At 27.3% G+C, this 288,358-nt stretch overlaps 20 protein-coding genes across 20 annotated transcripts in view; 10 read left to right on the top strand and 10 right to left on the bottom strand.

Moving 5' to 3' along the window:
• The window catches only part of LOC145836788 (general transcription factor 3C polypeptide 3-like), a 14,665-nt gene extending 3,574 nt beyond the window's left edge, over positions 1-11,091 (top strand). The window contains exons 3-12 of the mRNA XM_082944561.1: positions 2,159-2,278; positions 4,799-5,082; positions 5,167-5,285; positions 6,322-6,403; positions 7,124-7,306; positions 8,673-8,854; positions 9,163-9,304; positions 9,712-9,819; positions 10,246-10,374; positions 10,840-11,091. Of these exons, the coding sequence (XP_082800687.1) occupies positions 2,159-2,278; positions 4,799-5,082; positions 5,167-5,285; positions 6,322-6,403; positions 7,124-7,306; positions 8,673-8,854; positions 9,163-9,304; positions 9,712-9,819; positions 10,246-10,374; positions 10,840-11,091 (1,601 nt within the window). The remainder of the gene's footprint in view (positions 1-2,158; positions 2,279-4,798; positions 5,083-5,166; positions 5,286-6,321; positions 6,404-7,123; positions 7,307-8,672; positions 8,855-9,162; positions 9,305-9,711; positions 9,820-10,245; positions 10,375-10,839) is intronic.
• Positions 11,092-12,533: 1,442 nt separating this feature from the next.
• LOC145836787 (uncharacterized) lies at positions 12,534-13,205 on the bottom strand. Its single transcript, XM_082944560.1, has one exon. It carries the CDS (start codon positions 13,203-13,205, stop codon positions 12,534-12,536), a length of 672 nt encoding a protein of 223 aa, XP_082800686.1.
• Positions 13,206-14,726: 1,521 nt separating this feature from the next.
• LOC145836786 (general transcription factor 3C polypeptide 3-like) lies at positions 14,727-24,035 on the top strand. The gene is made up of 11 exons (XM_082944558.1): positions 14,727-14,790; positions 15,412-15,603; positions 17,736-18,019; positions 18,105-18,223; positions 19,258-19,333; positions 20,054-20,236; positions 21,603-21,784; positions 22,093-22,234; positions 22,642-22,749; positions 23,176-23,304; positions 23,784-24,035. The coding sequence occupies exons 1-11, from the start codon at positions 14,727-14,729 to the stop codon at positions 24,033-24,035; spliced, it is 1,731 nt and encodes a 576-aa protein (XP_082800684.1).
• A 1,443-nt stretch (positions 24,036-25,478) lies between these two features.
• On the bottom strand, positions 25,479-26,150 carry LOC145836785 (uncharacterized). The gene has a single exon (XM_082944557.1). It carries the CDS (start codon positions 26,148-26,150, stop codon positions 25,479-25,481), a length of 672 nt encoding a protein of 223 aa, XP_082800683.1.
• An 18,476-nt stretch (positions 26,151-44,626) lies between these two features.
• LOC145836784 (general transcription factor 3C polypeptide 3-like) lies at positions 44,627-56,012 on the top strand. Its single transcript, XM_082944556.1, has 14 exons — positions 44,627-44,678; positions 45,330-45,471; positions 48,026-48,173; positions 48,506-48,575; positions 48,963-49,136; positions 49,937-50,220; positions 50,305-50,423; positions 51,249-51,324; positions 52,037-52,195; positions 53,617-53,798; positions 54,105-54,246; positions 54,656-54,763; positions 55,187-55,315; positions 55,761-56,012. The coding sequence occupies exons 1-14, from the start codon at positions 44,627-44,629 to the stop codon at positions 56,010-56,012; spliced, it is 2,037 nt and encodes a 678-aa protein (XP_082800682.1).
• A 1,442-nt stretch (positions 56,013-57,454) lies between these two features.
• Positions 57,455-58,126, bottom strand: LOC145836782 (uncharacterized). Its single transcript, XM_082944555.1, has one exon. It carries the CDS (start codon positions 58,124-58,126, stop codon positions 57,455-57,457), a length of 672 nt encoding a protein of 223 aa, XP_082800681.1.
• A 4,886-nt stretch (positions 58,127-63,012) lies between these two features.
• On the top strand, positions 63,013-88,320 carry LOC145836781 (general transcription factor 3C polypeptide 3-like). Its single transcript, XM_082944554.1, has 10 exons — positions 63,013-63,193; positions 81,984-82,267; positions 82,352-82,470; positions 83,583-83,658; positions 84,376-84,534; positions 85,934-86,115; positions 86,420-86,561; positions 86,972-87,079; positions 87,494-87,622; positions 88,069-88,320. The coding sequence occupies exons 1-10, from the start codon at positions 63,013-63,015 to the stop codon at positions 88,318-88,320; spliced, it is 1,632 nt and encodes a 543-aa protein (XP_082800680.1).
• A 1,438-nt stretch (positions 88,321-89,758) lies between these two features.
• Positions 89,759-90,430, bottom strand: LOC145836780 (uncharacterized). The gene has a single exon (XM_082944553.1). The coding sequence runs from the start codon at positions 90,428-90,430 to the stop codon at positions 89,759-89,761; it is 672 nt and encodes a 223-aa protein (XP_082800679.1).
• Positions 90,431-112,076: 21,646 nt separating this feature from the next.
• Positions 112,077-121,082, top strand: LOC145836779 (general transcription factor 3C polypeptide 3-like). The gene is made up of 11 exons (XM_082944552.1): positions 112,077-112,207; positions 112,584-112,672; positions 114,724-115,007; positions 115,092-115,210; positions 116,337-116,412; positions 117,129-117,287; positions 118,687-118,868; positions 119,175-119,316; positions 119,726-119,833; positions 120,259-120,387; positions 120,831-121,082. Exons 1-11 carry the CDS (start codon positions 112,077-112,079, stop codon positions 121,080-121,082), a joined length of 1,671 nt encoding a protein of 556 aa, XP_082800678.1.
• A 1,485-nt stretch (positions 121,083-122,567) lies between these two features.
• Positions 122,568-123,187, bottom strand: LOC145836778 (uncharacterized). The gene is made up of 2 exons (XM_082944551.1): positions 122,718-123,187; positions 122,568-122,592 (listed from the first exon to the last, which is right to left on the bottom strand). Exons 1-2 carry the CDS (start codon positions 123,185-123,187, stop codon positions 122,568-122,570), a joined length of 495 nt encoding a protein of 164 aa, XP_082800677.1.
• A 17,577-nt stretch (positions 123,188-140,764) lies between these two features.
• Positions 140,765-149,694, top strand: LOC145836777 (general transcription factor 3C polypeptide 3-like). The gene is made up of 10 exons (XM_082944550.1): positions 140,765-140,864; positions 143,476-143,759; positions 143,843-143,961; positions 144,995-145,070; positions 145,787-145,945; positions 147,306-147,487; positions 147,792-147,933; positions 148,345-148,452; positions 148,879-149,007; positions 149,443-149,694. The coding sequence occupies exons 1-10, from the start codon at positions 140,765-140,767 to the stop codon at positions 149,692-149,694; spliced, it is 1,551 nt and encodes a 516-aa protein (XP_082800676.1).
• A 1,484-nt stretch (positions 149,695-151,178) lies between these two features.
• Positions 151,179-152,262, bottom strand: LOC145836776 (kelch-like protein 40). The gene is made up of 2 exons (XM_082944549.1): positions 151,328-152,262; positions 151,179-151,203 (listed from the first exon to the last, which is right to left on the bottom strand). Exons 1-2 carry the CDS (start codon positions 152,260-152,262, stop codon positions 151,179-151,181), a joined length of 960 nt encoding a protein of 319 aa, XP_082800675.1.
• An 8,617-nt stretch (positions 152,263-160,879) lies between these two features.
• LOC145836775 (general transcription factor 3C polypeptide 3-like) lies at positions 160,880-183,268 on the top strand. The gene is made up of 12 exons (XM_082944547.1): positions 160,880-161,060; positions 175,017-175,158; positions 176,885-176,895; positions 177,646-177,929; positions 178,014-178,132; positions 179,163-179,238; positions 179,954-180,136; positions 180,884-181,065; positions 181,367-181,508; positions 181,919-182,026; positions 182,453-182,581; positions 183,017-183,268. The coding sequence occupies exons 1-12, from the start codon at positions 160,880-160,882 to the stop codon at positions 183,266-183,268; spliced, it is 1,809 nt and encodes a 602-aa protein (XP_082800673.1).
• A 1,484-nt stretch (positions 183,269-184,752) lies between these two features.
• LOC145836774 (kelch-like protein 40) lies at positions 184,753-185,836 on the bottom strand. The gene is made up of 2 exons (XM_082944546.1): positions 184,902-185,836; positions 184,753-184,777 (listed from the first exon to the last, which is right to left on the bottom strand). Exons 1-2 carry the CDS (start codon positions 185,834-185,836, stop codon positions 184,753-184,755), a joined length of 960 nt encoding a protein of 319 aa, XP_082800672.1.
• Positions 185,837-194,458: 8,622 nt separating this feature from the next.
• LOC145836773 (general transcription factor 3C polypeptide 3-like) lies at positions 194,459-216,848 on the top strand. Its single transcript, XM_082944545.1, has 12 exons — positions 194,459-194,639; positions 208,596-208,737; positions 210,464-210,474; positions 211,226-211,509; positions 211,594-211,712; positions 212,743-212,818; positions 213,534-213,716; positions 214,464-214,645; positions 214,947-215,088; positions 215,499-215,606; positions 216,033-216,161; positions 216,597-216,848. Exons 1-12 carry the CDS (start codon positions 194,459-194,461, stop codon positions 216,846-216,848), a joined length of 1,809 nt encoding a protein of 602 aa, XP_082800671.1.
• Positions 216,849-218,332: 1,484 nt separating this feature from the next.
• Positions 218,333-219,416, bottom strand: LOC145836771 (kelch-like protein 40). Its single transcript, XM_082944544.1, has 2 exons — positions 218,482-219,416; positions 218,333-218,357 (listed from the first exon to the last, which is right to left on the bottom strand). The coding sequence occupies exons 1-2, from the start codon at positions 219,414-219,416 to the stop codon at positions 218,333-218,335; spliced, it is 960 nt and encodes a 319-aa protein (XP_082800670.1).
• Positions 219,417-228,037: 8,621 nt separating this feature from the next.
• Positions 228,038-250,427, top strand: LOC145836770 (general transcription factor 3C polypeptide 3-like). The gene is made up of 12 exons (XM_082944543.1): positions 228,038-228,218; positions 242,175-242,316; positions 244,043-244,053; positions 244,805-245,088; positions 245,173-245,291; positions 246,322-246,397; positions 247,113-247,295; positions 248,043-248,224; positions 248,526-248,667; positions 249,078-249,185; positions 249,612-249,740; positions 250,176-250,427. Exons 1-12 carry the CDS (start codon positions 228,038-228,040, stop codon positions 250,425-250,427), a joined length of 1,809 nt encoding a protein of 602 aa, XP_082800669.1.
• A 1,484-nt stretch (positions 250,428-251,911) lies between these two features.
• Positions 251,912-252,995, bottom strand: LOC145836769 (kelch-like protein 40). The gene is made up of 2 exons (XM_082944542.1): positions 252,061-252,995; positions 251,912-251,936 (listed from the first exon to the last, which is right to left on the bottom strand). Exons 1-2 carry the CDS (start codon positions 252,993-252,995, stop codon positions 251,912-251,914), a joined length of 960 nt encoding a protein of 319 aa, XP_082800668.1.
• Positions 252,996-261,616: 8,621 nt separating this feature from the next.
• LOC145836768 (general transcription factor 3C polypeptide 3-like) lies at positions 261,617-284,005 on the top strand. Its single transcript, XM_082944541.1, has 12 exons — positions 261,617-261,797; positions 275,754-275,895; positions 277,622-277,632; positions 278,383-278,666; positions 278,751-278,869; positions 279,900-279,975; positions 280,691-280,873; positions 281,621-281,802; positions 282,104-282,245; positions 282,656-282,763; positions 283,190-283,318; positions 283,754-284,005. Exons 1-12 carry the CDS (start codon positions 261,617-261,619, stop codon positions 284,003-284,005), a joined length of 1,809 nt encoding a protein of 602 aa, XP_082800667.1.
• A 1,484-nt stretch (positions 284,006-285,489) lies between these two features.
• LOC145836767 (kelch-like protein 40) lies at positions 285,490-286,573 on the bottom strand. The gene is made up of 2 exons (XM_082944540.1): positions 285,639-286,573; positions 285,490-285,514 (listed from the first exon to the last, which is right to left on the bottom strand). The coding sequence occupies exons 1-2, from the start codon at positions 286,571-286,573 to the stop codon at positions 285,490-285,492; spliced, it is 960 nt and encodes a 319-aa protein (XP_082800666.1).
• Positions 286,574-288,358: the final 1,785 nt, after the last annotated feature.

The raw sequence follows: 288,358 nt of genomic DNA, 5'->3' as shown, positions 1-288,358 counted from the left end.
TTGATGATTTTTTTTTGCATTAAGTAACTGCATTCAAGCCAATTGATCTTGTCTGAACATGCCATACTTGTAAGTATAAAAACTTATCACAATTTTTATGAATAAAGATATATGGTTCTGTGATGAACTAGAAGATTAAATAAAGAAATTTTTTCAAAGGTATTGCATGAGAAAAATAATATAAATTATCAACATAAACTTTCAAGACTGTTGAATGCCAAACTAGGTCAAATGCTTTCTCAAACTTACTCACACATGGTAGAAATATAAGAGTTTTAGAAGATAAAATGAGCAACAATCATCAAGTTTTATCTTCAAAAATATTGACAATCAAATAGAGTTTGCTTAAGTGTTGTACAAAGCTCACATAAACAGTATAAAAAAGAAAAAAAAGTTTTAGAGTTACTTTACACCTACAGCATCTAATGTGTTTTTACTACAAGTGCTTTTCTCAAAAGAATATTCATTGAAAAAAATATTTTGCAAAGTACTATTTTATTGTGATGTCACATTAAAATGTAAGACTTTAGAGAATTCATAAAAACTACAAATTGAAACACTATCTTAGCATGGCAGGGTTGTTTTTAGCTTTTTCGAACATAAAATGCTTTTTATTTTACATAATGTTAAACCTTAAACTTTTTTTTTTTGTAAAAAATAATTTGTTTTTATTCCATTGTTGTTATTCATTCTTTTTAAAGTTTTTCTTAGTTTCTACCTTTTTTACTACATTGGCGATAACTGGTTAACATATTGTTTGATATTTAAGCAACAGTAATTCATTAAGCTCATATAAACTAAATTGACAACTTTATAAAGACATATAAATTAAGCGTTTAACTCTTAATTTTACAAAATTGTTTTCTTTTTGTTTTAAATATGTTTATTACTTAACAATTTGTACAAGATTTATTTTATTTACCTTTATCTCATCAGGTAATAGCATTAAATTTTACTTTTGCAAAATCATTTTAGTTATTATTTAATTTGAATCGTTTTGCCATATTTGCCAAAACTATACAGTTTTTGTAGTCATTGGTATAACAACTTTTTGAAGCAGGTAGAAAATAAAAAAACCATTTTGTGCATAGTGAGTGAATGCTAAATAAAGACACACTTATCAAAATATTCATGAATGAGTTTGAAAAATAACTAATAATAATAATAATAATAATAATAATAATAATAATAATAATAATAGTTAATAATAATAAACTTCTAAAAGTATCAGTAATTTGCAACAATGTTAAGTGTTAATACAAAATGATACATTTTTTGATTTATTTTGCAATGTTCTTTATTTTTTTGTAAAGTTTTTATTTTACAATCATTAATTTAATGTTTAATGCCATACAACATTAACTTGCCCATAATAAATCATAACTTTTTAATATCTCATTAATTTGTTCTAATGCTAATTGAATAATTATTTAAAGGTTTTTTAAACACTTAAAGCTAAATGAACTATTTCATCAAGTATCCTGTTGACATGCAAACCACATCACCTAAACTTTTGAAGGTAAGTAAATATACCCAAAAATTTATTTTTTACAATATTTTTTCTAATTAAAATCACTAGCCAGCTATGCTTTTCAATATTCCAAAAATCATTATTTTACAGACAAAGTTTGTATATTTAGGGTGGTTATGATGTCATATTACATGAAAAGCAGTTAATATGTCTTTTAATCTATATCAATAAGTATAAGCTTTCATTTAAGATATAAATTATAAGTCTAGGACATGTATAAGTGATTTTATTACTGTTCAAGATGAAAAATACGTGATTTTTAGGGTTTAAACTAGTTTTTTGGCCGGCATACCTTTTTTTTGCAATTTTTTATAAGATTCTTCCTAATAAAGCAAATACACATTTTTGATAATTTAAGGTATTTATTTGTTAGAGGTACACTTAGAAATATTGTATTAAAAACTGTATGCATTTGATTTTAATAACAAAATTTGACAGTTTTGGTGGTCAGTATTCAGAGAAAAATACTGTACAGATATATGTATAAAAAAGTTTTTTTTTTAATTTCATCATTGTAGTCTTAAAAAAGCTAACATATACAAATACTAATGTATATAGTAAATGTTTTACTAATGCAATTTAAGAATAGTTAGTAAACTTATCTAATAAGTTTAAATTAATAAGAAGGTGAAGAACAAATGAATGTTTCACAAGCAGAGGAGCCACACTCAACAGAAGTCAGCCTGGAGTTGAAGCCTGTCAGCTCAACATACACTTATGCTGAACAGCAAGAATACAGCCAGATGTGTTCTGTTTTCTATGAAAACAAGTTGGTTTTGTTTTATCAAATAAATCTAATCATTGTTTTTCTGTATCATAGTTGGTTTGCACAAATACTACATTTTTGTCTAAGAAAGTTTTGTACTGTTGTAATAAGGGTGGAAAACTTTTTTAGTTATTAGAACAAATTTACTTAAAAAATTCTCTCTTTGGCTAGACTTTTTAAAAAGCAGTTTTAGTGGGCTATGTAGTTTTGAAAATTTTTACAACCACAAAGAAAAAAAAATGTTTGAAACTAATTGTTTAAATAACTGGTTCATTAAAAGCAACTGTGTACTAAAAATAAATTAAAAATACATTGTATAGTTTTTGTTAGTAAGAACTGAATTTTATTTGTTTTCTGCAAAGCCAAAAAAGTACTTCACAGCCACAGATTTCTGTTTGCGGGCAGATTTGGTCTACACGTCATACGTTTCCCATCCCTGCTCAATACTATTGTTTTTGAACTTTTCAAAGTTTTATGAATTATTACAAGAATATGAAATATTCTTAACTTACACAATAAGCTTAAGGGCATAGGGGGGTCCTCCTTGATTTATACAAGTTGATCTTATTTTATAGAGTTTTATCCGAGCTATCACACATTTTTAATTTAACAGTTTGAAAAAATTCAAAGTATTTTTAAAAATATGAGCAGTCAAAGTCAGTGACATCAATAGGTTTCTAATGAAAGGCGCAAACTAAAAACACAAAAAAAGACCATTTCACTTAAAATCTATCTCCTCCTTCATTTTTAAAGCAATGTTCTTCAAATTTTCTAAACAAGTGTATTATTAAATTTTAAAAAGATTGAAATTTTTTTAAATTTGAAAAATAAAATATTTAAAAAAAAAAAAAAACCACCTATTTTTTTTGTTTTATTCTTATCTAAAGTTATTTTTTTAATATTTTAAAAACTCCAACTTTCAATTTTTTTAAACTACAAAAGGAACGTTTCCTGAAAATTTATGGTCTCTATCGCAAAAAATGAAGGAGAAGATACGTTTTTAGTGATGTTTTAAATTTCCAAGAAAATTGACTTAGAAAAACTTTCAATTTTTCATTTGTATTGGAAACTTTTTATGAAAATTAGAATATCTCAAAAGTTAAAAAAAAAATTTTTACTTCTATAAAAACTGGCTTGTTGTTTGTACTTTAAGCTTTCATATAAGGTCCAATGTTATTTTTGTAAAAAAAAATGTCGGACACCCCTATGCCCTTAACTTATTAGCAAAAAAAAACCTTAAAGTAGATAGAGATGTTAAAAAATTATTAATAATGTTGTTATATATATATAGTTCTTTTTACAGTTTAGTTTAGAACCTTGACTTTCTACCTACAAATTTTCAAAGAAAAATTCCAAAAACTTAATTTTTACTTTTTCATGTTATGAGTCCACTGTTTGATATTATAAAAATTTATTTTAATTTTGAGATGTTTTATTTTTTGTAAAAAATTATAGAATTTTGAGATGTTTTATTTTTTGTAAAAAGTTTCAAATTTTTCATTGTCAATTTTCTCAGAATTTTTAAAATCACAAAATATCTATCTTTTTTTATTTCATTTGTAAAATTTAAGACTCAAAATTTTTTAGGAATAGTTCCTATTATAGTTTTAAGACTTTGAATGTTGAAATTTTTAAAATATTAAAAATATTTTTTTTTTAATGAAAATATTTTTGTATTTAAAAAATATTTAAATATTGATAATGGACTTTCTGTAAAAAAGTAGAATGTATTTTAAGGAGAAGATAGATTTTTAGTGAAATAGTCTTTTTTTTTTTGCGTTATTGGTTTGCTCTTTCTTTAAGGAACTTACTGAGCTCACCAACTTCGCTGGCTTTTATCTCAAAATTTACTTTGAATTTTTTATGTGGCCAATTTGAAATTAAAAATAGTGCTATTTAAAATTAAGCAAAAAAAAAAACTAGTTGTTAATATTGTATACATAATTATATATAAAGGTAAAAAAATACCTGCAAAGTTAAGATTTTTTTTAATTTTATTGTAAACTAATATACTAAAAGATATGAGGGTTAAGTTATGTCTTTTTTAAGGTTACCAAAAGACCTCGAATCCAGGAAAAATTTGTAATTTGAAAATTCAAGGTAAAAAAAAAATGAAAAATCCTTGAATTAGAGTAATTTTGAAAAAAACCTGGTATTTTGAGTAAAAATCACTAAAAATACCTGAAAAGTATGGTATTTTAAACAACTTTTAAATGTCAAGTAGTAAAGTTTTAATTGCAAATAAATAATCTATCTTATAAATAAACATTTTTGTCATCTTCAAATTTTTTTTAATAAAAAAACAAATTTAAAGAAGCTTTTAGAAATCTTTTCAATGTTGTTATACTATTAGGCACAGTTTTTTACCTTAAACTTAATTTAAAATCTGAAAATAGACCGTAAAACGTCTAATTTTAGAAACCTGGAAGAAATTTTGAAAACCTGGAGAAAACTTGCCAAAATCATTTGGCAACCCTGCTTAACAAGTTCCTGACAAACAGCGGACGTGCAGATAAGTGTTTGCGTGGCGTGCTTCGAAGCGGGCCAGTACGCCGAATCGTTGCGGTTGATCGAGGAATTGGAAGTGCACCACTTCGCGCACTTTTCCACCAGCAAGGAGCTGTTCAAGCTGAAGGGCATGTCGCTGCTGAAGCTCAACGACTACAAGAGCGCCAAGGAGAATTTTTTCAAGTGCCTGCAGATATCGGCGGAGGACTCGGTCGACATCAGGCTGGAGCTGGCCGCCATCTTGCTCGACACCGGGGAATACCGCGTCGCCATCGAGGTGTTTTGCTTGTTTAATTAGTCTGCTTTTGTTTGAAAGTTTTTAAGATTTTGTAAAGTGTCTAATTTTTTGATAATACTTTAGACACTAGATGGAGCCGAGAAAGAGGAGAATGAAAATGAAATTTCACCCAAAGACCAGATGAGGCTGCTGAATTGCAGGTTCCAAGTTTTCAAAAAGTGGGGCCAGCATCCCAATAAAAAGTTTGTTATTTGTTGAATGTTAAGTTGGCGCGTTTGTTTTTATGTTTAAGAAGACAAGCTGTGCCGTTTCGAGTTACCAGAACACTTTTATCAGCTTAAATAGAATTTCAGAGTTCATCAATTAATCGTTAGCTATTTAAAGTTCAATAGTATTTTTTTTATAATGAAACCCTAATTTGAAGTCTAATGTTTTCCTTACGTTCTGTTTAGCTTTAGCAAAGTTAAAAATTATTAATAAATATGTATAATAAAATCTAGATGAGGAAAAGATAATTTTAAGAAGATTACTTATGTACTTAAAACAGTATTTGGAGCTGTTTTTTTATTCGATAAAAGCCAAATCTTTTGATACGAAAGCAGAGATTAATATTAATAATACAAAAAAAACTAATGTTCGGTTTGTTTACTGTAGTTTCATCAGAACAATAACAAAGTTAGCATTTTTTTTAAGGATCAAAACAATACACATTACGACGTTTCAAATAAATTGGAATAGTTTTAGTTGGCTAATGCATTAGCCAACTGAAGTTATTTAAATTTATTTGAAACGTCATAATGTGAAATTTTTTGATTCTTTAAAAAAGGTTTATTTTAACTCTGTTCTGATGAAACGCTTAATGTGTAGAAACTATAGAAAAAAAACCGAACATTAGTTGTTTTGTAATTGTATTATTAATACTTTTTACAGTAGATTATTTTATTGTGGTTAAATTATTAAGTTAAAATGTTTTCAAAAATGTTTTTTTTCGTAGAATGTTTTTCTTAATAATAAAAATTGCACCGAAGTTTTATAACCAATTATGAAAACATAGAGTTTTAATACATATATTATTAGAAACACTGCTTTAAAGCAAATTTTAAATTAAAGAAATATTTTGCTCAATTATAAGTGCTTAAACCAATTCACAAAATTAGGATACGATAGATCACTAATACCAACTGATAGACTATTTTTTTTTTAAAGTTACTGGAAGTAAAAAAAATGTTTATTAATTCTTAACTAACTTATACCCTTAATGCTAATAAACATGATTAGTCACAGAAAGAAGCTAGCAGTTGCAGCGGATGTTGTATTGATTATGCTCGCCAACAGACTGAAAAGTACTTTCAAAACTGAGGTTAATTTCAGTTAGTACTTTTTCTGCTTAGTACAGACAGTTTTCTTGTTTTCCAATAAATATAAAAGTACTTTGTTTGGTTATTTTCGTATCAGAGTTGTTAAAAAACCTGACATTTGACAATTTTGTAAAAAAAACCTGGAGTTTGAGAAATCTGGGAAAAGCCTGGAAAATCTGGAATTTTGAACAAATATCATTAAAAAATCTGGAATTTTAAAGAAACTTAACATGCAAAGAAATTAAATTTCGATTATATATCAAAAATCTATCATATAGAAAAAGAAAATAATAATAAAGTGCTTTTTTAACATATTTTAAGTAGATTTACAGTGTCTTTTTAATGTTGTTATACATTCTAAGTCAGTTGTTTACCTTAAATTTACTTTCAAACCAAAAGAAACCAAAATATTGTTATTTAAAATATCTGGAATAAGTTTAGAAAACCTAGAAAATTTTGTCAAAAAAACCTTTGACGACCATATTGAATGCAAGTTTTATTTTTTTATCTGTTAAATTTTTCTTAAAAAAATTACTTATTTTATCTTCTACATATCATGCTGATTCTTCATTTCTCACTTTACTTTGTGTAAACAAAAAATATATTATTTACAAGGTCTTTACCGAATTATCAAACTTTAATTTTCTCATACTGTCTGGGCACTTAACAACTTTTAAAATAAGTACAAATAAACTGATTCAACGTGAAAGCATGATTTTCAGCTGTCAATAGTGAAGCGAAGTAGGAAAACAACCAACCCGTTCGCAGGCGAGATCAAAGTGACTTGCAAGAGGGCGGGCAAGCAGAGGATTGACGAGGAATTGTACCTGAAAGCCGACTGGCAGGTCTTCAAGCAGAGGCAGTGGATCGACTTTTACAAAGTTTGTTTTGATAAAGTTTCACCGGTATGTTTTAGAACGCTGGTGTATTTGAAACTCTTTTAGTTTTGCTTTTGACACTAGAAAGCGAGTTTGAAATATGAGTCTAATTTTTTTATTTAAAAATGGTTTAGTTGTACAATGCTTATTCACTTATCCGGACGCTCACTTATACGGAAAATTCAGTCGAGAAGAAAATAAATAAAAACATTCAGTAGCTATACATACTACTTTTTAAGCTTTGATGATGTAAAAGATTTAAAATGATTTTATAAGGTCTGCAATTTATTACATGATTATGACGTAATAATACTAGTAAAGCTTAGGTTCAATTTTGTTTAAAACTAGTTTAATTATTAGAAACCTTTATATGTAAAGTAAATCAGTTTTAAAAAATAATGTTTTTAATTTTTATTTTTTAGAAAATTAATATATTAAAGTTTTTATATGTTTGGTTTTTAATTTAAACTATCAAAAGTTCTTAATTGAACCAATTTATATTTAAGATAAATTCATAATTTTTTTTTATTAATAAAAAGTTTTATAAGTTTGACATACTCAACATACAAGGTTTCAGAAATAGACAAGTTACAAAAATAAAAAAAAAACACGAGTTGCAATAAGCTTTGAAAATAAACTAGAAGTTTGTAAAAAGATAGAAAAACAATGTTTTAGAGTCTTTTATAATAAAGCATTTTAGCATAGGCGAGTCGACTTTTCACGACATTTTGAAAAGTAAAGTGTAAAAAATTTCAAGCAGTAAAAGAAGAGCTGAGCTATTATTATTTATTTTACATTGCATAAATTACAGCAGTTATATTATTTTATAAAACACTTTATTTTGTACTTATCTTGAAAAATGCTTATCCGGATACCTTTACAGAATTGCCCAACATGTCCGGACAAGTCAATGAGCACTGTATTATTAAAAACTTATTCAAGTTGAAAGTTATAACACATTCAGGTTAGTATTAAATTATAAGTAATTTTCTTCTATAAATGTTTTTGGCTAAATTAAGGTTTGCTTCTACGGAAATGAAAAGGGATAGTTTTAGAACATAATATTTTGTTGTTTTATGACAGTATAAACACTCCATATTTACTAAAAACTGATTCAAAGTGTATGCAAAAATTTAAAAAGTATATCAATTCTTTTTTAACGAAAACATCAGCGAAAGTCTACAGAGCTTAAGCCTGGACCTTTGTATGCTGTGAGATAAGCTCAAGTTTAATATAAGGTTAAATCATACCAAAAAAAAATCTTTCTTAAATACAAACAGTTTATAACTTAATATTCCAAAGTATTTTAATATTTTTGCTGCATATTATTTCTTTAGTACAAAAACTTTTACGAGCTAAGACTCCACCAATATAATCAACGTTATCAATCAAGGAGTTGCTGAACCTGCTCAACACGTGCAAAAGATACAAGGAGGCCTGTTTGATAAGCGACCACGTTATGAAGGAGAAAAACTTCTTTTCGCGCGCGCAAATTTCAAGAAGCAAGCTGGAAGTTATTTCGTTCAGGTTCAGCCTGTTGAGCGGGTGGTACTATTACGCCTTCAAAATACTCAAGTTTGTTTGAATCAAGTTATTTGTGTTGTTTACAGATAAAATGAATACTTTGCTGCATTTTTATTAACTTTTAATTTTACAAACATAAATAAACTTATCAAGCAGTATTTTCAGCTAATTTTGGATTTTAGTATATATCTTTTTAAAATATAAACTGTATTAAAACTTTTAGTGCTTTTATAAATGGCATCCAAAATAAAGACTGTGTTTTTTTTTATAAATATAAGTTTGAAATTCTAACCTCATTTATACAAACACTGTCTTACTGTACATTGTTTCCATACAAACCTGTTGCATATCAATTGAAGGAAGGTGATCTTGTCGAAGAAGGAGGATCAGTCATCGGTGCAGAACCACGTGTGGAACATATTCAATCAGGTGGTCACCAGGATGTCTCACAGTCAGAAGGTTCTCAAAAACACTCACAGGTTTCTCCACAGAATCATGGTGGTCAGTATTGTGTCAAAAAAATTTGCAGAAAAGTATTATTAATTGCAAGGCAGAAAATTTTGTGTTTAAGGTTTTTTATCTAAGATAATAAATACGTGTTTATTGAATACTGTCTATATCCCAGTATTGGTTATCTATGACTTTACTCCAATAGTAATTGTTTTTACAACAATAATGCGCTGCATATTAAGTAAAATTATGTTGACCTTTTTTGTTTTGTGCTAATGTAAAGTATTATTTTAATGACTAGTTAAGTTTACCATTTTTTATTGCAGAGTAAATTAAAGTTTTTCGCAATGATGAAAAGTTATTTTTGTGTTATTTTCAAAATTAATTACTAGCAAAACAAAGTGATTAATCTGTTTTCTTTTTAAAAGCATTCACGAAAAGCAAGTATACAATTACAGGTACAAGATAAGAAAGTTTACCCGCTTCAAAGCATGTTCGCTCATGGAGATATTGCATCTAATAACTTCAGACCTGCACTTAATTATTACATCGAACTACTAGAAGAAGTTTGACAATTTTTTGTAGATGTATCTGTAATTTATTGGTTTTTGAGAATTTTTAGTTATCAAAAACAGAACAGTACAAAATAAAACTTCACTAATATATTTTATTAAAAACCAAGTAAAGTTTTAAAAAGTAATTATAAGCAAACTAAACGTAATTAACAATTTTAATCCCTTTCTGAGAAAAACCAAAAGTATATAGTTTTTTAAGCTCGTTATTTTACTTATATCCAAAATTCATAAATCTTTGAAACTTTTATAGTATCTTTGTGTAATGTATTAAAAAAGTGAATGTGTAAATTAAAGTAAGACTTTTACAGTTAAAAAATGTCTTTAGATTCATTTAGAAAATGTACGTAGATTTTTTAAACCAACTTTCGTCAGTGCTAACGAATAAACTTATCTGATAAATAACAAGAATACTTGCAGGAGCAAGAAAATCCGGAACTGCATTTGATAGTGGGAATTTGCTACTGCCACATACTCACGCAGAAAACTTGCGGTAACAAGCACACTTATGTCGCGCAAGCCTTCGCACTCCTTGCCAAGTATTGCCAGGTTTGATTATATTGAAAGATTGTTTAACACGTTGAAGATCCTCAATGGTAATGTTTAGTTTTCTTGCTAGAATATTTGTTTTGATAAAGTCTAAAAGCTGACGTTTTTGAAGTTAATGAAACAAAGTTGTTTGTAATATTTAATTGTTAGGTTAACTATTAAAGATTATTAAAAGCTATATAAAGGTTTTTCGTAATTCAGTTTTTAACCCGCACTTATTTCAATCGGATATAAATACCGGCAAACATAAATCTAACTTCGTGCATTAAATAACAATAAACATATAAAATAACTTAATAAATAACTTAAAATTTTATAAAAAATTTTAGTCAGCTTCTGTTTGAATGAGTACACAAAATATCCTTCTTTCAAGTAATGATGTTATTTAATATAAACTGAAAAGGCCAGTTGGCATGATATTTCAAATAAAACTTGAACAAACCTGTATAATGCTTGAAATGGCAGCTGCGGAACAACAAGCAGGAGTCGCTGTACAACATCGGGCGCGCCCTCCACCAGATCGGGCTGAACCACTTTGCGGTGCACATGTACGAGGACGCGTTGAAGTGCGGACCACCTGCCAATGTGGTCGACGCGGTGTGCGAGGACAGCTTCGACCTCCGGCACGAGATCGCCTTCAACCTCAGCTTGATGTACCGGCAGTCGGGCAACCACACGATGGCCAACTACGTGCTGTTCAAACACAACGTCGTTTGATGCTGCACGTCTCAATTTCAATTGACCGTTTTAGTTTCGCTGCTTATGCCTTTTTAGTAAACTTTTGTAGAATTCTATTCCTACTTTTATCAAGGACGTTTGAAAAATTTTGTTGTTAAGCACAAACCTTCAGTTATTTTAGATTTTTTTCTTTCGATAAGCTTGCAGAAGAGCTCTTAAGATTTCTACTCTTTTTTTTTTTAATGTGTTGATTTTAAAAGTTAATTACTACATTGTAAGTTTCGTTTGGAAAATTGAAGTTTTAGGAAATTATATCTTTGTGCTACCTAGTTTTTTTTTATAATACTAAAAATTTAAACTGATAAAAATGTGTGAAGTAAAAACATTTGTATTTTTCCTTCGTTTGCTGTCTCAAACAATAAAACTAATTACAAACCAGTAATGATTTAAAATAATGAGTAACTCTTCTTTATGCTATTTGTACTTCTAGAAATAAGACACTATTTTTTACATTATTGCATAAAATGTAGGTTTTTATAACATATAATCAATTACAAGCCTTAAACACATTATAATTAAAATTTGTAAAGTTTTGTATTATAAAGTTTGAAACTTTATCTTGTTAGTTTTTTTAAATTTTATTTTATCAATCTGCTATCAAAAATATGAATGTTTTTGTATAATAGTTTAGTAAGAGCCTTTTTAAAAAGTTACAAGTTTGTAGGGTATTTTTGGTTCTTAAGTGAGTTTGAACTTGTTTGCGATATTTAAGTTGACTTGAATGATTCAATTTATAAATGTTCTAAATTGATTTCTACTACAAAATGTACCTTATAATTTATCATGTTTTTATGCAAAATTCAATTGTTAGTCATATTAAACTTCTTTATTGCATACAGCTTTGTACTACTCTGATCTAAACGAATATGATAAAAATATTTTGCTATGAATCGTCCGTAGTTAGTCAGTCGAAAAAAAAAGACGATTACGAAAATAAAGGTTAAAAAAGCTCGTAACGATTATCACCTAAGTGTTTTAGAATCTCTATTTATAAAAACATGTAAACCTAATTTGTGTAAGCAACAATACGTTTATAAATCTAATCTTTATAAGTTGTTATAGATTTTATTTGAATTTTGTCGCTTATTTTTATTTTATTTTTAATGTTGCTTATCTTAGTTAAATTACTGATAAACTGTTTTGTATATGCATTTATGAATTGTGAATGTTTAATTAATTTTTGCTCAATTATGCTAATTAGTGTTATTTGATTTTTCTGATGTAACCTCTAACTATTTATATACTCAAAATTTAATCTTAAAATTAGTTGCTAACTAAAGTAATTGAAAAGCATTAGCCGAAATCGATTTTACTTGTTTGTTGCTTTAATAAAGATGTTTTTGAATGAATTTTGTCTTAGATTTCTGTACAATTTATACAACTATTTGGCACTTAACTAATCAATTAATACTTCAAATTTATTAACAAAATGGTACAACTGTACAGGAAAAACATTGAACATTTTTGGTAATTTCACACAGTTCCTCCGACCACTCGTCTTTATCAACATCATAAACAACCAAACTAGGTTCAGTAAAACGAAACACAAAAATTTTACTGCCAAATGAAACAGCTTTACTCATTCGTCTAAATTTTAGATTCGGTTCTTTTAAGGCAACAAACTTGTTACAAACGCTGTCAAAGACCTCGCAAAAATCGTGTTCGCAGATGACGTAATACTTGCTTCTCACCGCAACTGCGCTGTGCCTGCTTTTGCTTTCCATCATGCTGGGCATCGGCGACCAAGTGTCGGTGATGACGTCATACGACTCAACCGTTTCCGAGTAATTTTCATCTTCTTCATCTTCCCCGCCGCAAACCACGATTCTTCCTTGGAAAACGGCGCACGCCGCATGCTGGCGCGCTTCGCTCATCTCCGTGACTCCCTTCCAAGCGCGGCTTGTTGCATCAAACTTCAAGCAGGAGTCGGTCACGTACCATCGGTAACTGCCGCCTAGTAAATATATTTCGTTCATGAAAGCGCAGCAGCAAAATGAACTTCGTCCTCCGTTGTCGTCTATTTGTGAAACTTTCTCCCAAGTATTCGTTTTTGCAATGTATTTTTCGATGGTAGTTTTGTCTTCCTTAAACATGTAGTTACCTGCTGCTATTGCATAAATTTCTTCTTTCAAACAAACCACTCGGTTAAAATTTGCTTTTTGTTTCTTTGGAGTAATAAATTTCACATTTTCTATTGTTTTGTGAAACACTTTGTTTGAGTTTTTTAAATGTTCATCTAAAACTGTTTATCAACATAAACTTTCAAGACTGTTGAATGCCAAACTAGGTCAAATGCTTTCTCAAACTTACTCACACAATGTAGAAATATAAGAGTTTTAGAAGATAAAATGAGCAACAATCATCAAGTTTTATCTTCAAAAATATTGACAATCAAATAGAGTTTGCTTAAGTGTTGTACAAAGCTCACATAAACAGTATAAAAAAGAAAAAAAGTTTTAGAGTTACTTTACACCTACAGCATCTAATGTGTTTTTACTACAAGTGCTTTTCTCAAAAGAATATTCATTGAAAAAAATATTTTGCAAACTTCTATGTTATTGTGATGTCACATTAAAATGTAAGACTTTAGAGAATTCATAAAAACTACAAATTGAAACACTATCTTAGCATGGCAGGGTGGTTTTTAGCTTTTTCGAACATAAAATGCTTTTTATTTTACATAAAGTTAAAACTTAAACTTCTTTTTTTGTAAAAACTAAACTGTTTTAATTTCATTCTTATTATACATTCTTTTTAAAGGTTTTCGTAGTTTCTACCTTTTTTACTACATTGGCGATAACTGGTTTAACATATTGTTTAATATTTAAGCTACAGCAATTCATTAAGCTCATATAAATTACATTGAAAACTTTATAAAGACATATAAACTAAGCTTTTAACTCTTAATTTTACAAAATTGTTTTCTTTTTGTTTTAAATATGTTTATTACTTAACAATTTGTACAAGATTTATTTTATTTACCTTTATCTCATCAGGTAATAGCATTAAATTTAACTTTTGCAAAATCATTTTAGTTATTATTTAATTTGAATCGTTTTGCCATATTTGCTAAAACTATACAGTTTTTGTAGTCATTGGTATAACAACTTTTTGAAGCAGGTAGAAAATAAAAAAACCATTTTGTACATAGTGAGTGAATGCTAAATAAAGACACACTTATCAAAATATTCATGAATGAGTTTGAAAAATAACTACTTTTATATTGCCACAAAGTCCATATGTTACAAGACAAACAAAACTCTGTAGAGTATTTTTGAAACAAAGTTCAAGTATACTAAACAATTTAATTCTTTTTATAATAGATTCTCACTCACACAACTATAACTTGTGTGTACACAGATTTTTATGCAAAAACTTCTAAAAGTATCAGTCATTTGCAACAATGTTAAGTGTTAATGCTAAATGATACAATTTTTGTTTTATTTTGCAATGTTATTTTTTTGTAAAGTCTTTACTTTGCAATCATTAATTTAATGTTCAATGCTATACAACATTATCTTGCCTATAATAAATCATAACTTTTTAATATCTCATTAATTTGTTGTGTGCTAATAAAATAAATATTCAAGGGTTTTTTAAACACTTAAAGCTAAATGAACTACAACATCAAATATCCCGTTGACATGCACACCACATCACCTAAACTTTTAAAGGTAAGTAAATAACCTGAAATTTTTGTTTTACATTATTTTTTCGTATTAAAATCACTGACCAGCTATGCTTTTCAATATTCCAAAAATCATTATTTTACAGACAAAGTTTGTGTATTTAGGGTGATTATGATGTCATATTACATGAAAAGAAGTTAATACGTCTTAAGACCAAATCAATAAGTATAAGTCTAGGACATGTATAAGTGATTTTATTACTGTTTAAGATGAAAAATATGTGATTTTGGGGTAACTAATTTTTTGGCCGGCATACCTTTTGTTTGCAATTATTTTTTAGATTCTTCTTAATAAAGCAAATACACATTTTTGATCATTTAAAGTATTTATATATTAGAGGTACACTTAGAACTATTTTTTCCAAAACTGCATGCACTTGGTTTAAATAACAAAATTTGACAGTTTTGGTGGTCAGTATTCAGAGAAAAATACTGTACAGAAATTCTCTACTACAGTTTAAATATTTAGAAAAAAACATTTTTTTGTATTTGATCATTGTTGTTTTAATAAAACAATATACACAAATACTAATGTATATAGTAAATGTTTTACTAATGCAATTTAAGAATAGTTAGTAAACTTATCTAATAAATTTAATATCAATAAGAAGGTGAAGAACAAATAAATGTTTCACAAGCAGAGGAGCCACACTCAACAGAAGTCAGCCTGGAATTGAAGCCTGTCAGCTCCACATACACTTATGCTGAGCAGCAAGAATACAACCAGATGTGTTCTACTTCCTATGAAAACAAGTTGGTTTTGTTTTGTCAAATATATCTTATCATTGCATTTATGTATCATAGTTGGTTTGCACAAATACTATATTTTTGTCTACGAAAGTTGAAAACACTTTTTGTACTGTTGTAATAAGGGTGGAAAACTTTTTTAGTTGGTAGGACAAATTTAATTGATAAATTCTATCTTTGGCTAGACTTTTTTAAAAGCAGTTTTAGTGGGCTATGTAGTTTTGAATATTTTTACAACCACAAATAAAAAAAATGTTTGAAACTAATTATTTAAATTACTGGTTCATTAAAAGCAATTGTGTACTAAAAATAAATTAAAAACACATTGTATAGTTTTTGTTAGTAAGAGCTAAATTTTATTTGTTTTCTGCAAAGCTAAAAAAACACTTCACAGCCACATATTTCTGTTTGCTGGCAGATTTGGTCTACAGGTCATACATTTCCCATCCCTACTCAATACTATTGTTTTTGAACTTTTCGAAGTTTTATGAATTATTACTAGTATATGAAGTATTCTTAACTCACACAATAAGCTTAAGGGCATAGGGGGTCAACTTTGATTTTTACTAGTTGATCTTATTTTATAGAGTTTTATCTGAGCTATCAGACATTTTTATCAGTTTGAAAAAATTCAAAGTATTTTCTGAGATATGAGCAGTCAAAAACAGTGACCTCAATAGGTTTCTAATGAAAGGTGCAAACTAAAAACACAAAAAAAGACCATTTCACTAAAAATCTATCTCCTCCTTCATTTTCAAAGCAATCTTCTTCAAACTTTCTAAGAAAGTGTATTATTAAATTTTAAAAAGATAGAATGCAGGAATTTTTTTTATTTTGAAAAATTAAATTCTTATTATAAAAAAACCACCTATTTTTTTGTTTTTTTATCTAAAGTTTTTATTTTTTAATATTTTAAAAATTTAACCTTTCAATTTTTTAAACTATAAAAAAAACGTTTCCTGAAAATTTAAGGTATGTATCTCAAAAATAAAAGAGAAGATAGGTTTATAGTGATGTTTTAAATTTGCAAGAAAATTGACCTAGAAAAACATGCAGTCCATACATTTGTATCCAAAACTTTTTATAAAAATTACAGTATCTCAATAGTTTAATAATGTTTTTTAATTTAATAAAAACTGGCTTGTAGTTTGTACTTTAAGCTTTCATATAAGATCCAATGTTATTTTTAGTAGAAAAAAAATTTCGGACACCCTATGCCCAAAACATATTAGCAAAAATAAAAAAACTTCAAGTAGATAGATTTGTTAAAAAAAATATTAATAATGTTGTTATATATGTAGTTCCTTTTACAGTTTAACTTACAACCTTGACTTTCTACCTACAAATTTCCAAAGAAAAATTCCAAAAACTTAATTTTTACGTTTTCATGTTATGAGTCCACTGTTTAGTATTATAAAAATTTATTTTAATTTTGAGATGTTTTATTTTTTGTAAAAAATTACAAATTTTTCATTGACAATTTTCTCAGAATTGTAAAAATCACAAAATATCTATCTTTTTTTATTTCATTTGTAAAATTTAAAACAATATTTTTAACTTAAAGTGACAATGTTAAAGAATGGTTTCATTAATGAGTATTTACTAATTTTCAAAAAATATTTTTCTTTGGCTCACATAAATAATTTTTGCTATAGATATGTTTTTTTTTTACGCTATTTTAATGCTATTTAAAATCAAGCAAAAAAAAATAGTTGTTAATATTCTATACATAATTATATAAATAAAGTTAAAAAACCTGGAGTTTTGAACAAACGTCACTAAAAATACCTGAAAAAAACTGGAATTTTAAACAACTTTTAAATGTTAAGTAGTAAAGTTTTGATTTGCAACAAAAAATCTATCTTATAAATAAATATTTTTGTCATCTTCAAATTTTTTAAAATAGAAAACACATTTAAAGAAGCTTTAAGATATCTTTTCAATGTTGTTATACTATTAACACAGATTTTTTACCTAAAACTTAATTTTAAACTGAAAATAGACCGTAAAACGTCTAATTTAGAAACCTGGAAGAAATTTCGAAAACCTGGAGAAAATTTGCCAAAAACATTTGGCAAACCTACTTTTTGTTTTTCTTAACAAGTATTTTTCTAAATTAAGCAATTATCTTTATAGTACTGGCACCAAACAAAAAAAAATCAACAAACTCTAACATCCTGACAAACAGCGGACGTGCAGATAAGTGTTTGCGTGGCGTGCTTCGAAGCGGGCCAGTACGCCGAATCGTTGCGGTTAATCGAGGAATTGGAAGTCCACCACTTCGCGCATTTTTCCACCAGCAAGGAGCTGTTCAAGCTGAAGGGCATGTCGCTGCTGAAGCTCAACGACTACAAGAGCGCCAAGGAGAATTTTTTCAAGTGCCTGCAGATATCGGCGGAGGACTCGGTCGACATCAGGCTGGAGCTGGCCGCCATCTTGCTCGACACCGGGGAATACCGCGTCGCCATCGAGGTGTTTTGGTTGTTTAATTAGTCTGCTTTTGTTTGAAAGTTTTTAAGATTTTGTAAAGTGTCTAATTTTTTGATAATACTTTAAGACACTAGATGGAGCCGAGAAAGGGGAGAATGAAAATGAAATTTCACCGAAAGACCAGATGAGGCTGCTGAATTGCAGGTTCCAAGTTTTCAAAAAGTGGGGCCAGCATCCTAATAAAAAGTTTGTTATTTGTTGAATGTTAAGTTAGCGCGTTTGTTTTTATGTTTAAGAAGTCAAGCTGTGCCGTTTCGAGTTACCAGAACACTTTTATCAGCTTAAAAAGAATTTCAGAATCGTTAGCTATTTAAAGTTCAATAGTATTTTTTTATAATGAAACCCTAATTTGAAGTCTGATTTTTCCTTACGTTCTGTTTAGCTTTAGCAAAGTTAAAAATTATTAATAAATATGTATAATAAAATCTAGATGAGGAAAAGATAATTTTAAGAAGATTACTTATGTACTTAAAACAGTATTTGGAGCTGTTTTTTTATTCGATAAAAGCCAAATCTTTTGATACGAAAGCAGAGATTACTATTAATAATACAAAAAAAAAACTAATGTTCGGTTTGTTTACTGTAGTTTCATCAGAACAATAACAAAGTTAGCATATTTTTTAAAGGATCAAAAAAATACACATTACGACGTTTCAAATAAAATGGAATAGTTTTAGTTGGCTAATGCATTAGCCAACTGAAGTTATTTAAATTTATTTGAAACGTCATAATGTGAAATTTTTTTATTTTTAAAAAAGGTTTATTTTAACTCTGTTACTGTTCTGATGAAACGCTTAATGTGTAGAAACTATAGAAAAAAAACCGAACATTAGTTGTTTTGTAATTGTATTATTAATACTTTTTACAGTAGATTATTTTATTGTGGTTAAATTATTAAGTTAAAATGTTTTCAAAAATGTTTTTTTTTGTAGAATGTTTTTCTTAATAATAAAAATTGCACCGAAGTTTTATAACCAATTATGAAAACATAGAGTTTTAATACATATATTATTAGAAACACTGCTTTAAAGCAAATTTTAAATTAAAGAAATATTTTGCTCAATTATAAGTGCTTAAACCGATTCACAAAATTAGGATACGGTAGATCACTAATACCAACTGATAGACTATTTTTTTTAAAGTTACTGGAAGTAAAAAAAATGTTTATTAATTCTTAACTAACTTATACCCTTAATGCTAATAAACATGATTAATCACAGAAAGAAGCTAGCAGCTGCAGCGGATGTTGTATTGATTATGCTCGCCAACAGACTGAAAAGTACTTTCAAAACTGAGGTTAATTTCAGTTAGTACTTTTTCTGCTTAGTACAGACAGTTTTCTTGTTTTCCAATAAATATAAAAGTACTTTGTTTGGTTATTTTCGTATCAGAGTTGTTAAAAAACCTGACATTTGACAATTTTGTAAAAAAAACCTGGAGTTTGAGAAATCTGGGAAAAGCCTGGAAAATCTGGAATTTTGAACAAATATCATTAAAAAATCTGGAATTTTAAAGAAACTTAACATGCAAAGAAATTAAATTTCGATTATATATCAAAAATCTATCATATAGAAAAAGAAAATAATAATAAAGTGCTTTTTTAACATATTTTAAGTAGATTTACAGTGTCTTTTTAATGTTGTTATACATTCTAAGTCAGTTGTTTACTTTAAATTTACTTTCAAACCAAAAGAAACCAAAATATTGTTATTTAAAATATCTGGAATAAGTTTAGAAAACCTAGAAAATTTTGTCAAAAAAACCTTTGACGACCATATTGAATGCAAGTTTTATTTTTTTATCTGTTAAATTTTTCTTAAAAAAATTACTTATTTTATCTTCTACATATCATGCTGATTCTTCATTTCTCACTTTACTTTGTGTAAACAAAAAATATATTATTTACAAGGTCTTTACCGAATTATCAAACTTTAATTTTCTCATACTGTCTGGGCACTTAACAACTTTTAAAATAAGTACAAATAAACTGATTCAACGTGAAAGCATGATTTTCAGCTGTCAATAGTGAAGCGAAGTAGGAAAACAACCAACCCGTTCGCAGGCGAGATCAAAGTGACTTGCAAGAGGGCGGGCAAGCAGAGGATTGACGAGGAATTGTACCTGAAAGCCGACTGGCAGGTCTTCAAGCAGAGGCAGTGGATCGACTTTTACAAAGTTTGTTTTGATAAAGTTTCACCGGTATGTTTTAGAACGCTGGTGTATTTGAAACTCTTTTAGTTTTGCTTTTGACACTAGAAAGCGAGTTTGAAATATGAGTCTAATTTTTTTATTTAAAAATGGTTTAGTTGTACAATGCTTATTCACTTATCCGGACGCTCACTTATACGGAAAATTCAGTCGAGAAGAAAATAAATAAAAACATTCAGTAGCTATACATACTACTTTTTAAGCTTTGATGATGTAAAAGATTTAAAATGATTTTATAAGGTCTGCAATTTATTACATGATTATGACGTAATAATACTAGTAAAGCTTAGGTTCAATTTTGTTTAAAACTAGTTTAATTATTAGAAACCTTTATATGTAAAGTAAATCAGTTTTAAAAAATAATGTTTTTAATTTTTATTTTTTAGAAAATTAATATATTAAAGTTTTTATATGTTTGGTTTTTAATTTAAACTATCAAAAGTTCTTAATTGAACCAATTTATATTTAAGATAAATTCATAATTTTTTTTTATTAATAAAAAGTTTTATAAGTTTGACATACTCAACATACAAGGTTTCAGAAATAGACAAGTTACAAAAATAAAAAAAAAACACGAGTTGCAATAAGCTTTGAAAATAAACTAGAAGTTTGTAAAAAGATAGAAAAACAATGTTTTAGAGTCTTTTATAATAAAGCATTTTAGCATAGGCGAGTCGACTTTTCACGACATTTTGAAAAGTAAAGTGTAAAAAATTTCAAGCAGTAAAAGAAGAGCTGAGCTATTATTATTTATTTTACATTGCATAAATTACAGCAGTTATATTATTTTATAAAACACTTTATTTTGTACTTATCTTGAAAAATGCTTATCCGGATACCTTTACAGAATTGCCCAACATGTCCGGACAAGTCAATGAGCACTGTATTATTAAAAACTTATTCAAGTTGAAAGTTATAACACATTCAGGTTAGTATTAAATTATAAGTAATTTTCTTCTATAAATGTTTTTGGCTAAATTAAGGTTTGCTTCTACGGAAATGAAAAGGGATAGTTTTAGAACATAATATTTTGTTGTTTTATGACAGTATAAACACTCCATATTTACTAAAAACTGATTCAAAGTGTATGCAAAAATTTAAAAAGTATATCAATTCTTTTTTAACGAAAACATCAGCGAAAGTCTACAGAGCTTAAGCCTGGACCTTTGTATGCTGTGAGATAAGCTCAAGTTTAATATAAGGTTAAATCATACCAAAAAAAAAACTTTCTTAAATACAAACAGTTTATAACTTAATATTCCAAAGTATTTTAATATTTTTGCTGCATATTATTTCTTTAGTACAAAAACTTTTACGAGCTAAGACTCCACCAATATAATCAAGCTTATCAATCAAGGAGTTGCTGAACCTGCTCAACACGTGCAAAAGATACAAGGAGGCCTGTTTGATAAGCGACCACGTTATGAAGGAGAAAAACTTCTTTTCGCGCGCGCAAATTTCAAGAAGCAAGCTGGAAGTTATTTCGTTCAGGTTCAGCCTGTTGAGCGGGTGGTACTATTACGCCTTCAAAATACTCAAGTTTGTTTGAATCAAGTTATTTGTGTTGTTTACAGATAAAATGAATACTTTGCTGCATTTTTATTAACTTTTAATTTTACAAACATAAATAAACTTATCAAGCAGTATTTTCAGCTAATTTTGGATTTTAGTATATATCTTTTTAAAATATAAACTGTATTAAAACTTTTAGTGCTTTTATAAATGGCATCCAAAATAAAGACTGTGTTTTTTTTTATAAATATAAGTTTGAAATTCTAACCTCATTTATACAAACACTGTCTTACTGTACATTGTTTCCATACAAACCTGTTGCATATCAATTGAAGGAAGGTGATCTTGTCGAAGAAGGAGGATCAGTCATCGGTGCAGAACCACGTGTGGAACATATTCAATCAGGTGGTCACCAGGATGTCTCACAGTCAGAAGGTTCTCAAAAACACTCACAGGTTTCTCCACAGAATCATGGTGGTCAGTATTGTGTCAAAAAAATTTGCAGAAAAGTATTATTAATTGCAAGGCAGAAAATTTTGTGTTTAAGGTTTTTTATCTAAGATAATAAATACGTGTTTATTGAATACTGTCTATATCCCAGTATTGGTTATCTATGACTTTACTCCAATAGTAATTGTTTTTACAACAATAATGCGCTGCATATTAAGTAAAATTATGTTGACCTTTTTTGTTTTGTGCTAATGTAAAGTATTATTTTAATGACTAGTTAAGTTTACCATTTTTTATTGCAGAGTAAATTAAAGTTTTTCGCAATGATGAAAAGTTATTTTTGTGTTATTTTCAAAATTAATTACTAGCAAAACAAAGTGATTAATCTGTTTTCTTTTTAAAAGCATTCACGAAAAGCAAGTATACAATTACAGGTACAAGATAAGAAAGTTTACCCGCTTCAAAGCATGTTCGCTCATGGAGATATTGCATCTAATAACTTCAGACCTGCACTTAATTATTACATCGAACTACTAGAAGAAGTTTGACAATTTTTTGTAGATGTATCTGTAATTTATTGGTTTTTGAGAATTTTTAGTTATCAAAAACAGAACAGTACAAAATAAAACTTCACTAATATATTTTATTAAAAACCAAGTAAAGTTTTAAAAAGTAATTATAAGCAAACTAAACGTAATTAACAATTTTAATCCCTTTCTGAGAAAAACCAAAAGTATATAGTTTTTTAAGCTCGTTATTTTACTTATATCCAAAATTCATAAATCTTTGAAACTTTTATAGTATCTTTGTGTAATGTATTAAAAAAGTGAATGTGTAAATTAAAGTAAGACTTTTACAGTTAAAAAATGTCTTTAGATTCATTTAGAAAATGTACGTAGATTTTTTAAACCAACTTTCGTCAGTGCTAACGAATAAACTTATCTGATAAATAACAAGATTACTTGCAGGAGCAAGAAAATCCGGAACTGCATTTGATAGTGGGAATTTGCTACTGCCACATACTCACGCAGAAAACTTGCGGTAACAAGCACACTTATGTCGCGCAAGCCTTCGCACTCCTTGCCAAGTATTGCCAGGTTTGATTATTTTGAAAGATTGTTTTTTACGTTGAAGATCCTCAATGGTAATGTTTAGTTTTCTTGCTAAAATATTTGTTTTGATAAAGTCTAAAAGCTGACGTTTTTGAAATTAATGAAACAAAGTTGTTTGTAATATTTCATTGTTAGGTTAACTATTAAAGATTATTAAAAGCTATATAAAGGTTTTTCGTAATTCAGTTTTTAACCCGCACTTATTTCATTCGGATATAAACAAACATAAATCTAACTTCGTGCATTAAATAACAATAAACATATAAAATAACTTAATAAATAACTTAAAATTTTATAAAAAATCATGAGTCAGATTCTGTTTGAATAAGTAACAAAAAATCCTTCTTTCAAGATGATGTTATTTAATATTTTCAATGATGTTATTTAATATAAACTGAAAAGGCCAGTTGGCATGATATTTGAAATAAAACTTGAACAAACGTGTATAATGTTTGAAATGGCAGCTGCGGAACAACAAGCAGGAGTCGCTGTACAACATCGGGCGCGCCCTCCACCAGATCGGGCTGAACCACTTTGCGGTGCACATGTACGAGGACGCGTTGAAGTGCGGACCACCTGCCAATGTGGTCGACGCGGTGTGCGAGGACAGCTTCGACCTCCGGCACGAGATCGCCTTCAACCTCAGCTTGATGTACCGGCAGTCGGGCAACCACACGATGGCCAACTACGTGCTGTTCAAACACAACGTCGTTTGATTCGGCACGTCTCAATTTCAATTGACCGTTTTAGTTTCGCTGCTTATGCCTTTTTAGTAAATTTTTGTAGAATTTTGTTCCTACTTTTATCAAGGACGTTTGAAAAATTTTGTTATTAAGCACAAACCTTCAATTATTTTAGATTTTTTTCTTTCGATAAGCTTGCAGAAGAGCTCTTAAGGTTTCTACTCTTTTTTTTATAATTGTGTTGATTTTAAAAATTATCTACTTTATTGGAAGTTTCGTTTAGAAAATTGAAGTTTTAGGAAATTGTAATTTTGTGCTACCTAGTTTTTTTATACTAAAAATTTAAACTGATAAAAATGTGTGAAGTAAAAACATTTTTTTTTTCCTTCGTTTGCTGTCTCAAACAATAAAACTAATTACAAACCAGTAATGATTTAAAATAATGAGTAACTCTTCTTTATGCTATTTGTACTTCTAGAAATAAGACACTATTTTTTACATTATTGCATAAAATGTAGGTTTTTATAACATATAATCAATTACAAGCCTTAAACACATTATAATTAAAATTTTTAAAGTTTTGTATTATAAAGTTTGAAACTTTATCTTGTTAGTTTTTTTAACTTTTAAATTTTATTTTATCAATCTGCTATCAAAAATATGAATGTTTTTGTATAATAGTTTAGTAAGAGCCTTTTTAAAAAGTTACAAGTTTGTAGGGTATTTTTGGTTCTTAAGTGAGTTTGAACTTGTTTGCGATATTTATGTCGACTTGAATGATTCAATTTATAAGTGTTCTAAATTGATTTCTACTACAAAATGTACCTTATAATTTATCATGTTTTTATGCAAAATTAAATTATTAGTCATATTAAACTTCTTTATTGCATACAGCTTTGTACTACTCTGATCTAAACGAATATGATAAAAACATTTTGCTATGAATCGTCCGTTGTTAGTCAGTCGAAAAAAAAAGACGATTACGAAAATAAAGAGTAAAAAAGCTCGTAACGATTATCACCTAAGTGTTTTAGAATCTCTATTTATAAAAACATGTAAACCTAATTTGTGTAAGCAACAATACGTTTATAAATCTAATCTTTATAAGTTGTTATAGATTTTATTTGAATTTTGTCGCTTATTTTTATTTTATTTTTAATGTTGCTTATCTTAGTTAAATTACTGATAAACTGTTTTGTATATGCATTTATGAATTGTGAATGTTTAGTTAATTTTTGCTCAATTATGCTAATTAGTGTTAATTGATTTTTCTGATGTAACCTCTAACTATTTATATACTCAAAATTTAATCTTAAAATTAGTTGCTAACTAAAGTAATTGAAAAGCGTTAGCCGAAATCGATTTTACTTGTTTGTTGCTTCAATAAAGATGTTTTTGAATGAATTTTGTCTTAGATTTCTGTACAATTTATACAATTATTTGGCACTTAGCTAATCAATTAATACTTCAAATTTATTAACAAAATGGCACAACTGTACAGGAAAAGCATTGAACATTTTTGGTAATTTCACACAGTTCCTCCGACCACTCGTCTTTATCAACATCATAAACAACCAAACTAGGTTGAGTAAAACGAAACACAAAAATTTTACTGCCAAATGAAACAGCTCTACTCATTCGTCTAAACTTTAGATTCGGTTCTTTTAAGGCAACAAACTTGTTACAAACGCTGTCAAAGACCTCGCAAAAATCGTGTTCGCAGATGACGTAATACTTGCTTCTCACCGCAACTGCGCTGTGCCTGCTTTTGCTTTCCATCATGCTGGGCATCGGCGACCAAGTGTCGGTGATGACGTCATACGACTCAACCGTTTCCGAGTAATTTTCTTCTTCGTCATCTTCCCCGCCGCAAACCACGATTCTTCCTTGGAAAACGGCGCACGCCGCATGCTGGCGCGCTTCGCTCATCTCCGTGACTCCCTTCCAAGCGCGGCTTGTTGCATCAAACTTCAAGCAAGAGTCAGTCACGTACCATCGGTAACAGCCGCCTAGTAAATATATTTCGTTCATGAAAGCGCAGCAGCAAAATGAACTTCGTCCTCCGTTGTCGTCTATTTGTGAAACTTTCTCCCAAGTATTCGTTTTTGCAATGTATTTTTCAATGGTAGTTTTGTCTTCCTTAAACATGTAGTTACCTGCTGCTATTGCATAAATTTCTCCTTTCAAACAAACCACTCGGTTAAAACTCGGTCCGTTGTTAGTCAGTTAGAAATTTTTAAGTAACGCAATTTAAAAAAACTTGTATTATTTAAGCAAGCAAATAAAATTAGATATTTTTACTTTTCTCTACTTTTTCGAGTGCAATCAAATATCTTGGTATGTTTTCATTTGCAACGAACTCATCTTAATTATTCAAACCATCGATCTTCTTTACTATGAGTTGTCCGTTGTCAGTCTGTCGAAAAAAAAAAGACGAATACGAAAATAAACAGTAATAAAGCTGCATACTAAATTTAAGAATAGTAAAAATTTCAATATGATACTAGTTTTACCTGTTCTGACTTAAACTTAAAAACTACAGCCGCATTTAACTATAAGTTTTTAAGTTAATTTTTCGAATGTTTTTCTAACTGTCATTTTTTAAGTATGCAAATAGTAAATATACTACTAATTATTATTGGCAGCATTTTAGTTACAAAACGTTTTCCAGATAATTTCCTTTTTTCTGTAAAACTAAAAGACTATTTTAATCTGCAGATAAATCAATTTTAGAAGTACAATTTTCATTTTGACTTTGAAAGAAAACAGTAAACTTTTAAATAAAAATACGGAAGACAGCTTAGTGTTTTGTGAACAGTTCTCCATGGTATTAACATAGATGAGCATAAATAATATGTTTTGATCTGAAAAGTTATTAACAATGTAAACATTTAACTAAAAACAAAGCTTTTTATTATTGGCTTAGTATTTTATAGCTAATAAATAATTATAAGAAATCTTCTGATGTATTGAGTCCTTACCAAAAAGTTAGTTAGATGTGAATTTTATAAAAATTTAAAATGCAGCAAAGAGATAACTAAAGGTTATCGGTTTAAAAAAAAAAGTTCCAAGTCGCAAGCGGATCCATAGTTTCTTAGCTTAAAATTATTTTTTTAAAATGTTAAACTTAAAACTAATTTCAAAACGTTTTTGAATAATTTCAAGAAGAGAAAAAAAATGAAGCTAAAAATTTGTAAAACTAAATTATTTGTGCAAAGTACATTTTTTCAGCTATACAAAAGTAGTAACTAATAACTTTTTTTTTAAACAAGTACAAAAATTAAATCGTAACTAATAAATATTTTGTATCTCTAAAACTTTAGATATTTGCACTTGTGAAATAATTTGTAGAATTAGCTATTGGTATTAAACTAAAAAATTACACTTATGACATAGAGAGGTACTTAAACGTAGCACTTATTTGTCTGTATTCTATAACCAAATAGTTTGTTGATAGCTTTTAGCAGTAAAAAAATGTTTGAGTAACGAGTTTTAGCTTATAAAATAGACGGTTTGTAATAGGTTATTAATTTATTCTCGAGATTTGTTCTTACTTGTAAGTTGGTAATAAAACTTATCTTGTCGTTAAAATTACATTTAATATTATTCCAGACAACTTTAATGAGATACATTGTAGATGAAACTTTTTCGAAAACTATTCCACTATATAGTATTATTGAATACTTATAATTAAACCCTTATATACTGTAATAAACCTTTTAATAACTACTTAAAACAGTTAAAATTTTAGACCGAAATGATTATACTAAAACGTGTGCTCAAAATTATTTTCAAAGTATTAAACATATGTTTTACAAAAATTTTACGAATGTTTAATATGTCTCTAATAAAACTTATTACTTAACAAATATAAAAATTTAATTTTAATGTTTTGATCGACCTTATAAACCATTACTTCGACAGTTTAAATTCGTTTCATCTCTATTTCGAACATTTTAACAAAACTGCTGTGCAAAAGATTTATAGCTAACTGGTATGTTTTAAACTCGTGCAGTCAAACGAGAGAAAGTGCCTGAAGATTTACCAATAACACTATTGATTTCTGTTTTCAATGTTTTTAGCTACATTTGAGCCAAGTTGTACGTAGTTATTTTGGGAACGGGTCTAAATTGCACGAAGGGTCAAACTGTGACTAGTGGACTCTATCTCACAACCTCCCGCTTACAGAACAGCTTAATAATTGCTGAATTACACATCGATTTTAAATTGATCCTCAACGCTAGTATATAATGTTAATATAATATTATATGCTTCGATTTTTATAAAACAAATAAAGAGATCTTAACTACTAGAAGAGAAATAATGTATTTGTTCTTTCAAGATTATATTATGCAAACTATGTTTCGGTCAAAAACCTCGTCAGCGCTTAAATAATAAATCTTATGTAAACAGAATAATTCAATAATACATTAAAAAAAAACTTTAATTTAAAGTAAATTAATTTAAAAATAACTATATTATAAATGGTTATTATACTTTTCATTTCAAATATACTTACTTAATATAAACTGTTAATAAAATGTTAAACTTACTTAATGTTTAACTTAATATAAATAACAATTGTTTGTCTAACACAACATTTTTACGTTATTATAAAAATGTGCTCATAGCAATTTGAATGAATCTTTTTTGTAATTTAATTTAATTTCAAGTATACATTTTATGATGCTTGATTGTTGAGCTTCTCGTAATTCGTTTAACTTAAGGTCTAAATTGAATTTTATATTAATAATGATTAGTATGTTTTAAAAAAAATAATGCTTGGTGCAATTTGGATGAATCTCGTTTGTAATTTAATTTAAACTTCAAGTATATTTTGTGATACTTGATTATGAGGTTTCTCGTAAATTGTTTAACTTGAGGTCAAAATTAAACTTTATATTCATAATGATTAGTATAATTTTATTGATAAAATATAATAATAAACGTGTGCTCAAAATTATATTCAAAGTATTAAACATATGTTTTACAAAAATTTTACGAAAGTTTAATATGTCTCTAAAAAATTTTACTACCTAACAAGTATCAAAGTTTGATTTTAATGTTTTGATCGACATAATAAACCATTACTTTGACAGTTTAAGTTCGTTTTATCTGTATTTCTAACATTTTAACAAAACTTCTGTGCAAAAGATTTATAGCTAACTGGTATGTTTTAAACTAGTGCAGTCAAACGAGAGAAAGTGCCTGAAGATTTACCAATAACACTATTGATTTCTGTTTCAAATGTTTTTAGCTACATTTGAGCCAAGTTGTACGTAGTTATTTTGGGAACGGGTCTAAATTGCACGAAGGGTCAAACTGTGACTAGTGGACTCTATTTCACAACCTCCCGCTTACAGAACAGCTTAATAATTGCTGAATTACACATCAATTTTAAATTGATCCTCAACGCTAGTATATAATGTTAATATAATATTATATGCTTCGATTTTTACAAAAAAACAAAGAGATCTTAATTAATAGAAGAGAAATAATGTATCTGTTCTTTCAAGATTATATTATGCAAACTATGTTTCGGTCAAAAACCTCGTCAGCGCTTAAATAATAAATCTTTTTCAAACATAATACTTCAATAAAACGTTAACAAAAAACTTTAATTTAAAATAAATCAATTTAAAGATAACTATACTATAAATGGTTACTATACTTTTCATTTCAAATATACTTACAAAGAAACAATTGTTTGTCTAACACAATACTTTTACGTGATTTACGTTATTATAAAAATGTGCTCATAGCAATTTGAATGAATCTCGTTTGTAATTTAATTTAAAGTATATTTTGTAATACTTGATTATGTTGATATGATGATTATTAATTATGATGAAATTGTTATCAATAAAATAATGCCTGGTGTAATTCGAGTGCAATTCGAATGAATCTAGTTTGTAATTTAGTTTAAATTTAAAGTATATTTTTTGATACTTGATTATGTGGTATCTCGTTAATTGTCTAACTTGAGGTCAAAATTAAACTTCATATTTTTAATGGTTAATATATTTTTATTAAAAAATGTGCTTAAAGCAATTTGGATGAATCTTGTTTGTAATTTAATTTAAATTTCAAGTATATTTTGTGATACTTGATTATGTGGTATCTCGTAAAATGTTTAACTTGAGGTCAAAATTAAACTTTATATTTATAATGATTATATATTTTTAAAAAAATGTGGTTAAAGTAATTTTAATGAATCTCGTTTGTAATTTAATTTGAATTTCAAGTATATACTTGTGATGTTTTATTGTTTCAGCTTCTCGTAATTCGTTTAAGTTGAGATCTAAATTAAACTTTATACTTATAATGATTAGTATATTTCTATCAAGAAATTGTGGTTAAAAACAGTTTAAATGAATCTCGTTTGTAATTTAATTTAAATTTCAAGTTTTTTTTGTTATGCTTGATTGTTGAGCTTCTCGTAATTGATTTTACTTGAAGTCTAAATTAACTTTATATTTGTAATGATTAGTATATTTTTATTAAAAAAAATTTGGTTAAAGTAATTTTAATGAATCTTGTTTGTAATTTAATTTAAACTTCAAGTATATTTTGTGATACTTGATAATGGAGTATCTCGTAAATTGTTTAACTTTTTAAATTGTAAATTTGTAAATTGAACTTTATATTCATAATGATTAGTATATTTATCATGCGGAACTTGATCATGCGGAACTGTTATTTAATCGAGGTGTACATAGGCAGCCGAGCGAATGAAATAGCAAGTTTTACCGACTTCATGTCAAGAAGAAAGCAGCTTCACGTCACTTAGCGCTTTGAGCGTAAGCCGCCATTTTGGAAATCTAGCTGATCCCCGTCAAAACCTCTCTTGACGCTTTGAGCATAAGCTGCCATCTTGGAAAATCTAGATGATCTCCGCCAAAACCTCTCTTGACGCTTTGAGCATAAGCTGCCATCTTGGAAAATCTACATGATTTAAACATTTACAAAACATTTACTTTGTACTTTACTTCATAACTTCGAAGTTTTTATACTTTGTTCTATACACATTTTGTATACCTACTTCAGCAACGTCGATTTGAGTTGTTAACGTGCCATACTCATAAGTTTACGCATACTGTAGCAGACAAGCTATCCTCCAGCAACAAATTTCAGTTTGGGTCAATTTCAACATTGAACTCTACGTATAAGCCCACACATTCGATGGCATAAACTTATTGCACCTATCTTTCTCTTCTTAATTTCAATATTGTATCTTTTTTAGCTCTTCAGCCGGTGTCAACGAGGAAGTATAAGTCCCTACGTTCTGAACCAGTAAACTGTACGAGCAGCCATTTGTTACAGCAACTGGAATCGCGAACTGCAAGAAGCCTTCTATAGTAGTGAACATTTCTTTATGTGTTTTTTTTATTTTATTGTATAATAAAGCATATAGATACTTGTTAGTCTATATTTAAACTAAACTTATAAGTAAAATGAAGAGGCTATTAGCTCTTAAACCCTCTCGCACACGGTCGCAGACCGAGGTAGCAACTACAGATATAAGATGGCCCCGAAGCTATTGCGAATCTGGCTTCTGTCGAAACTGCCGAACCTCTTACAGTGGTGTTTTCAAATAAAGCCAGAGACCCAAGTAGCCCGGAGTACATCAAGGTCAGTTGATACATATGCCTAAAAGAAAAAAAGCAAATCAATACACTGAATACACTCCGAGACCACTAGTTGAATTTGATAAAATTTGTTAAACTACAATACTTATTTACAATATTTCCATCTTTACATGATCTTTATCATTATAACAAAGTTGTTTTATTGTTTATAACCTTATTTTTGTAACAGCTTAAAGAATATCAATATAAAAAATAGTTAATCTCTATCAAAAATCGTGCTTTCAAAAAAGCGGACTTGAACACTTATAATATTAAAAACTAAAATTTTAAACAAAAATAAACTAAATAATGATTTAAAATAAGAATTAAAACAAATAGAAAACACGGTCAGCCTCTTAAAGTATATCTTAATCATTTAAAAACTTTTAGTATAAGTGAGCTATTGATATAATAATATTTTTAACTATAATTCATAGTTTAACAGCTAAAGTTATAGTTAGCTTGAATATAAAAAAAATGTACTAGTTAGTTACTCATAAAAACTATCGTTTAAAACTTATAAGTGACTCTTAACCTTATAAAAACTAATAGGAGTATATTAGGTTAACATAATCAATAAAAACAGAAACTGTTGAATTACAAACTCATCAGGTGTAGTACAATTGCAGTTATTGAAAACTGAATGGCTGTTAGACTGTTCACATTGTTTCACGATGTTCTAAAATTCGTAAGAACTAGCTCTCCCTATCGGAAATAAGTACAATTTTGCTAAACGAAAAAAAAAATTCAACAACAAAAAAAGTTACTTTTAACTATCTTGACAAAAATAAATAGAAATACAACTCGACTATTATTTTTAGGCAACATAGGCAACAAACCAAAACTTTCAAGTTGAAGCTTTAAAGCGTAGTTGCCAGAATTTAATCATCTAAAACCAAACGTATTCGAAGTTAGTACAAAATCAATTTTTAAAAATATGGCAACCTTACTTAACAGTACTTGTTTTATCTAAATGAGGTTTTTATTAACTGTCGTATTTAGTAGTTTGTAGCACAGTTGTCAGGCTATACATATGTCAAGTATTTCTCCAAATGTTCGAAAACTTATAAGTTTTTTAGTATTAATACAAGCTAGATACTATTAATACTAGTATACTATCAATCATAATATCATTTCTAATTATTACGTCACTCTACTTAGTATTCTATATTTTCCTAATTTTGTATACTGGACACAGTTTACAAGAAATTCTCTTTTTTTGGATTTGTTACAAAAATTGCATAAAAACGTGGTACATAAAATGAATTCAAATAAAGATCTAATTTTAATGATAAAATAATCATTTTATAAGCACTGAAAATAAAACTAAGAGCAAGTTTTTAAACATTAGTTAAGATAAAAAGTTATGGTCCATTGGCAATTGTTACTAATATCCACAACACATTGTAAAAACTATATCGAGGGTGTTGAATATGAACCTCAATCAGTAATCAAAGAGTTATTAAATATTCTACGTATTTTTGAAAGATGTAAAAAAGTAACAGTTAGCATATATACAAAAATAAGTTACTCAGCTGATTAAAGAAATTCAATTAGCAAAAGCAGAGTAAAGTGAAATCTAAACGGCTACAAAATCCCTTAAATAGTGTACTTAAATTTGTTATATTTTAGGCAACAAATTAATGCAAATAACACAAAATAAAAATCGTTTTAGACATTGAATTTTAACAGGCGACGATAGAACGTACAAACAAGATTAATTCAAGAAACCCATAGCAACAACATAAAACAACAATGTCACTCTGAATTAGTTCCATAGTATCGTTGAACTTGATTTAGAGTATAATATCAGGATTATTTACTACAAATATGCATAGTTTGTAATAAATATCCAGCTTATAATACTAAAAACCACAGTGTGAATATGAAACTTTGTATTTTAAATATTTGCTCATTATATGATGGCAGTAATTAACTGTATTAAAAACTTGAATTAATTTAAGAACAAAAATCTTTAGAAAGCACAACAAACTAATTATTGATGTCAATATTTAATGAGGTTGAAAACATAAAAATCTCAGAAATTGTTAAATTAAAACTTAAATCGTCGGAAAGACTAGTAAAAGCTAAACAAAGACAAAAACTGAAAATTTACTTTATTTTATTTATACTTGGACGGAGTATACTACAAAAAAAAAATTAAACTACATTAACGAACTAGACTTTATAAACAAACGCTATCAATTCGAGAGGAACTGCAGAAAAGTTATAAAATAATCTTCGAAAAAATGATCAAGTTTTAGTTTTTTTCAGGTAAGTCATAAGCAAAGCATGTTTATTAAACCATGTGGTTTTGTAAACTAAAACTTATCCAATGGGTTACGACCCCATAAGATTTGCAAAAACAATTGTGTTGTTTACAATGAATGCTACAACGTAAATAGTTACAGAAATATAAAAACAAGAACTAATGAAAGTTTGAATTTTACTTTGGTAAGAAATAGTCAGAAATGTTAAAAGAAGATCGGCGATAAAAACATATTACTACGTAGATTCATTACTTTAAAAGGTAAGTAGTATTACGGCTAAGCAAGCAAAAATAAGATATAAAGTTTGAAGAAAATATACACGCATTAAAAACATATGAATATGAGGATACTAAATGTTTTCAAGCTAATTGAAAGTAAATCTATGCCATTTAGACAATACAGTTATCTTACATACAAAATAAAAACTTTGTTTAAATGGTACTACAAAAACTATTGTTAACCAATTATTTAGTTGGCATAATTGTTGTTGGTTAAAATGACATTTTTATCAATTTGTTATTTTTATTTGGGTAGGAACACTTTTATAGTGTAAATACATATTCAATTTTACAAAGACCATAAAACTAGACTTTAAAAATCATAGAAACGAATTATTAACATTTTACTTAAACAGACAGGTTATCCATTGATTTTAGAGTAAAATAAATATATTTTATTGCAAAACATTGGAAACAATAACAAAAACCAGCGCAACAAAATGATGATAAATGATAAAATCATAAGATTTATTTGTAGTTCGAGTATTAGATTTGTAAGGTAATATAACATGAATATAAATGTCTAAGTAAGAAAAATGTGTGTATCAAATTGTAATATTAGGAATACTAAACAATGAATAAGTGTATAATTTGTTAATGAAGTCTGACATTTAAAAATAACAATATAACTAATAGTTGAAAACCGTAAATATTTATATACAAGAGTTTAATTAAGATAAATATTACCTATTACTACTTATAATCTTAATGTAATTAGTGCTGCTAATGTTTGTATCATGTATATACTTCGGCAATAAAGCATTTCATACCTAAACATTATATAAAACATATTATGCATGTATAACAAGTAAGAAATAGTAAGTTAATCTAAAGGAAACTACCTTAATATGACGTAATAATCTGCAAGCTCAAAAAAATAAAAATTTATCATGGTGCTTATTAACAAAATTCGAGAACTTTATGTGGAAAAAAGCAGAAAAAGAAAAGTTTGCATAATTAATGCAAGTGATTTGTAAAATTCTCCAATTTTATATGGAAAAAATTAAGACGAAATTAATTCATGTAGTAGTATAAATTAAAAACAAGTTGCTCATGAGTAATTTATATCTGTTATCTTTTATACAACATTAGAGTGAAATTAGTATGTTATATCTTAACTTGTAGTGGAAATTAAGTTTATTTGCACTTAGGAAGTTTGAGCACATTTACTCGTACTTCCAAGTCATAACTAATTTGGTTAATTGCAAACATAAAAAAAAGACTTGGGTAAAATACTTAAAAGTTGAACAATAATAATTGACTAAAATACTTGACCGCTACCAAAGTAAGTTTAAAAGCATCTCAAACTTAACATAACTATCAAATTACAGGTTTTTTTGCGTAGAGATATACTTGGTATTAAGCATCATACAAATAACGAAGCTCATAACTAAAATTAGTTGATGAGGAGTACTTTAGATTGTTATTAAAAAACGTAAATACTATAAACGAGATAATTATCACTCACAATTACATTTACTACAAAGCATAAAACTTAAACCTAAACTTTAAGATTGTTAACAATATATCTACATTAGTTTAAGTTGGTTAGAAAACATAACAAAAACACACCTTAAACTTAATATACAAACCAAACAAATAAGAAGTAAAGGGTTAAAAGTTTAGGGTACATACATAAAGCCCATAAGCATACCTTACTTTAAATGCGTACTTAACAGTTTTGAGAAACTCTATAATTTCTACACAGATAAAACAAATTGTCTTTATTGTTTTAAAGTATGAAAATGCCAAACAAGCAGAAGACTTATAATTAGTTTTCATAAAATTAGAATAGTAAATCCAACAAACGCTCATTAAAAGCATACAAAACTGAGAAGACTTATTTGAACCGTGAAACTAGACTGAAAAACTGACAAAGCTTTAAATAAGTATTGTTTATGAAATAAGGTTAAAAAATTATAAAAACCAGCACAACAAGATGATAACTAATAATAAAACACTAATAACTGACTGCAGTTTGAAGATTATTAGTAGAGAATAATAACAAGTTTTCACTAAATAAGAATACTTGCTAATGATAACAATTAATAACAAAATTAACAAAATCTTATGAAAAACAGTATATATTTTAAAGAGTGGCCAAATTTTATGAGTACGATTTACTATGAAGGAGAATAATTTAACTATATGAAAATTTTTAGCTCAGTTTCTATTTAAAGACAATTAAAGTTACAAACTATGTATTTAGTTTGATGTTAACTACAGCTGAAAAATTTAGTATTACTAAGAAAATATATTGAGTTAATAAGAGTGTATCCTATTTAAGTTTTAAAACAATAGGAAGCTGGACCCTGTAACAATAAAATAAGTAGAGATAGTCAAAATTTACTTAACCAAGAAAGCTTTCAAATTGATTTCAAAATCCACACGTGTGAAGAAACAAAATGTTTGTAAAAAAACGTAAAATAATCGCCACAGAGCTTAATCAAAAAACTTAATTGAGTAACATAAAGATCAAGTGTTTAATTTAGTCGAAAAAGTAAAAGCATAAATATAATAAATTTATATTTTAATGAGATTTTAAAGCAATTTGTTTATATTTAGTATTTTGCAGCATAAACAACCTATTAAACAAGGCAACTCAACAGATTAAACCTGAAGAATAAAACAAAACCTTATAAATAAAAGCTTTAAGCTTATTGTGTTAAAGGACGTATACTTTAGAAAGAAGAATAAACACAAATGCTGAAAGTTCAAGTACTTAATTACTGTACGGTTAACAACAAGCTATAATGTTAAGTTTAATATTAACAAAGTGATCAAGCCTGGTACAGTTAATCGTAATCAGCAATGAGTAGAATATTAAATATTTAATTACATGAAAAAGTTAGTTTTACAATACATCTTACTTTGTTGTATATATAAATGTTGTGCGTGGATATCTCTATCAGTCTTAGTATAATACTACTAATAAGTTTCAAGTACAATATAATTTACTTTTTAATTAAAACTGAATGAGAGCGCTAAAAACTTAGAATACAATCAATCAAATGAAGTCGTGATTTTAACTTTTTTAACTTAAGTAATTAACAAATAAAAACAAATAGCTTTAAACGTTAGAATATGATCAAACTTGACTAATTCAAGAGATATCATTCAAAAGGTTTTTTAAACCAACTGTTAAACATGTTAACAGTCTAAATAAACTAAATATTAAATGAAGAAAACTGCGTGATGTACAATCAAAATAGTAAAAACACAATACTAGCCATAAAATATAAGACATACACGATTTTTATTCAAGTTTTAACTTTATAAATCATGCTACCGGTCGAGCGAAGGCTAAAAAATATTTTCAAAATTTACTTCATTTGAAAGAAAACTATATTTTTAAATATTTAAGTTTACTTTACTTATTTTAGACTTAATAATCACAAATATTATATAGTTTTATATATTAAGTCGGATTTAATATTAAGTATTTTACCTATTATTAACTATTATCTGTAAAAAATATTTCATTTTAATGAAAACTTGTATACACCTACTTTACTCTATGCTTCTATTCTTTTATTACAGTAATTATATTTTTACAGAACCCAGTTGAAGTGTGTTGATTCGTTAACACACAGAAACATATGTTAGTACAATAAAGGAAGATTACTGTACAATTTGTTTAAATTTTTAAATAGATCAATTGTTAAAGAATAGATATGTTTTGATATTGAATTATAGTCAAAATTGACTGAAATTACCGTACATGGGAGATAATTCTAGAGTTTTTCATTAAAATATGCTTAATTTAATAACAATATAAGATAATATTTTCTACTTTGGGTTATGTCAACTTCTAAACCAATACTTGTCTAATGAAAATGACTTTAAGTAAAATTTTACAAGCAAAAGTAAAGAAATGTATTTAAACTACGGTAAAATAACCATATTTGAGTATATTTTAAGCTTTACCTTTTACCCACTAATTTTAAATTTAGAATAGTCGTAGAATCGAGAATACCAGTTAAGTATAAACTATAAAATTTTAACCTAGCTGATTACACTTTAATTATAAGTTTACTTTAGGCATGTTTACTGTAAAAAATTAAATTGTAATGTATCATAAATGTTAGCACAACTGTGTTTGTATAGTTCTTTAGTAAGGGCAAGCTATACAACAAATTAGTTAGTACTTCAGTCAGAAAGCATGTTTAATCTTAAAACTAACTTTATTGCAGTACTTAAGTAAGTACTTCGACCAATAGGATGAAGCTCAAATTTAGGGCTTTTACCTACTTTAAACGGGTTATCTGAACAATTAAACAAGAAAATTCATAAAATACTTTTGAATTCCACACTTGTGAAGAAAAAATAAAGTTTGTAAAACAACGTAAAAGAATCGCCACGTAGCTTACTCAGAAAATAAAAATGTATGACCTAATGTTAAACTTGGCTAAAGAAGAAAGTAAAAATATAAAGAATAAAATAAAGTGATACTTCGCAAGCATAAACAACCAATAAATAACAAACAAGGTAATTACAACAGACTAAAACATAAAAACGAAAAATTAAAGCAAATTGTGTGAATATTTTACAAAGAAAAATATACACAAAGGTTGATCAATGTAACCTCGGAAGTGTGAAGTACAAGTAAACAATAATTTGTTTTTTTGATCTAATTAAATGACGAGTAAGAATATCATTCATGAAAAAAAAAACTAGCAGGGCTTGGTACAATCGATGTTACTCTGCCATTATTAGAAAATTGCTAAATCTAATTGCTAAATGGCACTACAAAAATTACTTTCAAAGGTAACAATATAAGACCTCAAAACTAAAATAGCTTCTGGATTGAATATTTACAATATAATAATAATATTTAAGCTTTTAAAAAATAGCTATTTTTAGTTTAAGATGCACTCAGTTTAAAAAAGTCACGTATAACGCTTGCATACCTAAATAAAATTGATATAGATCATGAAACTTAACTTAATAACTCAAAAAGCTTTTAAATAGGAAGTATATTTTAACTGTAATCATTACTTGAAGGTTAAATAAGTATTGTTTGAGACAAAGAGTTGAAATAATCATACAAACCAGCACAACAAGATGATGATTGATAATAACTGACTGTAGTGGGCTAGAAGTAGAATTAAGTTACGAAACAACAAAATAGACATGTAACAACATTTTAAACTCACAAACAAACGCTTTTAGTTTTAGAGAAACCAGAGAGAACATTTTTTAAACAAACTTTAATTAACTTTAAAACAATACGAACAAAATAATGAACTACCAACTAAAAGAAAAATTGGATCTAATTTCAATATTGTTAGAATAAGGTATATTTAATCACGAATATAAAATAATTGACACCTAATCCAACAATTTTTTTCCAATCTAAACCATAACTTAAAAATAATTTCAAACAAATTTAGTTGAAAAATAACTAAAGATAATTACCTCAAAAGAAGAATTAGTTGGCGTAACGGTATTTGTTCTAATTTATTAAAAGTACAGAGCTGGTAACTGCCATTATGTATATAGTTAAACGCAGCAATAAAAAAATATTTGAGAGTTGATTGCCATTAATATTTAAATCTATTAGTTTAATTTGATACACTTTATGCAATACTTTTTATGTACATATAATTAGTGTTATTTATGTCTGTATTAATTAATGTATAAGCTTTAATTAGCTTAAAAATATAGAGCAATTTAAAACAAAACTTAATAATCTACAATCCAATACATAGTATGCATATACTATAGTGTTATTAAAAATTACTAAGTTTATACTGTATGAAACTACCGGGTTATGACGTAATAATTGTATGTAAGTAAACGTTGAAAATATCACAAAATTAATAGAAGATTGTGGACAAAAACAGTAATTTGTTGGTGTCTAGTTTAAATGATGACCCAAACTTATTTATACAAATTAAGACGTAAATGTTAACTTATGTAAATGGGAAATGTAAAACTTTAGAGCGCTGTTTCTATCTAAATTACATAAATCTCCTACATACAATGTTGCAAAGATTTCTATTTTTCATACACTGGAGAGTGAAGTTAGTCTGTGATATCTTATAACTTCTAGTTAAGTTAAAGGAAAGTTTAGTTATGACTTATAAGTACTAGCACACTTACTCGTACATCAAAGTCATAACTAAAAGTGGTGCCGACCAGCAGAGTAACCGGGCCTAAAGGACAAGAATTAAAAAAAAACTAAGGGCAGGCCGGAGAGATGACAGGTGCGAAGCACCGTGTCATCGACCGGCCGTAGCCCTTTGTTTTTTTTTAATTCTTGTCCGCTACCTTTAAACTTACTAATCAAACTCATCAATACAAAACCACTCAGTCAATAACTAAAAAGTTATAACTGATATTACCGTCAGGCCTTTAATGGTTATACATCAATAAGTTAGATCACATAAGCTCAAGGTTAGTAAAAGATAACAGATAAAGACCGTACAAATACAACGCAATAACGTATATTTGTTTGGCAGTTACGCTACTCACGGTCTATTTGACAGAAAAAGAGGGCCTTCAAGAAAAAAGGCCGTAAAGAAAAAGAGAAAAGGAAAAGATGAAAAATTTTTCGCCGGCAGAGCCGGCGAAATGCCTTAAAAAATAAATTTAAATAATCCCCATCAAAAAATCTCATCACATTTTCGGTTTGGGGGAATCCCCATTTTTGAAAAAATGGGTGGGGGGCCTGAAAAATTTAGTGCGTACTTTAAGCGGGTGCGTACCTTATTTTAGAAAACCTATTTAATTAATGCAAATAATGTGTTATTAAAAATTTAGTGCGTACCTTATGCGGGTGCGTAGTACTTAAAGAAAATCTTTACTTATAACAGAGAAAGTGTTATTAAAAACTAGTGCGTAATACTTAGAATGCGTACCTTATAGATGCCTTTATTTTGTTAAAACTACATGTTTAAGTTAGGGTTAAAACCCAAAAACAAATGAATACAGATACTACATCATCCTGGTTAAGTACCTAATGTTTTACATATACATGGAAAACAGTTCATCAACCTCATAGATAGGTGTACTTTTTAATTACAGAAAATAAAGCAAATATAAAAAGAAAGAAACTACAGACCTTTTAAATGTGTACATTGACAAATCTATTTATATGATTGAACTGTTTTTTATGTATATATTTAAACAATAGTCAGTTAACTTGCTTATGTAAACTGATTTTACTTAGATAACCTTTTATAAACAGCATAAAACTTAAATTAATCAAAAATAAAAAACAACTTGAGATTCATCTAAACAGTTAAAATTACTTTGATTCAAGTAGTAACTATATTTTTGTCAAATAAAACTTTAAAATTGTAAAAAATTGTTTATATTCTTGTTAACTTCAGTTTTATACTGTTCCTACTAAAGGATATCACTTTACTTGACATGTAACTTATTAAGCTAAAGTTTATCCATGATAGTTAAATTGGTCTCATTGTAAAGTAATTATTTAGCAATCTAATAAATACAAAGGTTTGCGCTGTTACTACCATCACTACTTATTAACTAGTATACTTTATATATTCACTAATAGACTTTGAATGCTTACTTAATTGCTTTGTTTAATCACTGATCCCAGACAACTTTTTGTGTGTTTCTTAAAGTGTGCATACAAATTAAAGGTGTTTGATGTTTTGAACTTATCATTTCAATACATTGTTACAAACTAAAACAGTTAAACCATACTACTTTGTGTCAATAACATATGTTTATTAGCCTGTAGTTCATTTCAAAGTTTGTCAAATACTTGCATCATTTGAAATCTTTATGGCTGTATATTTATACTATTACCAAAATTGAGTCTTTACATTTGTCATATATATAAAAAACAACACAGCAAGTTGTTGATAAATGCTTATTAGTGCAAACATATGAACAAAAGAAATTATTGATAGATGAAAGAAGTTAGTGATAGAAGAAGAGAAAAATTAAACAAAGGTGAGAATAAACCTCATACAAATATGCACTAACAACTTTTAAGTTTTGCTTGCTGTGAATTGCTTTGTAAATATATGAGTGTAAAATTAAAATTTTGGAACATTTTGTTTACTAGCAAACCTATTCCTGATATGGTTTAACTGTTTTCTTTTGTAAAAAAATTTAATAAATAAATAAAACTTTATAACAATTAAAACAGTTTTGAAACTAATGATATTTTTGTTTTATAATTACTCTTCCTACTTATCTTTTATGCACACTTTAAGTAACTCTTATTACAAATCATTAATTTATAAATATATAAACTACATTAATACAATCAGAACTAACCAACTTAATTTTTATGTTGTAAATAAACTTCTACACTTAGATTAGCTTGCTGTCTCTTTGGGCTTCATTCATGAATAAAAAACTTCTTTATACAAGCATATAAAGTTTAGCACAAACGTTGCTACTTTTAAGTGATTTTATTTATTTTTGAGTCTTATTTAAGTTTTCTCTTAATTTAAGATAGCCTAGTAATGTTAGGAGAATGAAGCCCAACAAAACAAATATATGTTTATAAACCAAAGATACAACTCTATGAATAGCTAATATGAATTTGTGCAAAACTTAATTAACATCTAAAGCTTAATGTTATTCAAGCATGAGAACTCAAAAAATTTAATAGTAACAAAAGGACTCAAAAATTAATAAATAGAAAATCTAAAACTTTAAGACAAAATATCAAGATTTATTGTAAATATCCAAAAAACCTTAACTTTGTTACTGAATATTCAACTAGTATTTCTGGTAACCCTTGCAAAAATACTAAGTTTTGCACAAATTAAAACAATCTAATTAACTATTAAACAAACTAACCTCAACAGCTGCTGTAGTAGGTACTCATCTATAATCAGAATCCAAAAAAGTGTGATCCATTGCCTAATCTTAAGATGTAGGAGAAAGCCAAAGTTACAACTTATAAAGACCTTTGAAAAAAGCTAGGAGTTTAAAAATTTTACAGAGGTTCAAAAGATTTTTCATAAGAATTCTTTAGAATTTTTCTCTACTCATTTCTTTTTACAATGATGTTTCAAAGATTTCAAAGACTGAGATGCAAGTTTTTAAAGCCTCTTGATGATTTTTTGCATCAAGTAAGTGCATTCAAGCCAATTGATCTTGTCTGTACATGCCATACTTGTAAGTATAAAAACTTATCACACTTTTTATGAATAAAGATATATGATTCTGTGATGAACTAGAAGATTAAATAAAGAATTTCTTCAAAGGTACTGCATGAGAAAAATAATATAAATTATCAACATAAACTTTCAAGACTGTTGAATGCCAAACTAGGTCAAATGCTTTCTTAAACTTACTCACACAATGTAGAAATATAAGAGTTTTAGAAGATAAAATGAGCAACAATCATCAAGTTTTATCTTCAAAAATATTGACAATCAAATAGAGTTTGCTTAAGTATTGTACAAAGCTCACATAAACAGTATAAAAAAGAAAAAAAAAAGAGTTACTTTACACCTACAGCATCTAAGGTGTTTTTACTACAAGTGCTTTTCTCAAAAGAATATTCATTGAAAAAAATATTTTGCAAAGTACTATTTTATTGTGATGTCACATTAAAATGTAAGACTTTAGAGAATTCATAAAAACTACGAATTGAAACACTATCTTAGCATGGCAGGGTCGTTTTTAGCTTTTTTGAACATAAAATGCTTTTTACTTTACATAATGTTAAACCTTAAACTTTTTGTTTTGTAAAAAATAAACTGTTTTAATTTCATTCTTATTATTCATTCTTTTTAAAGTTTTTTGTAGTTTCTACCTTTTTTACTACATTGGCGATTACTGGTTTAACATATTGTTTAATATTTAACCTACAGTAATTCATTAAGCTCGTATAAACTACATTGACAACTTTAAAAGTAAATATAAATTAAGCTTTTAACTCTTAATTTTACAAAATTGTTTTCTTTTTGTTTTAAATATGTTCATTACTTAACAATTTGTACAAGATTTATTTATTTACCTTTATCTCATCAGGTAATAGCATTAAATTTAACTTTTGCAAAATCATTTTAGTTATTATTTAATTTGAATCGTTTTGCCAAAACTATACAGTTTTTGTAGTCATTGGTATAAGCAGGTAGAAAATAAAAAAACCATTTTGTGCATAGTGAGTGAATGCTAAATAAAGACACACTTATCAAAATATTCATGAATGAGTTTGAAAAATAACTAATAATAATAATAGTTAATAATAATAAACTTCTAAAAGTATCAGTCATTTGCAACAATGTTAAGTGTTAATGCAAAATGATACAATTTTTGTTTTATTTTGCAATGTTCTTTATTTTTTTGTAAAGTCTTTATTTTGCAATCACTAATTTAATGTTTAATGCAATACAACATTAACTTGCCCATAATAAATCATAACTTTTTAATATCTCATTAATTTGTTCTAATGCTAATTGAATATTTATTTAAGGGTTTTTTAAACACTTAAAGCTAAATGAACTATGTCATCAAGTATGCCGTTGACATGCACACCACATCACCTAACTTTCGAAGGTAAGTAAATATACCCAAAAATTTATTTTTTACAATATTTTTTCTAATAAAATCACTGACCAGCTATGCTTTTCAATATTTCAAAAATCATTATTTTACAGACAAAGAATTATATTTAGGGTGATTATGATGTCATATTACATCAAAAGCAGTTAATATATCTTTAAGTCTATATCAATAAGTATAAGTTTTCATTAAGATATAAATTATAAGTATAGAACACGTATAAGTGATTTTATTACTGTTTAAGATGAAAAATATGTGATTTTTGGGGTAACTAATTTTTTGGCCGGCATACCTTTTGTTTGCAATTATTTTTTAGATTCTTCTTAATAAAGCAAATACACATTTTTGATAATTTAAAGTATTTATATATTAGAGGTACACTTAGAACTATTGTTTCAAAAACTGCATGCACTTGGTTTTAATAACAAAATTTGACAGTTTTGGTGGTCAGTATTCAGAGAAAAATACTGTACAGAAATTCTCTACTACAGTTTAAATATTTAGAAAAAACATTTTTTTATATTTGATCATTGTTGTTTTAATAAAACAATATACACAAATACTAATGTATATAGTAAATGTTTTACTAATGCAATTTAAGAATAGTTAGTAAACTTATCTAATAAATTTAATATCAATAAGAAGGTGAAGAACAAATGGATGTTTCACAAGCAGAGGAGCCACACTCAACAGAAGTCAGCCTGGAATTGAAGCCTGTCAGCTCCACATACACTTATGCTGAGCAGCAAGAATACAACCAGATGTGTTCTACTTCCTATGAAAACAAGTTGGTTTTGTTTTGTCAAATAAATATTATCATTGTTTTTATGTATCATAGTTGGTTTGCACAAATACTACATTTTTGTCTAAGAAAGTTTTGTACTGTTGTAATAAGGGTGGAAAACTTTTTTAGTTATTAGAACAAATTTACTTAAAAAATTCTCTCTTTGGCTAGACTTTTTAAAAAGCAGTTTTAGTGGGCTATGTAGTTTTGAATATTTTTACAACCACAAAGAAAAAAAAATGTTTGAAACTAATTGTTTAAATTACTGGTTCATTAAAAACAACTGTGTACTAAAAATAAATTAAAAGAAAATTGTATAGTTATTGTTAGTAAGAGCTTAATTTTATTTGTTTTCTGCAAAGCTAAAAATACTTCACAGCCACAGATTTCTGTTTGCTAACAGATTCGGTCTGCAGGTCATACATTTCCCATCCTTACTTGATACTATTGTTTTTCAACTTTTCGAAGTTTTATGAATTATTACAAGAATATGAAATATTCTTAACTTACACAATAAGCTTAAGGGCATAGGGGGGTCCTACTTGATTTTTACAAGTTGATCTTATTTTATAGAGTTTTATCCGAGCTATCAGACATTTTTAACAGTTTGAAAAAATTTAAAGTATTTTTTGAGATATGAGCAGTCCAAAGTCAGTGACCTTAATAGGTTTCTAATGAAAGGCGCAAACTAAAAACACAAAAAAAGACCATTTCACTTAAAATCTATCTCCTCCTTCATTTTTAAAGCAATCTTCTTCAGTTTTCTAAGAAAGTGTATTATTAAATTTTGAAAAAATTTACAAATTTTTTTAATTTTGAAAAATAAAATTTTTATAAAAAAAAACCAACTATATTTTTTTGTTTTTTTATCTAAAGTTTTTTTTTTTTAATATTTTAAAAATAACCAACTTTCAATTTTTTTAAACTATAAAAGGAACGTTTCCTGAAAATTTAAGGTCTCTATCTCAAAAATTGAAGGAGAAGATAGGTTTTTAGTGATGTTTAAAATTCAGGGAAAATTGACCTAGAAAAACTTGAGGTCCATACATTTGTATCCGAAACTTTTTATAAAAATTAGAATATCTCAAAAGTTAAATAATATTTTTTAATTCTATAAAAACTGGCTTGCAGTTTTTACTTTTAGCTTTCATATAAGATCCAATGTTATTTTTAGTAAAAAAATGAAATGTAGGACCCCCCTATGCCCTTAAACTTATTAGCAAAAAAAAAACCTTAAAGTAGATAGATTTGTTAAAAAAATATTAATAATGTTGTTATATATATAGTTCTTTTAACAGTTTAGTTTAGAACCTTGACTTTCTACCTACAAATTTTCAAGGAAAAATTCCAAAAACTTAATTTTTACTTTTTCATGTAATGCGTCCACTGCTTAGTATTATAAAAATTTATTAGAATTTGAGATGTTTTATTTTTTGTAAAAAATTACAAATTTTTCATTGTCAATTTTCTCAGAATTGTAAAAATCACAAAATATCTATCTTATTTATAAAATTGTAAAATTTAAGGCTCAAATTTTCTTAGGAATAGTTCCTTAAGAGTTTTAAGACTTTGAATGTTGAAATTTTTTAAATGTTAAAATATTTTTTTTAAATAAAAATATTCTTGTATTAAAAGTATTTAAATATTGATAATGGACTTTCTGTAAAAAAGTAGAATGTATTTTAAGGAGAAGATAGATTTTTAGTGAAATAGTCTTTTTTTTTTTTGCGTTATTGGTTTGCTCTTTGTTTAAGGAACTTACTGAGCTCACCAACTTCGCTTGCTTTTAACTCAAAATTTACTTTGAATTTTTTAAGTGGCCAAAAATATCTGATAGCTGAGATAGAGCTCTACTAAAAACATCAACTTGTAAAAATCAAGGTGGACCCCGCTATTGCCTTATTAAACTTATTAATTGTTTTCATAATTGCTGTATTAGCTAAAATAAAAGAAAAACACCAATAGTTTGTTAATTTCAACACAATTTTAAAACAAATAAGAAAATGTATTATTATTTTGTTTTATTTTAAAATACATATGCACTGGCTACACAGTACAAGTGCATATTTTGTTTGTTTCTCTATTTATCTGTTTTGGCTTGGTGAGGGGATTATACTTCATCACAGTTGTAGGTGTTATACAATGTTTCAACGAAAAAAGTATAAACTTTATGGTGATTAAATTTTTCAAAAACTTACAACTAAAAAAATGAAGCATAGTATTAAAGTAGGTGTTATGGTAAATTCAGCTCAGTTCCAACCCTCGCTCAATTCCCACCCGATCAAATCTGAGAACCGCTTTCCGACCAAGGGTGAGGGTTAGGGGTAACAGTTATAGTATAAAATAGATACATAATGAATAAAAAACAAAATAAATAAGAATTAATAGATTTTGGGTGGGAATTGTGCGCGGGTGGAAATTATAAGTATACTGGTAAATTCAGTTTAATCCCATTTTAAATTGGTATCTTTTTATTTTTAGCTTAAACATTTTACTTCAATTTAATATTTATAACAATTTAGTTATTAGAAAAAAAGGAAACTGTTTTGTATTGCAGAAAGGCTTTCCAAGAAGGTTACTATGAAGTGGCGATAAACCTGTTGAAGAAAGCGATGCGCTTTCATAAAAGGTGTTTCGATGAGGAGAAGCTACATCATTTGTGTGAACTGTGCGTAGAATGCAATAAATGGAAAGACGTTTTGAAGGTTTTGTTTAAAACTTAAACAACTTTTGATTGTAAGGTACGTAAAAATACTCTTTAAAATTAGTTACAAGATTTTTAACTTAAAGTGACATTGTTAAAGAATGGTTTCATTAATGAATATTTACTAGTTTTCTAAAAGTATTTTTCTTTGGCTCACATAAATAATTTTTGCTATAGATATGTTTTTTTTTTAACTTTTCATCTACCTTAAATTTGAAGAAAATAGGTCTGTGTTTTTAACTTAGTCATAATAATTACTTTTCAGATTAGTTGCTTTTGATTCATATGTTATTTAAATCTGAACGTTCCAAAAAAAAAAAAGATACTTTTCAGGTTTTGGAGTTCATGGAAAAGATTAAACTTTTTTATTTAGCAGAAGATCAAACTACTGAATTATCTGAAGGTATATACCAAACTAACTATTTTCCAGTTAAAAGTTTTTAACAACATTTATATATTTGAAGTTAGAAATTAAAAACACTTTTTTATTTTAGTAAAAACTTTACTAGTCAAATCAGTAGTTATTCATAAAATTAAGTGCTTGCTGCTAACAAAGTTTATACATAATATTGTAAACTACCAAATAAATTTTCACCAATAAACTTCTTTGGTCTCTTCTTATTTCAAGTTGAAATCAACACCGGCTTTAATACCGAAAAAGCACATTGATATTTTATACATAACAACAAACAAATATTTTTAAAAAACAAAATCAAGTTGACTTTTTACATTTCAATTGTTATTCAGATCAAAAGCAGAACGCTGCATTATAAAAAAAAAACTTTCACAGGTGAAGCGAATAAAGTGCGAAGGAACGACGTTGAGAACATTCGCAGAATCGACATCCTTCCCATCCCGATCGACCTGAAGTCGAAAGCGGTGCAAGCCGCCATTCACTGCAATCTCACGCATTTGGTGCAGAACGACATTGAGAGCATAATCAAGCTGGACTCTGCGTTCGTAGGTTCGTTGTACGAGTGTTTGTAAGGATTTTTTTTGCACTGTGTTTCTTAAGATAAACGTCACGTAGTTTTAATCTTTAAAGGAAAAAAAAACGCAGTTAGACAAATTTTTCAGTGCTTTTTAAAATCAAGCAAAAAAAAACTAGTTGTTAATATTGTATACATAATTTTATAAATAGAGGTAGAAAAATACCTGCAAGGTTAAGATTATTTTGTTGCAGTAAACTAATATATTAAAAGTTATGAGGGTTAAGTTATGTCTTTTTTAAGGTTACCAAAAAACATCGAATCCGGGAAAAAATTGTAATTTGACAATTCAAGGTAAAAAAAAAACTGGAAAAACCTGGTCTTAGAGTAATTTTGAAAAAAAACCTGGAATTTTGAGCAAAAATCACTAAAAAAACCTGGAAAGAACTGGAATTTTAAACAACTTTTAAAAGTCAAGTAGTAAAGTTTTAATTGTAAATAAATAATCTATCTTATAAATAAACATTTTTGTCATCTTCAAATTTTTTTTAATAAAAAACAAATTTAAAAAAGCTTTTAGATATATTTTCAATGTTGTTATACTATTAGGCACAGTTTTTTACCTTAAGCTTAGTTTTAAACTGAAAATAGACCGTAAAACGTCTAATTTTAGAAACCTGGAAGAAATTTCGAAAACCTGGAGAAAATTTGCCAAAATCATTTGGCAACCCTGCTTTTTGTTTTTCTTAACAAGTATTTTTCTAAATTAAGCAATTGTTTTATAATACTGGCACCAAACAAAAAAATCAACAAACTCTAACATCCTGACAAACAGCGGACGTGCAGATAAGTGTTTGCGTGGCGTGCTTCGAAGCGGGCCAGTACGTCGAATCGTTGCGGTTGATCGAGGAACTGGAAGTGCACCACTTCGCGCACTTTTCCAACAGCAAGGAGCTGTTCAAGCTGAAGGGCATGTCGCTGCTGAAGCTCAACGACTACAAGAGCGCCAAGGAGAATTTTTTCAAGTGCCTGCAGATATCGGCGGAGGACTCGGTCGACATCAGGCTGGAGCTGGCCGCCATCTTGCTCGACACCGGGGAATACCGCGTCGCCATCGAGGTGTTTTGGTTGTTTAATTAGCCTGCTTTTGTTTGAAAGTTTTTAAGATTTTGTAAAGTGTATAATTTTTTGATAATACTTTAGACACTAGATGGAGCCGAGAAAGGGGAGAATGAAAATGAAATTTCACCGAAAGACCAGATGAGGCTGCTGAATTGCAGGTTCCAAGTTTTCAAAAAGTGGGGCCAGCATCCCAATAAAAAGTTTGTTATTTGTTGAATGTTAAGTTAGCTCGTTTCTTTTTTTGTTTAAGAAGACAAGCTGTGCCGTTTCGAGTTACCAGAACACTTTTATCAGCTTAAATAGAATTTCAGAATCGTTAGCTATTTAAAGTTCAATAGTATTTTTTTATAATGAAACCCTGATTTGAAGTCTAATTTTTTCCTTACGTTCTGTTTAGCTTTAGCAAAGTTAAAAATTATTAATAAGTTTGTATAATAAAATCTAGATGAGGAAAAGATAATTTTAAGAAGATTACTTATGTACTTAAAACAGTATTTGGAGCTGTTTTTTTATTCGATAAAAGCCAAATCTTTTGATACGAAAGCAGAGATTAATATTAATAATACAAAAAAAAAACTAATGTTCGGTTTGTTTACTGTAGTTTCATAAGAACAATAACAAAGTTAGCATATTTTTTTTTAAGGATCAAAAAAATACACATTATGACGTTTCAAATAAATTGGAATAGTTTTAGTTGGCTAATGTTAGAAATAACTGTCTTCACAACCAAAATATGTATTTTAAAAGAACAAATAAGTTTGTACAGAAGTTGTTTATCACCAATTATGAAAACATGGAGTTTTAATACATATATTGTTAGAAACACTGCTTTAAAGCAAATTTTAAATTGAAGAAATATTTTGCTCAATTATAAGTGCTTAAACCGATTCACAAAATTAGGATACGATAGATAACTAATACCAACTGATAGACTATTTTTTTTTTAAAGTCACTGGAAGTAAAAAATGTTTATTAATTCTTAACTAACTTATATCCTTAATGCTAATAAACATGATTAATCACAGAAAGAAGCTAGCAGCTGCAGCGGATGTTGTATTGATTATGCTCGCCAACAGACTGAAAAGTACTTTCAAAACCGAGGTTAATTTCAATTAGTACTTTTTCTGATTAGTACAGACAGTTTTCTTGTTTTCCAATAAATATAAAAGTACTTTGTTTGGTTATTTTCGTATCAGAGTTGTTAAAAAACCTGACATTTGACAATTTTGTAAAAAAATCTGGAATTTGAGAAATCTGGGAAAAGCCTGGAAAATCTGGAATTTCGAACAAAATCACTAAAAAATATGGAATTTTAAAGAAACTTTACATGTAAAGAAATGAAATTTCGATTATATATCAAAAATCTATAATATAGAAAAAGAAAATAATAATAAAGTGCTTTTTTATCATATTTAAAGTAGATTTACAGTGTCTTTTCAATGTTGTTATACATTCTAAGTCAGTTGTTTACCTTAAATTTACTTTTAAACCAAAAGAAACCAAAATATTGTTATTTAAAATATCTGGAATAAATTTAGAAAACCTAGAAAATTTTGTCAAAAAAACCTTTGACGACCTTGAATGCAAGTATTTTTTTTTTCTGTTAAATTTGTTCTTTAAAAAAATTACTTATTTTATTCTTCTACATATTATGCTGATTCCTCATTTCTCACTTTACATTGTGTAAACAAAAAATATATTATTTACAAGGTCTTTACCGAAATATCAAACTTTGATTTTCTCATACTGTCTGGGCACTTAATAACTTTTAAAATAAATACAAATAAACTGGTTCAACGTTCAAATTTTTCAGCTGTCAATAGTGAAGCGAAGTAGGAAAACAACCAACCCGTTCGCAGGCGAGATCAAAGTGACTTGCAAGAGGGCGGGCAAGCAGAGGATTGACGAGGAATTGTACCTGAAAGCCGACTGGCAGGTCTTCAAGCAGAGGCAGTGGATCGACTTTTACAAGGTTTGTTTTGATAAAGTTTCACTGGTATGTTTAAGAACGCTGGTGTATTTGAAACTCTTTTAGTTTTGCTTTTGACACATGAATGCGAGTTTGAAATATGAGTCTAATTTTTTAATTGAAATAGTTTAGTTGTACAATGCTTATTCACTTATCCGGACGCTCACTTATATGGAAAAATTCAGTCGAGAAGAAAATAAATAAAAACATTCAGTATTAAACACAAACATTTTTGTGTAATACATACTAATGTTCAAGCTTTGATGCTGTGAAAAATTTTTTTAATGATTTTATAAGTTCTGCAGTTTAATACACAAATGTGACGTAATAATACTAGTAAAGCTTAAGTTCAATTTTGTTCAAAACTAGTTAAGTTATTAGAAACCTTTATATGTAAAGTAAATCAGTTTTAAAAAAATTAAAGAATAATGTTTTTAATTTTAATTTTTTAGTAAACTGATATATTAAAGTTTTTTATGTTTGGTTTTTAATTCAAACTATCAAAAGTTCTTAATTGAAACAATTTTTATTTAAGATAGATGCATATTTTTTTTTCTAATTTTTAATTTAATTAAAAAGTTCTATAAGTTTGACATACTCAACATACAAGGTTTCAGAAATAGACAAGTTACAAAAATAAAAATTAACACGAGTTGCAATAAGCTTTGAAAATAAACTAGAAGTTTGTAAAAAGATAGAAAAACAATGTTTTAGAGTCTTTTATAATAAAGCATTTTAGCATATGCGAGTCGACTTTTCACGACATTTTGAAAAGTAAAGTGTAAAAAATTTAAAGCAGAAAAAGAAGAGCTGAGCTATTATAATTTATTTTACATTACATAAATTACAGCAGTTATATTATTTTATAAAAACACTATATTTTGTACTTATCTGGAAAAATGCTTATCCGGATACCTTTACAGAATTGCCCAACATGTCCGGATAAGTCAATAAGCACTGTATTATTAAAAACTTATTCAAGTTAAAAATTATACCACATTCAGGAGTATTAAATTATAATTAACTTTCTTCTATAAATGTTCTTAGCTGTGTTAATGTTGACTTCTAAGTAAATGATAAGGGATAGTTTTAGAACATAATCTTTTGTTGTTATATGACAGTATAAACACTCCATATTTATTAAAAACTGATTCAATGTTCATAAAAAATTTAAAAAGTATATCAATTCTTTTTTAACGAAAACATCAGCGAAAGTCTATAGAGCTTAAGCCTGGACATTCGTATACCGTGAGATAAGTTTAACATAAGGTTAAATCATACCAAAAAAAAATCTTTCTTAAATACAAATAGTTTATATCTTAATATTCTAAAGTATTTTAATATTTTTGCTGCATATTATTTCTTTAGTACAAAAACTTTTACGAGCTAAGACTCCACCAATATAATCGACCTTATCAATCAAGGAGTTGCTGAACCTGCTCAACACGTGCAAAAGATACAAGGAGGCCTGTTTGATAAGCGACCACGTTATGAAGGAGAAAAACTTCTTTTCGCGCGCGAAAATTTCAAGAAGCAAGCTGGAAGTTATTTTGTTCAGGTTCAGCCTGTTGAGCGGGTGGTACTATTACGCCTTCAAAATACTCAAGTTTGTTTGAATTAAATTATTTGTGTTGTTTATTGATAAAATGAATACTTTGCTGCATTTTTATTAACTTTTAATTTTACAAACATAAGTAAACTTATCAAGCAGTATTTTCAGCTAATTTTAGATTTTAGTTTAAATTTTTTAAATTATAAACTGTATTAAAACTTTTAGTGCTTTTATAAATGGCATCCAAAATAAAGACTGCGTTTTTTTTATAAATATAAGTTTAAAATTCTAACCTCATTTGTACAAACACTGTCTTACTGTACATTGTTTCCATACAAACCTGTTGTATATCAATTGAAGGAAGGTGATCTTATCGAAGAAGGAGGACCAGTCGTCGGTGCAGAACCACGTGTGGAACATATTCAATCAGGTGGTCACCAGGATGTCTCACAGTCAGAAGGTTCTCAAAAACACTCACAGGTTTCTCCACAGAATCATGGTGGTCAGTATTGTGTCAAAAAAATTTGCACAAAAGTATTATTAATTGCAAGGCAGAAAATTTTGCGTTTAAGTTTTTTTTATCTAAGATAACAAATACGTGTTTATTGAATACTGTCTATACCCCAGTATTGGTTATCTATTATTTTATTCCAATAGTAATTGTTTTTGCAACAATAATGCGCTTTATAGTAAGTAAACTTATGTTGACCTTTTTTGTTTTGTGCTAATGTAAAGTATTATTTTAATGACTAGTTAAGTTTACCACTTTTTAATTGCAGAGTAAATTAAAGTTTTTCGCAATAATGATAAGTTATTTTTGTGTTATTTTCAAAGTTAATTACTAGCAAAACAAAGTGGTTAATCTGTTTTCTTTTTAAAAGCATTCACGAAAAGCAAGTATACAATTACAGGTACAAGATAAGAAAGTTTACCCGCTTCAAAGCATGTTCGCTCATGGAGATATTGCATCTAATAACTTCAGACCTGCACTTAATTATTACATCGAACTACTAGAAGAAGTTTGACAATTTTTTGTAGATGTATCTGTACTTTATTGGTTTTTGAAAATTTTTAGTTATTAAAAACAGAATAGTACAAAATAAAACTCACTAATATATTTTATTAAAAACCAAGTAAAGTTTTAAAAAGTACTTATAAGCAAATTAAACGTTATTAACAATTTTAATCCCTTTCTGAGAAAAACCAAAAGTGTATAGTTTTTTAAGCTCGTTTTGTTACTTATATCCAAAATTCATAAATTTTTGAAACTCTTGTAGTATCTTTGTGTAATGTATTAAAGAAGTGAATGTGTAAGTTAAAGTAAGACTTTTACAGTTAAAAAATGTTTTAGATTCATTTAAAAAACATACGTAGCTTTTTAAACCAACTTTGGTCAGTGCTATCGAATAAACTTATCTGATAAATAACAAGAATACTTGCAGGAGCAAGAAAATCCGGAACTGCATTTGATAGTGGGAATTTGCTACTGCCACATACTCACGCAGAAAACTTGCGGTAACAAGCACACTTATGTCGCGCAAGCCTTCGCACTCCTTGCCAAGTATTGCCAGGTTTGATTATTTTGATAGATTGTTTATTACGTTGAAGATCCTCAATGGTAATGTTTAGTTTTCTTGCTAGAATAGTTGTTTTGATAAAGTCTAAAAGCTGACGTTTTTTAAATTAATGAAACAAATTTGTTTGTAATATTTCATTGTTAGGTTAACTATTAAAGATTAATAAAAGCTATATAAAGGTTTTGTAAGTACAGTTTTTAACCCGCACTTATTTCATTCGGATATAAATACCCGCAAACATAAATCTAACTTCGTGCATTAAATAACTATAAAAGCTACTTAAAATTTAAAAATATTCATGAGTCAGCTTCTGTTTGAATAAGTAAACAAAATATCCTTCGTTCAAGTAATGATGTTATTTAATATAAACTGAAAAGGCCAGTTGGCATGATATTTGAAATAAAACTTGAACAAACGTGTATAATGTTTGAAATGGCAGCTGCGGAACAACAAGCAGGAGTCGCTGTACAACATCGGGCGCGCCCTCCACCAGATCGGGCTGAACCACTTTGCGGTGCACATGTACGAGGAAGCGTTGAAGTGCGGACCACCTGCCACTGTGGTCGACGCGGTGTGCGAGGACAGCTTCGACCTCCGGCACGAGATCGCCTTCAACCTCAGCTTGATGTACCGGCAGTCGGGCAACCACACGATGGCCAACTACGTGCTGTTCAAACACAACGTCGTTTGATGCTGCACGTCTCAATTTCAATTGACCGTTTTAGTTTTGCTGCTTATGCCTTTTTAGTAAATTTTTGTAGAATTTTATTCCTACTTTTATCAAGGACGTTTGAAAAATTTTCTTATTAAGCACAAACCTTCAGTTATTTTAGATTTTTTTCCTTCGATAAGCTTGCAGAAGAGCTCTTAAGATTTTCACTCTTTTTTATAATTGCATTGATTTTTAAAATTATTTACTTACTGGAAGTTTTGTTTAGAAAATTGAAGTTTTAGGAAATTATAATTTTGTGCTACCTAGTTTTTTTTATACTAAAAATTTAAACTGATAAAAATGTGTGAAGTAAAAACATTTGTATTTTTCCTTCGTTTGCTGTCTCAAACAATAAAACTAATTACAAACCAGTAATGATTTAAAATAATGAGTAACTCTTCTTTATGCTATTTGTACTTCTAGAAATAAGACACTATTTTTTACATTATTGCATAAAATATAGGTTTTTATAACATATAATCAATTACAAGCCTTAAACACATTATAATTAAATTTTTAAAGTTTTGTATTATAAAGTTTGAAACTTTATCTTGTTAGTTTTTTTAACTTTTAAATTTTATTTTATCAATCTGCTATCAAAAATATGAATGTTTTTGTATAATAGTTTAGTAAGAGCCTTTTTAAAAAGTTACAAGTTTGTAGGGTAATTTTGGTTCTTAAGTGAGTTTGAACTTGTTTGCGATATTTAAGTTAACTTGAATGATTCAATTTATAAATGTTCTAAATTGATTTCTACTACAAAATGTACCTTATAATTTATCATGTTTTTATGCAAAATTAAATTGTTAGTCATATTAAACTTCTTTATTGCATACAGCTTTGTACTACTCTGATCTAAACGAATATGATAAAAATATTTTGGTATGAATCGTCCGTAGTTAGTCAGTCGAAAAAAAAAAGACGATTACGAAAATAAAGAATAAAAAAGCTCGTAACGATTATCACCTAAGTGTTTTAGAATCTCTATTTATAAAAACATGTAAACCTAATTTGTGTAAGCAACAATACGTTTATAAATCTAATCTTTATAAGTTGTTATAGATTTTATTTGAATTTTGTCGCTTATTTTTATTTTATTTTTAATGTTGCTTATCTTAGTTAAATTACTGATAAACTGTTTTGTATATGCATTTATGAATTGTGAATGTTTAATTAATTTTTGCTCAATTATGCTAATTAGTGTTAATTGATTTTTCTGATGTAACCTCTAACTATTTATATACTCAAAATTTAATCTTAAAATTAGTTGCTAACTAAAGTAATTGAAAAGCGTTAGCCGAAATCGATTTTACTTGTTTGTTGCTTTAATAAAGATGTTTTTGAATGAATTTTGTCTTAGATTTCTGTACAGTTTATACAATTATTTGGCACTTAGCTAAACATTTAATACTTCAAATTTATTAACAAAATGGTACAACTGTACAGGAAAAACATTGAACATTTTTGGTAATTTCACACAGTTCCTCCGACCACTCGTTTTTATCAACATCATAAACAACCAAACTAGGTTGAGTAAAACGAAACAAAAAAAATTTACTGCCAAATGAAACAGCTTCACTCATTCGTCTAAACTTTAGATTCGGTTCTTTTAAGGCAACAAACTTGTTACAAACGCTGTCAAAGACCTCGCAAAAATCGTGTTCGCAGATGACGTAATACTTGCTTCTCACCGCAACTGCGCTGTGCCTGCTTTTGCTTTCCATCATGCTGGGCATCGGCGACCAAGTGTCGGTGATGACGTCATACGACTCAACCGTTTCCGAGTAATTTTCATCTTCTTTATCTTCTCCGCCGCAAACCACGATTCTTCCTTGGAAAACGGCGCACGCCGCATGCTGGCGCGCTTCGCTCATCTCCGTGACTCCCTTCCAAGCGCGGCTTGTTGCATCAAACTTCAAGCAGGAGTCAGTCACGTACCATCGGTAACGGCCGCCTAGTAAATATATTTCGTTCATGAAAGCGCAGCAGCAAAATGAACTTCGTCCTCCGTTGTCGTCTATTTGTGAAACTTTCTCCCAAGTATTCGTTTTCGCAATGTATTTTTCAATGGTAGTTTTGTCTTCCTTAAACATGTAGTTACCTGCTGCTATTGCATAAATTTCTCCTTTCAAACAAACCACTCGGTTAAAATTTGCTTTTTGTTTCTTTGGAGTAATAAATTTCACATTTTCTATTGTTTTGTGAAACACTTTGTTTGAGTTTTTTAAATGTTCATCCAAAACACCACAAATAACTATATCAAAATCATGTTGGTCGCAATATCTATGGGTGTAGCAGTTGTTTACCAACTTTTTTGAAAATTCTCTTTGTTATCCATAACTGCATTGAACAGTGCACCATGTTCTTTAGTTTTAGAAAAGTATGAAGATTTATCGAAAACGTGTTTCAATGTGCGATCGGGCAAAAGATGAAACCGAACCTTTAAAAAAAGATGTTTTGCATGCTTGCTCCTTTTTTGTGTATTGTAGCTAGTCCAGCTATCTATAGCATTGAAAACTTCTAACTCTGAAGTAATTTTTAACCCAGAACTACCCATTATTCTTGCAATCAAAATGTCTTCTATTTCTAAAAAGTTTTTAGTTTCAGCAACCACTACAAAACAACGTTCAATGAAGCTGAACGTTTTTTTAAACAGAACGTTTAGATTGTAAATGTATGACATCTGGCAGTATGTGGATACGTTTTGAACAGTTAAACTATCTTCGATTTTTCTGCTTAGTTTTGGTACGTTTGTTAGTAGAAAAAGTTTATTTAGTTTAAAAGCCGATACAAACATTGCTTCTTTAGATTTTTTCCGACCTAAAAATGTTTTAAAAGCATTAGTTAACACCTTTTATTCTCAAACCTTAACTTTAATTTCCTATATACTTGTTATTTATGAAGCAACTAAAAAAAAATATTCAAAGCGTTTAAAACAAATTGTGTTTTTTTCTAAAAATCCGGAGGTAACTTGGTTTAATAGCAAATCTGAAGTTGACAAAATAATCATAAGGTTCATAAATATGAAATCCGAAATGCATATTTTAAAACGAAAAACAAACCTGTTTCACAAACTTTTATCCTATTTTTGTTTTCATTTATCTTTCGAGCATTGTTTTTGCATGCTTTAACTAAACTAAAGCTTTTTCTACGATTTTTTGATAATTTAAAACTCATTTTAAGTTAAACCTGCCTAAATAAAAATAAATTATTTCTTTAACATTAAAATAAACATTTGATCTATGTATCCATAATAACTTTAACAGTAAAAAAAATTTGTCATAACATGTTTTACTTGTTTTATGGAACGAGTTATAAATGTGTTTTGTTTTTGAGTGTAATAAAATTATTTAACTTAAATATGGAACTTGAAAAATAAAATTTAAATTAAAAAAGTAAGTTTTATGCAAAATCTTAACACAGTTTCAACTGTAGTTTTAGAGTAACTTCATGACTATCTAGTAAGAAAGTAGTATTAAGTTAAAAGATTGACATCAACTTTAGTTTAATAACCAATTAAATACACACATCTAACTGAATTATGTTAAATATTTTAAACTGTTATATGCTTAAACTTCAACGGCAAAGTATATATGATATTCAAAAAAACAAAACAACGCAATATATACTTAAATAAGTTTTTTTTTAAATATTTTTTTATAGATTGTATAAAAAAGTATTATTTTTTAGCTTTTAGTCCACTTTCAGTGTAGTTAAGCCAATAGTTGGTTTTTCTAAACTGTTTTAGTTGTACTTTATAAGATAAATTTTGTTTTAAACTTTAGACTAAATTTATTTATTGAAAGACTTTACTTTGATAAAACAATAACAAGTAGCACATCAAAAGAGAAATCATAAATAGTAAAAATAAATCTGTATCGTTGAAAATAACCATAATCAAGATAATACGAATGAACATGGAAGTTTTAATATTCTAATTTCATTGTTAAGTTTTCAACTTCTAATCAAAATAATAAAGATTTTAGAAGTATTAACTTAGAAAGTATAGAGTATTTTTTAATCGTAGTTAGTTTATTTTATCTTCTTGCAAACCTACAAATTAGAAAATTGAGCTAGCTTAAGAACAAATTCTTATTCAATTAACGTGGCTAAAAATCAATTGAATTATTGTGATGTCATTGCTTCATCATTCATACAAATACTGCAATAAATTTTCTCGCTAGCTTCTTTTAATATAAAGTTGTCAAATTTTTCAATTCATATCTAAATAGCTTTAGTTTGATGATCTTTTTTTTTTGTCAACAAATTGTTAATTGCTAAAATGTGTTCGTCGTAAGTGAATATAAGTATGAATTGATTATGTCCTACTTCGAATATAGTTGGTAGTGAGTTTAAATAAACATCAGTTATTATTTCTTTTTTCCAAGTTGTTAATGCTGTGATCCGATTTCTTACAGTGTTTTGTCGACACACTAATTGCAGATTTTTCTGTAAAATTCTTCGACGTCTTTTTGTGTTTTGTGAAATAATAGTCTTTGTTTATTATGCTTTTTCTTATATTGTAAAGATGAGTGCTTGTTCTTTGACAACTGTTATTTATTTTTTAGTTATTTTATTGCTTTTCAAATTTTGCAGTAGATTTTATTGTAAATTGATAAGTGTTTAGCAGCTAGAAATAAAAGTTATATAACATTTTTATTCAAGTTTCTAAAAGTTTCAAGATGAACTACAAAATCTTTTACTTAACGTTAATTTTATACTTTAAAAATTATTTTAAACGTTTTAACTCTACTTAAAAGTCATTAATTTTTTTTTTTGCAGAAAAACTTATCAATGGACTTAACTGCTTTCGCAAAATTTTTACTTCTTACCTAATTGAAGTGTATTCAATCTTAAATGCTGATAATAGTAAATATTAAAACAATTATGACCATATAATTATAGGATTTTGTCTCTGTCCTGTCTATATTACAACTTTAAGAAACTTTTTAATATAATTATAACATGTATAAACATGTAGTGTTAACAATCCATTAAAAAACTGTAAAATCAAGTTGTTAATAATCAGTACTGACGTTGACTCCGACTTTATTTAAAAGTTCTAGTTGTTATAATCATATATTCTAAATAGGAGAAAATAATTATAACAGTTACCACAAATAAATTGCGTTAAATGTAAAAAACATCGTAAACATTTTTAAAAATCTGTATTACTAACGTACGGCTCAGTTTAAGAGACAAATATAGTACTGCAGTAAGTTTAAACAAGTTAAAAAAAGGGAAATTATTTGTTAACTGTGAATTAAATCAATATCGAATAAAAATTTGATTAGTCGTTAAATGTACAAGTTCTAAAATAACATAAAATAAGTTTTACATGAAAAGGTATGAAAAAGTTTTTCTAACATTAATCTGAGCAGTTGAAATTTATACTAGTTCGGTGTAGTATATTTAAAAGTATATAAAAAAAGTAAAAAAGGTGCTTAAAGCAATTTGGATGAATCTCGTTTGTAGTTTAATTTGATTTTTAGTTTTATTTTGTGATACTTGATTGTTGAGCTTCTCGTAATTCGTTTAACTTGAAATCTAAATAAAACATTATATTCATAATGATTAGTATATTGTTATCAAAAAAATAATGCCTGGTGCAATTTGAATGAATCTCGTTTGTAATTTAATTTAAATTTCAAGTATATATTTTGCGATACTTTATTATGTGGTATCTCGTAAATTGTTTAACTTGAGGTCAAAATTAAACTTTATTTTTATAATAATTATATATTTAAAAAAAAAGTGGTTAAAGTAATTTCAATGAATCTCGTTTGTAATTTAATTAAAATTTCAAGTATATATTTTGTGATGTTTGATTGTTTCAGCTTCTCGTAATTCGTTTAACTTGAGATCTAAATTAAACTTTATACTTATAATGATTAGTATATTTCTATCAAGAAATTTTGCTTAAAACAATTTGAATGAATCTCATTTGTAATCTAATTTAAATTTCAAGTTTTTTTTGTGATGCTTGATTGTTTCAGCTTCTTCTAATTGAATTAACTTGAGGTCTAAATAAAACTTTATATTTGTAATTATTAGTATATTTTTATTAAAAAAAATTTGGTCAAAGTAATTTTAATAAATCTCGTTTGTAATTTAATTTAAATTTCAAGTATATTTTGTGATACTTGATTATGGGGTATCTCGTAAATTGTTTAACTTGAGGTAAATTAAACTTTATATTCATAATGATTAGTATATTTATCATGCTGAGCTTGATCATGCGGAACTGTTATTTAATCGAGGTGTACATAAGCAGCCGAGCGAATGAAATAGCAAGTTTTACCGACTTCATGTCAAGAAGAAAGCAGCTTCACGTCACTTAGCGCTTTGAGCATAAGCCGCCATTTTGGAAATCTAGCTGATCCCCGTCAAAACCTCTCTTGACGCTTTGAGCATAAGCTCATCTACCATCTTAAAAAATCTAGATGATCTCCGCCAAAACCTTCTTATTCTAGTATTTGCTTTTTTAAAACATTTACTTTGTACTTGAGTTCATAACTTCGTAGTTTTTATACCTTCTTCTATACACATTTTGTATACCTACTTTAGCAACGTCGATTTGAGTTGTTAACGTGCCATACTCATAAGTTTACGCATACTGTAGCAGACAAACTGTCCTCCAGCAAAAAATTCCAGCTTGGGTCAATTTGAACATTGAACTCTACGTATAAGCCCACACATTCGGTGGCATAAACTTATTGCATCTATCTTTCTCTTCTTAATTTCAGTATTGTATCTTTTCATCTCGCGCGCTCTTCAGCCGGTGTCAACGAGGAAGTATAAGTCCCTACGTTCTGAACCAGTAAACTGTACGAGCAACCATTTGTTAAGCAACTGGAATTGTGAACTGCAAGAAGCCTTCTATAGTAGTAAACATTTCTTAATGTGTTTTTTTATTTTATTGTATAATAAAGCATAAAGATACTTCTTAGTCTATATTTCAACTAATCTTATAAGTAAAATGAAGAGGCTATTAGCTCTTAAACCCTCTCGCACTCGGTCGCAAACAGAGGTAGCAACTACAGATAAAGATGGCCCCGAAGCTTTTGCGAATCTGGCTCCTGTCGAAACTGCCGAACCTCTTACAGTGGTGTTTTCAAATAAAGCCAGAGACCCAAGTAGCCCGGAGTACATTAAGCTCAGTTGATACATATGCCTAAAAGAAAAAAAGCAAATCAATATACTGAATACACTCCGAGATCACGAGCTGAATTTGATAAAATTTGTTAAACTACAATATTTATTTACAATATTTCAATCTTTACATGATTTTTATCATTATAACAAAGTTGTTTTATTGTTTATAACCTTATTTTTGTAACAGCTCACAGAATATCAATATAAAAAACAGTTAATCTCTATCAAAAATCGTGCTTTCAAAAAGCGGACTTGAACACTTATAATATTAAAAACAAAAATTTCAAACAAAAATAAACTAAATATTGATTTAAAATAAGAGTTAAAACAAATAGAAAACAGGGTCAGCCTCTTAAAGTATATTTTAATCATTTAAAAACTGTTAGTATGAGTCAGCTATTGATATAGTAATATTTTTAAACTATAATTCATAGTTTAACAGCTTAAGTTATAGTTAGCTTGAATATAAAAAAAATGTACTAGTTACTTACTCATAAAAACTATCGTTTAAAACTTATAAGTGACTCTTAACCTTATAAAAACTAATACGAGTATATTAGGTAAACATAATCAATAAAAACAGAAACTGTTGAACTACAAACTCATCAGGTGTAGTACAATTGCAGTTATTGAAAACTGAATGGCTGTTAGACTGTTCACATTGTTTCACGATGTTCTAAAATTCGTAAGAACTAGCTCTCTCTATCGGAAATAAGTACAATTTTGCTAAAGGTTTAAACGAAAAAAAGTTTCAACAACAAAAAAGTAACTTTTAACTATCTTGACAAAAATAAATAGAAATACAACTCGACTATTATTTTTAGGCAACATAGGCAACAAACCAAAACTTTCAAGTTGAAGCTTTAAAGCGTAGTTGCCAGAATTTAATCATTTAAAACCAAACGTATTCGAAATTAGTACAAAATCAATTTTTAAAAATATGGCAACCTTACTTAACAGTACTTGTTTTATCTAAATGAGGTTTTTATTAACTGTCGTATTTAGTAGTTTGTAGCACAGTTGTCAGGCTATACATATGTCAAGTATTTCTCCAAATGATTGAAAACTTATAAGTTTTTTTAGTATTAATACAAGCTAGATACTATTAATACTAGTATACTATCAATCATAATATCATTTCTAATTATTACGTCACCTTACTTAGTATTCTATATTTTCCTAATTTTGTATACTGGACACAGTTTACAAGAAATTCTCTTTTTTGGATTTGTTAAAAAAATTGCATAAGAACGTGGTACATAAAATGAATTCAAATAAAGATCTAAGTTTAACTTTAATGATAAAATAATCATTTTATAAGCACTGAAATTAAAACTAAGAGCAAGTTTTTAAACATTAGTTAGGATAAAAAGTTATGGTCCATTGGCAATTGTTACTAATATCCACAACACATTGTAAAAACTATATCGAGCGTGTTGAATATGAACCTCAATCAGTAATCAAAGAGTTATTAAAATATTCTACGTATTTTTGAAAGATGTAAAAAAGTAACAGTTAGCATATATACAAAAATAAGTTACTCAGCTGATTAAAGAAATTCAATTAAACTTTTTAGCAAAAGCAGAGTAAAGTGAAATCTAAACGGCTACAAAATCCCTTAAATATTGTATTTAAACTTGTTATATTTTAGGCAAAAAACTAATGCAAATTACACAGAATAAAAATTGTTTTAGACATGGAATTCTAACAGGCGACGATACAACGTACAAATAAGATTAATTCAAGAAACCTTTAGCAACAACGTAAAACAACAATGTCACATAAAATTAGTTCCATAGTATTGTTGAACTTGATTTAGAGTATAATATCAGGACTATTTACTACAAATATACATAATTTGTAATAAATATCCAGCTTATAATACTAGAAACCATAGTTTGAATATGAAACTTTGTATTTTAAATATATGCTCATTATATGATGGCAGTAATTAAGTGTTTTAAAAACTTATAGTTTTAATTAATTTAAGAACATAAATCTTTAGATTGCACAACAAACTAATTACTGATTTATCACAGATATGATTTCAATATTTAACGAGATTGAAAACATAAAAATCTCAGAAGTTTTCAAACTAAAACTTAAGAGTATCTAAAATCATGAACTGGTACAAAAACTGGTTTGTAATCAGTCAGCCTGTTATAAAGTATATTGTAATTATTAAAAACTGTTAGCTTAATAATTAAAGTCAGCTGTTGATGTAATTATAATTCTTAATTTAAAAACTTTTTATATCAGCTAAAGTTATAGATAGCTTAAATAAAGAAAAATGTAATAGTTACTTACTCATAAAAACTATCGTTTAAAACTTATAAGTGACTCTTAACCTTATAAAAACTAATATGAATATATAAATAAAAATTAATATGAACAGAGGCTGTTGAATTACAAACTCATCAGGTGTAGTACAACTGCAGTTGTAGAAAAATGAATGGTTGTTGGACTATTCACATTGTTTCACGGTGTTCTAAAACTCGTAAGAACTAGTTTTGCTATAGGTTCAAACGAAAAAAGTTTCAACAAAAACGAAAGTAAATTTAACTTTCTTGACAAAAACAACTCGACTATTATTTTTATATAAAGCTTTATAAAGGCAACAAGTCAAAACTTATGAAGTTTTAAAGTGTAGTTGCCAGAAATTAATCATCTGAAACCAAACATACAAAATCATTTTTTTAAATATGGCAACCTTACTTAACAGTACTTGTTTTCATCTTAATAAGGTTTTTATTAACTTTCGTATTTAATTAGCTTGTAGCACAGTTGTCAGGCTATGCATATGTAATAATTACTACAAATGTTGGAAAACTTAAAAGTTTTTTTAGTATTAATACTAGTATACTATCAATCATAATATCAATAATGTAATTATTACGTCACTCTATTTAATATTCTATATTTTCTCAATTTTCTATACTGGACACGGTTTACAAGAAATTAAACATTTTTTGACACTATGATAAATTCTTTCAAACAAAATAAATAAGACTCAATTTTCAGTACAAAATATATTTCATGCTTCTTTCGTCAGTTGTATACTAAGCAATAAAAATAAAATTTCAAATCTAGCTTATATAATGAAAATGCAATAAACGTAATTAATAATAAAGCAAAAAGTAATTAACAACCCATAAGTACAATGCAACTAAAAAGAAATACAAGAAATTCTCTTTTTTGGATTTGTTAAAAAAGTGGTACATACAATGAATTCAAATAAGGATCTAAGTTTAATTTTTATGATAAAATAATCGCTTTATAAGCACTGAAAAAAAAACTAAGAGCAAGTTTATAAACATTAGTTTAAAGAAACTTTTCTGATAAACAAAAAAAGATAAAAAATTATGGTCCATTGTTACTGATATCCACAATACATTGTAAAAATTAAATCGAGCGTATTGAATATGAACCTCAATCAATAATCAAAAATTTATTAAAATTTTCTACGTACTTTTGAAAGGTGTAAAAAAGCAACAGTTTGCATAAATACAACGTTTATACTGACTTTTAAAAGCTACTCAGCTGATGTTCAATTAAATTATTAAGCAAAAACAAAGCGAAATCAAACGGCTACAATAGGCCTTAAATAGTGTACTTAAATTTGTTATATTTTAGGCAACAAACTAATGCAAATAACACAAAATAAAAATTGTTTTAGACATTGAATTTTAACAGGCGACGATAGAACGTACAAACAAGATTAATTCAAGAAACCCATAGCAACAACATAAAACAACAATGTCACTCTGAATTAGTTCCATAGTATCGTTGAACTTGATTTAGAGTATAATATCAGGATTATTTACTACAAATATGCATAGTTTGTAATAAATATCCAGCTTATAATACTAAAAACCACAGTGTGAATATGATGAAATATGTGAAACTTTGTATTTTAAATGTTTGCTCATTATATGATGGCAGTAATTAACTGTATTATAAACTTAAATTAATTTAAGAACAAAAATCTTTAGAAAGCACAACAAACTAATTATTGATGTCAATATTTAATGAGGTTGAAAACCTAAAAATCTCAGAAATTGTTAATTTAAAACTTAAATCGTCGGAAAGACTAGTAAAAGCTAAACAAAGACAAAACTGAAAATTTACTTTATTTTATTTATACTTGGACAGAAAGTAGAGTTTAACTACAAAAAACAAAATTAAACTACATTAACGAACTAGACTTTATAAACAAACGCTATCAATTCGAGAGGAACTGCAGAAAAGTTATATAATAATCTTCGAAATTATCACTCAAAAAATGGTTAGTTTTAGTTTTTTTAAGGTAAGTCATAAGCAAAACATGTTTATTAAACCATGTGGTTTTGTAAACTAAAACTTATCCAATGGGACCCCATAAGATTTGCAAAGATAATTGTGTTGTTTACAATGAATGCTACAACGTAAATAGTTACAGAAATGTAAAAACAAGAACTAATGAAAGTTTGAATTTTACTTTGGTAAGAAATAGTCAGAAATGTTAAAAGAAGATCGGCGATAAAAACATATTACTACGTAGAAAAAATGTCTTCATTACTTTAAAATGTAAGTAGTATTACGGCTAAGCAAGCAAAAATAAGATATAAAGTTTGAAGAAAATATACACGCATTAAAAACATATGAATATGAGGATACTAAATGTTTTCAAGCTAATTGAAAGTAAATCTATGCCATTTAGACAATACAGTTATCTTACATACAAAATAAAACCTTTGTTTAAATGGTACTACAAAAACTATTGTTAACCAATTATTTAGTTGGCATAATTGTTGTTGGTTAAAATGACATTTTTATCTATTTGTTATTTTTATTTGGGTAGGAACACTTTTATAGTGTAAATACATATTCAATTTTACAAAGACCATAAAACTAAACTTTAAAAATCATAGAAACGAATTATTAACATTTTACTTAAACAGACAGGTTATCCATTGATTTTAGAGTAAAATAAATATATTTAATTGCAAAACATTAGAAACAATAACAAAAACCAGCGCAACAAAATGATGATAAATGATAAAATCATAAGATTTATTTGTAGTTCGAGTATTAGTTTTGTAAGGTAATATAACATGAATATAAAAAAATGTGTGTACCAAATTGTAATATTCGGAATACTAAACAAATAATAAGTGTATAATTTGTTAATGAAGTCTGAAATTTAAAAATAACAATATAACTAATAGTTGAAAACCGTAAATATTTATATACAAGAGTTTAACAAAGATAAATATTACCCATTACTACTTATAATCTTAATGTAATTAGTGCTGCTAATGTTTGTATCATGTAAATACTTCGCCAATAAAGCATTTCATACCTAAACATTATCTAAAACAAGTAAGAAATAGTAAGTTTATCTAAAGGAAACTACCTTAATATGACGTAATAATCTGCAAGCTCAAAAAAATAAAAATTTATCATGGTCTTTTGTTGCTTATTAACAAAATTCAAGAACTTAATGTGGAAAAAAGCAGAAAAATAAAACTTCGCATAATTAATGCAAGTGATTTGTAAAATTCTTTAATTTTATATGGAAAAAAATGAGACGAAATTAATTTATGTAGTAGTAGTAGCATAAATTAAAAACAAGTCGCTCATGAGTAATTTATATCTGTTATCTTTCATACAACATTAGAGTGAAATTAGTCTGTTATATCTTAACTTGTAGTGGAAATTAAGTTTAGTTGCACTTAGGAAGTTTGAGCACATTTACTCGTACTTCCAAGTCATAACTTATTTGGTTAATTGCAAACATAAAAAAAAAACTTAGGTAAAATACTTAAAAGTTGAATAAGAATAATTGACTAAAATACTTGAACGCTACCAAAGTAAGTTTAAAAGCATCTCAAACTTAACATAATTATCAAATTACAGGTTTTTTTGCGTAGAGACATACTTGGTGTTAAGCATCATACAAATAACGAAGCTCATAACTAAAAGTAGTTGATACGGAGTACTTTAGATTGTTATTAAAAAACATAAATACTATAAACGAGATAAAATCACTCACAATTACAATAAACTACTACAAAGCATAAAACTTAAACTTTAAGATTGTTAACAATATATCTACATTAGTTTAAGTTGGTTGAAAACCATAACAAAAACACACCTTTAACTTAACCATATAAACCAAACAAATAAGAAGTAAAGGGTTAAAAGTTTAGGGTACATACATAAAGCCCATAAGCATACCTTACTTTAAATGCGTACTTAACAGTTTTGAGAAACTCTATAATTTCTACACAGATAAAACAAGTTGTCTTTATTGTTTTAAAGTATGAAAATGCAAAACAAGCAGAAGACTTATAATTAGTTTTCATAAATTTAGAATAGTAAATCAAACAGACGCTCATTAAAAGCATACAAAACTGAGAAGACTTATTTGAACCGTGAAACTAGACTGAAAAACTGACAAAGCTTTAAATAAGTATTGTTAATGAAATAAGATTAAAAAATTATAAAAACCAGCACAACAAGATGATAACTAATAATAAAACACTAATAACTGACTGTAGTTCGAAGACTATTAGTAGAGAATAATAACAATTTTTCACTAAATAAGAATACTTACTAATGATAACAAATAATAAAAAAATTAACAAAATCTTATGATATTATTATTATATTATTAACATATTTTAAAGAGTGTTAATGAGTACCAAATTTGAGTACGAATTACTATGAAGGAGAATAATATAACTATATGGAAAATTTTACCTCAGTTTCTATTTAAAGACAATTAAATTTACAAACTATGTATTTAGTTTGATGTTAACTACAACTGAAAGATTTAGTATTACTAAGAAAATATATTGAGTTAATAAGAGTGCAGTGTATCCTATTTAAGTTTTAAAACAATAGGAAGCTGGACCCTGTAACATTAAAATAAGTAGGGATGGTCAAAATTTACTTAACCAAGAAAGCTTTCAAATTGATTTCAAAATCCACACGTGTGAAGAAACAAAATGTTTGTAAAAAAACGTAAAATAATCACCACGGATCTTAATCAAAAAACTTAATTGAGTAACATAAAGATCAAGTGTTTAATTAAGTCGAAAAAGTAAAAGCATAAATATAATAAATTTATATTTTAATGAGATTTTAAAGCAATTTATTTATATTTTAGTATTTTGCAGCATAAACAACCTATTAAACAAGGCAACTCAACAGATTAAACCTGAAGAATAAAACAAAACCTTATAAATAAAAGCTTTAAGCTTATTGTGTTAAAGGACGTATACTTTAGAAAGAAGAATAAACACAAATGCTGAAAGTTCAAATACTTAATTACTGTACGATTAACAACAAGCTATAATGTTAAGTTTAATATTAACAAAGTGATCAAGCCTGGTACAGTTAATCGTAATCAGCAATGAGTAGAATATTAAATATTTAATTACATGAAAAAGTTAGTTTTACAATACATCTTACTTAGTTGTATATATAAATGTTGTGCGTGGATATCTCTATTAGTCTTAGTATAATACTACTAATAAGTTTCAAGTACAATATAATTTACTTTTTAATTAAAACTGAATGAGAGCGCTAAAAACTTAGAATACAATCAATCAAATGAAGTCGTGATTTTAACTTTTTTAACTTAAGTAATTACCAAATAAAAACAAATAGCTTTGAACGTTAGAATATGATCAAACTTGACTAATTCAAGAGATATCATTCAAAAGGTTTTTTAAACCAACTGTTAAACATGTTAACCGTCTAAATAAAATAAATCTTAAATGAAGAAAACTGCGTGATATACAATCAAAATAGTAAAAACACAATACTAGCCATAAAATATAAGACATATACGATTTTTATTCAAGTTTTAACTTTATAAATCGTGCTACCGGTCGAGCGAAGGCTAAAAAATATTTTCAAAATTTACTTCATTTGAAAGAAAACAATATTTTAAAATATTTAAGTTTACTTTACTTATTTTAGACTTGATAATCACAAATATTATATAGTTTTATATATTAAGTCAGACTTAATATTAAGTATTTTACCTATTATTAACTATTATCTGTAAAAAATATTTCATTTTAATGAAAACTTGTATACACCTACTTTACTCTATGCTTCTATTCTTTTATTACAGTAATTATATTTTACAGAACCCAGTTGAAGTGTGTTGATTCGTTAACACACAGAAACATATGTTGGTACAACAAAGGAAGATTACTGTACAATTTGTTTAAATTTTTAAATAGATCAATTGTTAAAGAATAGATATGTTTTGATATTGAATTATAGTCAAAATTGACTGAAATTACCGTACATGGGAGATAATTCTAGAGTCTTTCATTAAAATATGCTTAATTTAATAACAATATAAGATAATATTTTCTACTTTTGGGTTATGTCAACTTCTAAACCAATACTTGTCTAATGAAAATGACTTTAAGTAAAACTTTACAAGCAAAAATAAAGAAATGTATTTAAACTACGGTAAAATGACCATATTTGAGTATATTTTAAGCTTTACCTTTTACACACTAATTTTAAATTTAGAATAGTCGTAGAATCGAGAATACCAGTTATAAGTTTTTAATTATAAGTTTACTTTAGGCATGTTTACTGTAAAAAATTAAAATGTAATGTATCATAAATGTTAGCACAACTGTGTTTGTATAGTTCTTTAGTAAGGGCAAGCTATACAACAAATTAGTTAGTACTTCAGTCAGAAAGCATGTTTAATCTTAAAACTAACTTTATTGCAGTACTTAAGTAAGTACTTCGACCAATAGGATGAAGCTCAAATTTAGGGCTTTTACCTACTTTAAACGGGTTATCTGAACAATTAAACAAGAAAATTCATAAAATACTTTTGAATTCCACACTTGTGAAGAAAAAATAAAGTTTGTAAAACAACGTAAAAGAATCGCCACGTAGCTTACTCAGAAAATAAAAATGTGTGACCTAATGTTAAACTTGGCTAAAGAAGAAAGTAAAAATATAAAGAATAAAAAAATAAGAACTTAAAGTGATACTTCGCAAGCATAAACAACCAATAAATAACAAACAAGGTAACTACAACAGACTAAAACATAAAAACGAAAAATTAAAGCAAATGGTGTGAATATTTTACAAAGAAAAATATACACAAAGGTTGATCAATGTAACCTCGGAAGTGTGAAGTACAAGTAAACAATAATTTGTTTTTTGATCTAATTAAATGACGAGTAAGAATATCATTCATGAAAAAAAAAACTAGCAGGGCTTGGTACAATCGATGTTACTCTGCCATTATTAGAAAATTGCTAAATCTAATTGCTAAATGGCACTACAAAAATTACTTTCAAAGGTAACAAAATAAGACCTCAAAACTAAAATAGCTTCTGGATTGAATATTTACAATATAATAATAATATTTAAGCTTTTAAAAAATAGCTATTTTTAGTTTAAGATGCACTCAGTTTAAAAAAGTCACGTATAACGCTTGCATACCTAAATAAAATTGAAATAGATCATGAAACTTAACTTAATAACTCAAAAAGCTTTTAAATAGGAAGTATATTTTAACTGTAATCATTACTTGAAGGTTAAATAAGTATTGTTTGAGACAAAGAGTTGAAATAATCATACAAACCAGCACAACAAGATGATGATTGATAATAACTGACTGTAGTGGGCTAGAAGTAGAATTAAGTTACGAAACAACAAAATAGACATGTAACAACGTTTTAAACTCACAAACAAACGCTTTTAGTTTTAGAGAAACCAGAGAGAACATTTTTCAAACAAACTTTTAATTAACTTTACAACAATACGAACAAAATAATGAACTACCAACTAAAAGAAAAATTGGATCTAATTTTAATATTGTTAGAATAAGGTATATTTAATCACGAATATAAAATAATTGACACCTAGTCCAACAATTTTTTTTCCAATCTAAACCATAACTTAAAATAATTTCAAACAAATTTAGTTGAAAAATAACTAAAGATAATTACCTCAAAAGAAGAATGAGTTGGCGTAACGGTATTTGTTCTAATTTATCAAAAGTACAGAGCTGGTAACTGCCATTATGTGTATAGTTAAACGCAGCAATAAAAAAATATTTGAGAGTTGATTGCCATTAATATTTAAATCTATTAGTTTAATTTGATACACTTTATGCAATACTTTTTATGTACATATAATTAGTGTTATTTATGTCTGTATTAATTAATGTATAAGCTTTACTTAGCTCAAAAATATAGAGCAATTTAAAACAAAACTTAATAAACTACAATCCAATACATATTATGCATATACTATAGTGTTATTAAAAATTACTAAGTTTATACTGTATGAAACTACCGGGTTATGACGTAATAATTGTATGTAGGTAAACGTTGAAAATATCACAAAATTAATAGAAGATTGTGGACAAAAACAGTAATTTGTTGGTGTCTAGTTTAAATGATGACCCAAACTTATTTATACAAGTTAAGACGTAAATGTTAACTTATGTAAATGGGAAATGTAAAACTTTAGAGCTTTGTTTCTATCTAAATTACATAAATCTCCTACATACAATGATTGCAAAGATTTCTATTTTTCATACACTGGAGAGTGAAATTAGTCTGTGATATCTTATAACTTTTAGTTAAGTTAAAGTAAAGTTTAGTTATGACTTAGAAGTACTAGCACACTTACTCGTACATCAAAGTCATAACTAAAGGTGGTGCCGACCAGCAGAGTGACCGGGCCTAAAGGACAAGAATTAAAAAAAAACTAAGGGCAGGCCGGAGAGATGACAGGTGCGAAGCACCGTGTCATCGACCGGCCGTAGCCCTTTGTTTTTTTTTTAATTCTTGTCCGCTACCTTAAACTTACTTTTCAAACTCATAAACATAAAACCACTCAGTCAATAACTAAAAAATTATAACTGATATTACCGTCAGGCCTTTAATGGTTTCACATCAATAAGTTAGATCACATAAGCTCAAGGTTAGTAAAAGATAACAGATAAAGACCGTACAAATACAACGCAATAACGTATATTTGTTTGGCAGTTACGCTACTCACGGTCCATTTGACAGAAAAAGGTGGCCTTCAAGAAAAAAGGCCGTGCAGAAAAAGAGAAAAGGAAAAATGTGAAAAATTTTTCGCCGGCGAAATGCCTTAAAAAAATTATTTTAAATAATCTTCATCAAAAATTCCCATTACATTTTCGGTTTGGGGGAATCCCCATTTTTTAAAAAATGGGTGGGGGCCCGAAAAATTTAGTGCGTACCTTATTTTAGATAACCTGTTTAACTAATGCAAATAATGTTTTACTAAAAATTTAGTGCGTACCTTATGCAGGTGCGTAATACTTAAAGAAAATCTTTGCTTATAACAGAGAAAGTGTTATTAAAAAACTAGTGCGTAATACTTTGAATGCGTACCTTATAGATGCCTTTATTTTGTTAAAACTACATGTTTAAGTTAAGGTTAAAACCCAAAAACAAATGAATACAGATACTACATCATCCTGGTTAAGTACCTAATGTTTTACATATACATGGAAAACAGTTCATCAACCTCATAGATAGGTGTACTTTTTAATGACAGAAAATAAAGCAAATATAAAAAGAAAGAAACTACAGACCTTTTAAATGTGTACATTGACAAATCTATTTATATGATTGAACTGTTTTCTATGTATATATTTAAACAATAGTCAGTTAACTTGCTTATGTAAACTGATTTTACTTAGATAACTTTTTATAAACAGCATAAAACTTAAATTAATCAAAAATAAAAAACAACTTGAGATTCATATAAACAGTTAAAATTACTTTGATTCAAGTAGTAACTATATTTTTGTCAAATAAAACTTTAAAATTGTAAAAAATTGTTTATATTCTTGTTAACTTCAGTTTTATACTGTTCCTACTAAAGGATATAACTTTACTTGTCATGTAACTTATTAAGCTAAAGTTTATCCATGATAGTTAAATTGGTCTTATTGTAAAATAATTTTTTAGCAATCTAATTAATACAAAGGTTTGCGCTGTTACTACCATCACTACTTATTAACTTATATACTTTAATTTACTTTATATAATCACTAATAGACTTTGAATGCTTACTTAATTGCTTTGTTTAATCACTGATCTCAGACAACTTTTTGTGTGTTTCTTAAAGTGTGCATACAAATTAAAGGTGTTTGATGTTTTGAACTTATCATTTAAATACATTGTTACAAACTAAAACAGTTAAACCATACTACTTTGTGTCAATAACATGTGTTTATTAGCCTGTAGTTCATTTCAAAGTTTGTCAAATACTTGCATCATTTGAAATCTTTATGGCTGTATATTTATACTATTACCAAAATTGAGTCTTTACATTTGTCATATACATAAAAAACAATACAGCAAGTTGTTGATAAATGCTTATTAGTGCAAACATATGAACAAAAGAAATTATTGATAGATAAAAGAACAGATAGAAGTTAGTGATAGAAGAAGAGAAAAATTAAACAAAGGTGAGAATAAACCTCATACAAATATGCACTAACAACTTTTAAATTTTGCTTGCTGTGAATTGCTTTGTAAATATATGAGTGTAAACTTAAAATTTTGGAACATTTTGTTTACTAGCAAACCTATTCCTGATATGGTTTAACTGTTTTCTTTTGTAAAAAAAGTGAATAAATAAATAAAGCTTTATAACAATTAAAACAGTTTTGAAACTAATGACATTTTTGTTTTATAATTACTCTTCCTACTTATATTTTATGCACACTTTAAGTAACTCTTATTACAAATCATTAACTTATAAATATAATGTTGTAAATAAACTTCTACACTTAGATTAGCTTGCTGTCTCTTTGGGCTTCATTCATGAATAAAAACTTCTTTATACAAGCATATCAAGCTTAGCACAAATGTTGCTACTTTTAAGTGATTTTATTTATTCTTATTTAAGTTTTCTCTTAATTTAAGATAGCCTAGTAATGTTAGGAGAATGAAGCCCAACAAAACAAATATATGTTTATAAACCAAGGTTACAACTCTATGAATAGCTTATATGAATTTGTGCAAAACTTAATTAACATCTAAAGCTTAATGTTATTCAAGCATGAGAACTCAAAAAATTTAATAGTAACAGAAGGACTCAACAATTAATAAATAGAAAATCTAAAACTTTAAGACAGAATATCAAGATTTATTGTAAATATCCAAAAAACCTTACTGAATATTCAACTAGTTTACTGGTAACCCTAGCAAAAAATACTAAGTTTTGCACAAATAAAAACAATCTAATTAACTATTAAACAAACTAACCTCAACAGCTGCTGTAGTAGGTACTCATCTTTAATCAGATTCCAAAAAAGGGTGATCCATTGTCTAATCTTAAGATGTAGGAGAAAGCCAAAGTTACAACTTATAAAGACCTTTGAAAAAAGCTAGGAGTTTAAAAATTTTACAGAGGTTCAAAAGATTTTTCATAAATTTCTCTGCTCAGTTCACTTTACAATGATGTTTCAAAGATTTCAAAGACTGAGATGCAAGTTTTTAAAGCCTCTTGATGATTTTTTTTTTCGCATCATTTAAGTGCATTCAAACTAATTGATCTTGTCTGAACATGTCATGCTTGTAGTATAAAAACTTGTCATAATTTTTATGAATAAAGATATATGCATTCTGTGATGAATTAGAAGATAAAATAAAGATTTTTTCAAAGGTTTTGCATGAGAAAAATAATAAAGATTATCAATTTAAATTTTAAAGACTGTTGGTTGCCAAACTAGGTCAAATGCCTTCTTAAAATTACTCACACAACATAGAAATATAAGAATTCTTTTGAATTTTTCACTACTTATTTCACTTTATAATGATGTTTCAAAGATTTCAGAGACTGATATGCAAGTTTTTAAAGCCTCTTGATGATTTTTTTTTGCATCAAGTAAGTGCATTCAAGCCAATTGATCTTGTCTGAACCTGCCATACTTTTAAGTATAAAAACTTATCACACTTTTTATTATTAAAGATATATGATTCTGTGATGAACTAGAAGATTAGATAAAGAACTTTTTCAAAGGTATTGCATGAGAAAAATAATATAAATTATCAACATAAACTTTCAAGACTGTTGACTGCCAAACTAGGTCAAATGCTTTCTTACACTTACTCACACAATGTAGAAATATAAGAGTTTTAGAAGATAAAATGAGCAACAATCATCAAGTTTTATATTCAAAAATATTGACAATCAAATAGAGTTTGCTTAAGTATTGTGCAAGGCTCACATAAACAGTATAAAAAAGAAAAAAAAAAGTTTTAGAGTTACTTTACACCTACAGCACCTAAGGTGTTTTTACTACAAGTGCTTTTCTCAAAAGAATATTCATTGAAAAAAATATTTTGCAAAGTACTATTTTATTGTGATGTCACATTAAAATGTAAGACTTTAGAGAATTCATAAAAACTACAAATTGAAACACTATCTTAGCATGGCAGGGTCGTTTTTAGCTTTTTCGAACATAAAATGCTTTTTACTTTACATAATGTTAAACCTTAAACTTTTTGTTTTGTAAAAAATAAACTGTTTTAATTTCATTCTTATTATTCATTCTTTTTAAAGTTTTTTGTAGTTTCTACCTTTTTTACTACATTGGAGATTACTGGTTTAACATATTGTTTAATATTTAACCTACAGTAATTCATTAAGCTCGTATAAACTACATTGACAACTTTAAAAGTAAATATAAATTAAGCTTTTAACTCTTAATTTTACAAAATTGTTTTCTTTTTGTTTTAAATATGTTTATTACCTAACAATTTGTACAAGATTTATTTTTTTACCTTTATCTCATCAGGTAATAGCAATAAATTTAATTTTTGCAAAATCATTTTAGTTATTATTTAATTTGAATCGTTTTGCCATATTTGCCAAAACTATACAGTTTTTGTAGTCATTGGTATAACAACTTTTTGAAGCAGGTAGAAAATAAAAAAACCATTTTGTGCATAGTGAGTGAATGCTAAATAAAGACACACTTATCAAAATATTCATGAATGAGTTTGAAAAATAACTACTTTTATATTGCCACAAAGTCCATATGTTACAAGACAAACAAAACTCTGTAGAGTATTTTTGAAACAAAGTTCAAGTAAACTAAACAATTTAATTCTTTTTATAAAGATTCTCACTCACACAACTGTAACTTGTGTGTACACAGATTTTTATGCAAAAACTTCTAAAAGTATCAGTCATTTGCAACAATGTTAAGTGTTAATGCTAAATGATACAACTTTTGTTTTATTTTGCAATGTTATTTATTTGTAAAGTCTTTACTTTGCAATCATTAATTTAATGTTCAATGCTATACAACATTATCTTGCCTATAATAAATCATAACTTTTTAATATCTCATTAATTTGTTGTGTGCTAATTAAATAAATAAATATTCAAGGGTTTTTTAAACACTTAAAGCTAAATGAACTACAACATCAAATATCCCGTTGACATGCACACCACATCACCTAAACTTTTAAAGGTAAGTAAATAACCTGAAATTTTTGTTTTACATTATTTTTTCTTATTAAAATCACTGACCAGCTATGCTTTTCAATATTCCAAAAATCATTATTTTACAGACAAAGTTTGTGTATTTAGGGTGATTATGATGTCATATTACATGAAAAGAAGTTAATACGTCTTAAGACCAAATCAATAAGTATAAGTCTAGGACATGTATAAGTGATTTTATTACTGTTTAAGATGAAAAATATGTGATTTTGGGGTAACTAATTTTTTGGCCGGCATACCTTTTGTTTGCAATTATTTTTTAGATTCTTCTTAATAAAGCAAATACACATTTTTGATAATTTAAAGTATTTATATATTAGAGGTACACTTAGAACTATTGTTTCAAAACCTGCATGCACTTGGTTTTAATAACAAAATTTGACAGTTTTGGTGGTCAGTATTCAGAGAAAAATACTGTACAGAAATTCTCTACTACAGTTTAAATATTTAGAAAAAACATCTTTTTATATTTGATCATTGTTGTTTTAATAAAACAATATACACAAATACTAATGTATATAGTAAATGTTTTACTAATGCAATTTAAGAATAGTTAGTAAACTCATCTAATAAATTTAATATCAATAAGAAGGTGAAGAACAAATGGATGTTTCACAAGCAGAGGAGCCACACTCAACAGAAGTCAGCCTGGAATTGAAGCCTGTCAGCTCCACATACACTTATGCTGAGCAGCAAGAATACAACTAGATGTGTTCTACTTCCTATGAAAACAAGTTGGTTTTGTTTTGTCAAATAAATATTATCATTGTTTTTATGTATCATAGTTGGTTTGCACAAATACTACATTTTTGTCTAAGAAAGTTTTGTACTGTTGTAATAAGGGTGGAAAACTTTTTTAGTTATTAGAACAAATTTTCTTTAAAAATTCTCTCTTTGGCTAGACTGTTTAAAAAGCAGTTTTAGTGGGCTATGTAGTTTTGAATATTTTTACAACCACAAAGAAAAAAAAATGTTTGAAACTAATTGTTTAAATTACTGGTTCATTAAAAACAACTGTGTACTAAAAATAAATTAAAAGAAAATTGTATAGTTATTGTTAGTAAGAGCTTAATTTTATTTGTTTTCTGCAAAGCTAAAAATACTTCACAGCCACAGATTTCTGTTTGCTGGCAGATTTGGTCTACAGGTCATACATTTCCCATCCCTACTTGATACTATTGTTTTTCAACTTTTCGAAGTTTTATGAATTATTACTAGAATATAAAGTATTCTTAACTTACACAATAAGCTTAAGGGCATAGGGGGGTCCTCCTTGATTTTTACAAGTTGATCTTATTTTATAGAGTTTTATCCGAGCTATCAGACATTTTTAACAGTTTGAAAAAATTCAAAGTATTTTTAAAAATATGAGCAGTCAAAGTCAGTGACATCAATAGGTTTCTAATGAAAGGCGCAAACTAAAAACACAAAAAAAGACCATTTCACTTAAAATCTATCTCCTCCTTCATTTTTAAAGCAATGTTCTTCAAATTTTCTAAAAAAGTGTATTATTAAATTTTAAAAAGATTGAAATATTTTTAATTTTGAAAAATAAATTTTTTATTATAAATAAAACCACCTATTTTTTTTTGTTTTATTCTTATCTAAAGTTATTTTTTTAATATTTTAAAAACTCCAACTTTCAATTTTTTTAAACTACAAAAGGAACGTTTCCTGAAAATTTATGGTCTCTATCGCAAAAAATGAAGGAGAAGATACGTTTTTAGTGATGTTTTAAATTTCCAAGAATATTGACTTAGAAAAACTTTCAATTTTTCATTTGTATTGGAAACTTTTTATGAAAATTAGAATATCTCAAAAGTTAAATAAATTTTTTTAATTCTATAAAAACTGGCTTGTTGTTTGTACTTTAAGCTTTCATATAAGGTCCAATGTTATTTTTGTAAAAAAAAATGTCGGACACCCCTATGCCCTTAACTTATTAGCGAAAAAAAACCTTAAAGTAGATAGAGATGTTAAAAAATATTAATAATGTTGTTATATATATATAGTTCTTTTTACAGTTTAGTTTAGAACCTTGACTTTCTACCTACAAATTTTCAAAGAAAAATTCCAAAAACTTAATTTTTACTTTTTCATGTTATGAGTCCACTGTTTGATATTATAAAAATTTATTTTAATTTTGAGATGTTTTATTTTTTGTAAAAAATTATAGAATTTTGAGATGTTTTATTTTTGTAAAAATTATAGAATTTTGAGATGTTTTATTTTTTGTAAAAAGTTACAAATTTTTCATTGTCAATTTTCTCAGAATTTTTAAAATCACAAAATATCTATCTTTTTTTATTTCATTTGTAAAATTTAAGACTCAAAATTTTTTAGGAATAGTTCCTATTATAGTTTTAAGACTTTGAATGTTGAAATTTTTAAAATATTAAAAATATTTTTTTTTTATGAAAATATTTTTGTATTTAAAAAATATTTAAATATTGATAATGGACTTTCTGTAAAAAAGTAGAATGTATTTTAAGGAGAAGATAGATTTTTAGTGAAATAGTCTTTTTATTTTGCGTTATTGGTTTGCTCTTTCTTTAAGGAACTTACTGAGCTCACCAACTTCGCTGGCTTTTATCTCAAAATTTACTTTGAATTTTTTATGTGGCCTATTTGAAATTAAAAATAGTGCTATTTAAAATTAAGCAAAAAAAAAAACTAGTTGTTAATATTGTAAACATAATTATATATATAAAGGTAAAAAAATACCTGCAAAGTTAAGATTTTTTAATTTTATTGTAAACTAATATACTAAAAGATATGAGGGTTAAGTTATGTCTTTTTTAAGGTTACCAAAAAACCTCGAATCCAGGAAAAATTTGTAATTTGAAAATTCAAGGTAAAAAAAATGAAAAATCCTTGAATTAGAGTAATTTTGAAAAAAACCTGGTGTTTTGAGTAAAAATCACTAAAAATACCTGAAAAGTATGGTATTTTAAACAACTTTTTAATGTCAAGTAGTAAAGTTTTAATTGCAAATAAATAATCTATCTTATAAATAAACATTTTTGTCATCTTCAAATTTTTTTTAATAAAAAAACAAATTTAAAGAAGCTTTTAGAAATCTTTTCAATGTTGTTATACTATTAGGCACAGTTTTTTACGTTGAACTTAATTTAAAACTGAAAATAGACCGTAAAACGTCTAATCTTAGAAATCTGGAAGAAATTTCGAAAACCTGGAAAAAACTTGCCAAAATCATTTGGCAACCCTGCTTAACAAGTTCCTGACAAACAGCGGACGTGCAGATAAGTGTTTGCGTGGCGTGCTTCGAAGCGGGCCAGTACGCCGAATCGTTGCGGTTGATCGAGGAATTGGAAGTCCATCACTTCGCGCACTTTTCCACCAGTAAGGAGCTGTTCAAGCTGAAGGGCATGTCGCTGCTGAAGCTCAACGACTACAAGAGCGCCAAGGAGAATTTTTTCAAGTGCCTGCAGATATCGGCGGAGGACTCGGTCGACATCAGGCTGGAGCTGGCCGCCATCTTGCTCGACACCGGGGAATACCGCGTCGCCATCGAGGTGTTTTGGTTGTTTAATCAGTCTGCTTTTGTTTGAAAGTTTTTAAGATTTTGTAAAGTGTCTAATTTTTTGATAATACTTTAGACACTAGATGGAGCCGAGAAAGGGGAGAATGAAAATGAAATTTCACCGAAAGACCAGATGAGGCTGCTGAATTGCAGGTTCCAAGTTTTCAAAAAGTGGGGCCAGCATCCCAATAAAAAGTTTGTTATTTGTTGAATGTTAAGTGAGCGCGTTTGTTTTTATGTTTAAGAAGACAAGCTGTGCCGTTTCGAGTTACCAGAACACTTTTATCAGCTTAAATAGAATTTCAGAGTTCATCAATTAATCGTTAGCTATTTAAAGTTCAATAGTATTTTTTTTTATTATGAAACCCTAATTTGAAGTTTAGTTCTGTTTAGCTTTAGCAAAGTTAAAAATTATTAGTAAGTTTGTATAATAAAATCTAGATGAGGAAAAGATAATTTTAAGAAGATTACTTATGTACTTAAAACAGTATTTGGAGATGTTTTTTTATTCGATAAAAGCCAAGTCTTTTGATACGAAAGCAGAGATTAATATTAATAATACAAAAAAAAACTAATGTTCGGCTTGTTTACTGTAGTTTCATCAGAACAATAACAAAGTTAGCAATTTTTTTAGGATCACAAAAATACACATTATGACGTTTCAAATAAATTGGAATAGTTTTAGTTGGCTAATGTTAAAAATAACTGTCTTCACAACCAAAATATGTATTTTAAAAGAACAAATAAGTTTGTACAGAAGTTGTTTATAACATTAACCAAATGAAATTATTTAAATTTATTTGAAACGTCATAATGTGAACTTTTTTGATTTTTAAAAAAAGGTTTATGTTAACTCTGTTATTGTTCTGATGAAACGCTAAATGTGTAGAAACTATAGAAAAAAAACCGAACATTAGTTGTTTTGTAATTGTATTATTAATACTTTTTACAGAAGATTATTTTATTGTGGTTAAATTATTAAGTTAAAATGTTTTCAAAAATGTGTATTTTTTGTAGATTATTTTTCTTAATAATAAAAATTGCACCGAAGTTTTATAACAAATTATGAAAACATGGAGTTTTAACACATATATGGTTAGAAACACTGCTTTAAAGCAAATTTTAAATTAAAGAAATATTTTGCTCAATCATAAGTGCTTAAACCGATTCACAAAATTAGGATACGATAGATCACTAATATTCCAACTGATAGACTATTTTTAAAAAAAGTCACTGGAAGTAAAAAAATGTTTATTAATTTTTAACTAATTTATAACCTTAATGCTAATAAACATGATTAATCACAGAAAGAAGCTAGCAGCTGCAGCGGATGTTGTATTGATTATGCTTGCCAACAGACTGAAAAGTACTTTCAAAACTGAGGTTAATTTCAGTTAGTACTTTTTCTGCTTAGTACAGACAGTTTTCTTGTTTTCCAATAAATATAAAAGTACTTTGTTTGGTTATTTTCGTATTGGAGTTATCAAAAAACCTGGCTTTTGACAATTTTGTAAAAAAACGTGAAATTTGAGAAAACTGGGAAAAGCCTGGAAAATGTGAAATTTCGAACAAAAATCACTAAAAAACCTGGAATTTTAAAGAAACTTTACATGTAAAGAAATAGAATTTCGATTATATATCAATAATCTATCATATAAAAAAAGAAAATAATAATAAATTTTTTTTAACATATTTAAAGTAGAATTACAGTGTCTTTTCAATGTTGTTATACATTCTAAATCAGTTTTTTACCTTAAATTTACTTTTAAACCAAAAGAAACCAAAATATTGTTATTTAAAAAACCTGGAATAAGTTTAAAAAACCTGGAAAATTTTGTCAAAAACCTTTGGCGACCTTAATGAATGCAAGTTTTATTTTTTATCTGTTAAATTTGTTTTTAAAAAAATTACTTATTTTATTTTTCTACATATCATGCTGATTCTTCATTTCTTACTTTACATTGTGTGAACAAAAAATATATTATTTACAAGGTCTTTACCGAATTATCAAACTTTAATTTTCTCATACTGTCTGGGTACTTGATAAATTTTAAAATAAATACAAATAAACTGGTTCAACGTGAAAGCATGAATTTTCAGCTGTCAATAGTGAAGCGAAGTAGGAAAACAACCAACCCGTTCGCAGGCGAGATCAAAGTGACTTGCAAGAGGGCGGGCAAGCAGAGGATTGACGAGGAATTGTACCTGAAAGCCGACTGGCATGTCTTCAAGCAGAGGCAGTGGATCGACTTTTACAAGGTTTGTTTTGATACTGTTTTACTGGTATGTTTTAGAACGCTGGTGTATTTGAAACTCTTTTAGTTTTGCTTTTGACACTTGAAAACGAGTTTGAAGTATGAGTCTAATTTTTTAATTGAAAAATAGTTTAGTTGTACAATGCTTATTCACTTATCCGGACGCTCACTTATACGGAAAATTTCAGCCGAGAAAAAACTTAATAAATAATTCAGTATTAAACACAAACATTTTCGTGTAATACATACTAATGTTTAAGCTTTGATGCTGTGAAAAATTTTTAAGTGATTTTATAAGTTCTGCAATTTATTACATAATTATGACGTAATAATACTAGTAAAGCTTACGTTCAATTTGTTTAAAACTAGTTTAGTTAGTAGAAACATTTATATGTAAAGTAAATCAATTTTAAAAAACATTGTTTCTAATTTTAATTTTTTAGAAAATTAATATTTAAAAGTTTTTTTATTTTTGGTTTTTAATTCAAACTTTCAAAAGTTCTTAATTGAAACAATATTTATTAAGATGAGTTGCATAATTTTTTTTTATTATCAAAAAGTTATAAGTTTGACATACTCAACATACAAGGTTTCAGAAACAGACAAGTTACAAAAATAAAAAATAACACGAGTTGCAATAAGCTTTGAAAATAAACTAGAAGTTTGTAAAAAGATGGAAAAACAATGGTTTAAAGTCTTTTATAATAGAGCATTTTAGCATGGGCGAGTCGACTTTTCACGATATTTTGAAAAGTAAAGTGTAAGAAATTTAAAGCAGAAAAAGAAGAGCTGAGTTATTATTATTTATTTTACATTGCATAAATTACAGCAGTTATATTATTTTATAAAAACACTATATTTTGTACTTATCTGGAAAAATGCTTATCCGGATACCTTTACAGAATTGCCCAACATGTCCGGATAAGTCAATAAGCACTGTATTATTAAATACTTATTTAAGTTGAAAATTATAACACATTCAGGTTAGTATTAAATTATAAGTAACTTTCTTCTATAAATGTTTTTGGCTAAGTTAAGGTTTGCTTCTACGGAAATGATAAGGGATAGTTTTAGAACATAATCTTTTGTTGTTTTATGTCAGTATAAACACTCCATATTTACTAAAAACTGATTCAAAGTTTATACAAAAGTTTGAAAAGTATATCAATTCTTTTTAACGAAAACATCAGCGAAAGTCTACAGAGTTTAAGCCTGGACCTTCGTATGCCGTGAGATAAGTTTAACATAAGGTTAAATCATACAAAAAAAAACGTTCTTAATTACAAATAGTTTATAACTTAATATTCCAAAGTACTTTAATATTTTTGCTGCATATTATTTCTTTAGTAAAAAAACTTTTGCGAGCTAAGACTCCACCAATATAATCAACCTTATCAATCAAGGAGTTGCTGAACCTGCTCAACACGTGCAAAAGATACAAGGAGGCCTGTTTGATAAGCGACCACGTTATGAAGGAGAAAAACTTCTTTTCGCGCGCGAAAATTTCAAGAAGCAAGCTGGAAGTTATTTTGTTCAGGTTCAGCCTGTTGAGCGGGTGGTACTATTACGCCTTCAAAATACTCAAGTTTGTTTGAATCAAGTTATTTGTGTTGTTTATTGATATAATGAATACTTTGCTGCACTTTTATTAATTTTTAATTTTAAAAACATAAATAAACTTATCAAGCAGTGTTTTCAGCTAATTTTGGATTTTAGTATATGTTTTTTAAATTATAAACTGTATTAAAACTTTTAGTGCTTTTATAAATGGCATCTAAAATAAAGACTGTGTTTTTTATAAATACAAGTTTAAAATTCTAACCTCATTTATACAAACACTGTCTTACTGTACATTGTTTCCATACAAACCTGTTGTATATCAATTGAAGGAAGGTGATCTTATCGAAGAAGGAGGACCAGTCATCGGTGCAGAACCACGTGTGGAACATATTCAATCAGGTGGTCACCAGGATGTCCCACAGTCAGAAGGTTCTCAAAAACACTCACAGGTTTCTCCACAGAATCATGGTGGTCAGTATTGTGTCAAAAAAATTTGCAGAAAAGTATTATTAATTGCAAGGCAGAAATTTTTGCGTTTAAGGTTTTTTTTTATCTAAGATAATAAATACATGTTTATTGAATACTGTCTATATCCCAGTATTGGTTATCTATTATTTTATTCCAATAGTTATTGTTTTTACAACAATAATGCGCTTTATAGTAAGTAAACTTATGTTGACCTTATTTGTTTTGTGCTAATGTAAAGTATTATTTTAATGACTAGTTAAGTTAACCACTTTTTAATTGCAGAGTAAATTAAAGTTTTTCGCAATAATGATAAGTTATTTTGTGTTATTTTCAAAGTTAATTACTAGCAAAACAAAGTGGTTAATCTGTTTTCTTTTTAAAAGCATTCACGAAAAGCAAGTATACAATTACAGGTACAAGATAAGAAAGTTCACCCGCTTCAAAGCATGTTTGCTCATGGAGATATTGCATCTAATAACTTCAGACCTGCACTTAATTATTACATCGAACTACTAGAAGAAGTTTGACAATTTTTTGTAGATGTATCTGTACTTTATTGGTTTTTGAAAATTTTTAGTTATCAAAAACAGAATAGTACATGATAAAACTTCACTAATTTATTTTATTAAAAACCAAGTAAAGTTTTGAAAAGTAATTATAAGCAAATTAAACGTTATTATCAATTTAATCCCTTTCTGAGAAAAACCAAAAGTATATAGTTTTTTAAGCTCGTTCTGTTACTTATATCCAAAATTCATAAATTTTTGAAACTCTTATAGTATCTTTGTGTAATGTATTAAAGAAGTGAATGTGTAAGTTTTTACATTTAAAAAATGTCTTTAGTTTCATTTAGAAAATGTACGTAGGTTTTTTAAACCAACTTTCGTCAGTGCTATCGAATAAACTTATCGGATAAATAACAAGATTACTTGCAGGAGCAAGAAAATGCGGAACTGCATTTGATAGTGGGAATTTGCTACTGCCACATACTCACGCAGAAAACTTGCGGTAACAAGCACACTTATGTCGCGCAAGCCTTCGCACTCCTTGCCAAGTATTGCCAGGTTTGATTATTTTGACAGATTGTTTATTACGTTGAAGATCCTCAATGGTAATGTTTAGTTTACTTGCTAGAATATTTGTTTTGATAAAGTCTAAAAGCTGACGTTTTTGAAATTAATGAAACAAAGCTATTTGTAATATTTCATTGTTAGGTTAGTTAATAAAGATTAATAAAAGCTATATAAAGGTTTTTTGTAAGTACAGTTTTAACCCTGCACTTATTTCATTCGGATATAAATATCCGCAAACATAAATCTAACTTCGTGCATTAAATAACAATAAAAGCTACTCAATATTTATAAAAACTCATGAGTCAGCTTCTGTTTGAATGAGTAACAAAATATCCTTCTTTCAAGTAATGATGTTATTTAATATAAACTGAAAAGGCCGGTTGGCATGATATTTGAAATAAAACTTGAACAAACTTGTATAATGTTTGAAATGGCAGCTGCGGAACAACAAGCAGGAGTCGCTGTACAACATCGGGCGCGCCCTCCACCAGATCGGGCTGAACCACTTTGCGGTGCACATGTACGAGGACGCGTTGAAGTGCGGACCACCTGCCAATGTGGTCGACGCGGTGTGCGAGGACAGCTTCGACCTCCGGCACGAGATCGCCTTCAACCTCAGCTTGATGTACCGGCAGTCGGGCAACCACACGATGGCCAACTACGTGCTGTTCAAACACAACGTCGTTTGATGCTGCACGTCTCAATTTCAATTGACGGTTTTAGTTTCGCTGCTTATGCCTTTTTAGTAAATTTTTGTAGAATTCTATTCCTACTTTTATCAAGGACGTTTGAAAAATTTTCTTATTAAGCACAAACCTTCAGTTATTTTAGATTTTTTCCTTCGATAAGCGTGCATAATATTTCTTAAGATTTTTACTTTTTTATAATTGTGTTGATGTTCCAAAATATTTACTTTATTAAAAGTTTCGTTTAGAAAATTGAAGTTTTAGGAAATTATAATTTTGTGCTACCTAGTTTTTTTTATAATACTAAAAATTTAAACTGATAAAAATGTATGGAGTAAAAACATTTGTATTTTTCCTTCGTTTGCTGTCTCAAACAATAAAACTAATTATAAACCAGTAATGATTTAAAATAATGAGTAACTCTTCTTTATGCTATTTATACTTCTAGAAATAAGACACTATTTTTTACATTATTGCATAAAATGTAGGTTTTTATACCATATAAGATTTTACGAGCCTTAAACACATTATAATAAATTTTTTAAAAGTTTTGTATTATAAAGTTTGAAACTTTATCTTGTTAGTTTTTTTTTTAATTTTATTTTATCAATCTGCTATCAAAAATATGAATGTTTTTGTATAATAGTTTAGTAAGAGCCTTTTAAAAAAGTTACAAGTTTGTAGGGTATTTTTTGTTTTTAAGTGAGTTTAAACTTGTTTTCGATCTTTAAGTTAACTTGAATGATTCAATTTATAAGTGTTCTAAATTGATTTCTACTACAAAATGTACCTTATAATTTATCATGTTTTTATGCAAAATTAAATTATTAGTCATATTAAACTTCTTTATTGCATACAGCTCTGTACTACTCTGATCTAAACGAATATGATAAAAACATTTTGCTATGAATCGTCCGTTGTTAGTCAGTCGAAAAAAAAAGACGATTACGAAAATAAAGAGTAAAAAAGCTCGTAACGATTATCACCTAAGTGTTTTAGAATCTCTATTTATAAAAACATGTAAACCTAATTTGTGTAAGCAACAATACGTTTATAAATCTAATCTTTATAAGTTGTTATAGATTTTATTTGAATTTTGTCGCTTATTTTTATTTTATTTTTAATGTTGCTTATCTTAGTTAAATTACTGATAAACTGTTTTGTATATGCATTTATGAATTGTGAATGTTTAATTAATTTTTGCTCAATTATGCTAATTATTGTTAATTGATTTTTCTGATGTAACCTCTAACTATTTATATACTCAAAATTTAATCTTAAAATTAGTTGCTAACTAAAGTAATTGAAAAGCGTTAGCCGAAATCGATTTTACTTGTTTGTTGCTTTAATAAAGATGTTTTTGAATGAATTTTGTCTTAGATTTCTGTACAATTTATACAATTATTTTGCACTTAGCTAATCAATTAATACTTCAAATTTATTAACAAAATGGTACAACTGTACAGGAAAAACATTGAACATTTTTGGTAATTTCACACAGTTCCTCCGACCACTCGTCTTTATCAACATCATAAACAACCAAACTAGGTTGAGTAAAACGAAACACAAAAATTTTACTGCCAAATGAAACAGCTTTACTCACTCGTCTAAATTTTAGATTCGGTTCTTTTAAGGCAACAAACTTGTTACAAACGCTGTCAAAGACCTCGCAAAAATCGTGTTCGCAGATGACGTAATACTTGCTTCTCACCGCAACTGCGCTGTGCCTGCTTTTGCTTTCCATCATGCTGGGCATCGGCGACCAAGTGTCGGTGATGACGTCATACGACTCAACCGTTTCCGAGTAATTTTCTTCTTCGTCATCTTCCCCGCCGCAAACCACGATTCTTCCTTGGAAAACGGCGCACGCCGCATGCTGGCGCGCTTCGCTCATCTCCGTGACTCCCTTCCAAGCGCGGCTTGTTGCGTCAAACTTCAAGCAGGAGTCGGTCACGTACCATCGGTAACGGCCGCCTAGTAAATATATTTCGTTCATGAACGCGCAGCAGCAAAATGAACTTCGTCCTCCGTTGTCGTCTATTTGTGAAACTTTCTCCCAAGTATTCGTTTTCGCAATGTATTTTTCAATGGTAGTTTTGTCTTCCTTAAACATGTAGTTACCTGCTGCTATTGCATAAATTTCTCCTTTCAAACAAACCACTCGGTTAAAACTCGGTCCGTTGTTAGTCAGTTAGAAATTTTTAAGTAACGCAATTTAAAAAAAACTTGTATTATTTAAGCAAGCGAATAAAATTAGATATTTTTACTTTTCTCTACTCTTTCAAGTGCAATCAAATATCTTGGTATGTTTTCATCTGCAACGAACTCATCTTAATTATTCAAACCATCGATCTTCTTTACCATGAATCGTCCGTTGTCAGTCTGTCGAAAAAAAAAAGACGAATACGAAAATAAACAGTAATAAAGCTGCATACTAAATTTAAGAATAGTAAAAATTCAACCTGATACTAGTTTTACATGTTCTGTCTCAAACTCAAAAACTACAACCGCCTTTCACTAAAAGTTTTTTATTTAATTTTTTGAATGTTTTTCTAACTGTCATTTTTTAAGTATGCAAATAGTAAATATACTACTAATTATCATTGGCAGCATTTTAGTTACAAAACGTTTTCCAGATAATTTCCTTTTTTCTGTAAAACTAAAAGACTATTTTAATCTGCAGATAAATCAATTTTAGAAGTACAATTTTGACTTTGAAAGAAAACAGTAAATTTTTAAATAAAAATACGGAAGACAGCTTAGTGTTTTGTGAACAGTTCTCCATGGTATTAACATAGATGAGCATAAATAATATGTTTTGATCTGAAAAGTTATTAACAATGTAAACATTTAATTAAAAACAAAGCTTTTTATTATTGGCTTAGTATTTTATAGCTAATAAATAGTTATAAGAAATCTTCTGATCTATTGAGTCCTTACCAAAAAGTTAGTTAGGTGTGAATTTTATAAAAATTTAAAATGCAGCAAAGAGATAACTAAAGGTTATCGGTTTAAAAAAAAAAGTTCCAAGTCGCAAGCGGATCCATAGTTTCTTAGCTTAAAGTTTTTTTTTTAAATGTTAAACTTAAAACTAATTTCAAAACGTTTTTGAATAATTTTAAGAAGAGAAAAAAAAATTAAGCTAAAAATTTGTAAAACTAAATTATTTGTGCAAAGTACACTTTTTCAGCTATACCAAAGTAGTAACTAATAACTTTTTTTTTAAACAAGTACAAAAATTAAATCGTAACTAATAAACATTTTGTATCTCTAAAACTTTAGATATTTGCACTTGTGAAATAATTTGTAGAATTAGCTATTGGTATTAAACTAAAAAATTACACTTATGACATAGAGAGGTACTTAAACGTAGCACTTATTTGTCTGTATTCTATAACCAAATAGTTTGTTGATAGCTTTTAGCAGTAAAAAAATGTTTGAGTAACGAGTTTTAGCTTATAAAATAGACGGTTTGTAATAGGTTATTAATTTATTCTCGAGATTTGTTCTTACTTGTAAGTTGATAATAAAACTTATCTTGTCGTTAAAACTACATTTAATATTATTCCAGACAACTTCAATGAGATACATTGTAGATGAAACTTTTTCGAAAACTATTCCACTATATAGTATTATTGAATACTTATAATTAAACCCTTATATACTGTAATAAACCTTTTAATAACTGCTTAAAACAGTTAAAATTTTAGACCGAAATGACTATATTAAAACGTGTGCTCAAAATTATTTTCGAAGTTTTAAACATATGTTTTACAAAAATTTTACGAATGTTTAATATGTCTTTAAAAAAACTTATTACTTAAAGAATATAAAAATTTAATTCTAATGTTTTCATCGACCTTATAAACCATTACTTCGACAGTTTAAATTCGTTTCATCTCTATTTCGAACATTTTAACAAAACTAAGTTAGTGCAAAATATTTATAGCTAACTGGTATGTTTTAAACTCGTGCAGTCAAACGAGAGAAAGTGCCTGAAGATTTACCAATAACACTATTGATTTCTGTTTCCAATGTTTTTAGTTACATTTGAGCCAAGTTGTACGTAGTTATTTTGGGAACGGGTCTAAATTGCACGAAGGGTCAAACTGTGAATAGTGGACTCTATCTCACAACCTCCCGCTCACAGAACAGCTTAACAATCGCTGAATTACACATCAATTTTAAATTGATCCTCAAAGCTAGTATATAATGTTAATATAATATTAAATGCTTCGATTTTTACAAAACAAATAAAGAGATCTTGATTACTAGAAGAGAAAAAATGTATTTGTTCTTTCAAGATTATAATATGCAAACTATGTTTCGGTCAAAAACCTCGTCAGCGCTTAAATAAAAAATCTTATTTAAACATAATAATTCAATAATACGTTAAAAAAAACTTTATTTAGAGTAAATTAATTTAAAAATAACTATATTATAAATAACTATATTATAACTATATATAATTATTGTACTTTTCATTTCAAATATACTTACAAAGTAACAATTGTTTGTCTAACACAACACTTTTACGTTATTATAAAAATGTGTTCAAAGCAATTTGAATGAATCTCGTTTGTAATTTAATTTAAATTTCAATTTTTTTTTTGTGATACTTGATTGTCGAGCTTCTCGTAATTCATTTAACTTGAGGTCAAAATTAAACTATATATTTATAATGATTAGTATGTTTTTATCAAAAAAATGATGCTTGGTACAATTTGAATGAGTTTGAATGAATGAACTTGATTATGGGGTATCTCGTAATTCGTTTAACTTGAGGTAAATTAAATTTTATATTCACAATGGTTAGTATATTTTTATTAAAAAAATACAATAAGAAACGTGTGCTCAAAATTATATTCAAAGTATTAAGCACATGTTTTACAAAAATTTTACGAAAGTTTATAATGTCTTTAAAAAATTTTACTTCCTAACAAGTATCAAACTTTGATTTTAATGTTTTGATCGACCTAATAAACCATTACTTTGACAGTTTAAGTTCGTTTTATCTGTATTTTGAACATTTTAACAAAACTGCTGTGCAAAAGATTTATAGTTAACTGGTATGTTTTAAACTCGTGCAGTAAAACGAGAGAAAGTGCCTGAAGATTTACCAATAACACTATTGATTTCTGTTTCCAATGTTTTTAGTTACATTAGAGCCAAGTTGTACGTAGTTAATTTGGGAACGGGTCTAAATTGCACGAAGGGTCAAACTGTGACTAGTGGACTCGATATCACAACCTCCCGCTTACAGAACAGCTTAATAATTGCTGAATTACACATCAGTTTTAAATTGATCCTCAACGCTAGTATATAATGTTATTATAATATTATATGCTTCGATTTTTACAAAACAAATAAAGAGATCTTAACTAATAGAAGAAAAATAATGTATTTGTTCTTTCAAGATTTTATTATGCAAACTATGTTTCGGTCAAAAACCTCGTCAGCGCTTAAATAATAAATCTTATTCAATAATAAACGGAATAATTCAATAATACGTTAAAAAAAAACTTTAATTAAAAATAAATCAATTTAAAGATAACTATGCTATAAATGGTTATTATGCTTTTCATTTCAAATATACTTACAACGAAACAATTGTTTGTCTAACACAATACTTTTACGTGATTTACGTTATTATAAAAATGTGCTCATAGCAATTTGAATTAATCTCGTTTGTAATTTAATTTGTATTTTAGTTATGTTTTGTGATACTTGAATGTTGAGCTTCTCGTAATTCGTTTAAATTGAGGTCTAAATTAACATTATATTCATAATGATTAGTATACTGTTATCAAAAAAATAATGCCTGGTGTAATTCGAATGAATCTCGTTTGTAATTTAATTTAAATTTCAAGTATATATTTTGTGATACTTGATTATGTGGTATCTCGTAAATTGTCTAACTTGAGGTCAAAATTAAACTTCATATTTATAATAGTTAGTATATTTTTATTAAAAAATGTGCTTAAAGCAATTTGGATGAATCTCGTTTGTAATTTAATTTAAATTTCAATTATATTTTGTGATACTTGATTATGTGGTATCTCGTAAATTGTTTAACTTGAGGTCAAAATTAAACTTTTTATTTATAATGATTATTTATTTAAAAAAAATGTGGTTAAAGTAATTTTAATGAATCTCGTTTGTAATTTAATTCAAATTTTAAGTATATATTTTGTGATGTTTGATTGTTTCAGCTTCTCGTAATTCGTTTAACTTGAGATCTAAATTGAACTTTATACTTATAATGATTAGTACATTTCTATCAAGAAATTGTGCTTAAAACAATTTGAATGAATCTCGTTTGTAATTTAATTTAAATTTCAAGTTTTTTTTGAGATGCTTGATTGTTTCAGCTTCTCGTAATTGAATTAACTTGAGGTCTAAATTAAACTTTATATTTGTAATTATTAGTATATTTTTATTTAAAAAATTTGGTTAAAGTAATTTTAATGAATCTCGTTTGTAATTTAATTTAAATTTCAAGTATATTTTGTGATACTTGATAATGGGGTATCTCGTAAATTGTTTAACTTGAGGTAGATTAAACTTTATATTCATAATGATTAGTATATTTATCATGCGCAACTGTTATTTAATCGAGGTGTAAATAAGCAGCCGAGCGAATGAAATAGCAAGTTTTACCGATTTCATGTCAAGAAGAAAGCAGCTTTACGTCACTTAGCGCTTTGAGCGTAAGCCGCCATTTTGGAAATCTAGCTGATCCCCGTCAAAACCTCTCTTGACGCTTTGAGCATAAGCTGCCATCTGGGAAAATCTATATGATCTCCGCCAAAACCTTCTTATTCAAGTATTTGCTTTTTTAAAACATTTACTTTGCACTTTACTTCATAACTTCGTAGTTTTTATACCTTCTTCTATACACATTTTGTATACCTACTTTAGCAACGTCGATTTGAGTTGTTAACGTGCCATACTCATAAGTTTACGCATAATGTAGCAGACAAACTGTCCTCCAGCAACAAATTCCAGTTTGGGTCAATTTGAACATTGAACTCTACGTATAAGCCCACACATTCGGTGGCATAAATTTATTGCATCTATCTTTCTCTTCTTAATTTCAGTATTGTATCTTTTCATCTCGCGCGCTCTTCAGCCGGTGTCAACGAGGAAGTATAAGTCCCTACGTTCTGAACCAGTAAACTGTACGAGCAACCATTTGTTACAGCAAAACTAGAATCGCGAACTGCAAAAAGCCTTCTAAAGTAGTACACATTTCTTAATGTGCCTTTTATTTTGTTTTATAATAAAGCATATAGATACTTGTTGGTCTATATTTAAACTAATCTTATAAGTAAAATGAAGAAGCTATTAGCTCTTAAACCCTCTCGCATTCGGTCGCAGACAGAGGTAGCAACTAAAGATAAAGATGGCCCGATGCTATTGCGAATCTGGCTCCTGTCGAAACTGCCGAACCTCTTACAGAGGTGGTTTCAAATAAAGCTAGAGACCCAAGTAGCCCGGAGTACATCAAGCTCAGTTGATACATGTGCCTAAAAGAAAAAAGCAAATCAATATACTGAATATACTCCGAGATCACGAGTTGAATTTGATAACATTTGTTAAACTACAATATTTGTTTACAATATTTCAACCTTTACATGATCTTTATCATAGTAACAAAGTTGTTTTATTGTTTATAATCTTATTTTTATAATAGCTCACAGAATATCAATTTAAAAAAAACAGTTAATTTCTATCAAAAATCGTGCCGGTGTGCGGACTAGAACACTTATAATATTGTAAACTTTAATTTTATACAAATACAAACTAAATACTGATTTAAAATAAGAATTAAAACAAATGGAAAACAGGGTCAGCCTCTTAAAGTATATTTTAATCATTTAAAAACTGTTAGTATAAGTCAGCTATTGATGTAATAATATTTTTAACTACAATTCATAGTTTTACAGCTAAAGTTATAATTAGCTTGAATATAAAAAAATGTACTAGTTAGTTACTCATAAAAACTATCGTTTAAAACTTATAATAAACTCTTAACCTTATAAAAACTAATAGGAGTATATTAGGTAAACATAATTAATAAAAACAGAAACTGTTGAATTACATACTCATCAGGTGTAGTACAATTGCAGTTATTGAAAACTGAATGGCTGTTAGACTGTTCACATTGTTTCACGATGTTCTAAAATTCGTAAGAATTAGCTTTCCCTATCGGAAATAAGTACAATTTTGCTAAAGGTTTAAACGAAAAAAAGTTTCAACAACAAAGAAAGTAACTTTTAACTATCTTGACAAAAATAAATAGAAATACAACTTGACTATTATTTTTAGGCAACATAGGCAACAAACCAAAACTTTTAAGTTGAAGCTTTAAAGCGTAGTTGCCAGAACTTAATCGTCTAAAACCAAACGTATTCAAAAAACGTACAAAATCAGTTTTTTAAAAATATGGCAACCTTACTTAACAGTACTTGTTTTCATCTTAATAAGGTTTTTATTAACTGTCGTATTTTAATAGTTTGCAGCACAGTTGTCAGGCTTTACATATGTCAAGTATTTCTACAAATGTTGGAAAACTTATAAGTTTTTTCAGTATTAATACCAGCTAGATACTATTATACTATTAATACTAGTAGTAATACATACTAGTATACTATCAATCATAATATCAATATTTTAATTATTAAGTCACTCTACTTAATATTCTATATTTTCTTAATTTTGTATACAGGACACGGTTACTTGTACTTGTAGAATTAACTTGATATGTTTATAAGAGGACAATTATATTAATTCGTTTTAAGTTGTGATTTATTCTATCATATATTTAAAATTTATAGGTTGAAATAACTTTTATCTAAATCCTTAAGTCTTTTTTTTTAAATCAAGAACTTTTTATATATATATAATAACCTAGGTCAGTAGCACAACAAATATAAATATTTTTAATAACAGATAATTTGAAAAGGAGGTTATGAACCATTTGGCTGATCGCATTTCTAGTTGAATAAACTGTACAACCGGAGTCGCAATATCTAACACCCAAAAGTTACGAGAAACATGAGCTTAAAAAACAAAGACTTTTTTTGACGCAAAAAAGTTACGAGCAACAAGAGCCGGCATACTTAAACCCGATAAACTCCAATCAAAATCCGTATTTACAACCGAATGACTACGACTATGTTTGTGATGAGCAACCACAAAACTATATTTACGAAGACTGTGACTGATTTGTTAGAGAAACTTCTTAAATAAAACTGCAATTTTTTTTGTTGAAGCTTTTAAGCGTTGTTGTCAGGTTTTAATCAGATTAAAGCCAAATGTATTTAAAACACGTGCAAATTCAATTTTTTGTAATCTAGCAACTTTACTTAACACTACTTGTTCTTTTTCTAACTGATGTTTTCGTCAACTTGCTATATTGTAGCACAGTTGTCAGACTGGATATCAAGGTTTTTTACAGATGATGGAAAACTTTAAGTTTAAACTTTTACTAGTAATACGAATACTATCATACCATTATCAATGTTTTTATTATTACGTCTTTATCGTTGAAACTTCGATGTTTTCAAAATTTTGTAGAGTAAAAGTGGACTGGACAGGAAAATTTTGATTATTGGATTTATTAAAAAATCGCATAAAAAATGGGTGAATTTCACATTTAGAATGATAAATCAAAATTATTGTTTAATAAGCACTGAAAATAAAATTTAGAGCAAGTTTAAAAAATTTAGTGTATAGTCAAAAATGTAGATAAAAAGTTATGGTCGAATATACAAAACATTGTAAAAAATATATCAAATATATTCAAAATGAACTGTAAGTAGTAATCAAAAATTAATTGAGATACTACATGTATTTGAAAGATGTGAAAAAGTGACAGTTTACATAAATTCAACGGTTAAACTAAGTTTTAAAGTTACTCAGCTAATGCAAGTAATTTAACAAAAACAAAGTAAAATCTAAGGGCTAGAAAAGTCTTAAAATGAATGTTTGAACTTGCTTTAATTTAGGCAAGAGACTAGTTCTAAGTGTTTTTAATAACACAAAATAAAAACTTACAATGTTTTAGACATGGAGTTTGAACAGGCGACGATACAGCGAACAAACAAGATTAATTCAAGGAAACATAAAACAACAACGTCACTCTGAATTATTTCATGTAATTGTTGAACTTGATTTAGAGTATGACAGCCGGATTATTTACTACAAATATGTATAACTTGTAGTCAATATCCAGAAAGTAATACTAAAAACCACGATACAAAAAAACGATTTATACAGGGTTACCAAAATTTTGAAAATTTCTTCCAGGTTTTTTTATTAACAAGAGTTTTTGCTCATTTTTAGTACAAATTAAAATTAAGGCTGAATAACTGTTTTAACTAGTAAAACAACGCACTATAAAGAAAATTTAAATAAATAATTTTTGAAATGATATATAATTTTTTTTTATACGAATCGTATTTGATAAAATTTTCAATACTTAACATAAAAAAGTCCTTATATATTTTAAAACTTTCAGATTTTTACAGGTTTTTTAATGATTTTAGTTCAAAATTCTAGGTTTTTCAAGAGTTTTTTAACCCAAATTGTCAAATTCCAGGTTTTCAAGTCTTTTTGCAACCCTGTTTATATACTACTTTGGAACTTTAAAAGAATTTTGCTTATTATACAATTGTAGTAATTAACGAAGTTGCTTAAAAATTAAACTACTAAAAAACTTTAGAAAGAAAATAAATGAATTGCTGGTTTATCACAGAGATTATTTCAATATTTATTGAAAAACCTTAGAAGTTGCTAAAATTAAACTTGAAAGAAATATACTCAGTAAGTAGGAAATAAAAAACATAAAACAATGGACTGGTACAGAAAAGATTAAAAAATTGTTTTAACAGCTGAAAAAAGGAATACAAAGTGTTCAAGCTTGATTTTCAATATATATACGAAAACTAACAAGATATAACTAACAAAAAAAAAGTTTCACATTATATAACAAAGCAAACCCTAAGGAAGATATAAGGATAAAAATTGCGGACAAATTGATATTTTACAATAAGGCCTGAATATCTAATAAAAATAAAAAAACTAAAGTTAAGCTAGCTATTTTTAGATTAATAGATATCAAATAAAAATGATATATACCATGAAAGTGGACTGAATAAGTCATAAAGATTTTAAACAGGAAGTGTATTTGAACTGCGTTCATTTCGTGAAGGTAAAATAAGTATTGTTTAAGAGATAAGGTTGAAACAATCATACAAACCAACACAACATGATGATGATTGATAATAAAATACTAATAATGAATGTAGCGGGATAGAAGTAGAACTAACTAACGAAACAACAAAATAGAAATAAATTACCGTTTTTGACTTATAAACAAACGCTATTAATTTTAGAGAAACAATAAAAAATATTTTTCAAACAAAGTTTTAATTAATTTTACAGTAATACGAACAAAATAATGAACTACCAACTAAAATACAAAATTGGATCTAATTTCAATATTGTTAGAAGAAGGTATGTTTAAATACGAATATGACATAATTCACAACTAATCTCACAGTTATGTTCTACTCTAAACCAATACCCTTTAAAAAATAAATTATTTGAGATATTAAAATTATTGTTGAAATATAACTAAATATAACAACCTCAAAATAAGAATTAGTTGGCGTAATGGCTTATAAATTTTAAGTAAAACAAACAACACGTAGTATGTCTAATTGTAATTAATCTAAAATAGTGACATGAACAACTTATAAATGATAAACAAACCGTCTACAAGATATTTGCTATTTATGAGACTTATTAAATACCATAAAATAATTTAACTATTATAATTACAATAAATATTGATAAACTAAACTACGATGCAAAACTTTTGTGTTACTTATAGAATAATACCAAGGTTGTCTACAATGAAACTTAATCAATCATAATAAAACACCAAGGATATATACTATAAAACATTAAGCTTTACTTTTAGTTTAAACCTATCTGTTAAAATAAATGATAAAACTCTGATTAGTATTCAGTTAGCTTTGGGCTGTTAGTAGAATTAAAAACGAAATAACATTAACTCTCAATAACAAACGCTATTAGTTCAGATTGAACAAAATTTTAAATAACTCGACAGTCATAAGAAATCATAAAAATATGAAAATTGATACATTTTAATGTCGATAAGAGTGAAACATATATTTTATTTAACCCAAGAGTTTTATTCACTTATAAATCAATAATTATCCTACCTTTAACAACCCTTAAAGATTTTCAAAGCATACAACATATATTTTAGTTATAAGTATATATAATTACATTTAGTCTTTACTTAACCTTGGGCAAGAAGTAGAACTAAATTAAGAAACAAAAAAACATAATATAACAACAAACTAGACTTATACACAAACAATATTAATTAAAAAGAACCCGTAGATTCATTTAAAATAAACCTTAAAATAACTTTACTGTAACAACAACAAAACGATGTTAATTAAATATATAAAACTGGATCAGACTTTAGTCTTGTTAAGGTGAAATAAATCACGAGTAAAACATACTTTTCAACCCGGGAACAACTTTTAAACCAAAATTTATCGAAGTATAATTTAATGTAGTAAGAAATTTAAAGTATAATAACAAACTAGACTTACAAATAAACATTAGAATAAGTTCATAAGAAACCATACAAACATTTTTTTGCACAAACTTTAAAAAATTCTATAGTAACATCAATGAAACATTAACTAAAATATGATATATTTTTTATGAGTGGAAATAAATCATTAGTAAAAGACATTTTTGAACTAATTCCAGGTTTTGTTAAACTATAAGCCAGTACTTAGCGAATGGAAAACGGCCCAATAACAATAGAAAAAACTACATTGTCAACAATGAATGCTACAGCGAAGTGGTTACATTTGGAAAACATATAAAAACAAGAACTAAGAAATATTTGCCTAACTCCATTGAGTTTTATATTGGTGATAAACAGAAGAAGTATGAATATTTAGAACCATTAAGAAAAGATGGGAAACAAAACATAATATTTAGTTAACTTTTTTAGTTATGGAAACATGTATGAAAGTTTGAGGCATTGTTAAACCAAACAGTTTAGATTTTATAAGACTTAAAAAGTAATACTTATATTTATTTTTTTCAACTTTATTGACATATTTGCCAAAAGTACAACTTAGACAAGACCATTACGTATGATAGACAAAAAAAAACTTAGCTTTAAATGGAGTTATCAAAATTACTTTTAACAATAACTAAACAAGACTCCAAAACTTATAAATAGTTTTTGAACTGGCCTTAAATTGTTCGATTATAACAAAAACATAAGTTAAGCTAGCTATTGTTTAGTTTTTAAATTTAGAGGCACATTTAATTTTTGGTTGTAGAAGACATGATAAACTTTAAAGGACGTGAAACTAAGACTAAAAAAATCACAAAGCCGTTATATAAGAAGTATATTCGAACTGTAATTATTATCTTTAAGTTTAAGTTAAATAAATGTTGTTTAAAGAATAAAATTGGAAATAATCATATAAACAAGATGATAATTAATGATTAAATACTAAGAACTTTTTTTAAATCAGTATACTTTGAAAATTATAGGAGAATATGAGAAAATATACAGATGTATACATTAGATTGATTTAAAAGAAACCATAGTTAAACAAAACTTTAATTAATATTACAGTAATACGAACAAAAAAATGTACTACCAACTAAGAATAGGAAACTAGATATGATTTTAATCTCGTTGAGAATAAGTGTATGTAATCACGAATGTACAAAATTACATGAACAAAACTGTTTAATTAAGAAACACTGCTCTATCAAATTAAATTGGTAGGAAAACAAACAACAATAATTGTTTAATATCGAAATTAATTTAAATAAATCAAGATTTATGATCAGGGTTGTCACAGGATTTTTTCTAGGTTTTACACGTTTATTGGTCTATATTTCTTTAAAAGTTAAGTTTAAGGTAAAATACTGTGTTAAACAGTAACACAACATTACTGTGAAGCTACTTTAAATGTATTTTAAAATACAAAAATAATGATGACAAAAAGTATTTATACATTTGATAGATTATTCGCGTCGAACCAAGATTTTACTACTTAACATGCAAAAATTGTTTAAAATTCCAAGATTTATTCAAAATTTCACAAATTCAAGGTTTTTTGGCAACCCTGAATGATCTAAATTTTACAATAAACACAAAAAGTAATTATTAGCATCAAAAAAGTATTGGGTATCACAATGAAAGTTTTTGATTAATTGATATGGAGAATAATCAATTCAATTGTTTATTAACAAAACAATGTTTCACTAGTTTGAACTAAAGCAAACGAGATCAGGCAATAAAATATTACTATTTGATTACCATATATGTTTTAATACAAGAATTTTATTTAAAAAACATGTTATTAATTATTTATTATACATGTATACTTCGCTAATAAAGTACAAAACATTTTAAAACTAAAAAACATCTGACACTTACTATGTGTCCACAACTTGTGGTAATGTAAAATTCTAATTTATAAATAATGAGACTATACAAAATTATGACGCAATAATTATGAATATATAAAAATACCGAAATTTCATGAAAAAGACAGTAATTTGTTTGTTAGATTTTTAAAAATGGCCACGTTTTATGAGTACAAACTAAGGTGTAACTATACATTTTTATGAAGGAGACCAAAATAGCTATATGGAAAAGTTTAGCTCAGTGTCTATTTAAGTAACAATTAAAGGTTCCAACGATACATTATGCTTAATAATAATAACGACTACAGTGAACAACTTAAATATTTTGTGGCTTAGATATCGGTTGCACAAAACTAGAAAAAAAAAATGAGCAACTTGTACGGGCTTTATCTCTTTTAAACAACGTCAGAGTAAAATTAGTCCAATAAATCATTAGTCTTTACTTAACTTCGTTCTACATATACAATTACGAAACAACAAAACTAAAATATAGTTACGAACTAGACCTATATGTAAACAATAGAATTACTTTAAGAGAAACCAAAGATTTTTTTTAAACAGCCATTAGAAGAAAACAATTAAACATAATTTAAATTATGACAATGAATCCAATTTCAACTTTGTTGAACTTTTGTAAAACAAATCATTAGTTGAAACTATGTCCCAATTTATCCCAGAGCTTTGTTATTTTTTAAACCAATACTTATATAACGGAAAACGTTCACATAAAGTCTAATTATAGTAAATTATCTTGCTTACCATGAATGCTGACGTTTTATTACTTTTAACGGAACATTTAGTTAATTCTAATGTATTTCATATTAGTGACAACCAGAAGACTTATCAATAGTAGAGAAGCTAATAAAAGGTTGACGATAAAAAAAATATTAAGTTAATATTATAAGAATATATACTCATATATATATTAGCAACGAACTTACATTTTTACTAAAACTATAATGCATAAAATTTAGTTGAATAAATATATATTTTTCCATTTAAACTTAGTTTCAGTTGGTAAGACTTATACCATATAACACATAAATTAACTGATGGATGTATTAAAATTAAAATATCATTAGGCAGAATTACATAAGGCTCAGAAGTGTACCTCAGTTTTAAGATACCCTATCATATTTTTAGATAGATAAAATAAAATTTCTTCACTATTTTTAAATATAAAAATGCCAAACAAGCACAACAATTAGAACTTTTTTATTAATAAACTTTTAAGTATAAAATAATCAATTCATCTTCAAAATTATATAAAAAACTAAGGAGACTTATACATATCGTAAAACTAGACTGAAAAACTCTCATAGCTTTAAAGGAAGTATACTCGAACTGTAATTGTAATGTAAGAGTTAAAGTTTAAAAAAAATAATTAAAATATAAAGAAATAAGGTTGAAAAGAATCATACAAATTAGCGCAACAATGATAAAATACTAAAAGCTGATTGTAGTTTGAAAATTAGTTTATTTTATAAACAGTAAGAAAATCTACACACATCAAAGTTTGTATTTAAGAAATACTTTATATTCAAACTGAAACAGTGTCAAAAAAAAACAAAGTTTATGTAGAAAAACAAAAAGATTGAAGAATGAACTAACAAATCATTAACAATGAATCAATTGATTAATTTGATAGCTAAAACTAAACTTGTGATCGTACTGAAATACATAAAGCCCAGAGGCGTACCTTACTTTAAATGCGTAACTTACATTATTACACAGATAAAATAAAATTTCTTTATTATTTTAAAATATAAAAATTCCAAACAAGCACGAAATTTATATCTAGTTTTTATAAATAAAAAATAAATTAAACAGATGCTCATTAAAAGTATACAAAACTAAGAAGACTTATACAAATCGTGAAACTAGAATGAACTTTGAACAAGTATTGTTTGAGACATAAGGTTTAAATGTCCATAAAAACAAGCACAAAAACATGATAGTTAATAACAAAACACTAATAACTGACTGTAGATCGAAGATTAGTATATTTTGAAAATATTAAGAGAATATTGTCTTTTATTGGTGATAAACAAAATATTAAGAGCTTAGCAGTAAGAAATGCTATGAAGAGATTGGCAATAGTAGAACATTCAATTAACAATCTTAATTGTGGAAATACTAAATGTTTTATGTAAATTTATTTTAGGTTTTTTAAAAACAAGTTTTTTGGTCCAATCTTAGTTGGTCCTTAAAAGTTAAATCTAAGTAAAATAATATGTCTTTAATTGCATAACAACATTGTGAAGATACTGTAAAGCTACTCCTAGTGTGTTATATAACGAAATTATATTTTGGTAATACAAAAATTCGTATTAAAAATTAATGTTTTTATTAATTTTGGTTCGAAACTCAGGGTTTTTCCAGGATTCTAGGTTCCAGAAAATAGACAATATCGCTCTGTACAGGGGCAACAATCAATAATAAAGTGAGGAACCGAAAAAGTAAATGTATAATCAACAGTAAGGAGTTTTTTGTTACTTGTGCCAAGTGGACATTTAAAAAATTAGTTTGTGAAACCTAGGAACTTAGAGCTTAATAAAAATTTAATCATAAAATTAGAATCGCAGCTACTTTAACATACTTAAACTAATCAAAGTATATAAGAATCAACCCTATTAAATTTAATATCGAAAAAGCGAGTTTAATCTGGAATATGACTTTGTTTATTGAATTAGTTAAGAAAGTAGTTTGACAGAAAGGGTCATGACTTTGAATGAATAAGGTATACGAAGCGTCAAGTTTATTTATGACTTACAAAAAACAAACATATAACAAAAATAATGCAGTATCCCGACATGAAATATGACATGCTTAATTCAACCGAGAACTAACCTGAGAGTACTAACTATAAAAACCAAGTAAGTTAGCAAACAAGTTAAAATATATCAAAAATAAAAGAACATTAGTCATTACTTTCCACATAAAAAATTGTTAAACAAAATATGTTTTTTTAAAGACTCAATAATTTAAAGAACCACTGATTGTATGTATTAAATACAATTAACGTAGCTATAGAAAACGTAAACATAAACTGTATTTGTTTAACAATAGTAAATATTGTTACGAAATGAACGGTTTAGTTAACAAATTAAAAACAAATACATAAAAACAAATCTAATATGACTAAAACCTGAAATATTTATTGGTAATACGTTAAGGTCTATAGTTAGTATGTAAAGTAACTTTTATTTACTTAAACTTATAAAAAATATTAGATATTTACATTATTAAATTTAGTACATACACAATTAAGCTGTTACTTGTTAAAACTAAATGATTTTTAGATAGAAAGTTTTGTCTTTACGTTTACCATTGCTACTTAAGGATTTTTAACTACTTGCAAAAATAGTTTTTAAAAATAAGTTGCATATATTTATACGATAAATATTATACATAACTACTACTAGAATAGTTATCAATATATTTATAATCAATGAAACTACCGGATTATGACGCAAGAATGTAGTAAAATAAAAAAGTTCAAGGATTTAATGTGGAAAAAAGCAGAAAACGAAAGGTTTGTACAATTGAAGCAAATGATTTGTAAATTTACCTAATCTTATGTGGACAAGTTAAGACGTAAATTTTTAGTAGAAGTATTTAAAACAAGTGGCTCATGAGTAATTTACATCTGTTGTCTTTCATACAACTAAAGAGTGAAATTAGTCTGTTATATCTAATAACTTATAGTGAAAATAAAGTTTAGTTATGACTTAGAAGTACTAGCACGTTAACTCGTACATCCAAGTCATAACTCAAAGGGGTGCCGACCAGCATAGTGGCCGGGCCTAAAGGACAAGAATTAAAAAAAAACTAAGGGCAGGCCGGAGAGATGACAGGTGCGAAGGTTTTTTTTAATTCTTGTCCGCTACCCTAAACTTACTTTTCAAACTCACCAATATAAAACCACTCAGTCAATAACTAAAAAATTATAACCGATATTACCGTCAGGCCTTTAATGGTTTCACATCAATGAATTAGATCACATAAGCTCAAGGTTAGTAAAAGATAAAAGATAAAGACCGTACAAATATAACGCATAAACGTATATTTGTTTGGCAGTTACGCTACTTACGGTCTATTTGACAGAAAAAGAGGGCCTTCAAGAAAAAAGGCCGTAAAGAAAAAGAGAAAAGGAAAAGATGAAAAATTTTTCGCCGGCGGAGCCGGCGAAATGCCTTCAAAAATAAATTTAAATAATCTCCATCAAAAAATCCCATCACATTTTCGGTTTGGGGGAATCCCCATTTTTGAAAAAATGGGTGGGGGACCTGAAAAATTTTGTGCGTACCTTATTTTAGAAAACCTGTTTAATTAATGCAGATAATGTGTAATTAAAAATTTAGTGCGTACCTTATGCGGGTGCGTACCTTATTTTAGAAAACCTATTTAATTAATGCAAATAATGTGTTATTAAAAATTTAGTGCGTACCTTATGCGGGTGCGTAGTACTTAAAGAAAATCTTTACTTATAACAGAGAAAGTGTTATTAAAAAACTAGTGCGTAATACTTAGAATGCGTACCTTATAGATGCCTTTATTTTGTTAAAACTACATGTTTAAGTTAGGGTTAAAACCCAAAAACAAATGAATACAGATACTACATCATCCTGGTTAAGTACCTAATGTTTTACATATACATGGAAAACAGTTCATCAACCTCATAGATAGGTGTACTTTTTAATGACAGAAAATAAAGCAAATATAAAAAGAAAGAAACTACAGACCTTTTAAATGTGTACATTGACAAATCTACTTATATGATTGAACTGTTTTCTATGCATATATTTAAACAATAGTCAGTTAAATTGCTTATTTAAATTGATTTTACTTAGATAACCTTTTAAAAACAGTATAAAACTTAAATTAATCAAAAATTAAAAACCACTTGAGATTCATCTAAACAGTTAAAATTACTTTGATTCAAGTAGTAACTATATTTTTGTCAAATGAAACTTTAAAATTGTAAAAAATTGTTTATGTCCTTGTTAACTTCAGTTTTATATAAGGATATCACTTTACTTGTCATGTAACTTATTAAGCTAAAGTTTATCCATGATAGTTAAATTGGTCTCATTGTAAAGTAATTATTTAGCAATCTAATAAATACAAAGGTTTGCGCTGTTACTACCATCACTACTTATTAACTAGTGTACTTTAATTTACTTTATATATTCACTAATAGACTTTGAATGCTTACTTAATTGCTTTGTTTAATCACTGATCCCAGACAACTTTTTGTGTGTTTCTTAAAGTGTGCATACAAATTAAAGGTGTTTGATGTTTTGAACTTATCACTTCAATACATTGTTACAAACTAAAACAGTTAAACCATACTACTTTGTGTCAATAACATATGTTTATTAGCCTGTAGTTCATTTCAAAGTTTGTCAAATACTTGCATCATTTGAAATCTTTATGGCTGTATATTTATACTATTACCTAAATTGAGTCTTTACATTTGTCATATACATAAAAAACAATACAGCAAGTTGTTGATAAATGCTTATTAGTGCAAACATATGAACAAAAGAAATTATTGATAGATAAAAGAACAGAAAGAAGTTAGTGATAGAAGAAGAGAAAAATTAAACAAAGGTGAGAATAAACCTCATACAAATACACACTAATAACCTTTAATTTTTGCTTGCTGTGAAGTGCTTTGTAAATATATGAGTGTAAACTTAAAACTTTGGAACATTTTGTTTTTTAGCAAACCTAATCCTGATATGGTTTAACTGTTTTCTTTTGTTAAAAAAAATGAATAAATAAAACTTTATAACAATTAAAACAGTTTTGAAACTAATGACATTTTTGTTTTATAACTACTCTTCCTACTTGTCTATATGCACACTTTAAGTAACTCTTATTACAAATCATTAATTTATAGATATATAAACTACATTAACACAATCAGAACTAACCAACTTAATTTTTATGTTGTAAATAAACTTCTACACTTAGATTAGCTTGCTGTCTCTTTGGGCTTCATTCATGAATAAAAAACTTCTTTATACAAGCATATAAAGTTTAGCACAAATGTTGCTACTTTTAAGTGATTTTATTTATTTTTGAGTCTTATTTAAGTTTTCTCTTAATTTAAATAGCCTAGTAATGTTAGGAGAATGAAGCCCAACAAAACAAATATATGTTTATAAACCAAGGATACAACTCTATGAATAGCTAATATGAATTTGTGCAAAACTTAATTAACATCTAAAGCTTAATGTTATTCAAGCATGAAAACTCAAAAAATTTAAAAGTAACAAAAGGACTCAACAATTAATAAATAGAAAATCTAAAACTTTAAGACAAAATATCAAGATTTATTGTAAATATCCAAAAAACCTTAACTTTGTTACTGAATATTCAACTAGTATTACTGGTAACCCTTGCAATAAATACTAAGTTTTGCACAAATTAAAACAATCTAATTAACTATATTAAACAAACTAACCTCAACAGCTGCTGTAGTAGGTACTCATCTTTAATCAGAATCCAAAAAAGTGTGATCCATTGCCTAATCTTAAGATGTAGGAGAAAGCCAAAGTTACAACTTATAAAGACCTTTGAAAATGCTAGAAGATTAAAAATTTTACAGAGGCTCAAAAGATTTTTCATAAGAATTCTTTTGAATTTTTCTCTGCTCAGTTCACTTTACAATGATGTTTGAAAGATTTCAAAGACTGAGATGCAAGTTTTTAAAGCCTCTTGATGGTTTTTTTGATGCATCATGTAAGTGCATTCAAACTAATTGATCTTGTCTGAACATGTCATGCTTGTAGTATAAAAACTTGTCACACCTTTTATGAATAAAGATATATGCATTGTGTGATGAATTAGAAGATAAAACAATGATTTTTTCAAAGGTTTTGCATGAGAAAAATAATATAGATTATCAGCATAAATTTCAAGACTGTTGGTTGCCAAACTAGGTCAAATACCTTCTTAAAATTACTCACAAAATATAGAAATATAACAATTATTTTGAATTTTTCTTTACTTATTTCACTTTATAATGATGTTTCAAAGATTTTAAAGACTGATATGCAAGTTTTTAAAGCCTCTTGATGATTTTTTGCATCAAGTAAGTGCATTCAAGCCAATTGATCTTGTCTGTACATGCCATACTTGTAAGTATAAAAACTTATCACACTTTTATGAAAAAAGATATATGATTCTTTAATGAACTAGAAGATTAAATAAAGAATTTCTTCAAAGGTATTGCATGAGAATAATAATATAAATTATCAACATAAACTTTCAAGACTGTTGAATGCCAAACTAGGTCAAATGCTTTCTTAAACTTACTCACACAATGTAGAAATATAAGAGTTTTAGAAGATAAAATGAGCAACAATCATCAAGTTTTATCTTCAAAAATATTGAAAATCAAATAGAGTTTGCTTAAGTATTGTACAAAGCTCACATAAACAGTAAAAAAAAGAAAAAAAAAGAGAGTTACTTTACACCTACAGCATCTAAGGTGTTTTTACTACAAGTGCTTTTCTCAAAAGAATATTCATTGAAAAAAATATTTTGCAAAGTACTATTTTATTGTGATGTCACATTAAAATGTAAGACTTTAGAGAATTCATAAAAACTACAAATTGAAACACTATCTTAGCATGGCAGGGTTGTTTTTAGCTTTTTCGAACATAAAATGCTTTTTATTTTACATAATGTTAAACCTTAAATTTTTTTTTGTAAAAAATAAACTGTTTTAATTTCATTCTTATTCTTCATTCTATTTTAAAGTTTTTCGTAGTTTCTACCTTTTTTACTACATTGGCGATAACTGGTTTAACATATTGTTTAATATTTAAGCTACAGTAATTCATTAAGCTCATATAAATTACATTGACAACTTTATAAAGACATATAAATTAAGCGTTTAACTCTTAATTTTACAAAATTGTTTTCTTTTTGTTTTAAATATGTTTATTACTTAACAATTTGTACAAGATTTATTTTATTTACCTTTATCTCATCAGGTAATAGCATTAAATTTAACTTTTGCAAAATCATTTTAGTTATTATTTAATTTGAATCGTTTTGCCATATTTGCCAAAACTATACAATTTTTGTAGTCATTGGTATAAGCAGGTAGAAAATAAAAAAACCATTTTGTGCATAGTGAGTGAATGCTAAATAAAGACACACTTATCAAAATATTCATGAATGAGTTTGAAAAATAACTAATAATAATAATAATAATAATAATAATAATAATAATAATAATAATAATAGTTAATAATAATAAACTTCTAAAAGTATCAGTAATTTGCAACAATGTTAAGTGTTAATACAAAATGATACATTTTTTGTTTTATTTTGCAATGTTCTTTATTTTTTTTGTAAAGTTTTTATTTTGCAATCATTAATTTAATGTTTAATGCCATACAACATTAACTTGCCTATAATAAATCATAACTTTTTAACATCTCATTAATTTGTTCTAATGCTAATTGAATAATTATTTAAGGGTTATTTAAACACTTAAAGCTAAATGAACTTTGTCATCAAATATCCCATTGACATGCACACCACCTAAACTTTTGAAGGTAAGTAAATATACCCAAAAATTTATTTTTTACAATATTTTTTCTAATTAAAATCACTAACCAGCTATGCTTTTCAATATTCCAAAAATCATTATTTTACAGACAAAGTTTGTATATTTAAGGTGGTTATGATGTCATAACACATCAAAAGCAGTTAATATGTCTTTTAATCTATATCAATAAGTATAAGCTTTCATTTAAGATATAAATTATATGTCTAGAACATGTATAAGTGATTTTATTACTGTTTAAGATGAAAAATATGTGATTTTGGGGTAACTAATTTTTTGGCCGGCATACCTTTTGTTTGCAATTATTTTTTAGATTCTTCTTAATAAAGCAAATACACATTTTTGATAATTTAAAGTATTTATATATTAGAGGTACACTTAGAACTATTGTTTCAAAAACTGCATGCACTTGGTTTTAATAACAAAATTTGACAGTTTTGGTGGTCAGTATTCAGAGAAAAATACTGTACAGAAATTCTCTACTACAGTTTAAATATTTAGAAAAAACATTTTTTTATATTTGATCATTGTTGTTTTAATAAAACAATATACACAAATACTAATGTATATAGTAAATGTTTTACTAATGCAATTTAAGAATAGTTAGTAAACTTATCTAATAAATTAATATCAATAAGAAGGTGAAGAACAAATGGATGTTTCACAAGCAGAGGAGCCACACTCAACAGAAGTCAGCCTGGAATTGAAGCCTGTCAGCTCCACATACACTTATGCTGTGCAGCAAGAATACAACCAGATGTGTTCTACTTCCTATGAAAACAAGTTGGTTTTGTTTTGTCAAATAAATATTATCATTGTTTTTATGTATCATAGTTGGTTTGCACAAATACTACATTTTTGTCTAAGAAAGTTTTGTACTGTTGTAATAAGGGTGGAAAACTTTTTTAGTTATTAGAACAAATTTACTTAAAAAATTCTCTCTTTGGCTAGACTTTTTAAAAAGCAGTTTTAGTGGGCTATGTAGTTTTGAATATTTTTACAACCACAAAGAAAAAAAAATGTTTGAAACTAATTGTTTAAATTACTGGTTCATTAAAAACAACTGTGTACTAAAAATAAATTAAAAGAAAATTGTATAGTTATTGTTAGTAAGAGCTTAATTTTATTTGTTTTCTGCAAAGCTAAAAATACTTCACAGCCACATATTTCTGTTTGCTAACAGATTTGTTCTACAGGTCATACATTTCCCATCCCTACTTGATACTATTGTTTTTCAACTTTTTCGAAGTTTTATGAATTATTACAAGAATATGAAATATTCTTAACTTATACAATAAGCTTAAGGGCATAGGGGGGTCCTCCTTGATTTTTACAAGTTGATCTTATTTTATAGAGTTTTATCCGAGCTATCAGACATTTTTAATTTAACAGTTTGAAAAAATTCAAAGTATTTTAAAAAATAAGAGCAGTCAAATTCAGTGACATCAATAGGTTTCTAATGAAAGGCGCAAACTAAAAACACAAAAAAAGACCATTTCACTTAAAATCTATCTCCTCCTTCATTTTTAAAGCAATGTTCTTCAAATTTTCTAAAAAAGTGTATTATTAAATTTTAAAAAGATTTTTAATTTTGAAATATAAAATTTTTATTAAAAAAAAAAACCACCTATTTTTTTCTGTTTTATTCTTATCTAAAGTTATTTTTTTAATATTTTAAAAACTCCAACTTTAAATTTTTTTAAACTACAAAAGGAACGTTTCCTGAAAATTTATGGTCTCTATCGCAAAAAATGAAGGAGAAGATACGTTTTTAGTGATGTTTTAAATTTCCAAGAAAATTGACTTAGAAAAACTTTCAATTTTTCATTTGTATTGGAAACTTTTTATGAAAATTAGAATATCACAAAAGTTAAATAATTTTTTTTAATTCTATAAAAACTGGCTTGTTGTTTGTACTTTAAGCTTTCATATAAGGTCCAATGTTATTTTTGTAAAAAAAAATGTCGGACACCCCTATGCCCTTAACTTATTAGCGAAAAAAAACCTTAAAGTAGATAGAGATGTTAAAAAAATGTTAGTAATGTTGTTATATATATATAGTTCTTTTTACAGTTTAGTTTAAAACCTTGACTTTCTACCTACAAATTTTCAAAGAAAAATTCCAAAAACTTAATTTTTACTTTTTCATGTTATGAGTCCACTGTTTGATATTATAAAAATTTATTTTAATTTTGAGATGTTTTATTTTTTGTAAAAAGTTATAGAATTTTGAGATGTTTTATTTTTTGTAAAAAATTATAGAATTTTGAGATGTTTTATTTTTTGTAAAAAGTTACAAATTTTTCATTGTCAATTTTCTCAGAATTTTTAAAATCACAAAATATCTATCTTTTTTTATTTCATTTGTAAAATTTAAGACTCAAAATTTTTTAGGAATAGTTCCTATTATAGTTTTAAGACTTTGAATGTTGAAATTTTTAAAATATTAAAAATATTTTTTTTTAATGAAAATATTTTTGTATTTAAAAAATATTTAAATATTGATAATGGACTTTCTGTAAAAAAGTAGAATGTATTTTAAGGAGAAGATAGATTTTTAGTGAAACAGTCTTTTTTTTTTGCGTTATTGGTTTGCTCTTTCTTTAAGGAACTTACTGAGCTCACCAACTTTGTTGGCTTTTATCTCAAAATTTACTTTGAATTTTTTATGTGGCCTATTTAAAATTAAAAATAGTGCTATTTAAAATTAAGCAAAAAAAAAAACTAGTTGTTAATATTGTATACATAATTATATATATAAAGGTAAAAAAATACCTGCAAAGTTAAGATTTTTTAGTTTAACTAATATACTAAAAGATATGAGGGTTAAGTTATGTCTTTTTTAAGGTTACCAAAAAACCTCGAATCCAGGAAAAATTTGTAATTTGAAAATTCAAGGTAAAAAAAAAAAGAAAAATCCTTGAATTAGAGTAATTTTGAAAAAAACCTGGTATTTTGAGTAAAAATCACTAAAAATACCTGAAAAGTATGGTATTTTAAACAACTTTTAAATGTCAAGTAGTAAAGTTTTAATTGCAAATAAATAATCTATCTTATAAATAAACATTTTTGTCATCTTCAAATTTTTTTTAATAAAAAAACAAATTTAAAGAAGCTTTTAGAAATCTTTTCAATGTTGTTATACTATTAGGCACAGTTTTTTACCTTAAACTTAATTTAAAAACTGAAAATAGACCGTAAAACGTCTAATTTTAGAAACCTGGAAGAAATTTTGAAAACCTGAAGAAAACTTGCCAAAATCATTTGGCAACCCTGCTTAACAAGTTCCTGACAAACAGCGGACGTGCAGATAAGTGTTTGCGTGGCGTGCTTCGAAGCGGGCCAGTACGTCGAATCGTTGCGGTTGATCGAGGAATTGGAAGTGCACCACTTCGCGCATTTTTCCACCAGCAAGGAGCTGTTCAAGCTGAAGGGCATGTCGCTGCTGAAGCTCAACGACTACAAGAGCGCCAAGGAGAATTTTTTCAAGTGCCTGCAGATATCGGCGGAGGACTCGGTCGACATCAGGCTGGAGCTGGCCGCCATCTTGCTCGACACCGGGGAATACCGCGTCGCCATCGAGGTGTTTTGCTTGTTTAATTAGTCTGCTTTTGTTTGAAAGTTTTCAAGATTTTGTAAAGTGTCTAATTTTTTGATAATACTTTAGACACTAGATGGAGCCGAGAAAGAGGAGAATGAAAATGAAATTTCACCGAAAGACCAGATGAGGCTGCTGAATTGCAGGTTCCAAGTTTTCAAAAAGTGGGGCCAGCATCCCAATAAAAAGTTTGTTATTTGTTGAATGTTAAGTTAGCGCGCTTGTTTTTATGTTTAAGAAGACAAGCTGTGCCGTTTCGAGCTACAAGAACACTTTTATCAGCTTAAATAGAATTTCAGAATTCATCAATTAATCGTTAGCTATTTAAAGTTCAATAGTATTTTTTTTATAATGAAACCCTAATTTGAAGTCTAATGTTTTCCTTACGTTCTGTTTAGCTTTAGCAAAGTTAAAAATTATTAATAAGTTTGTATAATAAAATCTAGATGAGGAAAAGATAGTTTTAAGAAGATTACTTATGTACTTAAAACAGTATTTGGAGCTGTTTTTTTATTCGATAAATGCCAAATCTTTTGATACGAAAGCAGAGATTAATATTAATAATACAAAAAAAAAATTAATGTTTGGTTTGTTTACTGTAGTTTCATCAAAACAATAAAAAGGTTAGCATCTTTTTTTTAAGGATCAAAAAAATACACATTATGACGTTTCAAATGAATTGGAATAGTTTTAGTTGGCTAATGTTGAAAATAACTGTCTTTGACAACCAAAATAAGTATTTTAAAAGAACAAATAAGTTTGTACAGAAGTTGTTTATAACATTAGCCAAATGAAGTTGTTTAAAATTATTTGAAACGTCATAATGTGAACTTTTTTGATTTTTAAAAAAAGGTTTATGTTAACTCTGTTATTGTTCTGATGAAACGCTTAATGTGTAGAAACTATAGAAAAAAAACCAAACATTAGTTGTTTTGTAATTGTATTATTAATACTTTTTACAGTAGATTATTTTATTGTGGTTAAATTATTAAGTTAAAATGTTTTCAAAAATGTGTATTTTTTGTAGATTATTTTTCTTAATAATAAAAATTGCACCGAAGTTTTATAACCAATTATGAAAACATGGAGTTTTAACACATATATTGTTAGAAACACTGCTTTAAAGCAAATTTTAAATTAAAGAAATATTTTGCTCGATTATAAGTGCTTAAACCGATTCACAAAATTAGGATACGATAGATCACTAATACCAACTGTTAGACTATTTAAAAAAAAGTCACTGGAAATAAAAAAATGTTTATTAATTCTTAACTAACTTATACCCTTAATGCTAATAAACATGATTAATCACAGAAAGAAGCTAGCAGCTGCAGCGGATGTTGTATTGATTATGTTCGCCAACAGACTGAAAAGTACTTTCAAAACTGAGGTTAATTTCAGTTAGTACTTTTTCTGCTTAGTACAGACAGTTTTCTTGTTTTCCAATAAATATAAAAGTACTTTGTTTGGTTATTTTCGTATCGGAGTTGTTAAAAAACATGACATTTGACAATTTTGTAAGAAAAAACCTGGAATTTGAGAAATCTGGGAAAAGCCTGGAAAATCTGGAATTTCGAACAAAAATCACTAAAAAATCTGGAATTTTAAAGAAACTTTACATGTAAAGAAATGAAATTTCGATTATATATCAAACATCTATCATATAGAAAAAGAAAATAATAATAAATTTTTTCAACATATATTAAGTAGATTTACAGTGTCTTTTCAATGTTGATATACATTCTAAATCAGTTTTTTACCTTAAATTTACTTTTATACCAAAAGAAACCAAAATATTGCTATTTAAAAAACCTGGAATAAGTTTAGAAAACGTGGAAAATTTTGTCTAAAAATCTTTGACGACCTTACTGAATGCAAGTTTTATTTTTTTTATCTGTTAATTCTGTTCTTAAAAAAATTACTTATTTTATTCTTCTACATATTATGCTGATTCTTCATTTCTCACTTTACATTGTGTAAACAAAAAATATATTATTTACAAGGTTTTTACCGAAATATCAAACTTTAATTTTCTCATACTGTCTGGGCACTTAATAACTTTTGAAATAGATACAAATAAACTGGTTCAACGTTCAAATTTTTCAGCTGTCAATAGTGAAGCGAAGTAGGAAAACAACCAACCCGTTCGCAGGCGAGATCAAAGTGACTTGCAAGAGGGCGGGCAAGCAGAGGATTGACGAGGAATTGTACCTGAAAGCCGACTGGCAGGTCTTCAAGCAGAGGCAGTGGATCGACTTTTACAAGGTTTGTTTTGATAAAGTTTCATTGGTGTGTTTTAGAACGCTAGTGTATTTGAAACTCTTTTAGTTTTGCTTTTGACACTTGAAAGCGAGTTTGAAATATGAGTCTATTTTTTTAATTGAAAAATAGTTTAGTTGTACAATGCTTATTCACTTATCCGGACGCTCACTTATATTGAAAATTTCAGTCAAGAAGAAAATAAATAAATAAATTCAGTATTAAACACAAACATTTTTGTGTAATACATACTGATTTTTAAACTTTGATGCTGTGGAAAAGTTTTAAATGATTTTATAAGTTCTGCAATTTAATACATAACTATGACGTAATAATACTAGTAAAGCTTAAGTTCAATTTTGTTCAAAACTAGTTTAGTTATTAGAAACCTTTATACGTAAAGTAAATCAGTGTTAAAAAATAGTGTTTTTAATTTTAGTTTTTTAGAAAATTAATATATAAAGTTTTTTTATGTTTGGTCTTTAATTCAAACTATCAAAAGTTCTTAATTGAAACAATATTTATTTAAGATGAGGTGCATAATTTTTTTTTTATTTTCAAAAAGTTAAAAGTTTGACATACTCAACATACAAGGTTTCAGAAATAGACAAGTTACAAAAATAAAAAGAACACGAGTTGCAATAAGCTTTAAAAATAAACTAGAAGTTTGTAAAAAGATGGGAAACAATGTTTTAAAGTCTTTTATAATAGAGCATTTTAGCATGGGCGAGTCGACTTTTCACGACATTTTGAAAAGTAAAGTGTAAGAAATTTAAAGCAGAAAAAGAAGAGCTGAGCTATTATTATCTATTTTACATTACATAAATTACAGCAGTTATGTTATTTTACAAAAACAATATTTTGTACTTATCTGGAAAAATGCTTATCCGTATACCTTTACAGAATTGCCAAACATGCCCGGATAAGTCAATAAGCACTGTATTATTAAAAACTTATTTAAGTTGAAAATTATAACACATTCCGGTTAGTATTAAATTATAAGTAACTTTCTTCTATAAATGTTTTTGGCTAAGTTAAGGTTTGCTTCTTCGGAAATGATAAGGAATAGTTTTAGAACATAACCTTTTGTTATTTTATGACAGTATAAACACTCCATATTTACTAAAAACTTATTCAAAGTTTATACAAAAATTTAAAAGTATATCAATTCTTTCTTAACAAAAACATCAGCGAAAGTCTACAGAGCTTAAGCCTGGACCTTCGTATGCCGTGAGATAAGTTTAACATAAGGTTAAATCATACCAAAAAAAAATCTTTCTTAAATACAAATAGTTTATAACTTAATATTCCAAAGTATTTTAATTTTTTGCTGCATATTATTTCTTTAGTACAAAAAATTTTACGAGCTAAGACTCCACCAATATAATCAACCTTATCAATCAAGGAGTTGCTGAACCTGCTCAACACGTGCAAAAGATACAAGGAGGCCTGTTTGATAAGCGACCACGTTATGAAGGAGAAAAACTTCTTTTCGCGCGCGAAAATTTCAAGAAGCAAGCTGGAAGTTATTTTGTTCAGATTCAGCCTGTTGAGCGGGTGGTACTATTACGCCTACAAAATACTCAAGTTTGTTTGAATCAAGTTATTTGTGTTGTTTATTGATATAATGAATACTTTGCGGCATTTTTATTAACTTTTAATTTTACAAACATAAATAAACTTATCAAGCAGTATTTTCAGCTAATTTTTGATTTTAATATATATTTTTTAGATTATAAACTGTATTAAAACTTTTTTTGCTTTTATATATGGTATCCAAAATAAAGACTGTGTTTTTTTTATAAATATAAGTTTAAAATTCTAACCTCATTTATACAGACACTGTCTTACTGTGCATTGTTTCCATACAAACCTGTTGTATATCAATTGAAGGAAGGTGATCTTATCGAAGAAGGAGGACCAGTCATCGGTGCAGAACCACGTGTGGAACATATTCAATCAGGTGGTCACCAGGATGTCTCACAGTCAGAAGGTTCTCAAAAACACTCACAGGTTTCTCCACAGAATCATGGTGGTCAGTATTGTGTCAAAAAAATTTGCAGAAAAGTATTATTAATTGCAAGGCAGAAAATTTTGCGTTTAAAGTTTTTTTAACTAAGATAAAAAACACCTGTTTATTGAATACTGTCTATATCCCAGTATTGGTTATCTATTATTTTATTCCAATAGTTATTGTTTTTACAACAATAATGCGCTGCATATTAAGTAAACTTATGTTGACCTTTTTTGTTTTGTGCTAATGTAAAGCATTATTTTAATGACTAGTTAAGTTTACCACTTTTTAATTGCAGAGTAAATTAAAGTTTTTCGCAATAATGATAAGTTATTTTTGTGTTATTTTCAAAGTTAGTTACTAGCAAAACAAAGTGGTTAATCTGTTTTCTTTTTAAAAGCATTCACGAAAAGCAAGTGTACAATTACAGGTACAAGATAAGAAAGTTTACCCGCTTCAAAGCATGTTCGCTCATGGAGATATTGCATCTAATAACTTCAGACCTGCACTTAATTATTACATCGAACTACTAGAAGAAGTTTGACAATTTTTTGTAGATGTATCTGTACTTTATTGGTTTTTGAAAAACTTTAGTTATTAAAAATAGAATAGTACATAATAAAACTTCACTAATATATTTTATTAAAAACCAAGTAAAGTTTTAAAAAGTAATTATAAGCAAACTAAACGTTATTAACAATTTCAATCCCTTTCTGAGAAAAACCAAAAGTATATAGTTTTTAAAGCTCGTTCTGTTACTTATATCCAAAATTCATAAATTTTTGAAACTCTTATAGTATCTTTTGTAATGTTTTAAAGAAGTGAATGTGTAAGTTAAAGTAAGACTTTTAGAGTTAAAAAATGTCTTTAGATTCATTCAAAAAATGTACGTAGCTTTTTTAAACCAACTTTGGTCAGTGCTAACGAATAAACTTATCTGATAAATAACAAGAATACTTGCAGGAGCAAGAAAATCCGGAACTGCATTTGATAGTGGGAATTTGCTACTGCCACATACTCACGCAGAAAACTTGCGGTAACAAGCATACTTATGTCGCGCAAGCCTTCGCACTCCTTGCCAAGTATTGCCAGGTTTGATTATTTTGAAAGATTGTTTATTACGTTGAAGATCCTCTATGGTAATGTTTAGTTTTTTTGCTAGAATATTTGTTTTGATAAAGTCTAAAAGCTGACGTTTTTGAAATTAATGAAATAAAGTTGTTTGTAATATTTCATTGTTAGGTTAACTATTAAAGATTATTAAAAGCTATATAAAGGTTTTTCGTAATTCAGTTTTTAACCCGCACTTATTTCATTCGGATATAAACAAACATAAATCTAACTTCGTGCATTAAATAACAATAAACATATAAAATAACTTAAAATTTTATAAAAAATCATGAGTCAGCTTCTGTTTGAATGAGTAACAAAATATCCTTCGTTCAAGTAATGATGTTATTTAATATAAACTGAAAAGGCCAGTTGGCATGATATTTCAAATAAAACTTGAACAAACCTGTATAATGTTATGGCAGCTGCGGAACAACAAGCAGGAGTCGCTGTACAACATCGGGCGCGCCCTCCACCAGATCGGGCTGAACCACTTTGCGGTGCACATGTACGAGGACGCGTTGAAGTGCGGACCACCTGCCAATGTGGTCGACGCGGTGTGCGAGGACAGCTTCGACCTCCGGCACGAGATCGCCTTCAACCTCAGCTTGATGTACCGGCAGTCGGGCAACCACACGATGGCCAACTACGTGCTGTTCAAACACAACGTCGTTTGATGCTGCACGTCTCAATTTCAATTGACCGTTTTAGTTTTGCTGCTTATGCCTTTTTAGTAAATTTTTGTTGAACTTTATTCCTACTTTTATCAGAGCCGTTTGAAAAATTTTGTTGTTAAGCACAAACCTTCAGTTATTTTAGATTTTTTTCCTTCGATAAGCTTGCAGAAGAGCTCTTAAGATTTTCACTCTTTTTTATAGATGTGTTGATTTTCAAAATTATTTTTTTTATTGGAAGTTTCGTTTAGAAAATTGAAGTTTTAGGAAATTGTAATTTTGTGCTACCTAGTTTTTTTTATACTAAAAATTTAAACTGATAAAAATGTGTGAAGTAAAACCATTTGTATTTTTCCTTCGTTTGCTGTCTCAAACAATAAAAGTAATTATAAACCAGTAATGATTTAAAATAATGAGTAACTCTTCTTTATGCTATTTGTACTTCTAGAAATAAGACACTATTTTTATAAATTATTGCATAAAATGTAGGTTTTTATGCCATATAAGCATTTACAAGCCTTGAACACATTATAATTAAAATTTTTAAAGTTTTGTATTATAAATTTTGAAACTTTATCTTCTTAGTTTTTTTTTTATTTTATCAATCTGCTATCAAAAATATGAATCTTTTTGTATAATAGTTTAGTAAGAGCCTTTTTAAAAAGTTACAAGTTTGTAGGGTATTTTTGGTTCTTAAGTGAGTTTGAACTTGTTTGCGATATTTAAGTTGACTTGAATGATTCAATTTATAAATGTTCTAAATTGATTTCTACTACAAAATGTATCTTATGATTTATCATGTTTTTATGCAAAATTAAATTATTAGTCATATTAAACTTCTTTATTGCATACAGCTTTGTACTACTCTGATCTAAACGAATATGATAAAAACATTTTGCTATGAATCGTCCGTTGTTAGTCAGTCGAAAAAAAAAGACGATTACGAAAATAAAGAGTAAAAAAGCTCGTAACGATTATCACCTAAGTGTTTTAGAATCTCTATTTATAAAAACATGTAAACCTAATTTGTGTAAGCAACAATACGTTTATAAATCTAACCTTTATAAGTTGTTATAGATTTTATTTGAATTTTGTCGCTTATTTTTATTTTATTTTTAATGTTGCTTATCTTAGTTAAATTACTGATAAACTGTTTTGTATATGCATTTATGAATTGTGAATGTTTAATTAATTTTTGCTCAATTATGCTAATTAGTCTTAATTGATTTTTCTGATGTAACCTCTAACTATTTATATACTCAAAATTTAATCTTAAAATTAGTTGCTAACTAAAGTAATTGAAAAGCGTTAGCCGAAATCGATTTTACTTGTTTGTTGCTTTAATAAAGATGTTTTTGAATGAATTTTGTCTTAGATTTCTGTACAATTTATACAATTATTTGGCACTTAGCTACTCAATTAATACTTCAAATTTATTAACAAAATGGTACAACTGTACAGGAAAAGCATTGAACATTTTTGGTAATTTCACACAGTTCCTCCGACCACTCGTCTTTATCAACATCATAAACAACCAAACTAGGTTAAGTAAAACGAAACACAAAAATTTTACTGCCAAATGAAACAGCTCTACTCATTCGTCTAAACTTTAGATTCGGTTCTTTTAAGGCAACAAACTTGTTACAAACGCTGTCAAAGACCTCGCAAAAATCGTGTTCGCAGATGACGTAATACTTGCTTCTCACCGCAACTGCGCTGTGCCTGCTTTTGCTTTCCATCATGCTGGGCATCGGCGACCAAGTGTCGGTGATGACGTCATACGACTCAACCGTTTCCGAGTAATTTTCTTCTTCGTCATCTTCCCCGCCGCAAACCACGATTCTTCCTTGGAAAACGGCGCACGCCGCATGCTGGCGCGCTTCGCTCATCTCCGTGACTCCCTTCCAAGCGCGGCTTGTTGCGTCAAACTTCAAGCAGGAGTCGGTCACGTACCATCGGTAACAGCCGCCTAGTAAATATATTTCGTTCATGAAAGCGCAGCAGCAAAATGAACTTCGTCCTCCGTTGTCGTCTATTTGTGAAACTTTCTCCCAAGTATTCGTTTTTGCAATGTATTTTTCGATGGTAGTTTTGTCTTCCTTAAACATGTAGTTACCTGCTGCTATTGCATAAATTTCTCCTTTCAAACAAACCACTCGGTTAAAATTTGGTCCGTTGTTAGTCAGTTAGAAATTTTTAAGTAACGCAATTTAAAAAAAACTTGTATTATTTAAGCAACAAATAAAATTAGATATTTTTACTTTTCTCTACTCTTTCGAGTGCAATCAAATATCTTGTTATGTTTTCATTTGCAACGAACTCATCTTAATTATTCAAACCATCGATCTTCTTTACTATGAATTGTCCGTTGTCAGTCTGTCGAAAAAAAAAAAAGACGAATACGAAAATAAACAGTAATAAAGCTGCATACTAAATTTAAGAATAGTAAACATTTCAATATGATATTAGTTTTACCTGTTCTGTCTTAAACTTAAAAACTACAGCCGCATTTAATTATAAGTTTTTAAGTTAATTTTTTGAATGTTTTTCTAACTGTCATTTTTCAAGTATGCAAATAGTAAATATACTACTAATTATTATTGGCAGCATTTTAGTTACAAAACGTTTTCCAGATAATTTCCTTTTTTCTGTAAAACTAAAAGACTATTTTAATCTGCAGATAAATCAATTTTAGAAGTACAATTTTCATTTTGACTTTGAAAGAAAACAGTAAATTTTTTAATAAAAATACGGAAGACAGCTTAGTGTTTTGTGAACAGTTCTACATGGTATTAACATAGATGAGCATAAATAAAATGTTTTGATCTGAAAAGTTATTAACAATGTAAACATTTAATTAAAAACAAAGCTTTTTATTATTGGCTTAGTATTTTATAGCTAATAAATAATTATAAGAAATCTTCTGATGTATTGAGTCCTTACCAAAAAGTTAGTTAGATGTGAACTTTATAAAAATTTAAAATGCAGCAAAGAGATAACTAAAGGTTATCGGTTTAAAAAAAAAGTTCCAAGTCGCAAGCGGATCCATAGTTTCTTAGCTTAAAATTAATTTTTAAAAATGTTAAACTTAAAACTAATTTCAAAACGTTTTTGAATAATTTCAAGAAGAGAAAAAAAAATTAAGCTAAAAATTTGTAAAACTAAATTATTTGTGCAAAGTACATTTTTTCAGCTATACAAAAGTAGTAACTAATAACTTTTTTTTTAAACAAGTACAAAAATTAAATCGTAACTAATAAATATTTTGTATCTCTAAAACTTTAGATATTTGCACTTGTGAAATAATTTATAGAATTAGCTATTGGTATTAAACTAAAAAAATTACACTTATGTTATAGAGAGGTACTTAAACGTAGCACTTATTTGTCAGTATTCTATAACCAAATACTTTAGTTAGTTGATTGGTCAAATTAAAACTTAATTTGATAGCTTTTAGCAATAAAAAAATGTTTGAGTAACGAGTTTTAGCTTATAAAATAGACGGTTTGTAAAAGGTTATTAATTTATTCTCGAGATTTGTTCTTAGTTGTAAGTTGATAGTTAAACACATCTTGTCGTTAAAATTACATTAAATATTATTCAAGACAAATTAAATGAGATACATTATAGATAAAACTTTTTCGAAAATTATTCTACTATATAGTAGTATTGAACACTAATAATTAAACCCTTATATACTGTAATAAACCTTTTAATAACTACTTAAAACAGTTAAAATTTTAGACCGAAATGATTATACTAAAATATGTGCTCAAAATTAATTTTAAAGTATTAAACGTATGTTTTACAAAAATTTTACGAAAGTTTATAATGTCTCTATAAAAACATATTACCTAACAAATATCAAAATTTAATATTAATGCTTTGATCGACCTTATAAATAATTACTTTGACAGTTTAAGTTCGTTTAATTTGTACTTCGAACATTTTAACAAAACTGCTGTGCAAAAGATTTATAGCTAACTGGTATGTTTTAAACTAGTGCAGTTAAACGAGAGAAAGTATCTGAAGATTTACCAATAACACTATTGATTTCTGTTTCCAATGTTTTTAGCTACATTTGAGCCAAGTTGAACGTAGTTATTTTGGGAACGGGTCTAAATTGCACGAAGGGTCAAACTGTGACTAGTGGACTCTATCTCACAACCTCCCGCTCACAGAACAGCTTAACAATCGCTGAATTACGCATCGATTTTAAATTGATCCTCAACGCTAGTATATAATGTTAATATAATATTATATGCTTCGATTTTTATAAAACAAATAAAGAGATCTTAACTACTAGAAGAGAAATAATGTATTTGTTCTTTCAAGATTATATCATGCAAACTATGTTTCGGTCAAAAACCTCGTCAGCGCTTAAATAATAAATCTTATTCAAACATAAATCTTCAATAATACGTTAACAAAAAACTTTAATTTAAAGTAAATTAATTTAAAAATAACTATATTATAAATGGTTATTGTACTTTTCATTTCAAATATACTTACAAAGAAACTATTGTTTGTCTAACACAATACTTTCACGTGATTTACGTTATTATAAAAATGTGCTCATAGCAATTTGAATGAATCTCGTTTGTAATTTAATTTGAATTTTAGTTATACTTTGTGATACTTGATTGTTGAGCTTCTCGTAATTCGTTTAACTTAAGGTCTAAATTAAACATTATATTCATAATGATTAGTATACTGTTATCAAAAAAATAATGCCTGGTGCAATTTGAATGAATCTCGTTTGTAATTTAATTTAAATTTCAAGTATATTTTGTGATACTTGATTATGGGGTATCTTGTAAATTGTTTAACTTGAGGTAAATTAAACTTTATATTCATAATGATTAGTATATTTATCATGCGAAACTTGATCATGCGGAACTGTTATTTAATCGAGGTGTACATAAGCAGCCGAGCGAATGAAATAGCAAGTTTTACCGACTTCATGTCAAGAAGAAAGCAGCTTCACGTCACTTAGCGCTTTGAGCGTAAGCCGCCATTTTGGAAATCTAGCTGATCCCCGTCAAAACCTCTCTTGACGCTTTGAGCATAAGCTACCATCTTAAAAAATCTAGATGATCTCCGCCAAAACCTTCTTATTCAAGTATTTGCTTTTTTAAAACATTTACTTTGTACTTTACTTCATAACTTCGTAGTTTTTATACTTTGTTCTATACACATTTTGTATACCTACTTTAGCAACGTCGATTTGAGTTGTTAACGTGCCATACTCATAAGTTTACGCATACTGTAGCAGACATACTCCAGCAACAAATTCCAGTTTGGGTCAATTTGAACATTGAACTCTACGTATAAGCCCACACATTCGGTGGCATAAACTTATTGCATCTATCTTTCTCTTCTTAACTTCAATATTGTATCTTTTCATCTCGCGCGCTCTTCAGCCGGTGTCAACGAGGAATTATAAGTCCCTACGTTCTGAACCAGTAAACTGTACGAGCAACCATTTGTTACAGCACAACTAGAATCGCGAACTGCAAGAAGCCTTAGAAAGTAGTAAACACTTCTTAATGTGCCTTTTATTTTGTTGTATAATAAAGCATATAAATACTTGTTAGTCTATATTTAAACTAATCTTATAAGTAAAATGAAGAGGCTATTAGCTCTTAAACCCTCTCGCACTCGGTCGCAGACAGAGGTAGCAACTAAAGATAAAGATGGGCCTGAAGCTATTGCGAATCTGGCTCCTGTCGAAACTGCCGAATCTCTTTCAGATGTGGTTTCAAATAAAGCTAGAGACCTAAGTAGCCCGGAGTACATCAAGCTCAGTTGATACATAAGCCCAAAAGAAAAAAGCAAATCAATATACTGAATATACTCCGAGATCACGAGTTGAATTTGATAACATTTGTTAAACTACAATATTGTTTACAATATTTCAATCTTTACATGATCTTTATCATAGTAACAAAGTTGTTTTATTGTTTATTATCTTATTTTTATAATAGCTCACAGAATATCAATTTAAAAAAACAGTTAATCTCTATCAAAAATCGTGCCGGTGTGCGGACTTGAACACTTATAATATTGAGAACTTTAATTATGAACAAATATAAACTAAATACTGATTTAAAATAAGAATTAAAACAAATGGAAAACAGGGTCAGCCTCTTAAAGTATATTTTAATCATTTAAAAACTGTTAGTATAAGTCAGCTATTGATATAATAATATTTTTAACTATAATTCATAGTTTAACAGCTAAAGTTATAGTTAGCTTGAATATAAAAAAAAATGTACTAGTTAGTTACTCATAAAAACTATCGTTTAAAACTTATAAGTGACTCTTAACCTTATAAAACTAATAGGAGTATATTAGGTTAACATAATCAATAAAAACAGAAGCTGTTGAATTACAAACTCATCAGGTGTAGTACAATTGCAGTTATTAAAAACTGAATGGCTGTTAGACTGTTCACATAGTTTCACAATGTTCTAAAATTCGTAAGAACTAGCTCTCCCTATCGGAAATAAGTACAATTTTGCTAAAGGTTTAAACGAAAAAAAGTTTCAGCAACAAAAAAAGTAACTTTTAACTAACTTGACAAAAATAAATAGATATACAACTCGACTATTATTTTTAGGCAACATAGGCAACAAACCAAAACTTTCAAGTTGAAGCTTTAAAGCGTAGTTGCCAGAATTCAATCATCTAAAACCAAACGTATTCGAAATTAGTACAAAATCAATTTTTAAAAATATGGCAACCTTACTTAACAGTACTTGTTTTATCTAAATGAGGTTTTTATTATCTGTCGTATTTAGTAAAATGTAGCACAGTTGTCAGGCTATACATATGTCAAGTATTTCTTCAAATGTTGGAAAACTTATAAGTTTTTTTAGTATTAATACAAGCTAGATACTATTAAAACTAGTATACTATCAATCATGATGTCATTTCTAATTATTACGTCACTCTACTTAGTATTCTATATTTTCCTAATTTTGTATACTGGACACAGTTTACAAGAAATTCTCTTTTTTGGATTTGATAAAAAAATTGCATAAGAACGTGGTACATAAAATGAATTCAAATAAAGATCTAAGATTAATTTTAATGATAAAATAATCATTTTATAAGCAGTGAAAATAAAACTAAGACCAAGTTTTTAAACATTAGTTAAGATAAAAAGTTATGGTCCATTGGCAATTGTTACTAATATCCACAACACATTGTAAAAACTATATCGAGCGTGTTGAATATGAACCTCAATCAGTAATCAAAGAGTTATTAAAATATTCTACGTATTTTTGAAAGATGTAAAAAAGTAACTGTTAGCATATATACAAAAATAAGTTACTCAGCTGATTAAAGAAATTCAATTAATCTTTTTAGCAAAAGCAAAGTAAAGTGAAATCTAAACGGCTACAAAATCTCTAAATAGTTTATTTAAACTTGTTATATTTTAGGCAAAAAACTAATGCAAATTACATAGAATAAAAATTGTTTTAGACATGGAATTCTAACAGGCGACGATACAACGTACAAATAAGATTAATTCAAGAAACCTTTAGCAACAACGTAAAACAACAATGTCACAAAAAATTAGTTCCATAGTATTGTTGAACTTGATTTAGAGTATAATATCAGGATTATTTACTACAAATATACATAATTTGTAATAAATATCCAGCTTATAATACTAGAAACCACAGTTTGAATATGAAACTTAGTATTTTAAATATTTGCTCATTATATGATGGCAGTAATTAAGTGTATTAAAAACTTATAGTTTAAATCAATTTAAGAACAAAAATCTTTAGAAAGCACAACAAACTAAATACTGATTTATCACAGATATGAATTCAATATCTAACGATATTGAAAACATAAAAATCTCAGAAGTTATCAAATTAAAACTTAAAGTATCTAAAATCATGAACTGGTACAAAAAAGATTATAAAATGGCTTTAAGATGCACAAAAAAATGCACACTCAAGCTTAATTTACAACGTATATTCGACAACAAATAAGATACGGTTAACACAAGAAATAAAGTTTTCAAAAACATACAATAGAACCTGAGAAAGATATAAAAATAGTGTTCAATGCAAACAAAAATAAAACAAAGGTAAGAACAAAACTTGTAACTGCACAAATAAAAATTAATTTTTTAAGAAATAAGTATGTCATTTATGTATCAAAATAAAAATACATGACTAACAAATTTATCCCTTAAATAGTGTATTTAAATTTGTTATATTTTAGGCAACAAACTAATGCAAATAACACAAAATAAAAATTGTTTTAGACATTGAATTTTAACAGGCGACGATAGAACGTGCAAACAAGATTAATTCAAGAAACCCATAGCAACAACATAAAACAACAATGTCACTCTGAATTACTTCCATAGTATCGTTGAACTTGATTAAGAGTATAGTATCGGGATTATTTACTACAGATATGCACAGTTTGTAATAAATATCCAGCTTATAATACTAAAAACCACAGTATGAATATTAAACTTTGTATTTTAAATATTTGCTCATTATATGATGGCAGTAATTAACTGTATTAAAAACTTAAATTAATTTAAGAACAAAAATTTTTAGAAAGCACAACAAACTAATTACTGATTTCAATATTCAACGAGATTGAAAATCTAAAAATCTCAGAAATTGTTAAATTAAAACTTAAATCATCGGAAAGACTAGTAAAAGCTAAACAACGACAAAAACTGAAAATTTACTTTATTTTATTCAATTTATACTTGGACAGAGAGTAGAATTTAACTACAAAAAACAAAATTAAACTACATTAACGAACTAGACTTTATAAACAAACGCTATCAATTCGAGAGGAACTGCAGAAAAGTTATAAAATAATCTTCGAAATTATCACTCAAAAATGATCAAGTTTTAGTTTTTTTAAGGTAAGTCATAAGCAAAACATGTTTATTAAACCATGTGGTTTTGTAAACTAAAACTTATCCAATGGGTTACGACCCCATAAGATTTGCAAAAATAATTGTGTTGTTTACAATGAATGCTACAACGTAAATAGTTACAGAAATATAAAAATAAGAACTAATGAAAGTTAGAATTTTATTTTGGTAAGAAATAGTCAGAAATTTTAAAAGAAGATCGGCGATAAAAACATACGTAGAAAAAATGTCTTCATTACTTTAAAATGTAAGCAGTATTACGGCTAAGCAAGCAAAAATAAGATATAAAGTTTGAAGAAAATATACACGCATCAAAAACATATGAATATGAGGATACTAAATGTTTTCAAGCTAATTGAAAGTAAGTCTATGCCATTTAGACAATACAGTTATCTTACATACAAAAAAAAACTTTGTTTAAATGGTACTACAAAAACTATTGTTTAGTTGGCATAATTGTTGTTGGTTAAAATGAAATTTTTATCAATTTGTTATTCTTATTTGGGTAGGAACACTTTTATAGTGTAAATATATATTCAACTTTACAAAGACCATAAAACTAGACTTTAAAAATCATAGTAAGGAATTATTAACATTTTACTTAAACAGACAGGTTATCCATTGATTTTAGAGTAAAATAAATATATTTTAATGCAAAACATTGGATACAATAACAAAAACCAGCACAACAAAATGATGATAAATGATAAAATCATAAGATTTATTTGTAGTTCGAGTATTAGTTTTGTAAGGTAATATAACATGAATATAAAAAAATGTGTGTACCAAATTGTAATATTAGGAATACTAAACAATTAATAAGTGTATAATTTGTTAAAGAAGTCTGAAATTTAAAAATAACAATATAACTAATAGTTGAAAACCGTAAATATTTATATACAAGAGTTTAACAAAGATAAATATTACCCATTACTACTTATAATCTTAATGTAATTAGTGCTGCTAATGTTTGTATCATGTATGTACTTCGCCAATAAAGCATTTCATACCTAAACATTATCTAAAACAAGTAAGAAATAGTAAGTTTATCTAAAGGAAACTACCTTAATATGACGTAATAATCTGCAAGCTCAAAAAAATAAAAATTCATCATGGTCTTTTGTTGCTTATTAACAAAATTCAAGAACTTAATGTGGAAAAAAGCAGAAAAAGAAAACTTCGCATAATTAATGCAAGTGATTTGTAAAATTCTTTAATTTTATATGGAAAAAAATGAGACGAAATTAATTCATGTAGTAGTAGTAGCATAAATTAAAAACAAGTCGTTCATGAGTAATTTATATCTGTTATCTTTCATACAATATTAGAGTGAAATTAGTCTGTTATATCTTAACTTGTAGTGGAAATTAAGTTTAGTTGCACTTAGGAAGTTTGAGCACATTTACTCGTACTTCCAAGTCATAACTTATTTGGTTAATTGCAAACATAAAAAAAAGACTTAGGTAAAATACTTAAAAGTTGAATAATAATAATTGACTAAAATACTTTACCGCTACCAAAGTAAGTTTAAAAGCATCTCAAACTTAACATAATTTTCAAATTACAGGTTTTTTTGCGTAGAGACATACTTGGTGTTAAGCATCATACAAATAACGAAGCTCATAACTAAAAGTAGTTGACACGGAGTACTTTAGATTGTTATTAAAAAACATAAATACTATAAACGAGATAAAATCACTCACAATTACAATAAACTACAACAAAGCATAAAACTTAAACTTTAAGATTGTTAACAATATATCTACATTAGTTTAAGTTGGTTGAAAACCATAACAAAAACACACCTTAAACTTAACATATAAACCAAACAAATAAGAAGTAAAGGGTTAAAAGTTTAGGGTACATACATAAAGCCCATAAGCATACCTTACTTTAAATGCGTACTTAACAGTCTTGAGAAACTCTATAATTTCTACACAGATAAAACAAGTTGTCTTTATTGTTTTAAAGTATGAAAATGCAAAACAAGCAGAAGACTTATAATTAGTTTTCATAAATTTAGAATAGTAAATCAAACAGACGCTCATTAAAAGCATACAAAACTGAGAAGACTTATTTGAACCGTGAAACTAGACTGAAAAACTGACAAAGCTTTAAATAAGTATTGTTAATGAAATAAGGTTAAAAAATTATAAAAACCAGCACAACAAGATGATAACTAATAATAAAACACTAATAACTGACTGTAGTTCGAAGATTATTAATAGAGAATAATAACAATTTTTCACTAAATAAGAATACTTACTAATGATAACAAATAATAAAAAAATTAACAAAATCTTATGAAAAACAGTACATATTTTAAAGAGTGTTAATGAGTACCAAATTTGAGTACGAATTACTATGAAGGAGAATAATATAACTATATGGAAAATTTTAGCTCAGTTTCTATTTAAAGACAATTAAATTTACAAACTATGTATTTAGTTTGATGTTAACTACAGCTGAAAAATTTAGTATTACTAAGAAAATATATTGAGTTAATAAGAGTGCAGTGTATCCTATTTAAGTTTTAAAACAATAGGAAGCTGGACCCTGTAACATTAAAATAAGTAGAGATGGTCAAAATTTACTTAACCAAGAAAGCTTTCAAATTGATTTCAAAATCCACACGTGTGAAGAAACAAAATGTTTGTAAAAAAACGTAAAATAATCGCCACGGATCTTAATCAAAAAACTTAATTGAATAACATAAAGATCAAGTGTTTAATTAAGTCGAAAAAGTAAAGGCATAAATATAATAAATTTATATTTTAATGAGATTTTAAAGCAATTTATTTATATTTTAGTATTTTGCAGCATAAACAACCTATCAAACAAGGCAACTCAACAGATTAAACCTGAAGAATAAAACAAAACGTTATAAATAAAAGCATTAAGCTTATTGTGTTAAAGGACGTATACTTTAGAAAGAAGAATAAACACAAATGCTAAAAATTCAAATACTTAATTACTGTACGATTAACAACAAGCTATAATGTTAAGTTTAATAATAACAAAGTGATCAAGCCTGGTACAGTTGATCGTAATCAGTAATGAGTAGAATATTAAATATTTAATTAAATGAAAAAGTTAGTTTTACAATACATCTTACTTTGTTGTATATATAAATGTTGTGCGTGGATATCTCTATCAGTCTTAGTATAATACTACTAATAAGTTTCAAGTACAATATAATTTACTTTTTAATTAAAACTGAATGAGAGCGCTAAAAACTTAGAATACAATCAATCAAATGAAGTCGTGATTTTAACTTAAGTAAAATACAAATAAAACCAAATAGCTTTAAACGTTAGATTATGATCAAACTTGACTAATTCAAGAGATATCATTCAAAAGGTTTTTTAAATCAACTGTTAAACATGTTAATCGTCTAAATAAACTAAATCTTAAATGAAGAAAACTGCGTGATATACAAACAAAATAGTAAAAACACAATACTAGCCATAAAATATAAGACATATACGATTTTAATTCAAGTTTTAACTTTATAAATCATGCTACCGGTCGAGCGAAGGCTAAAACATTTATTCAAAATTTACTTCATTTGAAAGAAAACTATATTTTTAAATATTTTAGTTTACTTTACTTATTTTAGACTTAATAATCACAAATATTATATAGTTTTATATATTAAGTCGGATTTAATATTAAGTATTTTACCTATTATTCACTATTATCTGTAGAAAATATTTCATTTTAATGAAAACTTGTATACACCTACTTTACTCTATGCTTCTATTCTTTTATTACAGTAATTATATTTTTACAGAACCCAGTTGAAGTGTGTTGATTCGCACACAGAAACATATGTTGGTACAATAAAGGAAGATTACTGTACAATCTGTTTTTATTTTTAAATAGATCAATTGTTAAAGATATTTAATTATAGTCAAAATTGACTGAAATTACCGTACATGGGAGATAATTCTAGAGTCTTTTATTAAAATATACTTAATTTAATAACAATATAAGATAATATTTTCTACTTTTGGGTTATGTCAACTTCTAAACCAATACTTGTCTAATGAAAATGACTTCAAGCAAAATTTTACAAGCGAAAAAAAAGAAATGTATTTAAACTACGGTAACATGACCATATTTGAGTATATTTTAAGCTTTACCTTTTACGCACTAATTTTAAATTTAGAATAGTCGTAGAATCGAGAATACCAGTATAAACTATAAAATTTTAACTTAGCTGATTACGCTTGAAACATAAGTTTACTTTAGGCATGTTTACTGTAAAAAATTAACATTGTAATGTATCATAAATGTTAGCACAACTGTGTTTGTATAGTTCTTTAGTAAGGGCAAGCTATACAACAAATTAGTTAGTACTTCAGTCAGAAAGCATGTTTAATCTTAAAACTAACTTTATTGCAGTACTTAAGTAAGTACTTCGACCAATAGGATGTAGCTCAAATTTAGGGCTTGTACCTACTTTAAACGGGTTATCTGAACAATTAAAAAAAAAATTTCATAAAATACTTTTGAATTTCACACTTGTGAAGAAAAAATAAAGTTTGTAAAACAACGTAAAAGAATCGCCACGTAGCTTACTCAGAAAATAAAAATGTATGACCTAATGTTAAACTTGGCTAAAGAAGAAAATAAAAATATAAAGAATAAAATAAAAAAATAATAAATAAATAAAAATAATACTTCGCAAGCATAAACAACCAATAAATAACAAACAAGGTAACTACAACAGACTAAAACATAAAAACGAAAAATTAAAGCAAATTGTGTGAATATTTTACAAAGAAAAATATACACAAAGGTTGATCAACGTAACCTCGGAAGTGTGAAGTACAAGTAAACAATAATTTGTTTTTTTGATCTAACTAAAGGACGAGTAAGAATATCATTCATTAAAAAAAAAAACTAGTAGGGCTTGGTACAATTGATGTTACTCTGCCATTATTAGAAAGTTTTTTGCTTTAAAAGGTAGTTTATAAATATAACTTGCATATATTAGCAAAAACCTAATGAATTGATAAAAATGAGAATACCGGACTATGACGCAACACTATGGTAAATATAAAAAATTAAAGGGTTTAATGTGGAAAAAGCAGAAAAAGAAAAGCTCGTAGAATTGATGCAAATTATTAGTAAAATTCACTCACTTTATGTGGACAGTTTGAGAAGAAAATGTTTATGTAAAAGTAGCATAAATTAAAAACAAGTCGCTCATGGGCAATTTATATCTGTTATCTTTCAAACAACGTTAGAGTGAAATTAGTTGTTATAACTTAACTTTGAGTTAAGTGAGAGTTGAGTTATGACTTAAAAGTACTAGCACACATACTCGTACATCAAAGTCATAACTAAAAGGGGTGCCGACCAGCAGAGTAACGAGGCCTAAAGGACAAGAATTAAAAATTCTTAATTCTTGTCCGCTACCCTAAACTTACTTTTCAAACTCATAAACATAAAACCACTCAGTCAATAACTAAAAAATTATAACCGATATTACCGTCAGGCCTTTAATGGTTTCACATCAATGAATTAGATCACATAAGCTCAAGGTTAGTAAAAGATAACAGATAAAGACCGTACAAATACAACGCATATTTGTTTGACAGTTACGCTACTCACGGTCCATTTGACAGAAAAAGGTGGCCTTCAAGAAAAAAGGCCGTGAAGAAAAAGAGAAAAGGAAAAATGTGAAAAATTTTTCGCCGGCGGAGCCGGCGAAATGCCTTCAAAAATAAATTTAAATTATCTCCATCAAAAAATCTCATCACATTTTCGGTTTGGGGGAATCCCCATTTTTGAAAATATGGGTGGGGGGGCCTGAAAAATTTAGTGCGTACCTTATTTTAGAAAACCTATTTAACTAATGCAAATAATGTGTTATTAAAAATTTAGTGCGTACTTTTAGCGGGTGCGTACCTTATTTTAGAAAACCTATTTAATTAATGCAAATAATGTGTTATTTAAAAATTTAGTGCGTACCTTATAGATGCCTTTATTTTGTTAAAACTACATGTTAAAGTTAGGGTTAAAACCCAAAAACAAATGAATACAGATACTACATCATCCTGGTTAAGTACCTAATGTTTTACATATACATGGAAAACAGTTCATCAACCTCATAGATAGGTGTACTTTTTAATGACAGAAAATAAAGCAAATATAAAAAGAAAGAAACTACAGACCTTTTAAATGTGTACATTGACAAATCTATTTATATGATTGAACTGTTTTCTATGTATATATTTAAACAATAGTCAGTTAACTTGCTTATGTAAATTGATTTTACTTAGATAACCTTTTATAAATTAATCAAAAATAAAAAACAACTTGAGATTCATCTAAACAGTTAAAATTACTTTGATTCAAGTAGTAACTATATTTTTGTCAAATAAAACTTTAAAATTGTAAAAAATTGTTTATATTCTTGTTAACTTCAGTTTTATACTGTTCCTACTAAAGGATATCACTTTAATTGTCATGTAACTTATTAAGCTAAAGTTTATCCATGATAGTTAAATTGGTCTCATTGTAAGTAATTATTTAGCAATCTAATAAATACAAAGGTTTGCGCTGTTACTACCATCACTACTTATTAACTAGTATACTTTAATTTACTTTATATATTCACTAATAGACTTTGAATGCTTACTTAATTGCTTTGTTTAATTACTGATCCCAGACAACTTATTGTGTGTTTCTTAAAGTGTGCATACAAATTAAAGGTGTTTGATGTTTTCAACTTATCATTTCAATACATTGTTACAAACTAAAACAGTTAAACCATACTACTTTGTGTCAATAACATATGTTTATTAGCCTGTAGTTCATTTCAAAGTTTGTCAAATACTTGCATCATTTGAAATCTTTATGGCTGTATATTTATACTATTACCAAAATTGAGTCTTTACATCTGTCATATACATAAAAAACAACACAGCAAGTTGTTGATAAATGCTTATTAGTGCAAACATATGAACAAAAGAAATTATTGATAGATAAAAGAACAGAAAGAAGTTAGTGATAGAAGAAGAGAAAAATTAAACAAAGGTGAGAATAAACCTCATACAAATACACACTAATAACCTTTAAATTTTGCTTGCTGTGAAGTGCTTTGTAAATATATGAGTGTAAACTTAAAAATTTAGAACATTTTGTTTATAGCAAACCTAATCCTGATAAGGTTTAACTGTTTCTTTTGTAAAAAAATGAATAAATAAAACTTTTTAACAATTAAAACAGTTTTGAAACTAATGACATTTTTGTTTTATAATTACTCTTTCTATTCACTTTCTATAATCTTTTATGCACACTTTAAGTAACTCTTATTACAAATCACTAATTTATAAATATATAAACTACATTAATACAATCAGAACTAACCAACTTAATTTTTATGTTGTAAACAAACTTCTACACTTAGATTAGCTTGCTGTCTCTTTGGGCTTCATTCATGAATAAAAAACTTCTTTATACAAGCATATAAAGTTTAGCTTAAATGTTGCTACTTTTAAGTGATTTTATTTATTTTGAGTCTTAATTAAGTTTTCTCTTAATTTAAGATAGCCTAGTAATGTTAGGAGAATGAAGCCCAACAAAACAAATATATGTTTATAAACCAAGGATACAACTCTATGAATAGCTAATATGAATTTGTGCAAAACTTATTTAACATCTAAAGCTTAATGTTATTCAAGCATGAGAACTCAAAAAATTTAATAGTAACAAAAGGACTCAACAATTAACAAATAGAAAATCTAAAACTTTAAGACAAAATATCAAGATTTATTGTAAATATCCAAAAAACCTTAACTTTGTTACTGAATATTCAACTAGTATTTCTGGTAACCCTTGCAAAAATACTAAGTTTTGCACAAATTAAAACAATCTAATTAACTATTAAACAAACTAACCTCAACAGCTGCTGTAGTAGGCACTCATCTTTAATCAGAATCCAAAAAAGTGTGATCCATTGCCTAATCTTAAGATGTAGGAGAAAGCCAAAGTTACAACTTATAAAGACCTTTGAAAAAAGCTAGGAGTTTAAAAATTTTACAGAGGTTCAAAAGATTTTTCATAAGAATTCTTTTGAATTTTTCTCTGCTCAGTTCACTTTACAATGATGTTTCAAAGATTTCAAAGACTGAGATGCAAGTTTTTAAAGCCTCTTGATGGTTTTTTTTTGCATCATGTAAGTGCCTTCAAGTTAATTGATCTTGTCTGAACATGCCATACTTCTAAGTATAAAAACTTATCACACTTTTTATGAATAAAGATATATGATTCTGTGATGAACTAGAAGATTAAATAGAGAACTTTTTCAAAGGTATTGCATGAGAAAAATAATATAAATTATCAACATAAATTTCAAGACTGTTGGTTGCCAAACTAGGTCAAATACCTTCTTAAAATTACTCACAAAATATAGAAATATAACAATTATTTTGAATTTTTCTCTACTTATTTCACTTTATAATGATGTTTCAAAGCTTTCAGAGACTGATATGCAAGTTTTTAAAGCCTCTTGATGATTTTTTGCATCAAGTAAGTGCATTCAAGCCAATTGATCTTGTCTGTACATGCCATACTTGTAAGTATAAAAACTTATCACACTTTTTATGAATAAAGATATATGATTCTGTGATGAACTAGAGATTAAATAAAGAATTTCTTCAAAGGTATTGCATGAGAAAAATAATATAAATTATCAACATAAACTTTCAAGACTGTTGAATGCCAAACTAGGTCAAATGCTTTCTTAAACTTACTCACACAATGTAGAAATATAAGAGTTTTAGAAGATAAAATGAGCAACAATCATCAAGTTTTATCTTCAAAAATATTGACAATCAAATAGAGTTTGCTTAAGTATTGTACAAAGCTCACATAAACAGTTTAAAAAAAAAAAAAAAGAGTTACTTTACACCTACAGCATCTAAGGTGTTTTTACTACAAGTGCTTTTCTCAAAAGAATATTCATTGAAAAAAATATTTTGCAAAGTACTATTTTATTGTGATGTCACATTAAAATGTAAGACTTTAGAGAATTCATAAAAACTACAAATTGAAACACTATCTTAGCATGGCAGGGTGGTTTTTAGCTTTTTCGAACATAAAATTCTTTTTATTTACATAATGTTAAACCTTGAACTTTTTTTTTGTAAAAAATAATTTGTTTTAATTCCATTGTTGTTATTCATTCTTTATAAAGTTTTTCGTAGTTTCTACCTTTTTTACTACATTGGCGATAACTGGTTTAACATATTGTTTAATATTTAAGCTAAAGTAATTCATTAAGCTCATATAAATTACATTGACAACTTTATAAAGACATATAAATTAAGCGTTTAACTCTTAATTTTACAAAATTGTTTTCTTTTTGTTTTAAACATGTTTATTACTTAACAATTTGTACAAGATTTATTTTATTTACCTTTATCTCATCAGGTAATAGCATTAAATTTAACTTTTGCAAAATCATTTTAGTTATTATTTAATTTGAATCGTTTTGCCATATTTGCCAAAACTATACAGTTTTTGTAGTCATTGGTATTACAACTTTTTGAAGCAGGTAGAAAATAAAAAAACCATTTTGTGCATAGTGAGTGAATGCTAAATAAAGACACACTTATCAAAATATTCATGAATGAGTTTGAAAAATAACTACTTTTATATTGCCACAAAGTCCATATGTTACAAGACAAACAAAACTCTGTAGAGTGTTTTTGAAACAAAGTTCAAGTATACTAAACAATTTAATTCTTTTTATAATAGATTCTCACTCACACAACTATAACTTGTGTGTACACAGATTTTTATGCAAAAACTTCTAAAAGTATCAGTCATTTGCAACAATGTTAAGTGTTAATGCTAAATGATACAATTTTTGTTTTATTTTGCAATGTTATTTATTTGTAAAGTCTTTACTTTGCAATCATTAATTTAATGTTCAATGCTATACAACATTATCTTGCCTATAATAAATCATAACTTTTTAATATCTCATTAATTTGTTGTGTGCTAATTAAATAAATATTCAAGGGTTTTTTAAACACTTAAAGCTAAATGAACTACAACATCAAATATCCCGTTGACATGCACACCACATCACCTAAACTTTTAAAGGTAAGTAAATAACCTGAAATTTTTGTTTTACATTATTTTTTCTTATTAAAATCACTGACCAGCTATGCTTTTCAATATTCCAAAAATCATTATTTTACAGACAACGTTTGTGTATTTAGGGTGATTATGATGTCATATTACATGAAAAGAAGTTAATACGTCTTAAGACCAAATCAATAAGTATAAGTCTAGGACATGTATAAGTGATTTTATTACTGTTTAAGATGAAAAATATGTGATTTTGGGGTAACTAATTTTTTGGCCGGCATACCTTTTGTTTGCAATTATTTTTTAGATTCTTCTTAATAAAGCAAATACACATTTTTGATAATTTAAAGTATTTATATATTAGAGGTACACTTAGAACTATTGTTTCAAAAACTGCATGCACTTGGTTTTAATAACAAAATTTGACAGTTTTGGTGGTCAGTATTCAGAGAAAAATACTGTACAGAAATTCTCTACTACAGTTTAAATATTTAGAAAAAACATCTTTTTATATTTGATCATTGTTGTTTTAATAAAACAATATACACAAATACTAATGTATATAGTAAATGTTTTACTAATGCAATTTAAGAATAGTTAGTAAACTTATCTAATAAATTAATATCAATAAGAAGGTGAAGAACAAATGGATGCAGAGGAGCCACACTCAACAGAAGTCAGCCTGGAATTGAAGCCTGTCAGCTCCACATACACTTATGCTGAGCAGCAAGAATACAACCAGATGTGTTCTACTTCCTATGAAAACAAGTTGGTTTTGTTTTGTCAAATAAATATTATCATTGTTTTTATGTATCATAGTTGGTTTGCACAAATTCTACATTTTTGTCTAAGAAAGTTTTGTACTGTTGTAATAAGGGTGGAAAACTTTTTTAGTTATTAGAACAAATTTACTTAAAAAATTCTCTCTTTGGCTAGACTTTTTAAAAAGCAGTTTTAGTGGGCTATGTAGTTTTGAATATTTTTACAACCACAAAGAAAAAAAAATGTTTGAAACTAATTGTTTAAATTACTGGTTCATTAAAAACAACTGTGTACTAAAAATAAATTAAAAGAAAATTGTATAGTTATTGTTAGTAAGAGCTTAATTTTATTTGTTTTCTGCAAAGCTAAAAATACTTCACAGCCACATATTTCTGTTTGCTAACAGATTTGGTCTACAGGTCATAAATTTCCCATCCCTACTTGACACTATTGTTTTTCAACTTTTCGAAGTTTTATGAATTATTACAAGAATATGAAATATTCTTAACTTACACAATAAGCTTAAGGGCATAGGGGGGTCCTCCTTGATTTTTACAAGTTGATCTTATTTTATAGAGTTTTATCCGAGCTATTAGACATTTTTAATTTAACAGTTTGAAAAAATTCAAAGTATTTTTAAAAATATGAGCAGTCAAAGTCAGTGACATCAATAGGTTTCTAATGAAAGGCACAAACTAAAAACACAAAAAAAGACCATTTCACTTAAAATCTATCTCCTCCTTCATTTTTAAAGCAATGTTCTTCAAATTTTCTAAAAAAGTGTATTATTAAATTTTAAAAAGATTGAAATTTTTTTAATTTTGAAAAATAAAATTTTTATTAAAAAAAAAACCACCTATTTTTTTTTTGTTTTATTCTTATCTAAAGTTATTTTTTTAATATTTAAAAAACTCCAACTTTCAATTTTTTTAAACTACAAAAGGAACGTTTCCTGAAAATTTATGGTCTCTATCGCAAAAAATGAAGGAGAAGATACGTTTTTAGTGATGTTTTAAATTTCCAAGAAAATTGACTTAGAAAAACTTTCAATTTTTCATTTGTATCGGAAACTTTTTATGAAAATTAGAATATCTCAAAAGTTAAATAAATTTTTTTAATTCTATAAAAACTGGCTTGTTGTTTGTACTTTAAGCTTTCATATAAGGTCAAATGTTATTTTTGTAAAAAAAAATGTCGGACACCCCTATGCCCTTAACTTATTAGCGAAAAAAAAAACCTTAAAGTAGATAGAGATGTTAAAAAAATATTAATAATGTTGTTATATATATATAGTTCTTTTTACAGTTTAGTTTAGAACCTTGACTTTCTACCTACAAATTTTCAAAGAAAAATTCCAAAAACTTAATTTTTACTTTTTCATGTTATGAGTCCACTGTTTGATATTATAAAAATTTATTTTAATTTTAAGATGTTTTATTTTTTGTAAAAAATTATAGAATTTTGAGATGTTTTATTTTTTGTAAAAAATTATAGAATTTTGAGATGTTTTATTTTTTGTTAAAAGTTACAAATTTTTCATTGTCAATTTTCTCAGAATTTTTAAAATCACAAAATATCTATCTTTTTTTATTTCATTTGTAAAATTTAAGACTCAAAATTTTTTAGGAATAGTTCCTATTATAGTTTTAAGACTTTGAATGTTAAAAATTTTAAAATATTAAAAATATTTTTTTTAATGAAAATATTTTTGTATTTAAAAAATATTTAAATATTGATAATGGACTTTCTGTAAAAAAGTAGAATGTATTTTAAGGAGAAGATAGATTTTTAGTGAAATAGTCTTTTTTTTTTTGCGTTATTGGTTTGCTCTTTCTTTAAGGAACTTACTGAGCTCACCAACTTCGCTGGCTTTTATCTCAAAATTTACTTTGAATTTTTTATGTGGCCTATTTGAAATTAAAAATAGTGCTATTTAAAATTAAGCAAAAAAAAAACTAGTTGTTAATATTGTATACATAATTATATATATAAAGTTATAAAAATACCTGCAATGTTAAGACTGTTTTATTTTGCAGTAAACTAATATATTTAAAGTTATGAGGGTTAAGTTATGTCTTTTTTAAGGTTACCAAAAAACCTCGAATCCAGGAAAAATTTGTAATTTGAAAATTCAAAGTAAAAAAAAAATGAAAAATCCTTGAATTAAAGTAATTTTAAAAAAAACCTGGTATTTAGAGTAAAAATCACTAAAAATACCTGAAAAGTATGGTATTTTAAACAACTTTTAAATGTCAAGTAGTAAAGTTTTAATTGCAAATAAATAATCTATCTTATAAATAAACATTTTTGTCATCTTCAAAATTTTTTAATAAAAAAACAAATTTAAAGAAGCTTTTAGAAATCTTTTCAATGTTGTTATACTATTAGGCACAGTTTTTTACCTTAAACTTAATTTTAAACCGAAAATAGACCGTAAAACGTCTAATTTTAGAAACCTGGAGAAAACTTGCTAAAATCATTTAGCAACTCTGCTTTTTGTTTTTCGTAACAAGTATTTTTCGAAATTAAGCAATTTACTTTATAATACTGGCACCAAACAAATAAATCAACAAACTCTAACATGCTGACAAACAGCGGATGTGCAGATAAGTGTTTGCGTGGCGTGCTTCGAAGCGGGCCAGTACGTCGAATCGTTGCGGTTGATCGAGGAATTGGAAGTCCACCACTTCGCGCACTTTTCCACCAGCAAGGAGCTGTTCAAGCTGAAGGGCATGTCGCTGCTGAAGCTCAACGACTACAAGAGCGCCAAGGAGAATTTTTTCAAGTGCCTGCAGATATCGGCGGAGGACTCGGTCGACATCAGGCTGGAGCTGGCCGCCATCTTGCTCGACACCGGGGAATACCGCGTCGCCATCGAGGTGTTTTGGTTGTTTAATTAGTCTGCTTTTGTTTGAAAGTTTTTAGATTTTGTAAAGTGTCTAATTTTTTGATAATACTTTAGACACTAGATGGAGCCGAGAAAGAGGAGAATGAAAATGAAATTTCACCGAAAGACCAGATGAGGCTGCTGAATTGCAGGTTCCAAGTTTTCAAAAAGTGGGGCCAGCATCCCAATAAAAAGTTTGTTATTTGTTGAATGTTAAGTTAGCGCGTTTGTTTTTATGTTTAAGAAGTCAAGCTGTGCCGTTTCGAGTTACCAGAACACTTTTATCAGCTTAAATAGAATTTCAGAATCGTTAGCTATTCAAAGTTCAATAGTATTTTTTTATAATGAAACCCTAATTTGAAGTCTAATTTTTTCCTTACGTTCTGTTTAGCTTTAGCAAAGTTAAAAATTACTAATAAATATGTATAATAAAATCTAGATGAGGAAAAGATAATTTTAAGAAGATTACTTATGTACTTAAAACAGTATTTGGAGCTGTTTTTTTATTCGATAGCCAAATTTTTTGATACGAAAGTAGAGATTAATATTAATAATACAAAAAAAAACTAATGTTCGGTTTGTTTACTGTAGTTTCATCAGAACAATAACAAAGTTAGCATATTTTTTTAAGGATCAAAGAAATACACATTATGACGTTTCAAATAAATTGGAATAGTTTTAGTTGGCTAATGCATTAGCCAACCAAAGTTATTTAAATTTATTTGAAACGACATAATGTGAAATTTTTTGATTCTTTAAAAAAGGTTTATTTTAACTCTGTTACTGTTCTGATGAAACGCTTAATGTGTAGAAACTATAGAAAAAAAACCGAACATTAGTTGTTTTGTAATTGTATAATTAATACTTTTTACAGTAGATTATTTTATTGTGGTTAAATTATTAAGTTAAAATGTTTTCAAAAATGTTTTTTTTTGTAGAATGTTTTTCTTAATAATAAAAATTGCACCGAAGTTTTATAACCAATTATGAAAACATAGAGTTTTAATACATATATTATTAGAAACACTGCTTTAAAGAAAATTTTAAATTAAAGAAATATTTTGCTCAATTATAAGTGCTTAAACCAATTCACAAAATTAGGATACGATAGATCACTAATACCAACTGATAGACTATTTATTTTTAAAGTTACTGGAAGTAAAAAAAATGTTTATTAAATCTTAACTAACTTATACCCTTAATGCTCATAAACATGATTAATCACAGAAAGAAGCTAGCAGCTGCAGCGGATGTTGTATTGATTATGCTCGCCAACAGACTGAAAACTACTTTCAAAACTGAGGTTAATTTCAGTTAGTACTTTTTCTGCTTAGTACAGACAGTTTTCTTGTTTTCCAATAAATATAAAAGTACTTTGTTTGGTTATTTTCGTATCAGAGTTGTTAAAAAACCTGACATTTGACAATTTTGTAAAAAAATCCTGGAGTTTGAGAAATCTGGGAAAAGCCTGGAAAATCTGGAATTTCGAACAAAAATCATTAAAAAATCTGGAATTTTAAAAAAACTTAACATGCAAAGAAATTAAATTTCGATTATATATCAAAAATCTATCATATAGAAAAAGAAAATATTAATAAAGTGCTTTTTTAACATATTTTAAGTAGATTTACAGTGTCTTTTCAATGTTGTTATACATTTTAAATCAGTTGTTTACCTTAAATTTACTTTCAAACCAAAAGAAACCAAAATATTGTTATTTAAAATATCTGCAATAAGTTTAGAAAACCTAGAAAATTTTGTCAAAAAAACCTTTGACGACCATATTGAATGCAAGTTTTATTTTTTTATCTGTTAAATTTTTCTTAAAAAAATTACTTATTTTATCTTCTACATATCATGCTGATTCTTCATTTCTCACTTTACTTTGTGTAAACAAAAAATATATTATTTACAAGGTCTTTACCGAATTATCAAACTTTAATTTTCTCATACTGTCTGGGTACTTGATAACTTTTAAAATAAGTACAAATAAACTGGTTCAACGTTCAAATTTTTCAGCTGTCAATAGTGAAGCGAAGTAGGAAAACAACCAACCCGTTCGCAGGCGAGATCAAAGTGACTTGCAAGAGGGCGGGCAAGCAGAGGATTGACGAGGAATTGTACCTGAAAGCCGACTGGCAGGTCTTCAAGCAGAGGCAGTGGATCGACTTTTACAAGGTTTGTTTTGATAAAGTTTCATTGGTATGTTTTAGAACGCTAGTGTATTTGAAATTCTTTTAGTTTTGCTTTTGATACTTAAAAGCGAATTTGAAATATGAGTCTAATTTTTAATTTAAAAATAGTTTAGTTGTACAATGCTTATTCACTTATACGGAAAATTTCAGTCGATAAGAAAATAAATAAATAAATTCAGTATTAAACACAAACATTTTTGTGTAATACATACTAATGTTTAAGCTTTGATGCTGTGAAAAATTTTTAAGTGATTTTATAAGTTCTGCAATTTATTACATAATTATGATGTAATAATACTAGTAAAGCATACGTACAATTTTATTTAAAACTAGTTTAGTTATTAGAAACCTTTATATGTAAAGTAAATCAGTTTTAAAAAATAATGTTTTTAATTTTTTACAAAATTAATATATAAAAGTTTTTTTATGTTTGGTTTTTAATTCAAACTATCAAAAGTTCTTAATTGAAACAATATTTATTTAAGATGAGGTACATAATTTTTTTTTTATTATTAAAAAAGTTTTAAGTTTGACATACTCAACATACAAGGTTTCAGAAATAGACAAGTTACAAAAACAAAAAGAACACGAGTTGCAATAAGCTTTAAAAATAAACTAGAAGTTTGTAAAAAGATGGAAAAACAATGTTTAAAGTCTTTTATAATAAAGCATTTTAGCATGGGCGAGTCGACTTTTCACGACATTTTGAAAAGTAAAGTGTAAGGAATTTAAAGCAGAAAAAGGAAGAAAATGGCTGAGTTATTATTATTTACTTTACATTGCATAAATTACAGCAGTTATATTATTTTATAAAAACACTATATTTTGTACTTGTCTGGAAAAATGCTTATCCGGATAAGTCAATAAGCACTGTATTATTAAAAACTTATTTAAGTTGAAAATTATAACACATTCAGGTTAGTATTAAATTATAAGTAACTTTCTTCTATAAATGTTTTTGGATAAGTTAATGTTTGCTTCTACGGAAATGATAAGGGATAGTTTTAGAACATAATCTTTTGTTGTTTTATGTCAGTATAAACACTCCATATTTACTAAAAACTGATTCAAAGTTTATACAAAAGTTTGAAAAGTATATCAATTCTTTTTTAACGAAAACATCAGCGAAAGTCTACAGAGCTTAAGCCTGGACCTTCGTATGCCGTGAGATAAGCTAAGTTTAACATAAGGTTAAATCATACCAAAAAAATCTTTCTTAAATACAAATAGTTTGTAACTTAATATTCCAAAGTGTTTTAATATTTTTGCTGCATATTATTTCTTTAGTACAAAAAATTTTACGAGCTAAGACTCTACCAATATAATCAACCTTATCAATCAAGGAGTTGCTGAACCTGCTCAACACGTGCAAAAGATACAAGGAGGCCTGTTTGATAAGCGACCACGTTATGAAGGAGAAAAACTTCTTTTCGCGCGCGAAAATTTCAAGAAGCAAGCTGGAAGTTATTTTGTTCAGGTTCAGCCTGTTGAGCGGGTGGTACTATTACGCCTTCAAAATACTCAAGTTTGTTTGAATCAAGTTATTTGTGTTGTTTATTGATATAATGAATACTTTGCTGTATTTTTATTAAATTTTAATTTTACAAACATAAATAAACTTATCAAGCAGTTTTTTTAGCTAATTTTGGATTTTAGTATATATTTTTTAAATTAAAAACTGTATTAAAACTTTTAGTGCTTTTATAAATGGCATCCAAAATAAAGACTGTGTTTTTTATAAATAAAAGTTTAAAATTCTAACATCATTTATACAAACACTGTCTTACTGTGCATTGTTTCCATACAAACCTGTTGTATATCAAATGAAGGAAGGTGATCTTATCGAAGAAGGAGGACCAGTCGTCGGTGCAGAACCACGTGTGGAACATATTCAATCAGGTGGTCACCAGGATGTCTCACAGTCAGAAGGTTCTCAAAAACACTCACAGGTTTCTCCACAGAATCATGGTGGTCAGTATTGTGTCAAAAAATTTTGCAGAAAAGTATTATTAATTGCAAGGCAGAAAATTTTGCGTTTAAGGTTTTTTTCATCTAAGATAATAAATACGTGTTTATTGAATACTGTCTATATCCCAGTATTGGTTATCTATTATTTCATTCCAATAATTATTGTTTTTACAACAATAATGCGCTTTATAGTAAGTAAACTTATGTTGACGTTTTTTTGTTTTGTGCTAATGTAAAGTATTATTTTAATGACTAATTAAGTTTACCACTTTTTAATTGCTGAGTAAATTAAAGTTTTTCGCAATAATGATAAGTTATTTTTGTGTTATTTCGAAAGTTAATTACTAGCAAAACAAAGTGGTTAATCTGTTTTCTTTTTAAAAGCATTCACGAAAAGAAAGTATACAATTACAGGTACAAGATAAGAAAGTTTACCCGCTTCAAAGCATGTTCGCTCATGGAGATATTGCATCTAATAACTTCAGACCTGCACTTAATTATTACATCGAACTACTAGAAGAAGTTTGACAATTTTTGGTAGATGTATCTGTACTTTAATTGTTTTTGAAAATTTTTAGTTATTAAAAACAGAATAGTACATAATAAAACTTCACTTATATATTTTATTAAAAACCAAGTAAAGTTTTAAAAAGTAATTATAAGCAAACTAAACGTTATTAACAATTTCAATCCCTTTCTGAGAAAAACCAAAAGTATATAGTTTTTTAAGCTCGTTCTGTTACTTATATCCAAAATTCATAAATTTTTGAAACTCTTATAGTATCTTTTTGTAATGTTTTAAAGAAGTGAATGTGTAAGTTAAAGTAAGACTTTTAGAGTTAAAAAATGTCTTTAGATTCATTCAAAAAATGTACGTAGCTTTTTTAAACCAACTTTGGTCAGTGCTAACGAATAAACTTATCGGATAAATAACAAGAATACTTGCAGGAGCAAGAAAATCCGGAACTGCATTTGATAGTGGGAATTTGCTACTGCCACATACTCACGCAGAAAACTTGCGGTAACAAGCACACTTATGTCGCGCAAGCCTTCGCACTCCTTGCCAAGTATTGCCAGGTTTGATTATTTTGATAGACTGTTTATTACGTTGAAGATCCTCAATGGTAATGTTTAGTTTTCTTGCTAGAATATTTGTTTTGATAAAGTCTAAAAGCTGACGTTTTTGAAATTAATGAAACAAAGTTGTTTGTAATATTTCATTGATAGGTTAACTATTAAAGATTAATAAAAGCTATATAAAGGTTTTTTGTAAGTACAGTTTTAACCCGCACTTATTTCATTCGGATATAAATACCCGCAAACATAATTTTAACTTTGTGCATTCAATAACAATAAAAGCTACTTAAAATTTTTGAAAGTTCATGAGTCAGCTTCTGTTTGATAAGTAAACAAAATATCCTTCTTTCAGTAATGATGTTATTTAATATAAACTGAAAAGGCTGATATTTCAAATAAAACTTGAACAAACCTGTATAATGTTTGAAATGGCAGCTGCGGAACAACAAGCAGGAGTCGCTGTACAACATCGGGCGCGCCCTCCACCAGATCGGGCTGAACCACTTTGCGGTGCACATTTACGAGGACGCGTTGAAGTGCGGACCACCTGCCACTGTGGTCGACGCGGTGTGCGAGGACAGCTTCGACCTCCGGCACGAGATCGCCTTCAACCTCAGCTTGATGTACCGGCAGTCGGGCAACCACACGATGGCCAACTACGTGCTGTTCAAACACAACGTCGTTTGATGCTGCACGTCTCAATTTCAATTGACCGTTTTAGTTTGTTTTGCTGCTTATGCCTTTTTAGTAAATTTTTGTAGAATTTTATTCCTACTTTTATCAAGGACGTTTGAAAAATTTTCTTATTAAGCACAAACCTTCAGTTATTTTAGATTTTTTCCTTCGATAAGCTTGCAGAAGAGCTCTTAAGATTTTCACTCTTTTTTATAATTGTGTTGATTTTAAAAGTTATTTACTATATTGTAAGTTTCGTTTAGAAAATTGAAGTTTTAGGAAGTTATAATTTTGTGATACCTAGATTTTTTATAATACTAAAAATTTAAACTGATAAAAATGTATAAAGTAAAAACATTTGTATTTTTCCTTCGTTTGCTGTCTCAAACAATAAAACTAATTATAAACCAGTAATGATTTCAAATAATGACTAACTTTTTTTTATGCTATTTATACATCTAGAAATAAGACACTTTTTTTTACATTATTGCATAAAATGTAGGTTTTTATAACATATAATCAATTACAAGCCTTAAAAACATTATAATTAAAATTTTTAAAGTTTTGTATTATAAAGTTTGAAACTTTATCTTGTTAGTTTTTTTAACTTTTAAATTTTATTTTATCAATCTGCTATCAAAAATATGAATGTTTTTGTATAATTTTTAAAAAGTTACAAGTTTGTAGGGTATTTTTGGTTCTTAAGTGAGTTTGAACTTGTTTGCGATATTTAAGTTGACTTGAATGATTCAATTTATAAGTGTTCTAAATTGATTTCTACTACAAAATGTACCTTATGATTTATCATGTTTTTATGCAAAATTAAATTATTAGTCATATTAAACTTCTTTATTGCATACAGCTTTGTACTACTCTGATCTAAACGAATATGATAAAAACATTTTGCTATGAATCGTCCGTTGTTAGTCAATCGAAAAAAAAAGACGATTACGAAAATAAAGAGTAAAAAAGCTCGTAACGATTATCACCTAAGTGTTTTAGAATCTCTATTTATAAAAACATGTAAACCTAATTTGTGTAAGCAACAATACGTTTATAAATCTAATCTTTATAAGTTGTTATAGATTTTATTTGAATTTTGTCGCTTATTTTTATTTTATTTTTAATGTTGCTTATCTTAGTTAAATTACTGATAAACTGTTTTGTATATGCATTTATGAATTGTGAATGTTTAATTAATTTTTGCTCAATTATGCTAATTAGTGTTAATTGATTTTTCTGATGTAACCTCTAACTATTTATATACTCAAAATTTAATCTTAAAATTAGTTGCTAACTAAAGTAATTGAAAAGCGTTAGCCGAAATCGATTTTACTTGTTTGTTGCTTTAATAAAGATGTTTTTGAATGAATTTTGTCTTAGATTTCTGTACAATTTATACAATTATTTGGCACTTAGCTAATCAATTAATACTTCAAATTTATTAACAAAATGGTACAACTGTACAGGAAAAACATTGAACATTTTTGGTAATTTCACACAGTTCCTCCGACCACTCGTCTTTATCAACATCATAAACACCAAACTAGGTTGAGTAAAACGAAACACAAAAATTTTACTGCCAATTGAAACAGCCTTACTCATTCGTCTAAATTTTAGATTCGGTTCTTTTAAGGCAACAAACTTGTTACAAACGCTGTCAAAGACCTCGCAAAAATCGTGTTCGCAGATGACGTAATACTTGCTTCTCACCGCAACTGCGCTGTGCCTGCTTTTGCTTTCCATCATGCTGGGCATCGGCGACCAAGTGTCGGTGATGACGTCATACGACTCGACCGTTTCCGAGTAATTTTCTTCTTCGTCATCTTCCCCGCCGCAAACCACGATTCTTCCTTGGAAAACGGCGCACGCCGCATGCTGGCGCGCTTCGCTCATCTCCGTGACTCCCTTCCAAGCGCGGCTTGTTGCATCAAACTTCAAGCAGGAGTCGGTCACGTACCATCGGTAACGGCCGCCTAGTAAATATATTTCGTTCATGAAAGCGCAGCAGCAAAATGAACTTCGTCCTCCGTTGTCGTCTATTTGTGAAACTTTCTCCCAAGTATTCGTTTTTGCAATGTATTTTTCGATGGTAGTTTTGTCTTCCTTAAACATGTAGTTACCTGCTGCTATTGCATAAATTTCTCCTTTCAAACAAACCACTCGGTTAAAATTTGCTTTTTGTTTCTTTGGAGTAATAAATTTCACATTTTCTATTGTTTTGTGAAACACTTTGTTTGAGTTTTTTAAATGTTCATCTAAAACACCACAAATAACTATATCAAAATCATGTTGGTCGCAATATCTATGGGTGTAGCAGTTGTTTAGCAACTTTTTTGGAAAATTCTCTTTGTTATCCAAAACTGCATTGAACAGTGCACCATGTTCTTTAGTTTTAGAAAAGTATGAAGATTTATCAATAACGTGTTTCAATGTGCGATCGGGCAAAAGATGAAACCGAACCTTTAAAAAAAGATGTTTTGCATGCTTGCTCCTTTTTTGTGTATTGTAGCTAGTCCAGCTATCTATAGCATTGAAAACTTCTAATTCTGAAGTAATTTTTAACCCAGAACTACCCATTATTCTTGCAATCAAAATGTCTTCTATTTCTAAAAAGTTTTTAGTTTCAGCAACCCCTACAAAACAACGTTCAATGAAGCTGAACGTTTTTTTAAATAGAACGTTTAGATTGTAAATGTGTGACATCTGGCAGTATGTGGATACGTTTTGAACAGTTAAATTATCTTCAATTTTTCTGCTTAGTTTTGGTACGTTTGTTAGTAGAAAAAGTTTATTTAGTTTGAAAGCCGAGACAAACATTGCTTCTTTAGATTTTTTCCGACCTAAAAGTGTTTTAAAAGTATTAGTTAACATCTTTTATTTTCAAACCTTAACTTAAATTTCCTATATACTTGTTATTTATGAAGCAATTAAAAAATATATTTAAAGCGTTTAAATAAATTGTGTTTTTTCTAAAAATCCTGAGGTAACTTGGTTTAATAGCAAATCTGAAGTTGACAAAATAATCATAAGGTTTATAAATAAATACTTCCGAAATACATATTTTAAAACAAAAAATTAAACCTGTTTCAAAAACTTTTATCTTATTTTTGTTTTCATTTATCTTTCGAGCATTGTTTTTGCATGCTTTAACTAAACTAAAGCTTTTTCTACGATTTTTTGATAATTTAAAACTCATTTTAAGTTAAACCTGCCTAAAAAAAATTAATTATTTTTTTAACATTAAAATAAAAATAAACATCTGATCTATGTATCCATAATAACTTTAACAGTAAAAATAAATTTGTCATAACATTTTTTACTTGTTTTATGGATCGAGTTATAAATGTGTTTTTTTTTTGAGTGTAATAAAATTATTTTATTTAAATATGGAATTTAAAACATAAAATTTAAATTAAAAAGGTAAGTTTTATGCAAAATCTTAATACAGTTTCAACTGTAGTTTTAGAGTAACTTCATGACTAACTAGTAAGAAAGTAATATTAAGTTAAAAGATTGACATCAATTTTAGTTTAAAAACCAATTAAATACACACATCTTACTGAATTATGTCAAATATTTTAGGCTGTAATATGCTTAAACTTCAACGGCAGAAATATATATGACATTCAAAAAGAACAAAACAACGCAATATATACTTAAATAATTTTTTTTGAAATAATTTTCCAAAGAATATATAAAAAAATATTATTTTTTAGCTTTTAGTCCACTTTCAGTGTAGTTAAGCCAATAGTTGGTTTTTCTAAACTGTTTTAGTTCTACTTTATAAGTTAAATTATATTTTAAATTTTAAACTAAATTTATTTATTGAAAGACTTTACTTTGATAATACAATGACAAGTAGCACATCAAAGGAGAAATCATAAATAGTAAAAATAAATCTGTATCGTTGAAAATAACCATAATCAAGATAATACGAATGAACATGGAAGTTTTAATATTCTGTTTATGATTTAAGAAAATAAGTCAGTGTAAAAAAAATAATTTATGATTTATACCTAAAAATTAAAGCTGGCGTTGAGTATTTTGTTTGAAATAAAAAATAAATCAAATTGAACTTTATTTAAGGTTTTTAGTGTTTAATACACACACATTAAACTTACGTCCTGCACATTACAAAAAATATGTTCAGTTATAAACACTATCAAGGTAAAAAATTCAACTGGTAAGTAAAGTGAGTATTTATTATGAAACATAAGTATATGTTATATTGTTCCATATTTATTATTCCTTTAATTCTATTCTATGAATATTTAATTAAAAATAAAACTCATTAAAACTAGAATTACAAGCAAATAATTGGTTAACAACATCTTATTTTTTTCCATTGAAAAAAAGGTATAAGCTTGCTAGCCTACAGTAACCCTCTGTTAAATATTTAAATCACTTTGATGAATAAGTATTTTGAATTAGCAACCATGAATAAAAAATTGTGTAAACCATTTAATACAAACGCGTGCCGATATGACATGCTAGTTGGTTTGTTTTTAGTTTATAAATTTGTTCTTATAACTGAATTAATTCATTAGTTCAGTTGAGTGGAATTTATGTCTGAACGGAGCATTAGTATTGCTTCTATTGTTAAGTATTATTATATTGTTAAGTTCTATTGTTAAGTTCTACCACTCGGCCATCGCTGCTTGTCAGTTAACTTGATTTGAAATATATATTCTTATGAGAAAGGAGTATAAAGTTGGAAACTGTGCTTGGGTCAGAACGAAGCGTGTTCATTTAATCGGAGGACTTTCTGTTTGTAAAGTATTATTTATACTATAATTTCAGTGTTAGAGATGTAACTTTAGAGATTTGTTCACGCTATTATGTTGGTTTAAGGTTCAAATTAACATTGAAAGTAAAAACAAATTTGTAACAGAGTTTTTTATTAAAAACTAAAGAGACACATGCGCTGGGATATTTTAACCATTAATCTAATAGACAAATAAGTATACAATATTATAAAATAAAGAAGGTTATCTATGTGATATTTTTGTATTTTTTATAAAGTATCTTAGTATTAATATGCATGATTTTCACTTTTAAAAATTAAAACTTACTTTTTCAGTACTACCTTAAGCTATAGATTTTATTTTTAGGTAAAATAAATATTGATTTAGACCGTCGTTTGATTGTTATTAGATGAAGTTTTATAGTTTGATAATAATATTTTGTTTTAATTATAATCATTCGTATAAGCCAGCTCAAAGCTCAACTAAGACAAATTCCTAAAGAAAATAGGCAAGTAAATATACTTGATATACTCTGAAATCACGAGTTTAATTCGTTAAACTACAAAACATCTTCCCCGCCGCAAACTACGATTCTTCCTTGGAAAACGGCGCACGCCGCATGCTGGCGCGCTTCGCTCATCTCCGTGACTCCCTTCCAAGCGCGGCTTGTTGCATCAAACTTCAAGCAGGAGTCGGTCACGTACCATCGGTAACGGCCGCCTAGTAAATATATTTCGTTCATGAAAGCGCAGCAGCAAAATGAACTTCGTCCTCCGTTGTCGTCTATTTGTGAAACTTTCTCCCAAGTATTCGTTTTTGCAATGTATTTTTCAATGGTAGTTTTGTCTTCCTTAAACATGTAGTTACCTGCTGCTATTGCATAAATTTCTCCTTTCAAACAAACCACTCGGTTAAAATTTGCTTTTTGTTTCTTTGGAGTAATAAATTTCACATTTTCTATTGTTTTGTGAAACACTTTGTTTGAGTTTTTTAATATTTCATCCAAAACACCACAAATAACTATATCAAAATCATGTTGGTCGCAATATCTATGGGTGTAGCAGTTGTTTAGCAACTTTTTTGGAAAATTCTCTTTGTTACCCATAACTGCATTGAACAGTGCACCATGTTCTTTAGTTTTAGAAAAGTATGAAGATTTATCAATAACGTGTTTCAACGTGCGATCGGGCAAAAGATGAAACCGAACCTTTAAAAAAAGATGTTTTGCATGCTTGCTCCTTTTTTGTGTATTGTAGCTAGTCCAGCTATCTATAGCATTGAAAACTTCTAATTCTGAAGTAATTTTTAATCCAGAACTACCCATTATTCTTGCAATCAAAATGTCTTCTATTTCTAAAAAGTTTTTAGTTTCAGCAACCACTACAAAACAACGTTCAATGAAGCTGAACGTTTTTTTAAATAGAACGTTTAGATTGTAAATGTATGACATCTGGCAGTGGATACGTTTTGAACAGTTAAATTATCTTCGATTTTTCTGCTTAGTTTTGGTACGTTTGTTAGTAGAAAAAGTTTATTTAGTTTAAAAGCCGTTACAAACACTGCTTCTTTAGATTTTTTCCGACCTAAAAATGTTTTAAAAGTATTAGTTAACACCTTTTATTCTCAAACCTTAACTTTAATTTCCTTAACTTAAATAACCTTAACTTTTAAGTGAGTTTGAACTTGTTTTCGATCTTTAAGTTAACTTCAATTCTAGAACTAGAATGATTCAATTTATAAATGTTCTAAACTGATTTCTACTACAAAATGTATCTTATAATTTATCATGTTTTTATGCAAAATTAATTTGTTAGTCATATTAAACTTCTTTATTGCATACAGCTTTGTACTACTCTGATCTAAACGAATATGATAAAAATATTTTGGTATGAATCGTCCGTAGTTAGTCAGTCGAAAAAAAAAGACGATTACGAAAATAAAGAGTAAAAAAGATGCATATTAAATTAAGAATAGTAAAAATTTCAATCTGATACTAGTTTTACCTGTTATGTCTTAAACTCAAAAACTACAGCCGCCTTTCACTAAAAGTTTTTTATTTAATTTTTTGAATGTTTTTCTAACTGTCATTTTTTAAATATGCAAATAGTAAATATACTACTAATTATTATTGGCAGCAGTTTAGTTACAAAACGTTTTCAGATAATTTCCTTTTTTCTGTAAAACTAAAAGACTATTTTAATCTTCAGATAAATCAATTTTAAAATTACAATTTTCATTTTGACTTTGAAAGAAAACAGTATATTTCTAAATAAAAATACGGAAGACAGTTTAGTGTTTTGTGAACGGTTTTCCATGGTATTAACATGGATGAGCATATAAAAAATATGTGTTGATCTGAAAAGTTATTAACAATATAAACATTTGATTAAAAACAAAGCTTTTTATTATTGGCTTAGTATTTTATAGCTGAAAAATAAATAAAAGAAATCTTCTGATGTATTTAGTGCTTACCAAAAAACTAGTTAGATGTGAGTTTGATAAAAATTAAAAATGCAGCAAAGAGATAACTAAAGGTTATCGGTTAAAAAAAAAAGTTCCAAATCGCAAGCGGATCCATAGTTTATTAGCTTAAAATTATTTTTTTTAAATGTTAAACTTAAAACTAATTTCAAAACGTTTTTAAATAATTTTAAGAAGAGAAAAAAAAAATTAAGCTAAAAGTTTGTAAAACTAAATTATTTGTGCAAAGTACATTTTTTCTGCTATACAAGAGTAGTAACTAATAAACTTTTTTTAAATAAGTACAAAAATTAAATCGTAACTAATAAATATTTTGTATCTCTAAAACTTTAGATATTTGCACTTGTGAAATAATTTGTAGAATTAGCTATTGGTATTAAACTAAAATATTACACTTATGACATAGAGAGGTACTTAAACGTAACACTTATTTGTCTGTATTCTATAACCAAATACTTTAGTTAGTTGATTGGTCAAATTAAAACTTAATTTGGTAGCTTTTAGCAATAAAATGTTTGAGTAACGAGTTTTAGCTTATAAAATAGACGGTTTGTAATAGGTTATTAATTTATTCTCGAGATTTTTTCTTAGTTGTAAGTTGACAGTTAAACACATCTTGTCGTTAAAATTACAGTTAATATTATTCCAGACAACTTTAATGAGATACATTATAGATGAAACTTTTTCGAAAACTATTCTACTATATAGTATTATTGAAAACTTATAATTAAACCCTTATATACTGTAATAAACCTTTTAATAACTACTTTAAACAGTTAAAATTTTAGACCGAAATGATTACATTAAAACGTGTGCTCAAAATTATTTTTAAAGTTTTAAACATATGTTTTACAAAAATTTTACGAAAGTTTGATATGTCTCTAAAAAAACTTTTTACTTAACAAAACATTTAATTTTAATGTTTTCATCCACCTTAAAAACCATTACTTCGACAGTTTAAATTCGTTTCATCTCTATTTCGAACATTTTAACAAAACTAAGTTAGTGCAAAAGATTTATAGCCAACTGGTATGTTTTAAACTAGTGCAGTTAAACGAGAGAAAGTGCCTGAAGATTTACCAATAACACTATTGATTTCTGTTTACAATGTTTTTAGCTACATTTGAGCCAAGTTGTACGTAGTTATTTTGGAAACGGGTCTAAATTGCACGAAGGGTCAAACTGTGACTAGTGGACTCGATCTCACAACCTCCCGCTTACAGAACAGCTTAATAATTGCTGAATTACACATCGATTTTAAATCGATCCTCAACGCTAGTATATAATGTTAATATAACATTACATGCTTCAATTTTTACAAAACAAATAAAGAGATCTTAATTATTAGAAGAGAAATAATGTATTTGTTCTTTCAAGATTATATTATGCAAACTATGTTTCGGTCAAAAACCTCGTCAGCGCTTAAATAATAAATCTTATTCAAACATAATAATTCAATCATACGTTAAAAAAAAACTTTATTTAGAGTAAATTAATTTAAAAATAACTATATTATAAATGGTTATTGTACTTTTCATTTCAAATATACTTACAAAAAAACAATTGTTTGTCTAACACAACACTTTTACGTTATTATAAAAATGTGTTCAAAGCAATTTGAATCAATCTTGTTTGTAATTTAATTGAAATTTCAAGTTTTTTTTTGTGATGCTTGATTGTCGAGCTTCTCGTAATTCGTTTAACTTGAGATCTAAATTGAACTTTATACTTATAATGATTAGTATATTTCTATCAAGAAATTGTGCTTAAAACAATTTGAATGAATCTCGTTTGTAATCTAATTTAAACTTCAAGTTTTTTTTGTGATGCTTGATTGTTTCAGCTTCTCGTAATTGAATTAACTTGAGGTCTAAATAAAACTTTATATTTGTAATTATTAGTATATTTTTATTAGTATATTTTTATTAAAAAAAATTTGCTTAAAGTAATTTTAATGAATCTCGTTTGTAATTTAATTTAAATTTCAAGTTTATTTGTGATACTTGATAATGGGGTATCTTGTAAATTGTTTAACTTGAGGTAAATTAAACTTTATATTTATAATGGTTAGTAAATTTTTATCAAAAAAATATAATAATAAACGTGTGCTTAAAATTATTTTCAAAGTAATAAATATATGTTTTACAAAAGTTTTACGAGTGTTTTATATGTCTCTAAAAAATTTTATTACCTAAAAAATATCAAATTTGATTTTAATGTTTTGATCGACCTTATAAACCATTACTTTGACAGTTTAAGTTCGTTTTATATGAATTTCGAACATTTTAACAAAACTGCTGTGCAAAAGATTTATAGCTAACTGGTATGTTTTAAACTAGTGCAGTTAAACGAGAGAAAGTGTCTGAAGATTTACCAATAACACTATTGATTTCTATTTTCAATGTTTTTAGTTACATTTAAGCCAAGTTGTACGTAGTTATTTTGGGAACGGGTCTAAATTGCACGAAGGGTCAAACTGTGAATAGTGGACTCTATCTCACAACCTCCCGCTCACAGAACAGCTTAATAATTGCTGAATTACACATCAATTTTAAATTGATCCTCAACGCTAGTATATAATGTTAATATAATATTATATGCTTCGATTTTTATAAAACAAATAAAGAGATCTTAACTACTAGAAGAGAAATAATGTATTTGTTCTTTCAAGATTATATCATGCAAACTATGTTTTGGTCAAAAACCTCGTCAGCGCTTAAATAATAAATCTTATTCAAACATAAATCTTCAATAATACGTTAACAAAAAACTTTAATTTAAAGTAAGTTAATTTAAAAATAACTATATTATAAATGGTTATTGTACTTTTCATTTCAAATATACTTACAAAAAAACTATTGTTTGTCTAACACAATACTTTCACGTGATTTACGTTATTATAAAAATGTGCTCATAGCAATTTGAATGAATCTCGTTTGTAATTTAATTTGAATTTTAGTTATACTTTGTGATACTTGATTGTTGAGCTTCTCGTAATTCGTTTAACTTAAGGTCTAAATTAAACATTATATTCATAATGATTAGTATACTGTTATCAAAAAAATAATGCCTGGTGCAATTTGAATGAATCTCGTTTGTAATTTAATTTAAATTTCAAGTATATTTTGTGATACTTGATTATGGGGTATTTCGTAAATTGTTTAACTTGAGGTAAATTAAACTTTATATTCATAATGATTAGTATATTTATCATGTGGAACTTGATCATGAGGAATCAGTTATTTAATCGAGGTGTACATAAGCAGCCGAGCGAATGAAATAGCAAGTTTTACCGACTTCATGTCAAGAAGAAAGCAGCTTCACGTCACTTAGCGCTTTGAGCGTAAGCCGCCATTTTGGAAATCTAGCTGATCCTCGTCAAAACCTCTCTTGACGCTTTGAGCATAAGCTGCCATCTTGGAAAATCTAGATGATCTCCGCCAAAACCTTCTTATTCAAGTATTTTATTTTTTAAAACATTTACTTTGTACTTTACTTCATAACTTCGTAGTTTTTATACCTTGTTCTATACACATTTTGTATTCCTACTTTAGCAACGTCGATTTGAGTTGTTAACGTGCCATACTCATAAGTTTACTCATACTGTAGCAGACAAACTGTCCTCCAGCAACAAATTCCAGTTTGGGTCAATTTGAACATTGAACTCTACGTATAAGCCCACACATTCGGTGGCATAAACTTATTGCATCTATCTTTCTCTTCTTAATTTCAATATTGTATCTTTTCATCTCGCGCGCTCTTCAGCCGGTGTCAACGAGGAAGTATAAGTCCCTACGTTCTGAACCAGTAAACTGTACGAGCAACCATTTGTTACAGCACAACTAGAATCGCGAACTGCAAGAAGCCTTAGAAAGTAGTAAACACTTCTTAATGTGCCTTTTATTTTGTTGTATAATAAAGCATATAGATACTTGTTAGTCTATATTTAAACTAATCTTATAAGTAAAATGAAGAGGCTATTAGCTCTTAAACCCTCTCGCACTCGGTCGCAGACAGAGGTAGCAACTAAAGATAAAGATGGGCCCGAAGCTATTGCGAGTCTGGCTCCTGTCGAAACTGCCGAATCTCTTTCAGAGGTGGTTTCAAATAAAGCTAGAGACCTAAGTAGCCTGGAGTACATCAAGCTCAGTTGATACATAAGCCCAAAAGAAAAAAGCAAATCAATATACTGAATATACTCCGAGATCACGAGTTGAATTTGATAACATTTGTTAAACTACAATATTGTTTACAATATTTCAATCTTTACATGATCTTTATCATAGTAACAAAGTTGTTTTATTGTTTATTATCTTATTTTTATAATAGCTCACAGAATATCAATTTAAAAAAACAGTTAATCTCTACCAAAAATCGTGCCGGTGTGCGGACTTGAACACTTATAATATTGAAAACTTTAATTATGAACAAATATAAACTAAATACTGATTTAAAATAAGAATTAAAACAAATGGAAAACAGGGTCAGCCTCTTAAAGTATATTTTAATCATTTAAAAACTGTTAGTATAAGTCAGCTATTGATATAATAATATTTTTAACTATAATTCATAGTTTAACAGCTAAAGTTATAGTTAGCTTGAATATAAAATGTACTAGTTAGTTACTCATAAAAACTATCGTTTAAAACTTATAAGTGACTCTTAACCTTATAAAACTAATAGGAGTATATTAGGTTAACATAATCAATAAAAACAGAAGCTGTTGAATTACAAACTCATCAGGTGTAGTACAATTGCAGTTATTAAAAACTGAATGGCTGTTAGACTGTTCACATTGTTTCACAATGTTCTAAAATTCGTAAGAACTAGCTCTCCCTATCGGAAATAAGTATAATTTTGCTAAAGGTTTAAACGAAAAAAGGTTTCAACAAAAAAAGTAACTTTTAACTATCTTGACAAAAATAAATAGATATTCAACTCGACTATTATTTTTAGGCAACATAGGCAACAAACCAAAACTTTCAAGTTGAAGCTTTAAAGCGTAGTTGCCAGAATTCAATCATCTAAAACCAAACGTATTCGAAATTAGTACAAAATCAATTTTTAAAAATATGGCAACCTTACTTAACAGTACTTGTTTTATCTAAATGAGGTTTTTATTAACTGTCGTATTTAGTAAAATGTAGCACAGTTGTCAGGCTATACATATGTCAAGTATTTCTCCAAATGTTGGAAAACTTATAAGTTTTTTTAGTATTAATACAAGCTAGATACTATTAAAACTAGTATACTATCAATCATGATGTCATTTCTAATTATTACGTCACTCTACTTAGTATTCTATATTTTCCTAATTTTGTATACTGGACACAGTTTACAAGAAATTCTCTTTTTTGGATTTGTTAAAAAAATTGCATAAGAACGTGGTACATAAAATGAATTCAAATAAAGATCTAAGATTAATTTTAATGATAAAATAATCATTTTATAAGCAGTGAAAATAAAACTAAGACCAAGTTTTTAAACATTAGTTAAGATAAAAAGTTATGGTCCATTGGCAATTGTTACTAATATCCACAACACATTGTAAAAACTATATCGAGCGTGTTGAATATAAACCTCAATCAGTAATCAAAGAATTATTAAATATTCTACGTATTTTTGAAAGATGTAAAAAAGTGACAGTTAGCATATATACAAAAAAAAAGTTACTCAGCTGATTATAGTAATTCAATTAAACTTTTTAGCAAAAGCAAAGTAAAGTGAAATCTAAACGGCTACAAAAACCCTAAAATAGTGTATTTAAACTTGTTATATTTTAGGCAAAAAACTAATGCAAATTACACAAAATAAAAATTGTTTTAGACATGGAATTCTAACAGGCGACGATACAACGTACAAATAAGATTAATTCAAGAAACCTTTAGCAACAACGTAAAACAACAATGTCACTCTGAATTAGTTCCATAGTATTGTTGAACTTGATTTGGAGTATAATATCAGGATTATTTACTACAAATATACATAATTTGTAATAAATATCCAGTTTATAATACTAGAAACCACAGTTTGAATATGAAACTTTGTATTTTAAATACTTGCTCATTATATGATGGCAGTAATTAAGTGTTTTAAAAACTTATAGTTTAAATTAATTTAAGAACAAAAATCTTTAGAAAGCACAACAAACTAATTACTGATTTATCACAGATATGATTTCAATATTTAACGAGATTGAAAACATAAAAATCTCAGAAGTTGTCAAATTAAAGCTTAAGAGTATCTAAAATCAAAAAGTACAAAAAAGATTATAAAATGGCTTTAAGATGTACAAAAAAATAACTCAAGCTTAATTTACAACGTATATTCGACAACAAATGAGATATGGTTAATACAAGAAATAAAGTTTTCAAAAACATACAATAGAACCTGAGAAAGATATAAAAATAATGTTGAATGCAAACAAAAATAAAACAAAGGTAAGAACAAAACTTGTAACTGCACAAATAAAAATTATTGTTTTAAGAAATAAATATGTCATTTATGTATCAAAATAAAAATACATGACCAACAAATTTATTGTGTGAAACAAAATCAACATAGTATGGCAACACAATAAAGCAACCCAGAAAACAAAACTATCAAAAGTACGTTCACGCAAGTAAGAAAAGGAAATTAGTGGTGAAAATAGAAAAATCAACCAAAAAAGCAGGCAAAGAAAGCTAACTATGTTTTAAGGTAAACTTAAATAAGAAAACTACATAAACAAAAGGAGTTTATAGGCTTATGGCGACACCAAACATAATTCTTATTACAAATTAGAAAAACTTAAAAGTACATGGGAATAAACTTTGGTATTACTTTTTCTGTATATTACTGTTGTTGTTATACAACTTGGGTTTTTAGTGTTTTTTTTTGAACAAACGTAACTTATTTCAAATATTTTGTTTAGTAATTTTACATTATAGACAAATATCTGAACAGTTAATTAAAATATCATAAAAAAATAGCAACTCTACCATTCACTTTTGAACAAGAGAGTTTTAGTTTTTAAATCAGCAATAAAGTAAGGGATTTCACTGTTAAAAACGGCGTTAGCTTCTAGAAACTCGAGTAAAAATAAAACTAAACTTTGAAATAATATTTTTACCAATAAAGAAACAGTTAGAATCAAAAACTATATATAATTATATTTTAAGCCAAGGAGTTTGCTTGGCGTGACATGATGTGATTTAAGCTATTTTTCCTAACTTTAAGGATACAAAAAATTAATCTGAACAAAATTAACAACATATAAAAGTAAGCCAGACTACAAAACTTTGAAAAGTACGTAAAAAACAAAATTAAAGCTGAAAAATGCATAGTACTTAATCAGAAAAAAGTCTAAAAAAGGTAGAGAAAGCTTCAAACTATATTTAAACTACAACTTAACTGTAGTTGAACAGATAAAAAGTTAACAAAATAGGTGATTTGATGGGCTTATGCCGAAACCAAACAAAATTCTTATTACAAATTGAAAACTTTTGTACTACATTTTCTGTACATCACTGTTGATGTCTTACAATTTTGTTATTTAGTGCACTTACGTTTTTTTTAATGTTTTAAGTTTTATAGTCTGGATTGAAATCTGAACACCGAGAGATTTTAACAATTTATTAAGAAGAACAAATCAAAATGTTAAGAAAAAAAAAATATTAACTCTACTTTTCATTATTAAACTTTGCTGAAGTTTAAGATTTTAAAATAGCAATACAATAAGGTTATGTTTTTTAAAAACGACGGTTATTCTAATATTCTACTTACAGGAGTTTGGCGTGACATATACACATTAATTAAAAATAAGGTTTAACAAACTATGTTTCAGTACTTATAAGATAACTGCAAATTTAGAAAAGTACCTCAGTTAAGAAAACAAATTTAAACGAATAAAAATACTCTAATATTTCAGAAATTCAATTTATCTTCAATATAAAAGTTAAACTAAGTTTTTAAGCAAAATTAAGAAAATGCAAAACAAACTTGATAAATTAAGTATGACAACTCATTAGAGGAATTAAGTTAAGATTCCTATAACCTGTAAACCATTAACAGTATCATAAAAATGAGTAACTATAATAAAATAACATGTTCAGTTTGATGAAGAAAGTAAAGTTAATATTATAAAAGCCTCATAACTGAAAAAAAGGCTTAAACACTTTTACAGGCTTAAAAAAGTTCAAAATATCATAATAGGAGTATAATTCGTCGTACTAAAGAATATCAGACACATTTACAAATAAATACTAAATATGAAATCATCAAACAAATAAACAGTAAGGTACTCCAAAGAAAATTACAATAAGTGTTTAAATAACTAAACAAGTTTTAAGATCTAAGTTAAAACTCAGTTAAAAACCCTATAACTATACTTATAAACATGAAGTAAGAAATACAGGTGTAAGAAAATATGATATAACAACACCAATTAAATTTTGTAAAGCTTTAGGTTATTAAATGATTAACTAAAATTCAAACTAGTTATATTTTGCGATTTTGTGGTTAAGATAAAAAAAAATATTCTGTTTCTCAACAAAAAATATGTGTATACAAAAAAATAGTACGACTTTGAGACATAAGTTAGATACATCAGAAAATTAGCAAAAAGTTGTGCAGCTTTAAACTGTTATTCTTATTTAAAAAGAAACCATCCAACAACCTTATTTAATAGTATAACACGCTGTTTGCAATGCAAAAAAATTTCACAGTAATAAGAACAAAACAATGAAACTACAACCCAAAATATAAAAACGAATCAAATTTCAGTGTTGTTTAGATACAATAAACCATTAGTCTTTACTTAACTTTTCTAACAGTATAATTAAATTACGTAACAACAAACTAAAACTATAACAACGAACCAAACCTATACTTCAAGAGAAACATTTTTCTAAACAATTTCACAGCTATAAGAAGAAAACAAAGTAATCTTATCTAAACTATAAGAATGAATCAAATTTTAACTTTGTTGAGAGGAAGGTAAAACAAATCATTAGTTGATACAATGTTTAAACTTAGCCCAGAACTTCATTTTAGAACGAGAAATAAAGAACATTTAGTTAATTGGTAAAACAAGAATGCTTATCAATAGTCAGAGAATTAAATAAGAAACAGCATTAAATCTCAAAAACAAATGCTTTTAGTTCAGGTTAAACAAAAGTTTAACAAGTTTTACGGCTATAATAAATAATATGTTAACGAAAATTACAAATTTTGATGTCATTAAAAGTGAAATGTATAATTTATTCAAAGAGTTTTATTCATTTATAAATCAATATTTATCCTACCTTTAACAACCATATAAGATTTCCAAGACATATAAAAAACATTTTAAATAAAAGTATATAAATTATTTTCAGTCTTTACTTAATCTTGGGCAAGAAGCAGAACTAAACAACGAAATAAAAAAGTACGATAATAAGCTAGACTTATAAATAAACATCATTAACTAAAGAGAACCCGTAGAGTAGTTTTTAAATAAACTTTAGAATTATTTTACAGAACAACAACGAAGTGTTAACTAAAAACATATTACTGGATCTAACTTTAGTTTGTTAAGGTAAAAAAAATCATGGGTAAAACATAGTACAGGAATCACTTTTAAACTAATTTTTTTTTAAGTACAATTAAATCAATAAATAAAAAAAAATTATAAATATAAAGAATTATAGAGACAAGTTTAACTGAATAAAGGTGGACAATAATATTGTGCAATTAAACAATTACTGGTTAATTATTGCTATTGAAATAGTATTTGAATTTGACAAAAAATCAAAAAGCTTTAACTTTAATATCTTGTACGCTACTTACGAAAAGCTAAGAAATATACTGTATAAAAAAAATTTTGGTTTTGAGGGCCGCAGTTTGTCGACCCCTTCTATACAGTATAGAGCAATCTAAAGCAAAAGAACATGAAACATTATCTAAAATGTACTTTAGACATAAGATTTAAACAATCATACTAACCAACACAACAAGATGATAATTAATAAGAAATTAATAATAATTTACTGTAGTTCGAAGATTAGTTCATTTTAAAAATATTAAGGGAATGTAATAAAATACAGCTATATCAAATACAGATAAATAATGCTGCACCAAATCAAAATACTAATAACAAAATGTGAACCAATAAGTTTTATTTTTATACCTACAACTAAACTGATGATCTACATTTAAAGACCGAGATGAAAAATATTATTTGTCGATACATAGTTAGGTTGTATTAATGTAAAGACGACTTGTTGTTTAAAGCAATAAATTATTTTAGTTAAGAGTTAGTTACGGTATACATCTACATGCAGGAGTATAGCAGAGAAATTTAGTGAAGTGTCCTAACTGTAGAGATAAATATAAAATTAGTTAAACAGGTTTTATAAGGCCGAATTTAAATACATTAAAATTCCCAAAGAATTTGACATAGTTTAATTCAAAATACAATTTTGATGACAAGAATTAAGTTGACCTATATTTAAACTAGTATATGAAAAAAAAGATAATAAAGAATGTAAGGCAGAAGTAAGGCATTTCTACAGTTAAGAGACAAATTTTACCATTCATTTTACATAGACAAAAAGTCTTCACTATTTAAAAATATCAACAGTTTTTAGGTTTATCGAAATGTTTATTTGAGTTGCAATTACTACTTGATAGAAACAAGAAAATATTTCTAAATGTATAAACTATTTAAAATTTAAAGTTAATCGTTTGCTAATAAAGATCCTATCGAAACAAGTTCACTGGAAAATATAATAAAAATAAATTCAACCAGTACTACTTCTTTATTTTCTTTTAACATTTCACAGAAACAAGTATTAGTTTAATAAATAAAGAGTACTGTTTAAATATTATTAAATGTACAAACATAATAAACATGTTTGTGTTAGGTTGAATGTAGGTAGTTAAAGACCGAAATTAAAGACCTAGGTAAGCACTGCTGGTTGGTCATAGTGCGTACCTAGTTGGCAGGTTACCTTGAAATGAACAGCTTAATCTTAAACATTTAAAGTTAAATGTAAATAGTTTAAAACATAACATTAGAAATAATCATATAAAACAGCGGAACAAGATGATAATTATAGATCAAATATTAAAAGTTGATAGTTATTTTGATTAGAGCTTATTATTATGATATATATGATTATTATTATTAGAAACTGAATGTGTATCTAATTCCTAAATGGCACTACAAAAATTACTTTCAAAGGTAACAAAATAAGACCTCAAAACTAAAATAGCTTCTGGATTGAATATTTACAATATAATAATAATATTCAAGCTTTTAAAAAATAGCTATTTTTAGTTTAAGATGCACTCAGTTTAAAAAAGTCACGTGTAACGCTTGCATACCTAAATAAAATTGATATAGATCATGAAACTAACTTAATAACTCAAAAAGCTTTTAAATAGGAAGTATATTTTAACTGTAATCATTACTTGAAGATTAAATAAGTATTGTTTGAGACAAAGAGTTGAAATAATCATACAAACCAGCACAACAAGATGATGATTGATAATAATTGACTGTAGTGGGCTAGAAGTAGAATTAAGTTACGAAACAACAAAATAGACATGTAACAACGTTTTAAACTCACAAACAAACGCTTTTAGTTTTAGAGAAACCAGAGAGAACATTTTTTAAACAAACTTTTAATTAACTTTACAACAATACGAACAAAATAATGAACTACCAACTAAAAGAAAAATTGGATCTAATTTCAATATTGTTAGAATAAGGTATATTTAATCACGAATATAAAACAATTGACACCTAATCCAACAATTTTTTTCCAATCTAAACCATAACTTAAAAATAATTTCAAACAATTTTAGTTGAAAAATAACTAAAGATAATTACCTCAAAAGAAGAATTAGTTGGCGTAACGGTATTTGTTCTAATTTATTAAAAGTACAGAGCTGGTAACTGCCATTATGTATATAGTTAAACGCAGCAATAAAAAAAAAATTGAGAGTTGATTGCCATTAATATTTAAATCTATTAGTTTAATTTGATACACTTTATGCAATATTTTTTATGTCTGTATTAATTAATGTATAAGCTTTACTTAGCTTAAAAATATAGAGCAATTTAAAACAAAACTTAATAATCTACAATCCAATACATAGTATGCATATATTATAGTGTTATTAAAAATTACTAAGTTTATACTGTATGAAACTACCGGGTTATGACGTAATAATTGTGTGTAAGTAAACGTTGAAAATATCACAAAATTAATAGAAGATTGTGGACAAAAACAGTAATTTGTTGGTGTCTAGTTTAAATGATGACCCAAACTTATTTATACAAACTAAGACGTAAATGGGAAATGTAAAACTTTAGAGCACTGTTTCTATCTAAATTACATAAATCTCCTACATACAATGATTGCAAAGATTTCTATTTTTCATACACTGGAGAGTGAAATTAGTCTGTGATATCTTATAACTTCTAGTTAAGTTAAAGTTTAGTTATGACTTAGAAGTACTAGCACACTTACTCGTACATCAAAGTCATAACTAAAGGTGGTGCCGACCAGCAGAGTAACCGGGCCTAAAGGACAAGAATTAAAAAAAAACAAAGGGCTACGGCCGGTCGATGACACGGTGCTTCGCACCTGTCATCTCTCCGGCCTGCCCTTAGTCTTGTCCGCTACCTTAAACTTAACTTTCAAACTCATAAACATAAAACCACTCAGTCATAATTGAAAAACTATAACTGATATTACCGTCAGGCCTTTAATGGTTTCACATCAATGAATTAGATCACATAAGCTCAAGGTTAGTAAAAGATAACAGATAAAGACCGTACAAATACAACGCATAAACGTATATTCGTTTGGCAGTTACGCTACTCACGGTCTATTTGACAGAAAAAGAGGGCCTTCAAGAAAAAAGGCCGTAAAGAAAAAGAGAAAAGGAAAAGATGAAAAATTTTTCGCCGGCGAAATGCCTTAAAAAATAAATTTAAATAATCTCCATCAAAAAATCTCATCACATTTTCGGTTTGGGGAAATCCCCATTTTTGAAAATATGGGTGGGGGCCTGAAAAATTTAGTGCGTACCTTATTTTAGAAAACCTATTTAATTAATGCAAATAATGTGTTATTAAAAATTTAGTGCGTACTTTTAGCGGGTGCGTACATTATTTTAGAAAACCTATTTAATTAATGCAAATAATGTGTTATTAAAAATTTAGTGCGTACTTTTAGCGGGTGCGTACATTATTTTAGAAAACCTATTTAATTAATGCAAATAATGTGTTATTGAAAATTTAGTGCGTACCTTATGCGGGTGCGTAGTACTTAAAGAAAATCTTTACTTATAACAGAGAAAGTGTTATTAAAAAACTAGTGCGTAATACTTAGAATGCGTACCTTATAGATGCCTTTATTTTGTTAAAACTACATGTTTAAGTTAGGGTTAAAACCCAAAAACAAATGAATACAGATACTACATCATCCTGGTTAAGTACCTAATGTTTTACATATACATGGAAAACAGTTCATCAACCTCATAGATAGGTGTACTTTTTAATTACAGAAAATAAAGCAAATAAAAAAAGAAAAAAACTACAGACCTTTTAAATGTGTACATTGACAAATCTATTTATATGATTGAACTGTATTCTATGTATACATTTAAACAATAGTCAGTTAACTTGCTTATGTAAATTTATTTTACTTAGATAACCTTTTAAAAACAGTATAAAACTTAAATTAATCAAAAATAAAAAACCACTTGAGATTCATCTAAACAGTTAAAATTACTTTGATTCAAGTAGTAACTATATTTTTGTCAAATAAAACTTTAAAATTGTAAAAAATAGTTTATGTTCTTGTTAACTTCAGTTTTATACTGTTCCTACTATAGGATATCACTTTACTTGTCATGTAACTTATTAAGCTAAAGTTTATCCATGATAGTTAAATTGGTCTCATTGTAAAGTAATTATTTAGCAATCTAATAATTACAAAGGTTTGCGCTGTTACTACCATCACTACTTACTAACTAGTATACTTTAATTTACTTTATATATTCACTAATAGACTTTGAATGCTTACTTAATTGCTTTGTTTAATCACTGATCTCAGACAACTTTTTGTGTGTTTCTTAAAATGTGCATACAAATTAAAGGTGTTTGATGCTTTGAACTTATCATTTCAATACATTGTTACAAACTAAAACAGTTAAACCATACTACTTTGTGTCAATAACATATGTTTATTAGCCTGTAGTTCATTTCAAAGTTTGTCAAATACTTGCATCATTTGAAATCTTTATGGCTGTATATTTATACTATTACCAAAATTGAGTCTTTACATTTGTCATATACATAAAAAACAATACAGCAAGTTGTTGATAAATGCTTATTAGTGCAAACATATGAACAAAAGAAATTATTGATAGATAAAAGAACAGAAAGAAGTTAGTGATAGAAGAAGAGAAAAATTAAAAAAAAGTGAGAATAAACCTCATACAAATTTACACTAACAAATTTTAAATTTTGCTTGCTGTGAATTGCTTTGTAAATATATGAGTGTAAACTTAAAACTTTGGAACATTTTGTTTTTTAGCAAACCTAATCCTGATATGGTTTAACTGTTTTCTTTTGTAAAAAAAATGAATAAATAAAGCTTTATAACAATTAAAACAGCTTTGAAACTAATGACATTTTTGTTTTATAACTACTCTTCCTACTTATCTTTTATGCACACTTTAAGTAACTCTTATTACAAATCATTAATTTATAAATGTATAAACTACATTAATACAATCAGAACTAAACAACTTAATTTTTATGTTGTAAATAAACTTCTACACTTAGATTAGCTTGCTGTCTCTTTGGGCTTCATTCATGAACAAAAAACTTCTTCATACAAGCATATAAAGTTTAGCACAAATGTTGCTACTTTTAAGTGATTTTATTTATTCTTTTTTAAGTTTTCTCTTAATTTAAGATAGCCTAGTAATGTTAGGAGAATGAAGCCCAACAAAACAAATATATGTTTATAAACCAAGGATACAACTCTATGAATAGCTAATATGAATTTGTGCAAAACTTAATTAACATCTAAAGCTTAATGTTATTCAAGCATGAGAACTCAAAAAATTTAATAGTATTAAAAGGACTCAACAATTGATAAATAGAAAATCTAAAACTTTAAGACAGAATATCAAGATTTATTGTAAATATCCAAAAAACCTTGACTTTGTTACTGATTATTCAACTACTATAACTGGTAACCCTAGCAAAAATACTAAGTTTTGCACAAATTAAAACAATCTAATTAACTATAAAACAAACTAACCTCAACAGCTGCTGTAGTAGGTACTCATCTTTAATCAGATTCCAAAAAGTGTGATCCATTGCCTAATCTTAAGATGTAGGAGAAAGCCAAAGTTACAACTTATAAAGACCTTTGAAAAAAGCTAGAAGATTAAAAATTTTACAGAGGTTCAAAAGATTTTTCATAAGAATTCTTTTGAATTTCTCTGCTCAGTTCACTTTACAATGATGTTTCAAAGATTTCAAAGACTGAGATGCAAGTTTTTGAAGCCTCTTGATGATTTTTTTTAAATGCATCATGTAAGTGCATTCAAGCCAATTGATCTTGTCTGAACATGTCATGCTTGTAGTATAAACACTTGTCACAATTTTTATGAATAAAGATATATGCATTCTGTGATGAATTAAAAGATAAAATAAAGATTTTTTCAAAGGTTTTGCATGAGAAAAATAATATAGATTATCAACATAAATTTCAAGACTGTTGGTTGCCAAACTATTATTTTGAATTTTTCTCTACTTATTTCACTTTATAATGATGTTTCAAAGATTTTAAAGACTGATATGCAAGTTTTTAAAGCCTCTTGATGATTTTTTGCATCAAGTAAGTGCATTCAAGCCAATTGATCTTGTCTGTACATGCCATACTTGTAAGTATAAAAACTTATCACACTTTTTATTATTAAAGATATATGATTCTGTGATGAACTAGAAGATTAAATAAAGAATTTCTTCAAAGGTATTGCATGAGAAAAACAATATAAATTATCAACATAAACTTTCAAGACTGTTGAATGCCAAACTAGGTCAAATGCGTTCTTAAACTTACTCACACAATGTAGAAATATAAGAGTTTTAGAAGATAAAATGAGCAACAATCATCAAGTTTTATCTTCAAAAATATTGACAATCAAATAGAGTTTGCTTAAGTATTGTACAAAGCTCACATAAACAGTATAAAAAAGAAAAAAAAAAGAGTTACTTTACACCTACAGCATCTAAGGTGTTTTTACTACAAGTGCTTTTCTCAAAAGAATATTCATTGAAAAAAATATTTTGCAAAGTACTATTTTATTGTGATGTCACATTAAAATGTAAGACTTTAGAGAATTCATAAAAACTACAAATTGAAACACTATCTTAGCATGGCAGGGTTGTTTTTAGCTTTTTCGAACATAAAATGCTTTTTATTTTACATAATGTTAAACCTTAAACTTTTTTTTTTTGTAAAAAATAAACTGTTTTAATTTCATTCTTATTATTCATTCTTTTTAAAGTTTTTCGTAGTTTCTACCTTTTTTACTACATTGGCGATAACTGGTTTAACATATTGTTTAATATTTAAGCTACAGTAATTCATTAAGCTCATATAAATTACATTGACAACTTTATAAAGACATATAAAATAAGCGTTCAACTCTTAATTTTACGAAATTGTTTTCTTTTTGTTTTAAATATGTTTATTACTTAACAATTTGTACAAGATTTATTTTATTTACCTTTATCTCATCAGGTAATAGCATTAAATTTAACTTTTGCAAAATCATTTTAGTTATTATTTAATTTGAATCGTTTTGCCATATTTGCCAAAACTATACAGTTTTTGTAGTCATTGGTATAACAACTTTTTGAAGCAGGTAGAAAATAAAAAAAACCATTTTGTGCATAGTGAGTGAATGCTAAATAAAGACACACTTATCAAAATATTCATGAATGAGTTTGAAAAATAACTACTTTTATATTGCCACAAAGTCCATATGTTACAAGACAAACAAAACTCTGTAGAGTATTTTTGAAACAAAGTTCAAGTATACTAAAAAATTTAATTCTTTTTATAATAGATTCTCACTCACACAACTATAACTTGTGTGTACACAGATTTTTATGCAAAAACTTCTACAAGTATCAGTCATTTGCAACAATGTTAAGTGTTAATGCTAAATGATACAATTTTTGTTTTATTTTGCAATGTTATTTATTTGTAAAGTCTTTACTTTGCAATCATTAATTTAATGTTCAATGCTATACAACATTATCTTGCCTATAATAAATCATAACTTTTTAATATCTCATTAATTTGTTGTGTGCTAATTAAATAAATATTCAAGGGTTTTTTAAACACTTAAAGCTAAATGAACTACAACATCAAATATCCCGTTGACATGCACACCACATCACCTAAACTTTTAAAGGTAAGTAAATAACCTGAAATTTTTGTTTTACATTATTTTTTCTTATTAAAATCACTGACCAGCTATGCTTTTCAATATTCCAAAAATCATTATTTTACAGACAAAGTTTGTGTATTTAGGGTGATTATGATGTCATATTACATGAAAAGAAGTCTCAAAAACGTCTTAAGACCAAATCAATAAGTATAAGTCTAGGACATGTATAAGTGATTTTATTACTGTTTAAGATGAAAAATATGTGATTTTGGGGTAACTAATTTTTTGGCCGGCATACCTTTTGTTTGCAATTATTTTTTAGATTCTTCTTAATAAAGCAAATACACATTTTTGATAATTTAAAGTATTTATATATTAGAGGTACACTTAGAACTATTGTTTCAAAAACTGCATGCACTTGGTTTTAATAACAAAATTTGACAGTTTTGGTGGTCAGTATTCAGAGAAAAATACTGTACAGAAATTCTCTACTACAGTTTAAATATTTAGAAAAAACATTTTTTTATATTTGATCATTGTTGTTTTAATAAAACAATATACACAAATACTAATGTATAAAGTAAATGTTTTACTAATGCAATTTAAGAATAGTTAGTAAACTTATCTAATAAATTTAATATCAATAAGAAGGTGAAGAACAAATGGATGTTTCACAAGCAGAGGAGCCACACTCAACAGAAGTCAGCCTGGAATTGAAGCCTGTCAGCTCCACATACACTTATGCTGAGCAGCAAGAATACAACCAGATGTGTTCTACTTCCTATGAAAACAAGTTGGTTTTGTTTTGTCAAATAAATATTATCATTGTTTTTATGTATCATAGTTGGTTTGCACAAATACTACATTTTTGTCTAAGAAAGTTTTGTACTGTTGTAATAAGGGTGGAAAACTTTTTTAGTTATTAGAACAAATTTACTTAAAAAATTCTCTCTTTGGCTAGACTTTTTAAAAAGCAGTTTTAGTGGGCTATGTAGTTTTGAATATTTTTACAACCACAAAGAAAAAAAAATGTTTGAAACTAATTGTTTAAATTACTGGTTCATTAAAAACAACTGTGTACTAAAAATAAATTAAAAGAAAATTGTATAGTTATTGTTAGTAAGAGCTTAATTTTATTTGTTTTCTGCAAAGCTAAAAATACTTCACAGCCACATATTTCTGTTTGCTAACAGATTTGGTCTACAGGTCATACATTTCCCATCCCTACTTGATACTATTGTTTTTCAACTTTTCGAAGTTTTATGAATTATTACAAGAATATGAAATATTCTTAACTTACACAATAAGCTTAAGGGCATAGGGGGGTCCTCCTTGATTTTTACAAGTTGATCTTATTTTATAGAGTTTTATACGAGCTATCAGACATTTTTAATTTAACAGTTTGAAAAAATTCATAGTATTTTTAAAAACATGAGCAGTCAAAGTCAGTGACATCAATAGGTTTCTAATGAAAGGCCCAAACTAAAAACACAAAAAAAGACCATTTCACTTAAAATCTATCTCCTCCTTCATTTTTAAAGCAATGTTCTTCAAATTTTCTAAAAAAGTGTATTATTAAATTTTAAAAAGATTGAAATTTTTTTAATTTTGAAAAATAAAATTTTTATTAAAAAAAAAACCACCTATTTTTTTTTGTTTTATTCTTATCTAAAGTTATTTTTTTAATATTTAAAAACTCCAACTTTCAATTTTTTTAAACTACAAAAGGAACGTTTCCTGAAAATTTAAGGTCTCTATCGCAAAAAATGAAGGAGAAGATACGTTTTTAGTGATGTTTTAAATTTCCAAGAAAATTGACTTAGAAAAACTTTCAATTTTTCATTTGTATTGGAAACTTTTTATGAAAATTAGAATATCTCAAAAGTTAAATAAATTTTTTTAATTCTATAAAAACTGGCTTGTTGTTTGTACTTTAAGCTTTCATATAAGGTCCAATGTTATTTTTGTAAAAAAAAAATGTCGGACACCCCTATGCCCTTAACTTATTATCGAAAAAAAACCTTAAAGTAGATAGAGATGTTAAAAAAATATTAATAATGTTGTTATATATATATAGTTCTTTTTACAGTTTAGTTTAGAACCTTGACTTTCTACCTACAAATTTTCAAAGAAAAATTCCAAAAACTTAATTTTTACTTTTTCATGTTATGAGTCCACTGTTTGATATTATAAAAATTTATTTTAATTTTGAGATGTTTTATTTTTTGTAAAAAATTATAGAATTTTGAGATGTTTTATTTTTTGTAAAAAGTTACAAATTTTTCATTGTCAATTTTCTCAGAATTTTTAAAATCACAAAATATCTATCTTTTTTTATTTCATTTGTAAAATTTAAGACTCAAAATTTTTTAGGAATAGTTCCTAATATAGTTTTAAGACTTTGAATGTTGAAATTTTTAAAATATTATAAATATTTTTTTTTTAATGAAAATATTTTTGTATTTAAAAAATATTTAAATATTGATAATGGACTTTCTGTAAAATAGAATGTATTTTAGGGAGAAGATAGGTTTTTAGTGAAATAATCTTTTTTTTTGCGTTATTTGTTTGCTCTTTCTTTAAGGAACTTACTGAGCTCACCAACTTCGCTGGCTTTTATCTCAAAATTTACTTTGAATTTTTTATGTGGCCTATTTGAAATTAAAAATAGTGCTATTTAAAATTAGGCAAAAAAAAAAACTAGTTGTTAATATTGTATACATAATTATATATATAAAGGTAAAAAAATACCTGCAAAGTTAAGATTTTTTAATTTTATTGTAAACTAATATACTAAAAGATATGAGGGTTAAGTTATGTCTTTTTTAAGGTTACCAAAAAACCTCGAATCCAGGAAAAATTTGTAATTTGAAAATTCAAGGTAAAAAAAAAAGAAAAATCCTGAATTAGAGTAATTTTGAAAAAAACCTGGTATTTTGAGTAAAAATCACTAAAAATACCTGAAAAGTATGGTATTTTAAACAACTTTTAAATGTCAAGTAGTAAAGTTTTAATTGCAAATAAATAATCTATCTTATAAATAAACATTTTTGTCATCTTCAAATTTTTTTTAATAAAAAAACAAATTTATAGAAGCTTTTAGAAATCTTTTCAATGTTGTTATACTATTAGGCACAGTTTTTTACCTTAAACTTAATTTAAAAACTGAAAATAGACCGTAAAACGTCTAATTTTAGAAACCTGGAAGAAATTTTGAAAACCTGGAGAAAACTTGCCAAAATCCTTTGGCAACCCTGCTTAACAAGTTCCTGACAAACAGCGGACGTGCAGATAAGTGTTTGCGTGGCGTGCTTCGAAGCGGGCCAGTACGTCGAATCGTTGCGGTTGATCGAGGAATTGGAAGTCCACCACTTCGCGCACTTTTCCACCAGCAAAGAGCTGTTCAAGTTGAAGGGCATGTTGCTGCTGAAGCTCAACGACTACAAGAGCGCCAAGGAGAATTTTTTCAAGTGCCTGCAGATATCGGCGGAGGACTCGGTCGACATCAGGCTGGAGCTGGCCGCCATCTTGCTCGACACCGGGGAATACCGCGTCGCCATCGAGGTGTTTTGGTTGTTTAATTAGTCTGCTTTTGTTTGAAACTTTTTGAGATTTTGTGAAGTGTCTAATTTTTTGATAATACTTTAGACACTAGATGGAGCTGAGAAAGAGGAGAATGAAAATGAAATTTCACCGAAAGACCAGATGAGGCTGCTGAATTGCAGGTTCAAAGTTTTCAAAAAGTGGGGCCAGCATCCCAATAAAAAGTTTGTTATTTGTTGAATGTTAAGTTAGCGCGTTTGTTTTTATGTTTAAGAAGTCAAGCTGTGCCGTTTCGAGTTACCAGAACACTTTTATCAGCTTAAATAGAATTTAAGAATCGTTAGCTAAAATTAAATAGTATTTTTTTATAATGAAACCCTAATTTGAAGTCTGATTTTTTCCTTACGTTCTGTTTAGCTTTAGCAAAGTTAAAAATTATTAATAAATATGTATAATAAAATCTAGATGAGGAAAAGATAATTTTAAGAAGATTACTTATGTACTTAAAACAGTATTTGGAGCTGTTTTTTTATTCGATAAAAGCCAAATCTTTTGATACGAAAGCAGAGATTAATATTAATAATAAAAAAAAAACTAATGTTCGGTTTGTTTACTGTAGTTTCATCAGAACAATAACAAAGTTAGCATATTTTTTTAAGGATCAAAAAAATACACATTACGACGTTTCAAATAAATTGGAATAGTTTTAGTTGGCTAATGCATTAGCCAACTGAAGTTATTTAAATTTATTTGAAACGTTATAATGTGAAATTTTTTGATTCTTTAAAAAAGGTTTATTTTAACTCTGTTACTGTTCTGATGAAACGCTTAATGTGTAGAAACTATAGAAAAAAACCGAACATTAGTTGTTTTGTAATTGTATTATTAATACTTTTTACAGTAGATTATTTTATTGTGGTTAAATTATTAAGTTAAAATGTTTTCAAAAATGTTTTTTTTTGTAGAATGTTTTTCTTGATAATAAAAATTGCACCGAAGTTTTATAACCAATTATGAAAACCTAGAGTTTTAATACATATATTATTAGAAACACTGCTTTAAAGCAAATTTTAAATTAAAGAAATATTTTGCTCAATTATAAGTGCTTAAACCAATTCACAAAATTAGGATACGATAGATCACTAATACCAACTGATAGACTATTTTTTTTTAAAGTTACTGGAAGTAAAAAAAATGTTTATTAATTCTTAACTAACTTATACCCTTAATGCTAATAAACATGATTAATCACAGAAAGAAGCTAGCAGCTGCAGCGGATGTTGTATTGATTATGCTCGCCAACAGACTGAAAAGTACTTTCAAAACTGAGGTTAATTTCAGTTAGCACTTTTTCTGCTTAGTACAGACAGTTTTCTTGTTTTCCAATAAATATAAAAGTACTTTGTTTGGTTATTTTCGTATCAGAGTTGTTAAAAAACCTGACATTTGACAATTTTGTAAAAAAAAACCTGGAGTTTGAGAAATCTGGGAAAAGCCTGGAAAATCTGGAATTTTGAACAAAAATCATTAAAAAATCTGGAATTTTAAAGAAACTTAACATGCAAAGAAATTAAATTTCGATTATATTTCAAAAATCTATCATATAGTAAAAGAAAATAATAATAAAGTGCTTTTTTAACATATTTTAAGTAGATTTACAGTGTCTTTTCAATGTTGTTATACATTCTAAGTCAGTTGTTTACCTTAAATTTACTTTCAAACCAAAAGAAACCAAAATATTGTTATTTAAAATATCTGGAATAAGTTTAGAAAACCTAGAAAATTTTGTCAGAAAAACCTTTGACGACCATATTGAATGCAACTTTTATTTTTTATCTGTTAAATTTTTCTTAAAAAAATTACTTATTTTATCTTCTAAATATCATGCTGATTCTTCATTTCTCACTTTACTTTGTGTAAACAAAAATATATTATTTACAAGGTCTTTACCGAATTATCAAACTTTAATTTTCTCATACTGTCTGGGCACTTAATAACTTTTAAAATAAATACAAATTAACTGGTTCAACGTTCAAATTTTTCAGCTGTCAATAGTGAAGCGAAGTAGGAAAACAACCAACCCGTTCGCAGGCGAGATCAAAGTGACTTGCAAGAGGGCGGGCAAGCAGAGGATTGACGAGGAATTGTACCTGAAAGCCGACTGGCAGGTCTTCAAGCAGAGGCAGTGGATCGACTTTTACAAGGTTTGTTTTGATACTGTTTCACAGGTATGTTTTAGAACGCTAGTGTATTTGAAACTCTTTTAGTTTTGCTTTTGACACTTGTAAGCGAGTTTGAAATATGAGTGTAATTTTTTAATTGAAAAATAGTTTAGTTGTACAATGCTTATTCACTTATCCGGACGCTCAATTATACGGAAAATTTCAGTCAAGAAGAAAACTTTTTAAAAATCAGTATTAAACACAAACATTTTTGTGTAATACATACTAATGTTTGAGCTTTGATGCTGTGAAAATTTTTTAAGTGATTTTATAAGTTCTGCAATTTATTACAATAAGTTATTAATACTAGTAAAGCTTACGTTCAATTTTTTTAAAACTATTTTAGTTATTAGAAACCTTTATATGTAAAATAAAAAAGTTATAAAAAACAATGTTTTTAATTTTTTTGAAAATTATATATAAAAGTTTTTTTATGTTTGGTTTTTAATTCAAACTATCAAAAGTTCTTAATTGAAACAATTTTTATTTAAGATAGATGCATAATTTTTTTTTTATTATTAAAAAGTTAAAAGTTTGACAAAGTTAAAAGCTTAAGCCTGGACCTTCGTATGCCGTGAGATAAGCTCAACTTTAACATAAGGTTAAATCATACCAAAAAAATCCATTTTAATACAAATAGTTTACAACTTAAGATTCCAAACTATTTTAATATTTTTGCTGCATATTATTTCTTTAGTACAAAAAATTTTACGACCTAAGACTCCACCAATATAATCAACCTTATCAATCAAGGAGTTGCTGAACCTGCTCAACACGTGCAAAAGATACAAGGAGGCCTGTTTGATAAGCGACCACGTTATGAAGGAGAAAAACTTCTTTTCGCGCGCGAAAATTTCAAGAAGCAAGCTGGAAGTTATTTTGTTCAGGTTCAGCCTGTTGAGCGGGTGGTACTATTACGCCTACAAAATACTCAAGTTTGTTTGAATCAAGTTATTTGTTTTGTTGATATAATGAATACTTTGCTGCATTTTTATTAAATTTTAATTTTACAAACATAAATAAACTTATCAAGCAGTATTTTCAGCTAATTTTGGATTTTAGTATACATTTTTAAATTAAAAACTGTATTAAAACTTTTAGTGCTTTTATAAATGGCATCCGAAATAAAGACTGTTTTTTTTTTATAAATATAAGTTTAAAATTCTAACATCATTTATACAAACACTGTCTTACTGTACATTGTTTCCATACAAACCTGTTGTATATCAATTGAAGGAAGGTGATCTTGTCGAAGAAGGAGGACCAGTCGTCGGTGCAGAACCACGTGTGGAATATATTCAATCAGGTGGTCACCAGGATGTCTCACAGTCAGAAGGTTCTCAAAAACACTCACAGGTTTCTCCACAGAATCATGGCGGTCAGTATTGTGTCAAAAAAATTCGCAGAAAAGTATTATTAATTGCAAGGCAGAAAATTTTGCGTTTAAGGTTTTTTTTATCTAAGATAATAAATACGTGTTTATTGAATACTGTCTATATCCCAGTATTGGTTATCTATTATTTTATTCCAATAGTTATTGTTTTTACAACAATAATGCGCTTTATAGTAAGTAAACTTATGTTGACGTTTTTTGTTTTGTGCTAATGTAAAGTATTATTTTAATGACTGGTTATGTTTACCACTTTTTAATTGCAGAGTAAGTTAAAGTTTTTCGCAATAATGATAAGTTGTTTTAGTGTTATTTTCAAATTTAATTACTAGCAAAACAAAGTGGTTAATCTGTTTTCTTTTTAAAAGCATTCACGAAAAGCAAGTATACAATTACAGGTACAAGATAAGAAAGTTTACCCGCTTCAAAGCATGTTCGCTCATGGAGATATTGCATCTAATAACTTCAGACCTGCACTTAATTATTACATCGAACTACTAGAAGAAGTTTGTCAGTTTTTTGTGGATGTATCTGTACTTTATTTGTTTTTCATAATTTTTAGTTATCAAAAACAGAATAGTACATAATAAAAGTTCACTAATATATTTTATTAAAAACCAAGTAAAGTTTCAAAAAGTAATTATAAGCAAACTAAACGTTATTAACAATTTTAATCCTTTTCTGAGAAAAACTAAAAGTATATAGTTTTTTAAACTCGTTCTTTTACTTATATCTAAAATTCATAAATTTTTGAAACTCTTATAGTATCTTTGTGTAATGTATTAAAGAAGTGAATGTGTAAGTTAAAGTAATACTTTTACAGTTTAAAAATGTCTTTAGATTCATTTAGAAAACGTACGTAGCTTTTTTAAACCAACTTTCGTCGTTGCTATCGAATAAACTTATCGGATAAATAACAAGAATACTTGCAGGAGCAAGAAAATCCGGAACTGCATTTGATAGTGGGAATTTGCTACTGCCACATACTCACGCAGAAAACTTGCGGTAACAAGCACACTTATGTCGCGCAAGCCTTCGCACTCCTTGCCAAGTATTGCCAGGTTTGATTATTTTGATAGACTGTTTATTACGTTGAAGATCCTCAATGGTAATGTTTAGTTTTCTTGCTAGAATATTTGTTTTGATAAAGTCTAAAAGCTGACGTTTTTGAAATTAATGAAACAAAGTTGTTTGTAATATTTCATTGATAGGTTAACTATTAAAGATTAATAAAAGCTATATAAAGGTTTTTTGTAAGTACAGTTTTAACCCGCACTTATTTCATTCGGATATAAATACCCGCAAACATAATTTTAACTTTGTGCATTCAATAACAATAAAAGCTACTTAAAATTTTTGAAAGTTCATGAGTCAGCTTCTGTTTGATAAGTAAACAAAATATCCTTCTTTCAGTAATGATGTTATTTAATATAAACTGAAAAGGCTGATATTTCAAATAAAACTTGAACAAACCTGTATAATGTTTGAAATGGCAGCTGCGGAACAACAAGCAGGAGTCGCTGTACAACATCGGGCGCGCCCTCCACCAGATCGGGCTGAACCACTTTGCGGTGCACATTTACGAGGACGCGTTGAAGTGCGGACCACCTGCCACTGTGGTCGACGCGGTGTGCGAGGACAGCTTCGACCTCCGGCACGAGATCGCCTTCAACCTCAGCTTGATGTACCGGCAGTCGGGCAACCACACGATGGCCAACTACGTGCTGTTCAAACACAACGTCGTTTGATGCTGCACGTCTCAATTTCAATTGACGGTTTTAGTTTGTTTTGCTGCTTATGCCTTTTTAGTAAATTTTTGTAGAATTTTATTCCTACTTTTATCAAGGACGTTTGAAAAATTTTCTTATTAAGCACAAACCTTCAGTTATTTTAGATTTTTTCCTTCGATAAGCTTGCAGAAGAGCTCTTAAGATTTTCACTCTTTTTTATAATTGTGTTGATTTTAAAAGTTATTTACTATATTGTAAGTTTCGTTTAGAAAATTGAAGTTTTAGGAAGTTATAATTTTGTGATACCTAGATTTTTTATAATACTAAAAATTTAAACTGATAAAAATGTATAAAGTAAAAACATTTGTATTTTTCCTTCGTTTGCTGTCTCAAACAATAAAACTAATTATAAACCAGTAATGATTTCAAATAATGACTAACTTTTTTTTATGCTATTTATACATCTAGAAATAAGACACTTTTTTTTACATTATTGCATAAAATGTAGGTTTTTATAACATATAATCAATTACAAGCCTTAAAAACATTATAATTAAAATTTTTAAAGTTTTGTATTATAAAGTTTGAAACTTTATCTTGTTAGTTTTTTTAACTTTTAAATTTTATTTTATCAATCTGCTATCAAAAATATGAATGTTTTTGTATAATTTTTAAAAAGTTACAAGTTTGTAGGGTATTTTTGGTTCTTAAGTGAGTTTGAACTTGTTTGCGATATTTAAGTTGACTTGAATGATTCAATTTATAAGTGTTCTAAATTGATTTCTACTACAAAATGTACCTTATGATTTATCATGTTTTTATGCAAAATTAAATTATTAGTCATATTAAACTTCTTTATTGCATACAGCTTTGTACTACTCTGATCTAAACGAATATGATAAAAACATTTTGCTATGAATCGTCCGTTGTTAGTCAATCGAAAAAAAAAGACGATTACGAAAATAAAGAGTAAAAAAGCTCGTAACGATTATCACCTAAGTGTTTTAGAATCTCTATTTATAAAAACATGTAAACCTAATTTGTGTAAGCAACAATACGTTTATAAATCTAATCTTTATAAGTTGTTATAGATTTTATTTGAATTTTGTCGCTTATTTTTATTTTATTTTTAATGTTGCTTATCTTAGTTAAATTACTGATAAACTGTTTTGTATATGCATTTATGAATTGTGAATGTTTAATTAATTTTTGCTCAATTATGCTAATTAGTGTTAATTGATTTTTCTGATGTAACCTCTAACTATTTATATACTCAAAATTTAATCTTAAAATTAGTTGCTAACTAAAGTAATTGAAAAGCGTTAGCCGAAATCGATTTTACTTGTTTGTTGCTTTAATAAAGATGTTTTTGAATGAATTTTGTCTTAGATTTCTGTACAATTTATACAATTATTTGGCACTTAGCTAATCAATTAATACTTCAAATTTATTAACAAAATGGTACAACTGTACAGGAAAAACATTGAACATTTTTGGTAATTTCACACAGTTCCTCCGACCACTCGTCTTTATCAACATCATAAACACCAAACTAGGTTGAGTAAAACGAAACACAAAAATTTTACTGCCAATTGAAACAGCCTTACTCATTCGTCTAAATTTTAGATTCGGTTCTTTTAAGGCAACAAACTTGTTACAAACGCTGTCAAAGACCTCGCAAAAATCGTGTTCGCAGATGACGTAATACTTGCTTCTCACCGCAACTGCGCTGTGCCTGCTTTTGCTTTCCATCATGCTGGGCATCGGCGACCAAGTGTCGGTGATGACGTCATACGACTCGACCGTTTCCGAGTAATTTTCTTCTTCGTCATCTTCCCCGCCGCAAACCACGATTCTTCCTTGGAAAACGGCGCACGCCGCATGCTGGCGCGCTTCGCTCATCTCCGTGACTCCCTTCCAAGCGCGGCTTGTTGCATCAAACTTCAAGCAGGAGTCGGTCACGTACCATCGGTAACGGCCGCCTAGTAAATATATTTCGTTCATGAAAGCGCAGCAGCAAAATGAACTTCGTCCTCCGTTGTCGTCTATTTGTGAAACTTTCTCCCAAGTATTCGTTTTTGCAATGTATTTTTCGATGGTAGTTTTGTCTTCCTTAAACATGTAGTTACCTGCTGCTATTGCATAAATTTCTCCTTTCAAACAAACCACTCGGTTAAAATTTGCTTTTTGTTTCTTTGGAGTAATAAATTTCACATTTTCTATTGTTTTGTGAAACACTTTGTTTGAGTTTTTTAAATGTTCATCTAAAACACCACAAATAACTATATCAAAATCATGTTGGTCGCAATATCTATGGGTGTAGCAGTTGTTTAGCAACTTTTTTGGAAAATTCTCTTTGTTATCCAAAACTGCATTGAACAGTGCACCATGTTCTTTAGTTTTAGAAAAGTATGAAGATTTATCAATAACGTGTTTCAATGTGCGATCGGGCAAAAGATGAAACCGAACCTTTAAAAAAAGATGTTTTGCATGCTTGCTCCTTTTTTGTGTATTGTAGCTAGTCCAGCTATCTATAGCATTGAAAACTTCTAATTCTGAAGTAATTTTTAACCCAGAACTACCCATTATTCTTGCAATCAAAATGTCTTCTATTTCTAAAAAGTTTTTAGTTTCAGCAACCCCTACAAAACAACGTTCAATGAAGCTGAACGTTTTTTTAAATAGAACGTTTAGATTGTAAATGTGTGACATCTGGCAGTATGTGGATACGTTTTGAACAGTTAAATTATCTTCAATTTTTCTGCTTAGTTTTGGTACGTTTGTTAGTAGAAAAAGTTTATTTAGTTTGAAAGCCGAGACAAACATTGCTTCTTTAGATTTTTTCCGACCTAAAAGTGTTTTAAAAGTATTAGTTAACATCTTTTATTTTCAAACCTTAACTTAAATTTCCTATATACTTGTTATTTATGAAGCAATTAAAAAATATATTTAAAGCGTTTAAATAAATTGTGTTTTTTCTAAAAATCCTGAGGTAACTTGGTTTAATAGCAAATCTGAAGTTGACAAAATAATCATAAGGTTTATAAATAAATACTTCCGAAATACATATTTTAAAACAAAAAATTAAACCTGTTTCAAAAACTTTTATCTTATTTTTGTTTTCATTTATCTTTCGAGCATTGTTTTTGCATGCTTTAACTAAACTAAAGCTTTTTCTACGATTTTTTGATAATTTAAAACTCATTTTAAGTTAAACCTGCCTAAAAAAAATTAATTATTTTTTTAACATTAAAATAAAAATAAACATCTGATCTATGTATCCATAATAACTTTAACAGTAAAAATAAATTTGTCATAACATTTTTTACTTGTTTTATGGATCGAGTTATAAATGTGTTTTTTTTTTGAGTGTAATAAAATTATTTTATTTAAATATGGAATTTAAAACATAAAATTTAAATTAAAAAGGTAAGTTTTATGCAAAATCTTAATACAGTTTCAACTGTAGTTTTAGAGTAACTTCATGACTAACTAGTAAGAAAGTAATATTAAGTTAAAAGATTGACATCAATTTTAGTTTAAAAACCAATTAAATACACACATCTTACTGAATTATGTCAAATATTTTAGGCTGTAATATGCTTAAACTTCAACGGCAGAAATATATATGACATTCAAAAAGAACAAAACAACGCAATATATACTTAAATAATTTTTTTTGAAATAATTTTCCAAAGAATATATAAAAAAATATTATTTTTTAGCTTTTAGTCCACTTTCAGTGTAGTTAAGCCAATAGTTGGTTTTTCTAAACTGTTTTAGTTCTACTTTATAAGTTAAATTATATTTTAAATTTTAAACTAAATTTATTTATTGAAAGACTTTACTTTGATAATACAATGACAAGTAGCACATCAAAGGAGAAATCATAAATAGTAAAAATAAATCTGTATCGTTGAAAATAACCATAATCAAGATAATACGAATGAACATGGAAGTTTTAATATTCTGTTTATGATTTAAGAAAATAAGTCAGTGTAAAAAAAATAATTTATGATTTATACCTAAAAATTAAAGCTGGCGTTGAGTATTTTGTTTGAAATAAAAAATAAATCAAATTGAACTTTATTTAAGGTTTTTAGTGTTTAATACACACACATTAAACTTACGTCCTGCACATTACAAAAAATATGTTCAGTTATAAACACTATCAAGGTAAAAAATTCAACTGGTAAGTAAAGTGAGTATTTATTATGAAACATAAGTATATGTTATATTGTTCCATATTTATTATTCCTTTAATTCTATTCTATGAATATTTAATTAAAAATAAAACTCATTAAAACTAGAATTACAAGCAAATAATTGGTTAACAACATCTTATTTTTTTCCATTGAAAAAAAGGTATAAGCTTGCTAGCCTACAGTAACCCTCTGTTAAATATTTAAATCACTTTGATGAATAAGTATTTTGAATTAGCAACCATGAATAAAAAATTGTGTAAACCATTTAATACAAACGCGTGCCGATATGACATGCTAGTTGGTTTGTTTTTAGTTTATAAATTTGTTCTTATAACTGAATTAATTCATTAGTTCAGTTGAGTGGAATTTATGTCTGAACGGAGCATTAGTATTGCTTCTATTGTTAAGTATTATTATATTGTTAAGTTCTATTGTTAAGTTCTACCACTCGGCCATCGCTGCTTGTCAGTTAACTTGATTTGAAATATATATTCTTATGAGAAAGGAGTATAAAGTTGGAAACTGTGCTTGGGTCAGAACGAAGCGTGTTCATTTAATCGGAGGACTTTCTGTTTGTAAAGTATTATTTATACTATAATTTCAGTGTTAGAGATGTAACTTTAGAGATTTGTTCACGCTATTATGTTGGTTTAAGGTTCAAATTAACATTGAAAGTAAAAACAAATTTGTAACAGAGTTTTTTATTAAAAACTAAAGAGACACATGCGCTGGGATATTTTAACCATTAATCTAATAGACAAATAAGTATACAATATTATAAAATAAAGAAGGTTATCTATGTGATATTTTTGTATTTTTTATAAAGTATCTTAGTATTAATATGCATGATTTTCACTTTTAAAAATTAAAACTTACTTTTTCAGTACTACCTTAAGCTATAGATTTTATTTTTAGGTAAAATAAATATTGATTTAGACCGTCGTTTGATTGTTATTAGATGAAGTTTTATAGTTTGATAATAATATTTTGTTTTAATTATAATCATTCGTATAAGCCAGCTCAAAGCTCAACTAAGACAAATTCCTAAAGAAAATAGGCAAGTAAATATACTTGATATACTCTGAAATCACGAGTTTAATTCGTTAAACTACAAAAACATCTTCCCCGCCGCAAACTACGATTCTTCCTTGGAAAACGGCGCACGCCGCATGCTGGCGCGCTTCGCTCATCTCCGTGACTCCCTTCCAAGCGCGGCTTGTTGCATCAAACTTCAAGCAGGAGTCGGTCACGTACCATCGGTAACGGCCGCCTAGTAAATATATTTCGTTCATGAAAGCGCAGCAGCAAAATGAACGTCGTCCTCCGTTGTCGTCTATTTGTGAAACTTTCTCCCAAGTATTCGTTTTTGCAATGTATTTTTCAATGGTAGTTTTGTCTTCCTTAAACATGTAGTTACCTGCTGCTATTGCATAAATTTCTCCTTTCAAACAAACCACTCGGTTAAAATTTGCTTTTTGTTTCTTTGGAGTAATAAATTTCACATTTTCTATTGTTTTGTGAAACACTTTGTTTGAGTTTTTTAATATTTCATCCAAAACACCACAAATAACTATATCAAAATCATGTTGGTCGCAATATCTATGGGTGTAGCAGTTGTTTAGCAACTTTTTTGGAAAATTCTCTTTGTTACCCATAACTGCATTGAACAGTGCACCATGTTCTTTAGTTTTAGAAAAGTATGAAGATTTATCAATAACGTGTTTCAACGTGCGATCGGGCAAAAGATGAAACCGAACCTTTAAAAAAAGATGTTTTGCATGCTTGCTCCTTTTTTGTGTATTGTAGCTAGTCCAGCTATCTATAGCATTGAAAACTTCTAATTCTGAAGTAATTTTTAATCCAGAACTACCCATTATTCTTGCAATCAAAATGTCTTCTATTTCTAAAAAGTTTTTAGTTTCAGCAACCACTACAAAACAACGTTCAATGAAGCTGAACGTTTTTTTAAATAGAACGTTTAGATTGTAAATGTATGACATCTGGCAGTATGTGGATACGTTTTGAACAGTTAAATTATCTTCGATTTTTCTGCTTAGTTTTGGTACGTTTGTTAGTAGAAAAAGTTTATTTAGTTTAAAAGCCGTTACAAACACTGCTTCTTTAGATTTTTTCCGACCTAAAAATGTTTTAAAAGTATTAGTTAACACCTTTTATTCTCAAACCTTAACTTTAATTTCCTTAACTTAAATAACCTTAACTTTTAAGTGAGTTTGAACTTGTTTTCGATCTTTAAGTTAACTTCAATTCTAGAACTAGAATGATTCAATTTATAAATGTTCTAAACTGATTTCTACTACAAAATGTATCTTATAATTTATCATGTTTTTATGCAAAATTAATTTGTTAGTCATATTAAACTTCTTTATTGCATACAGCTTTGTACTACTCTGATCTAAACGAATATGATAAAAATATTTTGGTATGAATCGTCCGTAGTTAGTCAGTCGAAAAAAAAAGACGATTACGAAAATAAAGAGTAAAAAAGATGCATATTAAATTAAGAATAGTAAAAATTTCAATCTGATACTAGTTTTACCTGTTATGTCTTAAACTCAAAAACTACAGCCGCCTTTCACTAAAAGTTTTTTATTTAATTTTTTGAATGTTTTTCTAACTGTCATTTTTTAAATATGCAAATAGTAAATATACTACTAATTATTATTGGCAGCAGTTTAGTTACAAAACGTTTTCAGATAATTTCCTTTTTTCTGTAAAACTAAAAGACTATTTTAATCTTCAGATAAATCAATTTTAAAATTACAATTTTCATTTTGACTTTGAAAGAAAACAGTATATTTCTAAATAAAAATACGGAAGACAGTTTAGTGTTTTGTGAACGGTTTTCCATGGTATTAACATGGATGAGCATATAAAAAATATGTGTTGATCTGAAAAGTTATTAACAATATAAACATTTGATTAAAAACAAAGCTTTTTATTATTGGCTTAGTATTTTATAGCTGAAAAATAAATAAAAGAAATCTTCTGATGTATTTAGTGCTTACCAAAAAACTAGTTAGATGTGAGTTTGATAAAAATTAAAAATGCAGCAAAGAGATAACTAAAGGTTATCGGTTAAAAAAAAAAGTTCCAAATCGCAAGCGGATCCATAGTTTATTAGCTTAAAATTATTTTTTTTAAATGTTAAACTTAAAACTAATTTCAAAACGTTTTTAAATAATTTTAAGAAGAGAAAAAAAAAATTAAGCTAAAAGTTTGTAAAACTAAATTATTTGTGCAAAGTACATTTTTTCTGCTATACAAGAGTAGTAACTAATAAACTTTTTTTAAATAAGTACAAAAATTAAATCGTAACTAATAAATATTTTGTATCTCTAAAACTTTAGATATTTGCACTTGTGAAATAATTTGTAGAATTAGCTATTGGTATTAAACTAAAATATTACACTTATGACATAGAGAGGTACTTAAACGTAACACTTATTTGTCTGTATTCTATAACCAAATACTTTAGTTAGTTGATTGGTCAAATTAAAACTTAATTTGGTAGCTTTTAGCAATAAAATGTTTGAGTAACGAGTTTTAGCTTATAAAATAGACGGTTTGTAATAGGTTATTAATTTATTCTCGAGATTTTTTCTTAGTTGTAAGTTGACAGTTAAACACATCTTGTCGTTAAAATTACAGTTAATATTATTCCAGACAACTTTAATGAGATACATTATAGATGAAACTTTTTCGAAAACTATTCTACTATATAGTATTATTGAAAACTTATAATTAAACCCTTATATACTGTAATAAACCTTTTAATAACTACTTTAAACAGTTAAAATTTTAGACCGAAATGATTACATTAAAACGTGTGCTCAAAATTATTTTTAAAGTTTTAAACATATGTTTTACAAAAATTTTACGAAAGTTTGATATGTCTCTAAAAAAACTTTTTACTTAACAAAACATTTAATTTTAATGTTTTCATCCACCTTAAAAACCATTACTTCGACAGTTTAAATTCGTTTCATCTCTATTTCGAACATTTTAACAAAACTAAGTTAGTGCAAAAGATTTATAGCCAACTGGTATGTTTTAAACTAGTGCAGTTAAACGAGAGAAAGTGCCTGAAGATTTACCAATAACACTATTGATTTCTGTTTACAATGTTTTTAGCTACATTTGAGCCAAGTTGTACGTAGTTATTTTGGAAACGGGTCTAAATTGCACGAAGGGTCAAACTGTGACTAGTGGACTCGATCTCACAACCTCCCGCTTACAGAACAGCTTAATAATTGCTGAATTACACATCGATTTTAAATCGATCCTCAACGCTAGTATATAATGTTAATATAACATTACATGCTTCAATTTTTACAAAACAAATAAAGAGATCTTAATTATTAGAAGAGAAATAATGTATTTGTTCTTTCAAGATTATATTATGCAAACTATGTTTCGGTCAAAAACCTCGTCAGCGCTTAAATAATAAATCTTATTCAAACATAATAATTCAATCATACGTTAAAAAAAAACTTTATTTAGAGTAAATTAATTTAAAAATAACTATATTATAAATGGTTATTGTACTTTTCATTTCAAATATACTTACAAAAAAACAATTGTTTGTCTAACACAACACTTTTACGTTATTATAAAAATGTGTTCAAAGCAATTTGAATCAATCTTGTTTGTAATTTAATTGAAATTTCAAGTTTTTTTTTGTGATGCTTGATTGTCGAGCTTCTCGTAATTCGTTTAACTTGAGATCTAAATTGAACTTTATACTTATAATGATTAGTATATTTCTATCAAGAAATTGTGCTTAAAACAATTTGAATGAATCTCGTTTGTAATCTAATTTAAACTTCAAGTTTTTTTTGTGATGCTTGATTGTTTCAGCTTCTCGTAATTGAATTAACTTGAGGTCTAAATAAAACTTTATATTTGTAATTATTAGTATATTTTTATTAGTATATTTTTATTAAAAAAAATTTGCTTAAAGTAATTTTAATGAATCTCGTTTGTAATTTAATTTAAATTTCAAGTTTATTTGTGATACTTGATAATGGGGTATCTTGTAAATTGTTTAACTTGAGGTAAATTAAACTTTATATTTATAATGGTTAGTAAATTTTTATCAAAAAAATATAATAATAAACGTGTGCTTAAAATTATTTTCAAAGTAATAAATATATGTTTTACAAAAGTTTTACGAGTGTTTTATATGTCTCTAAAAAATTTTATTACCTAAAAAATATCAAATTTGATTTTAATGTTTTGATCGACCTTATAAACCATTACTTTGACAGTTTAAGTTCGTTTTATATGAATTTCGAACATTTTAACAAAACTGCTGTGCAAAAGATTTATAGCTAACTGGTATGTTTTAAACTAGTGCAGTTAAACGAGAGAAAGTGTCTGAAGATTTACCAATAACACTATTGATTTCTATTTTCAATGTTTTTAGTTACATTTAAGCCAAGTTGTACGTAGTTATTTTGGGAACGGGTCTAAATTGCACGAAGGGTCAAACTGTGAATAGTGGACTCTATCTCACAACCTCCCGCTCACAGAACAGCTTAATAATTGCTGAATTACACATCAATTTTAAATTGATCCTCAACGCTAGTATATAATGTTAATATAATATTATATGCTTCGATTTTTATAAAACAAATAAAGAGATCTTAACTACTAGAAGAGAAATAATGTATTTGTTCTTTCAAGATTATATCATGCAAACTATGTTTTGGTCAAAAACCTCGTCAGCGCTTAAATAATAAATCTTATTCAAACATAAATCTTCAATAATACGTTAACAAAAAACTTTAATTTAAAGTAAGTTAATTTAAAAATAACTATATTATAAATGGTTATTGTACTTTTCATTTCAAATATACTTACAAAAAAACTATTGTTTGTCTAACACAATACTTTCACGTGATTTACGTTATTATAAAAATGTGCTCATAGCAATTTGAATGAATCTCGTTTGTAATTTAATTTGAATTTTAGTTATACTTTGTGATACTTGATTGTTGAGCTTCTCGTAATTCGTTTAACTTAAGGTCTAAATTAAACATTATATTCATAATGATTAGTATACTGTTATCAAAAAAATAATGCCTGGTGCAATTTGAATGAATCTCGTTTGTAATTTAATTTAAATTTCAAGTATATTTTGTGATACTTGATTATGGGGTATTTCGTAAATTGTTTAACTTGAGGTAAATTAAACTTTATATTCATAATGATTAGTATATTTATCATGTGGAACTTGATCATGAGGAATCAGTTATTTAATCGAGGTGTACATAAGCAGCCGAGCGAATGAAATAGCAAGTTTTACCGACTTCATGTCAAGAAGAAAGCAGCTTCACGTCACTTAGCGCTTTGAGCGTAAGCCGCCATTTTGGAAATCTAGCTGATCCTCGTCAAAACCTCTCTTGACGCTTTGAGCATAAGCTGCCATCTTGGAAAATCTAGATGATCTCCGCCAAAACCTTCTTATTCAAGTATTTTATTTTTTAAAACATTTACTTTGTACTTTACTTCATAACTTCGTAGTTTTTATACCTTGTTCTATACACATTTTGTATTCCTACTTTAGCAACGTCGATTTGAGTTGTTAACGTGCCATACTCATAAGTTTACTCATACTGTAGCAGACAAACTGTCCTCCAGCAACAAATTCCAGTTTGGGTCAATTTGAACATTGAACTCTACGTATAAGCCCACACATTCGGTGGCATAAACTTATTGCATCTATCTTTCTCTTCTTAATTTCAATATTGTATCTTTTCATCTCGCGCGCTCTTCAGCCGGTGTCAACGAGGAAGTATAAGTCCCTACGTTCTGAACCAGTAAACTGTACGAGCAACCATTTGTTACAGCACAACTAGAATCGCGAACTGCAAGAAGCCTTAGAAAGTAGTAAACACTTCTTAATGTGCCTTTTATTTTGTTGTATAATAAAGCATATAGATACTTGTTAGTCTATATTTAAACTAATCTTATAAGTAAAATGAAGAGGCTATTAGCTCTTAAACCCTCTCGCACTCGGTCGCAGACAGAGGTAGCAACTAAAGATAAAGATGGGCCCGAAGCTATTGCGAGTCTGGCTCCTGTCGAAACTGCCGAATCTCTTTCAGAGGTGGTTTCAAATAAAGCTAGAGACCTAAGTAGCCTGGAGTACATCAAGCTCAGTTGATACATAAGCCCAAAAGAAAAAAGCAAATCAATATACTGAATATACTCCGAGATCACGAGTTGAATTTGATAACATTTGTTAAACTACAATATTGTTTACAATATTTCAATCTTTACATGATCTTTATCATAGTAACAAAGTTGTTTTATTGTTTATTATCTTATTTTTATAATAGCTCACAGAATATCAATTTAAAAAAACAGTTAATCTCTACCAAAAATCGTGCCGGTGTGCGGACTTGAACACTTATAATATTGAAAACTTTAATTATGAACAAATATAAACTAAATACTGATTTAAAATAAGAATTAAAACAAATGGAAAACAGGGTCAGCCTCTTAAAGTATATTTTAATCATTTAAAAACTGTTAGTATAAGTCAGCTATTGATATAATAATATTTTTAACTATAATTCATAGTTTAACAGCTAAAGTTATAGTTAGCTTGAATATAAAATGTACTAGTTAGTTACTCATAAAAACTATCGTTTAAAACTTATAAGTGACTCTTAACCTTATAAAACTAATAGGAGTATATTAGGTTAACATAATCAATAAAAACAGAAGCTGTTGAATTACAAACTCATCAGGTGTAGTACAATTGCAGTTATTAAAAACTGAATGGCTGTTAGACTGTTCACATTGTTTCACAATGTTCTAAAATTCGTAAGAACTAGCTCTCCCTATCGGAAATAAGTATAATTTTGCTAAAGGTTTAAACGAAAAAAGGTTTCAACAAAAAAAGTAACTTTTAACTATCTTGACAAAAATAAATAGATATTCAACTCGACTATTATTTTTAGGCAACATAGGCAACAAACCAAAACTTTCAAGTTGAAGCTTTAAAGCGTAGTTGCCAGAATTCAATCATCTAAAACCAAACGTATTCGAAATTAGTACAAAATCAATTTTTAAAAATATGGCAACCTTACTTAACAGTACTTGTTTTATCTAAATGAGGTTTTTATTAACTGTCGTATTTAGTAAAATGTAGCACAGTTGTCAGGCTATACATATGTCAAGTATTTCTCCAAATGTTGGAAAACTTATAAGTTTTTTTAGTATTAATACAAGCTAGATACTATTAAAACTAGTATACTATCAATCATGATGTCATTTCTAATTATTACGTCACTCTACTTAGTATTCTATATTTTCCTAATTTTGTATACTGGACACAGTTTACAAGAAATTCTCTTTTTTGGATTTGTTAAAAAAATTGCATAAGAACGTGGTACATAAAATGAATTCAAATAAAGATCTAAGATTAATTTTAATGATAAAATAATCATTTTATAAGCAGTGAAAATAAAACTAAGACCAAGTTTTTAAACATTAGTTAAGATAAAAAGTTATGGTCCATTGGCAATTGTTACTAATATCCACAACACATTGTAAAAACTATATCGAGCGTGTTGAATATAAACCTCAATCAGTAATCAAAGAATTATTAAATATTCTACGTATTTTTGAAAGATGTAAAAAAGTGACAGTTAGCATATATACAAAAAAAAAGTTACTCAGCTGATTATAGTAATTCAATTAAACTTTTTAGCAAAAGCAAAGTAAAGTGAAATCTAAACGGCTACAAAAACCCTAAAATAGTGTATTTAAACTTGTTATATTTTAGGCAAAAAACTAATGCAAATTACACAAAATAAAAATTGTTTTAGACATGGAATTCTAACAGGCGACGATACAACGTACAAATAAGATTAATTCAAGAAACCTTTAGCAACAACGTAAAACAACAATGTCACTCTGAATTAGTTCCATAGTATTGTTGAACTTGATTTGGAGTATAATATCAGGATTATTTACTACAAATATACATAATTTGTAATAAATATCCAGTTTATAATACTAGAAACCACAGTTTGAATATGAAACTTTGTATTTTAAATACTTGCTCATTATATGATGGCAGTAATTAAGTGTTTTAAAAACTTATAGTTTAAATTAATTTAAGAACAAAAATCTTTAGAAAGCACAACAAACTAATTACTGATTTATCACAGATATGATTTCAATATTTAACGAGATTGAAAACATAAAAATCTCAGAAGTTGTCAAATTAAAGCTTAAGAGTATCTAAAATCAAAAAGTACAAAAAAGATTATAAAATGGCTTTAAGATGTACAAAAAAATAACTCAAGCTTAATTTACAACGTATATTCGACAACAAATGAGATATGGTTAATACAAGAAATAAAGTTTTCAAAAACATACAATAGAACCTGAGAAAGATATAAAAATAATGTTGAATGCAAACAAAAATAAAACAAAGGTAAGAACAAAACTTGTAACTGCACAAATAAAAATTATTGTTTTAAGAAATAAATATGTCATTTATGTATCAAAATAAAAATACATGACCAACAAATTTATTGTGTGAAACAAAATCAACATAGTATGGCAACACAATAAAGCAACCCAGAAAACAAAACTATCAAAAGTACGTTCACGCAAGTAAGAAAAGGAAATTAGTGGTGAAAATAGAAAAATCAACCAAAAAAGCAGGCAAAGAAAGCTAACTATGTTTTAAGGTAAACTTAAATAAGAAAACTACATAAACAAAAGGAGTTTATAGGCTTATGGCGACACCAAACATAATTCTTATTACAAATTAGAAAAACTTAAAAGTACATGGGAATAAACTTTGGTATTACTTTTTCTGTATATTACTGTTGTTGTTATACAACTTGGGTTTTTAGTGTTTTTTTTTGAACAAACGTAACTTATTTCAAATATTTTGTTTAGTAATTTTACATTATAGACAAATATCTGAACAGTTAATTAAAATATCATAAAAAAATAGCAACTCTACCATTCACTTTTGAACAAGAGAGTTTTAGTTTTTAAATCAGCAATAAAGTAAGGGATTTCACTGTTAAAAACGGCGTTAGCTTCTAGAAACTCGAGTAAAAATAAAACTAAACTTTGAAATAATATTTTTACCAATAAAGAAACAGTTAGAATCAAAAACTATATATAATTATATTTTAAGCCAAGGAGTTTGCTTGGCGTGACATGATGTGATTTAAGCTATTTTTCCTAACTTTAAGGATACAAAAAATTAATCTGAACAAAATTAACAACATATAAAAGTAAGCCAGACTACAAAACTTTGAAAAGTACGTAAAAAACAAAATTAAAGCTGAAAAATGCATAGTACTTAATCAGAAAAAAGTCTAAAAAAGGTAGAGAAAGCTTCAAACTATATTTAAACTACAACTTAACTGTAGTTGAACAGATAAAAAGTTAACAAAATAGGTGATTTGATGGGCTTATGCCGAAACCAAACAAAATTCTTATTACAAATTGAAAACTTTTGTACTACATTTTCTGTACATCACTGTTGATGTCTTACAATTTTGTTATTTAGTGCACTTACGTTTTTTTTAATGTTTTAAGTTTTATAGTCTGGATTGAAATCTGAACACCGAGAGATTTTAACAATTTATTAAGAAGAACAAATCAAAATGTTAAGAAAAAAAAAATATTAACTCTACTTTTCATTATTAAACTTTGCTGAAGTTTAAGATTTTAAAATAGCAATACAATAAGGTTATGTTTTTTAAAAACGACGGTTATTCTAATATTCTACTTACAGGAGTTTGGCGTGACATATACACATTAATTAAAAATAAGGTTTAACAAACTATGTTTCAGTACTTATAAGATAACTGCAAATTTAGAAAAGTACCTCAGTTAAGAAAACAAATTTAAACGAATAAAAATACTCTAATATTTCAGAAATTCAATTTATCTTCAATATAAAAGTTAAACTAAGTTTTTAAGCAAAATTAAGAAAATGCAAAACAAACTTGATAAATTAAGTATGACAACTCATTAGAGGAATTAAGTTAAGATTCCTATAACCTGTAAACCATTAACAGTATCATAAAAATGAGTAACTATAATAAAATAACATGTTCAGTTTGATGAAGAAAGTAAAGTTAATATTATAAAAGCCTCATAACTGAAAAAAAGGCTTAAACACTTTTACAGGCTTAAAAAAGTTCAAAATATCATAATAGGAGTATAATTCGTCGTACTAAAGAATATCAGACACATTTACAAATAAATACTAAATATGAAATCATCAAACAAATAAACAGTAAGGTACTCCAAAGAAAATTACAATAAGTGTTTAAATAACTAAACAAGTTTTAAGATCTAAGTTAAAACTCAGTTAAAAACCCTATAACTATACTTATAAACATGAAGTAAGAAATACAGGTGTAAGAAAATATGATATAACAACACCAATTAAATTTTGTAAAGCTTTAGGTTATTAAATGATTAACTAAAATTCAAACTAGTTATATTTTGCGATTTTGTGGTTAAGATAAAAAAAAATATTCTGTTTCTCAACAAAAAATATGTGTATACAAAAAAATAGTACGACTTTGAGACATAAGTTAGATACATCAGAAAATTAGCAAAAAGTTGTGCAGCTTTAAACTGTTATTCTTATTTAAAAAGAAACCATCCAACAACCTTATTTAATAGTATAACACGCTGTTTGCAATGCAAAAAAATTTCACAGTAATAAGAACAAAACAATGAAACTACAACCCAAAATATAAAAACGAATCAAATTTCAGTGTTGTTTAGATACAATAAACCATTAGTCTTTACTTAACTTTTCTAAAAGTATAATTAAATTACGTAACAACAAACTAAAACTATAACAACGAACCAAACCTATACTTCAAGAGAAACATTTTTCTAAACAATTTCACAGCTATAAGAAGAAAACAAAGTAATCTTATCTAAACTATAAGAATGAATCAAATTTTAACTTTGTTGAGAGGAAGGTAAAACAAATCATTAGTTGATACAATGTTTAAACTTAGCCCAGAACTTCATTTTAGAACGAGAAATAAAGAACATTTAGTTAATTGGTAAAACAAGAATGCTTATCAATAGTCAGAGAATTAAATAAGAAACAGCATTAAATCTCAAAAACAAATGCTTTTAGTTCAGGTTAAACAAAAGTTTAACAAGTTTTACGGCTATAATAAATAATATGTTAACGAAAATTACAAATTTTGATGTCATTAAAAGTGAAATGTATAATTTATTCAAAGAGTTTTATTCATTTATAAATCAATATTTATCCTACCTTTAACAACCATATAAGATTTCCAAGACATATAAAAAACATTTTAAATAAAAGTATATAAATTATTTTCAGTCTTTACTTAATCTTGGGCAAGAAGCAGAACTAAACAACGAAATAAAAAAGTACGATAATAAGCTAGACTTATAAATAAACATCATTAACTAAAGAGAACCCGTAGAGTAGTTTTTAAATAAACTTTAGAATTATTTTACAGAACAACAACGAAGTGTTAACTAAAAACATATTACTGGATCTAACTTTAGTTTGTTAAGGTAAAAAAAATCATGGGTAAAACATAGTACAGGAATCACTTTTAAACTAATTTTTTTTTAAGTACAATTAAATCAAGAAATAAAAAAAAATTATAAATATAAAGAATTATAGAGACAAGTTTAACTGAATAAAGGTGGACAATAATATTGTGCAATTAAACAATTACTGGTTAATTATTGCTATTGAAATAGTATTTGAATTTGACAAAAAATCAAAAAGCTTTAACTTTAATATCTTGTACGCTACTTACGAAAAGCTAAGAAATATACTGTATAAAAAAAATTTTGGTTTTGAGGGCCGCAGTTTGTCGACCCCTTCTATACAGTATAGAGCAATCTAAAGCAAAAGAACATGAAACATTATCTAAAATGTACTTTAGACATAAGATTTAAACAATCATACTAACCAACACAACAAGATGATAATTAATAAGAAATTAATAATAATTTACTGTAGTTCGAAGATTAGTTCATTTTAAAAATATTAAGGGAATGTAATAAAATACAGCTATATCAAATACAGATAAATAATGCTGCACCAAATCAAAATACTAATAACAAAATGTGAACCAATAAGTTTTATTTTTATACCTACAACTAAACTGATGATCTACATTTAAAGACCGAGATGAAAAATATTATTTGTCGATACATAGTTAGGTTGTATTAATGTAAAGACGACTTGTTGTTTAAAGCAATAAATTATTTTAGTTAAGAGTTAGTTACGGTATACATCTACATGCAGGAGTATAGCAGAGAAATTTAGTGAAGTGTCCTAACTGTAGAGATAAATATAAAATTAGTTAAACAGGTTTTATAAGGCCGAATTTAAATACATTAAAATTCCCAAAGAATTTGACATAGTTTAATTCAAAATACAATTTTGATGACAAGAATTAAGTTGACCTATATTTAAACTAGTATATGAAAAAAAAGATAATAAAGAATGTAAGGCAGAAGTAAGGCATTTCTACAGTTAAGAGACAAATTTTACCATTCATTTTACATAGACAAAAAGTCTTCACTATTTAAAAATATCAACAGTTTTTAGGTTTATCGAAATGTTTATTTGAGTTGCAATTACTACTTGATAGAAACAAGAAAATATTTCTAAATGTATAAACTATTTAAAATTTAAAGTTAATCGTTTGCTAATAAAGATCCTATCGAAACAAGTTCACTGGAAAATATAATAAAAATAAATTCAACCAGTACTACTTCTTTATTTTCTTTTAACATTTCACAGAAACAAGTATTAGTTTAATAAATAAAGAGTACTGTTTAAATATTATTAAATGTACAAACATAATAAACATGTTTGTGTTAGGTTGAATGTAGGTAGTTAAAGACCGAAATTAAAGACCTAGGTAAGCACTGCTGGTTGGTCATAGTGCGTACCTAGTTGGCAGGTTACCTTGAAATGAACAGCTTAATCTTAAACATTTAAAGTTAAATGTAAATAGTTTAAAACATAACATTAGAAATAATCATATAAAACAGCGGAACAAGATGATAATTATAGATCAAATATTAAAAGTTGATAGTTATTTTGATTAGAGCTTATTATTATGATATATATGATTATTATTATTAGAAACTGAATGTGTATCTAATTCCTAAATGGCACTACAAAAATTACTTTCAAAGGTAACAAAATAAGACCTCAAAACTAAAATAGCTTCTGGATTGAATATTTACAATATAATAATAATATTCAAGCTTTTAAAAAATAGCTATTTTTAGTTTAAGATGCACTCAGTTTAAAAAAGTCACGTGTAACGCTTGCATACCTAAATAAAATTGATATAGATCATGAAACTAACTTAATAACTCAAAAAGCTTTTAAATAGGAAGTATATTTTAACTGTAATCATTACTTGAAGATTAAATAAGTATTGTTTGAGACAAAGAGTTGAAATAATCATACAAACCAGCACAACAAGATGATGATTGATAATAATTGACTGTAGTGGGCTAGAAGTAGAATTAAGTTACGAAACAACAAAATAGACATGTAACAACGTTTTAAACTCACAAACAAACGCTTTTAGTTTTAGAGAAACCAGAGAGAACATTTTTTAAACAAACTTTTAATTAACTTTACAACAATACGAACAAAATAATGAACTACCAACTAAAAGAAAAATTGGATCTAATTTCAATATTGTTAGAATAAGGTATATTTAATCACGAATATAAAACAATTGACACCTAATCCAACAATTTTTTTCCAATCTAAACCATAACTTAAAAATAATTTCAAACAATTTTAGTTGAAAAATAACTAAAGATAATTACCTCAAAAGAAGAATTAGTTGGCGTAACGGTATTTGTTCTAATTTATTAAAAGTACAGAGCTGGTAACTGCCATTATGTATATAGTTAAACGCAGCAATAAAAAAAAAATTGAGAGTTGATTGCCATTAATATTTAAATCTATTAGTTTAATTTGATACACTTTATGCAATATTTTTTATGTCTGTATTAATTAATGTATAAGCTTTACTTAGCTTAAAAATATAGAGCAATTTAAAACAAAACTTAATAATCTACAATCCAATACATAGTATGCATATATTATAGTGTTATTAAAAATTACTAAGTTTATACTGTATGAAACTACCGGGTTATGACGTAATAATTGTGTGTAAGTAAACGTTGAAAATATCACAAAATTAATAGAAGATTGTGGACAAAAACAGTAATTTGTTGGTGTCTAGTTTAAATGATGACCCAAACTTATTTATACAAACTAAGACGTAAATGGGAAATGTAAAACTTTAGAGCACTGTTTCTATCTAAATTACATAAATCTCCTACATACAATGATTGCAAAGATTTCTATTTTTCATACACTGGAGAGTGAAATTAGTCTGTGATATCTTATAACTTCTAGTTAAGTTAAAGTTTAGTTATGACTTAGAAGTACTAGCACACTTACTCGTACATCAAAGTCATAACTAAAGGTGGTGCCGACCAGCAGAGTAACCGGGCCTAAAGGACAAGAATTAAAAAAAAACAAAGGGCTACGGCCGGTCGATGACACGGTGCTTCGCACCTGTCATCTCTCCGGCCTGCCCTTAGTCTTGTCCGCTACCTTAAACTTAACTTTCAAACTCATAAACATAAAACCACTCAGTCATAATTGAAAAACTATAACTGATATTACCGTCAGGCCTTTAATGGTTTCACATCAATGAATTAGATCACATAAGCTCAAGGTTAGTAAAAGATAACAGATAAAGACCGTACAAATACAACGCATAAACGTATATTCGTTTGGCAGTTACGCTACTCACGGTCTATTTGACAGAAAAAGAGGGCCTTCAAGAAAAAAGGCCGTAAAGAAAAAGAGAAAAGGAAAAGATGAAAAATTTTTCGCCGGCGAAATGCCTTAAAAAATAAATTTAAATAATCTCCATCAAAAAATCTCATCACATTTTCGGTTTGGGGAAATCCCCATTTTTGAAAATATGGGTGGGGGCCTGAAAAATTTAGTGCGTACCTTATTTTAGAAAACCTATTTAATTAATGCAAATAATGTGTTATTAAAAATTTAGTGCGTACTTTTAGCGGGTGCGTACATTATTTTAGAAAACCTATTTAATTAATGCAAATAATGTGTTATTAAAAATTTAGTGCGTACTTTTAGCGGGTGCGTACATTATTTTAGAAAACCTATTTAATTAATGCAAATAATGTGTTATTGAAAATTTAGTGCGTACCTTATGCGGGTGCGTAGTACTTAAAGAAAATCTTTACTTATAACAGAGAAAGTGTTATTAAAAAACTAGTGCGTAATACTTAGAATGCGTACCTTATAGATGCCTTTATTTTGTTAAAACTACATGTTTAAGTTAGGGTTAAAACCCAAAAACAAATGAATACAGATACTACATCATCCTGGTTAAGTACCTAATGTTTTACATATACATGGAAAACAGTTCATCAACCTCATAGATAGGTGTACTTTTTAATTACAGAAAATAAAGCAAATAAAAAAAGAAAAAAACTACAGACCTTTTAAATGTGTACATTGACAAATCTATTTATATGATTGAACTGTATTCTATGTATACATTTAAACAATAGTCAGTTAACTTGCTTATGTAAATTTATTTTACTTAGATAACCTTTTAAAAACAGTATAAAACTTAAATTAATCAAAAATAAAAAACCACTTGAGATTCATCTAAACAGTTAAAATTACTTTGATTCAAGTAGTAACTATATTTTTGTCAAATAAAACTTTAAAATTGTAAAAAATAGTTTATGTTCTTGTTAACTTCAGTTTTATACTGTTCCTACTATAGGATATCACTTTACTTGTCATGTAACTTATTAAGCTAAAGTTTATCCATGATAGTTAAATTGGTCTCATTGTAAAGTAATTATTTAGCAATCTAATAATTACAAAGGTTTGCGCTGTTACTACCATCACTACTTACTAACTAGTATACTTTAATTTACTTTATATATTCACTAATAGACTTTGAATGCTTACTTAATTGCTTTGTTTAATCACTGATCTCAGACAACTTTTTGTGTGTTTCTTAAAATGTGCATACAAATTAAAGGTGTTTGATGCTTTGAACTTATCATTTCAATACATTGTTACAAACTAAAACAGTTAAACCATACTACTTTGTGTCAATAACATATGTTTATTAGCCTGTAGTTCATTTCAAAGTTTGTCAAATACTTGCATCATTTGAAATCTTTATGGCTGTATATTTATACTATTACCAAAATTGAGTCTTTACATTTGTCATATACATAAAAAACAATACAGCAAGTTGTTGATAAATGCTTATTAGTGCAAACATATGAACAAAAGAAATTATTGATAGATAAAAGAACAGAAAGAAGTTAGTGATAGAAGAAGAGAAAAATTAAAAAAAAGTGAGAATAAACCTCATACAAATTTACACTAACAAATTTTAAATTTTGCTTGCTGTGAATTGCTTTGTAAATATATGAGTGTAAACTTAAAACTTTGGAACATTTTGTTTTTTAGCAAACCTAATCCTGATATGGTTTAACTGTTTTCTTTTGTAAAAAAAATGAATAAATAAAGCTTTATAACAATTAAAACAGCTTTGAAACTAATGACATTTTTGTTTTATAACTACTCTTCCTACTTATCTTTTATGCACACTTTAAGTAACTCTTATTACAAATCATTAATTTATAAATGTATAAACTACATTAATACAATCAGAACTAAACAACTTAATTTTTATGTTGTAAATAAACTTCTACACTTAGATTAGCTTGCTGTCTCTTTGGGCTTCATTCATGAACAAAAAACTTCTTCATACAAGCATATAAAGTTTAGCACAAATGTTGCTACTTTTAAGTGATTTTATTTATTCTTTTTTAAGTTTTCTCTTAATTTAAGATAGCCTAGTAATGTTAGGAGAATGAAGCCCAACAAAACAAATATATGTTTATAAACCAAGGATACAACTCTATGAATAGCTAATATGAATTTGTGCAAAACTTAATTAACATCTAAAGCTTAATGTTATTCAAGCATGAGAACTCAAAAAATTTAATAGTATTAAAAGGACTCAACAATTGATAAATAGAAAATCTAAAACTTTAAGACAGAATATCAAGATTTATTGTAAATATCCAAAAAACCTTGACTTTGTTACTGATTATTCAACTACTATAACTGGTAACCCTAGCAAAAATACTAAGTTTTGCACAAATTAAAACAATCTAATTAACTATAAAACAAACTAACCTCAACAGCTGCTGTAGTAGGTACTCATCTTTAATCAGATTCCAAAAAGTGTGATCCATTGCCTAATCTTAAGATGTAGGAGAAAGCCAAAGTTACAACTTATAAAGACCTTTGAAAAAAGCTAGAAGATTAAAAATTTTACAGAGGTTCAAAAGATTTTTCATAAGAATTCTTTTGAATTTCTCTGCTCAGTTCACTTTACAATGATGTTTCAAAGATTTCAAAGACTGAGATGCAAGTTTTTGAAGCCTCTTGATGATTTTTTTTAAATGCATCATGTAAGTGCATTCAAACCAATTGATCTTGTCTGAACATGTCATGCTTGTAGTATAAACACTTGTCACAATTTTTATGAATAAAGATATATGCATTCTGTGATGAATTAAAAGATAAAATAAAGATTTTTTCAAAGGTTTTGCATGAGAAAAATAATATAGATTATCAACATAAATTTCAAGACTGTTGGTTGCCAAACTATTATTTTGAATTTTTCTCTACTTATTTCACTTTATAATGATGTTTCAAAGATTTTAAAGACTGATATGCAAGTTTTTAAAGCCTCTTGATGATTTTTTGCATCAAGTAAGTGCATTCAAGCCAATTGATCTTGTCTGTACATGCCATACTTGTAAGTATAAAAACTTATCACACTTTTTATTATTAAAGATATATGATTCTGTGATGAACTAGAAGATTAAATAAAGAATTTCTTCAAAGGTATTGCATGAGAAAAACAATATAAATTATCAACATAAACTTTCAAGACTGTTGAATGCCAAACTAGGTCAAATGCGTTCTTAAACTTACTCACACAATGTAGAAATATAAGAGTTTTAGAAGATAAAATGAGCAACAATCATCAAGTTTTATCTTCAAAAATATTGACAATCAAATAGAGTTTGCTTAAGTATTGTACAAAGCTCACATAAACAGTATAAAAAAGAAAAAAAAAAGAGTTACTTTACACCTACAGCATCTAAGGTGTTTTTACTACAAGTGCTTTTCTCAAAAGAATATTCATTGAAAAAAATATTTTGCAAAGTACTATTTTATTGTGATGTCACATTAAAATGTAAGACTTTAGAGAATTCATAAAAACTACAAATTGAAACACTATCTTAGCATGGCAGGGTTGTTTTTAGCTTTTTCGAACATAAAATGCTTTTTATTTTACATAATGTTAAACCTTAAACTTTTTTTTTTTGTAAAAAATAAACTGTTTTAATTTCATTCTTATTATTCATTCTTTTTAAAGTTTTTCGTAGTTTCTACCTTTTTTACTACATTGGCGATAACTGGTTTAACATATTGTTTAATATTTAAGCTACAGTAATTCATTAAGCTCATATAAATTACATTGACAACTTTATAAAGACATATAAAATAAGCGTTCAACTCTTAATTTTACGAAATTGTTTTCTTTTTGTTTTAAATATGTTTATTACTTAACAATTTGTACAAGATTTATTTTATTTACCTTTATCTCATCAGGTAATAGCATTAAATTTAACTTTTGCAAAATCATTTTAGTTATTATTTAATTTGAATCGTTTTGCCATATTTGCCAAAACTATACAGTTTTTGTAGTCATTGGTATAACAACTTTTTGAAGCAGGTAGAAAATAAAAAAAACCATTTTGTGCATAGTGAGTGAATGCTAAATAAAGACACACTTATCAAAATATTCATGAATGAGTTTGAAAAATAACTACTTTTATATTGCCACAAAGTCCATATGTTACAAGACAAACAAAACTCTGTAGAGTATTTTTGAAACAAAGTTCAAGTATACTAAAAAATTTAATTCTTTTTATAATAGATTCTCACTCACACAACTATAACTTGTGTGTACACAGATTTTTATGCAAAAACTTCTAAAAGTATCAGTCATTTGCAACAATGTTAAGTGTTAATGCTAAATGATACAATTTTTGTTTTATTTTGCAATGTTATTTATTTGTAAAGTCTTTACTTTGCAATCATTAATTTAATGTTCAATGCTATACAACATTATCTTGCCTATAATAAATCATAACTTTTTAATATCTCATTAATTTGTTGTGTGCTAATTAAATAAATATTCAAGGGTTTTTTAAACACTTAAAGCTAAATGAACTACAACATCAAATATCCCGTTGACATGCACACCACATCACCTAAACTTTTAAAGGTAAGTAAATAACCTGAAATTTTTGTTTTACATTATTTTTTCTTATTAAAATCACTGACCAGCTATGCTTTTCAATATTCCAAAAATCATTATTTTACAGACAAAGTTTGTGTATTTAGGGTGATTATGATGTCATATTACATGAAAAGAAGTCTCAAAAACGTCTTAAGACCAAATCAATAAGTATAAGTCTAGGACATGTATAAGTGATTTTATTACTGTTTAAGATGAAAAATATGTGATTTTGGGGTAACTAATTTTTTGGCCGGCATACCTTTTGTTTGCAATTATTTTTTAGATTCTTCTTAATAAAGCAAATACACATTTTTGATAATTTAAAGTATTTATATATTAGAGGTACACTTAGAACTATTGTTTCAAAAACTGCATGCACTTGGTTTTAATAACAAAATTTGACAGTTTTGGTGGTCAGTATTCAGAGAAAAATACTGTACAGAAATTCTCTACTACAGTTTAAATATTTAGAAAAAACATTTTTTTATATTTGATCATTGTTGTTTTAATAAAACAATATACACAAATACTAATGTATAAAGTAAATGTTTTACTAATGCAATTTAAGAATAGTTAGTAAACTTATCTAATAAATTTAATATCAATAAGAAGGTGAAGAACAAATGGATGTTTCACAAGCAGAGGAGCCACACTCAACAGAAGTCAGCCTGGAATTGAAGCCTGTCAGCTCCACATACACTTATGCTGAGCAGCAAGAATACAACCAGATGTGTTCTACTTCCTATGAAAACAAGTTGGTTTTGTTTTGTCAAATAAATATTATCATTGTTTTTATGTATCATAGTTGGTTTGCACAAATACTACATTTTTGTCTAAGAAAGTTTTGTACTGTTGTAATAAGGGTGGAAAACTTTTTTAGTTATTAGAACAAATTTACTTAAAAAATTCTCTCTTTGGCTAGACTTTTTAAAAAGCAGTTTTAGTGGGCTATGTAGTTTTGAATATTTTTACAACCACAAAGAAAAAAAAATGTTTGAAACTAATTGTTTAAATTACTGGTTCATTAAAAACAACTGTGTACTAAAAATAAATTAAAAGAAAATTGTATAGTTATTGTTAGTAAGAGCTTAATTTTATTTGTTTTCTGCAAAGCTAAAAATACTTCACAGCCACATATTTCTGTTTGCTAACAGATTTGGTCTACAGGTCATACATTTCCCATCCCTACTTGATACTATTGTTTTTCAACTTTTCGAAGTTTTATGAATTATTACAAGAATATGAAATATTCTTAACTTACACAATAAGCTTAAGGGCATAGGGGGGTCCTCCTTGATTTTTACAAGTTGATCTTATTTTATAGAGTTTTATCCGAGCTATCAGACATTTTTAATTTAACAGTTTGAAAAAATTCATAGTATTTTTAAAAACATGAGCAGTCAAAGTCAGTGACATCAATAGGTTTCTAATGAAAGGCCCAAACTAAAAACACAAAAAAAGACCATTTCACTTAAAATCTATCTCCTCCTTCATTTTTAAAGCAATGTTCTTCAAATTTTCTAAAAAAGTGTATTATTAAATTTTAAAAAGATTGAAGTTTTTTTAATTTTGAAAAATAAAATTTTTATTAAAAAAAAAACCACCTATTTTTTTTTGTTTTATTCTTATCTAAAGTTATTTTTTTAATATTTAAAAACTCCAACTTTCAATTTTTTTAAACTACAAAAGGAACGTTTCCTGAAAATTTAAGGTCTCTATCGCAAAAAATGAAGGAGAAGATACGTTTTTAGTGATGTTTTAAATTTCCAAGAAAATTGACTTAGAAAAACTTTCAATTTTTCATTTGTATTGGAAACTTTTTATGAAAATTAGAATATCTCAAAAGTTAAATAATTTTTTTTAATTCTATAAAAACTGGCTTGTTGTTTGTACTTTAAGCTTTCATATAAGGTCCAATGTTATTTTTGTAAAAAAAAAATGTCGGACACCCCTATGCCCTTAACTTATTAGCGAAAAAAAACCTTAAAGTAGATAGAGATGTTAAAAAAATATTAATAATGTTGTTATATATATATAGTTCTTTTTACAGTTTAGTTTAGAACCTTGACTTTCTACCTACAAATTTTCAAAGAAAAATTCCAAAAACTTAATTTTTACTTTTTCATGTGATGAGTCCACTGTTTGATATTATAAAAATTTATTTTAATTTTGAGATGTTTTATTTTTTGTAAAAAATTATAGAATTTTGAGATGTTTTATTTTTTGTAAAAAGTTACAAATTTTTCATTGTCAATTTTCTCAGAATTTTTAAAATCACAAAATATCTATCTTTTTTTATTTCATTTGTAAAATTTAAGACTCAAAATTTTTTAGGAATAGTTCCTAATATAGTTTTAAGACTTTGAATGTTGAAATTTTTAAAATATTATAAATATTTTTTTTTTAATGAAAATATTTTTGTATTTAAAAAATATTTAAATATTGATAATGGACTTTCTGTAAAATAGAATGTATTTTAGGGAGAAGATAGGTTTTTAGTGAAATAATCTTTTTTTTTGCGTTATTTGTTTGCTCTTTCTTTAAGGAACTTACTGAGCTCACCAACTTCGCTGGCTTTTATCTCAAAATTTACTTTGAATTTTTTATGTGGCCTATTTGAAATTAAAAATAGTGCTATTTAAAATTAAGCAAAAAAAAAAACTAGTTGTTAATATTGTATACATAATTATATATATAAAGGTAAAAAAATACCTGCAAAGTTAAGATTTTTTAATTTTATTGTAAACTAATATACTAAAAGATATGAGGGTTAAGTTATGTCTTTTTTAAGGTTACCAAAAAACCTCGAATCCAGGAAAAATTTGTAATTTGAAAATTCAAGGTAAAAAAAAAAGAAAAATCCTGAATTAGAGTAATTTTGAAAAAAAACCTGGTATTTTGAGTAAAAATCACTAAAAATACCTGAAAAGTATGGTATTTTAAACAACTTTTAAATGTCAAGTAGTAAAGTTTTAATTGCAAATAAATAATCTATCTTATAAATAAACATTTTTGTCATCTTCAAATTTTTTTTAATAAAAAAACAAATTTATAGAAGCTTTTAGAAATCTTTTCAATGTTGTTATACTATTAGGCACAGTTTTTTACCTTAAACTTAATTTAAAAACTGAAAATAGACCGTAAAACGTCTAATTTTAGAAACCTGGAAGAAATTTTGAAAACCTGGAGAAAACTTGCCAAAATCCTTTGGCAACCCTGCTTAACAAGTTCCTGACAAACAGCGGACGTGCAGATAAGTGTTTGCGTGGCGTGCTTCGAAGCGGGCCAGTACGTCGAATCGTTGCGGTTGATCGAGGAATTGGAAGTCCACCACTTCGCGCACTTTTCCACCAGCAAAGAGCTGTTCAAGTTGAAGGGCATGTTGCTGCTGAAGCTCAACGACTACAAGAGCGCCAAGGAGAATTTTTTCAAGTGCCTGCAGATATCGGCGGAGGACTCGGTCGACATCAGGCTGGAGCTGGCCGCCATCTTGCTCGACACCGGGGAATACCGCGTCGCCATCGAGGTGTTTTGGTTGTTTAATTAGTCTGCTTTTGTTTGAAACTTTTTGAGATTTTGTGAAGTGTCTAATTTTTTGATAATACTTTAGACACTAGATGGAGCTGAGAAAGAGGAGAATGAAAATGAAATTTCACCGAAAGACCAGATGAGGCTGCTGAATTGCAGGTTCAAAGTTTTCAAAAAGTGGGGCCAGCATCCCAATAAAAAGTTTGTTATTTGTTGAATGTTAAGTTAGCGCGTTTGTTTTTATGTTTAAGAAGTCAAGCTGTGCCGTTTCGAGTTACCAGAACACTTTTATCAGCTTAAATAGAATTTAAGAATCGTTAGCTAAAATTAAATAGTATTTTTTTATAATGAAACCCTAATTTGAAGTCTGATTTTTTCCTTACGTTCTGTTTAGCTTTAGCAAAGTTAAAAATTATTAATAAATATGTATAATAAAATCTAGATGAGGAAAAGATAATTTTAAGAAGATTACTTATGTACTTAAAACAGTATTTGGAGCTGTTTTTTTATTCGATAAAAGCCAAATCTTTTGATACGAAAGCAGAGATTAATATTAATAATAAAAAAAAAACTAATGTTCGGTTTGTTTACTGTAGTTTCATCAGAACAATAACAAAGTTAGCATATTTTTTTAAGGATCAAAAAAATACACATTACGACGTTTCAAATAAATTGGAATAGTTTTAGTTGGCTAATGCATTAGCCAACTGAAGTTATTTAAATTTATTTGAAACGTTATAATGTGAAATTTTTTGATTCTTTAAAAAAGGTTTATTTTAACTCTGTTACTGTTCTGATGAAACGCTTAATGTGTAGAAACTATAGAAAAAAACCGAACATTAGTTGTTTTGTAATTGTATTATTAATACTTTTTACAGTAGATTATTTTATTGTGGTTAAATTATTAAGTTAAAATGTTTTCAAAAATGTTTTTTTTTGTAGAATGTTTTTCTTGATAATAAAAATTGCACCGAAGTTTTATAACCAATTATGAAAACCTAGAGTTTTAATACATATATTATTAGAAACACTGCTTTAAAGCAAATTTTAAATTAAAGAAATATTTTGCTCAATTATAAGTGCTTAAACCAATTCACAAAATTAGGATACGATAGATCACTAATACCAACTGATAGACTATTTTTTTTTAAAGTTACTGGAAGTAAAAAAAATGTTTATTAATTCTTAACTAACTTATACCCTTAATGCTAATAAACATGATTAATCACAGAAAGAAGCTAGCAGCTGCAGCGGATGTTGTATTGATTATGCTCGCCAACAGACTGAAAAGTACTTTCAAAACTGAGGTTAATTTCAGTTAGCACTTTTTCTGCTTAGTACAGACAGTTTTCTTGTTTTCCAATAAATATAAAAGTACTTTGTTTGGTTATTTTCGTATCAGAGTTGTTAAAAAACCTGACATTTGACAATTTTGTAAAAAAAAACCTGGAGTTTGAGAAATCTGGGAAAAGCCTGGAAAATCTGGAATTTTGAACAAAAATCATTAAAAAATCTGGAATTTTAAAGAAACTTAACATGCAAAGAAATTAAATTTCGATTATATTTCAAAAATCTATCATATAGTAAAAGAAAATAATAATAAAGTGCTTTTTTAACATATTTTAAGTAGATTTACAGTGTCTTTTCAATGTTGTTATACATTCTAAGTCAGTTGTTTACCTTAAATTTACTTTCAAACCAAAAGAAACCAAAATATTGTTATTTAAAATATCTGGAATAAGTTTAGAAAACCTAGAAAATTTTGTCAGAAAAACCTTTGACGACCATATTGAATGCAACTTTTATTTTTTATCTGTTAAATTTTTCTTAAAAAAATTACTTATTTTATCTTCTAAATATCATGCTGATTCTTCATTTCTCACTTTACTTTGTGTAAACAAAAATATATTATTTACAAGGTCTTTACCGAATTATCAAACTTTAATTTTCTCATACTGTCTGGGCACTTAATAACTTTTAAAATAAATACAAATTAACTGGTTCAACGTTCAAATTTTTCAGCTGTCAATAGTGAAGCGAAGTAGGAAAACAACCAACCCGTTCGCAGGCGAGATCAAAGTGACTTGCAAGAGGGCGGGCAAGCAGAGGATTGACGAGGAATTGTACCTGAAAGCCGACTGGCAGGTCTTCAAGCAGAGGCAGTGGATCGACTTTTACAAGGTTTGTTTTGATACTGTTTCACAGGTATGTTTTAGAACGCTAGTGTATTTGAAACTCTTTTAGTTTTGCTTTTGACACTTGTAAGCGAGTTTGAAATATGAGTGTAATTTTTTAATTGAAAAATAGTTTAGTTGTACAATGCTTATTCACTTATCCGGACGCTCAATTATACGGAAAATTTCAGTCAAGAAGAAAACTTTTTAAAAATCAGTATTAAACACAAACATTTTTGTGTAATACATACTAATGTTTGAGCTTTGATGCTGTGAAAATTTTTTAAGTGATTTTATAAGTTCTGCAATTTATTACAATAAGTTATTAATACTAGTAAAGCTTACGTTCAATTTTTTTAAAACTATTTTAGTTATTAGAAACCTTTATATGTAAAATAAAAAAGTTATAAAAAACAATGTTTTTAATTTTTTTGAAAATTATATATAAAAGTTTTTTTATGTTTGGTTTTTAATTCAAACTATCAAAAGTTCTTAATTGAAACAATTTTTATTTAAGATAGATGCATAATTTTTTTTTTATTATTAAAAAGTTAAAAGTTTGACAAAGTTAAAAGCTTAAGCCTGGACCTTCGTATGCCGTGAGATAAGCTCAACTTTAACATAAGGTTAAATCATACCAAAAAAATCCATTTTAATACAAATAGTTTACAACTTAAGATTCCAAACTATTTTAATATTTTTGCTGCATATTATTTCTTTAGTACAAAAAATTTTACGACCTAAGACTCCACCAATATAATCAACCTTATCAATCAAGGAGTTGCTGAACCTGCTCAACACGTGCAAAAGATACAAGGAGGCCTGTTTGATAAGCGACCACGTTATGAAGGAGAAAAACTTCTTTTCGCGCGCGAAAATTTCAAGAAGCAAGCTGGAAGTTATTTTGTTCAGGTTCAGCCTGTTGAGCGGGTGGTACTATTACGCCTACAAAATACTCAAGTTTGTTTGAATCAAGTTATTTGTTTTGTTGATATAATGAATACTTTGCTGCATTTTTATTAAATTTTAATTTTACAAACATAAATAAACTTATCAAGCAGTATTTTCAGCTAATTTTGGATTTTAGTATACATTTTTAAATTAAAAACTGTATTAAAACTTTTAGTGCTTTTATAAATGGCATCCGAAATAAAGACTGTTTTTTTTTTATAAATATAAGTTTAAAATTCTAACATCATTTATACAAACACTGTCTTACTGTACATTGTTTCCATACAAACCTGTTGTATATCAATTGAAGGAAGGTGATCTTGTCGAAGAAGGAGGACCAGTCGTCGGTGCAGAACCACGTGTGGAATATATTCAATCAGGTGGTCACCAGGATGTCTCACAGTCAGAAGGTTCTCAAAAACACTCACAGGTTTCTCCACAGAATCATGGCGGTCAGTATTGTGTCAAAAAAATTCGCAGAAAAGTATTATTAATTGCAAGGCAGAAAATTTTGCGTTTAAGGTTTTTTTTATCTAAGATAATAAATACGTGTTTATTGAATACTGTCTATATCCCAGTATTGGTTATCTATTATTTTATTCCAATAGTTATTGTTTTTACAACAATAATGCGCTTTATAGTAAGTAAACTTATGTTGACGTTTTTTGTTTTGTGCTAATGTAAAGTATTATTTTAATGACTGGTTATGTTTACCACTTTTTAATTGCAGAGTAAGTTAAAGTTTTTCGCAATAATGATAAGTTGTTTTAGTGTTATTTTCAAATTTAATTACTAGCAAAACAAAGTGGTTAATCTGTTTTCTTTTTAAAAGCATTCACGAAAAGCAAGTATACAATTACAGGTACAAGATAAGAAAGTTTACCCGCTTCAAAGCATGTTCGCTCATGGAGATATTGCATCTAATAACTTCAGACCTGCACTTAATTATTACATCGAACTACTAGAAGAAGTTTGTCAGTTTTTTGTGGATGTATCTGTACTTTATTTGTTTTTCATAATTTTTAGTTATCAAAAACAGAATAGTACATAATAAAAGTTCACTAATATATTTTATTAAAAACCAAGTAAAGTTTCAAAAAGTAATTATAAGCAAACTAAACGTTATTAACAATTTTAATCCTTTTCTGAGAAAAACTAAAAGTATATAGTTTTTTAAACTCGTTCTTTTACTTATATCTAAAATTCATAAATTTTTGAAACTCTTATAGTATCTTTGTGTAATGTATTAAAGAAGTGAATGTGTAAGTTAAAGTAATACTTTTACAGTTTAAAAATGTCTTTAGATTCATTTAGAAAACGTACGTAGCTTTTTTAAACCAACTTTCGTCGTTGCTATCGAATAAACTTATCTGATAAATAACAAGATTACTTGCAGGAGCAAGAAAATCCGGAACTGCATTTGATAGTGGGAATTTGCTACTGCCACATACTCACGCAGAAAACTTGCGGTAACAAGCACACTTATGTCGCGCAAGCCTTCGCACTCCTTGCCAAGTATTGCCAGGTTTGATTATTTTGATAGACTGTTTATTACGTTGAAGATCCTCAATGGTAATGTTTAGTTTTCTTGCTAGAATATTTGTTTTGATAAAGTCTAAAAGCTGACGTTTTTGAAATTAATGAAACAAAGTTGTTTGTAATATTTCATTGATAGGTTAACTATTAAAGATTAATAAAAGCTATATAAAGGTTTTTTGTAAGTACAGTTTTAACCCGCACTTATTTCATTCGGATATAAATACCCGCAAACATAATTTTAACTTTGTGCATTCAATAACAATAAAAGCTACTTAAAATTTTTGAAAGTTCATGAGTCAGCTTCTGTTTGATAAGTAAACAAAATATCCTTCTTTCAGTAATGATGTTATTTAATATAAACTGAAAAGGCTGATATTTCAAATAAAACTTGAACAAACCTGTATAATGTTTGAAATGGCAGCTGCGGAACAACAAGCAGGAGTCGCTGTACAACATCGGGCGCGCCCTCCACCAGATCGGGCTGAACCACTTTGCGGTGCACATTTACGAGGACGCGTTGAAGTGCGGACCACCTGCCACTGTGGTCGACGCGGTGTGCGAGGACAGCTTCGACCTCCGGCACGAGATCGCCTTCAACCTCAGCTTGATGTACCGGCAGTCGGGCAACCACACGATGGCCAACTACGTGCTGTTCAAACACAACGTCGTTTGATGCTGCACGTCTCAATTTCAATTGACGGTTTTAGTTTGTTTTGCTGCTTATGCCTTTTTAGTAAATTTTTGTAGAATTTTATTCCTACTTTTATCAAGGACGTTTGAAAAATTTTCTTATTAAGCACAAACCTTCAGTTATTTTAGATTTTTTCCTTCGATAAGCTTGCAGAAGAGCTCTTAAGATTTTCACTCTTTTTTATAATTGTGTTGATTTTAAAAGTTATTTACTATATTGTAAGTTTCGTTTAGAAAATTGAAGTTTTAGGAAATTATAATTTTGTGATACCTAGATTTTTTATAATACTAAAAATTTAAACTGATAAAAATGTATAAAGTAAAAACATTTGTATTTTTCCTTCGTTTGCTGTCTCAAACAATAAAACTAATTATAAACCAGTAATGATTTCAAATAATGACTAACTTTTTTTTATGCTATTTATACATCTAGAAATAAGACACTTTTTTTTACATTATTGCATAAAATGTAGGTTTTTATAACATATAATCAATTACAAGCCTTAAAAACATTATAATTAAAATTTTTAAAGTTTTGTATTATAAAGTTTGAAACTTTATCTTGTTAGTTTTTTTAACTTTTAAATTTTATTTTATCAATCTGCTATCAAAAATATGAATGTTTTTGTATAATTTTTAAAAAGTTACAAGTTTGTAGGGTATTTTTGGTTCTTAAGTGAGTTTGAACTTGTTTGCGATATTTAAGTTGACTTGAATGATTCAATTTATAAGTGTTCTAAATTGATTTCTACTACAAAATGTACCTTATGATTTATCATGTTTTTATGCAAAATTAAATTATTAGTCATATTAAACTTCTTTATTGCATACAGCTTTGTACTACTCTGATCTAAACGAATATGATAAAAACATTTTGCTATGAATCGTCCGTTGTTAGTCAATCGAAAAAAAAAGACGATTACGAAAATAAAGAGTAAAAAAGCTCGTAACGATTATCACCTAAGTGTTTTAGAATCTCTATTTATAAAAACATGTAAACCTAATTTGTGTAAGCAACAATACGTTTATAAATCTAATCTTTATAAGTTGTTATAGATTTTATTTGAATTTTGTCGCTTATTTTTATTTTATTTTTAATGTTGCTTATCTTAGTTAAATTACTGATAAACTGTTTTGTATATGCATTTATGAATTGTGAATGTTTAATTAATTTTTGCTCAATTATGCTAATTAGTGTTAATTGATTTTTCTGATGTAACCTCTAACTATTTATATACTCAAAATTTAATCTTAAAATTAGTTGCTAACTAAAGTAATTGAAAAGCGTTAGCCGAAATCGATTTTACTTGTTTGTTGCTTTAATAAAGATGTTTTTGAATGAATTTTGTCTTAGATTTCTGTACAATTTATACAATTATTTGGCACTTAGCTAATCAATTAATACTTCAAATTTATTAACAAAATGGTACAACTGTACAGGAAAAACATTGAACATTTTTGGTAATTTCACACAGTTCCTCCGACCACTCGTCTTTATCAACATCATAAACACCAAACTAGGTTGAGTAAAACGAAACACAAAAATTTTACTGCCAATTGAAACAGCCTTACTCATTCGTCTAAATTTTAGATTCGGTTCTTTTAAGGCAACAAACTTGTTACAAACGCTGTCAAAGACCTCGCAAAAATCGTGTTCGCAGATGACGTAATACTTGCTTCTCACCGCAACTGCGCTGTGCCTGCTTTTGCTTTCCATCATGCTGGGCATCGGCGACCAAGTGTCGGTGATGACGTCATACGACTCGACCGTTTCCGAGTAATTTTCTTCTTCGTCATCTTCCCCGCCGCAAACCACGATTCTTCCTTGGAAAACGGCGCACGCCGCATGCTGGCGCGCTTCGCTCATCTCCGTGACTCCCTTCCAAGCGCGGCTTGTTGCATCAAACTTCAAGCAGGAGTCGGTCACGTACCATCGGTAACGGCCGCCTAGTAAATATATTTCGTTCATGAAAGCGCAGCAGCAAAATGAACTTCGTCCTCCGTTGTCGTCTATTTGTGAAACTTTCTCCCAAGTATTCGTTTTTGCAATGTATTTTTCGATGGTAGTTTTGTCTTCCTTAAACATGTAGTTACCTGCTGCTATTGCATAAATTTCTCCTTTCAAACAAACCACTCGGTTAAAATTTGCTTTTTGTTTCTTTGGAGTAATAAATTTCACATTTTCTATTGTTTTGTGAAACACTTTGTTTGAGTTTTTTAAATGTTCATCTAAAACACCACAAATAACTATATCAAAATCATGTTGGTCGCAATATCTATGGGTGTAGCAGTTGTTTAGCAACTTTTTTGGAAAATTCTCTTTGTTATCCAAAACTGCATTGAACAGTGCACCATGTTCTTTAGTTTTAGAAAAGTATGAAGATTTATCAATAACGTGTTTCAATGTGCGATCGGGCAAAAGATGAAACCGAACCTTTAAAAAAAGATGTTTTGCATGCTTGCTCCTTTTTTGTGTATTGTAGCTAGTCCAGCTATCTATAGCATTGAAAACTTCTAATTCTGAAGTAATTTTTAACCCAGAACTACCCATTATTCTTGCAATCAAAATGTCTTCTATTTCTAAAAAGTTTTTAGTTTCAGCAACCCCTACAAAACAACGTTCAATGAAGCTGAACGTTTTTTTAAATAGAACGTTTAGATTGTAAATGTGTGACATCTGGCAGTATGTGGATACGTTTTGAACAGTTAAATTATCTTCAATTTTTCTGCTTAGTTTTGGTACGTTTGTTAGTAGAAAAAGTTTATTTAGTTTGAAAGCCGAGACAAACATTGCTTCTTTAGATTTTTTCCGACCTAAAAGTGTTTTAAAAGTATTAGTTAACATCTTTTATTTTCAAACCTTAACTTAAATTTCCTATATACTTGTTATTTATGAAGCAATTAAAAAATATATTTAAAGCGTTTAAATAAATTGTGTTTTTTCTAAAAATCCTGAGGTAACTTGGTTTAATAGCAAATCTGAAGTTGACAAAATAATCATAAGGTTTATAAATAAATACTTCCGAAATACATATTTTAAAACAAAAAATTAAACCTGTTTCAAAAACTTTTATCTTATTTTTGTTTTCATTTATCTTTCGAGCATTGTTTTTGCATGCTTTAACTAAACTAAAGCTTTTTCTACGATTTTTTGATAATTTAAAACTCATTTTAAGTTAAACCTGCCTAAAAAAAATTATTTATTTTTTTAACATTAAAATAAAAATAAACATCTGATCTATGTATCCATAATAACTTTAACAGTAAAAATAAATTTGTCATAACATTTTTTACTTGTTTTATGGATCGAGTTATAAATGTGTTTTTTTTTTGAGTGTAATAAAATTATTTTATTTAAATATGGAATTTAAAACATAAAATTTAAATTAAAAAGGTAAGTTTTATGCAAAATCTTAATACAGTTTCAACTGTAGTTTTAGAGTAACTTCATGACTAACTAGTAAGAAAGTAATATTAAGTTAAAAGATTGACATCAATTTTAGTTTAAAAACCAATTAAATACACACATCTTACTGAATTATGTCAAATATTTTAGGCTGTAATATGCTTAAACTTCAACGGCAGAAATATATATGACATTCAAAAAGAACAAAACAACGCAATATATACTTAAATAATTTTTTTTGAAATAATTTTCCAAAGAATATATAAAAAAATATTATTTTTTAGCTTTTAGTCCACTTTCAGTGTAGTTAAGCCAATAGTTGGTTTTTCTAAACTGTTTTAGTTCTACTTTATAAGTTAAATTATATTTTAAATTTTAAACTAAATTTATTTATTGAAAGACTTTACTTTGATAATACAATGACAAGTAGCACATCAAAGGAGAAATCATAAATAGTAAAAATAAATCTGTATCGTTGAAAATAACCATAATCAAGATAATACGAATGAACATGGAAGTTTTAATATTCTGTTTATGATTTAAGAAAATAAGTCAGTGTAAAAAAAATAATTTATGATTTATACCTAAAAATTAAAGCTGGCGTTGAGTATTTTGTTTGAAATAAAAAATAAATCAAATTGAACTTTATTTAAGGTTTTTAGTGTTTAATACACACACATTAAACTTACGTCCTGCACATTACAAAAAATATGTTCAGTTATAAACACTATCAAGGTAAAAAATTCAACTGGTAAGTAAAGTGAGTATTTATTATGAAACATAAGTATATGTTATATTGTTCCATATTTATTATTCCTTTAATTCTATTCTATGAATATTTAATTAAAAATAAAACTCATTAAAACTAGAATTACAAGCAAATAATTGGTTAACAACATCTTATTTTTTTCCATTGAAAAAAAGGTATAAGCTTGCTAGCCTACAGTAACCCTCTGTTAAATATTTAAATCACTTTGATGAATAAGTATTTTGAATTAGCAACCATGAATAAAAAATTGTGTAAACCATTTAATACAAACGCGTGCCGATATGACATGCTAGTTGGTTTGTTTTTAGTTTATAAATTTGTTCTTATAACTGAATTAATTCATTAGTTCAGTTGAGTGGAATTTATGTCTGAACGGAGCATTAGTATTGCTTCTATTGTTAAGTATTATTATATTGTTAAGTTCTATTGTTAAGTTCTACCACTCGGCCATCGCTGCTTGTCAGTTAACTTGATTTGAAATATATATTCTTATGAGAAAGGAGTATAAAGTTGGAAACTGTGCTTGGGTCAGAACGAAGCGTGTTCATTTAATCGGAGGACTTTCTGTTTGTAAAGTATTATTTATACTATAATTTCAGTGTTAGAGATGTAACTTTAGAGATTTGTTCACGCTATTATGTTGGTTTAAGGTTCAAATTAACATTGAAAGTAAAAACAAATTTGTAACAGAGTTTTTTATTAAAAACTAAAGAGACACATGCGCTGGGATATTTTAACCATTAATCTAATAGACAAATAAGTATACAATATTATAAAATAAAGAAGGTTATCTATGTGATATTTTTGTATTTTTTATAAAGTATCTTAGTATTAATATGCATGATTTTCACTTTTAAAAATTAAAACTTACTTTTTCAGTACTACCTTAAGCTATAGATTTTATTTTTAGGTAAAATAAATATTGATTTAGACCGTCGTTTGATTGTTATTAGATGAAGTTTTATAGTTTGATAATAATATTTTGTTTTAATTATAATCATTCGTATAAGCCAGCTCAAAGCTCAACTAAGACAAATTCCTAAAGAAAATAGGCAAGTAAATATACTTGATATACTCTGAAATCACGAGTTTAATTCGTTAAACTACAAAACATCTTCCCCGCCGCAAACTACGATTCTTCCTTGGAAAACGGCGCACGCCGCATGCTGGCGCGCTTCGCTCATCTCCGTGACTCCCTTCCAAGCGCGGCTTGTTGCATCAAACTTCAAGCAGGAGTCGGTCACGTACCATCGGTAACGGCCGCCTAGTAAATATATTTCGTTCATGAAAGCGCAGCAGCAAAATGAACTTCGTCCTCCGTTGTCGTCTATTTGTGAAACTTTCTCCCAAGTATTCGTTTTTGCAATGTATTTTTCAATGGTAGTTTTGTCTTCCTTAAACATGTAGTTACCTGCTGCTATTGCATAAATTTCTCCTTTCAAACAAACCACTCGGTTAAAATTTGCTTTTTGTTTCTTTGGAGTAATAAATTTCACATTTTCTATTGTTTTGTGAAACACTTTGTTTGAGTTTTTTAATATTTCATCCAAAACACCACAAATAACTATATCAAAATCATGTTGGTCGCAATATCTATGGGTGTAGCAGTTGTTTAGCAACTTTTTTGGAAAATTCTCTTTGTTACCCATAACTGCATTGAACAGTGCACCATGTTCTTTAGTTTTAGAAAAGTATGAAGATTTATCAATAACGTGTTTCAACGTGCGATCGGGCAAAAGATGAAACCGAACCTTTAAAAAAAGATGTTTTGCATGCTTGCTCCTTTTTTGTGTATTGTAGCTAGTCCAGCTATCTATAGCATTGAAAACTTCTAATTCTGAAGTAATTTTTAATCCAGAACTACCCATTATTCTTGCAATCAAAATGTCTTCTATTTCTAAAAAGTTTTTAGTTTCAGCAACCACTACAAAACAACGTTCAATGAAGCTGAACGTTTTTTTAAATAGAACGTTTAGATTGTAAATGTATGACATCTGGCAGTATGTGGATACGTTTTGAACAGTTAAATTATCTTCGATTTTTCTGCTTAGTTTTGGTACGTTTGTTAGTAGAAAAAGTTTATTTAGTTTAAAAGCCGTTACAAACACTGCTTCTTTAGATTTTTTCCGACCTAAAAATGTTTTAAAAGTATTAGTTAACACCTTTTATTCTCAAACCTTAACTTTAATTTCCTTAACTTAAATAACCTTAACTTTTAAGTGAGTTTGAACTTGTTTTCGATCTTTAAGTTAACTTCAATTCTAGAACTAGAATGATTCAATTTATAAATGTTCTAAACTGATTTCTACTACAAAATGTATCTTATAATTTATCATGTTTTTATGCAAAATTAATTTGTTAGTCATATTAAACTTCTTTATTGCATACAGCTTTGTACTACTCTGATCTAAACGAATATGATAAAAATATTTTGGTATGAATCGTCCGTAGTTAGTCAGTCGAAAAAAAAAGACGATTACGAAAATAAAGAGTAAAAAAGATGCATATTAAATTAAGAATAGTAAAAATTTCAATCTGATACTAGTTTTACCTGTTATGTCTTAAACTCAAAAACTACAGCCGCCTTTCACTAAAAGTTTTTTATTTAATTTTTTGAATGTTTTTCTAACTGTCATTTTTTAAATATGCAAATAGTAAATATACTACTAATTATTATTGGCAGCAGTTTAGTTACAAAACGTTTTCAGATAATTTCCTTTTTTCTGTAAAACTAAAAGACTATTTTAATCTTCAGATAAATCAATTTTAAAATTACAATTTTCATTTTGACTTTGAAAGAAAACAGTATATTTCTAAATAAAAATACGGAAGACAGTTTAGTGTTTTGTGAACGGTTTTCCATGGTATTAACATGGATGAGCATATAAAAAATATGTGTTGATCTGAAAAGTTATTAACAATATAAACATTTGATTAAAAACAAAGCTTTTTATTATTGGCTTAGTATTTTATAGCTGAAAAATAAATAAAAGAAATCTTCTGATGTATTTAGTGCTTACCAAAAAACTAGTTAGATGTGAGTTTGATAAAAATTAAAAATGCAGCAAAGAGATAACTAAAGGTTATCGGTTAAAAAAAAAAGTTCCAAATCGCAAGCGGATCCATAGTTTATTAGCTTAAAATTATTTTTTTTAAATGTTAAACTTAAAACTAATTTCAAAACGTTTTTAAATAATTTTAAGAAGAGAAAAAAAAAATTAAGCTAAAAGTTTGTAAAACTAAATTATTTGTGCAAAGTACATTTTTTCTGCTATACAAGAGTAGTAACTAATAAACTTTTTTTAAATAAGTACAAAAATTAAATCGTAACTAATAAATATTTTGTATCTCTAAAACTTTAGATATTTGCACTTGTGAAATAATTTGTAGAATTAGCTATTGGTATTAAACTAAAATATTACACTTATGACATAGAGAGGTACTTAAACGTAACACTTATTTGTCTGTATTCTATAACCAAATACTTTAGTTAGTTGATTGGTCAAATTAAAACTTAATTTGGTAGCTTTTAGCAATAAAATGTTTGAGTAACGAGTTTTAGCTTATAAAATAGACGGTTTGTAATAGGTTATTAATTTATTCTCGAGATTTTTTCTTAGTTGTAAGTTGACAGTTAAACACATCTTGTCGTTAAAATTACAGTTAATATTATTCCAGACAACTTTAATGAGATACATTATAGATGAAACTTTTTCGAAAACTATTCTACTATATAGTATTATTGAAAACTTATAATTAAACCCTTATATACTGTAATAAACCTTTTAATAACTACTTTAAACAGTTAAAATTTTAGACCGAAATGATTACATTAAAACGTGTGCTCAAAATTATTTTTAAAGTTTTAAACATATGTTTTACAAAAATTTTACGAAAGTTTGATATGTCTCTAAAAAAACTTTTTACTTAACAAAACATTTAATTTTAATGTTTTCATCCACCTTAAAAACCATTACTTCGACAGTTTAAATTCGTTTCATCTCTATTTCGAACATTTTAACAAAACTAAGTTAGTGCAAAAGATTTATAGCCAACTGGTATGTTTTAAACTAGTGCAGTTAAACGAGAGAAAGTGCCTGAAGATTTACCAATAACACTATTGATTTCTGTTTACAATGTTTTTAGCTACATTTGAGCCAAGTTGTACGTAGTTATTTTGGAAACGGGTCTAAATTGCACGAAGGGTCAAACTGTGACTAGTGGACTCGATCTCACAACCTCCCGCTTACAGAACAGCTTAATAATTGCTGAATTACACATCGATTTTAAATCGATCCTCAACGCTAGTATATAATGTTAATATAACATTACATGCTTCAATTTTTACAAAACAAATAAAGAGATCTTAATTATTAGAAGAGAAATAATGTATTTGTTCTTTCAAGATTATATTATGCAAACTATGTTTCGGTCAAAAACCTCGTCAGCGCTTAAATAATAAATCTTATTCAAACATAATAATTCAATCATACGTTAAAAAAAAACTTTATTTAGAGTAAATTAATTTAAAAATAACTATATTATAAATGGTTATTGTACTTTTCATTTCAAATATACTTACAAAAAAACAATTGTTTGTCTAACACAACACTTTTACGTTATTATAAAAATGTGTTCAAAGCAATTTGAATCAATCTTGTTTGTAATTTAATTGAAATTTCAAGTTTTTTTTTGTGATGCTTGATTGTCGAGCTTCTCGTAATTCGTTTAACTTGAGATCTAAATTGAACTTTATACTTATAATGATTAGTATATTTCTATCAAGAAATTGTGCTTAAAACAATTTGAATGAATCTCGTTTGTAATCTAATTTAAACTTCAAGTTTTTTTTGTGATGCTTGATTGTTTCAGCTTCTCGTAATTGAATTAACTTGAGGTCTAAATAAAACTTTATATTTGTAATTATTAGTATATTTTTATTAGTATATTTTTATTAAAAAAAATTTGCTTAAAGTAATTTTAATGAATCTCGTTTGTAATTTAATTTAAATTTCAAGTTTATTTGTGATACTTGATAATGGGGTATCTTGTAAATTGTTTAACTTGAGGTAAATTAAACTTTATATTTATAATGGTTAGTAAATTTTTATCAAAAAAATATAATAATAAACGTGTGCTTAAAATTATTTTCAAAGTAATAAATATATGTTTTACAAAAGTTTTACGAGTGTTTTATATGTCTCTAAAAAATTTTATTACCTAAAAAATATCAAATTTGATTTTAATGTTTTGATCGACCTTATAAACCATTACTTTGACAGTTTAAGTTCGTTTTATATGAATTTCGAACATTTTAACAAAACTGCTGTGCAAAAGATTTATAGCTAACTGGTATGTTTTAAACTAGTGCAGTTAAACGAGAGAAAGTGTCTGAAGATTTACCAATAACACTATTGATTTCTATTTTCAATGTTTTTAGTTACATTTAAGCCAAGTTGTACGTAGTTATTTTGGGAACGGGTCTAAATTGCACGAAGGGTCAAACTGTGAATAGTGGACTCTATCTCACAACCTCCCGCTCACAGAACAGCTTAATAATTGCTGAATTACACATCAATTTTAAATTGATCCTCAACGCTAGTATATAATGTTAATATAATATTATATGCTTCGATTTTTATAAAACAAATAAAGAGATCTTAACTACTAGAAGAGAAATAATGTATTTGTTCTTTCAAGATTATATCATGCAAACTATGTTTTGGTCAAAAACCTCGTCAGCGCTTAAATAATAAATCTTATTCAAACATAAATCTTCAATAATACGTTAACAAAAAACTTTAATTTAAAGTAAGTTAATTTAAAAATAACTATATTATAAATGGTTATTGTACTTTTCATTTCAAATATACTTACAAAAAAACTATTGTTTGTCTAACACAATACTTTCACGTGATTTACGTTATTATAAAAATGTGCTCATAGCAATTTGAATGAATCTCGTTTGTAATTTAATTTGAATTTTAGTTATACTTTGTGATACTTGATTGTTGAGCTTCTCGTAATTCGTTTAACTTAAGGTCTAAATTAAACATTATATTCATAATGATTAGTATACTGTTATCAAAAAAATAATGCCTGGTGCAATTTGAATGAATCTCGTTTGTAATTTAATTTAAATTTCAAGTATATTTTGTGATACTTGATTATGGGGTATTTCGTAAATTGTTTAACTTGAGGTAAATTAAACTTTATATTCATAATGATTAGTATATTTATCATGTGGAACTTGATCATGAGGAATCAGTTATTTAATCGAGGTGTACATAAGCAGCCGAGCGAATGAAATAGCAAGTTTTACCGACTTCATGTCAAGAAGAAAGCAGCTTCACGTCACTTAGCGCTTTGAGCGTAAGCCGCCATTTTGGAAATCTAGCTGATCCTCGTCAAAACCTCTCTTGACGCTTTGAGCATAAGCTGCCATCTTGGAAAATCTAGATGATCTCCGCCAAAACCTTCTTATTCAAGTATTTTATTTTTTAAAACATTTACTTTGTACTTTACTTCATAACTTCGTAGTTTTTATACCTTGTTCTATACACATTTTGTATTCCTACTTTAGCAACGTCGATTTGAGTTGTTAACGTGCCATACTCATAAGTTTACTCATACTGTAGCAGACAAACTGTCCTCCAGCAACAAATTCCAGTTTGGGTCAATTTGAACATTGAACTCTACGTATAAGCCCACACATTCGGTGGCATAAACTTATTGCATCTATCTTTCTCTTCTTAATTTCAATATTGTATCTTTTCATCTCGCGCGCTCTTCAGCCGGTGTCAACGAGGAAGTATAAGTCCCTACGTTCTGAACCAGTAAACTGTACGAGCAACCATTTGTTACAGCACAACTAGAATCGCGAACTGCAAGAAGCCTTAGAAAGTAGTAAACACTTCTTAATGTGCCTTTTATTTTGTTGTATAATAAAGCATATAGATACTTGTTAGTCTATATTTAAACTAATCTTATAAGTAAAATGAAGAGGCTATTAGCTCTTAAACCCTCTCGCACTCGGTCGCAGACAGAGGTAGCAACTAAAGATAAAGATGGGCCCGAAGCTATTGCGAGTCTGGCTCCTGTCGAAACTGCCGAATCTCTTTCAGAGGTGGTTTCAAATAAAGCTAGAGACCTAAGTAGCCTGGAGTACATCAAGCTCAGTTGATACATAAGCCCAAAAGAAAAAAGCAAATCAATATACTGAATATACTCCGAGATCACGAGTTGAATTTGATAACATTTGTTAAACTACAATATTGTTTACAATATTTCAATCTTTACATGATCTTTATCATAGTAACAAAGTTGTTTTATTGTTTATTATCTTATTTTTATAATAGCTCACAGAATATCAATTTAAAAAAACAGTTAATCTCTACCAAAAATCGTGCCGGTGTGCGGACTTGAACACTTATAATATTGAAAACTTTAATTATGAACAAATATAAACTAAATACTGATTTAAAATAAGAATTAAAACAAATGGAAAACAGGGTCAGCCTCTTAAAGTATATTTTAATCATTTAAAAACTGTTAGTATAAGTCAGCTATTGATATAATAATATTTTTAACTATAATTCATAGTTTAACAGCTAAAGTTATAGTTAGCTTGAATATAAAATGTACTAGTTAGTTACTCATAAAAACTATCGTTTAAAACTTATAAGTGACTCTTAACCTTATAAAACTAATAGGAGTATATTAGGTTAACATAATCAATAAAAACAGAAGCTGTTGAATTACAAACTCATCAGGTGTAGTACAATTGCAGTTATTAAAAACTGAATGGCTGTTAGACTGTTCACATTGTTTCACAATGTTCTAAAATTCGTAAGAACTAGCTCTCCCTATCGGAAATAAGTATAATTTTGCTAAAGGTTTAAACGAAAAAAGGTTTCAACAAAAAAAGTAACTTTTAACTATCTTGACAAAAATAAATAGATATTCAACTCGACTATTATTTTTAGGCAACATAGGCAACAAACCAAAACTTTCAAGTTGAAGCTTTAAAGCGTAGTTGCCAGAATTCAATCATCTAAAACCAAACGTATTCGAAATTAGTACAAAATCAATTTTTAAAAATATGGCAACCTTACTTAACAGTACTTGTTTTATCTAAATGAGGTTTTTATTAACTGTCGTATTTAGTAAAATGTAGCACAGTTGTCAGGCTATACATATGTCAAGTATTTCTCCAAATGTTGGAAAACTTATAAGTTTTTTTAGTATTAATACAAGCTAGATACTATTAAAACTAGTATACTATCAATCATGATGTCATTTCTAATTATTACGTCACTCTACTTAGTATTCTATATTTTCCTAATTTTGTATACTGGACACAGTTTACAAGAAATTCTCTTTTTTGGATTTGTTAAAAAAATTGCATAAGAACGTGGTACATAAAATGAATTCAAATAAAGATCTAAGATTAATTTTAATGATAAAATAATCATTTTATAAGCAGTGAAAATAAAACTAAGACCAAGTTTTTAAACATTAGTTAAGATAAAAAGTTATGGTCCATTGGCAATTGTTACTAATATCCACAACACATTGTAAAAACTATATCGAGCGTGTTGAATATAAACCTCAATCAGTAATCAAAGAATTATTAAATATTCTACGTATTTTTGAAAGATGTAAAAAAGTGACAGTTAGCATATATACAAAAAAAAAGTTACTCAGCTGATTATAGTAATTCAATTAAACTTTTTAGCAAAAGCAAAGTAAAGTGAAATCTAAACGGCTACAAAAACCCTAAAATAGTGTATTTAAACTTGTTATATTTTAGGCAAAAAACTAATGCAAATTACACAAAATAAAAATTGTTTTAGACATGGAATTCTAACAGGCGACGATACAACGTACAAATAAGATTAATTCAAGAAACCTTTAGCAACAACGTAAAACAACAATGTCACTCTGAATTAGTTCCATAGTATTGTTGAACTTGATTTGGAGTATAATATCAGGATTATTTACTACAAATATACATAATTTGTAATAAATATCCAGTTTATAATACTAGAAACCACAGTTTGAATATGAAACTTTGTATTTTAAATACTTGCTCATTATATGATGGCAGTAATTAAGTGTTTTAAAAACTTATAGTTTAAATTAATTTAAGAACAAAAATCTTTAGAAAGCACAACAAACTAATTACTGATTTATCACAGATATGATTTCAATATTTAACGAGATTGAAAACATAAAAATCTCAGAAGTTGTCAAATTAAAGCTTAAGAGTATCTAAAATCAAAAAGTACAAAAAAGATTATAAAATGGCTTTAAGATGTACAAAAAAATAACTCAAGCTTAATTTACAACGTATATTCGACAACAAATGAGATATGGTTAATACAAGAAATAAAGTTTTCAAAAACATACAATAGAACCTGAGAAAGATATAAAAATAATGTTGAATGCAAACAAAAATAAAACAAAGGTAAGAACAAAACTTGTAACTGCACAAATAAAAATTATTGTTTTAAGAAATAAATATGTCATTTATGTATCAAAATAAAAATACATGACCAACAAATTTATTGTGTGAAACAAAATCAACATAGTATGGCAACACAATAAAGCAACCCAGAAAACAAAACTATCAAAAGTACGTTCACGCAAGTAAGAAAAGGAAATTAGTGGTGAAAATAGAAAAATCAACCAAAAAAGCAGGCAAAGAAAGCTAACTATGTTTTAAGGTAAACTTAAATAAGAAAACTACATAAACAAAAGGAGTTTATAGGCTTATGGCGACACCAAACATAATTCTTATTACAAATTAGAAAAACTTAAAAGTACATGGGAATAAACTTTGGTATTACTTTTTCTGTATATTACTGTTGTTGTTATACAACTTGGGTTTTTAGTGTTTTTTTTTGAACAAACGTAACTTATTTCAAATATTTTGTTTAGTAATTTTACATTATAGACAAATATCTGAACAGTTAATTAAAATATCATAAAAAAATAGCAACTCTACCATTCACTTTTGAACAAGAGAGTTTTAGTTTTTAAATCAGCAATAAAGTAAGGGATTTCACTGTTAAAAACGGCGTTAGCTTCTAGAAACTCGAGTAAAAATAAAACTAAACTTTGAAATAATATTTTTACCAATAAAGAAACAGTTAGAATCAAAAACTATATATAATTATATTTTAAGCCAAGGAGTTTGCTTGGCGTGACATGATGTGATTTAAGCTATTTTTCCTAACTTTAAGGATACAAAAAATTAATCTGAACAAAATTAACAACATATAAAAGTAAGCCAGACTACAAAACTTTGAAAAGTACGTAAAAAACAAAATTAAAGCTGAAAAATGCATAGTACTTAATCAGAAAAAAGTCTAAAAAAGGTAGAGAAAGCTTCAAACTATATTTAAACTACAACTTAACTGTAGTTGAACAGATAAAAAGTTAACAAAATAGGTGATTTGATGGGCTTATGCCGAAACCAAACAAAATTCTTATTACAAATTGAAAACTTTTGTACTACATTTTCTGTACATCACTGTTGATGTCTTACAATTTTGTTATTTAGTGCACTTACGTTTTTTTTAATGTTTTAAGTTTTATAGTCTGGATTGAAATCTGAACACCGAGAGATTTTAACAATTTATTAAGAAGAACAAATCAAAATGTTAAGAAAAAAAAAATATTAACTCTACTTTTCATTATTAAACTTTGCTGAAGTTTAAGATTTTAAAATAGCAATACAATAAGGTTATGTTTTTTAAAAACGACGGTTATTCTAATATTCTACTTACAGGAGTTTGGCGTGACATATACACATTAATTAAAAATAAGGTTTAACAAACTATGTTTCAGTACTTATAAGATAACTGCAAATTTAGAAAAGTACCTCAGTTAAGAAAACAAATTTAAACGAATAAAAATACTCTAATATTTCAGAAATTCAATTTATCTTCAATATAAAAGTTAAACTAAGTTTTTAAGCAAAATTAAGAAAATGCAAAACAAACTTGATAAATTAAGTATGACAACTCATTAGAGGAATTAAGTTAAGATTCCTATAACCTGTAAACCATTAACAGTATCATAAAAATGAGTAACTATAATAAAATAACATGTTCAGTTTGATGAAGAAAGTAAAGTTAATATTATAAAAGCCTCATAACTGAAAAAAAGGCTTAAACACTTTTACAGGCTTAAAAAAGTTCAAAATATCATAATAGGAGTATAATTCGTCGTACTAAAGAATATCAGACACATTTACAAATAAATACTAAATATGAAATCATCAAACAAATAAACAGTAAGGTACTCCAAAGAAAATTACAATAAGTGTTTAAATAACTAAACAAGTTTTAAGATCTAAGTTAAAACTCAGTTAAAAACCCTATAACTATACTTATAAACATGAAGTAAGAAATACAGGTGTAAGAAAATATGATATAACAACACCAATTAAATTTTGTAAAGCTTTAGGTTATTAAATGATTAACTAAAATTCAAACTAGTTATATTTTGCGATTTTGTGGTTAAGATAAAAAAAAATATTCTGTTTCTCAACAAAAAATATGTGTATACAAAAAAATAGTACGACTTTGAGACATAAGTTAGATACATCAGAAAATTAGCAAAAAGTTGTGCAGCTTTAAACTGTTATTCTTATTTAAAAAGAAACCATCCAACAACCTTATTTAATAGTATAACACGCTGTTTGCAATGCAAAAAAATTTCACAGTAATAAGAACAAAACAATGAAACTACAACCCAAAATATAAAAACGAATCAAATTTCAGTGTTGTTTAGATACAATAAACCATTAGTCTTTACTTAACTTTTCTAAAAGTATAATTAAATTACGTAACAACAAACTAAAACTATAACAACGAACCAAACCTATACTTCAAGAGAAACATTTTTCTAAACAATTTCACAGCTATAAGAAGAAAACAAAGTAATCTTATCTAAACTATAAGAATGAATCAAATTTTAACTTTGTTGAGAGGAAGGTAAAACAAATCATTAGTTGATACAATGTTTAAACTTAGCCCAGAACTTCATTTTAGAACGAGAAATAAAGAACATTTAGTTAATTGGTAAAACAAGAATGCTTATCAATAGTCAGAGAATTAAATAAGAAACAGCATTAAATCTCAAAAACAAATGCTTTTAGTTCAGGTTAAACAAAAGTTTAACAAGTTTTACGGCTATAATAAATAATATGTTAACGAAAATTACAAATTTTGATGTCATTAAAAGTGAAATGTATAATTTATTCAAAGAGTTTTATTCATTTATAAATCAATATTTATCCTACCTTTAACAACCATATAAGATTTCCAAGACATATAAAAAACATTTTAAATAAAAGTATATAAATTATTTTCAGTCTTTACTTAATCTTGGGCAAGAAGCAGAACTAAACAACGAAATAAAAAAGTACGATAATAAGCTAGACTTATAAATAAACATCATTAACTAAAGAGAACCCGTAGAGTAGTTTTTAAATAAACTTTAGAATTATTTTACAGAACAACAACGAAGTGTTAACTAAAAACATATTACTGGATCTAACTTTAGTTTGTTAAGGTAAAAAAAATCATGGGTAAAACATAGTACAGGAATCACTTTTAAACTAATTTTTTTTTAAGTACAATTAAATCAAGAAATAAAAAAAAATTATAAATATAAAGAATTATAGAGACAAGTTTAACTGAATAAAGGTGGACAATAATATTGTGCAATTAAACAATTACTGGTTAATTATTGCTATTGAAATAGTATTTGAATTTGACAAAAAATCAAAAAGCTTTAACTTTAATATCTTGTACGCTACTTACGAAAAGCTAAGAAATATACTGTATAAAAAAAATTTTGGTTTTGAGGGCCGCAGTTTGTCGACCCCTTCTATACAGTATAGAGCAATCTAAAGCAAAAGAACATGAAACATTATCTAAAATGTACTTTAGACATAAGATTTAAACAATCATACTAACCAACACAACAAGATGATAATTAATAAGAAATTAATAATAATTTACTGTAGTTCGAAGATTAGTTCATTTTAAAAATATTAAGGGAATGTAATAAAATACAGCTATATCAAATACAGATAAATAATGCTGCACCAAATCAAAATACTAATAACAAAATGTGAACCAATAAGTTTTATTTTTATACCTACAACTAAACTGATGATCTACATTTAAAGACCGAGATGAAAAATATTATTTGTCGATACATAGTTAGGTTGTATTAATGTAAAGACGACTTGTTGTTTAAAGCAATAAATTATTTTAGTTAAGAGTTAGTTACGGTATACATCTACATGCAGGAGTATAGCAGAGAAATTTAGTGAAGTGTCCTAACTGTAGAGATAAATATAAAATTAGTTAAACAGGTTTTATAAGGCCGAATTTAAATACATTAAAATTCCCAAAGAATTTGACATAGTTTAATTCAAAATACAATTTTGATGACAAGAATTAAGTTGACCTATATTTAAACTAGTATATGAAAAAAAAGATAATAAAGAATGTAAGGCAGAAGTAAGGCATTTCTACAGTTAAGAGACAAATTTTACCATTCATTTTACATAGACAAAAAGTCTTCACTATTTAAAAATATCAACAGTTTTTAGGTTTATCGAAATGTTTATTTGAGTTGCAATTACTACTTGATAGAAACAAGAAAATATTTCTAAATGTATAAACTATTTAAAATTTAAAGTTAATCGTTTGCTAATAAAGATCCTATCGAAACAAGTTCACTGGAAAATATAATAAAAATAAATTCAACCAGTACTACTTCTTTATTTTCTTTTAACATTTCACAGAAACAAGTATTAGTTTAATAAATAAAGAGTACTGTTTAAATATTATTAAATGTACAAACATAATAAACATGTTTGTGTTAGGTTGAATGTAGGTAGTTAAAGACCGAAATTAAAGACCTAGGTAAGCACTGCTGGTTGGTCATAGTGCGTACCTAGTTGGCAGGTTACCTTGAAATGAACAGCTTAATCTTAAACATTTAAAGTTAAATGTAAATAGTTTAAAACATAACATTAGAAATAATCATATAAAACAGCGGAACAAGATGATAATTATAGATCAAATATTAAAAGTTGATAGTTATTTTGATTAGAGCTTATTATTATGATATATATGATTATTATTATTAGAAACTGAATGTGTATCTAATTCCTAAATGGCACTACAAAAATTACTTTCAAAGGTAACAAAATAAGACCTCAAAACTAAAATAGCTTCTGGATTGAATATTTACAATATAATAATAATATTCAAGCTTTTAAAAAATAGCTATTTTTAGTTTAAGATGCACTCAGTTTAAAAAAGTCACGTGTAACGCTTGCATACCTAAATAAAATTGATATAGATCATGAAACTAACTTAATAACTCAAAAAGCTTTTAAATAGGAAGTATATTTTAACTGTAATCATTACTTGAAGATTAAATAAGTATTGTTTGAGACAAAGAGTTGAAATAATCATACAAACCAGCACAACAAGATGATGATTGATAATAATTGACTGTAGTGGGCTAGAAGTAGAATTAAGTTACGAAACAACAAAATAGACATGTAACAACGTTTTAAACTCACAAACAAACGCTTTTAGTTTTAGAGAAACCAGAGAGAACATTTTTTAAACAAACTTTTAATTAACTTTACAACAATACGAACAAAATAATGAACTACCAACTAAAAGAAAAATTGGATCTAATTTCAATATTGTTAGAATAAGGTATATTTAATCACGAATATAAAACAATTGACACCTAATCCAACAATTTTTTTCCAATCTAAACCATAACTTAAAAATAATTTCAAACAATTTTAGTTGAAAAATAACTAAAGATAATTACCTCAAAAGAAGAATTAGTTGGCGTAACGGTATTTGTTCTAATTTATTAAAAGTACAGAGCTGGTAACTGCCATTATGTATATAGTTAAACGCAGCAATAAAAAAAAAATTGAGAGTTGATTGCCATTAATATTTAAATCTATTAGTTTAATTTGATACACTTTATGCAATATTTTTTATGTCTGTATTAATTAATGTATAAGCTTTACTTAGCTTAAAAATATAGAGCAATTTAAAACAAAACTTAATAATCTACAATCCAATACATAGTATGCATATATTATAGTGTTATTAAAAATTACTAAGTTTATACTGTATGAAACTACCGGGTTATGACGTAATAATTGTGTGTAAGTAAACGTTGAAAATATCACAAAATTAATAGAAGATTGTGGACAAAAACAGTAATTTGTTGGTGTCTAGTTTAAATGATGACCCAAACTTATTTATACAAACTAAGACGTAAATGGGAAATGTAAAACTTTAGAGCACTGTTTCTATCTAAATTACATAAATCTCCTACATACAATGATTGCAAAGATTTCTATTTTTCATACACTGGAGAGTGAAATTAGTCTGTGATATCTTATAACTTCTAGTTAAGTTAAAGTTTAGTTATGACTTAGAAGTACTAGCACACTTACTCGTACATCAAAGTCATAACTAAAGGTGGTGCCGACCAGCAGAGTAACCGGGCCTAAAGGACAAGAATTAAAAAAAAACAAAGGGCTACGGCCGGTCGATGACACGGTGCTTCGCACCTGTCATCTCTCCGGCCTGCCCTTAGTCTTGTCCGCTACCTTAAACTTAACTTTCAAACTCATAAACATAAAACCACTCAGTCATAATTGAAAAACTATAACTGATATTACCGTCAGGCCTTTAATGGTTTCACATCAATGAATTAGATCACATAAGCTCAAGGTTAGTAAAAGATAACAGATAAAGACCGTACAAATACAACGCATAAACGTATATTCGTTTGGCAGTTACGCTACTCACGGTCTATTTGACAGAAAAAGAGGGCCTTCAAGAAAAAAGGCCGTAAAGAAAAAGAGAAAAGGAAAAGATGAAAAATTTTTCGCCGGCGAAATGCCTTAAAAAATAAATTTAAATAATCTCCATCAAAAAATCTCATCACATTTTCGGTTTGGGGAAATCCCCATTTTTGAAAATATGGGTGGGGGCCTGAAAAATTTAGTGCGTACCTTATTTTAGAAAACCTATTTAATTAATGCAAATAATGTGTTATTAAAAATTTAGTGCGTACTTTTAGCGGGTGCGTACATTATTTTAGAAAACCTATTTAATTAATGCAAATAATGTGTTATTAAAAATTTAGTGCGTACTTTTAGCGGGTGCGTACATTATTTTAGAAAACCTATTTAATTAATGCAAATAATGTGTTATTGAAAATTTAGTGCGTACCTTATGCGGGTGCGTAGTACTTAAAGAAAATCTTTACTTATAACAGAGAAAGTGTTATTAAAAAACTAGTGCGTAATACTTAGAATGCGTACCTTATAGATGCCTTTATTTTGTTAAAACTACATGTTTAAGTTAGGGTTAAAACCCAAAAACAAATGAATACAGATACTACATCATCCTGGTTAAGTACCTAATGTTTTACATATACATGGAAAACAGTTCATCAACCTCATAGATAGGTGTACTTTTTAATTACAGAAAATAAAGCAAATAAAAAAAGAAAAAAACTACAGACCTTTTAAATGTGTACATTGACAAATCTATTTATATGATTGAACTGTATTCTATGTATACATTTAAACAATAGTCAGTTAACTTGCTTATGTAAATTTATTTTACTTAGATAACCTTTTAAAAACAGTATAAAACTTAAATTAATCAAAAATAAAAAACCACTTGAGATTCATCTAAACAGTTAAAATTACTTTGATTCAAGTAGTAACTATATTTTTGTCAAATAAAACTTTAAAATTGTAAAAAATAGTTTATGTTCTTGTTAACTTCAGTTTTATACTGTTCCTACTATAGGATATCACTTTACTTGTCATGTAACTTATTAAGCTAAAGTTTATCCATGATAGTTAAATTGGTCTCATTGTAAAGTAATTATTTAGCAATCTAATAATTACAAAGGTTTGCGCTGTTACTACCATCACTACTTACTAACTAGTATACTTTAATTTACTTTATATATTCACTAATAGACTTTGAATGCTTACTTAATTGCTTTGTTTAATCACTGATCTCAGACAACTTTTTGTGTGTTTCTTAAAATGTGCATACAAATTAAAGGTGTTTGATGCTTTGAACTTATCATTTCAATACATTGTTACAAACTAAAACAGTTAAACCATACTACTTTGTGTCAATAACATATGTTTATTAGCCTGTAGTTCATTTCAAAGTTTGTCAAATACTTGCATCATTTGAAATCTTTATGGCTGTATATTTATACTATTACCAAAATTGAGTCTTTACATTTGTCATATACATAAAAAACAATACAGCAAGTTGTTGATAAATGCTTATTAGTGCAAACATATGAACAAAAGAAATTATTGATAGATAAAAGAACAGAAAGAAGTTAGTGATAGAAGAAGAGAAAAATTAAAAAAAAGTGAGAATAAACCTCATACAAATTTACACTAACAAATTTTAAATTTTGCTTGCTGTGAATTGCTTTGTAAATATATGAGTGTAAACTTAAAACTTTGGAACATTTTGTTTTTTAGCAAACCTAATCCTGATATGGTTTAACTGTTTTCTTTTGTAAAAAAAATGAATAAATAAAGCTTTATAACAATTAAAACAGCTTTGAAACTAATGACATTTTTGTTTTATAACTACTCTTCCTACTTATCTTTTATGCACACTTTAAGTAACTCTTATTACAAATCATTAATTTATAAATGTATAAACTACATTAATACAATCAGAACTAAACAACTTAATTTTTATGTTGTAAATAAACTTCTACACTTAGATTAGCTTGCTGTCTCTTTGGGCTTCATTCATGAACAAAAAACTTCTTCATACAAGCATATAAAGTTTAGCACAAATGTTGCTACTTTTAAGTGATTTTATTTATTCTTTTTTAAGTTTTCTCTTAATTTAAGATAGCCTAGTAATGTTAGGAGAATGAAGCCCAACAAAACAAATATATGTTTATAAACCAAGGATACAACTCTATGAATAGCTAATATGAATTTGTGCAAAACTTAATTAACATCTAAAGCTTAATGTTATTCAAGCATGAGAACTCAAAAAATTTAATAGTATTAAAAGGACTCAACAATTGATAAATAGAAAATCTAAAACTTTAAGACAGAATATCAAGATTTATTGTAAATATCCAAAAAACCTTGACTTTGTTACTGATTATTCAACTACTATAACTGGTAACCCTAGCAAAAATACTAAGTTTTGCACAAATTAAAACAATCTAATTAACTATAAAACAAACTAACCTCAACAGCTGCTGTAGTAGGTACTCATCTTTAATCAGATTCCAAAAAGTGTGATCCATTGCCTAATCTTAAGATGTAGGAGAAAGCCAAAGTTACAACTTATAAAGACCTTTGAAAAAAGCTAGAAGATTAAAAATTTTACAGAGGTTCAAAAGATTTTTCATAAGAATTCTTTTGAATTTCTCTGCTCAGTTCACTTTACAATGATGTTTCAAAGATTTCAAAGACTGAGATGCAAGTTTTTGAAGCCTCTTGATGATTTTTTTTAAATGCATCATGTAAGTGCATTCAAACCAATTGATCTTGTCTGAACATGTCATGCTTGTAGTATAAACACTTGTCACAATTTTTATGAATAAAGATATATGCATTCTGTGATGAATTAAAAGATAAAATAAAGATTTTTTCAAAGGTTTTGCATGAGAAAAATAATATAGATTATCAACATAAATTTCAAGACTGTTGGTTGCCAAACTATTATTTTGAATTTTTCTCTACTTATTTCACTTTATAATGATGTTTCAAAGATTTTAAAGACTGATATGCAAGTTTTTAAAGCCTCTTGATGATTTTTTGCATCAAGTAAGTGCATTCAAGCCAATTGATCTTGTCTGTACATGCCATACTTGTAAGTATAAAAACTTATCACACTTTTTATTATTAAAGATATATGATTCTGTGATGAACTAGAAGATTAAATAAAGAATTTCTTCAAAGGTATTGCATGAGAAAAACAATATAAATTATCAACATAAACTTTCAAGACTGTTGAATGCCAAACTAGGTCAAATGCGTTCTTAAACTTACTCACACAATGTAGAAATATAAGAGTTTTAGAAGATAAAATGAGCAACAATCATCAAGTTTTATCTTCAAAAATATTGACAATCAAATAGAGTTTGCTTAAGTATTGTACAAAGCTCACATAAACAGTATAAAAAAGAAAAAAAAAAGAGTTACTTTACACCTACAGCATCTAAGGTGTTTTTACTACAAGTGCTTTTCTCAAAAGAATATTCATTGAAAAAAATATTTTGCAAAGTACTATTTTATTGTGATGTCACATTAAAATGTAAGACTTTAGAGAATTCATAAAAACTACAAATTGAAACACTATCTTAGCATGGCAGGGTTGTTTTTAGCTTTTTCGAACATAAAATGCTTTTTATTTTACATAATGTTAAACCTTAAACTTTTTTTTTTTGTAAAAAATAAACTGTTTTAATTTCATTCTTATTATTCATTCTTTTTAAAGTTTTTCGTAGTTTCTACCTTTTTTACTACATTGGCGATAACTGGTTTAACATATTGTTTAATATTTAAGCTACAGTAATTCATTAAGCTCATATAAATTACATTGACAACTTTATAAAGACATATAAAATAAGCGTTCAACTCTTAATTTTACGAAATTGTTTTCTTTTTGTTTTAAATATGTTTATTACTTAACAATTTGTACAAGATTTATTTTATTTACCTTTATCTCATCAGGTAATAGCATTAAATTTAACTTTTGCAAAATCATTTTAGTTATTATTTAATTTGAATCGTTTTGCCATATTTGCCAAAACTATACAGTTTTTGTAGTCATTGGTATAACAACTTTTTGAAGCAGGTAGAAAATAAAAAAAACCATTTTGTGCATAGTGAGTGAATGCTAAATAAAGACACACTTATCAAAATATTCATGAATGAGTTTGAAAAATAACTACTTTTATATTGCCACAAAGTCCATATGTTACAAGACAAACAAAACTCTGTAGAGTATTTTTGAAACAAAGTTCAAGTATACTAAAAAATTTAATTCTTTTTATAATAGATTCTCACTCACACAACTATAACTTGTGTGTACACAGATTTTTATGCAAAAACTTCTAAAAGTATCAGTCATTTGCAACAATGTTAAGTGTTAATGCTAAATGATACAATTTTTGTTTTATTTTGCAATGTTATTTATTTGTAAAGTCTTTACTTTGCAATCATTAATTTAATGTTCAATGCTATACAACATTATCTTGCCTATAATAAATCATAACTTTTTAATATCTCATTAATTTGTTGTGTGCTAATTAAATAAATATTCAAGGGTTTTTTAAACACTTAAAGCTAAATGAACTACAACATCAAATATCCCGTTGACATGCACACCACATCACCTAAACTTTTAAAGGTAAGTAAATAACCTGAAATTTTTGTTTTACATTATTTTTTCTTATTAAAATCACTGACCAGCTATGCTTTTCAATATTCCAAAAATCATTATTTTACAGACAAAGTTTGTGTATTTAGGGTGATTATGATGTCATATTACATGAAAAGAAGTCTCAAAAACGTCTTAAGACCAAATCAATAAGTATAAGTCTAGGACATGTATAAGTGATTTTATTACTGTTTAAGATGAAAAATATGTGATTTTGGGGTAACTAATTTTTTGGCCGGCATACCTTTTGTTTGCAATTATTTTTTAGATTCTTCTTAATAAAGCAAATACACATTTTTGATAATTTAAAGTATTTATATATTAGAGGTACACTTAGAACTATTGTTTCAAAAACTGCATGCACTTGGTTTTAATAACAAAATTTGACAGTTTTGGTGGTCAGTATTCAGAGAAAAATACTGTACAGAAATTCTCTACTACAGTTTAAATATTTAGAAAAAACATTTTTTTATATTTGATCATTGTTGTTTTAATAAAACAATATACACAAATACTAATGTATAAAGTAAATGTTTTACTAATGCAATTTAAGAATAGTTAGTAAACTTATCTAATAAATTTAATATCAATAAGAAGGTGAAGAACAAATGGATGTTTCACAAGCAGAGGAGCCACACTCAACAGAAGTCAGCCTGGAATTGAAGCCTGTCAGCTCCACATACACTTATGCTGAGCAGCAAGAATACAACCAGATGTGTTCTACTTCCTATGAAAACAAGTTGGTTTTGTTTTGTCAAATAAATATTATCATTGTTTTTATGTATCATAGTTGGTTTGCACAAATACTACATTTTTGTCTAAGAAAGTTTTGTACTGTTGTAATAAGGGTGGAAAACTTTTTTAGTTATTAGAACAAATTTACTTAAAAAATTCTCTCTTTGGCTAGACTTTTTAAAAAGCAGTTTTAGTGGGCTATGTAGTTTTGAATATTTTTACAACCACAAAGAAAAAAAAATGTTTGAAACTAATTGTTTAAATTACTGGTTCATTAAAAACAACTGTGTACTAAAAATAAATTAAAAGAAAATTGTATAGTTATTGTTAGTAAGAGCTTAATTTTATTTGTTTTCTGCAAAGCTAAAAATACTTCACAGCCACATATTTCTGTTTGCTAACAGATTTGGTCTACAGGTCATACATTTCCCATCCCTACTTGATACTATTGTTTTTCAACTTTTCGAAGTTTTATGAATTATTACAAGAATATGAAATATTCTTAACTTACACAATAAGCTTAAGGGCATAGGGGGGTCCTCCTTGATTTTTACAAGTTGATCTTATTTTATAGAGTTTTATCCGAGCTATCAGACATTTTTAATTTAACAGTTTGAAAAAATTCATAGTATTTTTAAAAACATGAGCAGTCAAAGTCAGTGACATCAATAGGTTTCTAATGAAAGGCCCAAACTAAAAACACAAAAAAAGACCATTTCACTTAAAATCTATCTCCTCCTTCATTTTTAAAGCAATGTTCTTCAAATTTTCTAAAAAAGTGTATTATTAAATTTTAAAAAGATTGAAGTTTTTTTAATTTTGAAAAATAAAATTTTTATTAAAAAAAAAACCACCTATTTTTTTTTGTTTTATTCTTATCTAAAGTTATTTTTTTAATATTTAAAAACTCCAACTTTCAATTTTTTTAAACTACAAAAGGAACGTTTCCTGAAAATTTAAGGTCTCTATCGCAAAAAATGAAGGAGAAGATACGTTTTTAGTGATGTTTTAAATTTCCAAGAAAATTGACTTAGAAAAACTTTCAATTTTTCATTTGTATTGGAAACTTTTTATGAAAATTAGAATATCTCAAAAGTTAAATAATTTTTTTTAATTCTATAAAAACTGGCTTGTTGTTTGTACTTTAAGCTTTCATATAAGGTCCAATGTTATTTTTGTAAAAAAAAAATGTCGGACACCCCTATGCCCTTAACTTATTAGCGAAAAAAAACCTTAAAGTAGATAGAGATGTTAAAAAAATATTAATAATGTTGTTATATATATATAGTTCTTTTTACAGTTTAGTTTAGAACCTTGACTTTCTACCTACAAATTTTCAAAGAAAAATTCCAAAAACTTAATTTTTACTTTTTCATGTGATGAGTCCACTGTTTGATATTATAAAAATTTATTTTAATTTTGAGATGTTTTATTTTTTGTAAAAAATTATAGAATTTTGAGATGTTTTATTTTTTGTAAAAAGTTACAAATTTTTCATTGTCAATTTTCTCAGAATTTTTAAAATCACAAAATATCTATCTTTTTTTATTTCATTTGTAAAATTTAAGACTCAAAATTTTTTAGGAATAGTTCCTAATATAGTTTTAAGACTTTGAATGTTGAAATTTTTAAAATATTATAAATATTTTTTTTTTAATGAAAATATTTTTGTATTTAAAAAATATTTAAATATTGATAATGGACTTTCTGTAAAATAGAATGTATTTTAGGGAGAAGATAGGTTTTTAGTGAAATAATCTTTTTTTTTGCGTTATTTGTTTGCTCTTTCTTTAAGGAACTTACTGAGCTCACCAACTTCGCTGGCTTTTATCTCAAAATTTACTTTGAATTTTTTATGTGGCCTATTTGAAATTAAAAATAGTGCTATTTAAAATTAAGCAAAAAAAAAAACTAGTTGTTAATATTGTATACATAATTATATATATAAAGGTAAAAAAATACCTGCAAAGTTAAGATTTTTTAATTTTATTGTAAACTAATATACTAAAAGATATGAGGGTTAAGTTATGTCTTTTTTAAGGTTACCAAAAAACCTCGAATCCAGGAAAAATTTGTAATTTGAAAATTCAAGGTAAAAAAAAAAGAAAAATCCTGAATTAGAGTAATTTTGAAAAAAAACCTGGTATTTTGAGTAAAAATCACTAAAAATACCTGAAAAGTATGGTATTTTAAACAACTTTTAAATGTCAAGTAGTAAAGTTTTAATTGCAAATAAATAATCTATCTTATAAATAAACATTTTTGTCATCTTCAAATTTTTTTTAATAAAAAAACAAATTTATAGAAGCTTTTAGAAATCTTTTCAATGTTGTTATACTATTAGGCACAGTTTTTTACCTTAAACTTAATTTAAAAACTGAAAATAGACCGTAAAACGTCTAATTTTAGAAACCTGGAAGAAATTTTGAAAACCTGGAGAAAACTTGCCAAAATCCTTTGGCAACCCTGCTTAACAAGTTCCTGACAAACAGCGGACGTGCAGATAAGTGTTTGCGTGGCGTGCTTCGAAGCGGGCCAGTACGTCGAATCGTTGCGGTTGATCGAGGAATTGGAAGTCCACCACTTCGCGCACTTTTCCACCAGCAAAGAGCTGTTCAAGTTGAAGGGCATGTTGCTGCTGAAGCTCAACGACTACAAGAGCGCCAAGGAGAATTTTTTCAAGTGCCTGCAGATATCGGCGGAGGACTCGGTCGACATCAGGCTGGAGCTGGCCGCCATCTTGCTCGACACCGGGGAATACCGCGTCGCCATCGAGGTGTTTTGGTTGTTTAATTAGTCTGCTTTTGTTTGAAACTTTTTGAGATTTTGTGAAGTGTCTAATTTTTTGATAATACTTTAGACACTAGATGGAGCTGAGAAAGAGGAGAATGAAAATGAAATTTCACCGAAAGACCAGATGAGGCTGCTGAATTGCAGGTTCAAAGTTTTCAAAAAGTGGGGCCAGCATCCCAATAAAAAGTTTGTTATTTGTTGAATGTTAAGTTAGCGCGTTTGTTTTTATGTTTAAGAAGTCAAGCTGTGCCGTTTCGAGTTACCAGAACACTTTTATCAGCTTAAATAGAATTTAAGAATCGTTAGCTAAAATTAAATAGTATTTTTTTATAATGAAACCCTAATTTGAAGTCTGATTTTTTCCTTACGTTCTGTTTAGCTTTAGCAAAGTTAAAAATTATTAATAAATATGTATAATAAAATCTAGATGAGGAAAAGATAATTTTAAGAAGATTACTTATGTACTTAAAACAGTATTTGGAGCTGTTTTTTTATTCGATAAAAGCCAAATCTTTTGATACGAAAGCAGAGATTAATATTAATAATAAAAAAAAAACTAATGTTCGGTTTGTTTACTGTAGTTTCATCAGAACAATAACAAAGTTAGCATATTTTTTTAAGGATCAAAAAAATACACATTACGACGTTTCAAATAAATTGGAATAGTTTTAGTTGGCTAATGCATTAGCCAACTGAAGTTATTTAAATTTATTTGAAACGTTATAATGTGAAATTTTTTGATTCTTTAAAAAAGGTTTATTTTAACTCTGTTACTGTTCTGATGAAACGCTTAATGTGTAGAAACTATAGAAAAAAACCGAACATTAGTTGTTTTGTAATTGTATTATTAATACTTTTTACAGTAGATTATTTTATTGTGGTTAAATTATTAAGTTAAAATGTTTTCAAAAATGTTTTTTTTTGTAGAATGTTTTTCTTGATAATAAAAATTGCACCGAAGTTTTATAACCAATTATGAAAACCTAGAGTTTTAATACATATATTATTAGAAACACTGCTTTAAAGCAAATTTTAAATTAAAGAAATATTTTGCTCAATTATAAGTGCTTAAACCAATTCACAAAATTAGGATACGATAGATCACTAATACCAACTGATAGACTATTTTTTTTTAAAGTTACTGGAAGTAAAAAAAATGTTTATTAATTCTTAACTAACTTATACCCTTAATGCTAATAAACATGATTAATCACAGAAAGAAGCTAGCAGCTGCAGCGGATGTTGTATTGATTATGCTCGCCAACAGACTGAAAAGTACTTTCAAAACTGAGGTTAATTTCAGTTAGCACTTTTTCTGCTTAGTACAGACAGTTTTCTTGTTTTCCAATAAATATAAAAGTACTTTGTTTGGTTATTTTCGTATCAGAGTTGTTAAAAAACCTGACATTTGACAATTTTGTAAAAAAAAACCTGGAGTTTGAGAAATCTGGGAAAAGCCTGGAAAATCTGGAATTTTGAACAAAAATCATTAAAAAATCTGGAATTTTAAAGAAACTTAACATGCAAAGAAATTAAATTTCGATTATATTTCAAAAATCTATCATATAGTAAAAGAAAATAATAATAAAGTGCTTTTTTAACATATTTTAAGTAGATTTACAGTGTCTTTTCAATGTTGTTATACATTCTAAGTCAGTTGTTTACCTTAAATTTACTTTCAAACCAAAAGAAACCAAAATATTGTTATTTAAAATATCTGGAATAAGTTTAGAAAACCTAGAAAATTTTGTCAGAAAAACCTTTGACGACCATATTGAATGCAACTTTTATTTTTTATCTGTTAAATTTTTCTTAAAAAAATTACTTATTTTATCTTCTAAATATCATGCTGATTCTTCATTTCTCACTTTACTTTGTGTAAACAAAAATATATTATTTACAAGGTCTTTACCGAATTATCAAACTTTAATTTTCTCATACTGTCTGGGCACTTAATAACTTTTAAAATAAATACAAATTAACTGGTTCAACGTTCAAATTTTTCAGCTGTCAATAGTGAAGCGAAGTAGGAAAACAACCAACCCGTTCGCAGGCGAGATCAAAGTGACTTGCAAGAGGGCGGGCAAGCAGAGGATTGACGAGGAATTGTACCTGAAAGCCGACTGGCAGGTCTTCAAGCAGAGGCAGTGGATCGACTTTTACAAGGTTTGTTTTGATACTGTTTCACAGGTATGTTTTAGAACGCTAGTGTATTTGAAACTCTTTTAGTTTTGCTTTTGACACTTGTAAGCGAGTTTGAAATATGAGTGTAATTTTTTAATTGAAAAATAGTTTAGTTGTACAATGCTTATTCACTTATCCGGACGCTCAATTATACGGAAAATTTCAGTCAAGAAGAAAACTTTTTAAAAATCAGTATTAAACACAAACATTTTTGTGTAATACATACTAATGTTTGAGCTTTGATGCTGTGAAAATTTTTTAAGTGATTTTATAAGTTCTGCAATTTATTACAATAAGTTATTAATACTAGTAAAGCTTACGTTCAATTTTTTTAAAACTATTTTAGTTATTAGAAACCTTTATATGTAAAATAAAAAAGTTATAAAAAACAATGTTTTTAATTTTTTTGAAAATTATATATAAAAGTTTTTTTATGTTTGGTTTTTAATTCAAACTATCAAAAGTTCTTAATTGAAACAATTTTTATTTAAGATAGATGCATAATTTTTTTTTTATTATTAAAAAGTTAAAAGTTTGACAAAGTTAAAAGCTTAAGCCTGGACCTTCGTATGCCGTGAGATAAGCTCAACTTTAACATAAGGTTAAATCATACCAAAAAAATCCATTTTAATACAAATAGTTTACAACTTAAGATTCCAAACTATTTTAATATTTTTGCTGCATATTATTTCTTTAGTACAAAAAATTTTACGACCTAAGACTCCACCAATATAATCAACCTTATCAATCAAGGAGTTGCTGAACCTGCTCAACACGTGCAAAAGATACAAGGAGGCCTGTTTGATAAGCGACCACGTTATGAAGGAGAAAAACTTCTTTTCGCGCGCGAAAATTTCAAGAAGCAAGCTGGAAGTTATTTTGTTCAGGTTCAGCCTGTTGAGCGGGTGGTACTATTACGCCTACAAAATACTCAAGTTTGTTTGAATCAAGTTATTTGTTTTGTTGATATAATGAATACTTTGCTGCATTTTTATTAAATTTTAATTTTACAAACATAAATAAACTTATCAAGCAGTATTTTCAGCTAATTTTGGATTTTAGTATACATTTTTAAATTAAAAACTGTATTAAAACTTTTAGTGCTTTTATAAATGGCATCCGAAATAAAGACTGTTTTTTTTTTATAAATATAAGTTTAAAATTCTAACATCATTTATACAAACACTGTCTTACTGTACATTGTTTCCATACAAACCTGTTGTATATCAATTGAAGGAAGGTGATCTTGTCGAAGAAGGAGGACCAGTCGTCGGTGCAGAACCACGTGTGGAATATATTCAATCAGGTGGTCACCAGGATGTCTCACAGTCAGAAGGTTCTCAAAAACACTCACAGGTTTCTCCACAGAATCATGGCGGTCAGTATTGTGTCAAAAAAATTCGCAGAAAAGTATTATTAATTGCAAGGCAGAAAATTTTGCGTTTAAGGTTTTTTTTATCTAAGATAATAAATACGTGTTTATTGAATACTGTCTATATCCCAGTATTGGTTATCTATTATTTTATTCCAATAGTTATTGTTTTTACAACAATAATGCGCTTTATAGTAAGTAAACTTATGTTGACGTTTTTTGTTTTGTGCTAATGTAAAGTATTATTTTAATGACTGGTTATGTTTACCACTTTTTAATTGCAGAGTAAGTTAAAGTTTTTCGCAATAATGATAAGTTGTTTTAGTGTTATTTTCAAATTTAATTACTAGCAAAACAAAGTGGTTAATCTGTTTTCTTTTTAAAAGCATTCACGAAAAGCAAGTATACAATTACAGGTACAAGATAAGAAAGTTTACCCGCTTCAAAGCATGTTCGCTCATGGAGATATTGCATCTAATAACTTCAGACCTGCACTTAATTATTACATCGAACTACTAGAAGAAGTTTGTCAGTTTTTTGTGGATGTATCTGTACTTTATTTGTTTTTCATAATTTTTAGTTATCAAAAACAGAATAGTACATAATAAAAGTTCACTAATATATTTTATTAAAAACCAAGTAAAGTTTCAAAAAGTAATTATAAGCAAACTAAACGTTATTAACAATTTTAATCCTTTTCTGAGAAAAACTAAAAGTATATAGTTTTTTAAACTCGTTCTTTTACTTATATCTAAAATTCATAAATTTTTGAAACTCTTATAGTATCTTTGTGTAATGTATTAAAGAAGTGAATGTGTAAGTTAAAGTAATACTTTTACAGTTTAAAAATGTCTTTAGATTCATTTAGAAAACGTACGTAGCTTTTTTAAACCAACTTTCGTCGTTGCTATCGAATAAACTTATCTGATAAATAACAAGATTACTTGCAGGAGCAAGAAAATCCGGAACTGCATTTGATAGTGGGAATTTGCTACTGCCACATACTCACGCAGAAAACTTGCGGTAACAAGCACACTTATGTCGCGCAAGCCTTCGCACTCCTTGCCAAGTATTGCCAGGTTTGATTATTTTGATAGACTGTTTATTACGTTGAAGATCCTCAATGGTAATGTTTAGTTTTCTTGCTAGAATATTTGTTTTGATAAAGTCTAAAAGCTGACGTTTTTGAAATTAATGAAACAAAGTTGTTTGTAATATTTCATTGATAGGTTAACTATTAAAGATTAATAAAAGCTATATAAAGGTTTTTTGTAAGTACAGTTTTAACCCGCACTTATTTCATTCGGATATAAATACCCGCAAACATAATTTTAACTTTGTGCATTCAATAACAATAAAAGCTACTTAAAATTTTTGAAAGTTCATGAGTCAGCTTCTGTTTGATAAGTAAACAAAATATCCTTCTTTCAGTAATGATGTTATTTAATATAAACTGAAAAGGCTGATATTTCAAATAAAACTTGAACAAACCTGTATAATGTTTGAAATGGCAGCTGCGGAACAACAAGCAGGAGTCGCTGTACAACATCGGGCGCGCCCTCCACCAGATCGGGCTGAACCACTTTGCGGTGCACATTTACGAGGACGCGTTGAAGTGCGGACCACCTGCCACTGTGGTCGACGCGGTGTGCGAGGACAGCTTCGACCTCCGGCACGAGATCGCCTTCAACCTCAGCTTGATGTACCGGCAGTCGGGCAACCACACGATGGCCAACTACGTGCTGTTCAAACACAACGTCGTTTGATGCTGCACGTCTCAATTTCAATTGACGGTTTTAGTTTGTTTTGCTGCTTATGCCTTTTTAGTAAATTTTTGTAGAATTTTATTCCTACTTTTATCAAGGACGTTTGAAAAATTTTCTTATTAAGCACAAACCTTCAGTTATTTTAGATTTTTTCCTTCGATAAGCTTGCAGAAGAGCTCTTAAGATTTTCACTCTTTTTTATAATTGTGTTGATTTTAAAAGTTATTTACTATATTGTAAGTTTCGTTTAGAAAATTGAAGTTTTAGGAAATTATAATTTTGTGATACCTAGATTTTTTATAATACTAAAAATTTAAACTGATAAAAATGTATAAAGTAAAAACATTTGTATTTTTCCTTCGTTTGCTGTCTCAAACAATAAAACTAATTATAAACCAGTAATGATTTCAAATAATGACTAACTTTTTTTTATGCTATTTATACATCTAGAAATAAGACACTTTTTTTTACATTATTGCATAAAATGTAGGTTTTTATAACATATAATCAATTACAAGCCTTAAAAACATTATAATTAAAATTTTTAAAGTTTTGTATTATAAAGTTTGAAACTTTATCTTGTTAGTTTTTTTAACTTTTAAATTTTATTTTATCAATCTGCTATCAAAAATATGAATGTTTTTGTATAATTTTTAAAAAGTTACAAGTTTGTAGGGTATTTTTGGTTCTTAAGTGAGTTTGAACTTGTTTGCGATATTTAAGTTGACTTGAATGATTCAATTTATAAGTGTTCTAAATTGATTTCTACTACAAAATGTACCTTATGATTTATCATGTTTTTATGCAAAATTAAATTATTAGTCATATTAAACTTCTTTATTGCATACAGCTTTGTACTACTCTGATCTAAACGAATATGATAAAAACATTTTGCTATGAATCGTCCGTTGTTAGTCAATCGAAAAAAAAAGACGATTACGAAAATAAAGAGTAAAAAAGCTCGTAACGATTATCACCTAAGTGTTTTAGAATCTCTATTTATAAAAACATGTAAACCTAATTTGTGTAAGCAACAATACGTTTATAAATCTAATCTTTATAAGTTGTTATAGATTTTATTTGAATTTTGTCGCTTATTTTTATTTTATTTTTAATGTTGCTTATCTTAGTTAAATTACTGATAAACTGTTTTGTATATGCATTTATGAATTGTGAATGTTTAATTAATTTTTGCTCAATTATGCTAATTAGTGTTAATTGATTTTTCTGATGTAACCTCTAACTATTTATATACTCAAAATTTAATCTTAAAATTAGTTGCTAACTAAAGTAATTGAAAAGCGTTAGCCGAAATCGATTTTACTTGTTTGTTGCTTTAATAAAGATGTTTTTGAATGAATTTTGTCTTAGATTTCTGTACAATTTATACAATTATTTGGCACTTAGCTAATCAATTAATACTTCAAATTTATTAACAAAATGGTACAACTGTACAGGAAAAACATTGAACATTTTTGGTAATTTCACACAGTTCCTCCGACCACTCGTCTTTATCAACATCATAAACACCAAACTAGGTTGAGTAAAACGAAACACAAAAATTTTACTGCCAATTGAAACAGCCTTACTCATTCGTCTAAATTTTAGATTCGGTTCTTTTAAGGCAACAAACTTGTTACAAACGCTGTCAAAGACCTCGCAAAAATCGTGTTCGCAGATGACGTAATACTTGCTTCTCACCGCAACTGCGCTGTGCCTGCTTTTGCTTTCCATCATGCTGGGCATCGGCGACCAAGTGTCGGTGATGACGTCATACGACTCGACCGTTTCCGAGTAATTTTCTTCTTCGTCATCTTCCCCGCCGCAAACCACGATTCTTCCTTGGAAAACGGCGCACGCCGCATGCTGGCGCGCTTCGCTCATCTCCGTGACTCCCTTCCAAGCGCGGCTTGTTGCATCAAACTTCAAGCAGGAGTCGGTCACGTACCATCGGTAACGGCCGCCTAGTAAATATATTTCGTTCATGAAAGCGCAGCAGCAAAATGAACTTCGTCCTCCGTTGTCGTCTATTTGTGAAACTTTCTCCCAAGTATTCGTTTTTGCAATGTATTTTTCGATGGTAGTTTTGTCTTCCTTAAACATGTAGTTACCTGCTGCTATTGCATAAATTTCTCCTTTCAAACAAACCACTCGGTTAAAATTTGCTTTTTGTTTCTTTGGAGTAATAAATTTCACATTTTCTATTGTTTTGTGAAACACTTTGTTTGAGTTTTTTAAATGTTCATCTAAAACACCACAAATAACTATATCAAAATCATGTTGGTCGCAATATCTATGGGTGTAGCAGTTGTTTAGCAACTTTTTTGGAAAATTCTCTTTGTTATCCAAAACTGCATTGAACAGTGCACCATGTTCTTTAGTTTTAGAAAAGTATGAAGATTTATCAATAACGTGTTTCAATGTGCGATCGGGCAAAAGATGAAACCGAACCTTTAAAAAAAGATGTTTTGCATGCTTGCTCCTTTTTTGTGTATTGTAGCTAGTCCAGCTATCTATAGCATTGAAAACTTCTAATTCTGAAGTAATTTTTAACCCAGAACTACCCATTATTCTTGCAATCAAAATGTCTTCTATTTCTAAAAAGTTTTTAGTTTCAGCAACCCCTACAAAACAACGTTCAATGAAGCTGAACGTTTTTTTAAATAGAACGTTTAGATTGTAAATGTGTGACATCTGGCAGTATGTGGATACGTTTTGAACAGTTAAATTATCTTCAATTTTTCTGCTTAGTTTTGGTACGTTTGTTAGTAGAAAAAGTTTATTTAGTTTGAAAGCCGAGACAAACATTGCTTCTTTAGATTTTTTCCGACCTAAAAGTGTTTTAAAAGTATTAGTTAACATCTTTTATTTTCAAACCTTAACTTAAATTTCCTATATACTTGTTATTTATGAAGCAATTAAAAAATATATTTAAAGCGTTTAAATAAATTGTGTTTTTTCTAAAAATCCTGAGGTAACTTGGTTTAATAGCAAATCTGAAGTTGACAAAATAATCATAAGGTTTATAAATAAATACTTCCGAAATACATATTTTAAAACAAAAAATTAAACCTGTTTCAAAAACTTTTATCTTATTTTTGTTTTCATTTATCTTTCGAGCATTGTTTTTGCATGCTTTAACTAAACTAAAGCTTTTTCTACGATTTTTTGATAATTTAAAACTCATTTTAAGTTAAACCTGCCTAAAAAAAATTATTTATTTTTTTAACATTAAAATAAAAATAAACATCTGATCTATGTATCCATAATAACTTTAACAGTAAAAATAAATTTGTCATAACATTTTTTACTTGTTTTATGGATCGAGTTATAAATGTGTTTTTTTTTTGAGTGTAATAAAATTATTTTATTTAAATATGGAATTTAAAACATAAAATTTAAATTAAAAAGGTAAGTTTTATGCAAAATCTTAATACAGTTTCAACTGTAGTTTTAGAGTAACTTCATGACTAACTAGTAAGAAAGTAATATTAAGTTAAAAGATTGACATCAATTTTAGTTTAAAAACCAATTAAATACACACATCTTACTGAATTATGTCAAATATTTTAGGCTGTAATATGCTTAAACTTCAACGGCAGAAATATATATGACATTCAAAAAGAACAAAACAACGCAATATATACTTAAATAATTTTTTTTGAAATAATTTTCCAAAGAATATATAAAAAAATATTATTTTTTAGCTTTTAGTCCACTTTCAGTGTAGTTAAGCCAATAGTTGGTTTTTCTAAACTGTTTTAGTTCTACTTTATAAGTTAAATTATATTTTAAATTTTAAACTAAATTTATTTATTGAAAGACTTTACTTTGATAATACAATGACAAGTAGCACATCAAAGGAGAAATCATAAATAGTAAAAATAAATCTGTATCGTTGAAAATAACCATAATCAAGATAATACGAATGAACATGGAAGTTTTAATATTCTGTTTATGATTTAAGAAAATAAGTCAGTGTAAAAAAAATAATTTATGATTTATACCTAAAAATTAAAGCTGGCGTTGAGTATTTTGTTTGAAATAAAAAATAAATCAAATTGAACTTTATTTAAGGTTTTTAGTGTTTAATACACACACATTAAACTTACGTCCTGCACATTACAAAAAATATGTTCAGTTATAAACACTATCAAGGTAAAAAATTCAACTGGTAAGTAAAGTGAGTATTTATTATGAAACATAAGTATATGTTATATTGTTCCATATTTATTATTCCTTTAATTCTATTCTATGAATATTTAATTAAAAATAAAACTCATTAAAACTAGAATTACAAGCAAATAATTGGTTAACAACATCTTATTTTTTTCCATTGAAAAAAAGGTATAAGCTTGCTAGCCTACAGTAACCCTCTGTTAAATATTTAAATCACTTTGATGAATAAGTATTTTGAATTAGCAACCATGAATAAAAAATTGTGTAAACCATTTAATACAAACGCGTGCCGATATGACATGCTAGTTGGTTTGTTTTTAGTTTATAAATTTGTTCTTATAACTGAATTAATTCATTAGTTCAGTTGAGTGGAATTTATGTCTGAACGGAGCATTAGTATTGCTTCTATTGTTAAGTATTATTATATTGTTAAGTTCTATTGTTAAGTTCTACCACTCGGCCATCGCTGCTTGTCAGTTAACTTGATTTGAAATATATATTCTTATGAGAAAGGAGTATAAAGTTGGAAACTGTGCTTGGGTCAGAACGAAGCGTGTTCATTTAATCGGAGGACTTTCTGTTTGTAAAGTATTATTTATACTATAATTTCAGTGTTAGAGATGTAACTTTAGAGATTTGTTCACGCTATTATGTTGGTTTAAGGTTCAAATTAACATTGAAAGTAAAAACAAATTTGTAACAGAGTTTTTTATTAAAAACTAAAGAGACACATGCGCTGGGATATTTTAACCATTAATCTAATAGACAAATAAGTATACAATATTATAAAATAAAGAAGGTTATCTATGTGATATTTTTGTATTTTTTATAAAGTATCTTAGTATTAATATGCATGATTTTCACTTTTAAAAATTAAAACTTACTTTTTCAGTACTACCTTAAGCTATAGATTTTATTTTTAGGTAAAATAAATATTGATTTAGACCGTCGTTTGATTGTTATTAGATGAAGTTTTATAGTTTGATAATAATATTTTGTTTTAATTATAATCATTCGTATAAGCCAGCTCAAAGCTCAACTAAGACAAATTCCTAAAGAAAATAGGCAAGTAAATATACTTGATATACTCTGAAATCACGAGTTTAATTCGTTAAACTACAAAACATCTTCCCCGCCGCAAACTACGATTCTTCCTTGGAAAACGGCGCACGCCGCATGCTGGCGCGCTTCGCTCATCTCCGTGACTCCCTTCCAAGCGCGGCTTGTTGCATCAAACTTCAAGCAGGAGTCGGTCACGTACCATCGGTAACGGCCGCCTAGTAAATATATTTCGTTCATGAAAGCGCAGCAGCAAAATGAACTTCGTCCTCCGTTGTCGTCTATTTGTGAAACTTTCTCCCAAGTATTCGTTTTTGCAATGTATTTTTCAATGGTAGTTTTGTCTTCCTTAAACATGTAGTTACCTGCTGCTATTGCATAAATTTCTCCTTTCAAACAAACCACTCGGTTAAAATTTGCTTTTTGTTTCTTTGGAGTAATAAATTTCACATTTTCTATTGTTTTGTGAAACACTTTGTTTGAGTTTTTTAATATTTCATCCAAAACACCACAAATAACTATATCAAAATCATGTTGGTCGCAATATCTATGGGTGTAGCAGTTGTTTAGCAACTTTTTTGGAAAATTCTCTTTGTTACCCATAACTGCATTGAACAGTGCACCATGTTCTTTAGTTTTAGAAAAGTATGAAGATTTATCAATAACGTGTTTCAACGTGCGATCGGGCAAAAGATGAAACCGAACCTTTAAAAAAAGATGTTTTGCATGCTTGCTCCTTTTTTGTGTATTGTAGCTAGTCCAGCTATCTATAGCATTGAAAACTTCTAATTCTGAAGTAATTTTTAATCCAGAACTACCCATTATTCTTGCAATCAAAATGTCTTCTATTTCTAAAAAGTTTTTAGTTTCAGCAACCACTACAAAACAACGTTCAATGAAGCTGAACGTTTTTTTAAATAGAACGTTTAGATTGTAAATGTATGACATCTGGCAGTATGTGGATACGTTTTGAACAGTTAAATTATCTTCGATTTTTCTGCTTAGTTTTGGTACGTTTGTTAGTAGAAAAAGTTTATTTAGTTTAAAAGCCGTTACAAACACTGCTTCTTTAGATTTTTTCCGACCTAAAAATGTTTTAAAAGTATTAGTTAACACCTTTTATTCTCAAACCTTAACTTTAATTTCCTTAACTTAAATAACCTTAACTTTTAAGTGAGTTTGAACTTGTTTTCGATCTTTAAGTTAACTTCAATTCTAGAACTAGAATGATTCAATTTATAAATGTTCTAAACTGATTTCTACTACAAAATGTATCTTATAATTTATCATGTTTTTATGCAAAATTAATTTGTTAGTCATATTAAACTTCTTTATTGCATACAGCTTTGTACTACTCTGATCTAAACGAATATGATAAAAATATTTTGGTATGAATCGTCCGTAGTTAGTCAGTCGAAAAAAAAAGACGATTACGAAAATAAAGAGTAAAAAAGATGCATATTAAATTAAGAATAGTAAAAATTTCAATCTGATACTAGTTTTACCTGTTATGTCTTAAACTCAAAAACTACAGCCGCCTTTCACTAAAAGTTTTTTATTTAATTTTTTGAATGTTTTTCTAACTGTCATTTTTTAAATATGCAAATAGTAAATATACTACTAATTATTATTGGCAGCAGTTTAGTTACAAAACGTTTTCAGATAATTTCCTTTTTTCTGTAAAACTAAAAGACTATTTTAATCTTCAGATAAATCAATTTTAAAATTACAATTTTCATTTTGACTTTGAAAGAAAACAGTATATTTCTAAATAAAAATACGGAAGACAGTTTAGTGTTTTGTGAACGGTTTTCCATGGTATTAACATGGATGAGCATATAAAAAATATGTGTTGATCTGAAAAGTTATTAACAATATAAACATTTGATTAAAAACAAAGCTTTTTATTATTGGCTTAGTATTTTATAGCTGAAAAATAAATAAAAGAAATCTTCTGATGTATTTAGTGCTTACCAAAAAACTAGTTAGATGTGAGTTTGATAAAAATTAAAAATGCAGCAAAGAGATAACTAAAGGTTATCGGTTAAAAAAAAAAGTTCCAAATCGCAAGCGGATCCATAGTTTATTAGCTTAAAATTATTTTTTTTAAATGTTAAACTTAAAACTAATTTCAAAACGTTTTTAAATAATTTTAAGAAGAGAAAAAAAAAATTAAGCTAAAAGTTTGTAAAACTAAATTATTTGTGCAAAGTACATTTTTTCTGCTATACAAGAGTAGTAACTAATAAACTTTTTTTAAATAAGTACAAAAATTAAATCGTAACTAATAAATATTTTGTATCTCTAAAACTTTAGATATTTGCACTTGTGAAATAATTTGTAGAATTAGCTATTGGTATTAAACTAAAATATTACACTTATGACATAGAGAGGTACTTAAACGTAACACTTATTTGTCTGTATTCTATAACCAAATACTTTAGTTAGTTGATTGGTCAAATTAAAACTTAATTTGGTAGCTTTTAGCAATAAAATGTTTGAGTAACGAGTTTTAGCTTATAAAATAGACGGTTTGTAATAGGTTATTAATTTATTCTCGAGATTTTTTCTTAGTTGTAAGTTGACAGTTAAACACATCTTGTCGTTAAAATTACAGTTAATATTATTCCAGACAACTTTAATGAGATACATTATAGATGAAACTTTTTCGAAAACTATTCTACTATATAGTATTATTGAAAACTTATAATTAAACCCTTATATACTGTAATAAACCTTTTAATAACTACTTTAAACAGTTAAAATTTTAGACCGAAATGATTACATTAAAACGTGTGCTCAAAATTATTTTTAAAGTTTTAAACATATGTTTTACAAAAATTTTACGAAAGTTTGATATGTCTCTAAAAAAACTTTTTACTTAACAAAACATTTAATTTTAATGTTTTCATCCACCTTAAAAACCATTACTTCGACAGTTTAAATTCGTTTCATCTCTATTTCGAACATTTTAACAAAACTAAGTTAGTGCAAAAGATTTATAGCCAACTGGTATGTTTTAAACTAGTGCAGTTAAACGAGAGAAAGTGCCTGAAGATTTACCAATAACACTATTGATTTCTGTTTACAATGTTTTTAGCTACATTTGAGCCAAGTTGTACGTAGTTATTTTGGAAACGGGTCTAAATTGCACGAAGGGTCAAACTGTGACTAGTGGACTCGATCTCACAACCTCCCGCTTACAGAACAGCTTAATAATTGCTGAATTACACATCGATTTTAAATCGATCCTCAACGCTAGTATATAATGTTAATATAACATTACATGCTTCAATTTTTACAAAACAAATAAAGAGATCTTAATTATTAGAAGAGAAATAATGTATTTGTTCTTTCAAGATTATATTATGCAAACTATGTTTCGGTCAAAAACCTCGTCAGCGCTTAAATAATAAATCTTATTCAAACATAATAATTCAATCATACGTTAAAAAAAAACTTTATTTAGAGTAAATTAATTTAAAAATAACTATATTATAAATGGTTATTGTACTTTTCATTTCAAATATACTTACAAAAAAACAATTGTTTGTCTAACACAACACTTTTACGTTATTATAAAAATGTGTTCAAAGCAATTTGAATCAATCTTGTTTGTAATTTAATTGAAATTTCAAGTTTTTTTTTGTGATGCTTGATTGTCGAGCTTCTCGTAATTCGTTTAACTTGAGATCTAAATTGAACTTTATACTTATAATGATTAGTATATTTCTATCAAGAAATTGTGCTTAAAACAATTTGAATGAATCTCGTTTGTAATCTAATTTAAACTTCAAGTTTTTTTTGTGATGCTTGATTGTTTCAGCTTCTCGTAATTGAATTAACTTGAGGTCTAAATAAAACTTTATATTTGTAATTATTAGTATATTTTTATTAGTATATTTTTATTAAAAAAAATTTGCTTAAAGTAATTTTAATGAATCTCGTTTGTAATTTAATTTAAATTTCAAGTTTATTTGTGATACTTGATAATGGGGTATCTTGTAAATTGTTTAACTTGAGGTAAATTAAACTTTATATTTATAATGGTTAGTAAATTTTTATCAAAAAAATATAATAATAAACGTGTGCTTAAAATTATTTTCAAAGTAATAAATATATGTTTTACAAAAGTTTTACGAGTGTTTTATATGTCTCTAAAAAATTTTATTACCTAAAAAATATCAAATTTGATTTTAATGTTTTGATCGACCTTATAAACCATTACTTTGACAGTTTAAGTTCGTTTTATATGAATTTCGAACATTTTAACAAAACTGCTGTGCAAAAGATTTATAGCTAACTGGTATGTTTTAAACTAGTGCAGTTAAACGAGAGAAAGTGTCTGAAGATTTACCAATAACACTATTGATTTCTATTTTCAATGTTTTTAGTTACATTTAAGCCAAGTTGTACGTAGTTATTTTGGGAACGGGTCTAAATTGCACGAAGGGTCAAACTGTGAATAGTGGACTCTATCTCACAACCTCCCGCTCACAGAACAGCTTAATAATTGCTGAATTACACATCAATTTTAAATTGATCCTCAACGCTAGTATATAATGTTAATATAATATTATATGCTTCGATTTTTATAAAACAAATAAAGAGATCTTAACTACTAGAAGAGAAATAATGTATTTGTTCTTTCAAGATTATATCATGCAAACTATGTTTTGGTCAAAAACCTCGTCAGCGCTTAAATAATAAATCTTATTCAAACATAAATCTTCAATAATACGTTAACAAAAAACTTTAATTTAAAGTAAGTTAATTTAAAAATAACTATATTATAAATGGTTATTGTACTTTTCATTTCAAATATACTTACAAAAAAACTATTGTTTGTCTAACACAATACTTTCACGTGATTTACGTTATTATAAAAATGTGCTCATAGCAATTTGAATGAATCTCGTTTGTAATTTAATTTGAATTTTAGTTATACTTTGTGATACTTGATTGTTGAGCTTCTCGTAATTCGTTTAACTTAAGGTCTAAATTAAACATTATATTCATAATGATTAGTATACTGTTATCAAAAAAATAATGCCTGGTGCAATTTGAATGAATCTCGTTTGTAATTTAATTTAAATTTCAAGTATATTTTGTGATACTTGATTATGGGGTATTTCGTAAATTGTTTAACTTGAGGTAAATTAAACTTTATATTCATAATGATTAGTATATTTATCATGTGGAACTTGATCATGAGGAATCAGTTATTTAATCGAGGTGTACATAAGCAGCCGAGCGAATGAAATAGCAAGTTTTACCGACTTCATGTCAAGAAGAAAGCAGCTTCACGTCACTTAGCGCTTTGAGCGTAAGCCGCCATTTTGGAAATCTAGCTGATCCTCGTCAAAACCTCTCTTGACGCTTTGAGCATAAGCTGCCATCTTGGAAAATCTAGATGATCTCCGCCAAAACCTTCTTATTCAAGTATTTTATTTTTTAAAACATTTACTTTGTACTTTACTTCATAACTTCGTAGTTTTTATACCTTGTTCTATACACATTTTGTATTCCTACTTTAGCAACGTCGATTTGAGTTGTTAACGTGCCATACTCATAAGTTTACTCATACTGTAGCAGACAAACTGTCCTCCAGCAACAAATTCCAGTTTGGGTCAATTTGAACATTGAACTCTACGTATAAGCCCACACATTCGGTGGCATAAACTTATTGCATCTATCTTTCTCTTCTTAATTTCAATATTGTATCTTTTCATCTCGCGCGCTCTTCAGCCGGTGTCAACGAGGAAGTATAAGTCCCTACGTTCTGAACCAGTAAACTGTACGAGCAACCATTTGTTACAGCACAACTAGAATCGCGAACTGCAAGAAGCCTTAGAAAGTAGTAAACACTTCTTAATGTGCCTTTTATTTTGTTGTATAATAAAGCATATAGATACTTGTTAGTCTATATTTAAACTAATCTTATAAGTAAAATGAAGAGGCTATTAGCTCTTAAACCCTCTCGCACTCGGTCGCAGACAGAGGTAGCAACTAAAGATAAAGATGGGCCCGAAGCTATTGCGAGTCTGGCTCCTGTCGAAACTGCCGAATCTCTTTCAGAGGTGGTTTCAAATAAAGCTAGAGACCTAAGTAGCCTGGAGTACATCAAGCTCAGTTGATACATAAGCCCAAAAGAAAAAAGCAAATCAATATACTGAATATACTCCGAGATCACGAGTTGAATTTGATAACATTTGTTAAACTACAATATTGTTTACAATATTTCAATCTTTACATGATCTTTATCATAGTAACAAAGTTGTTTTATTGTTTATTATCTTATTTTTATAATAGCTCACAGAATATCAATTTAAAAAAACAGTTAATCTCTACCAAAAATCGTGCCGGTGTGCGGACTTGAACACTTATAATATTGAAAACTTTAATTATGAACAAATATAAACTAAATACTGATTTAAAATAAGAATTAAAACAAATGGAAAACAGGGTCAGCCTCTTAAAGTATATTTTAATCATTTAAAAACTGTTAGTATAAGTCAGCTATTGATATAATAATATTTTTAACTATAATTCATAGTTTAACAGCTAAAGTTATAGTTAGCTTGAATATAAAATGTACTAGTTAGTTACTCATAAAAACTATCGTTTAAAACTTATAAGTGACTCTTAACCTTATAAAACTAATAGGAGTATATTAGGTTAACATAATCAATAAAAACAGAAGCTGTTGAATTACAAACTCATCAGGTGTAGTACAATTGCAGTTATTAAAAACTGAATGGCTGTTAGACTGTTCACATTGTTTCACAATGTTCTAAAATTCGTAAGAACTAGCTCTCCCTATCGGAAATAAGTATAATTTTGCTAAAGGTTTAAACGAAAAAAGGTTTCAACAAAAAAAGTAACTTTTAACTATCTTGACAAAAATAAATAGATATTCAACTCGACTATTATTTTTAGGCAACATAGGCAACAAACCAAAACTTTCAAGTTGAAGCTTTAAAGCGTAGTTGCCAGAATTCAATCATCTAAAACCAAACGTATTCGAAATTAGTACAAAATCAATTTTTAAAAATATGGCAACCTTACTTAACAGTACTTGTTTTATCTAAATGAGGTTTTTATTAACTGTCGTATTTAGTAAAATGTAGCACAGTTGTCAGGCTATACATATGTCAAGTATTTCTCCAAATGTTGGAAAACTTATAAGTTTTTTTAGTATTAATACAAGCTAGATACTATTAAAACTAGTATACTATCAATCATGATGTCATTTCTAATTATTACGTCACTCTACTTAGTATTCTATATTTTCCTAATTTTGTATACTGGACACAGTTTACAAGAAATTCTCTTTTTTGGATTTGTTAAAAAAATTGCATAAGAACGTGGTACATAAAATGAATTCAAATAAAGATCTAAGATTAATTTTAATGATAAAATAATCATTTTATAAGCAGTGAAAATAAAACTAAGACCAAGTTTTTAAACATTAGTTAAGATAAAAAGTTATGGTCCATTGGCAATTGTTACTAATATCCACAACACATTGTAAAAACTATATCGAGCGTGTTGAATATAAACCTCAATCAGTAATCAAAGAATTATTAAATATTCTACGTATTTTTGAAAGATGTAAAAAAGTGACAGTTAGCATATATACAAAAAAAAAGTTACTCAGCTGATTATAGTAATTCAATTAAACTTTTTAGCAAAAGCAAAGTAAAGTGAAATCTAAACGGCTACAAAAACCCTAAAATAGTGTATTTAAACTTGTTATATTTTAGGCAAAAAACTAATGCAAATTACACAAAATAAAAATTGTTTTAGACATGGAATTCTAACAGGCGACGATACAACGTACAAATAAGATTAATTCAAGAAACCTTTAGCAACAACGTAAAACAACAATGTCACTCTGAATTAGTTCCATAGTATTGTTGAACTTGATTTGGAGTATAATATCAGGATTATTTACTACAAATATACATAATTTGTAATAAATATCCAGTTTATAATACTAGAAACCACAGTTTGAATATGAAACTTTGTATTTTAAATACTTGCTCATTATATGATGGCAGTAATTAAGTGTTTTAAAAACTTATAGTTTAAATTAATTTAAGAACAAAAATCTTTAGAAAGCACAACAAACTAATTACTGATTTATCACAGATATGATTTCAATATTTAACGAGATTGAAAACATAAAAATCTCAGAAGTTGTCAAATTAAAGCTTAAGAGTATCTAAAATCAAAAAGTACAAAAAAGATTATAAAATGGCTTTAAGATGTACAAAAAAATAACTCAAGCTTAATTTACAACGTATATTCGACAACAAATGAGATATGGTTAATACAAGAAATAAAGTTTTCAAAAACATACAATAGAACCTGAGAAAGATATAAAAATAATGTTGAATGCAAACAAAAATAAAACAAAGGTAAGAACAAAACTTGTAACTGCACAAATAAAAATTATTGTTTTAAGAAATAAATATGTCATTTATGTATCAAAATAAAAATACATGACCAACAAATTTATTGTGTGAAACAAAATCAACATAGTATGGCAACACAATAAAGCAACCCAGAAAACAAAACTATCAAAAGTACGTTCACGCAAGTAAGAAAAGGAAATTAGTGGTGAAAATAGAAAAATCAACCAAAAAAGCAGGCAAAGAAAGCTAACTATGTTTTAAGGTAAACTTAAATAAGAAAACTACATAAACAAAAGGAGTTTATAGGCTTATGGCGACACCAAACATAATTCTTATTACAAATTAGAAAAACTTAAAAGTACATGGGAATAAACTTTGGTATTACTTTTTCTGTATATTACTGTTGTTGTTATACAACTTGGGTTTTTAGTGTTTTTTTTTGAACAAACGTAACTTATTTCAAATATTTTGTTTAGTAATTTTACATTATAGACAAATATCTGAACAGTTAATTAAAATATCATAAAAAAATAGCAACTCTACCATTCACTTTTGAACAAGAGAGTTTTAGTTTTTAAATCAGCAATAAAGTAAGGGATTTCACTGTTAAAAACGGCGTTAGCTTCTAGAAACTCGAGTAAAAATAAAACTAAACTTTGAAATAATATTTTTACCAATAAAGAAACAGTTAGAATCAAAAACTATATATAATTATATTTTAAGCCAAGGAGTTTGCTTGGCGTGACATGATGTGATTTAAGCTATTTTTCCTAACTTTAAGGATACAAAAAATTAATCTGAACAAAATTAACAACATATAAAAGTAAGCCAGACTACAAAACTTTGAAAAGTACGTAAAAAACAAAATTAAAGCTGAAAAATGCATAGTACTTAATCAGAAAAAAGTCTAAAAAAGGTAGAGAAAGCTTCAAACTATATTTAAACTACAACTTAACTGTAGTTGAACAGATAAAAAGTTAACAAAATAGGTGATTTGATGGGCTTATGCCGAAACCAAACAAAATTCTTATTACAAATTGAAAACTTTTGTACTACATTTTCTGTACATCACTGTTGATGTCTTACAATTTTGTTATTTAGTGCACTTACGTTTTTTTTAATGTTTTAAGTTTTATAGTCTGGATTGAAATCTGAACACCGAGAGATTTTAACAATTTATTAAGAAGAACAAATCAAAATGTTAAGAAAAAAAAAATATTAACTCTACTTTTCATTATTAAACTTTGCTGAAGTTTAAGATTTTAAAATAGCAATACAATAAGGTTATGTTTTTTAAAAACGACGGTTATTCTAATATTCTACTTACAGGAGTTTGGCGTGACATATACACATTAATTAAAAATAAGGTTTAACAAACTATGTTTCAGTACTTATAAGATAACTGCAAATTTAGAAAAGTACCTCAGTTAAGAAAACAAATTTAAACGAATAAAAATACTCTAATATTTCAGAAATTCAATTTATCTTCAATATAAAAGTTAAACTAAGTTTTTAAGCAAAATTAAGAAAATGCAAAACAAACTTGATAAATTAAGTATGACAACTCATTAGAGGAATTAAGTTAAGATTCCTATAACCTGTAAACCATTAACAGTATCATAAAAATGAGTAACTATAATAAAATAACATGTTCAGTTTGATGAAGAAAGTAAAGTTAATATTATAAAAGCCTCATAACTGAAAAAAAGGCTTAAACACTTTTACAGGCTTAAAAAAGTTCAAAATATCATAATAGGAGTATAATTCGTCGTACTAAAGAATATCAGACACATTTACAAATAAATACTAAATATGAAATCATCAAACAAATAAACAGTAAGGTACTCCAAAGAAAATTACAATAAGTGTTTAAATAACTAAACAAGTTTTAAGATCTAAGTTAAAACTCAGTTAAAAACCCTATAACTATACTTATAAACATGAAGTAAGAAATACAGGTGTAAGAAAATATGATATAACAACACCAATTAAATTTTGTAAAGCTTTAGGTTATTAAATGATTAACTAAAATTCAAACTAGTTATATTTTGCGATTTTGTGGTTAAGATAAAAAAAAATATTCTGTTTCTCAACAAAAAATATGTGTATACAAAAAAATAGTACGACTTTGAGACATAAGTTAGATACATCAGAAAATTAGCAAAAAGTTGTGCAGCTTTAAACTGTTATTCTTATTTAAAAAGAAACCATCCAACAACCTTATTTAATAGTATAACACGCTGTTTGCAATGCAAAAAAAATTCACAGTAATAAGAACAAAACAATGAAACTACAACCCAAAATATAAAAACGAATCAAATTTCAGTGTTGTTTAGATACAATAAACCATTAGTCTTTACTTAACTTTTCTAAAAGTATAATTAAATTACGTAACAACAAACTAAAACTATAACAACGAACCAAACCTATACTTCAAGAGAAACATTTTTCTAAACAATTTCACAGCTATAAGAAGAAAACAAAGTAATCTTATCTAAACTATAAGAATGAATCAAATTTTAACTTTGTTGAGAGGAAGGTAAAACAAATCATTAGTTGATACAATGTTTAAACTTAGCCCAGAACTTCATTTTAGAACGAGAAATAAAGAACATTTAGTTAATTGGTAAAACAAGAATGCTTATCAATAGTCAGAGAATTAAATAAGAAACAGCATTAAATCTCAAAAACAAATGCTTTTAGTTCAGGTTAAACAAAAGTTTAACAAGTTTTACGGCTATAATAAATAATATGTTAACGAAAATTACAAATTTTGATGTCATTAAAAGTGAAATGTATAATTTATTCAAAGAGTTTTATTCATTTATAAATCAATATTTATCCTACCTTTAACAACCATATAAGATTTCCAAGACATATAAAAAACATTTTAAATAAAAGTATATAAATTATTTTCAGTCTTTACTTAATCTTGGGCAAGAAGCAGAACTAAACAACGAAATAAAAAAGTACGATAATAAGCTAGACTTATAAATAAACATCATTAACTAAAGAGAACCCGTAGAGTAGTTTTTAAATAAACTTTAGAATTATTTTACAGAACAACAACGAAGTGTTAACTAAAAACATATTACTGGATCTAACTTTAGTTTGTTAAGGTAAAAAAAATCATGGGTAAAACATAGTACAGGAATCACTTTTAAACTAATTTTTTTTTAAGTACAATTAAATCAAGAAATAAAAAAAAATTATAAATATAAAGAATTATAGAGACAAGTTTAACTGAATAAAGGTGGACAATAATATTGTGCAATTAAACAATTACTGGTTAATTATTGCTATTGAAATAGTATTTGAATTTGACAAAAAATCAAAAAGCTTTAACTTTAATATCTTGTACGCTACTTACGAAAAGCTAAGAAATATACTGTATAAAAAAAATTTTGGTTTTGAGGGCCGCAGTTTGTCGACCCCTTCTATACAGTATAGAGCAATCTAAAGCAAAAGAACATGAAACATTATCTAAAATGTACTTTAGACATAAGATTTAAACAATCATACTAACCAACACAACAAGATGATAATTAATAAGAAATTAATAATAATTTACTGTAGTTCGAAGATTAGTTCATTTTAAAAATATTAAGGGAATGTAATAAAATACAGCTATATCAAATACAGATAAATAATGCTGCACCAAATCAAAATACTAATAACAAAATGTGAACCAATAAGTTTTATTTTTATACCTACAACTAAACTGATGATCTACATTTAAAGACCGAGATGAAAAATATTATTTGTCGATACATAGTTAGGTTGTATTAATGTAAAGACGACTTGTTGTTTAAAGCAATAAATTATTTTAGTTAAGAGTTAGTTACGGTATACATCTACATGCAGGAGTATAGCAGAGAAATTTAGTGAAGTGTCCTAACTGTAGAGATAAATATAAAATTAGTTAAACAGGTTTTATAAGGCCGAATTTAAATACATTAAAATTCCCAAAGAATTTGACATAGTTTAATTCAAAATACAATTTTGATGACAAGAATTAAGTTGACCTATATTTAAACTAGTATATGAAAAAAAAGATAATAAAGAATGTAAGGCAGAAGTAAGGCATTTCTACAGTTAAGAGACAAATTTTACCATTCATTTTACATAGACAAAAAGTCTTCACTATTTAAAAATATCAACAGTTTTTAGGTTTATCGAAATGTTTATTTGAGTTGCAATTACTACTTGATAGAAACAAGAAAATATTTCTAAATGTATAAACTATTTAAAATTTAAAGTTAATCGTTTGCTAATAAAGATCCTATCGAAACAAGTTCACTGGAAAATATAATAAAAATAAATTCAACCAGTACTACTTCTTTATTTTCTTTTAACATTTCACAGAAACAAGTATTAGTTTAATAAATAAAGAGTACTGTTTAAATATTATTAAATGTACAAACATAATAAACATGTTTGTGTTAGGTTGAATGTAGGTAGTTAAAGACCGAAATTAAAGACCTAGGTAAGCACTGCTGGTTGGTCATAGTGCGTACCTAGTTGGCAGGTTACCTTGAAATGAACAGCTTAATCTTAAACATTTAAAGTTAAATGTAAATAGTTTAAAACATAACATTAGAAATAATCATATAAAACAGCGGAACAAGATGATAATTATAGATCAAATATTAAAAGTTGATAGTTATTTTGATTAGAGCTTATTATTATGATATATATGATTATTATTATTAGAAACTGAATGTGTATCTAATTCCTAAATGGCACTACAAAAATTACTTTCAAAGGTAACAAAATAAGACCTCAAAACTAAAATAGCTTCTGGATTGAATATTTACAATATAATAATAATATTCAAGCTTTTAAAAAATAGCTATTTTTAGTTTAAGATGCACTCAGTTTAAAAAAGTCACGTGTAACGCTTGCATACCTAAATAAAATTGATATAGATCATGAAACTAACTTAATAACTCAAAAAGCTTTTAAATAGGAAGTATATTTTAACTGTAATCATTACTTGAAGATTAAATAAGTATTGTTTGAGACAAAGAGTTGAAATAATCATACAAACCAGCACAACAAGATGATGATTGATAATAATTGACTGTAGTGGGCTAGAAGTAGAATTAAGTTACGAAACAACAAAATAGACATGTAACAACGTTTTAAACTCACAAACAAACGCTTTTAGTTTTAGAGAAACCAGAGAGAACATTTTTTAAACAAACTTTTAATTAACTTTACAACAATACGAACAAAATAATGAACTACCAACTAAAAGAAAAATTGGATCTAATTTCAATATTGTTAGAATAAGGTATATTTAATCACGAATATAAAACAATTGACACCTAATCCAACAATTTTTTTCCAATCTAAACCATAACTTAAAAATAATTTCAAACAATTTTAGTTGAAAAATAACTAAAGATAATTACCTCAAAAGAAGAATTAGTTGGCGTAACGGTATTTGTTCTAATTTATTAAAAGTACAGAGCTGGTAACTGCCATTATGTATATAGTTAAACGCAGCAATAAAAAAAAAATTGAGAGTTGATTGCCATTAATATTTAAATCTATTAGTTTAATTTGATACACTTTATGCAATATTTTTTATGTCTGTATTAATTAATGTATAAGCTTTACTTAGCTTAAAAATATAGAGCAATTTAAAACAAAACTTAATAATCTACAATCCAATACATAGTATGCATATATTATAGTGTTATTAAAAATTACTAAGTTTATACTGTATGAAACTACCGGGTTATGACGTAATAATTGTGTGTAAGTAAACGTTGAAAATATCACAAAATTAATAGAAGATTGTGGACAAAAACAGTAATTTGTTGGTGTCTAGTTTAAATGATGACCCAAACTTATTTATACAAACTAAGACGTAAATGGGAAATGTAAAACTTTAGAGCACTGTTTCTATCTAAATTACATAAATCTCCTACATACAATGATTGCAAAGATTTCTATTTTTCATACACTGGAGAGTGAAATTAGTCTGTGATATCTTATAACTTCTAGTTAAGTTAAAGTTTAGTTATGACTTAGAAGTACTAGCACACTTACTCGTACATCAAAGTCATAACTAAAGGTGGTGCCGACCAGCAGAGTAACCGGGCCTAAAGGACAAGAATTAAAAAAAAACAAAGGGCTACGGCCGGTCGATGACACGGTGCTTCGCACCTGTCATCTCTCCGGCCTGCCCTTAGTCTTGTCCGCTACCTTAAACTTAACTTTCAAACTCATAAACATAAAACCACTCAGTCATAATTGAAAAACTATAACTGATATTACCGTCAGGCCTTTAATGGTTTCACATCAATGAATTAGATCACATAAGCTCAAGGTTAGTAAAAGATAACAGATAAAGACCGTACAAATACAACGCATAAACGTATATTCGTTTGGCAGTTACGCTACTCACGGTCTATTTGACAGAAAAAGAGGGCCTTCAAGAAAAAAGGCCGTAAAGAAAAAGAGAAAAGGAAAAGATGAAAAATTTTTCGCCGGCGAAATGCCTTAAAAAATAAATTTAAATAATCTCCATCAAAAAATCTCATCACATTTTCGGTTTGGGGAAATCCCCATTTTTGAAAATATGGGTGGGGGCCTGAAAAATTTAGTGCGTACCTTATTTTAGAAAACCTATTTAATTAATGCAAATAATGTGTTATTAAAAATTTAGTGCGTACTTTTAGCGGGTGCGTACATTATTTTAGAAAACCTATTTAATTAATGCAAATAATGTGTTATTAAAAATTTAGTGCGTACTTTTAGCGGGTGCGTACATTATTTTAGAAAACCTATTTAATTAATGCAAATAATGTGTTATTGAAAATTTAGTGCGTACCTTATGCGGGTGCGTAGTACTTAAAGAAAATCTTTACTTATAACAGAGAAAGTGTTATTAAAAAACTAGTGCGTAATACTTAGAATGCGTACCTTATAGATGCCTTTATTTTGTTAAAACTACATGTTTAAGTTAGGGTTAAAACCCAAAAACAAATGAATACAGATACTACATCATCCTGGTTAAGTACCTAATGTTTTACATATACATGGAAAACAGTTCATCAACCTCATAGATAGGTGTACTTTTTAATTACAGAAAATAAAGCAAATAAAAAAAGAAAAAAACTACAGACCTTTTAAATGTGTACATTGACAAATCTATTTATATGATTGAACTGTATTCTATGTATACATTTAAACAATAGTCAGTTAACTTGCTTATGTAAATTTATTTTACTTAGATAACCTTTTAAAAACAGTATAAAACTTAAATTAATCAAAAATAAAAAACCACTTGAGATTCATCTAAACAGTTAAAATTACTTTGATTCAAGTAGTAACTATATTTTTGTCAAATAAAACTTTAAAATTGTAAAAAATAGTTTATGTTCTTGTTAACTTCAGTTTTATACTGTTCCTACTATAGGATATCACTTTACTTGTCATGTAACTTATTAAGCTAAAGTTTATCCATGATAGTTAAATTGGTCTCATTGTAAAGTAATTATTTAGCAATCTAATAATTACAAAGGTTTGCGCTGTTACTACCATCACTACTTACTAACTAGTATACTTTAATTTACTTTATATATTCACTAATAGACTTTGAATGCTTACTTAATTGCTTTGTTTAATCACTGATCTCAGACAACTTTTTGTGTGTTTCTTAAAATGTGCATACAAATTAAAGGTGTTTGATGCTTTGAACTTATCATTTCAATACATTGTTACAAACTAAAACAGTTAAACCATACTACTTTGTGTCAATAACATATGTTTATTAGCCTGTAGTTCATTTCAAAGTTTGTCAAATACTTGCATCATTTGAAATCTTTATGGCTGTATATTTATACTATTACCAAAATTGAGTCTTTACATTTGTCATATACATAAAAAACAATACAGCAAGTTGTTGATAAATGCTTATTAGTGCAAACATATGAACAAAAGAAATTATTGATAGATAAAAGAACAGAAAGAAGTTAGTGATAGAAGAAGAGAAAAATTAAAAAAAAGTGAGAATAAACCTCATACAAATTTACACTAACAAATTTTAAATTTTGCTTGCTGTGAATTGCTTTGTAAATATATGAGTGTAAACTTAAAACTTTGGAACATTTTGTTTTTTAGCAAACCTAATCCTGATATGGTTTAACTGTTTTCTTTTGTAAAAAAAATGAATAAATAAAGCTTTATAACAATTAAAACAGCTTTGAAACTAATGACATTTTTGTTTTATAACTACTCTTCCTACTTATCTTTTATGCACACTTTAAGTAACTCTTATTACAAATCATTAATTTATAAATGTATAAACTACATTAATACAATCAGAACTAAACAACTTAATTTTTATGTTGTAAATAAACTTCTACACTTAGATTAGCTTGCTGTCTCTTTGGGCTTCATTCATGAACAAAAAACTTCTTCATACAAGCATATAAAGTTTAGCACAAATGTTGCTACTTTTAAGTGATTTTATTTATTCTTTTTTAAGTTTTCTCTTAATTTAAGATAGCCTAGTAATGTTAGGAGAATGAAGCCCAACAAAACAAATATATGTTTATAAACCAAGGATACAACTCTATGAATAGCTAATATGAATTTGTGCAAAACTTAATTAACATCTAAAGCTTAATGTTATTCAAGCATGAGAACTCAAAAAATTTAATAGTATTAAAAGGACTCAACAATTGATAAATAGAAAATCTAAAACTTTAAGACAGAATATCAAGATTTATTGTAAATATCCAAAAAACCTTGACTTTGTTACTGATTATTCAACTACTATAACTGGTAACCCTAGCAAAAATACTAAGTTTTGCACAAATTAAAACAATCTAATTAACTATAAAACAAACTAACCTCAACAGCTGCTGTAGTAGGTACTCATCTTTAATCAGATTCCAAAAAGTGTGATCCATTGCCTAATCTTAAGATGTAGGAGAAAGCCAAAGTTACAACTTATAAAGACCTTTGAAAAAAGCTAGAAGATTAAAAATTTTACAGAGGTTCAAAAGATTTTTCATAAGAATTCTTTTGAATTTCTCTGCTCAGTTCACTTTACAATGATGTTTCAAAGATTTCAAAGACTGAGATGCAAGTTTTTGAAGCCTCTTGATGATTTTTTTTAAATGCATCATGTAAGTGCATTCAAACCAATTGATCTTGTCTGAACATGTCATGCTTGTAGTATAAACACTTGTCACAATTTTTATGAATAAAGATATATGCATTCTGTGATGAATTAAAAGATAAAATAAAGATTTTTTCAAAGGTTTTGCATGAGAAAAATAATATAGATTATCAACATAAATTTCAAGACTGTTGGTTGCCAAACTATTATTTTGAATTTTTCTCTACTTATTTCACTTTATAATGATGTTTCAAAGATTTTAAAGACTGATATGCAAGTTTTTAAAGCCTCTTGATGATTTTTTGCATCAAGTAAGTGCATTCAAGCCAATTGATCTTGTCTGTACATGCCATACTTGTAAGTATAAAAACTTATCACACTTTTTATTATTAAAGATATATGATTCTGTGATGAACTAGAAGATTAAATAAAGAATTTCTTCAAAGGTATTGCATGAGAAAAACAATATAAATTATCAACATAAACTTTCAAGACTGTTGAATGCCAAACTAGGTCAAATGCGTTCTTAAACTTACTCACACAATGTAGAAATATAAGAGTTTTAGAAGATAAAATGAGCAACAATCATCAAGTTTTATCTTCAAAAATATTGACAATCAAATAGAGTTTGCTTAAGTATTGTACAAAGCTCACATAAACAGTATAAAAAAGAAAAAAAAAAGAGTTACTTTACACCTACAGCATCTAAGGTGTTTTTACTACAAGTGCTTTTCTCAAAAGAATATTCATTGAAAAAAATATTTTGCAAAGTACTATTTTATTGTGATGTCACATTAAAATGTAAGACTTTAGAGAATTCATAAAAACTACAAATTGAAACACTATCTTAGCATGGCAGGGTTGTTTTTAGCTTTTTCGAACATAAAATGCTTTTTATTTTACATAATGTTAAACCTTAAACTTTTTTTTTTTGTAAAAAATAAACTGTTTTAATTTCATTCTTATTATTCATTCTTTTTAAAGTTTTTCGTAGTTTCTACCTTTTTTACTACATTGGCGATAACTGGTTTAACATATTGTTTAATATTTAAGCTACAGTAATTCATTAAGCTCATATAAATTACATTGACAACTTTATAAAGACATATAAAATAAGCGTTCAACTCTTAATTTTACGAAATTGTTTTCTTTTTGTTTTAAATATGTTTATTACTTAACAATTTGTACAAGATTTATTTTATTTACCTTTATCTCATCAGGTAATAGCATTAAATTTAACTTTTGCAAAATCATTTTAGTTATTATTTAATTTGAATCGTTTTGCCATATTTGCCAAAACTATACAGTTTTTGTAGTCATTGGTATAACAACTTTTTGAAGCAGGTAGAAAATAAAAAAAACCATTTTGTGCATAGTGAGTGAATGCTAAATAAAGACACACTTATCAAAATATTCATGAATGAGTTTGAAAAATAACTACTTTTATATTGCCACAAAGTCCATATGTTACAAGACAAACAAAACTCTGTAGAGTATTTTTGAAACAAAGTTCAAGTATACTAAAAAATTTAATTCTTTTTATAATAGATTCTCACTCACACAACTATAACTTGTGTGTACACAGATTTTTATGCAAAAACTTCTAAAAGTATCAGTCATTTGCAACAATGTTAAGTGTTAATGCTAAATGATACAATTTTTGTTTTATTTTGCAATGTTATTTATTTGTAAAGTCTTTACTTTGCAATCATTAATTTAATGTTCAATGCTATACAACATTATCTTGCCTATAATAAATCATAACTTTTTAATATCTCATTAATTTGTTGTGTGCTAATTAAATAAATATTCAAGGGTTTTTTAAACACTTAAAGCTAAATGAACTACAACATCAAATATCCCGTTGACATGCACACCACATCACCTAAACTTTTAAAGGTAAGTAAATAACCTGAAATTTTTGTTTTACATTATTTTTTCTTATTAAAATCACTGACCAGCTATGCTTTTCAATATTCCAAAAATCATTATTTTACAGACAAAGTTTGTGTATTTAGGGTGATTATGATGTCATATTACATGAAAAGAAGTCTCAAAAACGTCTTAAGACCAAATCAATAAGTATAAGTCTAGGACATGTATAAGTGATTTTATTACTGTTTAAGATGAAAAATATGTGATTTTGGGGTAACTAATTTTTTGGCCGGCATACCTTTTGTTTGCAATTATTTTTTAGATTCTTCTTAATAAAGCAAATACACATTTTTGATAATTTAAAGTATTTATATATTAGAGGTACACTTAGAACTATTGTTTCAAAAACTGCATGCACTTGGTTTTAATAACAAAATTTGACAGTTTTGGTGGTCAGTATTCAGAGAAAAATACTGTACAGAAATTCTCTACTACAGTTTAAATATTTAGAAAAAACATTTTTTTATATTTGATCATTGTTGTTTTAATAAAACAATATACACAAATACTAATGTATAAAGTAAATGTTTTACTAATGCAATTTAAGAATAGTTAGTAAACTTATCTAATAAATTTAATATCAATAAGAAGGTGAAGAACAAATGGATGTTTCACAAGCAGAGGAGCCACACTCAACAGAAGTCAGCCTGGAATTGAAGCCTGTCAGCTCCACATACACTTATGCTGAGCAGCAAGAATACAACCAGATGTGTTCTACTTCCTATGAAAACAAGTTGGTTTTGTTTTGTCAAATAAATATTATCATTGTTTTTATGTATCATAGTTGGTTTGCACAAATACTACATTTTTGTCTAAGAAAGTTTTGTACTGTTGTAATAAGGGTGGAAAACTTTTTTAGTTATTAGAACAAATTTACTTAAAAAATTCTCTCTTTGGCTAGACTTTTTAAAAAGCAGTTTTAGTGGGCTATGTAGTTTTGAATATTTTTACAACCACAAAGAAAAAAAAATGTTTGAAACTAATTGTTTAAATTACTGGTTCATTAAAAACAACTGTGTACTAAAAATAAATTAAAAGAAAATTGTATAGTTATTGTTAGTAAGAGCTTAATTTTATTTGTTTTCTGCAAAGCTAAAAATACTTCACAGCCACATATTTCTGTTTGCTAACAGATTTGGTCTACAGGTCATACATTTCCCATCCCTACTTGATACTATTGTTTTTCAACTTTTCGAAGTTTTATGAATTATTACAAGAATATGAAATATTCTTAACTTACACAATAAGCTTAAGGGCATAGGGGGGTCCTCCTTGATTTTTACAAGTTGATCTTATTTTATAGAGTTTTATCCGAGCTATCAGACATTTTTAATTTAACAGTTTGAAAAAATTCATAGTATTTTTAAAAACATGAGCAGTCAAAGTCAGTGACATCAATAGGTTTCTAATGAAAGGCCCAAACTAAAAACACAAAAAAAGACCATTTCACTTAAAATCTATCTCCTCCTTCATTTTTAAAGCAATGTTCTTCAAATTTTCTAAAAAAGTGTATTATTAAATTTTAAAAAGATTGAAATTTTTTTAATTTTGAAAAATAAAATTTTTATTAAAAAAAAAACCACCTATTTTTTTTTGTTTTATTCTTATCTAAAGTTATTTTTTTAATATTTAAAAACTCCAACTTTCAATTTTTTTAAACTACAAAAGGAACGTTTCCTGAAAATTTAAGGTCTCTATCGCAAAAAATGAAGGAGAAGATACGTTTTTAGTGATGTTTTAAATTTCCAAGAAAATTGACTTAGAAAAACTTTCAATTTTTCATTTGTATTGGAAACTTTTTATGAAAATTAGAATATCTCAAAAGTTAAATAATTTTTTTTAATTCTATAAAAACTGGCTTGTTGTTTGTACTTTAAGCTTTCATATAAGGTCCAATGTTATTTTTGTAAAAAAAAAATGTCGGACACCCCTATGCCCTTAACTTATTAGCGAAAAAAAACCTTAAAGTAGATAGAGATGTTAAAAAAATATTAATAATGTTGTTATATATATATAGTTCTTTTTACAGTTTAGTTTAGAACCTTGACTTTCTACCTACAAATTTTCAAAGAAAAATTCCAAAAACTTAATTTTTACTTTTTCATGTTATGAGTCCACTGTTTGATATTATAAAAATTTATTTTAATTTTGAGATGTTTTATTTTTTGTAAAAAATTATAGAATTTTGAGATGTTTTATTTTTTGTAAAAAGTTACAAATTTTTCATTGTCAATTTTCTCAGAATTTTTAAAATCACAAAATATCTATCTTTTTTTATTTCATTTGTAAAATTTAAGACTCAAAATTTTTTAGGAATAGTTCCTAATATAGTTTTAAGACTTTGAATGTTGAAATTTTTAAAATATTATAAATATTTTTTTTTTAATGAAAATATTTTTGTATTTAAAAAATATTTAAATATTGATAATGGACTTTCTGTAAAATAGAATGTATTTTAGGGAGAAGATAGGTTTTTAGTGAAATAATCTTTTTTTTTGCGTTATTTGTTTGCTCTTTCTTTAAGGAACTTACTGAGCTCACCAACTTCGCTGGCTTTTATCTCAAAATTTACTTTGAATTTTTTATGTGGCCTATTTGAAATTAAAAATAGTGCTATTTAAAATTAAGCAAAAAAAAAAACTAGTTGTTAATATTGTATACATAATTATATATATAAAGGTAAAAAAATACCTGCAAAGTTAAGATTTTTTAATTTTATTGTAAACTAATATACTAAAAGATATGAGGGTTAAGTTATGTCTTTTTTAAGGTTACCAAAAAACCTCGAATCCAGGAAAAATTTGTAATTTGAAAATTCAAGGTAAAAAAAAAAGAAAAATCCTGAATTAGAGTAATTTTGAAAAAAACCTGGTATTTTGAGTAAAAATCACTAAAAATACCTGAAAAGTATGGTATTTTAAACAACTTTTAAATGTCAAGTAGTAAAGTTTTAATTGCAAATAAATAATCTATCTTATAAATAAACATTTTTGTCATCTTCAAATTTTTTTTAATAAAAAAACAAATTTATAGAAGCTTTTAGAAATCTTTTCAATGTTGTTATACTATTAGGCACAGTTTTTTACCTTAAACTTAATTTAAAAACTGAAAATAGACCGTAAAACGTCTAATTTTAGAAACCTGGAAGAAATTTTGAAAACCTGGAGAAAACTTGCCAAAATCCTTTGGCAACCCTGCTTAACAAGTTCCTGACAAACAGCGGACGTGCAGATAAGTGTTTGCGTGGCGTGCTTCGAAGCGGGCCAGTACGTCGAATCGTTGCGGTTGATCGAGGAATTGGAAGTCCACCACTTCGCGCACTTTTCCACCAGCAAAGAGCTGTTCAAGTTGAAGGGCATGTTGCTGCTGAAGCTCAACGACTACAAGAGCGCCAAGGAGAATTTTTTCAAGTGCCTGCAGATATCGGCGGAGGACTCGGTCGACATCAGGCTGGAGCTGGCCGCCATCTTGCTCGACACCGGGGAATACCGCGTCGCCATCGAGGTGTTTTGGTTGTTTAATTAGTCTGCTTTTGTTTGAAACTTTTTGAGATTTTGTGAAGTGTCTAATTTTTTGATAATACTTTAGACACTAGATGGAGCTGAGAAAGAGGAGAATGAAAATGAAATTTCACCGAAAGACCAGATGAGGCTGCTGAATTGCAGGTTCAAAGTTTTCAAAAAGTGGGGCCAGCATCCCAATAAAAAGTTTGTTATTTGTTGAATGTTAAGTTAGCGCGTTTGTTTTTATGTTTAAGAAGTCAAGCTGTGCCGTTTCGAGTTACCAGAACACTTTTATCAGCTTAAATAGAATTTAAGAATCGTTAGCTAAAATTAAATAGTATTTTTTTATAATGAAACCCTAATTTGAAGTCTGATTTTTTCCTTACGTTCTGTTTAGCTTTAGCAAAGTTAAAAATTATTAATAAATATGTATAATAAAATCTAGATGAGGAAAAGATAATTTTAAGAAGATTACTTATGTACTTAAAACAGTATTTGGAGCTGTTTTTTTATTCGATAAAAGCCAAATCTTTTGATACGAAAGCAGAGATTAATATTAATAATAAAAAAAAAACTAATGTTCGGTTTGTTTACTGTAGTTTCATCAGAACAATAACAAAGTTAGCATATTTTTTTAAGGATCAAAAAAATACACATTACGACGTTTCAAATAAATTGGAATAGTTTTAGTTGGCTAATGCATTAGCCAACTGAAGTTATTTAAATTTATTTGAAACGTTATAATGTGAAATTTTTTGATTCTTTAAAAAAGGTTTATTTTAACTCTGTTACTGTTCTGATGAAACGCTTAATGTGTAGAAACTATAGAAAAAAACCGAACATTAGTTGTTTTGTAATTGTATTATTAATACTTTTTACAGTAGATTATTTTATTGTGGTTAAATTATTAAGTTAAAATGTTTTCAAAAATGTTTTTTTTTGTAGAATGTTTTTCTTGATAATAAAAATTGCACCGAAGTTTTATAACCAATTATGAAAACCTAGAGTTTTAATACATATATTATTAGAAACACTGCTTTAAAGCAAATTTTAAATTAAAGAAATATTTTGCTCAATTATAAGTGCTTAAACCAATTCACAAAATTAGGATACGATAGATCACTAATACCAACTGATAGACTATTTTTTTTTAAAGTTACTGGAAGTAAAAAAAATGTTTATTAATTCTTAACTAACTTATACCCTTAATGCTAATAAACATGATTAATCACAGAAAGAAGCTAGCAGCTGCAGCGGATGTTGTATTGATTATGCTCGCCAACAGACTGAAAAGTACTTTCAAAACTGAGGTTAATTTCAGTTAGCACTTTTTCTGCTTAGTACAGACAGTTTTCTTGTTTTCCAATAAATATAAAAGTACTTTGTTTGGTTATTTTCGTATCAGAGTTGTTAAAAAACCTGACATTTGACAATTTTGTAAAAAAAAACCTGGAGTTTGAGAAATCTGGGAAAAGCCTGGAAAATCTGGAATTTTGAACAAAAATCATTAAAAAATCTGGAATTTTAAAGAAACTTAACATGCAAAGAAATTAAATTTCGATTATATTTCAAAAATCTATCATATAGTAAAAGAAAATAATAATAAAGTGCTTTTTTAACATATTTTAAGTAGATTTACAGTGTCTTTTCAATGTTGTTATACATTCTAAGTCAGTTGTTTACCTTAAATTTACTTTCAAACCAAAAGAAACCAAAATATTGTTATTTAAAATATCTGGAATAAGTTTAGAAAACCTAGAAAATTTTGTCAGAAAAACCTTTGACGACCATATTGAATGCAACTTTTATTTTTTATCTGTTAAATTTTTCTTAAAAAAATTACTTATTTTATCTTCTAAATATCATGCTGATTCTTCATTTCTCACTTTACTTTGTGTAAACAAAAATATATTATTTACAAGGTCTTTACCGAATTATCAAACTTTAATTTTCTCATACTGTCTGGGCACTTAATAACTTTTAAAATAAATACAAATTAACTGGTTCAACGTTCAAATTTTTCAGCTGTCAATAGTGAAGCGAAGTAGGAAAACAACCAACCCGTTCGCAGGCGAGATCAAAGTGACTTGCAAGAGGGCGGGCAAGCAGAGGATTGACGAGGAATTGTACCTGAAAGCCGACTGGCAGGTCTTCAAGCAGAGGCAGTGGATCGACTTTTACAAGGTTTGTTTTGATACTGTTTCACAGGTATGTTTTAGAACGCTAGTGTATTTGAAACTCTTTTAGTTTTGCTTTTGACACTTGTAAGCGAGTTTGAAATATGAGTGTAATTTTTTAATTGAAAAATAGTTTAGTTGTACAATGCTTATTCACTTATCCGGACGCTCAATTATACGGAAAATTTCAGTCAAGAAGAAAACTTTTTAAAAATCAGTATTAAACACAAACATTTTTGTGTAATACATACTAATGTTTGAGCTTTGATGCTGTGAAAATTTTTTAAGTGATTTTATAAGTTCTGCAATTTATTACAATAAGTTATTAATACTAGTAAAGCTTACGTTCAATTTTTTTAAAACTATTTTAGTTATTAGAAACCTTTATATGTAAAATAAAAAAGTTATAAAAAACAATGTTTTTAATTTTTTTGAAAATTATATATAAAAGTTTTTTTATGTTTGGTTTTTAATTCAAACTATCAAAAGTTCTTAATTGAAACAATTTTTATTTAAGATAGATGCATAATTTTTTTTTTATTATTAAAAAGTTAAAAGTTTGACAAAGTTAAAAGCTTAAGCCTGGACCTTCGTATGCCGTGAGATAAGCTCAACTTTAACATAAGGTTAAATCATACCAAAAAAATCCATTTTAATACAAATAGTTTACAACTTAAGATTCCAAACTATTTTAATATTTTTGCTGCATATTATTTCTTTAGTACAAAAAATTTTACGACCTAAGACTCCACCAATATAATCAACCTTATCAATCAAGGAGTTGCTGAACCTGCTCAACACGTGCAAAAGATACAAGGAGGCCTGTTTGATAAGCGACCACGTTATGAAGGAGAAAAACTTCTTTTCGCGCGCGAAAATTTCAAGAAGCAAGCTGGAAGTTATTTTGTTCAGGTTCAGCCTGTTGAGCGGGTGGTACTATTACGCCTACAAAATACTCAAGTTTGTTTGAATCAAGTTATTTGTTTTGTTGATATAATGAATACTTTGCTGCATTTTTATTAAATTTTAATTTTACAAACATAAATAAACTTATCAAGCAGTATTTTCAGCTAATTTTGGATTTTAGTATACATTTTTAAATTAAAAACTGTATTAAAACTTTTAGTGCTTTTATAAATGGCATCCGAAATAAAGACTGTTTTTTTTTTATAAATATAAGTTTAAAATTCTAACATCATTTATACAAACACTGTCTTACTGTACATTGTTTCCATACAAACCTGTTGTATATCAATTGAAGGAAGGTGATCTTGTCGAAGAAGGAGGACCAGTCGTCGGTGCAGAACCACGTGTGGAATATATTCAATCAGGTGGTCACCAGGATGTCTCACAGTCAGAAGGTTCTCAAAAACACTCACAGGTTTCTCCACAGAATCATGGCGGTCAGTATTGTGTCAAAAAAATTCGCAGAAAAGTATTATTAATTGCAAGGCAGAAAATTTTGCGTTTAAGGTTTTTTTTATCTAAGATAATAAATACGTGTTTATTGAATACTGTCTATATCCCAGTATTGGTTATCTATTATTTTATTCCAATAGTTATTGTTTTTACAACAATAATGCGCTTTATAGTAAGTAAACTTATGTTGACGTTTTTTGTTTTGTGCTAATGTAAAGTATTATTTTAATGACTGGTTATGTTTACCACTTTTTAATTGCAGAGTAAGTTAAAGTTTTTCGCAATAATGATAAGTTGTTTTAGTGTTATTTTCAAATTTAATTACTAGCAAAACAAAGTGGTTAATCTGTTTTCTTTTTAAAAGCATTCACGAAAAGCAAGTATACAATTACAGGTACAAGATAAGAAAGTTTACCCGCTTCAAAGCATGTTCGCTCATGGAGATATTGCATCTAATAACTTCAGACCTGCACTTAATTATTACATCGAACTACTAGAAGAAGTTTGTCAGTTTTTTGTGGATGTATCTGTACTTTATTTGTTTTTCATAATTTTTAGTTATCAAAAACAGAATAGTACATAATAAAAGTTCACTAATATATTTTATTAAAAACCAAGTAAAGTTTCAAAAAGTAATTATAAGCAAACTAAACGTTATTAACAATTTTAATCCTTTTCTGAGAAAAACTAAAAGTATATAGTTTTTTAAACTCGTTCTTTTACTTATATCTAAAATTCATAAATTTTTGAAACTCTTATAGTATCTTTGTGTAATGTATTAAAGAAGTGAATGTGTAAGTTAAAGTAATACTTTTACAGTTTAAAAATGTCTTTAGATTCATTTAGAAAACGTACGTAGCTTTTTTAAACCAACTTTCGTCGTTGCTATCGAATAAACTTATCGGATAAATAACAAGAATACTTGCAGGAGCAAGAAAATCCGGAACTGCATTTGATAGTGGGAATTTGCTACTGCCACATACTCACGCAGAAAACTTGCGGTAACAAGCACACTTATGTCGCGCAAGCCTTCGCACTCCTTGCCAAGTATTGCCAGGTTTGATTATTTTGATAGACTGTTTATTACGTTGAAGATCCTCAATGGTAATGTTTAGTTTTCTTGCTAGAATATTTGTTTTGATAAAGTCTAAAAGCTGACGTTTTTGAAATTAATGAAACAAAGTTGTTTGTAATATTTCATTGATAGGTTAACTATTAAAGATTAATAAAAGCTATATAAAGGTTTTTTGTAAGTACAGTTTTAACCCGCACTTATTTCATTCGGATATAAATACCCGCAAACATAATTTTAACTTTGTGCATTCAATAACAATAAAAGCTACTTAAAATTTTTGAAAGTTCATGAGTCAGCTTCTGTTTGATAAGTAAACAAAATATCCTTCTTTCAGTAATGATGTTATTTAATATAAACTGAAAAGGCTGATATTTCAAATAAAACTTGAACAAACCTGTATAATGTTTGAAATGGCAGCTGCGGAACAACAAGCAGGAGTCGCTGTACAACATCGGGCGCGCCCTCCACCAGATCGGGCTGAACCACTTTGCGGTGCACATTTACGAGGACGCGTTGAAGTGCGGACCACCTGCCACTGTGGTCGACGCGGTGTGCGAGGACAGCTTCGACCTCCGGCACGAGATCGCCTTCAACCTCAGCTTGATGTACCGGCAGTCGGGCAACCACACGATGGCCAACTACGTGCTGTTCAAACACAACGTCGTTTGATGCTGCACGTCTCAATTTCAATTGACGGTTTTAGTTTGTTTTGCTGCTTATGCCTTTTTAGTAAATTTTTGTAGAATTTTATTCCTACTTTTATCAAGGACGTTTGAAAAATTTTCTTATTAAGCACAAACCTTCAGTTATTTTAGATTTTTTCCTTCGATAAGCTTGCAGAAGAGCTCTTAAGATTTTCACTCTTTTTTATAATTGTGTTGATTTTAAAAGTTATTTACTATATTGTAAGTTTCGTTTAGAAAATTGAAGTTTTAGGAAGTTATAATTTTGTGATACCTAGATTTTTTATAATACTAAAAATTTAAACTGATAAAAATGTATAAAGTAAAAACATTTGTATTTTTCCTTCGTTTGCTGTCTCAAACAATAAAACTAATTATAAACCAGTAATGATTTCAAATAATGACTAACTTTTTTTTATGCTATTTATACATCTAGAAATAAGACACTTTTTTTTACATTATTGCATAAAATGTAGGTTTTTATAACATATAATCAATTACAAGCCTTAAAAACATTATAATTAAAATTTTTAAAGTTTTGTATTATAAAGTTTGAAACTTTATCTTGTTAGTTTTTTTAACTTTTAAATTTTATTTTATCAATCTGCTATCAAAAATATGAATGTTTTTGTATAATTTTTAAAAAGTTACAAGTTTGTAGGGTATTTTTGGTTCTTAAGTGAGTTTGAACTTGTTTGCGATATTTAAGTTGACTTGAATGATTCAATTTATAAGTGTTCTAAATTGATTTCTACTACAAAATGTACCTTATGATTTATCATGTTTTTATGCAAAATTAAATTATTAGTCATATTAAACTTCTTTATTGCATACAGCTTTGTACTACTCTGATCTAAACGAATATGATAAAAACATTTTGCTATGAATCGTCCGTTGTTAGTCAATCGAAAAAAAAAGACGATTACGAAAATAAAGAGTAAAAAAGCTCGTAACGATTATCACCTAAGTGTTTTAGAATCTCTATTTATAAAAACATGTAAACCTAATTTGTGTAAGCAACAATACGTTTATAAATCTAATCTTTATAAGTTGTTATAGATTTTATTTGAATTTTGTCGCTTATTTTTATTTTATTTTTAATGTTGCTTATCTTAGTTAAATTACTGATAAACTGTTTTGTATATGCATTTATGAATTGTGAATGTTTAATTAATTTTTGCTCAATTATGCTAATTAGTGTTAATTGATTTTTCTGATGTAACCTCTAACTATTTATATACTCAAAATTTAATCTTAAAATTAGTTGCTAACTAAAGTAATTGAAAAGCGTTAGCCGAAATCGATTTTACTTGTTTGTTGCTTTAATAAAGATGTTTTTGAATGAATTTTGTCTTAGATTTCTGTACAATTTATACAATTATTTGGCACTTAGCTAATCAATTAATACTTCAAATTTATTAACAAAATGGTACAACTGTACAGGAAAAACATTGAACATTTTTGGTAATTTCACACAGTTCCTCCGACCACTCGTCTTTATCAACATCATAAACACCAAACTAGGTTGAGTAAAACGAAACACAAAAATTTTACTGCCAATTGAAACAGCCTTACTCATTCGTCTAAATTTTAGATTCGGTTCTTTTAAGGCAACAAACTTGTTACAAACGCTGTCAAAGACCTCGCAAAAATCGTGTTCGCAGATGACGTAATACTTGCTTCTCACCGCAACTGCGCTGTGCCTGCTTTTGCTTTCCATCATGCTGGGCATCGGCGACCAAGTGTCGGTGATGACGTCATACGACTCGACCGTTTCCGAGTAATTTTCTTCTTCGTCATCTTCCCCGCCGCAAACCACGATTCTTCCTTGGAAAACGGCGCACGCCGCATGCTGGCGCGCTTCGCTCATCTCCGTGACTCCCTTCCAAGCGCGGCTTGTTGCATCAAACTTCAAGCAGGAGTCGGTCACGTACCATCGGTAACGGCCGCCTAGTAAATATATTTCGTTCATGAAAGCGCAGCAGCAAAATGAACTTCGTCCTCCGTTGTCGTCTATTTGTGAAACTTTCTCCCAAGTATTCGTTTTTGCAATGTATTTTTCGATGGTAGTTTTGTCTTCCTTAAACATGTAGTTACCTGCTGCTATTGCATAAATTTCTCCTTTCAAACAAACCACTCGGTTAAAATTTGCTTTTTGTTTCTTTGGAGTAATAAATTTCACATTTTCTATTGTTTCGTGAAACACTTTGTTTGAGTTTTTTAAATGTTCATCTAAAACACCACAAATAACTATATCAAAATCATGTTGGTCGCAATATCTATGGGTGTAGCAGTTGTTTAGCAACTTTTTTGGAAAATTCTCTTTGTTATCCAAAACTGCATTGAACAGTGCACCATGTTCTTTAGTTTTAGAAAAGTATGAAGATTTATCAATAACGTGTTTCAATGTGCGATCGGGCAAAAGATGAAACCGAACCTTTAAAAAAAGATGTTTTGCATGCTTGCTCCTTTTTTGTGTATTGTAGCTAGTCCAGCTATCTATAGCATTGAAAACTTCTAATTCTGAAGTAATTTTTAATCCAGAACTACCCATTATTCTTGCAATCAAAATGTCTTCTATTTCTAAAAAGTTTTTAGTTTCAGCAACCACTACAAAACAACGTTCAATGAAGCTGAACGTTTTTTTAAATAGAACGTTTAGATTGTAAATGTATGACATCTGGTAGTATGTAGATACGTTTTGAACAGTTAAACTATCTTCGATTTTTCTGCTTAGTTTTGGTACGTTTGTTAGTAGAAAAAGTTTATTTAGTTTAAAAGCCGATACAAACATTGCTTCTTTAGATTTTTTCCTACCTAAAAATGTTTTAAAAGTATTAGTTAACACCTTTTATTTTCAAACCTTAACTTTAAATACTTGTTATTTATGAAGCAATTAAAAAATATATTTGAAGCGTTTAGAAAAATGGTTTTTTTTTCTAAAAATCCAGAGGTAACTTGGTTTAATAGCAAATCTGAAGTTGACAAAATAATCATAAGGTTTATAAATAAATACTTCCGAAACACATATTTTAAAACGAAAAACAAACCTGTTTCAAAAATTTTTATCTCATTTTTGTTTTCATTTATCTTTCGAGCATTGTTTTTGCATGCTTTAACTAAACTAAAGCTTTTTCTACGATTTTTTGATAATTTAAAACTCATTTTAAGTTAAACCTGCCTAAATAAAATTAGTTATTTTTTTAAAATTAAAATAAAAATAAACATCTGATCTATGTATCCATAATAATTTTAACAGTAAAAATAAATTTGTCATAACATTTTTTACTTGTTTTATGGAAAGAGTTATAAATGTGTTTTGTTTTTGAGTGTAATAAAATTGTTTAATTTAAATATGGAATTTAAAACATAAAATTTAAAATAAAAAAGTAAGTTTTATGCAAAATCTTAATACAGTTTCAACTGTAGTTTTAGAGTAACTTCATGACTAACTAGTAAGAAAGTAGTATTAAGTTAAAAGATTGACATCAATTTTAGTTTAATAACCAATTAAATACACACATCTAACTGAATTATGTTAAATATTTTAGGCTGTAATATGCTTAAACTTCAACGGCAGAAATATATATGATATTCAAAAAAACAAAACAACGCAATATATACTTAAATAATATTTTTTTTGAAATAATTTTTTATAAATTGCATAAAAAGATATTATTTTTAAGATTTTAGTCCACTTTCAGTATAGTTAAGCCAATAGTTGGTTTTCTTAACTGTTTTAGTTCTACTTTATACGATAAATTATATTTTAAATTTTAGACTAAATTTATTTATTAAAAGACTTTACTTTGATAAAACAATTAAAAGTAGCACATCAAAAGAGAAATCATAAATAGTAAAAATAAATCTGTATCCTTGAAAATAACCATAATCAAGATAATACGAAAGAACATGAAATTTTTATTTTTCTAATTTCATTGTTAAGTTTTCAACTTCTAATCAAACTAATAAAGATTTTAGAAGTATTAACTTAGAAAGTATAGAGTATTTTTTAATCGTTGTTAGTTTATTTCATCTTCTTGCAAACTGTAGTTATACCTACAAATTAGACAATTGAGCTAGCTTAAAAACAAATTCTTATTCAATTGATGTGGCTAAAAATCAATTGAATCATTATGATGTCATTGCTTCATCATTCATACAAGTACTGCAATAAATTTTCTCGCCAGCTTCTTTTAATATTAAGCTGTCAAATTTTTCAATTTATATCTAAATAGGTTTAGTTTGATAATCTTTTTTTTTGTCAACAAATTGTTAATTGCGAAAATGTGTTCGTCTTAAGTGAATATAAGTATGAATTGATTATGTCCTACTTCAA

The sequence above is a fragment of the Thalia democratica genome, chromosome 5 (assembly GCF_965202585.1).
Source record: "Thalia democratica chromosome 5, ktThaDemo2.hap1.1, whole genome shotgun sequence".
In the NCBI taxonomy this organism is placed as follows: domain Eukaryota; kingdom Metazoa; phylum Chordata; class Thaliacea; order Salpida; family Salpidae; genus Thalia; species Thalia democratica.
The sequence above is the reverse complement of the archived record's forward strand: the minus strand, read 5'-3'. Positions and strand labels throughout refer to the sequence as shown.

Excerpts from the sequence above, each read along its gene's own strand:
- LOC145836767 (XM_082944540.1), bottom strand. The coding sequence starts at position 286,573 with ATGGGTAGTTCTGGATTAAAAATTACTTCAGAATTAGAAGTTTTCAAT. Across the intron at positions 285,515-285,638 it reads TTTGACAGCGTTTGTAACAA|ACGAGTGGTCGGAGGAACTG; the intron begins GTTTGTTGCCTT and ends ATGTTGATAAAG.
- LOC145836769 (XM_082944542.1), bottom strand. The coding sequence starts at position 252,995 with ATGGGTAGTTCTGGGTTAAAAATTACTTCAGAATTAGAAGTTTTCAAT. Across the intron at positions 251,937-252,060 it reads TTTGACAGCGTTTGTAACAA|ACGAGTGGTCGGAGGAACTG; the intron begins GTTTGTTGCCTT and ends ATGTTGATAAAG.
- LOC145836771 (XM_082944544.1), bottom strand. The coding sequence starts at position 219,416 with ATGGGTAGTTCTGGGTTAAAAATTACTTCAGAATTAGAAGTTTTCAAT. Across the intron at positions 218,358-218,481 it reads TTTGACAGCGTTTGTAACAA|ACGAGTGGTCGGAGGAACTG; the intron begins GTTTGTTGCCTT and ends ATGTTGATAAAG.
- LOC145836782 (XM_082944555.1), bottom strand. The coding sequence starts at position 58,126 with ATGTTTAAGGAAGACAAAACTACCATTGAAAAATACATTGCGAAAACG.
- LOC145836779 (XM_082944552.1), top strand. The coding sequence starts at position 112,077 with ATGGATGTTTCACAAGCAGAGGAGCCACACTCAACAGAAGTCAGCCTG. Across the intron at positions 117,288-118,686 it reads AGTGGATCGACTTTTACAAG|GAGTTGCTGAACCTGCTCAA; the intron begins GTTTGTTTTGAT and ends TTATCAATCAAG. Across the intron at positions 119,317-119,725 it reads TTCTCCACAGAATCATGGTG|GTACAAGATAAGAAAGTTTA; the intron begins GTCAGTATTGTG and ends GTACAATTACAG.
- LOC145836768 (XM_082944541.1), top strand. The coding sequence starts at position 261,617 with ATGAAGAGGCTATTAGCTCTTAAACCCTCTCGCACTCGGTCGCAGACA. Across the intron at positions 279,976-280,690 it reads AAAGTACTTTCAAAACTGAG|CTGTCAATAGTGAAGCGAAG; the intron begins GTTAATTTCAGT and ends CAAATTTTTCAG. Across the intron at positions 282,764-283,189 it reads ACATCGAACTACTAGAAGAA|GAGCAAGAAAATCCGGAACT; the intron begins GTTTGTCAGTTT and ends GAATACTTGCAG.
- LOC145836781 (XM_082944554.1), top strand. The coding sequence starts at position 63,013 with ATGAAGAGGCTATTAGCTCTTAAACCCTCTCGCACTCGGTCGCAAACA. Across the intron at positions 82,268-82,351 it reads AATACCGCGTCGCCATCGAG|ACACTAGATGGAGCCGAGAA; the intron begins GTGTTTTGGTTG and ends ATAATACTTTAG. Across the intron at positions 84,535-85,933 it reads AGTGGATCGACTTTTACAAG|GAGTTGCTGAACCTGCTCAA; the intron begins GTTTGTTTTGAT and ends TTATCAATCAAG.
- LOC145836786 (XM_082944558.1), top strand. The coding sequence starts at position 14,727 with ATGAACTACAACATCAAATATCCCGTTGACATGCACACCACATCACCT. Across the intron at positions 18,224-19,257 it reads GGCCAGCATCCTAATAAAAA|AAAGAAGCTAGCAGCTGCAG; the intron begins GTTTGTTATTTG and ends GATTAATCACAG. Across the intron at positions 20,237-21,602 it reads GTTTTGATAAAGTTTCACCG|GAGTTGCTGAACCTGCTCAA; the intron begins GTATGTTTTAGA and ends TTATCAATCAAG.
- LOC145836777 (XM_082944550.1), top strand. The coding sequence starts at position 140,765 with ATGGATGCAGAGGAGCCACACTCAACAGAAGTCAGCCTGGAATTGAAG. Across the intron at positions 145,071-145,786 it reads AAACTACTTTCAAAACTGAG|CTGTCAATAGTGAAGCGAAG; the intron begins GTTAATTTCAGT and ends CAAATTTTTCAG. Across the intron at positions 147,488-147,791 it reads TACGCCTTCAAAATACTCAA|GAAGGTGATCTTATCGAAGA; the intron begins GTTTGTTTGAAT and ends TATCAAATGAAG.
- LOC145836785 (XM_082944557.1), bottom strand. The coding sequence starts at position 26,150 with ATGTTTAAGGAAGACAAAACTACCATTGAAAAATACATTGCAAAAACG.
- LOC145836784 (XM_082944556.1), top strand. The coding sequence starts at position 44,627 with ATGTCATCAAGTATGCCGTTGACATGCACACCACATCACCTAACTTTC. Across the intron at positions 49,137-49,936 it reads GCTGGACTCTGCGTTCGTAG|CGGACGTGCAGATAAGTGTT; the intron begins GTTCGTTGTACG and ends CCTGACAAACAG. Across the intron at positions 52,196-53,616 it reads AGTGGATCGACTTTTACAAG|GAGTTGCTGAACCTGCTCAA; the intron begins GTTTGTTTTGAT and ends TTATCAATCAAG.
- LOC145836775 (XM_082944547.1), top strand. The coding sequence starts at position 160,880 with ATGAAGAGGCTATTAGCTCTTAAACCCTCTCGCACTCGGTCGCAGACA. Across the intron at positions 161,061-175,016 it reads CCTGGAGTACATCAAGCTCA|GTGAAGAACAAATGGATGTT; the intron begins GTTGATACATAA and ends ATCAATAAGAAG. Across the intron at positions 177,930-178,013 it reads AATACCGCGTCGCCATCGAG|ACACTAGATGGAGCTGAGAA; the intron begins GTGTTTTGGTTG and ends ATAATACTTTAG.
- LOC145836778 (XM_082944551.1), bottom strand. The coding sequence starts at position 123,187 with ATGTTTAAGGAAGACAAAACTACCATCGAAAAATACATTGCAAAAACG. Across the intron at positions 122,593-122,717 it reads TTTGACAGCGTTTGTAACAA|ACGAGTGGTCGGAGGAACTG; the intron begins GTTTGTTGCCTT and ends ATGTTGATAAAG.
- LOC145836776 (XM_082944549.1), bottom strand. The coding sequence starts at position 152,262 with ATGGGTAGTTCTGGGTTAAAAATTACTTCAGAATTAGAAGTTTTCAAT. Across the intron at positions 151,204-151,327 it reads TTTGACAGCGTTTGTAACAA|ACGAGTGGTCGGAGGAACTG; the intron begins GTTTGTTGCCTT and ends ATGTTGATAAAG.
- LOC145836773 (XM_082944545.1), top strand. The coding sequence starts at position 194,459 with ATGAAGAGGCTATTAGCTCTTAAACCCTCTCGCACTCGGTCGCAGACA. Across the intron at positions 214,646-214,946 it reads TACGCCTACAAAATACTCAA|GAAGGTGATCTTGTCGAAGA; the intron begins GTTTGTTTGAAT and ends TATCAATTGAAG. Across the intron at positions 216,162-216,596 it reads TCCTTGCCAAGTATTGCCAG|CTGCGGAACAACAAGCAGGA; the intron begins GTTTGATTATTT and ends TTGAAATGGCAG.
- LOC145836774 (XM_082944546.1), bottom strand. The coding sequence starts at position 185,836 with ATGGGTAGTTCTGGGTTAAAAATTACTTCAGAATTAGAAGTTTTCAAT. Across the intron at positions 184,778-184,901 it reads TTTGACAGCGTTTGTAACAA|ACGAGTGGTCGGAGGAACTG; the intron begins GTTTGTTGCCTT and ends ATGTTGATAAAG.
- LOC145836780 (XM_082944553.1), bottom strand. The coding sequence starts at position 90,430 with ATGTTTAAGGAAGACAAAACTACCATTGAAAAATACATTGCGAAAACG.
- LOC145836770 (XM_082944543.1), top strand. The coding sequence starts at position 228,038 with ATGAAGAGGCTATTAGCTCTTAAACCCTCTCGCACTCGGTCGCAGACA. Across the intron at positions 245,089-245,172 it reads AATACCGCGTCGCCATCGAG|ACACTAGATGGAGCTGAGAA; the intron begins GTGTTTTGGTTG and ends ATAATACTTTAG. Across the intron at positions 248,225-248,525 it reads TACGCCTACAAAATACTCAA|GAAGGTGATCTTGTCGAAGA; the intron begins GTTTGTTTGAAT and ends TATCAATTGAAG.
- LOC145836787 (XM_082944560.1), bottom strand. The coding sequence starts at position 13,205 with ATGTTTAAGGAAGACAAAACTACCATCGAAAAATACATTGCAAAAACG.